The 277,846-nt window shown below is 40.5% G+C and overlaps 2 protein-coding genes across 2 annotated transcripts; both read left to right on the top strand.

The window, feature by feature from the left end:
- The first annotated feature begins 44,591 nt into the window (after positions 1-44,591).
- LOC124595852 (28S ribosomal protein S10, mitochondrial) lies at positions 44,592-62,760 on the top strand. Its single transcript, XM_047134759.1, has 4 exons — positions 44,592-44,750; positions 45,373-45,522; positions 45,611-45,741; positions 61,651-62,760. Exons 1-4 carry the CDS (start codon positions 44,736-44,738, stop codon positions 61,964-61,966), a joined length of 612 nt encoding a protein of 203 aa, XP_046990715.1. The 5' UTR covers positions 44,592-44,735; the 3' UTR covers positions 61,967-62,760.
- A 187-nt stretch (positions 62,761-62,947) lies between these two features.
- Positions 62,948-242,878, top strand: LOC124595851 (acyl-CoA Delta-9 desaturase). Its single transcript, XM_047134758.1, has 7 exons — positions 62,948-63,154; positions 133,391-133,617; positions 170,312-170,442; positions 203,109-203,314; positions 213,824-214,009; positions 230,939-231,246; positions 242,650-242,878. The coding sequence occupies exons 1-6, from the start codon at positions 63,144-63,146 to the stop codon at positions 231,219-231,221; spliced, it is 1,044 nt and encodes a 347-aa protein (XP_046990714.1). The 5' UTR covers positions 62,948-63,143; the 3' UTR covers positions 231,222-231,246; positions 242,650-242,878.
- Positions 242,879-277,846: the final 34,968 nt, after the last annotated feature.

The raw sequence follows: 277,846 nt of genomic DNA, 5'->3' as shown, positions 1-277,846 counted from the left end.
CCAACGAATATTTATGATCCATCTACCAATCTACCATAAAACAAGTGACAGGCTCTGAAAGTACTAGACACAGACCACAGACTGCTTTTGTGCTTCACAGCTGACTGAGCTGCACCATCAAGATACCAGAAACATTACAGTCCTTTACTTGAACAAACCCTTCCATGAACTGGCAGTGGAAATCCCAAACCGCTTCTTGGCCTACATGGCAAACTTTGTTCAGCAGGCAGGGCAAAGCTCTCTTGCCAGTGACATCAAACGTTTCTGGTATATATGCTCAGGCCAGCGACCGATTGGAACAGAAGTGGAAATTCCTATTTTCATTGGTTCACTGGCAGAATGACTGCTGCATCATTTATCAAAGCTGCCTAGTTTAAGAAAAAAAAAACAATGACGATGTCTCAGCAGTGGGACTAGTGAGAATGAAACCTGTTAACATTCTAAAGTTAAAGAATATTTTTTTTTTATTTTAACAGAGAACTAGACTTTATTAAGAACAAATATTTACAGGGCTCAAGATGGGGCCCCCGAATTCAGATCCCTCCATGCCTGTGGTACCCTTAAATGGGCCCTGTCTCTGACTGCTCCCAACTTTGACTGGTACTGGTTCTCATCATCCCACCACTAATACTACAACATATACAACACAGATATGTAAGTTACCATATATATATATATATATATATATATATATATATTATTTACCATACATAAGCCTTGTTTCAACATGCATTAACAATGGACATCGAGCAAGAGTAAAGGCGTGTTAGCGTATATGACACAGTAGGTTTCCCAGCATATAAAGCCAGTCCCACTGGCGCAGCTTCGATGGAAAACAGCACCTCGAAATTGTTGGTTATTCAGATGAATGCAGCATCCTGAGTGCTCCTTGATCTATGTCTCCCCCATATATGACGCCCAGACCTACTGTCAACACATTGCTCACAATCAGGTGGGCGAGTCTTGTATTTCTTGCCAAAAGAAAGGCTTGACAGTAGTCACAGCAATTTCCAGCTGCTTAAAAATAGTAACTTACCCCTGCCTGGGAACAACAAATGCAGTGGGGCTGCGCTACACCTGGTGCAATATTTTATAGCCAGTAAACAAATAATTTGTCATGTGCAGTATTTTATGGAATAGTAAACAAATAACTTTATAGTAATTTTACCAATTCTTAATTTGTGAGTCTGATATGCTACAAGTATTACCAGTAGCCTTTTGAGACTAAACCAATTTATAACGAAAAGCGAGATATTTATTGCAACAACATCAAACTTGGTACAGGTTTTACTGATCCTCTGACATTTTGCAGGCTATGGCCTCTAAGTGCAATCGACAGTAGAGTTAATTACGATAAATGCAGATAATATTCGAGGGAAGATGGGAAAATAATGCACAATAATTTTTTACCAAGAAGATTAATAGGTAACAAAACAAAAAAATCACAAACGAATTTATATCTTTTCCCTACCTACATATAGTCCCCAACGTCCTCAACACATTTCTCACATCATGGTGGCAGTTTCAATATGCCCTGTTTATAGAAGTCCATTTTTTGTAGTATAGCTGTGAATTGCTGGTTTCACTTCTGCATCTATCGCTAACTGTTGACCAGTAAGGAACTTCTTCATGGAACCAAACAGATGAGTAGTATATAAATGAGAGATCTCATGCAAAGAGCATATTGGACTAAAAATTCCAGCATATAAACCAAGATTCTAGTTCTGCCATATCCCTCCAACAAAAGTGTATGTGTACCCAAAAGACGTAATTTTCGTTTAATTAAAAAAATAAATTATTCAATTAAAATTTGATTCTCAAAAATTAAATTAAAAAAACTAAGTTCATTCAAATTCACTAACATGAATTGAACGATCTTTATTTTTTTTACCTTGATACATAAAATTCAACCCCATAATTTTCTCTAATTTTTAATCCTCTGAAAACATTTTAGTATAATGATCTGGAAGAGTAATCTTCAACTTATCATCTAAAAGTAATAAAACTTTTTCACAACATCTAATTGACAAAATTTCAAGTTTGGAAACATTGCAAGAGTTATGTTTTTCTGTATTCAATGAATAATGTTTTTCAAGAATCCTTACTATAACTGTTAAGTTCAGTTACTAGATTTTCAATGCTATAAATATTGTCCATTTGGTTTTGATTTTATTTATATAGAAAAAATTTAAGTTTTCAAAAACTGAAATGTTTAAAGAGAGGAGCGTTCCTCTCTTTAACATTTTAATTTTTGAAAATCTAATTTATTTCAGTTTTTATCTTCTCTTTTTAAAAACAATATTACAAAATGGAATGAAAACATGGAGTTAAATCTTCTTCAAATTTTTCCAATTTTTTAATCATTTATAGAATAAAAAATTTTCAATTAGCATTCTTTGTTGTGAAATTATTTTACCATATGTAATATCATATGCAAAAGGCTCATTAGAAATACTTTCATAAAAACTAATATAACATCAATGCTATTTTTTTAGTATTTACATTCATTCTTCTAGACACATTTATGACATAGATAGTAGAATTGTGAATAAAATTGAACGGACTTACATTTACATCGTTATGTATTCTTTTAAAATCTTTAAAACCATCGTAAGTTTTTAAAATTCTTCAGGAAACGCTTCATTTCTTCCATTTTTCACATAGATATTTTGCAATTTAACATAATCAAACAAAGAATAATGATTAACCGATTATTTTTTCGATTAGTTCAGTAAACAACAAAAACAAAGTAGGGCATATCAGAATTGGTAGAATTATAGTAATTAGTAATATCTAGCTCAAAACTTCTTTTTCCATTTAATCCAGCATATTCAACTGTTAGTAGTTCAATTCAAGTGGATATTCTGGTTCATAGTTAACAATAGGAACATGAATTACCACAATTTTTACAACAACTTTACCTTCTTTTGGAGGTGTACTATTACCATTATCAGTAGTCCAACGAAGAATAGAATCTTCTTGATCGTTTATTGACACCCATGTAAAACTTTCAGCTGAATCACTGTCCCACATAATTTCTTTGCAATCTTTAAAAAATCCACCAAGTAATTCTAATGTATAAAGTACTTCATTTTGTTTTGTTTAAATTTATCCATTGTTAAGAATATGTCCTTCTATATTGAATTCATTTCGTAGAGATGAAGTTAATCAAAGAAGAGTTGGGCAAGAAATAAGAGGAAGTTCTATTCTAGTTAAAGAATTGTTTCGTTTTTCCATTGTAATAACATCGAACACTTTTAATACTTAATTATCAATTACTTTAATACTCGATTTAGCATCACATACTGAAAAATATGTTCCATGTGTGTGAATAACATCAAAGGTCATATGAAATTGAGAACAATTAGGATAAATCCAACAATCAACAATATTAATATTAATATTAATTTCTGTCTGTTTACGAAGAAGTTTTAAATTATTTTTTTAGTTTCTCATTAATAGGAAATGAGGAAAACCGATACCTCTCGATATTGTTCATGATTTATTTAGGGAAAATTTAATAATTCATTTTTAAAATTACTAATACATAAGCACCATCGAAGTCAACCACATTATCATTTTCAGCAGTTATACTTATTTCTAAATCTGAATAGTATTAAAAATCAGAATATTTATAGGATGATTTCCTTCATAAAAAATTGGCCCCCCAAATTTCTCTATGAAAATGATCATTATGTTTAACAAACATTCCATCAGCTAAATTAAAATGTATTAATTCAAACTGAATAACTTTAGGAACATCGTTACCTACATTTTTTTCATTAGCTATAATGATTTCATTAGCTACAATAATTTCATTATTAAATCCTAAAACTTGGCCAATCTCCTTTATGTATAAATAATTTAAAATCATTTTCAATAACAACACTATTTAAATTTTGCCTTCTTTAATGCTTATAGTAGGTTTTTTCAATTGAATAAATTTTTCTTAATTTTTCAAGCTATACTGACCAGCCACGCGGGATTAGCTGAGCGGTCTAAGGCGCTGCAGTCATAGACTGTGCAGCTAGTCCCAGCAGAGGTTCGGGGTCCTCCCTCGGGCATGGGTGTGTGTGTTTGTCCTTAGTATAATTTAGGTTAAGTAATATATAAGCTTGGGGACTGGTAACTTTAGCAGTTAAGTCCTATAAGATTTCACACAATATACTGACCAACAGCAACTTCTGCCGTTTTTTCGTCAGTAAACAATCTATTATTTGATGATGTGATATTCGGAGTTAGTAAAGTTGAAAAACAAAACAATTAATGAGACATTAGTATAACTGTCTCCTATAGGTGCACTTAAACTTTTTTCAGAGCAGATGAATTACCGCTCAGTTGAAATAAACTGCTCATTAATATTAATAAAAGTTATTTAAGCAAATAATAGATTTGGAACCAAAAATAAGAATTCAGGAAAGGAAATTAAAAAATAAACATGGTTAACATTTACCAAATTCTATTCAATGTGCAATTATAGGACCAGCTGTTTCTGGAAACACAATATTAATAATCAATCAAGCTGCAGGATGGTTATACTGGAAAAAGTTAATCATTTGTATGATTGTTGTAAAAGTTTATATCAACCAAAACACCAACAAATTAAAAAATATGTCAAAAAATGAAGATAAAATTAATGAAAAAATTGCTGCTTTTATTGAAAATAAATATGAAATCATATCGTTAGATGAATGTGAAGATAATTCAGTTACGATTTTGATGACTTTGTTCTTGAAAATCAAGATATAGTTAGGGAATATTTTTACTGCAGGTAGATATATAGGAATTGATTGTTTTTATTTAAGTCAAACAAATTCAAAAATACCAAAATATTAGTTAGAGATAATTAGAATTTTTTTAAAAATATTTCGGACAAGGTGATACAAATTTTACTCATATTTACCATGAATTTGTTGGCAGAGATTTAATGTGTGATGATTTTGATGGAAGATATAGTAAATGTTGGAATAAAGATGAAGTTGGCATTATTATGAAAGACATGAAAAGAAAAATTAATAATGGTAAATATAGAGGAAAGATTAAGAACATGCTGTATGTTAAATGTATATATTGAAAGTAAATGTTGAACATATATATTGAACATAAATGTTGAGAGTAAATATTGAATGTAAAATAATAATGATTGTTATATTTTCATCCTCAAAAAATATTTACAAAATATGACCCAGAAGTTGTTAAAAAACAGGCCAAATAGAAGAGAAAAGGACAATTAAAGGAAAAGTTTAGAAAATTGAAAAAACAACCATGAACCAAAGATAGGAATTAGAAGATCAATCAATTCTTGATGCAATTGAACGACTTTACCCAAGAATCAAAACATTTGGTGATAATGTTTTGAAAGCAATCGAAGAAAACAGAGTAGTTGATGGATGAATGGTACCTCATAATCAACATAATATAGAAGAATTTAATCGTATTCCATCAATGAAATAATATCATAGTGATAAAAGAGATTATACATTTAGTGAATCAGATATATATAATTTGAAACACATTTATAAAAAAGAAAGAACAAAACTGAAAGGCAAAGTTGTTAAGAAATATAAATGAAGAAACTTTAAAATTGATAAAAAAGAATTTGAAGGAATAAATGTATTAATGAATCTTTTAACTGTAAATCGAATTACTATAAATGATTTAGGTACAGAATTCGATTCTGTTGGTTTATGAAATTATTCTACAATTTTATTCAACTCAAATGCTGTATACAATGAAAATAATACAAATAAAATAAAATCAAATAAAGGAAATATATATAATATTTTCATTAAAATCATGGTTGTAGTATTTTTCCTAGATTTTTAGAAAGAAATCTTGATGATCGATTAGAGAAAGTTGGTGAGTGTTTAGTAACAAAATATTATGAAAAACTGAATGAATATATTTGGATAAATGATGTATGTCAATTAACTAATAGATTAGCAGTAATCTATGGAGAAGAATTAGCTGGAAATAAAAATTATCATAATGAAAAAGTTGGAATGAGACAGATGTTAACAAGCAAATTTAGTAACATTATTATTAATAAACCCAAAGTAGTTACATATTTGACTGGAGTTTCGAGTAATTTCGACATACATTTTGGAAAAGTGAAAACATGAAAAGTATCTATTAAATTATGCTTTAAATAATTTACAAATGCCAGAGATTCACCTACAATGATATAATTACTGCAGAAAATTTACTAAGCTTGAAGAAACACTAGCAAGTGGTGATCCAGGACTAAATAAATGAGATTAAGAATGTATAAAACACGATATTGTATATAGGAATAATAAAGACTTAGAAAAAATGTGTAATGCAGATAAAGAACTTCAGTTAGCTGTAAAAGGAAGAATGCATACAAGCAGTGCTTCATTATGAGAAAAATTAGCTGCAACTGCAGTTAGAGGAATAATGTATAGAAAATGGAAATGAGGATCAGGTATTGCAAACTGGGGTTTATAAAAAATTCTTTCTTAATTTTTAATCTCTATAAATGAAAATAATACAATTCATAATATCTTGCTACCTAGTGGTAAAACGAAACCAAATTCAGTTAAATGCAAACTCAGTAATGATCAATTAGATAGTACTGAACCACTTTTAACTGAGAAGGTAGAGAAAAAAACTAGTAAAAATTTTCTTGCCACTTCAGGTTTTGTAAAAAAGGTTACTGAATATCTGACAAGAAAAGATGGTAAAAGACTAACACACCATGAATTTTTACCATTACTATTGATTTTTACCATTATTATTGGCAGCTTTACCATACATAACCGCTTTTGGTTCACTAGCTAGTGGATCTACAGCAATTGCTAACGCAGTTATATAAGAGAAAAGCTGATAAAGAGTTAGAAGCACAAAAAATAAGTAATTTAACAATAGAAAACAAACGAAGTGGATGGGCAAAAGAATTTCAAAGAAATAATCACAGAATCTATTAATTCTGTACCTAATTTTGAAACAAAAGAATTTGTTAAACCAATAAAAATTAAATATTTTTGTGGCGATTTTATGATTGATGCATTACCTAATGCACCAAACAATTTAGAATGTGGAACAGTAAATATAGACGCTTTTGCTCATGTAGTTACTCACTGGATTTGCAATTATAAATCAAAAAAATTTTAATTTGTTTTTGACACACATGGAGGTAATACACCAAAACAACCAGTAAATTATTGCAGAAAAATGATTTGTGTTGTAACACTGAAAGACTCGAGAATATTGATGAAAAATGATGTTTAGATTTGTGTCTATTTGGTATAAAGGTATTATGAACGAATTATAAGTTAAGTGATATTTTAAATTTAATTAACACAAATTTTTGGAATAATGTTATATGCTAAACTCAATAATGATTTAGAAAAAATAAAAAATTTTCAATCATTACAAAGAACAATTAAAGAGTGAGAGCGGTTCTTCATTGCCCTTTTAAAATTTGAAGATTTTTAATCAGAAATATGTAATATCAGTCATCCCAAAAATAGTTAAAAATTAAATGCCGTTTTTAAAGTAATTAGAGGTTATATTTGTTTTAAAAGTATAAGAACAGTGAATGTAAATGCTCCAACATGTAAAAGATATAGTAAACATACAATATTTGCAAAATGAGTTATCATCTCTAGTTACAAAACATGAATACAGAAGTATTGTAACACAGCTCATTAATTATATTGCTAAACAAGAACTAAGTAAATGAGAAACAAAAGAAGAAATACAAAAAATATTATCAGAATTTTTAATATCAAACGATTATTTAAACAGCTTAAAATATTAAAATACAAAAAATACATATACTTAACAAATTATTGAATTATCATTTGATACTGGTGGTGAACAAAAATACACAATTTCGAGTAATATTTTATTCTTAATAAGGTTGTTGTTATTGGCGAAAATAAAAATGAAAAATGAAATTTTAATGTTAGATATTACACCGAGGGTTTTGACGAATTTTATAGAGTAACTACTAACATTGTATCATTAAAAATGGTGCTTAAATCAAGTTGTCTGAGTGTTAGATTAAGAAATTCTCTTTAGACAGTGCCAGTAGATGTAATATAAGTTTTATTTGGTGAATTGCCATCAGAATCAAATGAAGACGAAAAGGGAAATTAATTAATAAATTTTTATTACATACAAATGGTGAATCATAATCACATTTACTGTTTGAGGTGTAAAAACTTTACTGAAACACATAATCCACACAAATTAAAAATGAAGAATGAAGAACAGAGGATTGAAGGGCTTTGTGCAGTATGTAAAAATTGAAAAGAGTAAATTAGTTAAAAAACTTTTGTAGGCATAGGCCTAAATATCTGTGACGAAATTATTAATAAATCAAATAAAACTTTGAGAAAAAAATTTTAAAAGAAATAATATAATTGCTGTTCGAATAGATGATTTATCGAAAAATGATTTATTCGAAATGGATTCAGGTAATCTGAAAGGAATTTCAAAAATAAATAAAAGATATAATTATTTATTAACTGCTATAGATATTTTTTCAAAATTTGTTTGTGCTATTCCATTTAAATATAAAAATGGTGAAACTATAATTCATTCTTTCTAAAATATATTTAAAAATAGAACAACATAAAATTTACAAACAGATAATGGTAAAGAATTTAATAATTAAAAATTTCAAGATTTAATAAAATAAATCAATATTTATTTTATTCAAATTTTAGACAATAAAAGCCTCATTAATTGAACATTTTAATAGAATACTAAAAAATGCGGAAAAAATTTTCTCTTCTGAGAAATTATAAATGGGTTGACTTATATTGGATATTGGTTGAGGAATATAATAACACAAAATATTCAACAATAAAAATAAAGCTGTAATTTGTTAATGAAGGAAAGGAAGAAATCTTAATGAAAACTATTTATGTAACAAATTTGTTAGATACTAATGCTAAATATAAAATTAGTGATAAAGTAAGAATAAGTAAATTAAAAGATTTTTTTTTGAAAAATGATACACTGACAACTGGTCAACAGAAACCTTTGAAATTGAAGATGTTATTCGTTCTAATCCAATTGCATATAAATTGAAAGAATTAAATGATGAACACATAAATGCAAACATTTGTGAGCATGAACTAATGATACGAATATTTAGGACTTGATAATACTCACAATAGGTGTGTAAACAAAACTAATGTAATTTTTTAAAATGTTAATAAAAAAATTTTATATATAAATGGCATTACTTATTGAAAATTTAAGCTTGTATGGCAGTGAATATACTATTCATTATTAGAATCATATAATAGTTAACAAAAACGATTCAATGTAGGATTTATTTGAAATTTTAGGTACTGAAATCAGTTAGTTTTGATAAATTTTGTTTCCTGGCTCTGTATAAAAATTGTTATGAATGTTATTTAATATTTAATCAGAGGAAAAGTAATAGGAAATTTAGTTTGATATTCTAAGAAACGATTGCTAGACACAGTATAAAGACTGCTTAAATAGTTGCTAGATTAGTTGTATCACTATACAATTGTTCATATGAATACTTATCCAAAGTATTGAAATATGATCGGTGGGAAATAATTCAGAAGATCCTTTCATTCAGTGTAATAGATATGCTGAACTTGATTCATAATTAATTTTTAATTGTTTTTCATGATTTAGATGTCTTTTTCTGATAATCTATATATGATTTTGTGCATTTTTAAATTGTGTCTGAACAACGTAATACTCATAATTACATCATGTTATCTTAAAATAACAGAAGTTGGTCTTAAATTTCGATCAGTTATCACAATATGTGGTAATGAACTATTTATTTCCTCATTTCTTCCATAAAAAATTCCTGCAGTTCAAAAATGTATCTCATGTGATATTTTTATACAATTATTCTTAATTTTTTCAGATCTATTATATGATGTATTTGTTCTTTATGCAGTTGTTTTATATTAATCTTTATTTTATATTCAGCATGTTTTCGAATTGATGGTAAAACTTCTTCAAACACCCAATCTTGAAAATTTACCGCATCTTTCATAGTAATACAATTAATGCACTACTGGCCATTAAAATTTCTAAAGAAGGAAGAAATGCAGATGATAAACAGGTATTCGTTGGACAGATATATTATACTAAAACTGACTTGATTACTTTTTCATGCAATTTAGGTGCGTAGATCCTGAGAAATCAGTACCCAGAACAACCACCTCTGGCTGTAATAACGGCCTTGATACGCCTGGGCAGTGAGTCAAACAGAGCTTGGATGGCGTGTACAGATGCAGCTGCCCATGCAGCTTCAACATGATACCACAGTTCATCAAGAGTAGTGACTGGCATATTGTGAGGAGCCAGTTACTTGCTCACTATTGTCCAGACGTTTTCAATTGGTAACAGATCTGGAGAATGTGCTGGCCAGGGCAGCAGTCAAACATTTTCGGTACCCAGAAAGACCCGTACAGGACCTGCAACATACGGTCGTGCATTATCCTGCTGAAATGTAGGGTTTCCCAGGGATCGAATGATGGGTAGAGCTATGGGTCGTAACACATCTGAAATGTAACATCCACTATTCAAAGTGCCGCCAATGCGAAGAAGAGGTGACCGAGACGTGGAACCAATGGCACCCCATACCATCACGCCGGGTGATACGCGAGTATGGTGATGACGAATACGCGCTTCCAATGTACGTTCACTGCGATGTCGACAAACATGGATGCGACCATGATGATGCTGTAAACAGAACCAGGATTCATCCGAAAAGATGATGTTTTGCCATTCGTGCACCCAGTTTCGTCGTTGAGTACACCATCGCAGGCACTCCTCTCTGTGATGCAGCGTCAATGGTAACCGCAGCCATGGTCTCCGAGCTGACAGTCCATGCTGCAGCAAACGTTGTCAAACTGTTCGTGCAGATGGTTGTTGTCTTGCAAACGTCCCCATCTGTAGACTCAGGGATCGAGGCGTCGCTGCACGATCCACTACAGCTGTGCTGATAAGATGCCTGTCATCTCGACTGCTAGTGATACGAGGCCGTTGGGATCCAGCACAGCGTTCTGTATTACCCTCCTGAACCCACCGAATCCGTATTCTGCTAACACGAGGCATCACAACAACGTTTCACAAGGCAACGCCAGTCATCTGCTGTTTGTGTATGAGAAATCAGTTAGAAACTTTCCTTATGTCAGCATGTTGCAGGTGTCGCCACAGGCGCCAACTTTGTGTGAATGCTATTAAAAGCTGATCATTTGCATATCACAGCATCTTCTTCCGGTGGGGTAAATTTCACGTCTGTAGCACATCATCTTCGTGGTGTAGCAATTTTAATGGCCAGTAGTGTATTATGAAATATAAGCCATGTTCATTAATGAATAAATTAACTGAATGTAGACTTTGCAAAGGCTGTGAAATATTGCCCTTTACTTTTTCAAATGACTATATATATTTTTAGCAAGTGAAGCTCTCGCTTTTTTTTTCAAGAATATTACAAACTTTTTAGCTTTACACCAAGGATTATTTTTTCATCAATAATTATTTAAACTTGTTTGTTGTTATATAAGTTTGTTGTTTTTTAGATCTACAAGCAACTCCATATATATATAATAAAATTAAATAGATTTTAATTTTTTAATTTCAGTTAATTTCTTCATTATAAATGGAAAGTGAAAATTAGTGATTTGTCCATTTTTCAATCAAGAAAAAGAAATTAATTAAGAAATAGAATATATAATTAGGAATATGCCTTCAAAAACGTATTGTATTTATTGTATAAAAAGAAACAAATAGAACTTAGGGAAAATACATATGAACTTATAAAAGAACTTGTTAATAACTGGCATATGAAACATTTATTTGTGAAAAATGTAAAAAAGCAATTAAAAAATTTTCTAAGTACATTCATAACTGTGACTATAATCAATTAAAAAAGAGAAAATAGCTCTAAATTCTCAAAAACAAAAAGAAAGTTATTATCAAAAAGATAAATGTCTTTGTGGAAAGTTTGTTTCTAAAATTTATCTTAAAACACATCAAAAATTACCATATCATGAAACATTATTAAAAACTGTATAACTTTTAATGATTTAATCTTCTGTGGAACTATTTATCTCCCATAAGCAATCATTGTTAACATCTATTATTTTACTTGAGTTTAGTTTATAATGAACATATGGTACTGTATTAATTCCATCTTGCAACATAACATATTTATCTGAACGTAAAACAATTTTATTCCACTATATACTATTCATGTTTAAATGATGTAATTAAATTAATTTTTGTATATTGTTTTATTTTGTTATCTAAACACCTTTTACAACCATAAAAAATTTCGTTTTTTGATACAGATTTTTAAACTCTTTTACAGTTTTCTCTCTTCTTTATCGTCGATTTTATGAGCATAGAATTTCGATCTTAAACTAAAATGCTCTAACATAATTTTTCCGCAAATTTTATTTCATTTTCCTGGTATCTCTCTTGTTTACTTGCGGAATTCTGTAAGTATTATCTTCAAACTAATCACCTGCAACAAATTCGTTTATCACTGACTTCATATCTTTATAAGAATCTTTAGTTCTATTTCCATAAATGAAAGAATCAGTACCCATGTAACGGAAATTAATGTTTTTCACTGTATTATGGAAACATTACATTATAACGAAAATCGTACATTTTCATTTTCGAAATATCTTGAATACGCACTGCAGTACAAAATGGTTCTTGAATATTATTTTTATGTTTTCATGTGAACTGCTACTGTATTTTCCAGAAAATACAGTAGTATGTTCATAATTTCATTCTGAAATATAATTTCTATATTTTCTTGGCTCTGTTATTATTTTAAAGTTTTGTCTATATCTAATATTCTCCATACTTTTTCCAAATACTGAAGTGTCTTTTAACTTGTGGAAATCTTTTTCAGAATCGTTAGCTGAATTTTCCTCATTTCTCTATTGAAATCAATGTATTTCTTCTAATGTTCAAATTGATAAGATTCTATCAATTTTCGTTCATTTTAATCCGAGATTTAACATTGTTTAAGTTCTCTATAGTGTAAAACATATTTTTATTTGTTATTTAATGTTATTGATAGTTTATTTCCTCCTGTAGGGAAGCAGCCTACTCATGCCTTATAAAATTCACATCAGTCTTTCCATTGTGTGCCAGCCTAGTCCACTGTAACTAGCTCTGACGTCATAAATATTGCGCAATACTTTAAAATGAAGTAAATAACCTGAAACGTTTCTAGCATGTCAGGAGTAATACAAAATCTATATGTGTTGGATATCAGTACAATAACTTCAACCATTTTCGAAATTTGGATGTTTTTCTGTAAAAATCATTGGCGCAACAGAAAAGAGCTAGAAACTTAAAAATTTATATTTAGATTCCTTTTGCATAGTAATTTAGTAGAAACAGTATTCTGGATCTCACAAATTAAAATTTTAGTTGAAATTCATGATTTTCTGGTTTTTGTCTTAGAAATTAAGGAAGCAAGATAGATTAAGTAGGCGAATAAATAAAGCTAGGATGTTTAAATATAAGTAGAAGGGAGATCCGCTTCAATCATAAAAATGTGAGAAGTTTCAACAGAATAACTATAAAACTATAGCTATAGCGTATCTTGAAAGAGCACGTTCAGAGCTCGTCTACTGCGTGTAGTGTAATTAAATTAATTCTCTCGCCCAAAATATTTGACTTAGCTACGTCAGACTTTTATTATGATTACTTACCTGTGTGCTGATTGCACATTTAAATTGAGAGCTTCATCGGCCATCAGCAAAGGAAGCAATGATTTATTCGATAACTTAAAGTGGTGCGTTACTAGCCCAGCAGCTAGTTGGGAGAGCAGATTTGATCAGGCGTTCCCTCAGCCGTCCGCACCGCGGCTGCATGTGTAAGAACGCTGCACGAGATAGGAAGGCCCCAGTTCTCTCCAGACGCTGATTAGCGCACCATCTGTGCTGGGAGTCGCGTAGCGTCGGTATCGTTGATATAAACAGCCTCGGATGCAGTAATAAGTTACTCGGGATACACGTAACCATGAAATCGTTTTCGAGTGAAGTGTTAATTCTGGGATGACTTTAATGATCTATCTTCAGTTTGCGTATGTCGTGTTTTCACGTGCCACCGCAGGACAGACATTCTACCATTATTTCGCGTGGCGTTTGATGAACATTAACATCAAATTATGGCGAGCATTCACTTAAACATTTAATTTGAATAGTTATTGTGGCATCAGCGCATTAGACTCTGAACTGCTCTGGTAGTTGGATTGTGTGGATTCTTTTTGGTCTGTGACTTTCAGAATATAGTGAACATTTTAGAGAGAATGGTTTTTAATTATGAATCCCAGACAATCTCCTAATTCCTCAGAGCTATAAGCTGTAGCTATAAATGTATTTCTCAGATGGAGTGGGCACTAGGAATTCTAATTACAGTCTTCACGTTTTGCTAATCACTTTCTGGTTGCCAATATTGTAGTTAGAGAGCCAGTGTTGAGAACGGCAAACAACAGCACTAAATAAATAATAGGAACATTTAACAATTATTCCACCCACCGCCCCACACTCCTTCTGGTACTAATGGTTAATCTTTATGATATTCATGTAGTTCTTTTTATTTTCTAAATCAACTTCTAAAGTATAGCCATATTTATATTATCATGTGACATTATAAGCATTTTTTCAGAATTAATACATTTTCGTTCAAACCAGCTTAAATATTTTAATGGTAAAAACAAAGAATATAAATGAGTCGGTGATTGTAAAAACAACACAAGTCCACTTTTTGGCAAAAATTAGATATATGCAGAGAAGCCTTCAGGATACTTAGATGCAGCATCTATGCAAAAATCACACTTGTCCTACACAATTTAATGCTTTTACAGGCATACAGTTTTTCGTGTTCTTTGCAGTAACAACATGAGTCCAGGACTTACATTATTATTGCAAGAAATGGCAGATGGCAGCACCAAACGAACATACTCGGATCTTTTTCCATGTAGTGAATAGAATGCATGCCAGATGGCAGCATATCTGACGCCTGTGATCTTATTACCTGTGTGCATTGTTGTAGCAGCTGTGTATACATTGCTGTTTAGTTTTGCCTATAGAACACGTTTCTTTGGATTATCTATGCACAATGTCGAAGAAGAGAGGTGCGCAACCGGAACTATATAAAAGAAATGTCATAAAAGCTGTCAGAATGAAGGGAATTGGTTATGTGAATCACAGTGGAAGAGAAATTAAGGCTGTAAAAATAGGACCTGACTGTGGGTGAGTTCAAAGGCTATGTGAATTAATCTCCTGTCTCTGTATTTTTTACTTCTTAGAGGTTCCTATCTGTTCTAAGTTTTATGGCGCGTAAATATCATATGGACAACTTACTCTATCAATAAAAAATAACTGATTTTACGTAAATAATTTTTTTTTGCAACTCTTTTACAATTCCTGACATTAGTATTCATGTATTAATATGTTTCAAATGTAAGAAATAGGATCTCTGAACATGAACAGATAGATATATTCACTAAATTTAACGATTTTGAGAGTAAGAACACACAATATGGTTACTTTGCAGGGCTGATCGAAAAAGAAGACGTGGTACGCAGAAGATCCCGGAAAAGTGATGGCCAGCCTAAGCCAAGAGCACTAAATTATCGATATCACGTGGTAACTGGAGATGCTGGGTGGGTCGAAGTGTGCAAAAAGGCATTTTGTAGCCTTTTTAGCATTACAAATGGACGTGTGCGACGAATTTGTAACTGTGTGAAAAATAATGTTCGCCCATGTGACAGTAGAGGATGTACTGCTTCAACCAATGCAACACCACAGGAAGTCCTATCGATAATTGAGGAGCATATTAAAACATTCCCTACGAAAATCTCACATTATTCAAGCAAAGAAATGTATTACTTAAATTCTGAATTATCTGCAAAAAGTATGTACGAACTGTTCATGAAGTTATATCCTCGTACCAGAGTGTCATACGGAATTTATTTAAGGGTTTTCAATGAGCGTTTTAACTTACGCTTTGGGCGGCCGCAAATCGATACTTGCTGGTCTTGTGAGTCACTTTCAGTGAAGATTAAGAGTCCATCACTGAATGATAGTGCAAAGCGTGTGTCTGTAGTGGAACTCATGGTACATAAAAGAAGAAGCAAAATATTCTATTTAAAGATGGATGCTGTTAAGGAAAAGTGTGCAGAAAAGGAGCATGTGGTAGCATTGTGTTTCGATTATATGCAAAATCTGCAGTTGCCTAAGCTCCCAGTACAGGAAGCTTTTTTTACGGCAAATTAACGTTAATGCATTCTGTATTACAGACCTAAAGAGCAACAAATCCAAGGTATATATGTATCACGAAGGTTCTGCCCACAAAGGACCTAACGAAGTTTGCTCGTGTTTGGTTGATTACATCAACACAGATATACCTGATAGTGTTACTGAATTACACCTGTTCTCGGATGGGTGCCCTGCGCAAAATAAGAACAACACAGTGGTTAGGGAAATGAACTGCCTTGTAAGTTCTGGCAGATTCAAAGATGTATTCCAGTATTTTCCTGTGCATGGCCATTCATTTTTACCATGTGATCGTACATTTGCTTCCATAAAGCAGGTGATGAGAAGAAAAGACAGAATATATTCTTTGTATGAGTATGTTCAATGTATGGTGACATCATCCAAAAAACAAAATATTAATGTAAAGCTTGTTACCTTGGAAGAGATTTTGGGTTACAAAAAATGGTGGCCAAAATTTTATAAGCGATACTGTTTGTCTGACAACAGTTGTGGGACGAATGTGGACAAAAGCAGTAAAGTGAAATTCACAGTGTCCTCATTTATGACCTTCCATCACAGTGAAATGCTTCCAGGTAAAGTTGACTGTTACCATCATATTGATGGTCTCGTAAAACACCGCTTTTCATTGCAACATTCATTACAGACAGAACCAAAGTTGCCTGCAGAAATTGCATATAATAAGAAAGTTGCAACCGATATCAAAAAATTGAAAGATGTGGGACAATTAATGCCATATATTCCTGATGAGCACAAAGACTTTTATCTGGAATTGACTGAGTGGCCTTCTGTGGACACTCCTGAAGATGATTCATAATACATTTTTGTTATAAAATAACCTGTATAGTGTAGTGTTAATCCTTCATTGTCCTGTCAAGTGAAATAAGAAATTTAATTCCTAATGTCACGATTTACATCGTCATATCTTTAGTCTTTCCGTACAGTGTGCATACATTAACAATATTTTTCAATTTCTCTGTAAAACAATATTAGACAATGTACAAGTAATATTGTATATTAAATTTATACAATAAGGTAATTTTTGATAACATAAACAAATGTTGATGTTAAAATGTCAGTCCATAATGTTCATCCTGCAATAACAAAATAAGTCTGTACAGTTAAAAAAATCGTTCATGCAAAGTTATTACATTTAAAGTACTTTGTTTTATTGTTAAAGCTTACCTAACATACACAGTCAATATTAAAATTAATGGATTTATCCTTCTGTCCATTATTTAGCCTGTATACAGTTTTTTGCTTCTGAAAAATTTACTTTTTTGGACTAATGTTGTTTTTACAATTACTGATTCTAATTATTTGCGTCTAAATATGCAATACTTTCTTATTGCTTTTTGCCTCACATTTTTCATGTTTTTGTTATTTGATTTTGAATGTCTTGTTATACTTACACCTCGAGTGCTTTTCTCAAGAAAGGGAACCATGTCATAATCGTTTAATAAATCTAATTCAATTTTTGTCACTTTTAATGTAGAATCATTAGATAATCCTGGAGCTGTAAAATACCAAGATTAATGGAGTTTAAAAGTTTTAATATATATATCTCTAAAATTTACTAAAATAACAGCTGAAATTATAACATCAGATTTATTATGAAGTCTTGTATACTCAACTAAATTTTGAGTATTGAATTTTTTACAAACTGTTACTGCATTATTATAATCTGCATCAGAAATTTTATCTTTATTAAGGCTCCAATACAAACATTCATTTTTAGGCAATTTGTCTCATAGTATGTATATTCATAAGGATAAACTCCTTTTTAAATCAGTAAATCAAATTGTTCATCTTTAGAATATTTTACTGTTTTTCTGAATTCTTCTTTCTTAGGATTAGAAGGTAATGTATCATTACTTGATGCCATAAATGTAAATGTATATAAGAATCTTAATATTAATCTGTGTTCAACATATTTGGTAAAAGAAATATATCTTTGTTTATTATTTTGAATAGCATCAAATTCCTTATTAGCTGTTGCCAATTCTTTGATAAGCAAATCAACATCATGATTTGTTAAATTATGAATATAAACTGGAATCTCTCTCTCTCTTCTCAGCGATCACAATCCCTGTATACCACACACTGCATCAACTATCTGCTTCAACTGCCTTCTATCTCTTGTAGTCTCTCTGCACCCTGTGAAAATTCCTAATCCTGTGATGTCCTTCTCTATGTCATCTTTCCACCTTGTATGAGGTCAGCCTAATGGTCTTGTTTACTGGAGAGTTGCATTAAATGCTTTCTTGGTGATTCTGATGTTTTCTTTTCTAGCCACACGTCCAGCACATTGCGGTCTCCTACTTTTTAATTTCTGGAATAAATTTAAGATTTTGATAGTTAACACTTTCAACACTGCCCTCTTTACACCCAGCACTTGGCTGTGAACTGGCATATTTAACGCATGTATGAAATTAGATTGCAAAGAACAGAAAAATGATAGGAATATGGTTCTTGCATCATTTAAAAGAAAAAAGTAAGAGCTTTACATGAATGTGAGTTTATTTTACAATATAAAATACAAATGGGTGTTATAATTTAAAACAGGAAACACAAAAATGTCGTGTATAAAAAAGTTTTACATGACCTCTCTCTTGAGTAATGTCATTATTACTGTATCTAAATTTAAAACAAAATATCACTGGACTGTCTAACTGCAGGTACCTGTAAACTAGAGTATTTTAATAGTTCAGATGTAGTTAGCCTTTGTGTGAAATTCCTGTGAACACTGCGCGATGCAAAGGGCAACGCCGCAGTCCTTGCACCACCATCTACTTTCCTTCCTGATGCGCTTACCCATCTCTTTCTTCCCCCTGTCTGAACATACTTCGCAATACCTAGTAGTATTCACCTTGTTTGCAGTGAGTGGGACCTTCTCTGGAAAGTGCCTTGCAAATGTCCTCTCTCTTTGTGAGGATGAAACGGCTTGTTGCTGAAAATATTTCCGCCCTTCTCAGCCAATTTCTTCCCCACTTTGTCAATAAAGTCTACTAGGGATACATTCTTCCTAGTCTCCTCTTTATATAAAATAAAACTGTTGACAGTTGACATGATAAACAAGTGGAAAAACAGATTTTTTCCATCACTTCAAAGTTTTTCGGGCAAACGGTTAATAGCTGGATAACTGATCTGCTCTGTCAGCCCCAACTTTATTCTTATTGTAATCAATAATAACGTCTGGCTTAACAATTTCTACTATTCCAGCTATGACTTGAATACTAGTGCTAGTAGACTTATGCTTTGTGGAAAGACAAAAAACATCTTGTTTTGACTTCCACTTCACTGCCAAGAGATGGCGTTTCCTTTGAAAAACTATTTTTTTTTTTTTTAGTTTTACTGTTTTGAATATTCATGGCAAACCTTTCCTATTTTTCAATACAGTTCCCACTCCAAGAGCTTTATTTTCCCACAACATGTCCAAAACGGATGGACTGGTGTAGTACCTACCCATATAAATGCAATGTCTTTTGCCAAAGTGCTGTGAACACAACCTTTTTACAAGGCCCCAGATACTATTGTCAACACTGCCTGCAGAACCTGTATGTGCATCACAGTTTAGCACATAAGTAAGTGATGAATCACAGAGAGCATACAATTTTATTCCATATTTATTGGGTTTGTTTTTTATGTATACTCTGAAGCTTGTTCTACCACGAAAGGGACACATTGCCTCATCTATTGTCAAATTCATGCCTGGACGAAAACTAATTTTACTTTCATTCACAAAGAAATAAAAAAAGGCTTCACTTTGTGAAATGGGTCGTGCTTTTCTTCGCCTCTGCTAATGAACCTAGCATTGGTATAGAAGTGTAACATCGACAATGTAGCGCAAAATCGATCGTGACTCAACAATTTACTCGCAAATCCTGTCTGCGAAAACGGGTCTGTTGACCAATAATCACTGATTTTCGGCAATTTGACGACGCACATATGAAAAATAATACTGAGAGACCAGTAAATCTCTTGCAATTTTACTGCAGACCGCTTATGCCAAACAGAGTTTATTTTCAAGCTACCTTTGCGTTTCATTGCCGTAATAACGTTACCAGCGTACCGATTCGCTTCACTTTTGATGAGCCGAATAAGGTCGTCATCAAAGAAATAACTAAAATATTGAAGCTTCTCAGTGGCATCTGAAAAATGCGATGCTACGCCGACTACTTCCTGGAAATCTGGCAGTGCTGGCTGATCGTCTAGTTCCGACCAATCTTGCTCTTTGTGCTCAGTGAGCCACACACGACCAGGTACCACAGATGGTGACTGATGGTCTGTACCACTGTCTGCATAGAAAAAAAATAATGCTAAGATTGGTACTAAAAGGTACTAAATTCAGGGGAAGTAATGAACACTACTCACAATACAAAATGCGGTAATGAACTCTTCGCTTTATAAACAATTGAGACACATACATACCTGAATCATCACTTGTATTTTCATCTGGAGAGTACGAATCCTCTTTGTCAGAATCGTCAATTTCAGATCCTGTATCTCTATAAAGAATATCTAAGATCTCTGCCTCCGTCAACTCGCTGCGCGATATTTTCACGATCGTAAACACCTGTGAATGAACTGCAGGTAACTTCGTCTTTGCAGTGCTCACAATCGCTCCCAGGATGAGATAGCCAATAAGTGCTTGCCTCTTGCGGAAGAAGAATGAAATACCTCCACATTAGTTGACGAAACTGCTTAGGAGACTCGCTAAACGCGCTTACGGAGCCAAATAAAGGCTCGCCCGTACGGTATACGGGCGCCGTCGCCAACGTCGGGGGGGGCGCGCCCGTATGGCGTATGGGCACTGTGCTGTAAGTGTTAAGATTACAGTCTTCATGTGCATCTCCTCCATATTTTCCTGTGAAATTACAATGATCTCATACTTTCTTTTCTCCTTTAGTAAATCTCTTTTCACAAATAAAACAAGTTTTTGAATATAAAAATTAGATATTTATCATAACTAAATGAATTTAGTGAATGTATTTGATATTTTTTAATATAAGATTTCATCAAGATGTGGTTGTCAAGTTTTAACATCTTTTAATAAACGTTTGAAATCTGCATAAATTACAAAAGGTTCACTTAATGAATGACCATAATTTTTAAATTATATTTTTTAGCATTTAAGAAGCATATCTATTTTTACTTCTTTATGTTCTTTGCAGTCGTTTTAGCAAAGGTTTAATTTTTCTTGTATGTGAAAATATCTTAAACATCTATTACAAAGATAAATTTTTCTATTGTGTTCACTTGTTTGTGAACTAATTAATCAAGATAGATTTTTACCTAAAAATAATGAGAATTATTTTCTTCTTGAATGAAAATAAGATTAACATGTTTTTCTTGTTTATTTTTAATATAGTAAAGAGGATATACAATAATTATTACTTCTTCATTTCTTTCATATGCATAAACATTAATTGAAATACTTGATTTCTTTTCAAATTTTGGAATATCTCTTAACTGAACAGGAAGATTGATTTTCTCCTTCTAAAAAATTACATCTAAGTCTAACATAAAATATTTATATTTACTAAATCTTTCTCTAGTACGATCTGCTGGATATAAAGCTGAGTTTGTTGAATAAAGAAAGCATTTTAACAGCAGTTTTTACACTCCCAGCTTTTTTATCTTTAATTACTTTTGGTAAATCGACATAAAAGGAATATAAATTGGATTGTGTCTATTAACACTTAATTCTAAACTATCAATATAAAATAAAGAACAATTAGATTTTTTCCTTTTCATTTCTTCCATTTCAGTTAATAGTTTATTCGCTGATCCTTGATAATAATCTCCTAAATCAGTTGTTGTTCATAAAATTTGATTAGTCGACTTAAAATTATATACTTATATCCCATTTTGCCTTTTAAAATTACAATAATATTTCATGTTAGCTTTAATTGCTTTTGTTGCATTAAAATATTCTTCAATGAGATTAAAAAATTCTTGTGGTTCTAAATCTTATCATTATTATTAATCCTATAAGTAATTATTCTTGATTTAAAAACTGAAGCTTTCCTACAAAATCGTTTGAGTGATTTAAAAAACTCATCTCGATCTAGAAAATTGAAACCTAGTAAAATGTTTTGATAAATTTTCGTTTAAGTACTTTATATCTACCTACTGGAATCTTTTGAAAATAATTCTCATCGTCATTTCTATTAACATTTTTCTCAGATCTGCAGATAAGCTCTATTGACTTTTGTTTATTAAGATTAGAATAATTTTTTAAAATTTTTCGTTTTACAGATTTTACGAAGATCATTTATAGATTTTTTACTCAAATCGATATAGTTATTATTAATTTTACCTTCAGACTTTCGATAAGAGCGATTAACTGTCTTTTATAAAGTTTATAATATTTTTTAATTTTTTCTTTTTACAGATTTTATGGAGATCCTTTAAAGCTTCTTTATTCAATTTATTATCGTTATCAATGTTATAAATATTAAATTATAGGATTTAAATAAGACTGACTTATCCTTCTTTATCAAGTTTTGAATAATTCTTTAAAGGTTTTGTTTATAAATTGATTGAAGATCTTTTATATTTTTATATTTGACTTCTCTCTTCATCATTTCTTTCTTCAATTCTTTCTTATTGAAGTAAGTAATAAATTCCATCAGATCCTGTCTAGTTACATTTGAATAACCATGTTCTCTACAAAAATTTTCTAAATTGTTATAACTTAATTATTATTTTCCTTTACCATTATTTTCCAAGTTCTGAAATATTGCATTTCTTCCCTCACTTCTTTGTTATTAAAATAATCAATAAACTTTATCAGGCCTTGTCTAGTCACATTTGAATAACCATTTGCTTTACAATTATTTTCTAAATCTGGATAATTTACTCCATATTTTCCTTTACTAATGGAAAATATATATTTGCTTTTATTTATACAGAAAAAATAGTTTTTCAAAATTTAAAATGCTTGCAATTTAAATGTACCTTTGAGATTTTTAATTTAAATTACAATGGATGATAGATAGACAAGATCTGACAGGGCTTGTTTATAAAGAGAAAAATTTATTACAATTCTAATTTTTTAAATAAATATGAATTTCGAGGTTTAGTGGCTCTTATTTGTAAAGAAAATTTTAATACATTCCTAAAATTTTTTAAAATTTTAAATTAAATTACAATTTCGGTTGTGTGTGTAGATGAGGTTTGGTGGCTCTTATTTGTAAAGAAAATATGAATTAGATTTTAAAACTTTTAATGAAAATTCCGCTTTTTAGGTATAGATAAATTTTAGGTCAGGGGATAAAGTGAAACTACAATATTGATTTACTTCCTGGAATTCTTATCCCAGTATGCACTATGCACAAGAACTCTCATACATATATATTACTGACATGAAAGTCTGGCAGTGTAAGGTCTGGACTGAATGGTTGATCCTAGAGCACCTCCTACAGAAATTTGGCAATTTTCCTACGAACAGGAGCAGTACCATGGGGCCCACCATAGTTATGTAGAAGTTTGACACCATCAGCATTAATGTTGTGGCGCTTGTCATGAAGGGAACAACGCAATGCAACCAGATTTTTAATGTAGGCTGCAACATTCACACTGGTCCCATGTTCAGCAAAGTCTACAAGTAACACTCCATGCATATCCCAGAACACTGTCCAAAGCACTTTCCTGACGGAATGGTCACTTTAATTTTTTTTCTTTTTTTTTCTACTGGAGAACCAGCGTGTTTCCACTCCATAGCAGCCTTCTTGGTTTCAGGCACGTAGTTGTAGGCCCATGACTCATCACCAGTGACGATTCCTTTCAGAAAGTTGTGCCTTCTGTGGCGTAACGCATTAAGTGATCCAAGCTTGTCATCATTCACTCGCCCTTGTGGTTGTTTGCCAGGTTCTTAGGCACCAAGCAGCTTTAAAGTTATGAAATTTCAATGTGTTGTGAACAATATGGTACACCTAACCATAGTAAATGTAGAACTGCTGGGATAAGGTTCATAGCAACACACGCTGGTAGTCCGAAATTGTTGCCTTAATTACTCCAAGAGACTGGGAACAACGTAGCCAGGATTTTGTCAAAAGGGGGGGGGGTCCAATTTCTTAAAGACTTAAAGAGGACCTTAAAGCGGCTCATGTTTCACATTTTATGCTGAAAACACATACAGCTCTTTATTAATTTTTTGAACATAATTTACTTTCATGAAGCCTCCATACAAATAGCATTCAGTCCATAAAGTTAACCACGTAATGCTTGTCTTAAGGAAATTATGACATAAATTCTCAGTATATATATAGTAACTGAAGACATTGAAATATCTCAAAAACTACTCATTGGATGAAAAAACTTTATGATTGCGATTTGTTTATCTCAGAGAGGTATATCCAATGATACCACACTCGACCCCCCACCCCACTCTGTACGTGGGTGGCGGGGGCCAACTTAAAAATCTTCAATGAAAACCACCGTTTTTTACTGCAGATTACGATTCTATGGCAAAATCTACATTCATTTTGTCTAAAGCATTTTCTTCGTTACGCCATAATAGGAATAGTAGTGGGTACACAATCGTAACTTATGACATGCTACTCAATGGCCCTTGAATATCCAGTGGCACATGGGCCCCATCTCCATGTTGCGAGAGCAGTACAGGCCAGTATTCGATAACTTATAATTGGAAACACCGTAACGTTGTATTCCTCCAACTTATCGAAAAGGGGACTACTCGACGCGCCACTGTGGCCATGGTTCGAAGCGAATGCTACTCTACTTTTCCAAGTGTTCAAACGTAGTATTGCCAATTTCTATACACTTAGTGATCCACTCTTCAAATGAACGTACACACGACAGAAGCGTATCTACACGAACGTCAGCACAGGTGTTTCTAATTGGGTCAATGATGTCTTCACGGCCTGTTGACACTTGTTGGTACACCTTATCTTTTAAAAATCCCCTTAGAACGAAATCCGGCGACGTCAAATCCGCCGACCTAGCCTGCCAATTAATAGCGCCACCTCTACCGATCCACCGACAAGTGTAAACACTGTTTAATACCTCCTGTGCTTCAATTGCATAGTGCGCTGGGCAACCATCATGTTCAAGCCACATACGTTATCTAATGTCCAGACAACATCCTGCAGTAGTACCAGTAGTTTCTGTTCAAAGCGTTCGATAGTTCTGTCTTTCAACGTGCCATCGATAAAATGCAGACCAATGAATTTGTTCCCAGTGATGCAACACCATACGTTAATCTATCAAAGACGTTAATGGTCAACTTGCCGTAACCAGTGGGATTGCCCACACTCCAGTAATACATGTTATGCCAGTTAACGCTATCATGGTTTTTGAACGTAGACTCATCAGAAAATATGGGGGTTGGAACTTCATTAGTGGCAACTATTTATTCACAACCGATACAAAAGAGTTACATGTTTGCACCTGTTACTGTCCTTCAAAGTAGTCACCAGAGTTATGTGGAACTCGTTGCCAGCGATGTGGAAGGCGTAGTATACCATTAGCAGCTCCTGTTCTGCTGATGGTGTGAATGTAACGGTCTACTGCCTGTCGAATCTCTGGAACAGTTCTGAAGCTAATGCCACAGAATAGTTCATTCATCTCCAGAATCAAATCAAAGTCACAAGGACTTAAGTCCGGGGAGTATGGTACAGTACTTCCCAGTCCCATCGACCAAACAGAGCAGCCACAGCTTGCGCTGTATGCGCCCTCGCATTGTCGTGCAAAATGATGGATGGGTTGTGCAGAAAGTGTCGCTGCTTCTTTCACAAAGCCGGTCACAGGTGACACAGGTGATGCTCCAAAAACGAACAGTGACACGACTTAAATCCCTGTGACTTTGATTTGTTTCCGAAGATGAAGGAACCACTTCGTAGAATTCGCTTCAGAACTGTTCCAGAGATTCGACAGGCAGTAGACCGCTCCATTTGCACCATCAACAGAACAGGCTCTGTTTAGGGTTACTATGTCTTCCACATCACTGGCAACTGGTTATGCAGAACACTGATGACTACTTTGAAGGACAGTAATAGTTGCAAACATGTAACTCTTTTGTAACGGTTGTGAATAAATAGTTGCCACTATGTAAGTTCCAACCCTTGCAATACATCAGCAAAGAACGAGGGGGTCGCATTTGTTGATGTGCCCATTCACAAAACGCTATATGAATATGGAGCTCGGTGCCATGAAATTCTCGATGCAGTGCCATGTTGTATGGATAATATTTATGACGATGCAGTATTGTGACAATATTACCTACGGACTTACTGGAATTGGAGTGCAATTACCAGACGCTTATCCGTGGGTTGTAGTGCATTGCCACTAGTGCAGCTATTTCATTAGCTTCTGCTGTAACATCTTTGCTTCGTTTCCTTTTGCCGGACTCTACACTGCCATCAGATATAAAGGCGTTCACAACCTTCTAAGAGAAGGAAGCAGAGCGAGCTTTCTCTGGAAAACGCTTGGCATACAAGGCAACAGCAGCCTCAGCACTTCTTCTATATTTTCCCTAAATCAGGATCATTTCAACTTTACTTTCTGTGATTGCAGCGTTCATTGTCCACTTTCACGTCTGCTCTCCAAACAATAGGTAGATGTGCAGGCAATAAACACTGTGCAAATATTGTAATGTTTAGAGCCACTATCTGTTCTATGCCTGAACAATACGTGAGCTCTGGTCACAGTATACTGCCTGTGATGATACGTCGTAGTTCACTACATGGCCATGGTGGTGCATCGAGTAGTTCCTTGCTTGGTAAGTCGGAGGAATAGATTGTTGCAAATAGGGTTTCGAATTAGAAGTTATCAAATACTGGCCTGTCCTCCACTTGCAGCTTGAAGGGGGGGTCCCATGTGCCATTGTGTATCCATTTCTGTTCCTCCAATTGCAGCGCCATCTGTGGAGAAATGAAGAAAATGGTTCAGACAAACGAATGTAGACTTTGCAATAGAATCACAATCTGCAATAAAAAAAAACGGGGGTTCACATTGAATATTTCAAAGCTGCTCCTCCGTCATCCAAGCATGGTGAGGGTTTGGGGGGGGGGGGGGAGGATGGTCGAGTGTGCTATTGTTGCATGTCCCCATCCAAGGCAGACAAATTGAATCATAACTTTTTTTAAATCTGATATGTAGTTTTTGAGATATTTTAGTGTCTTCAGTTAAAATGAACACCCTGTATATATGTAAGAAATACCCAAGTACTCTATTGACAAACGACTTAAAATTCGAATGTTATGTATTGCCTCTTTGCTAACAAAACGCAGCTGTCTTCTAATATAAAGTTCACCGTCGCAAAGCAGAAAAATCTTGATGTTGGGTTGAATAACTTACAAAGTTAAACAGGTTTAAATCTCTTTTGGCAAAATCTATCTTCCTCCTACAACAATCTTATATTTAAATTTACGATTTATCTGAAACCAAGTCATAATTTCATCAGCACACCAAAGCATACCATGTTCCTCAATTCAGTCTCAAATTTTATTCAAGTTTTAGGTTGGCATGTAAGTACATAGCCTTTTTCCATAAGCTTTATAAACACAATAACAGAGACTTTAGTCATCTGTTATATACTCTCTTTCACTATTTACAACATTCTTCCAACACTGGGTAACTTTTAGACTCTGTTCCTGTAGAAAACACGTTGTCTGAGGTGAAGAATTCGTTGAGGCTTGTTCATAACGCATTTTCATCTGGAAAGGATGTTCCTTGACAGTTGTTCGGTAGAGAGCAGTGAAGGTGAAAATCTGTGGGCTCAAGATCAGGTGAATTAGGTGGGTGCAGAACGGCTTCCCAACCCAATTACTGAGTAGCGATTTTGTCATTCTAGCAGAATGCAGGCACACATTATCGTGGAATAGCATCACTTCACACAGTGTTCCTGGTCATTGTTCTTGTACTGAGTCTACAAGACATCTCAGTTGTTGACAATGAATGTCAGCAGTGATGGTTACACCTCGGAGAAGCAATTCGTAGCAAACCACACCATTGTGTTCCACATGCATAACATTACCTTTTGTGTAACCGCTTAGATATTTGTATGGGGAGTTCCTGCTTTGTACTCAACCATTCCTTTGTTTTTCTTATGTTGGCATAAAGACTATTTCGCAGAACATGAATGGTCTGTGTTGCTCACTAGCCAATTTTATGTTGAACAAGCAGAGATGCACATATGGCCACCTGCTGATTTTTGTGATTCTGGTTTAGAGCATACAGTACCCATTCATCCGATTTTTGAACCTTCCCCATTGCATACAAATGTCGCATGATGGTAGAATGATCACAGTTCATCACATCTGCCAGTTCTCAGGTCTACTGACATGTAGCATTGTAGATTAATGTGTTTAACCAGTCCTCATCAAACTACGCTGGTCTTCCTGAATGCGGAAAATCACAAATGTCAAAACGATCCATCTTGAACAAGAAATTAATTTTATTGCCATGTTCTGTCCAATGGCACTATCCCCATACACGGCGAAATGTTTCTGACAGCCTCTGCTGCTGTCACCTGTCAACTGAACTCAAACAGAAGAATATGTCGGAAATGTTCTGATATCTCCACTTGGTGCCCCATTTTCTAGTGTCCACAGCTCCGCTCACTATCTCCAAATCACAAAATGACAATATGTAAAATCAGATAGAAACAGTGAACAACAAATAAAAAATGACAATCGATAAATAAAACCACAGCAACCGGAATACCAACTTGCAAAACAAAAAATGCTATGAACTTATGCACCAAACAAATATCTTTCATTTCATTAAAATTCTTCAGTTTTCTAAAACAATCAAAACTTTTTTTTAAAAAAATTTGTTTTAATATCAACTTGAAACTATAGCAACAAAATTTATTTATAAAACAATACGAATTACATAAACACTATGAGCTACAGTTTTTGGATATAAAGATTGATTCACTCATTAATTTCAACTAGACTTTTGATGTTTGCGACCTCATAAATGAGCCTGTATTTATCCATGATAATATGGTTTACAGCCTTTGATGCCAACAAACTTCTCTACAGAATACAACATACTTTGTTGTTTACATGATGTTCATTGACAAATACATTAATGTTTTGATGGTCAGCATCACTGTTCCAAGGATGTTAGGAATAAGACGTCTGACAGTTGAACATCATTCTTGTAAAACCTGGAGACATGATACGTCACTGTCTCACAAGTGAACCATATTTATGCACAGATACACAGTACAAAATGACGATCGCTAGCTGCCTTCCAATGTAAATATGGCTTTTTGTATCTGAAGTCTCCAAAGAGATGTTCGTTTCGCCTTCGATGCAGTTCTTTTCATTCAAATAGAGACACTGCATCCTCAAGGGAGTTGAATCTGCCAGTAAAGAAAGGAATTTGGAAAGAATTAGCGGTGACCTACAGTAAGGGTCGAATCTCTGCATTGCCTACACTGAAAATTGGAAACAACAGAAAACCATTTTCAAGGTTGCGAGCGGATGGACTCGAAACATCTCGCCTCCTGAATCCAGGGTTTCCTATCTCAGCACATCAAGGTGCAGAGCTACCCCACTTGGTGGAGAATCTGGAGAAACTGGTTGTTGTACACTGTTTCCATACAAAATAAAATGTACACCATAAAAGATGGTATTTTGATATTGCATGTTTTTTCCTTCAATCATACGTGTTTCGTCATCTGATATTACGTTAATGCAAGCATATGTTAAGATTTAATTGCGCAGGGAATTCGTGCCTTCAGTTATTGAAGTGTTACAAAAGCGTCAATAGATTTTGGCCGAAAGTAAGTGGGATACAGGCCACAGTCAGCTCGGACGAATTCCAGCAGATTGCTGAAAAAATCTTTTAGAAACGAACGAGCTAGAGAATGTGCTATCATCACATATACTCCTTCCACTCTCCACAAACCCTTTCCCATCATTCCGTACCAGAATAGATTTTCATAATTGAGTACTGCCTGGGTGACCAGATTGGGCGATATTTTGCAATTGTACTAATAATGATAGACTTTTGAGCAATTTTTTAAAACGAATACAACCTTCAGCGCTTGGGCGATATTTTTGTTGATCAACGCGCTTTTTGGGGTACAAAGGAAATAGAAGTGTATTTTTGCACTGATTCTAATTTAATGTTACTTGTACTCATGTTTACAACTCAGCTGCATTGTGAAATACTGAAATATTGGAACCCCAAAGTTCTACCTCTGTCCAAATAACGTTTCATATGCTAACATCAAACTGCTATAGACAGGTATTTAGCCTATTATAGTCTTGTTACAAACTTATCCAAAATTAGAAACTATCAGAACAGCACAAAGTGCAGAGCAATAAATGGCAGCACTTACAGTATACACAGATATTGCAAACCCAAAGTTCTGCCTGTCTCCAAATACTGATTCACATGCTAACATCAACCTGCTATTGATACGTAATTAGGCTATTACAGTAGTGCCTAGAAATTTGTAACTTACCAAAATGCTAGTGGACGAATCAAAATCGGTTTTCCTCTTCTTTCTTGTTGCAAACTTATCCATGATTAGAAACTATCAGAAGAGCACAAAGCACAGAACAATAAAGGGCAGCGCTTACAGTAAATTCAACTGCAAGTACGAACTGACCTGGTAAACAAAACAATTGAACTCCAGTAAAGCCAACAATGTACAATCGTTGGTCTTGACGAAATAGGGCCACTCGATAGTCAATAGTACTACCGATATATCGAGAGTTTAAATCTATCACTGGCCTTGTTGACTATTGATCGGGCATATGCTTTTCTCGTCGTACAATTTACATTGTTGGCTTTAGTACAATAGTTGGTCTTGACTAAAAAAGGAATAGGGAATAACTGATGGATTACCATATATCTAGTGTCTAAATCTAACGATAGTCTTGTTCACTATAAATAGTGCACATCACTTTCTCATCGTAGGATTGCAAATCAAACTGTAAGTGGCGATCAAAAAGTTTCCATTTCCAGGTCATGCAATCCAGAATGGGTATGCCACTCAATCAAAATCGCTGTAAGCACTGAGGCAATCACCACACCGACACTCCAGACTGAAGACATCCGTTTGGTATAACACTGTGTCCTGCTGCATGAAGAAGTCCGTAATGCCTGCTGCACATCCTTGTTCGACGGGAATTGCCTACCCGTCAAGCCCTCCCCCCCACCCCTTTTTTTTAAGGGGGCGACGTGTTAATCGCTTGGAGAGAGATAATGACTAGACGGCGAGTGGTGCAGTGTCTCCCCACTGAGTTGGCATAACTTCTGTATTGCGACATTTGTGGTATGAGGATGTGTGTTATCATGAAGCAGCAACCATAACACTCTTCATTCTCCAATGGATGTCTACCAGTGTTTGTACTTCGGCAGCCAAGAAAAGAATAACAGCATGTTTGTCCTGTTTGGACGCATTTGGTAATAACTTAGCCATAGTTCAGGATTCCCCATTTACCACATGTATGTCAGAAAGACATGAATGCCACATTAATTCCTTGCACACATGTCAGTGCTTATTGCTTGTATACTTGTATCAGAGTGGCACTAAGTTGTATATATGATGCAGCAACGCCCTAAATCGTAAATTTATTGATCGTCTCTTGTATATTTCAGTTTCACTTCTAGGTCATGTGTAATTCCAGGTAGGTGATATGGGGGGGGGGGGGAGTTCCAGACTCCCCGGACACCCCACACCCCTCTTTGTGTACGTACTTGACTACGGAGTTGCAGCTGTTACCGGTTGGCTGGCGAATCACTAAGGTTCACATGACCCTCTTGGAAGAACGCATACCATCTGGAGACACTGTTACAGTCAATACAGTCGTCTCCATACAGGCCATCCATATCCTTATGAATTTCACTCGGTTTATGCCCTTTGGCCCACAAATATCGAATAACACTCCGCTTCTCTTCACAAGTTAATGACAATAACATACACATCTTATGTGTTTCGTAGTTCTCGCTTCTCTCACTAGGGCTGCACGTGAAAAAATAACATTGTAGTACAAACTTCAAACTATAGCGTCGTGTAATTTCAACGTTCCAGCTACAATAGCAGGGGAGAAAAAATTATTGTGCTTTACTTTCCGATCCTCCCTCGCACACGCCTGTTACCGGAGAGAACTAACATGACAATGATATGTTGCTTATTTACAGTAACTGTAAATCACTAACACTGGTTTATTATGAAATAAATTATGTGAACCATTCGCGATTTACGAAAATCCTTGCAAGCTTCTGAAACTTCTCAAAAAATACGTTTTTCGAGTATATATATAATGAAATTTGGAAACTGTTTGTCGTGAATGAGGATACTGTGTTCAAAATTTCGGAAAAAACAGTTACGTTTACAGTTGAGGTTTTAGTACTACACAATACATCACAACTGTTATAGTAGTTTTGACAATATCAACACAAAGAAAAAAAACATTTACATTTTACGTCAATTTCTTGTCACTAAGTTTTTGGAATGAATTTATGTGACATGCGTGATTTTACTCGAAGTCATAGGAATTGCCAGGAGTTGGCTTACGTAGCCAAGTATAAGTAAATAAATGTTTGAATTGCACAAATTTTGGCATTTAGCTTATTTTGCACATTAGTGTGCCAAAGATGAACACTTCATCTTCATTGTACCTCAAAAAACGACGTAAAATGTAGAGCATAACAAACACACATTCGCATGGGGTGGGTAACATTGTAACTTGTTTCTTTGATTTGCTAATGTAATGGTTCAGCTGCTCCGTATCCTCCATGGTGAGCTATGTAGCACATGAAATGTGGACATGAGAGTGTCGCCAGTAGGAGCAAATGTAACCAGAGTGCCATAATCGATTACTCATTTAGTTAGAGAACAACATGTGCAAGAAGCATAAATCACACAGAGCTAAATTATAACTCATTCAAATGTGAATATAAACAGTTATCAAAATCAAACCGCTAGGTATCAGGTTGATGTAGTTGGCCCTTTTCATATGTTTAACAATGGGTTTAAATGTTGGTAAATGCCATTCCATCACTCTGGGAAAATTAACGTTCACCTCAGACTCTGAATATAAAAATAAAATTACGAATCTCAATATTGCTGGAAAGAATAGGATCTGAATTCATTTGTCTACAACGGTAGCTGAAAGTAAATTTGTAGAAGACGACCCTCTAGGTCACAAACATACATACCAAATCACATAAATGAATGCCAGGAAGCTATAAGGAAAGTATATGCCGATCTGTCAGAGCTAGAGCTGAAGGAAGCTATTCAGTTTAAAATACCTGGAACACATATACGTTGGATGTTCAAATGAGTAAGTCATTTGCGTAAACTTAGCAACGTCCCTGGACAAACATTTGTTGTCACATTTTCATCATAGGTTTTGCCAGATTATGTTACAATATATGACATGCGATGTACAATTAAGCCATACATTCCATTAGCCAAATAGTGCTTCCATTGTCTACAACTTAGTTGTTTAAGTAATCAGTGCCAGTCAGATATAGCGTCCCCATTGAAATAATAAGAAAAGACTTAAAAAACAGTATTTATAAAGAAGAGACATTTAAAATTTGAATAATAAGTGGACACTAGCCGCTCGCGCAAACATACATTTTTCTCCATAATATAATAATTTCTCTGTGTAAGTTTCGAGGGCAAAGAAATATAACAAAATGATCTAAAGAGACGACAAGATACGCTCTTTTGATAATTTTTTTGTCGCCTTCACTTCTTCTCTTGTCTTGATTGCGTGTAGACGGACATCTTGCGAGTGCTGACAAATGTAAGCATATTTGTACTATTTAAGGAGATAATATATTGATTTAATATCATTGTTCACTTTCAATTTGTAAGAGGTGATCCCAATTTCATGTCTGCCTTCCTTGAATTAACCTGCATTCAAGTAATTTACAGTTCAACAATCGCAGCAGCTGATACAGCCAACGGCGCCACTACGTGGCGATATTAACTTATAAAAAATTAGCGGAAGCGAAAAACTCGCCCGCTATTACCATAATATTCATTTTTCTCCACAGACGCATGAAGTTGCAGAAAATATGTAGCTTTAAGATTCTTATTTTCAGTACCATAGCCAAGAGCTAGAGCCAGGATTCCGACTACAATACTATGGTTAACGAAGGTAAGAAAAAATACACTCTTGCGTGTGTGGGCCGTAATTGTAATTAATAACTAAAGATTTTTTGCTTTAAAGTGAACTGACTAGCCGAGGAAATTAATGTGAAAAGTTTATTCCATTGTTCAACTTAAATGCTCATGTTTTAAGATTCAGTAAGTCTAACATTCATTAACGTAACAAATAATTTAAGATTAATATTGTTAAAAAGGAGAACTTCACAAAACATTTAATCATAAATCAAAATTGAATGTATTTTTATTAAGGCCCATGATGTAAGTTGGCAACAATCAAAATAATAATAACAATAATAATATATTAACTTACGACGGCCGACGGAAGCGAGACAGAGTTTAGCGTGGCAGCTATTACGCGACTGCAGATTTTTGCAGTAAGTTTGTTAAGTCATGGCAAGCTGTTTTGGAAGCTTGGAGTATAGTAGCGTTAGGTGGTGGCTGGCATGAGGCCTACCATATGCATCATAGCCAAACCTGTCGCTACAGCGGACCATGAGAATGCTCACTGTGGTGTGTTCTAAAATCACTTATTCATCTCGCCTAAGAACCTAAATAACTATGATAAATATGATCTGCTTGTTTTCAAATCTGGTATAGGAATTTTTATAATTTACAAGAACAGTGTGTAAAATTTTCATGCGGATAACTTTAATAGTTTTGAAAATATAAAAAAATCTATTAAAAAGTACATAATCGACACTTAGTAAATTCAGATAGGAATCACGGCAGTTTAAGTTTCTTTGTCATTTGAAAATACTAACAGCACTCTCAGTGCACACAAACTATTTTTAAAGAATTTTAATTCTCAACTTTTAATAATTTTGCTTTCGTAAGGAAAATAATAGTTTAAAAGTTGATATTTATATTTTGTGTTAGGGTGGGAGTAGATGAGAGTGAATGTGAGTGTGTATGTATGGACATACGTCAAATTTCAATTTTATAATGTATTACACCATCCGTAACTAGCAAGTGTTATGTAACCAGGATGTCCTCAAAACGGTGAATCCCCATAACTGTTAGATGACGTATGTCTAGGAGCGTTAGCTTTTGTAATAAGGCTGCCAGAAAGATGGTAAGAGGATACTTAGTTCTAAAGTTTATTTCAATCATAGTTTTCTTTTGATTTTCGTTTTGTTTTGTTTTGTGGAACATTTTGTGAAATTTTGCAGTATGAAAAGACGAAGATGCATCTGCGAATGCTGAGTGGAGTAAAGCGGTTTCCGCGTGAAATTGATCATGAAAGGTTAATCTGACTGGACGATCAATTTGATCAACCAATGAGAGAAAAGTCTTTCCCGTGTAATTGATTGAGTTATATGCCCTGTGAGTGGCGGCATTCAGGAAGTCGTGGACCCACTGTCGGACGTGAAGGTCATGTTAAATGAGTCCGAAAAAATTATCTGTGAGATGAAGAAATGATGGTTAAATCGCGCTCGGTTTATATCGCCGTGCTTGCAGATGCAATTACGGACATTTCAGTGAAGTTTTGAGAGGTTTCGGAATGTTGGTTGCAGAATAAACCGCGTGTGAAACTATCGGCCTTTGTGAATATTCTGCGTGGCATGTTCCGTATGCATGTACAGAACATTTTAGCGAGAATCTTCTTTCGAAGAATCCACTGAAAAGGACCGCGCGTGAACCGGTTTTGTAACAGTGTGTTGCCTATGTGAATCTCGTAATATTTCGGGTTGGACTTAGCACTTTTCTGGCTGTTTTACATTTGATATAAGCTGCACGAAATAGTAGTAGATGTACTACCAACGTAAATGTGGGACCATAATCAAACATCAGTATCTACGAACAAACATTTCCAATGAAGGGAGGAAGCACACACTTTGCCCGTTATTAATAGAGATTGCCGGCTGGTGTGGCCGTGCGGTTAAAGGCGCTTCAGTCTGGAACCGCGTGACCGCTACGGTCGCAGGTTCGAATCCTGCCTCGGGCATGGATGTGTGTGATGTCCTTAGGTTAGTTAGGCTTAATTAGTTCTAAGTTCTAGGCGACTGATGACCTCAGAAGTTAAGTTGCATAGTGCTCAGAACCATTTGAACCATTAATAGAGATTTACAGGTTTATTTTGTTACTGTAGTTACGCTGACTTTGTAATCATAAGTATGGATGGTGGTTGTCTTCAGCGCTGCTTTTCTCATCGTGTACATAGTACCTACGAATGCAGAGCAACTGGTGGTGAATCGACATTACACTGAGGTAGGTGGATATTAAATAAATCGCAAAACCAGTCCTGCCAACTCTGCCCTGCCACAAGAGGTCAATTCTAACACAAATGGTGGTAACAATGTGGCATCACTTTGAACAAGCTAAACCACTTGGATTCTTCTCAAGGGAGATCACACATCGAGAGATAAAATTTGTCCCATGTAGCTGAAACAGCAGGAGGCTAAAAAACTTCAACTATGCCCAACATCTTATTGAAGGAAGTTGAAGAGTATGTAAACTGCAGACTGTATTCTATAGTGGCAGGGAACCACAGTACAAATAAATTGGATTGAGAGAAACAATTTCCTCTCCCACAAAACACACAGCACAGATTCAAGACAGTCATACACCCTAACAGACCAAAAACCTGTGAAGCCTATGCTGACTTCCACCTTCTCTTTGGCAATATTAATTTGCCTGCTTATCCTATTACAAAGATTCCTTATGCACTGTGTACTCACATTGCTGTTCCCCAACATTCAAACACATCTGGTCAACTTCTTGGAAAGGAAGACAAGAACACAGAAATGATTGTAAAGCCAGTATATGGAATATTAAATTTTATAACACAGTTAACCACTTCTGATAAAGACAATATGGAGCACATAGACATCTACAGTACAGCTGCCTCAATTTTATTCAAGAAATAAAATATGGACCAGAACCAGATAGAAGCATCTTCTCATCTCAAGTTAGCTCTTAATGGATTACAATATTTGTACTTTTGTCGGGTCTCCAGACATGTGTAGTCGTTTTCATAAAACGATATTTTGGCAGCATACCTTGACTTTAGGTCCCACCTGAGACCTGTAGAATGAGCATCATTGCTACACTCCACCTCGTTTATAATCTTGTTGCAACCCCACCCCCCTCCACTCCTTCCTCCACTGCCAGTCGTGCACAGGTATAGGGGTGGCGGGGAGTGGGGGGGGGGCTAGGACGGTGCCGTAAGATTCTGGGGGCAAACTCTGGTCCCTAAATACTCCCTGCGTTGCACACTGATGTCTCACTCAGCCGACGCTTTGATTTTAGATGGCTGATTGCTAGGTCCCAAGCTTTCCTAAGATGTATTGGGTTTTGACAGTGGAAACACTATTGGCCGTAAAGAATGCCTCTATTTAAGTAAAGGAAACAAAAGAAAAATTCGGAGTAGGTATTAAAGTCCATGGAGAAGAAATATAAACGTTAAGGTTTGCCGATGACTTTGTAATTCTGTCAGAGACAGCGAAGGACTTGGTAGAGCAGTTGAACGGAATGGACAGTGTCTTGAAAGGAGGATTTAAGATGAACATCAACAAAAGCAAAACGAGGATAATGGAATGTAGTCGAATTAAGTCGGGTGATGCTGAGGGAATTAGATTAAGAAACGAGACACTTAAAGTAGTAAAGGAGTTTTGCCATTTGGGGAGCAAAATAACTGATGACGGTCGAAGTAGAGAAGATATAAAATGTAGACTGGCAATGGCAAGGAAAGCGTTTCTGAAGAAGAGAAATTTGTTAACATCGAGTATAGGTTCAAGTGTCAGGAAGTCGTTTCTGAAAGTATTTGTGTAGAGTGTAGCCATGTATGGAAGTGAAACATGGACGATAAATAGTTTGGACAAGAAGAGAATAGAAGCTTTCGAAATGTGGTGCTACAGAAGAATGCTGAAGATTGGATGGGTAGACCACATAACTAATGAGGAGGTATTGAATAGGATTGGGGAGAAGAGGAGTTTGTGGCACAACTTGACAAGAAGAAGGAACCGGTTGGTAGGACATGTTCTGAGGCATCAAGGGATCACCAATTTAGTATTGGAGGGCAGGGTGGAGGGTAAAAATCGTAGAGGGAGACCAAGAGATGAATACACTAAGCAGATTCAGAAGGATGTAGGTTGCAGTAAGTACTGGGAGATGAAGAAGCTTGCACAGGATAGAGTAGTATGGAGAGCTGCATCAAACCAGTCTCAGGACTGAAGACAACAACAACAACAACATGGCTTGTGGTGGCTCAGGGAGCCAAATACACCTCATTCTGCTGTCCCTGGCTGGCGCTCGCGTATTTGTGACGTCTTCCGCCTTGGATGTTGGGTAGGCATCCCGCGATGCTAACAGTAGGCCTATGGCAGGCTGAGGACCTACAATACTAATGAATAAGAACCTTGATCCAAATTTGGCTTTATTAAAGGTAGAGGAACGTTGTGCAATACAATAGTTTTGTGCAGTGACAGTCTCTCAGCTTTCTGAGAAAAGAAGTTCTTAACATCATTACTCTTAGATGCAATGTCAGCTTATAATAATGTCCACGTCTCCATCCTGTATAAAAGTTGAAGCAGACTGGTCTTCCTATCAGTGGGATTATGGCATTAGTATTTTCCTCACAAAGATCACGATTTATGTAAGACATCAGTAACAGTTTATAGGACCTATAGCTCTATCCAAATGCTTACTCCAGGCAGCAATTCTTATCTCCTTTTTATGCATAATTAACCCTAATGATCTCGAAGAAATTATTGCTCCAAATGTTCATATATGTTCATATTCTGCAGTAGACTGAAGATATACGCTTATGCTCGTCTGGTTTCATAAAGAATTCTGCAGACAGCGAGCTAATGAATGCGGTAATAGAAGTTGTTTGGTTACATGGAAATGACTTTGAAATATCTTCTTTGGAGACTTCAGTTATTATTTTTTCAAGATGGCATGTGCGTTGTAATGAAACTTAAGTGAATAGTTTTTCATTCCAAATTAAACCATCAACCAAATTCTAGGGAGCGTAGTTCGGTTCCAGACCTAGTTAGATTTCTCACATCAAGTCAGTTATTAGTACCTGTTTGCCAATAACGAACACCATCAGACCTTTTACCAAAGTTCGATAGGGTACAAACCCCAATGTTTTATTGACCATATATATGACATTAATTAGATACTGTACAATACAGCTGTACCTGGACTTGTCTTAGGACAATGAGATCAACCCATACCAATGCACTCTTAGTAGAAGCACTGGAAATGTCTCTTCATTTTAAGCACCAATGGCTCGCCAGCATGTAAACTCTTCTGGAAAAAATGCAACACCCTCATGGAAAATATCATTTCATTAACAAGTATTTCATCATTGTAGGAATATATGAAGACAAATTTAGAACAAATAAAACACACGTCACAATAAAGGGTGGCCAAACTGTCGCATCAGTGTAGCCCCCTCTAACAGCAATACAGGCGAGTATTATCACATACAAGTGATGATAAAGGTGCCGAATGGCATCTTGTAATAGGCTGCCCCAAGCATCTTGCGCCTTTTGTTGCAATTCGATAATGGCTCTTGCAGGCTCTGGTGAACATGTAAGTTTCTGCTTCACAATGTCCATAGATGTTCGATTGGCAAGATATCTGATGATCTTGGCCAGGCACTTGTTGTACACCACAAAGAGCATGTTGAATTGCAGCAGTCATAAGTAGAAGTGCATTCTTCTGCTGAAGAAGTAAATCACCTGTCTCTCAAAGAAATGGCGATAGCACGAGCAGAAAAACCTATGAAATGTTGCAGGCACTGGTTGCTTTACCCTACAGGAACACCAAATGTGACCACAAGTTGTAACTGATGGCCCACTACTCCATGAAGCCTGAGGAGTGACCTGCATGCGACGATCTTGATGTGCATCTGTCATGTGGACATACAGAACATAGTCTACAGCTGTGGAAATATTCCGCAAATTACTGCTGATAGCAGCGACACACCTATGATACACTGTGTGCAACATGTACAGCAATCCATTGGTACATCCACCGAGCTCCCCTTAGGCCCACAAAGAGATCCTGTTCAAATGGCTGAAGCTGTTCAACAAGAGTACATACCCATCGGCAAGGCATGGTAGTACTCTGGAATGAATGCTGCGAACACTGTTCACCTCCATACTTGTGCATAGTTAGTGCTTGCAGAGAGAAATCAGAAGGTGCGAAGACAGGCCTCCTCAGCACCATCTGATTGCCGATGACTGTGACAAATGAATCACTAACACTACAATCCCTCAGTATACACATGTCATACCCTGGTGCCACTAAACATAGTCATTGATGGTGTTGCATTTTTTTCCAGCAGTGTATATGTGAAAGGATAGAAGTAATGGCTCATTCGGTAGTTAAGAAATGTAAAAGGTTATACACTATTTTCGATAACAGAATATTATATCAATCTCTAGATTTCTTTAGCAGCTCTCAGACTTTGAAACATATGTATGAAAATATTATTACAGCTAGAAGGCTTCCATTTATGAAGGCCTTTTTGCCTTTGCATGTCCTCCACTCTAGCGCTTTATTGAAAATGTGTAGCGTACAGGGGCCTACATTGACAGCAACTTTAATGTGATAATCACTCATGGAAAATGGGCCGAAGCTCTCCAGATACACATTTATGGTTCAGGAATCACATCAGAAGGTAATGTTGGGTGTGCTACATTATGTCCAAGAACGGATTAATTTGAACTTATAAACTTACTTCATCAGCTTCTTCTTACAAGACAAAACCAGAAGCATTCATGGACGCCATGAAGAACCCTTTAACCTAGAACGATGAAATGATTTTGATAATTTCAGGTTCATAATGCATTCTCAGTGCCATAGAGAATAGGAATTGTGGTAAACACAGCAGAAAACTTGTTATCGACATATGTCAAGAAATAACAGAATTCTCTTGAAGAAATAAACATATTTGTTTACTTTGTATTAAAGCTCACACAGGTATTTTGTATAACGAAACTGTAATCCAATTGACTAAGAAAGCTGCTGTATCCAAAGCCTTCTCAGATATAGGATTATCTTTCGCAGCTCGTTGTCCTGCTGTAGCGTTCTCGCTTCCCGTGCCCGGGTTCCCAGGTTCGATTCCCGGCAGGATCAGGGATTTTCTCTGCCTCGTGATGACTGGGTGTAGTGTGCTGTCCTTAGGTTAGTTAGGTTTAAGTAGTTCTAAGTTCTAGGGGACTGATGACCATAGATGTTAAATCCCATAGTGCTCAGAGCCATTTGAACCATTTTTGAACCATCTTTCACTGACTTCTTACATCAAGTAAAAATCAAGTCCGATCGCAATGGACAGAAGAATGGGAAGCATCTACTTACTATAAATAAAGGAAAATATTACAACTGGATACAATCTCACACACCCAGCTTTCCTTGGTTTCAAACATTTCTGTATACGGCAGAGCTATTTCTACAAACACAAGGATGAGATTTAATCACGGCAGCTTTCTGTCTCATTTATTTCATCTACAACTTAATAATTCTGACACCTGTGATTGCAATAAGTCAAATATGTGAGCCTGTGCAGGGTATGATAAACACAGAGAGCAGTTCCTCTCAGAACTTAGAAGTCTTAGGTTTACATTCCCAACAAGCTCTATTAGTCTTCTAATAAAGAATGGAAGATCAGTGCTTCGACATCTGACGAGATTTAGTTTATTGAGAAATTTAAAATCTTGCCACAGAACAATAGATAAGGTGGAATTAAAATTTTACTTAAGAAATTGTTTATATGTTAAAGAGTAGTCACTTTACTTCAGATTTAAAAAATTAAATTTTTCTTTGTTTGCCTAGTAGCAAAGAGACAATATTTACTTATTTTAATGATTTTAATGAAATACATTCTTGTCTAATGTAAAGAAATTCCAATTATTTTTGGTCTTCAAATTAGAGCCACAGTCTCCAACCATGTCATCTTATGATAAAATTGCACCCAAATTTTTTAACTGTTAATCGTTAAATAATGTACTCACACTGAAGGCTAAATAAATAAAGTACTTGTGGGCAATGGTCTACAATACTTATTTTATTTCTTATACCTCGATGACATGTCCATGGCCATGGAGGAGAAAAAGAAGGGAGATTGCTCTATAGACTTTCACCATACGTTGTTTTGAAGCCATAGTGGGCGGAGCCTGCCGCCTTCTTAAGTAACCCGAAACATTAACAGACTACTGTTTGCATTTGCTTCTTGTTCATTATCTCTGTCGAGTGGATGCAACAACTGTTTTAATAATTAGAAATTACGGTACTTACATGAATAACATAGTGCCAGGAGGGCAATTTCGATCTTTTTTTTGTGCTTGAATGCTTATTTTCTGTAGTAATATGACACATGTGACCTCGGTAATTTAGCTTGTTTTTTGTTGACATATTTCGAATAACGAAGAAGTGAAGGAAGGGATTTGAAAAGCGTGTTTTCCTAATTCATTTAATTCCACTTTTACTGTATTTGTATCGGTAGCAAACGATGCTTGAACTCTGAAACCAATGCTTGTTTGCTTACTGGTAATGTTTCTTATTTGTTACATTTTCTACTTTCAACTCTTATGCACAACATTTTCAAAATTCACGTTTGCGAAAATCTTAGCGACATGTCCTTCGTTAGTCCATAATTGCGTACAATGAGGAAAGAAGCAAGGTATGCTGTTGTATGTTGGGCATGTCAGCAAAGTGCACGATTATGCCAGAGAAACAGAACTGTGTAGAGGTATACTGGAATGCAGAATAGACTTCTTGTTTTATTAGATCGTTAGTGGATTACTTTCACAGTAGTTTACGCATCTTCTCACTTTGAAATCTTACCTACGATGCCTCATTCAGTGTGTGACCAATATAGCAATTTACAGGGCAAAAACCAAAAAAATTTTTGAATATGTTCCAGCACTGAGCAATACTAAAAATGTGATTAACGAAATGATCTCAAACGGTTAGACTCCGTAAAATGGGTATTTTGCTTTAACATGTATGTACGTCATTTTTAGTAAAAATGGCCTAACTGGTGTAACATACACGCCTGCCTTTCCAACAGTGACCTATTTTCTTCTTTTCCCATAATATTTCTTGCCAGTTACTGTCAGTTTTTTCATGAATAATCAAACATATCACAATTGGGATCTGCGTCTAGTTTGATCATCAATTTCGTTTTACATTTGAATTTCATTTTAGGAGGAGTCATCAAAGAGAAAAGTTAGCACTTTAGTTTTAAATTTGACTTTGCTGTGTTTCAGGCATTTTATATCACTGGGTAAGTGATCAGAAATTTTGGTTGCTGCTCTGTGCACCCCTGTTTCTGCTACAAACAAACTTTTTTTCTTCTGGTTTTGTAACCCTCTGCATCATTGTTCCTTCTGAAGTGCAGTGGATTATCTACAGCAAACTTCATAAGGGAATAACTATACAGTGAGGTGGATAGGTTACCACTAACACTCTGAGTAACAAGCGGTAACGACGAAAAGAGTGCTCACATACGTTTTCGGCCAAAGTCTTCTTCACAAAGGAAGTAATGCATACACACACTGTGAAGCAATCATACACACAAAACACACACACATGAGGCAGCAGACTCTGGCTGTTCTAGCAAGAATCTTTTTTTGTATTTAAAGAGGAAGGAAATGTGGACAATAAGCAATTATCGATGGGAAGAATTTGAGGCATGAAATGCTGCACCAACAATCAGTGCGGTCATGTAGCCGTGTGTTGTATGAGGACGAGGCCGTTGATATAGTGTGGCTCGGATGTGAGAGAGTTTGCGGTTTGGAAAGCAATGAAAACCACAACAAAGAATAAAAGTAAATAGGGCAGACGTAATTCACGTACACAAAAGAAAATATTACTTGAACGGCTCCACCTAAGAGTGAAATGTGGCATTTTTAAACTTTAGATTATGATCGGATCGATTAGTACACCCATAAACTACGCAAGCTGGCATATTTGATAAAAACAACTACGTCTCCAGGTAGTAAGAGAACCAGATGCTATTTGCTATTTGGGAAACGACCACAAAAGCCCAACAGTCGAAACTGGGCATGGGCATATCAGAATGACATCATGGGGAAGTATTACCGCGGTGAACCATGGAGGTATAAATGAAGTGAACCTAATATTTTGGGCTACATATGTTGGCGGACGTCGGCTTCACGTTTGTGACGTAAAGACAACCCCCTTTTTTTCTGACCAACGTGTTCGCTACGATACTTCATGCAAATATTATCTTTGTATTGTTATTGTAGTAGTTCGTGTGGTTATCTTTGTGTTGTTATTGTTTTTATGATTTAGTAGCGGGTGTTAAGATTGGTGAAGGAAATCAGTGACTAAGTTTAACAACGACAACGGCCAGCATGAACAAATTGTTGGTAAGTTAAATTGATCCATACAAGTTGTTGTGTGAGTGCGTTGGCAGATTAAGGATTTGTACTAGAACCGCGTTCGTACTACCACAAAAAATATACATCTTTTATGCTCTTCACGTTATTTCTTTCGAGCTAGTTATCCTAATTCGCAATTTAATTTGACCTACTTACTGCAGTAGAAGCGGCATTTTATTTCCTTTGGTATTTTGTTGTGGTCTTCAGTCCCGAGACTGGTTTGATGCAGCTCTCCATGCTACCCTATCCTGTGCAAGCTTCCTCATCTCCCAGTATTTACTGCAACCTATATCCTTCTGAATTTTCCTTTGGTATACCGTAACATTATTTCTACAATGTATTGTGATTCATGCAGTGATTATTTTCTGTGTGCAACCGAGTAGTCAGTTCTGCCCATATTAATGCTGTTAAATGTTGAAGTGGCTCCGTTTTATATTTCTGTTAGGATGTATCGACTGCCACTATGTGGAGTAAGGGAAAGAGTTTAGGTAAGTGTATATGTTGACACATCTGAACATACTTTCAGGGATTATGTGGTGTTCCCATACTAGAAATATGTTTGTTGTGTTAAAGTAATAATTCCCCTTGAAGCCTTGTACGTCTATTTCAGGCAGTAGCAGCACTTGCTGGCAAGTGTAAGCAACTACTGATGCCCCTCCAACATGATGTGCAAGTTTCGATTTCCAGCAGATTGAACTTGAGTATTATTAGTAGCTTCTGTACATCAACAAATCCTGTAACTACCAAATCAGCACTACAGGTAAACATTGGCGAGACAGCATACATTTATCTCGAAATAAATTTGTTTGGTTGCTCATTGTTATTTCTTGTGTGCTTACTTGTATCAGGAAGAGGAGCTAGACAAACTGTATAAAATTTTGGAGATAGAAGTTCGAGGAAATGACCCTGCAGTTCTAAAGAGCTATGAGACCTTTGCAACAATGGCAGCTCGTGAATTGGGAATCACAGTGGGAGAGTGGCAAGTACAGTACATATGTAAAATATCATGACTTAAGTTTTGATTGTTGTAATTTTCTTGTAACCTAACAGTTAACATGGCAAATCGAATTATGAACAGTTAGAATGATACTTCTTATATATGGAAATGTTTTGACCACGTACCATTATCAGTGAATAATTTCGTATCTTTTTTAAAAGTTAACTATTGCATATTCTACTATAACTTTTGCTTCGGGGGGGGGGGGGGGGGGGGGGGGGGGGAGGGGGGGGGCAGTCCTTTGTACACTGCAGATAATCAATGTCTGACAGCCCAGTTAATCTGTTGCTGTTGCTTGACTTGTTCCACACCCCTAAAGATTCTCAGTGAGATTAACAGAAAGAAGAATTGAATGTCATCTCCTTTTTTTGAGAAATTAACAAAAAACATATTTTCAAAAAAATTTGCTTGCTCCAGGTGCAGTGTAGTCCCCTTTTTGTTGGTTTGAGAACTGTATACAGGAACAAATTTGTCATTTCAAACATGTACATTATTTTGTCAGTAATCCACTGTTCATTATATGATAGCGAATGAGAAGACTTAGTTAGGTCACAAAATATTCCCAGTGGTATTAATTTCTGATTGACTCTAATGTATCATCCATCAAACTAAATATTGTGTATTCTATTGACAGCCTTGTTTGAAATAAATCCAAACTGTTTTGTTGCGAACAGTTGCCTTGTACATTGTTTGTGTTACATACTACAGGGAAATAGCACAAAGAAGTTACAGAATGAAATATTATTTCTACATATCAATGGCAGGCAATGAAACTCTTGTAACTCCATTTTGTTAAATTTTGCAGGTGAAGCAAAAACAGTTTCTTAAAAAATAATATAAAGTGATATGGAAAGTTGCTACATGTGTAACACTATAGTAGAAGCCTAGTTGTTGTCAGAGAGAAATCCGTGCACTTTCAAATCTCTCATTAATTATGGAGTTACTGGAATTATGAATTTTTGTAGACAGATGGAGTTATGAGGTTTTCATTGCCTACCATTCATATTGGTTTTCCAGAAAAGCTTTTACTGAAGAAATTTAGGTCTCTTGAAAGAATAATTCTGTTTCTTTCCGCCTCTTGTGTGCCATTGTGAAGTATTACCTCTTTGTCTGCTTAACGCATTATTGCTATTTTGCAAAACGGAGGTGAGTTGAGCTTACTGATGCCAAATGCCAGCTTTGATCCATGACATACTGTTGTGATGCCCTTAAACAGAAGTAGAACAAAACACTGAGAATATTTCTTTTCTGTATTAATTACGTGCAAGATATTTGTGGCAAACTGAACTGCAATGTAACCCAGTGTCTAGGTTGGTTTGGAAGGTGAGAGTTCCGTTATAAGTCAGTGAAACCGCCATATACATATGAAATCTTAGTTGTGTTGAATGTAGATTTCACTGTGTGGTTTATGTCTGCCATTTTGATGATGTGGATTGAAGCAGATGGGTGGTATGTGTAGGTTCATGTTTACTAGAATTAAATCTCAGTTGTATCTTTATTTACTTGTTTTCACATGTGATACTTGTGGATTATATCTTCCAGCAATAAAATAATTAACTGGAGAATACTCACTAGTTTTCTCTAATACCTGCTGGCAGTGTGCTTAAAGGTGTCAAAGGTGTAAATTCGGAAGGCAGTTATGTAGACTTATTGCTATCTAACTTTAACTTGCTTAGAGTTGTGATGCTCTCAGCTTGCAACAGTTTCTTGTTCAACACAGATTCCTTATCATTTGTTTAAAACTGACTACACTAGGGATGAGAAAAAGTAGCATCTAGGAGAGGTAGGTCAGTCCAACCCCCCCACGCCCCCCCCCCCCCTCCCCAAAAAAAAAAAAAAAAAATCATCTTCCCTTCATTTCTCATTGCCAGTGAGAAGCATGGCTGGGTCAGTGATTAAGTACACACTGTTTCCACAGCTGCCATCAGGTACAATTGTGAGAAACAATACAGTGTTTCATATCGCAACAGTGCACACCGTGTTCTCATCTGGGATTTTTAAAGGGTGGATTTTGCTTTATCTGTAGTTTATTATCAGCTTATTATTGAAAAACAATTTTCCTAGTGTGAGTTCCTTGAGCAGCATTTTAAAGATTCATTCTGTCCGCTATGAGAGTCGAAAGGTATGAAAAGGACCCGGTAATTGAGAAGAAGGGCGTCAGGTAGGATCCTGGCTTATCCCTCATATTATTCAATCTGTACATAGAACAAACAATAAAGGAGACCAAGGAGAAATTTGACAAAGGAATTAAAGCTCAGGCAGAAGGGAAAAAAAAACTTTTGGCAATGACATCATATCGCTATCAGTGGTGCAAATGATGATAGATAAGTTGAGTCAAACAGATAGTGTCATAAAAAGAAGTTATAAGGTGTACATGTATCAGAGTGAAATAAGAGTAATAGAGCATATGTACATTAATTCAGACAATGAAGAGAGAATCAGAGAGTCATACTCTAAAAGTAGTATAAGTATTTTACCAAATCGGCAGCATCAAAGAGGATATAAAAAGCAGAATAGCAATAGCAAGATAAGCTTTTTTGAAAAAGGTGAAATATTGTAATATTGAACATAAAAGTAAAGTATTGAATCTACCGATACCACCCATAAGTGCTTTGACCCAAGGGCTTCATGGCACAAACTTGACTAAAAGCAGAGAGAGGGAGGTGAGTGAAAAATGTGACTTTTGTTTGTAGATTGTTGCTGCAGATGTGTTTGTGTGTTTTGTTTACAATATGTGATTTAGTTCTTGTGTGTGCCACATTGGTCATTTGATTTTGTGGTTGTTTTGTATTTGATTTGTCATGTGTGTTCATGGGTCGACGAAAGTGTCCGATCCCACCCGTCGGCTTTGACCCGTGACGTAAGGCTGTTGTGGTGTGTGACGTCAGGATGGCACGGAGTTTAGTTTGTGAGAGTGGTGTGTTTGTACGTGTCATTTTGATGTGATCGGTGGTGCTCTTTGGTGGTTTATGTGTTGTGTGTTAGGTGATGTTTTTGGTTTAGTTTGCGTGTTTGGCATGTTTATAGGTAGCATATTGTTGTAGTCAGTGGTTCTCTCTGGTGGTGTGTTTATGGATAGCGTGGTAAGGTCAAGGGAAGTGCTTGATTCCAGTGGATTTTGTGTGTAGTGGAATTTGGGGAGGTTGTGGGGTCTTGTTATTTTAGTGTTTTTTTGTCGTTTGGTGTAGTGGCGAGTGTTTATATTTAGTTTGTCCCCACCCAAAAACCCCCAGTTTCCACGCTTGTCTTGTTAGTTTGATTAGGTTTTTTGTGGAAGGTGTGTGTGTTGGTTTTTCGATGTATTTTTGTGTTTGTTGTCGTGTTTATGTAATGACGTCATAGGCGCCATATTGGAGTTGTAGTGGATGGTCGTTTCCGCCACATTTGTGACGTCATGGGTCAAAGTAGACGGGTGGAATCGGACACTTCCGTATTTCCGTGTTCGTTATGTGTAAAACTGATGTAGTGTTGCTACTGTCATGGAGCACGTGTGTAGCACTAATGGATTTTGTTGTACCAGTTCATGGGGTTGGATTATGTTGTTCACATGGTCTATACGGTGGTCAGAAACAGTCTGAAAAGATTGTAATGGCATTGCAGGGCAATCTGTGCTGAGAAATAATTGTTAAGAAAAAAATTGGATGCATTGTGCCATTTCTGAGTTAATTAACATTAAGTTAGTCAATCAGGTCATTGCACATACGAATACAAGCAGCCTGCCAGATACAACTAGTGTCAGTTTTTCACATAGTGTAGATGATAGTGCACAAAAATGCTCAGCTTTTATCTCAGGCTCGATCCTTACTACTGTCCCATTTTCAATTTTTGTATCAATCTCTTGTTCAGTCCATGGAAACCAAATGAAGATCACAATTTCTGTGGGGGGGGGGGGGGTGCTTGTATTTGGCAATGGCCTTATTGGCTAAATGCAATGCTAATTAACTTGGGAGCGGTGCAACATATCCAATTCTTTTTGTTAACAATTATGGCTCAACACAAATACCCTGCAACTCCCTTACAAGCTTTTCTGACTGTTTCTAACCATCCTGTATATAGGTCTAACAGAAATTTTGATCCATTTAGGGGATGTGGGTGGCAGCTTGAATCATATTGAATTTTAAACCTGTATAGGTTTAGCGGAGATAACAGTCTATATGAAATTATTTGATGACTTCTGCAATTTTTTATTCAATTTTTGTTTGTTTTCATTATTTCAATTTTTGTGTTACCCACCCTGATTCCCAAAAAACTAGTTTGTCAGTTTCTATTTCAGTAATATTTTCATGGTGTTGGTGATGTCGAACATTTGTTGTTCTGTGAGGCCTGGATCTCTGCCATTTTGATGCTGTTTCTGGCTTATCAGCACAGTATCGTATGTGCAGTTCCTAAGATGAAGAGACACCCACAGACTAGACAAGCATGGAGAGATGCATCAAACATGACTACCACTACTAATTAACAGGATGGATTTCTTTCGGTTTATACCACTAAGGTTGTCAATATAGACCAAGAAACATGGTGACCTTCACTAACTTCCTAGTGCCATACTCTTTAGAATCTGATGTTTTTACTTTCTGATATTATTGTCAATTATAGGCTTAAACTTAATTGTTCTCTTTTAAAAATTCTGAGAACAGTAGACCTACTCTTGTTCAAAACAATGATTCTCTAACTTCATTGTACATTTACTTGAGAAACAGGTTATTTATGAGAATTTTCGAACACTTACAAAACTATATTTGTGTAAGTTACCGGCACAAGTGCTTTGAATATGGAACTTATTTCATAGCAAACCAGCATTTGTTGTTCACAGTTCTGCCAAAGAATACATCACCCCTGAGTTTCATTGTATATCAATGGAAATAAACATGCGTTTTTGAGAATTTTCGGAGGCTACCATTGTCCTGTGCATAATATATGAGCAACTTTTAGGAAATTGGTGTGCAGATATTTTAACAAACATCTTGTGTTACATCTAGTTGTCCCCTAAATGGAAATAACCCTATATATTATGTGGAAGTATCGTAAATTAATTCAGTTTTCAATTTTGCCAACAACTGTAATTAACCTCAAAACATTTTAAGAAACTAGAAATTCTATCACAGGTTTTTGTGTTGTTTTAATAGAAATCTTGTTTTGTGTATTTCCTTCAATTCTTATAGGGAATTAGCAACTTTTTAGCTCAAAAAATTAAAAGATAATCAGCAGCCTTAATTTAAAGTTATTTGTTCACTGTCTTGTAATACATCGCATCAGCCAAAATGCAGCCCCCCCGTGAATGCTGCTCTCGAACACGGGATGTGTTGTTGATGTCCATAAGCAGCTGGAAATTGCCCTGACTACTGTCAAGCAATTGGCGACTGCAGCGAATCAATGTGTTGGAAGAGCACCCAAGAGTCGTGTACCTATACCTCAGATACTATCCGCTTCTGTGGATCATATCTCCTCTGCAGAAAGTACAAGATCTGCCTTTACTTGTCCACTTGACTGTGAGTGGTGAGTCAGTGGTAGATCTGGGTGTCCTTTACAGGGGAGGACTCAGGGTGTTGCACTAATCCCCCTAGCCGGCAAGTTTGAGGTTCTGTCTTTCACCGAAACTGAGCGAGTGGTCCTCACTTCAGCTGTTTTGGGGGAATCTGTTTTGTTCAGTGTCAAGAGGAGGCATACGCAAAAGGATAGGGTTCTATTAATTATCAACATGCGGCAGATGATGGCGTCCCTTAGGGAAATGGCAGCAAGGGCAGGAAATGACACCTTGTGTGCTCAGTGTGCACATCTAGGAACCTCATTCAACATGTTGAAGATGCTATTCTGGCAGCCGTTTAAGGAACAGGGTGCAGCCAAATGCAGATTGTGGCTCAAATTGGAACACGATACCTGTTGCCTGGACTGCGAGGTCAGACTTGGGTCATTCCAGCAACTGGCAGAGAAGGTTAAGAAGACCAGTCTTGTGCATAGAGTTTCAGTGAACCTCACAAAGTGCAGCATTGGCCCCAGAAGTAATTGTGGACCTTTGGTCCTGAGTCAAATGGAACGACTCAACCAGAGGCTTCAGAGGTTCTGTGACATGCTAGGCTGTGACTTCCTGGACTTGCACCATAGGGTTGAGAACATCAGAGGCTGCTATTCAGGTAGCTGACTGTGTGTGGAGTGTACACGAGGGTGGTTTTTTTTTTTTTTTTTTTTAGATTAGGCAACTCTCCATTCAGTCCAGATAATGATAGCTGTAGGAAACCTGGAAGTATTAGTGTAAGACTGAAAGAAGTGCCTCCAACAGGTGAGAGTATTAAAATCCTAATGGTAAACTGCTGAAGCATTCACAATAAAGTGCCACAATTTGAAGCGCTCATGAAAAGCTATGAAGCTCACATAATACTAGGTACAGAAAGGTGGTTGAAACCTGAATTGATAGCAATGAGAGTTTTTGGGGAAAATTTAAGTGTATATTGAAATAATAAGCAAATGGGATTGAGGTACAGAAAGGTGGTTGAAACCTGAATTGATAGCAATGAGAGTTTTTGGGGAAAATTTAAGTGTATATTGAAATAATAAGCAAATGGGAAATTGAGGCAGTGTATTTTGTCACAGTAGACAAGAAACTCATATCCATGGAGACGGAAATCGAAGCTGCATGTGTGATTGTTTGGGCAAGACTCAGTATCAAGGGTGGTCATAACTCGATAATTGGAACCTTCTATCGCCCACCAGACTCATCTCATGGTGTAACTGAAAACTTAAGAGAAAGCCTCTTTTTACTTGTACATAAGTTCTCCAATCATACTGTAATAATCAGTGGAGATTTTAAGCTTCAACAATTAACTACGGTGCACATGATAAGGCATCCTCCGAAACATTACTAAATGCCTTCTCTGAAAACTACCTAGAACCAATAGATAAGAAAGCCGCTTATGAGGACATACATTGAATCTAACGGCAATAAATAGACCTAAAAATAAAATAATTAACTCCATTTTCAAATGAGAAAAACGTAGGACAATTGCCTCAGTTTAATTCTTGTATCACTGAAAAGATGAATGAAATAAATATTAGTGTCAGTGGTGTTGAGGAACATCTGAAATCGTTGAAATTAACAAAGCTCCATGGCCCAATGGAATCCCTGTCAGATTTTATACTGAATTTGTGGCTGAGTTAGCTCCTCTTCTAACTACAATCTTTCGTAGAGCCCGTGGACAAAAAACCGTGCCCAGTTCTTGGAAAAAAGCACAGGTTTCACCCATCTACAAAAAGGGTAGTAGAAGTGATCCACAAAACTACCATCCAATATCCTTGACATCAATTTGTTGCAGAATCTTAGACCATATACTGAGCTCAGACGTATCTTGAACAGAATGACCTCCTCATTACCAACCAGCACGGATTCTGAAAACATCAATAATGTGAAACCCAACTTGTGCTTTTCTCACATAATATACTGAAAGCTTTGGATAAAGGCAGTCAGGTAGATGCAGTATTTCTTGATTTTCGAAAAGCACTTGACTCAGTGCCACTCCTACATGTATTGTCAAAAGTATGGTCATATGGGGTATTAGAGTAATTTGCGACTAGAGTGAGGACTTTTAGGTTGGAAGGACACAGCATGTTATCTTGGATGGACAGTCATTATCAGATGTAGAAATAACTTCAGTTGTGCCCAAGGCAAGTGTGTTGGGACCCATGCTATTCATGTTGTATTAATGACCTTGCAGACAGTATTGATAGTAACCTCACTTTTTTTTTGCAGATAATGCAATTATCTGTAATGAAGTACTATCTGAAAGAAATTGCATAAATATTCAATCAGATCTCGGTAAGATTTCAAAGGAGTGCAAATATTGGCGTCTTGTTTTAGATGTTCAGAAATGTAAAATTGTGCACTTCACAAAATGAAATAAATGTAGGATCTTATGACTATAATGTCAGTGAGTACTGTTGAAATCGGCCAACTCATACAAATAGCTGGGTGTAACACTTTGTAGGGACATTAAATGGAATGATCACATAGACTCAGTCATGGGTAACGCAGGTTTTAGACTTTAGTTTATTGGTAGAATATGGGGGAATTGCAATCAGTCTACAAAGGAGGTTGCTTACAAATCACTCATCCTACTGGATCTAGAATATTGCACATGTGTGTGGGACACATACCAAATAGGACTAACAGGGAATATTGAACCTATACAGAGAAGGGCAGCATCCATAGGTTTATTTGATCCATGGGAGAGAATCACAGAGATATTGAAGGAACTGAACTTGAGAACAGACGTAAACCATCCCAAGAGAGTCCATTAATGAAGTTTCAAGAACCGGCTTTAAATGCTGATTCTAAGAATACATTACAATTCCCTATGCATTGCTCACAGAGGGATGCGATTAGAATAATTCCTGCACACACAGAGGCATTGAAACAATCATTCTTCCTGTGCTCCATATGTGAATAGAATGGGAAGAAACCCTAATAACTGGTACAATGGGGTGTAAACTCTGTCATGCACCTTACAGTGGTTTGAGAGCACAGGCGTAGATGCAAAATATTGTTTTATCAGTCTGTGTGCAGATTTCCAGTCTATAGAATTTTACTCTTTCCAGATGTACTGTCACCATATTTATATGGGGATCCCAAACCAGGTTTCCAAATACCGCTTATGGTTATTCAGGTAAACACACCATTATCAGGAGAATGAGATTTTCACTCTGCAGCGGAGTGTGCGCTGATATGAAACTTCCTGGCAGATTAAAACTGTGTGCCCGAGTTCGAGTCTCGGTCGGGCACACAGTTTTAATCTGCCAGGAAGTTTCACACCATTATCAGTTCTGGAAATGTGATTCTAGCTGCCGGATTTCCATTTCCGCAATCGATTTTTGCTCCAATATAAACACACAGCCATTTTTGAAACATACATGAGTTGTCAGGTTACATCTTGGATTTAAAAATTGAGTGACCTTTTGTGCAGTGAAGGAGCAGTAGAAACATTAAACTAAGGTTGAAGTTCTCTACCACTAATATTTAATTGAAGAGAAACAGAAATTGTGGTGACTAAATCAGAAACCAGAACAGCTGAGGCCCAGATACCATATTTGGCTGGTCTGACAAAACCACTTTAGGCCTTAATATTTAAAAAGAAAGCAAAAAAACGAACTCCAGAATTCAGTTTTTGTCCTCTGGAAGTTATGTCACACGTAGTCATAGTGTGTATCTCTTAATTCACCAGATCCAGGGCTCACCAAATGTGCCAACTGTTGTGTTCTCCCTGTCTAGGTATTGTATATAAAAATAATGTCAACACGTACCTAAGCTGCTAAAGTTGTGGATCGTTGTTTTAGTCCAAAGGGTGGTATATTGACAAAAGAAAAGAACTTTATTGATTTTTTTATGTTGTGTGCATCCAAAGATTTGAAAAAAAAAGGTTTTTGATGTTTTTCACTTATTGTTTCAGTATACTTATTGTCCTGTCTTATGGTTGTAATAAAACCCATGACAGACGTATTATTTGAAGTAATTTGTGTAAAGAAATTTACTGTATGATACAAGTTGTGTAGAATCAGTGGTGATAAAAGTTCATCTTCTCATTTGGATTCTTTAAGATTCAAATTTCTACAGAGTATATTGTATAACTGCCTTTCCACATAATATTATTAATGTACTAGCTAATTCTCTATATATGTTATTGGACTACTGTTAAGTGAAAAGTTAATGCTAATAATAATAATAATAATATATGGCATAATCCTTTTCAATTTTGAATTGCATTAGGTAAACTCTGTTCTTTATCACATTTGTCAAAACATTACTTTAGATACATTCGGCTGTGACCATTTTATAAGCTAATATTTATTTCTCTTTGGACTGCAAAAAAGAACTTCTTGTTGATGAAGTTAGTGTTCAGTGAAATTATTTGGCTATTCAGTTTTTAATAGGATTTACACATGTGAAAGTTCATATGTTAAAGATTAAGTAATTTGATACCTGATTACTACACTCATGCTCATAAATTAAGGATAATTGCAGAATGTGGTGCCACACAACGTGACACTTCACAAAACTGGTGTTAATAACATAGGCACATAGGGAACACACACGACACAGATCTGCAAGTCTGCGGTATTGGTGATAAGTTGATAAAACCATCTTGAAACACACATGCTACAAAACGCCACTGTTTCCTGCACATGTACACAGACATCAGTATGAGATATGGTATCTGGTTCCTGGTTCACGCCAGAAGAAACCCTGGCGAGAATCACTGTTCAGACTATACCTGGACTCGTCCGTAAACATAACCTGAGACCACTGTTCCAATGACCATGTACTGTGTTCTTGACACCAGGTTTTGCGGGCTCTCCTGTGACCGGGGGTCAGTGGAATGCACCTTGCAGGTCTCCAGGCAAATAAACCATGTCTGTTCAGTCATCTGTAGACTGTGTGTCTGGAGACAACTGTTCCAGTGGCTGCAGTAAGGTTCCGAGCAAGTCTACCTGCAGTACTCCGTGGCCGTCTGCAGGCACTGATGGTGAGATATCGGTCTTCTTGTGGTGTTGTACACTGTGGACATCCTGTACTGTAGTGCCTGGACATGTTTCCTGTCTGCTGGAATCGTTGCCATAATCTTGAAATCTCACTTCGTGGCATACGGTGGGCCCGTGCTACTACATGCTGTGTTTGACCAGCCTCCAATCGCCCTAGTATTCTACCCCTTATGACATCATCAATGTGTGTTCTTTGAGCCATTTCAACACGCAGTCACCATTAGCACGTCTGAAAACATCTGCACACTTACTTGCTGCACTGTACTCTGACCTCTGCATATGTGGACTACTGCTAGCACCACCGTGCGATGACTGCGGGTGAAATGCACCGCATGGTCATACCCCGAGGTGATTTAAACCCGCAAACCGCCTAGCCAAGCATTGTTTCACCATGTATCAGCATTATCCTTAATTTATGAGCATGGGTGTAGTTTATTTTTCTTTATAATAATTCATCATTTTCATCACTCATTTTCCATTACCTAATACCAGATGTTTTAGTTACTCCTCTTTTATTTCCTAGGTATATTTTGCTGCACACATTGAAATAAAAGAAGTCTAATAAAATGTGAATGGTATATACTAGTACTTTCCAGTTTGCTGGATATGTTTACTTGTTGGATTAATGACATTTATTATGTCTTCTTTGCTACCAAGCTTTTCCAGAATGATTAGTGTAACAGCACTGCATAGATACATTTCATGTAGGGCAGCAATTTATTCAGAATAGGTGCATCAAAATTATTCTGTAGTAATTAAATCCTTGTTAGTTGTCTTCCACTTGCCAGTTTGCTAGGAGTGGTTTCTCAGATAGTATTAGCATATGTATAATCACATTTATTCTTGTTGCTTAACCTTACTTTTCACTAGTAAAGATGTGTGTTCTCTTAAAATTAGCACAGTGAGTGCTTACAGTGTGTTTCTGAAAGTCTCTCTTCATATTCTACACGTGTAAAGGCTGATGAAAGTACTGTTTACTTCAGAGAACTCTGGCTCTAACCATGAAGGAATACTAGCTTCAGGACGTATGAAATTTGATTCAGTATTGTAATCTCAGAAATAACATCACGTACCCTCTCAGTCTATAGAGTTTCATTTCATTTCCTCCTCCCCTTCTTGGCCCTTCACTTGTTTGTGAGGTCGAGAAGAGAGAGAGAAAGAGAGACGTTGTTTGACTTATCTCATTTAGAAAATAAACAGAAATTACTACAATTAACCATATGAATGGCACTGACACATGCAACAGACTAGAAAACTGCCTTTCTGACCTGTTATATGTCTGTATGTATCAGCCATCAGTGACATGCAGCTGAATGTTTGGCTTTCCTCTCTTTTGTTCATTTCCTCAGTCCTGGGATTTCTGTTATTGAAATACTTTATCACCGTGCCTTTAGAAGCAGTACATAGAAGGCTGTTGGACATTCTTAGACTTTCAAAATGTCTGTTTCTGTAATTTTATAAGCTGACTTCTTTGAGTTGCCAACATTTTTACTGAATGTCTGCTGTAAGGTTTTTCAGTATTTCTGACACTGAACACTATGTTAGATAAATCTGTGACCGTTTGCAGTCCTGTCATTGTATCCTCACTGTCTCCTGTGTGTTGATGTGGTAAGAATTTTGCAGTTTGTTTCTTTACCTAGCTTTGGACATCAGTGATCATTCTATGATCATAAAACTTTCCATGACACATCATTGCTGTTTCCACTGCCTAGTTGAGTAATAACACACAGTACCAGTTTGATATATATTTTTTAATGTGTAGGTGTATGGAGGAGCATAAGCTTTCTGAAAGTTAGCCACAGTACAGCATGTGATCTCTTGACATTATCGATTAATGATGTACTTCTGAGTGAACACTTGGAACAATACAACCTGGTTATCCTGATCTGTTGCTCACACAATTTTGTGTGAAGAATGGGAGTTGGATTTTCATGTTTGGAGTTTTCAGAATCCATTTGGTTGTCAGAAAAAAGTAATTTGATTCAAATTAGGTCAACATATTTATACTTGGATATTCTGCAACTGATGTATATTAAGAATATCCAGGTTGCGCTTTCATGGAATGAAAATTATCTGTGTTATCTTCCAATTGTTGAGAACAATTTTCTGTTCAGGGGATCTGCAGAAATGTACTGTCAAGAGAAAGTTAAGTCAATTGCAGATTATGCATAGAACTTTCTGTAATTGACTGACAAATTCTTCTAATCCAGCACATCTACTTTTAATTTTTCAATTTTTCCCACCTAATAACTGAGTTCAATGGAGACATAATTAGTTAAATTGTAGTTCAAGGAATAAATTTAAAGTCTGCTTGACCAAATAAAAGAGTAACTATGAAACTTTTTTCATACATTTTGTAAATAGATTGCATATATGGTTGAGGGGTGTATGGCAGATCTTTCTCCTGCATGAACTGCAGTTGTATCCTGTTGAATGATATTGTAGTTCATAAAATTGTAGTTGTTTGATGCTATTCTTGTAGATAGAAAAATTAAATTTCCTTGCACTCGAACTGCTCAGCAATGCTGGTCAGTTGCTGAACTGAAGATGTTAAACTTTCTGGTATATGTAATAAATGCTGCAAGTACACTGAACCATGCAAACTTGCAATTTATGGATTTATCTTTCATTGTCTTGTTTTGTACTTAGACCGGACAGCATACTATCTAGAATGTTGCAAGCTTTCTGGTGTAGTCAAACAACTTGTTTGTTACAATTAAAAGAGATGAAGCCATATTTCAGACAAGATATACTGTGCAGGTAACAGTTGTAATTTATCAGAAGAGACTCGTTCCTATACATATTGCAAGAGGCAACTATTGCGAGGGCAGAAGTAGTGATGGTTCTCTGTCAGTGGACACTCTCCCAGTTTGCCCCTTGTCAGTTTTCCTCAAAGCCTGGTAGTGACCTGTTGTCATCGGTTGGTGCAGTCAAAGAAGATGCATAATTAGTTATTTACTTCCATAAGCTATAATTAGTCTCTTGACATCAGTTGTCAATGCCATTGAGGATTCACATCATAAGCAGCATTCAGCCCACTCAAGGTAACTGTTCTTAGTCAGCTGTTGCTATGATGGTTTGCCATCTGTGGTGACTCCAGCCCTGGCCATACTGCGACGCTGCGGCATCGAGTGAAGGTGTCGTGTGTTGGATATGCCACCATTCTTTTCCATCTATCAAAATGCAATGACAGTTGTTGTGTAGGCATGTAGTATGATGATCTGGGCCTGCCATTCAGTTATGCTCTGGTCAGTCCACCAAAATATCAGGAACACTAGTGTCCTCAACCGAGGTGGTAGGGAAGGCATCCAGATCCTCCCATCTGTGAAAGCGGCAGGCTGTGGTATTGAACTCTGTGACTGGTGATTATGATGAGGTAGTCCTCTCTCTCAGTAGTGGCTGTTGTTGCTCAGTAGCATGCAAGAAATCTACAACAGACTTGTGCTAGACATCACTTTGCAGACCGAGCGAGGTGGCGCAGTGGTTAGCACACTGGACTCGCATTCGGGAGGACGACGGTTCAATCCCGACTCCGGCTATCCTGATTTAGGTTTTCCGTGATTGCCCTAAATCGCTTCAGGCAAATGCCGGTATGGTTCCTTTGAAAGGGCACGGCCGATTTCCTTCCCCATCCTTCCCTCAACCGAGCTTGCACTCCGTCTCTAATGATCTCGTTGTCGACGGGACGTTAAATACAAATCTCCTCCTCCTCCTCTCACTTTGCAGTAATCAGAGGATTGTGTGCGAGTATCATGTAGGCCATTGATCTGTCTGACCGACTGCCTTGTGAGCTAAAATGCTGGGATATTTATGGAGCAAAGTAGTGGCTAGGCATAGGCATAGGTCTTCCTATTATGAAGGTATCATTGACCACTATGCCATGCTTGGCTAACGAGTTTGTTGTAGTATAGGACAGGTTCGTAAAAGCTCTTGGTACGTGTTATTGCCTTAGAAATGGCATTTCTTTCTTCACATAACGAACATGACATGATCCTGTCCAGCTGCTATGCCCCATTACATTTCTACTTACTTACTTTCACTGTCTGGTTCACCAGAAGCACTGATGTCTTTTCCCCTGACCCAGTGTCCATGGTGAAATGCTACTCTTTGTGCCCACCTCCTGTCAACACCGCCATAATGTAAGTGTGGTAGCTTCATTCTGGGACTTTGAAAATTTTAATTATCTGCTGCCTTGTACAAGATTGACATACAACAGCATTACATTTCTCAGTGCAAACTAGTATTCAGTAACTTTTTTGGTCATGTCATTCTATGTACAATGAATTTTTCAAGATAAAAAGTTGGAAATGTCAAATTAAACATCTTTCAACCATCAAATTTCCAAACTTATTTTGTTTGGCAACCAGTTTCAGCATTTTACTATGCCATCTTCAGGCCCCTGACCGATGAGTAGGAAGAATCTACCTCAGTTGTGATCAAAACAGGGACCAGCAATACTGGTATTAGTAGATTTTTGCTACATTGATCACTTCAACGATCACATGCCAACCAGAAGTGATCACTATAGCACATATTACTAATATCAGCATTGCTGTCCCCTGTTTTGATCATAACCGAGGTAGATTCGTCATACATGTTTATCAGGGGCTTGACGATGGTGTAGTAAAATGCTGAAACTGGTTGCCAGAAAGGTGTTTAATTTGACATCCTCCATCAAACAGCCAAGTTCCTCAACCATCTCTAAATGGACAGTCAGAGAAAAAAAAATGGGGTAGGGAGGCAGCTCTTTGTTTCTTAACGTATGAGTTGGAAGCAAAATATGTGAAGACTGTAAATTGAATAACAAACCACTTACAGTCTTTCATTATTATACAGTAAGTAGGTAGTGACATGCTGCATTAATTTTTTGGTGAGTCGATTTATTTAAGAGATGCGAACAAAGGTTTATTTCAGATATATTATTCACTTGGTTGTGGCACTGTCCATCTTCCGTATATTTTCAGTTCAGACTAGCATTTGTTGTTTAGCATTACTTTACCTTCTCAGAAAAAATAAATAAATACTCTATCAGAACTATCTTGTGTTATCTTGGATGAGAGAATGCTGTACTTGTTATAGGGAGGAACAAAAAGATATAAATAAAAATAAGAATAGGCAAATCTTATTACTGTAACTTTTCGGTGAATACCATATGGTCTTTTTACTGCTACTTGCACACATGAAATAATTAACTTACATTGATTACATTTCATTGTGTTGGTTGCACACAGTTATATGCACAGGCATTAGTCTAAAGGCACACACTTTTAACTTTTATATGCAATGTGTCATACATTTCAATGATTTCTGCTAGTACATAATGTTTCCATAAAGTAAAAGTATAAATTCTCATTATGTGTTTTGCAGCTGGTCACCACGCAAGGCACACCATGAGAGGCTGACTCTGCTGAAGTCAATACATATCTACAAGAAACACCGTGTTCAATATGAGGTTCGAACATACTTCCGTTTCATGCAGTTCCTACGGCTCACTGGTTCTACTGCAGACACGTTTCTTGAATACATCCAGCGTAACCTTCCAGAAGGTGTAGCCATGAAAGCAACTAGAGTTGAGGTGCAGCAGCTACCTCCACATTTACATCCCACTGCAATTCTGAAAAGTCTTCAACAGCAGCAGCAGCAGCAGCAACAACAGCAGCAGCAAGAGACTCAACAGCAGTAGCTGTAATCTTTGGTGGTTACATGGTTTTGTAGTTGACGTGTATGATGTTTGTGACATAACAGACATCTTTGTTTTAAGTGTGTCATGTCATTCTGTGTTTAACACTCTGTGTGATTACTGTTCTGTAGTGTGTCATTGAATGGAAACTTTAGTTTTGTTGAACCAGTTATCATTCCTTAAAGTTGGAACTATAATGAACACTCACAGTGTTAAAAAAAAAAGGTGTTGATTGACTGAGGCCATGCATTATTTATAAGCGTGTTCTGTGTGTTCAAATTTTTAGGCAGTAAACTGTTCAAGTGAAATGGAACAGGGTATTATTTTATCTCTCGTTACTGCAGTGGTGCTAACTGTGTTATGTACTTTATATGGATGACAACAAGTGTTATTTAGTTATCTGTAATACATATGGAATTGTGTCTTTTCCCACTTGAATGTAATGTAGACAGAACTGAATTACAGTGTTACAGCTGCTGTTTCATTCTGCAAAATGTATAACTTCAGCCAGTTCTCCGACTGGAGAGCCAGAGGCTTCAAAAAAGTACAAACCTGATTGCAGAAAGTTAAGAGGAGTAAAGATGATTCCAAATACTTTAGGATTAAAGGAGACCACTCACCACAAAGCAGAAGTATTTATTTTCAGTAGGCACACACAAGAGAAGGAAAACTTGCTAGCTTTTGGTTAAAGGGGGTACATTTTATGAACTTATAGATGTGTCCAGATCTTTGTAAGATAGCCAGCAATGTCTGTCCTCTCCTCCATATCAAGCTGCATAATAAAAAAGTTGTTTTAATTGTCCTTTACCGGTCTTTATACTAGCTGTCAGTTTTAGACAGTTTTTACAAGGAATTTTAATGATGTCTCTGTTTAGTATTACGGGTCCTTCAGTCGTTTCGTACAACTCTCTTTGTTATTTGGACTTTGTGTGATTTTTTAGATAAGTGTAACACTTGAAAAATTACGTAGAAAGCAATTCAGATGTACTGCGTGAATGACCTTATAATTGTTTGGCGCTTATATTTATGAGCGGACAATAGTAGGAAGTATGAATAATGCATACTTGGGTGTCACCTCTGGGGTCACAACATCCTGTTCATATGTAAAAGCACATACTGGCCTTCATTGTTCTGTAGTGGCAACAAGGAGTGGAGTGTGCAATTGGCCCAGCATACCAAGATGGAAATACCGTAAGTGTTCTTATTCATAAGGATGGGTCTATATAACAAATAATTTTAAAAGCATGTTATTTCAACACATGCTCCAACAGGACACTGCAAGTTTACCTGGCAAGCGTATGTGTTAATACTAAAATCGTTGCTGCGCAGTCAGATGCAAAGTTTCTCTGAGCCTCCAGTACATTTCTCCCTACCTCTCTGTTCTCAGCTATCCATATCATCTTCAAAACCTGACTTGTTTACAATATTTTCTGTATCTTTTGCTCACAGTTTACCAGCTTTTCTCCCTTCTGATTTTCCCTTGAGCACAGTCTTCATTAATCTTGCTTCTTTTATACATGCTCTGCCCACTTCAATCTCACTTGTTTTAACATCTGCAAGTATTTCTAACTCTCCAGAGAGGTGTTTCAGTGCTTCATTCTGTCTACATCTCCATTCTGTTCTCATATACTAGTCCACACACTTTCTGTTACATTTTCTTCTCAAGCTTTTGTAGTATCTTTTCCTGTCTTGTAGTTAGTGTCCATGCCCTGGTTACCACTGGTCAAATTATTATCATATATTCTTGTCTTTCACACCAGATTCTATGCCTGCAGCTTAGACTTACTGGAGTACATAAAGCACTGGATACCAGTAGCTACTTGTTGTCGTAGTTCCTGTAGCACCATATTATCTTCCATTATCTGAGTTCCAAAATATTTAAACTGTTCCACTTTTTCACTATCCCTAATGAATGCTCTTATCTCAATATTTAATCCCTGTTTCTTTTATAGTATTTTGCCTTCTTCTTCTTCTTCTTCTTCTTCTTCTTCTTCTTCATCGTCTTCTTCTACTGCTGCTGCATATCCATTAATGGATGTTTGCGATCATATTTGCTCAGTCTTCCTATCTCTTCCAGTATGGCTCAAATCTCCCACATTTCTTATTCTTGTGCACTGTCTAATGTTGCAAAGCCATGATATCTGCATCTGGTTTGTAAATGGGTGGATTTGCCTAATTTTTGGGTGCCGAATACACTGGTAAAATCAGTCTTTCTCTATGTCTTCATATTTCCTAGATACAAAGCAGAATAAGAAATGGCAATAGTGAAAATTGACACAATTAAGTCAAACAAAAATACACATTCAGAACGTTTGAAATCAATACTATTTTGTATGTGTATATGGGAATGATGCCAATAAAAGGTCCAAAATTAGTTCATAAGATATTTTCACCTTTAATTATCTTTGGTTTTTGAAAAATGCAACGACTGAGCTTTTCTTTTTTTGTTTGCCATTTCATCACTCTCCCTAACAAGACCCCAGAAGTAGTCACCCATCCTCGAAGGGCTCCAATGGCCTTGGTAATGGTGTTTCATGGTAAGAATGTCTTGGTGAAAGCATTCACCATGCTCATCACTTACGCTCCCAAATTTTCCGGGAAGAAATCAAGGTGAGAATGTAAAAAGTGAATTTTAAGCGACATTCTACACCCCATGTTCTTATAGTTGTCCAACAGATCATTCACAATGGTAACAGTTTTTGTTGTCTTTTCTGTTACCCAAAAAGCCCTTCACAATTGCTTTTAAAAAAGACCAAGCAGCTAATTGGGTACCTGTGATTTTGGTATCAAAGGTTGGCTCGTACAGCAATTTTCTTATTTGTGGCCCAACAAATATATCCTCTTTTAGCTTTGTCTCACTAAATTTCAGAAACCTACTTTATCCAGAGCTTTTACAAAGTTCTTGATAAGGCCCAACTTGATATGAAGGGGAGGCAAAATGATTTTATCGGGCTCAACCAATGGGGTACTGTCACATTTACGTTTCCAGGATCATATGACTTCCTTGTAGGCCATTCCTTGATTGTATAGTAGTTCTTGGTGTCACGGCTGTCCCAAAGGCACAAAAGGCAGCAGTATTTTGTGAATCCCGCCTGTAAACCTGTAAGGAGTGCAGCAACTTTTAAATCACAGCAAAGCTGTTCATTCATTATCCTTATATTTGATTGCCTCTAGCAGCAAAGCCATGATTTCATAAGTTTCTTTCATATCTACTGCATAAGCCAAAGGTACCAATGGAAATGCATTGCCATTATGCAGTAGTACTGCTTTCAAGCTGGTTTTAGTGGGGTCAATAAATAGTTGCCACTCCTGTGGATTATGTTGTACACCTAGCTGCATCATCGGACCATTGACATCTCTACATACACACATTGAATTCTGCATATCAAAATATTGAGCAAAGGAAGCACCTCTTGATCTGAAACAGGAAATTTTTTCCCCTGGAGCTAGAAGGTTCTGTTGCAGTCTCAACCCCAAGAGTTCAGCTTGCTGTTTCGAAAGTTTTAGATCGCGAACCAAATTGTTCAGTTTCTTTTGATTAAAGAGCTGAGGCAAAGTGTCATGATATTGAGGGAAGTACTCTTCTATATGTTCAATACTTTCTCATTCACTCGACATGGTGTCAGGTTCCGTGGCTTTCAAGCTACAGAGAGGAACAGGCAACACCTCATTATGGGACGCAGGCAAATGCACTGAAGATACGTTTGGATACCTTATTTTGTGTCTAGTTTTGCTTGAATGTCCCGAATAATTTATATGACAGAAGTAACAGTCTGAATAATGGTCATTGGGCTCACACCACACCATCAGAACAGCAAATGGCATGGCTCGGCGTTTTCCTTTCAACCACTCGGTTAAGGTTGTAGTACGTGTTATGCAGGCAACATGAGGTGCAAAAATTTTATCTTGATCACCCGCAGGACAATCAGAATACAATTTATATGCCTTCTTAACATTATCAGTGATTGGTTTTCTTTGGGCTTTTGGAATGAATTTCCCACACACATAAAAAAAGTTGTCAGGGTGGTTTAGACAGCAACGATACCTTCTAGTTGCCATTTTTCTTAGTGTAAGTTTTAAATACAAAAAGTTTGCTCTATCTTTCGTAGGAAACACTCACTGGGGATCTCTTTCACACCACTGGATTACCACACCAACCATTTACTGACGATTTGTAGCTCTTCCTGCTCTCCCCTCAAATCAAAAACAAACAATTAAACAGAAGAACAGCAAAAAGCAAAATACTGAATACAAAAAAATAAAAACCTTTAAAAACTCAAAAATGGTACATACTAGAACATTTTGAAAGGTATATTCTGATTCTACACACAAAAATATATGCTAGTTGATGTATCACATCCCAGATGCAAACGTTGTTGACTAATGTTATCAGTTGAAGAAGGTGATACCTCTCAATTCAAACCATGTGACCTAAGTAAGTATTTCCTTATGTCTGATTGTGGTTAACAGTTCTCAGTCTCGTTTTGCTATTCTACTGATCACTTAATTTCTTTTCCTTGCTTCCATGGAATTTTAAGGATTCTTTGACGTAACCACATCTCGAATGTTTCCAACTTGTTCATAATGTTTACTTTCAGCATCCAACTTTCCACGCCATACCAAAGTATTGACGGCACATAGCTCTTTATAAATTTAATTCTGAGATTAAGATCGAAGTCAGTGGTTGTAAACACTTTGTTAAATTTCATGAATGCACTGCTGGCCTTTCTATTCTACATCTGATTTCCACATCAGATGACCGGTTTTCACATAACTGCATCTGTAAGTAGTTGAATCTGTTCTCCCTTTCTGTGGATTAATTGATGCATTAGTTCTACATTTTGATGTTTGTTTGAATTGTGAATGACTATCATAAATTTTGTCTTTTTGGTGTTGATATTGAGGTCCATATTTCTTCTGTGTTCTTGCAGTAAGGAGGCCTTCCTGGTTGTTCATGTAAGCAGCATTAAGACTGTGTCATCCACATATCTTATGTTGTTAATCCATATCCCATTTACTTTAACACCTATAACACGGTCTTCAAGCGACTCCTGGAATATATATTATACAGAGGAATGGTGAGAGCACACATCCTTGTCTAATTCCTCTACAGATTCTTTGTGCTTCTGTCACCTGACTGCCAGTTTTAACCTCAACTGATTGATCCAATAAATATTTTCTATGCAATGAGTATATTTTCCGTGTATGTAGAGTCTTCTCAAAATTTGTATGGGTTTTTTGGTGTTGCACTCTGTCAAATGCCTTTTCGTAACATATGAAGCACAGCATTATATCCGTCTTCTGATCGTAGCACTTCTGAACCAATAACTGAATTGTGACCAATGCTTCCCTCTTACCTGGACCCCGTCTAAATCCAAACTGTGAAGATCCCATATCTCTTTCACACTTCACAGTGATTATATCTTGAGAAATATCTTTAGGATATGAAGGCTTATTAGGCTAATTAGTCTGTAATCTCTGCATATTGTTGCATTGCCCTTCTTGGGCAAAGGGATGAAGTATGACATCAGCCATTTGTCAGGAAATTTACCCATTTTATAAATCTGATTAAATACTTTGTGGAGAACTAAGATACTGTTATCTAATAGTTTCAGCATTTCAGTTGGTATTTGATCTGGACCAACTGCTTTCCTGTCTTTTGCTGTTCCTATTGATCTTCTGATGTCAACAGTTGTGATGACTTGACACAATAGATCATCAGTTTTATTTTCTATTTCAGGTCTTCCATGTGCAAAAACATTGTTAATATAGTCTGCATTATAGTATACCTAAGTTACATATTACACACTAAAAGTGTTCTTCCTGGGAAAAGAATGAATTTTCACTCTGTAGTGGAATGTGCACCAATTTGAAACTTCCTGTCAGATTAAAACTGTGTGTCTGTCTCAGTCCCAGGTCTGAGTCCCAGTGCGACACACAATTTTAATCTGCCAAGAAGTTCCCTCCTAGAATGTATGTCCATGCTTCCGTCCTACGTATTACAAGACATATTTAAAAAGAATTTCATTGACTGGCTGTTCTGTCAATTCTTGTTAGAATACCTTATATCTTATGAGTGATAACACATATGACACAAGTGTAATATTCTATAATATGTATTATATTACAAACAGTTGTCGGCTATTATCCCATAATCATGTATTTTGTTCAGCCACTCCCTTGGAACATGCCACCAAAGTCCATCGTTCAATTTATTTTCTTCCCACAATAATTGTTGTCATTTGTTATATAATTCATTATTTAATGTGTCACATATTTGATCAATGGTCAGTAATTTTACATAGCATTTTCACTCATTTCATTCCTAAGAATTGTAATCTTTGGAAAGCAATTGAGATACTCTGCAATGCAGTAGTCCAAAACTTTTGATCGTACAAAATTCATAGCCACACATATTTATATTTGTTCTTGATGATAGTATAACAGCCAAAAACCAGTTTGTAAAATAATAAATGTTATAACATATTACACCAGTGTTATGTGATTTTCCTTAAAAGAATTGTTAAGCGCACATCTCTTTGGTACAGTGCACGTAAAATTTCAAAATTGTTTGATACATTTCCATCGGTCGTGATAGGACTACAAATTTGTGTCATCTTTTTGAGATTTATCAATTCTCTTGGAACTTTACCTTTTCTCATTGGTTTCTGTAGGTCTTTCCTGTTTGCTGAATCATGTTTTTGCTTGAAATTGGCTTACATTTAGTGTGTATTTTGATATTGAATTCACACCCAGGTTTCAGTAGTTTTCTGAATGTGAAGATCTTACAATGATTCGCAGTGTTGGAATACTCCTTGGTCTGAGCCCGCTGTGATCTTCATCCACGGTCTTATTAGTTGTGCTAGGATTTCGGTTAGAGTGCACACCGCATCTAGTATGGTAATCCCTTTTTCTACTTGCATGTTGTTTACCATTTTTTTGTGTATATGGTATACCATGCCAGTTTTCTAATCTTGTATTTTTTCAGTAAGTATTCCTACTTTTACACGGTCAGTTACACTATCTTTTCCTGTGGTCTAGTTATTGTTTAAATCTACAAGAAGCTAACTTATTTCTTCCTGTGTTGGGTGTCGCCGTCCTTGTTCATAAGGAGAATCCATCTTCGTATTCAAAAATTTACATTCCCATGTGGCTTTATTCTTCCTCTTTGTGTTTGAAAAGTTCATCAGAGAACTTTTTCCACTGTTTTAGGACATCTTCCTTATTATCTGTTAAATTTCCATCCTACGTCACACTTTGCAAGGTATTCTTCTTTTTTCTTTAGATTCTTCAGAAAATGTGTGCCAATAGGCACAATTATCAGGTCATAAATGTACAGATTATCTGCCATGAATAAATTATATAGATGTCAAAAGGAATAAAGCTGTTACTTGAAATTATTCTTAGTGATGTGTCGACAGAAGTGCCGACAAAGTGTGGTTTGAGGGGACCGCAATGCACGCTATAAGCTCACGAAGGATGGCGTGAGGTCTGAAACAGGATGTGTAATGAATGCTATAAAGAAAAGTACGTAGCTTCTGGAATACTTAACTTTAATCCATCCTTGTTGTACATCTGGAGATTGTGGCGCTACAAGTGAGACTCTTTAGATACAAGCTATGTAAGGCTAATGGCGCCTTGCTAGGTCGTAGCCATTGACTTAGCTGAAGGCTATTCTAATTATCTGCTCTGCACATGAGCGAGGCTTCGTCAGTGTGCATCGCTAGCTACGTCGTCCTTACAACTGGGGCGAGTGCTAGTGCGTCTCTCTAGACCTGCCGTGTGGTGGCGCTCGGTCTGCTATCACTGAAAGTGGCGACACGCGGGTCCGACATGTACTACTGGACCGCGGCCGATTTAAAGCTACCACCTAGCAAGTGTGGTGTCTGGCAGTGACACCACACTTAGAACATTCCCTATAGACATGAATGTCTTGTAATGCCAACAACTACACTTCAAGGACTGTTGTAAATGCAGCATGGTAGAATTATGAATTTGTGGAATGATCATCAGAAAAGAAATCATGGAAGGCCATCTCCAGGAGTATATCTGTAGACCTTCATTCTGTGGTACAATCACAGAGCTATTATTCAGTGTTTTGTAGGAAGTGATGTTGTGGATGGAGTCATTACATTTTATCATTTACTTAGAAATGAAGGTGGAACATAGGCTCTCACATTAGTAGATAGCACAGGCAATCAAAGTTATTGTGAATAAAGCCTTTCATTTTGTAATAAATAAACAAACACCATCTGGATGACTTTTTTTTATTACTGATTGCTGGTTTCAGTTTATGCTGCAGATCATATTCAAGCCTGGCACCACAAAGTGCAGTTTTTCAACTAATGTTAGTCAACATACTGTACTTTGCTGTGCCAGATATGAAGATAATATGCAGTACAGATTGAAACTGTAGTCTGTCATAAAAGAAGTGATCCAAGCAGTGTTTTTTTTATTCATTGGAACAACGAATATCATGGTTTCCTACAACATGAGATTAAATGTATTCTGCTTTGTGTCAAAAGAAAAGTTTCAAGAACCAGAATAATAGTACAAAATTTCACAGTGTTCCTGTCACAAGATGAGAAAGTATATGGTCATCTTAATTCATAAAGGCAAGAAGTTTAGGCCACAAATAGTGACTATTTTCTCAAAAGAATCCTTCGGCATCAACTTAAATGAGTCATAGTTCCCAACTATCGGAGATAGTTGAAAGGTGTAAATCCACACACTTAGCCTTTATAGTCCTTGCATGATCCTGTTTCAGTCACTGACAAAAGATCACGAGAGTACCCTGTGGAGAGACAGGAAACAATGATCTTCACAAACAAACTCTTGGCTTGTCACACAGTTTGATATGTCAGTCCAGTGTAAGTTCAAAGAAAGTGAGAAGATATCATGGATAATGACTAGTTACATGTTTACTCAAAACCATTTTTCATGAAATCTCAAAACTATGTTGCCATTCACTACAAAATTAGTATGAGTTGCCCCTGCTGGCTTCCCCTAGTTAATCTCTTGTTCAATATGCAGATGTCTTCACCAAGAAGACTGTAGCATGTTTAGTATTTAAGTAAATATGGTGAATAACCATTTGTTTTGTTGTGGTGGCTCACTTATCAAGGCCACAAACCTATACAACCATAATCTGCTTTGTTCTGTGTTGTTAAATTGTTGTCTACCAAATTGTTATTTTAGCATGATACTTGACATCAGTAAATCAGAATTGTTCACCATCATTACTCTTGAAACAGAGAAGCTATCTGGTTATAGCTTTTATGAAACAATTAACAAAGAGTGTGAGTTAGGTTGCCCTTGATCAGAGTTTTGAAATACGTCAGTCAGACACAATATTCAAAATCTGCTCATCAAACAGTGGCAGTAGAAAACACAAAAGATGTGGAAACTCACAGAGTTTGAGAGCCAATGGCTTCTTCTAGTAGAAGGGTTGAAGAGAAACGAAGAGCAATGAAGGAAAAGCATGGACGGGTATTAGGAAAGAGAATCATGGAAAACATGCTCAATACCCTGAGTCAGGGGAGACATGCTGGGTGGGATGAGAAAGAAAGATTAATTGCTGGTGGCTGCACCAGATGAGATTTGAAATTGCAGGCACTAACAGTCAGACTTTGCTTCTCATCCCATCCAGTAAGTCTCCCCTGACCGAGGGTTCTGGCTGACATTTCCATATCTCTCTCTCTCTCTCTCTCTCTCTCTCTCTCTCTCTCTCTCTCTCTCTCCTCTCCCTCTCCTAGATCTTGACAGTCCATTTCCTCCATCCCTCCTTGTTTCTCTTCAAACTTTCTTGAAGAAGAAGGAGACACTGACTCTGAAAGCTTGCACATGTCCATATCTTTTACATGTGTTATTATAAAATATTTTCAAACATTGATTATTTTGGTAGACACAATTTCCAATATGACAAACCTGCAGCGAATGAAGGTTTATGTTAAAAGAGAGAAGTACAAGAAGGGACAAAATATTATGAACACTTGTTTACTGTGGTGTAAGATCTCCTTTTGCTCATCAGACCGGACTGTGATAATACCAGCAATGTGGGTGAGGACTTAATTATTTTGTAAGATAGAATTCCATGCCAGAAACAATACATTTGCCACTAAATGAACATGGTAATCTAAAATGGTTGCATCAATCTTAACAGTAATTCTTCCTCTCATTCTGATCATACTATCTACACACAGGCTGTGCAAAGAATTTTTATGGAACCAGCAGCTACAGCACAGTAGGTGTGAATCAAAGGATAGAGCTGTAGATACAGAGTTGCTAAATGAAACATTTGTCTTTCAAAAGGGACACATGGGTAAAAGCTTTCAGTGATTCCAAAATTAGAGTCCAAATACGTGTCCATGACACAGGGAATGGAATTGAAGGTAGCAAAGCAAGAAGCACATTTGCTGAAACAAGCTTTCAAATGTCCCTTCATAAAGGAAAATCTAGGACTGCTATCACAGTCCCTGTCTCACAGCAAAGGCAGTACGTATGTTAGTTTCAGTAACATTGTGAAACAGCTAAAATCTCTGAAAATAAATGAAGCTACATTGTGTGGAATAATCCCTATCAGGCTCTATACAGAATTGTCATCCGAGTTAGTCCATCTTTGACCAATAGTACCTATACAGAATTGGCGGCTAAGTTAGCCCCTCTTCAAACCGCAGCACATTGCAGATACCTTAAACAAAAAGCTGTGCCCAGTAATCAGAAAAAAGCACAGGGTTAAATCTATCAAAGTAGGTTAACAGATGTGAATAGCAAAGCTACTGTCCAATATTTTTTATACCTGTGCATTGTTGAATCTTAGAACATATTCTGAGCTCAAATGTAATGAGGTATCTTGAATGTAATCACCCTCCATGCCAACAAGCATGGATTATGGAAATGTGAATCACGTTTCATCCAACTTATGCTTTTTTCACATGACATCATGAAAGCCATGTATTGATCCAATGATGCAGATGCTGTATTTCTTGACTTCTAGGAACCAATTAACTCTGTACCATAGCAAAATTTATTAATCAAAGTATGATCACATTGGGTATCATGAAATTTGGGACTGGACTGAGCATTTCTTGGTAGTGAGGGTGCAGCATGTTATCTTGGATAGAGGATCATAAACAGATGTAGAAGTAAGTTCAGGGCTGACCCAAGGAAGTGAACTGGAACCTTCCCTGTCCTTGTTTTATATTAATTAGGTAGCAAATAATATCACCCGTAAGTCAGACATTTTGCAGATGATGCTGTTATCTAAAACATGGCAAAAATATTCTAGTTTTAAATGTTGAAAAATGTACAATTGTGCATTGAATAGGACTATTAGGGGATATTGTATGTATAGAAAGAAGGGCAGAACAAATGGTCACAATTTCAAGGAACACTATTAAGTGAGGTTTCTGTGAATCTACCGCAAACCCGTAAGTTTCTCTTCTGTAGGGATCATGAAGATACAATGAGCTGAATTACAGCATGCACATAGGCATTTCAAGTCATTCTTCCCACATGCAGATGGGATGGGAAGAATCCATGATTGGTGGTATGATGAGAAGTACCCTCTACCATTCACTTCACATTTAATCAGCACCATTTTGTTTTCTCACTTCTGGCAGCATTTTACAGTAGTACGGCAGGGGATTTCAGTATTTATCAGGGCTGCAGACAAACAAACAAAAATATTTTTCAAGGTTGCACTTAAAAATTCATGACTACCCTCGTTGGAAGCAGAGATGGGAATGTAACAGGATGTACAACTGACTCATTGCAAACAGCTTAAAATTTCATTTTACAAAGGCTCACATTATGCCATCCCAAACAAATAAAATATTTTACAGGCATCAGCTGGGTTACTGGTCAAAGAGTACACACTAAATGAAAAACAAGGTATGAAGTTTTTAGACATCCAGGTCCATATTAAATAACACAAAAACTCAGCTCTGCCTGCTGTGCACTTGAAAAACTATTATTATGTGTTGACCATCAGAGGGTATTGCTAGCATACTTCCACTTGATACTGACCTGTGACATAATCTAGGAAAATTCAGTGTCATATCTAGCCACAGCATTCCAGATGATATAATAATCTCACATGAGCTGGGGCAACATATGCCGGGACTCTGGACTACCGAAGGCACAGAGGGTGCATCTATGGTCATGTTGCTGTGAGCGTGTTGTGCAGTGGCTAGCGTGCCGCTTTTGTGCAACATCCATTTGGCAACAGTGCAGTCAACATGCAGCTTTAGTGTGAAACTATCAACTTCTCTCTCTCACTTTTAATGTCAATTTAGACTGTAATTCCCGATTCCTCTTAACATCACATGCAAAGCCATGTTGGGACAACCTATCAGTAAGGTATCTGTTGAGGATGGAACATATCATCATATAAGTAACACACTGCAAGGTGGAAAAACCAAGATGATTTATTTTGTTTTCAAAATATGCACCTCCCATAGGAAACAGATGAAACGGTTGTCACATTTAGTTCTGAGTTTGTAAGAAATTTCTATTTAGTTAGCAAAATTGTCAAAAAATGTTTGTGGTACGAAACTCATTGCAGAATTATTTTGATAGTCATATGCACATTAATTAAATAAGTTGGTGTGTGAAAGTTGGGAAGGGTGAAGTAATGGAAATGAGCATACTTTGGTGGCACATCCATGATTTTCAGGGGTGTTTGACTCATTGTTGACTGATCCAATGACATTTCAGCCCTGAGGGCAGGGTAAAAATGATTTAAACTAGAATGTTCGAGCTCCTTAAGCTGATGGGTACAGCCATAATTATATTTCAGTCCAATATAAGAAGGGGTAGGTAAGTACCCAGACAATGCTGGATGAAGACAATTTTTTATGATGAGATTTATGAAACACAATGTTTAGATTAACCTACAACCCAAAATCTATTACCAAGAAAGGTGGTGTGATGGTTGAGACAATAGCCTCACGTTCAGTAGGATGGCAAATTGGAGTGCCATCCAGCAACCCAGCTTGAGATTATCCCTACTTTCTGTCAAACTGCAGACTAATGAAGGCAAATGCTAGGAAGGTCCCTTTGAAATGGTATGGCCTTCTCCAAATCAATCTTGTGCTCTCTCTCTCTCTCTCTCTCTCTCTCTCTCTCTCTCTCTCTCTAATGACCTCATTGTCAATGGGACCATGAACCATAATCTCCCTTGTGACAATTTGTGCCAGTCTCAAAGGATATATGTGTTGCTCCAATAAAACATTGTTCCTCTTGCCATTGATGTACTTGAGTGGCATTCTCCGTAAGACAATATGCAGTTGATAAGCCTTTGACATGTAAAAACGATTTTCAACTTAATGATGACTCTACAAGGAAATATTTTATTTTGAGCATACTGTAACTGAACTTCAGCATACGTCACCACAACTTGATTTGTTCATAAAGAATGTCTATTCTCAAAACCAGTTCCTGTAGTTCTAGTAATGTTCCGCTGCACGTGATACGACCTCCCTTGCAGTACAGTTCTGGTAACCTGTTTTTCTTTTAAAAGCAGTTAGTGCACTGTTTGAGACAAAAAAGAGGAATCCCAATTCTAAATGAATTTTATTTAATACTGCAGGATTTACTGTCATATCAATGACACTGATGTCACATCATTTTGGAATCAACAGACAGTAGAGTTTCATTTAACATGCCAAAGTCAACCACTGTACCTACCATCTACTTTTAAAACAGACAGGATGGAAGTGCTATCAACACTACCAAATATGAGATGATATAATGAAATTCCAAAAGAAGATTGAAACATTAATACTACGAGGGAGGATCTGAAAGTAATGCACAATAATTTCTTTCTCCCCTGCTATTGCAGCTGCGATGTTGAAATTTCACGACGATGTAGTCTGAAGTTTGCACTACAGAGCGAATTTTGTTTTCGTGTACAGTTCTAGTGAGAACAAACATGGCATGCATTATTGTCATCAACATGTGAAGAGCAGCAAAGTGTCGTTCGATATTTGTGGTCCAAAGGACATAAACCAAGTGAGATTCACAGGGACATGCGTGGCTTGTATGAGGATGACTGTATGGACATATCAATGTTTCCAGATGGTGTGCATTCTTCCAAGAGGACCATGTGCATCTTAGTGATTTGCCAAGCTCCGGGTGGCTGGTCACAACTGCAACCCCACAGAATGTCAGAGCCATTAAGGCAGCAGTTTTGAATAACTGGCATGTGCAACTGCAAACTTTATTGCAGCTGTTCAACATTTCCTATGGCACAGTGTATAATACTGTTCATGACACATTGAAATTTCATAAAGGTAGTGCTCACTGGGTGTCTAAGACCTGACAGACAACTAAAGGGGCTGGCAAATGATGACAATCTTGGATCACTTAACGCATTACCCCCCAGAAGGGCATGGTTTTCTGAAAGGAATCATCTCTGGTGATGACTCGTGGGCATACCACTACATGCTCAACACCAAGCAGCCCTCACTGGAGTGGAAACATGCTGCTTCCCCAGTATAAAAAAATTCATAGTGACAATCTGCTACGAAAGTGCTTGTGCGGTATTCTGGGACACACATTGTGTGTTATTTGTGGACTTTGCTGAGCACAGGATCACTGTGAATACTGTAGCCTATATGAAAACTTTGGTGAAGTTCCATAATTCCCTTCGTGACACATGCCACAACATTAATGCCGATGCCCCAATGTTGCTGCTCCTGTTTGTGAGAAAATTACCCCATTTGGGTGGTAGGTGCTACAGCAGCCACCGTGAAGTCTGGACCTTGGAGTCACAGACTTTCATTTGTTTGGTCCCATGGAGAAGTCCCTCACCGTCCAATGCTTTGCAACAGATGCAGAAGTGAAATCAGCAGTCCACAGATGGCTATAGGCTTACTCCTAGCAAACTGATTTCTATGAACAGAGCATTATTGAAACTGGTGAGTATGTAAATGTACAAAATTGGGTAAAACATGTAAGTTGTTTGGGTGATGTTGGTCCTATCACATTTTCATGGGGGCACACCGGAGATGAGTTCTGTCCTTATAGTAATGAGGTGTATTCTGAATATGCCTATCAAAGAGTCTTCCGTATTGTCATAAACCTGGTGAGATGTTCACTATCAACATATTATCCTAAGCATGAATTAGTGTGGCACTTAGCATGTTAACTGGCATGAGACCACAATGCAGAGCCTCTCACCTGTCACCATGTGCCTACTGGTGACCACAAACTCCACTCTGTTTAGTACCTTTAGATGGTGTGTTTGTTGTACAATCAGTCACATGTGGCTTGTTAATGAAACATATACTGTGGATGAATGTGGCCTATAAATGCAATCGACAGTGCGCCATACTGTAGTAAAAAGAGTGGAGCGTGTCACTGCTGGTGGACACAGCAGAGTCTCACGCAGATGCCAAGTCCTTATCTGCGATAACATGCCCTACTCTAGTTTGCACAGTTTATAGTGTACTTCAGAGCATTAATGTGTATTTCATGATTGAGTTGCTGTCAGTGTACAGTAAAGCAGGTGCACTATCTTGCTCAACATTTTGAAATCTGTTTTTTGCAACATTGCCTCCACCATGGGTTTTATTGCTAATTATTACAGAATTTCAATGACACTCTACATTGATTATTATTGCTAATTTATATTTAGGTGGCCATGTATGGAAGTGAAAATTTGGATGATAAATAGTTTGGACAAGAAGAGAATAGAAGCTTTTGAAATGTGGTGCTATAGAAGAATGCTGAAGATTAGGTGGCCAGATCACATAACTAATGAGGAGGTATTGAATAGAATTGAGGAGAAGAGAAATTTGTGGCACAGCTTGACTAGAAGAAGGGATCGGTTGGTAGGACATGTTCTGAGACATCAAGGGATTACCAATTTAGTATTGGAGGGTAAAAATCGTAGAGGAAGGCCTAGAGATGAATACACTAAGCAGATTCAGAAGGATAGAGGTTGCAGTAGGTACTGGGAGATGAAGAAGCTTGCACAGGATAGAGCAGCATGGAGAACTGCATCAAACCAGTCTCTGGACTGAAGGCCACAACAACAACACAATATTTTAATGTGAACAGTGAGATTTACTTCATCATATAATATAAGAATAAATAGTTTTAGCTCATATGGATCCCTTACCATCAACTGGTGAGATGGCACAACATTGTAAACATAAAAAAAAGATTGGTTTCACCAATGAAGAATTACTGAGGATGTTTTAAAAATCAGATTTTGAAGTCAGTGATTCAGTGCAAAGATGCATTTGTGGATTCCACTGATGCCGACAGCAGTGATGATGACAATGATTGTGTTGATAACAGTGATAGTGGACTGCAAGAAATGTAACATCATGTAGAACTGCGTGAAGCCACAACTGCAATCAAGGCCAAACTGATAATACCTCACCAGTCCAATATCACATTCACAGGCCATGTTCATTCACAGTATATGTTTTATTAACAAGCCACATGTGATTGTGATTGTATGACAAGCATGCCATCTAAGGATATACTGTACTAAACAGAGTGAAGCTTGTGGTCACCAGTGGACACATGGTGCCAGGTGTGAGGCTCTGCTGTGTCTGCCATCGGCCTTGTGACAGTCAACATGTTAAACTGAAGGTTTTGGAAAGATTAAAAATGTAGAATCTTGGATGGCTTCCTGTACCTGTAGCTTTTAGATATTGTGTAATGGGTGTGAGTTGGTTTTCTGTTGATTAATGTTTTGTGAATGGTCAGTGGTTGCCACAAAGACTTGACTTACTTGACTTAATTCCTTTGGCCCCTATGGGGGCATAGGGCATCCAGGAGAACTCGCCATCCATCTCTGTCTTTGGCCATTTGCCTGAATTCTGCCCAGGTCTTGCCAACTCTTTTTGCTTCCCCTTCCACTGTCCTCTTCCATCTGCCCCTTGGTCTTCCTCTCTTCCTTGTTCCCTGGGGATTCCATTCCAATGCCTTTTTCTCGATGGCTCCATCTGGTTTTCTCAAGGTGTGCCCCAACCAACCCCACTTTCTCTCTCGTATCTGGTCTTCTATAGGTATCTGGTTTGTTATTCACCAGAGCTCCTCATTACATATTTTTTCTGGCCACCAGATATTCATGATGTGTCGAAGACATCTATTTATGAGGCTTTGTAACTGGAATGTTATCTTTTTATCCATTTTCCAGCTTTCACTGGTGTACAGGAGGACAGCCTTCACATTTGTATTAAAAATACGGATTTTTGTTTTGTACATGATATTTCTATTTTTCCATATTGGATACAATTGTATGAAGGCAGCATTTGCCTTTTTAATCCGGTTTTTCACGTCATCTCCGGCTCCACCATCTTCCGTCACTATACTAACCAGATACAGGAATTAGTTGACAGTCTCCACCCGCTGCTCACCTATTAACAGTGACACCTCCATGTTCCCTGAATTTACTCTCATTTCCTTTGTTTTGTCTCTATTTATCTTGAGGCCAGCAGTCTCTGCTTCTTCTTTCAGCAAGTTTAATTTAGCTTGCATGTCAGTCAGCCTTTGAGCTAATAAAACTATGTTGTCTGCAAAATCCAAATCCTCCAGACGTTCATGGATCCCCCATTGGATTCCTCGTCTCCTGTCTGCTGTGACTCTTCTCATAACAGAGTCTAGAACAAGTAGAAAAAGTGTTGGTGATAAAATGCTACCCAACTGAAGTCCAGTTTTACTTTTATGGGCTCTGTCATATTTCCCTTATGGAATACACAACATTTGTAGCCATCATATAGATCTTTTATGATGTTTAAGATCTTCTGTGGTATACCATACTTCCGCAACACCTGCCAGAGCACTTTATGTTTCACGGAATCGAAGGCCTTTTGAAAATCAATCAATGTCAGGTACATGGTTGCTTGGAATTCTTTGCTTTGCTCTAAAATGATCCTAAGAGTGTTAATAAGATCAACACAACTGTGTTGTGCCCTAAAACCAGCCTGTTCTTTACGCAGTCGTTTTTCAAGGGATTCTTTAATTCTGTGTAAGATAATTCTGGTGAGGACCTTACTGGGCACTGACAACAATGTAATACCACGTCAGTTGTTTCAGTCTGACAAATTTCCCTTTTTTGGGAGCTTTACCACCAAACCATTTTTCCACTCCTTCAGAGATTTCTCTTCAAGCCAAATATGCTTCAGCAAAGGATGGAGTATTTTAAGAGTACTTTCAATATCGTCTTTTAAGAGCTCCGGTGCTATGTTGTCTAGGCCTGGAACCTTTGTATTTTTTAGTGTTTTCAAGGCAATCCTAATTTTGTCCATAGTGGGGCACTGCAAATTTATATCTTGATCTTCTTCAAATTCCTCTGGAACATCTCTTACCTGTTCCTCTTGGTCGTCTTCACAATTTAACAGTTCCCTGAAGTTCTCCTCCCATCTCTGTAGCTGTGCCTGTTGAGTTGTAAGCATCACCCCATCCTTGTTCTTAACTGGTCCTTCATGTCTGAAGTTCTTCATTGACAACCGTTTGGTAATATTGTAGAGCTCTTTCATATTTCCTTGTCTTGTCGCCTCTTCTGCTAATTTTGCTTGCTCGTCTATCCATTTCCTTTTATCTCGACGTAGCCATATTTTCACTTTTTTGTTGGCTTCTGTGTATTCTTTATGCACTTCGCTCTTCTGCGCTCTTGGCTTACAAAAATTTAACTTAAGTTTTAGTTCTTTCCTGTGGCTGATTTCATACCATGTAGCATTGGAGATCCATTCCTTCCTTTGGTGTGCCTTAAATCCTAAGATTTTTTTCTCCCACGTCTAAATAACTGTCTTTGATTTTTTGCCAACATGTTTCAATTCCCTCTTCCATAAAGTTTTCTTCAGAGAGGACCTGGAATTTGTTTTGAAGTTCAAGGGCAAATGTTTCTTTGATCTGTTGGTCTTTTAACTTTGCCACATCTACTTTCTTGCACCTGTGATTGAGCTTGGTTCCATTTGCCACTATCTTCAGTCTGAATTCCGCCAAAATTAGGTGGTTGTCACTTCCAATGTCTGCTCGTCTTCTATTTCTGACATCTAACAGAGAGTGTCGGAACTTGCGGCTTATGACTATGTGGTCTATTTGATTTTCAGTAACGTGGTCTGGAGAACCCCACGTTATCTTATGGCAGTTACGATGTGGAAACAACATGCCTCCAATGACCAGGTCATGTTCAGCGCACGTATCTATCAACAGTTCACCATTTACATTCCTGATCCCCACGCCATGCACGCCCATGATATGTTCAAGCCCTTCATTTTCTGAACCAAATTTTGCGTTCAAGTCACCCATTAAAATTTTTATGTCCCTAGAATTTGTTTGTCTAAAGACTCCGTTAAGCTCTGTATAAAATGCATCTTTTCATTCTCCTTTAGCTATTTCAGTAGGTGCATAGCATTGAATTACAGTGACATATCGCACATTTGTTTTAAAGCGTGCGGTTATTATCCGTTCTGAGACTGGTTTCTACTCCAGTAAGCTCTTCTTGCTGCTTTTAGATAGTAAGAGCCCTACGCCATTCCTGTGAATTGTGTCCTCACCCGACTGACCCGCACACAGCAACACTCCACCATTTTGTGTTTGGAATTCCCCAGATTCTGGCCACCTTATTTCACTTAGTCCCAATATATCTAGTCGATAGTTCTCCATCTCTCTTTTGACCTGTCTTAGCCTCCCTGCCTCTCTCAACGTCCTTACATTCCAAAAACCAATAGGGTTTTCCTTTTCAGGTCAAAGGTCATATCCTTAAGATCCATCCAGCTGTTTCTCCTTTTAGTTTCTGTGATATGTGTTTTTTGGTGGTGCGGGTTATCAGCCCACAGCCCCCGAGTGTCCTGGTGGGGCTGGATACCTGCCAAGGTTTTATTTCAGGGCCTTACCCTTTAGATACCTTGTCTTCACCATGACTACAGAACACTATCCATCCCTTCGCAGTAAGGCCTATGTGCATCAGTGTTGTCCTGGTTTCCAAGGATCTTCCGCTGTCCACATTAGGGGACTGTGTCTGCTGCCACACAATCACAGGGAGGAAAAGAAAAGGAAGGGAGTGTATAGGATGGGACAGGACAGAATAGGACAAGACAGGACAGGACACTAGACAGGACGGTGTGAGACACACTTTGTCTGGATCCTCTATGGAGACCTGTCTGGCTTGGGGGGCCTGCTGGTAGTTACACCACTGCCGGCATAGCCCTCCACTTTATTGGATCACATACACCCCCTTGCCCACACGGACAGGGTTTCGTTAAGGCGGTGTCTCCTGAGAGGGTTGCCACAAAGAAGATAGTTATATTACCTGCAGATTATCACGTCTAAGCTCCAAATGTAGTCTAGTACATTGATACAGGTGGAGAACCTTGATGGACTACTGAAATTCTGTGAACTAGTTAAGTATTCTGTAGAAGTTTGGGCTTTATTCCAGCCTGTGAGGACAGATCTCGTTTCAAGAAGTCTGTGATAAACTTCGTTCAATAGTGCATCTGATTCAGCCTCAAAACGTGTGGACAATCATGAGCAAATGAATAAGATGCTCCTACCTAGCACTGTGTAGAACTCCCTAATGTCGGTGGCTACATGTCATGGCATGGAGCCTGTGGGGCACGGTAGGCAGTTGAAAGCCATCCTGTTCCATGACCATTCAATCATCATCCATGACTGTCGGTAATCACTCAGAAGCATGTCATCAGCTCCAAATAGGATTGAAGTCACTTGACCTGGGGCCACTCAGGCATCCTCATGTCTGTGGAATGTTCTCCAAAGCTTTCTGATGCTACTCAGTAGTGATAGGGTGGTGCATTGTCTGTGAGTTGCAGTAAGTGAATAAATGGGTGCACATGATGGGGCAGTACTTTCATGTATCATTTACAGGAAAGAGGTGGCAGCAAACATATCAGCAGCACCATCCCTTTCCCTTACACAAGAATATCTCCTCCACCTGCTTGAATGGCGCCTTTTTTGCAAGTGGGATACATTGTCTCCCTTGGTTTTTGATGCAGTTGTACACTGCCACTGGTTTGAGCAAATGCTGGGATGGTTCCTTTTAAAGGACACAGCCAATATCTTTCCCCATCCTTCACTAAGCTGATAGGACTGATGACCTCGCTGTTTGGTCCCCTCCCCCAAACCGACCAACCAACCACTGGAGTGTAGTGCCTCACCTTGAGTGTCCAATGGTAATGTTCCCACACTCATTATAATTTCTGTTCTCTGTGGTGTGCAGCAAGCAGAGGCACACAGGCTGCATCAATCATGAGATGCCTCATAGTTAGGACATGGTTATGGTCAGTGCAGTTGTTCACTGGTGGTTTTTGTTGCCTAGTATTGTAGTGATGAATCTCTCTCTCTCTCTCTCTCTCTCTCTCTCTCTCTCTCTCTCTCTCTCTCTCTCTCCCCCCCCCTTTTCCTTGTTAGTCAATGGTGACACCTGTGATCAACACGTAGTTGCCAATGGCACTTTACTGTGGTGGGGCAGTTTTTACCAAATCGCGATGGTGTCAGCACACTATTGGCATACAAAAAGCAATGTCTTTGCACTAGCTCATAGATCGTGTGTACGCTTCAGGCTCCAAAGGTCTGGAGCAAACAAATTCACTGATATCAGGCATCTTGCCTATAGTGCACTCATTTGTCACCCAAATGGTTAGTACAATATCTGGTGACATCGTAGTTACTTGACACACGCAACTATTCTGGTTGCCATGGTTAATGTAGCACTTCTCCTCCAACTGAACAGCTATTTCTGAAACAGCTACACACTGGTTCGTTGGTTTTTTTTTTTTTTTTTTTTTTTTAATTGAGGTTTAGTGGTTGTGCTTTTCCACACCACTAATACTTAAAATGTTTCTGTTCTCTGAATGGAGTATGAATAATTATCTGTCCTTTTGTTCATTTGGTTCAGATGATGTGCAATGTATATTATATAATTACTGGTTGCAGTAACTCCATAGAGAGTAAGGACAACATCTTATGCCAATCAAGCTATTTTGTAAGGGTAATTCTAAATGATTTGGAAAAGGTTTAGTTATTCTCTAACCCTGAATTACTTATTTGGGTCCTGTTGGTATCTGATTTCATTCATACAACACCTGATACCACCACTGAACCAAAGTTAGTGTCTGCTTGCTGTCTCCACTTAATCATCCACTGGTTCCAATGAAAGTCTGGAGAGAAATGTCCCACAATAACAGTTAAAAGTGTGAGAGACTACCATTAAACAAATTCAAACACCATACTTTCAACACATACCACAGTATTCACTGTCACTTTAGTCATATCTAGCCATGTCTGTTCATTCACCAAAGCCTTCTTCATCTGGATGTTTCATCTACACACTAACATAAGGCTGCCACCAAAAAGTACCACACATCAAAGCTAATATACAATAAAATCTCATCATTGACATTTTCGTCATCAGGCGTCTTTGAATATAATCGTTTATGTACTGGTACTTTTCACTTATGGAACATGTTTTACTAGATACGGACAGGTCAACAGTAGCATAGTCACATATAGGCTGTCAAGAATCACACACCACAATTGTGAAAAAGTAACAAAGATTTACACTGAACTTGCAGGCAGAATAGTCTATGTTTGATTAACAGGCCTGTATCCAGTTACTCCCAGCTTAAATACACCAGTGTGACTGTGTTTCGGGGGAAGTGCACATCATATACTTTTGAAAAATTTTGCATTTGATGTTGGTGCACACATTTCATTACAAAGAGATGGAATCCCAGCTTGCTTTGAACATCTTGTCTGTGAGCATCTGTGTTAGACTTTTCTGAAAAAGAGGATAGGAAGAAGTCTCCTGTATTGTAACCAACACATTCACCTGACATGATGCCAAAATATATTTCACTGGGAAAAGTGTATCATTTATCTTAAGGGACTGAAAAGGTCCCACTGCATAAGACACTGCTGCCTTAGATTGCAGCCGGCCATGTTCTTGAGGAGCCAGAAATCACTTGGATCCAAGTCTGGGGTGAAGGCAGATGTTCAGAAACATCACATTTGAACCGACACTGCACTCTTTGGTCTTCTGGACAGTATATGGCCAACAACTGTCATGCAAAAACATGACATGATGTACTTGCCTGCTTAGCAACCTTTGACAACCATTGAGAAACTTAAGAATGGTGTTGCATCAGTCATTTGTTGGAAGAAATACAATATTAACTGTACAGTATGTAGACACTGCCTCTCAGCTCACTCTTCTGGACCTAGTAGGAACTGGCGGTAGATCATAGTTGCAATTCCATCTCCTGCTACTAAAACACATCCAAAGAAATAGTTCGAATTGGGAAGAAATATTATAGCAGTTCAGTACTATGTGATCATTCATTTACTTAGTATCATGAAACAGATCTTAAAAGCAGATTATTATGAGTTTCTGTGGTCTTGTAAGTATGGTACCCTAAAGGAGAGGATCACAATTTGTTGTGGGCTGTTAGATACTGGCACACAGATTACCAAAATGAGAGTTCACACCACTACAGTTAGAAAAGAGAGAGTTCACATTATTGAGTCTCTGCCATGCAGATTTCATTAGTTTCATCAGAAGACAGAACTTAGGAAATTTAGCTTTGGATGGATGCTATCCACTTATACATGCAGTTCAGGGTCCTTGTCCTAGCCACTTGGGAGTTACGTAAAGCATGCTCAGCACAGAGAAAGAGCGTAAAGCTATTCCTCTCCCTTCAATACCGAAATCTGTAGCTATGTCAGACTACAGCTATTTGCTGTGCTCACCCCACATGCAAGGGAAGGTCACTTGTTTTGTATGGCTTTTCTCAATTTTCTTAATGTCTCACAGCAGGCTTCCAAGTTGATTACGTTCAACATTACTAAAACCCACAAACAAATTTATTTTAGCATTCCAAATGAAAGAAAATCATCTGGCTGAGTTTTGCAAGCATTCTTGGTGTTTGTGTGAGATGGTATCAAAAAAAATGGCTCTGAGCACTATGGGACTCAACTGCTGTGGTCATAAGTCCCCTAGAACTTAGAACTACTTAAACCTAACTAAACTAAGGACAGCACACAACACCCAGCCATCACGAGGCAGAGAAAATCCCTGACCCCGCCGGGAATCGAACCCGGGAACCCGGGCGTGGGAAGCGAGAACGCTACCGCACGACCACGAGATGCGGGCAGATGGTATCACCAAGAAACATTGATTGCCATTTAGTCTCAATTTTAATAACATAAGAAACCCATGACTCATCACCAGTCACTGTTCTGTTGAGTAGGTCTTCTCCTTTACATCGTAAAGGAAAGGGGAGCTCAATGAAGCAGTCTTCTGTTTAGTTTTATGATTCTTAGAAAGGAATCTGGAAACCCATTGTCCACACACGACACATACTACCTTACAAGTTAGTCATGATAGCATGCAAAATGATGCAAGAAATCTGCCAACAGTTATCCAGCAGTTCAGAAGCCTGAAACAGTGGTTTTACAAATTTTGTCAACTTTCTGTACCAGTTCTGTCTACAGACGGACAACCTCTTTTGTCACCCTTCCACACTGCAATGAACCCATACAAGCACAACACCTTCAGTCATCTCATTCGGTTCATATGCTGCACAAATTTCATAAGTTTGCAAGCAGGTGAGAAAACTATGTATGCATAGATCTCCATATTTTTTGTGTGTGTGTGTGTGTGTGTGTGTGTGTGTGTGTGTGTGTGTGTGTGTGTGTGTGTGTGTGTGTGTAAGTGCTGGCAGGTCGACAGACACACAAACATACACACAAAATTCAAGCTTTCGCAACAAACTGTTGCCTCATCAGGAAAGAGGGAAGGAGAGAGAAAGACGAAAGGATGTGGGTTTTAAGGGAGAGGGTAAGGAGTCATTCCAATCCCAGGAGCGGAAAGACTTACCTTAGGGGGAAAAAAGGACGGGTATACACTCGCACACACACACATATCCATCCACACATATACAGACACAAGCAGACATATCTGAAGACAAAGAGTTTGGGCAGAGATGTCAGTCGAGGCAGAAGTGCAGAGGCAAAGATGTTGTTGAATGACAGGTGAGGTATGAGTGGCGGGAACTTGAAATTAGCGGAGATTGAGGCCTGGTGGATAACGGGAAGAGAGGATATATTGAAGAGCAAGTTCCCATCTCCGGAGTTCGGATAGGTTGGTGTTAGTGGGAAGTATCCAGATAACCCGGACGGTGTAACACTGTGCCGAGATGTGCTGGCAAAATATATCTAAAAACAAAGATGATGTGACTTACCAAATGAAAGTGCTGGCAGTTCGACAGACACACAAACAGTGTTACACCGTCTGGGTTATCTGGATACTTCCCACTAACACCAACCTATCCGAACTCCGGAGATGGGAACTTGCTCTTCAATATATCCTCTCTTCCCGTTATCCACCAGGCCTCAATCTCCGCTAATTTCAAGTTGCCGCCACTCATACCTCACCTGTCATTCAACAACATCTTTGCCTCTGCACTTCTGCCTCGACTGACATCTCTGCCCAAACTTTTTGTCTTCAAATATGTCTGCTTGTGTCTGTATATGTGTGGATGGATATGTGTGTGTGTGCGAGTGTATACCCGTCCTTTTTTCCCCCTAAGGTAAGTCTTTCCGCTCCCGGGATTGGAATGACTCCTTACCCTCTCCCTTAAAACCCACATCCTTTCGTCTTTCCCTCTCCTTCCCTCTTTCCTGATGAGGCAACAGTTTGTTGCGAAAGCTTGAATTTTGTGTGTATGTTTGTGTTTGTTTGTGTGTCTGTCGACCTGCCAGCACTTTCATTTGGTAAGTCACATCATCTTTGTTTTTAGATATATTTTTCCTACGTGGAATGTTTCCCTCCACAAACACACACACACACACACACACACACACACACACACACACACACAATGGAGATCTATGCATACTGATGTAGTGCACAGTGCTCTCTCATGTGTGCATAGTTTTCTCACCTGCTTGCAAACTTCTCCTGCTGCCACACTAGGCTGTCTGAACACGAAGAGGGTAAAAGGGGGAAATTGTGAACATACGACATTTAGATGGCAACGCAGTTGCACTGCATACAACTTGGTGTCATATTTCTCAATAACACAGATCCCAAATAAAACAAATTTTCAGTATAATTTAATTATTGTTGGTACACTGAGGACATAATACACTTTTTCTGATACAAACTGTCAGCATACAGGCAGACATATACAATTTCACAGATTTTCACACTCAGGTTGCCATGTAATTATGACTTCTTTAGTTTCGTAACTGAAAAAGATCTTCCAAACACTTCAGACGTTGATCAGTACATTTTATCACATTTGCATCATGATTATGGAGGCGTGGAAACTTTTCACAAGGAAAACAACATAGACCTCATGGGCAGTTTAAATATAAAATATTTTGTCTGTGAAATGGGAATTATGATGCAGAGAAAACATTTGCATCTGCACATGCACAGGGGCACTTCCAAATGAAATGGCAAATTGTCTCAAAAACAGATATAAGATTGGCAGTGTGCTCAAAACATTTAGAAAACTATCCTTGTAATTCCCTCAACGCCACAATCAAAATGAATTCTTAAAAACTCATGTTTTCTTTAGTGTCAGTGAGATTTGGAAAATGGACAGTGTTTTTGTCAGAATTTGTCCCTTCCACAATGAAATTTTCTTATTAAGTGCATCTCCATCAAATAAGAAATAAGTTGTGTCTCACTTTGCAGTGTCTTTCAATAACAGTAGGTTTTAAATAGAAAAATCATTCCAGGCATGTCCCTTGACTTAACCAACGAATTTCACTGTAGCATATACCGTCTCCATACTCTTCATTCAGTTCCATTAAAAACTGTTGCAATTGACAGTGGAATAATGCATGCAACCTGAGAAAATTTGCTATTCATACCACCAGTTCATTGCATACTGCAGGCCTGCAAATTTAACACAAAGGGCTCTGTGCTGTATAGAATAATCAGGCCTATCTGTTGATTGCTGTAATTTTTTTCTTTCATTATTAAGTAAATCTTTAAATTCTTTCTGCATGGTGTCGTAATGTCATTGCATAGCAAATTTGTGGTAGTCGTTGATTACGTGACTGCGTAATAAATACTGAGAATTTACATCCTTGTCTTCTGTGATTCCCATTTATTTTTAAAGGTTTGTGACAAAAATCAGTAGACGGCCTCTTTTGGTGCAAACAGCCACTGGACCCGTGAACTTTCCTTATACCACAAACAAATAACGAAGTGTAAACAGTGCTCGCACCACAATTCTGGTGAAGTGTAAAGTGTCGTGCAGAATATAAAATGCCACACTGCAGAGCTCAATGAAATGTTGCACTACACAGAGTCCTTCCAAAGAGGGCCGAGCAAAGCCAAGACAGGCTGAGCCTCAGCCCACATGCATGTTGCAATTCGTGCTCATGTGGAGTTTGGCATGTCATGGCCATTCCTGCTTTATCAGCTTTAGTAATGCTCTACTCAGGTGGTGGATGCAACTAGACAGTTTCAGAGAAAATGGTAAGTAACTGAAAAGAACAAAGTGAAAGACAGCAAGCCAAGCACCAATCCAAAATGCTAAAACTGAGAGGAATTCAAACATAAGGCTCAGACTCATCAATTGAATATGAACGAAAACTAAACAGCCAAACGAGAGAAATAACCAAGACAAGTGCATCACTGTGAGTGAATAGTAATATCAGTGGAAAAATTCAGGTACATAACACAACTGGCTGAAGAATGCACACTCACTTTCCTAATTGCCTATACCACCAGATGGTCTTGTCAACTCATCAGTGTTCTTACTGCCCGCAGTGTGGATGTAAAAGCATACATCTCTGCATAGCTAATGCTGTTGCATTCATTTCGATATTGATGTCCGAATCTGGCAGCAATGCTAAATCACTCTCCCTTTTTATGCTGCACATAGGATCTGAAATGACCAGACCTGCGCTTCATCTGCCGAGACAAGGGGAAGTGTTGTGCAGATCACCCTATCAGTGGCTCCAATGGCATGTCATTGTCGAGTGTTCCCATCCCCTTGGTGCCCTATTCAGTCACTGCCTGATCCACATGAGGCTGTGGTTGCTGCTGAGGCATCAATGGTGTCTGCAAATGCAGTATTGGAGAAAATCATTCAGCTTCCATGATTTGCCAGTCCTATGCCAATTCAGTCTACTGCTGCTGCTGATTATGATGGCATGGACACAGGCTGTAATGGCACAGTGGCCAAGCCAAGCAGCACAGGCAGGCTGTGGAGATGGCCTGAAAATGTGGTTGCCAGGAGTGGTGGCACAGGAAGCCTCCTATGTTAGGTCAAGGAGTGAGAATGGTTCTTGGTAAGTCGTGACCACAACCGGTTTTGATGACAGAGCAGGTGCTCCTGCCCAGTGGCAACAAGGAACCTTTGGCACCCTTTTTAGCCCAGACTGATGGCTGTCAACCAATCTGGCTTCCAGCCAAATGTGCAAACCCACACAGCAGTAGGGCTCAGGGTTTGTGGGGCAGGATGCAGCAAATCCAGGAGCATGTGTGGCTTATACCTGTGGAGTACATTGGCTGGGCTTCATCCATTGACTGGTGTGGACTGATAGGTGGCAATAAACACTGTTAAGACCTCATCATCAGGCACCGATGCCATTTTCTTCCACATTTTTGAGTTGAAAGTGCTGACCGTCTATTCCACTTTGGAGTTCAACTTGGATGGAAAGGGGCAGTGAGGGAGGGGGGATGCCCTCAACGGTGAAAATGGTAGTGAGCACTTTGATCATAGTATGTGCAATTATAGAAGAGATTGGTGCCACATATGGAGAATTAGAGAGTGCATCCACCTACAGCAGCCACATTGCACTCTCAAGAGGGATGACAAAGTCTGTGTGCTCACTCTCCCAAGGTTGCTCAGGCTGGGGCCACAGGGAAAAATTGTCTGCTGTGGAGGCTTGGTTGTGAATGTAAGCCTGTCACATAAGTACTTGATGCTTGACTGTGCCGTCTATCCCTGGCCAGCAAATGTGGTGCGTAGCTAAGACTTTCATCCGTCACCCCCCCCCCCCCCCTGCCACCCCACCAGTGGGATGTGTGTAGCAGCTGAAGGATACAACCATGGAGCAGAGGTGCAACAATGATGTGACATTCAGCATCCTCTGTAGACAATAATACTTCTCTCTGGATGAAGTTCAGCTCATGTTTCATAGAAAAATAATTGCACAATACCAGATCTGATGCTTTTGGGTGCCTCTGGCCAACCACTTTGTACTGTTGACATGACTACAGGCAGGAGGGTGTCCTGAACAGTAGGCACTTCTCATTTACGAGAGGTGATCGAGAAATCTTGTCAGATGTGGGACATCATCTCATCTAGGGCAAAACACACTGTGTCCTGACACTCAAATTGAATGTTGGTGCTAACGGATATGTGTGATAATGCATCGGTGTTAACATTCTGAGCAGTAGGCTCTAAATGAATGTCATAATGATAATTGTTCAAGAACAAAGCCCAGTGCTGCAATACACTTTAGTTTTGTCTGAAAGGTGAGAACATGGACCAGAAAAAGAAAAAGGGGTTTATGGTCTGTAAGTAACTGAAACTTATCCCAAATAGGTAAACGTGGAGTTTTTTAAATCCATACACAATGGCCAATGCCTCCTCAATTCGTGGATAAATTTGCTGTGCCCGTGAGAGAGTGTTAAGACACAAAAGCAGTTGGTCACTATGTACCATCAGCATTCTTATGCAAGAGAACGACTTCAGTTCTTTCTTGTGATGGATCAGGAGCTTGTCCATTGTGAACATTGCTAAGCATGGGTCATCCCCAGGTGTGTTTTCAACTGCAAAAATTCTTTTCAATAGAGAGACCAAAGAAATGGAACTCCTTTCTTCCTCAAATGGTTCAGTGGATGAGAGAGGTGAGCTGCCTGGGGAACGAATTTTGTGTAGTAGTTCACTTTCCCAAAAAAGACTGCAATTCCCTTACGTTTTCTTGTGCCTAGCAGCTTCTCGATTGCATCAATGTGCTCTACCGTCAGTATGATCCTTTTGCTGCTTAACACATGCCCAAATGCTACTAAAAAAATAACTTTCATCTGTCTAAGTTACAAAAGAGTCCATTCTCCAGCAGCCTCTGAAATAGTTATGTAGAAGAAGGTGTAACTAGATGAATGACGAACACTAACTTCACTTAACGAAGGTTTTTTCAGCACTTCCACATGAAGAGCGTGGAGAGAACTGCCTCCAGCCAGAATACATATTGTATATATAGAGCTACAGAACATTCCAGTACAATGATTCTTGCCATTTGTGGATGCTTCTAGAACATACTCGAACTGAATATAGAAATTAAAATCTTACAGTTCAGGTGGGTTTTGAACTCATGACCCTCCATGTAACAGTCTAGTATCAGAGCTTCATAACCACTACATTACAGTGACTGGGCTACTGAGCTTCTTCTGCGACATTGCTCCCTCCTTAAGAGAACAGCGTCTTGGTGTTACGTCCTCCTAGCCTGGGAACGAGTCATTGGTACTGCATACTCGTCATGTTCGCTCTGGCGGTGATCTTCTTAGAACTTCCCTTGCCGCTATGTTCTTCGTCACTTTTCCACTTGTTGCCTGTCGCCAGAGCTTCGAATTTACCCTGGGTTTCAGGATCCTTGTAGGGCTTCATTTGAAGGATGTGGACCGTATCTCTGATCTCTCATCGTCTTGCGTCGGGGTCGAAATCTTCAACTTCATAAGTAACATCAGACAACTGCCTTACAACCTTATAAGGTCCAAAGTAGCACCTGGGGAGCTTCTCAGAGAGACCAACCTTCTGAACAGGAGTGAAGATCCAGACGACGTCACCAGGCTGGTAGACAACAGGGCGGTGGCTCGCATCATACCTTCGGCGATCGTTTTCTTGAGCCTGCAGCGTTCGAAGTCGAGCTAACTGCCGAGCTTCCTCAGCTCTTGATAACGCCTGGCCGATGTAGTTGTCGTCCACATCATCAGGATGTAACGGAAACAAAGTGTCCATCTTCTTCGTCGCCTCACACCCATGCACCAGGAAAAATGGCGTAAATCCTGTGGTGTCTTGTTTGGCTGTGTTGTAGGCAAACGTCACGAAAGGCAGCACCTCATCCCAGTTGCTCTGCTCAACACTGACGAACACTGATAGCCTGTCAGCCAAGGTCTTATTAAGGCGTTCAGTAAGCCCGTTAGTTTGTGGATGGTAGGCAGTCGTCATGTGATGAGTAATGTTGCATCGATGGTTTATCTCTGTCACAAGATTCAATTGAAAAACTTTTCCTCCATCCGTAATTAACCACCCTGGGGCACTGTGTTTTAATACAATGTCTTCTACGATGAATTTGGCTAGCTCGAATGCTTCGGCAGTTTTCACGGTTTTTGTAATGGCATAACGTGTCAGATAATCAGTGCAAACAATAATCCATCTATTGCCACTAGCAGACGTTGGAAATAGTCCGAGGAGGTCAATCCCAACACTCTGGAAAGGCGTTTCGGCTGCCGGAATTGGTATGAATCGGCCAGGTGGTTTCTGAGGGACTGCCTTTCTCACCTGGCATTCTCGACAGTGTGACACATAGTGACGGACACTCCTAAATAAACCTGGCCACAAAAATCTCTTGCGGATTCGATCGTATGTCTTAACAAATCCTGAATGTGCAGCCTCAGGTGTGTCATGGAATTTCTGTAGAATATCTAAGCGCATTTGTTTAGGAATAACTGGTAGCCACCTCTTTCCAAACTGATCAAAGTTTTTCTTGCAAAGTAATCCATTAACTACCTTAAATTGTCCTTTCACATCCTCTGACCTATTTAAGGCAAGCATAATTTGAGATATCTTGGCGTCCTTCTTCTGCTCAGCAGAGAGCTCCTGGGGTGCAGCGAGACAGTCACTATCTTCATCAAAGTCTTGATGGTCTTGCACAGGGTTTCTTGAGAGACAGTCGGCATCTTGGTGTTTTCTTCCACTTTCGTACACTATGGTAATGTCATACTCTTGAAGACATAGTGACCACCTGGCGAGTCGTCCTGTTGGATCCTTAAGACCTGTCAACCAACAAAGTGACAACTGTGAATGGCCTTCCATAGAGATACTGTCGAAATTTGCACATGGCCCAGATCACAGCAAGACATTCTCTTTCTGTAGTTGAGTAGTTTCTCTCGGCTTTTGTAAGTGTCCTAGCAGCATAGGCTATAACCTTCTCTTTTCCAACTGTAATCTTCACCAGAACAGCACCAATCCATACCCACTGGCATCTGTGTGTAGTTCTGTAGGTGCTCTCTCATCATACAGACCAAGTACAGGGTCAGTCGTCAGAGCTTTTCGTAACACATCGAAAGAATCTTGTTGAGCACCACCCCAGATAAATTTAGCATCAGTTTTTAACAACTCTTGGAGTGCCTGGCTTTGATACAAAAGTCTTTGATAAAACGATGGTAATAAGAACATAATCCGAGGAAGCTTCTCACATCTCTAATACTTTTAGGAATAGGAAATTCCGTTAAAGATCTCATCTTTTCTGGGTCTGGCCGTACACCTTCGTTTGACACAAGGTGTCCAAGTATTATGATTTCTTTTGCTGCAAAGAGAGACTTTCTTGGATTAATTTTCAGTCTGGCTTGTTGGAGTGGTGGTGGTGTGTTGGGGCTTATGGGCGCTCAACATCGAGGTCATCAGCGCCCTGACACACTTTAAAAGGAACGAATGTGGACAGACCTAAGAAAACTAAAGCACACACTCAAAGAAAGCAGGAAAAGAAGGAAAATGCTACCTAAGAAAGTAAAACCTAAGGAAAGGGGAAACATAGCAACAAGAATGTCACAAGAAATTGTTATTGGCTGGCCACTTACATAAAATATGGGCGAGTTTGTCACACAGTGAGCAAATTAAGATCCTCTCCCTAAAATCTTTGTAAAAACATTTGACAGGGCACAGAACTTTAAAACTTTAACCACATTCGTCCGAGTGTTGCCTAAAAGAGATGGCAGGTCCGCTGGCAAGTCAGCCGCGACCCGCTGGTCAGAAAATAAAACGCAATCCGATAAAACGTGGCGCACAGTGACCTGGACGCCGCAAGCACCACACATTGGAGGGTCCTCTCGCCGGAGAAGGAAGCCATGCGTCATAGGGCTGTGGCCTATTCGAAGCCGAGTGAGGAGAACCTCGTCCCGTCGATGGGGCTGAAAGGAAGTACACCACACACGCGTCGTGGGCTTGACTATACGGAGCTTGTTGTCAGTCACTTCCAGCCACTCATCCTCCCACCAACGCATGACCCGTGAGCTCAACAGCGAGGTGAGTGCGTGCAAGGGGATAGCACGCTGAGATACTTGTGGGGCGAGACACGCCTCCTTAGCTGCGAGATCTGCCCTTTCATTCCCAGCAATGCCAACATGCCCCGGAACCCAGCAGAAAGCTACAACCTTCCCCAGTCGCTGTAGTCGGAGGAGGGCATCCTGGATGGTATGGACAATTTTGTCTGCCGGATACAAACGTTGCAATGAGTGAAGGGCACTGAGTGAATCGGAACAGACAAGAAATTTAGAAGAGGAAGAATGTCTCGTGTGCTCCAGTGCCCGCAAGATCGCAAACAATTCTGCATCAAAGACAGTAAAAGTCTGAGGCAGTCGGACCTTGAGGACGCGATATGGAAAAACAACTGAGCAACCAACAGAATCCCCTTGTTTTGACCCATCCGTAAAAACAGCTACATAGTCGTGGTGCTCAGATAAAATGGCAGAAAATGCTGCATTAAAAACGGTGGCAGGAGTGCAATCTTTCTTGTACTGCAATAAATCTAAAATCACTCCGGGCCTCTTCAGCAACCAGGGTGGCAGGCGGTTAAAACCCTGGATTTGGGGTTGTACAGAGTCCACACCGAGGGACTCTAGTACACGTTGCACACGGATCCCAAACGGCAACGTAGCCCGGGGACAGCGGGAAAAAAGGCGGTCCAGAGGTGGATGGGCAACAAGATGGTGAGCAGGCGATTTGGGAGCTGCAAGAAACTTACAAGCCTGGCGCACCAGCAGAAGCTGCCGCCGGATGGTAAGTGGCGGTTCGCCAGATTCAGCACAGAGGCTGGGTACGGGACTGGTCCGATAAGCACCTGTGGCCAGTCGGATCCCAGCATGGTGAACAGCGTCAAGGATCCGCAAATAAGATGGCCTCGCTGACCCATATACTGTGCACCCATAGTCCAGCCGTGAACGCACAAAAGCTCCATAAAACTGTAGGAGACGCGCCCTGTCCGCGCCCCAAGACCTGTGGCTGAGGCACTTGAGGATGTTCAGTGCCTTCAGCGTTCTGGCTTTCAAGTCACGTAGGTGTGGCAGCCATGACAACCTGGAGTCAAAAATTAGGCCCAAAAACCGCACTGTGTCTCTAAAATGTAGGACAGTATCCCCCATATGCAAGGCAGGCAAAGTAAAAAGATGACGAGAACGATTAAAATGAACACAAACACACTTATCGGCAGAAAACCGAAAACCCGTCTTCGCAGCCCACTCCTCTAACCGCCGCACTGTTAGCTGCAACTGACGGCTCACGGTTGCAACACTGGAGGAGGAACAGAAAACAGCAAAGTCGTCCACAAATAAGGAGCACTGTACTGGACTCCTCACTGTAGACGTTATACTGTTAATGGCTATGGCAAAGATGGTAACGCTTAAAACACTGCCCTGGGGGACACCGTTCTCTTGCTCAAAGCGATCAGACAGTGTGTTACCAACGCGGGTCCGAAAAAACCGCTGAGACAGGAAAGACCGAATGAAAATCGGGAAGCAGCCACGAAAGCCCCATTGATGCATTTGTGCAAGAATACAGTGTCTCCAAGTAGTATCATATGCCTTACTGATATCAAAGAAGATACCGATACAGTGATGCTGACGGAGAAAAGTCTGCTGAATAGCCGCCTCTAGGAGGATCAGGTTGTCGAGCGTGGACCGATATTTTCGGAATCCACACTGAAAGCGGCTAAGGAGCTGTCTGGTCTCTAACAGCCAGACCAGACGCCGGTTAACCATCCGTTCCAGGGTCTTTCCGACACAGCTTGTCAAGGCGATACTACGATAACTACCGGGACATGTGCGGTCCTTTCCTGGTTTGAGGAGAGGGATGAGGATTGCCTCCCTCCACGAGGTGGGGAACACTCCTGTCTGCCATATGAGATTAAAACATTCGAGGATGATTTCCTTTGACGCCGCTGGCAGATGTCGAAGCATGGAGTACCGGATGCGGTCGTAACCTGGTGCAGTGTCAGAAGTCTCAGTAAGTGCCGATTCAAGTTCCCACATGGAGGAAGGGGAATTGTAGGCCTCAGAACTGTACGACCGAAAGTCCAAGGTCGCTCTTTCGACAGTCGCACGGTAGCGACGAAACGCTGGATCCTGATTTGCAGTGGCAGTACTTTGTGCAAAATGCTCTGCCAGCGTCTGAGCAATGGCTCTGGATGTTGTTTGGAGGCATCCCTGGTTCAGGACAGCAGCTATTGGTAAACGGCTATGTTTGCCGGAAATCCTCCGGATGGCTTCCCATACTTTTGTGGAACAAGTGGAACGGTTCATGGAGTCCAGGAACTCCTGCCATGACCTTTTCTTGCTCTCTTTAATGACACGGCGTGCCCTGGCTCTCGCGATTCGAAAGGCGGTAAGATTGACCGCTGTTGGGCGGCATTTAAATCGGCGAAGAGCCACACGCCTGTCCCGGATGGCTGAACGGCACTCTTCTGTCCACCAAGGCACAAGTCGCCGTTTAAGAGTGCCACAAGACTGTGGTATTGACAGGTCAGCAGCATGATGGACCACAAGCGTGATGTGATCCACCCATTCCTGTACGTTATTGTGGCGGTCAAAGACAGCCAACCGAGTGAACAGTGGCCAGTTAGCCCTGCCAATCATCCACGATGGTGGCGGCTGCTCCAGTGATACACCATCCAGGAGATGAATGCGGATAGGGAAGTGATCGCTGGAATGAAGGTCGTCAATGACCTCCCAGTGAACAGAGTCGGTGAGGGTTGGAGAGCAGAAAGATAGGTCAATGGCTGAGAATGACCCTGTAGCAGTAGAGAAATGAGTCGGAGTACCTGTGTTGAGGATGCACAACACTTGAGATGTTAGGAGGCTCTCCAAAATTCGACCTCGAGCGCAAAGAGAAGTGGAGCCCCACAGGACATGATGGGCATTGAAGTCTCCCAGGAGGAGAAATGGGCGGGGGAGTTGGTCGATAAGACCTGTGAGAGCGTCTAAGGTCATTGCATCCAGAGGGGGTAAATAAAGGGAGCAAACGGTAAGCCTCCGAGGTGAATGAATTTCCACTGCAACTGCTTGCAGGTCAGTATCCAGGGGGAGAGCAGAGGAGTGGTGGTCATTATTGACAAACACAGCGACTCCGCCTTTGGCCCTTTCTCCAGTCAGGTCATCTTTGCGATATGACGTATAGCCCCTTAGTACAGGAGCATCAGATGGTTTTAAATGCGTTTCCTGTAAACACAAGCACAGGGGGGCGTTGCTGTGCTAGGAGGTTCAGTTCCTCCACATGTGCCCAGAATCCATTCATGTTCCACTGTATAATGGGAGCCATCTATCAGGGTGGGAGTACCTTCATTCTCACTTTCTGTTGGGGAGGAGAGCCCACAACAGGTGGAGGCTCAGTTTTGGGGCGAGATGATTGCCCCAGTCTGACATCAACCTCCATCGCCTCAGAAGAGGAGTCGAGAGAGACGTCAGAGAGAATGACATCCACATCAGGAGACTGTATAACTGCAGTCTCCTTTAGTGGGCGAGTCTTCACCTTTGTCTTTGGCCTCGATGTTCTGGCCTGAGGTGGCATTGGAGCCAAAACCTCAGAAGCAGTAGGGGGTGTAGCAGTGCTGGGCACTGCACAAGACTGGACCCGGGAAGGGGCAGGAAGTTCCATGATGTCAGCTACCACGGCCTGGTCAGAAGGCCGGGGGGGAGCAGCAGGCTTCACAGGAACGGCAGTAGCACACGTACATTGACAAGTGCAGGTGCTAGTGCTGACAGTAGCAACCTCCGTTTGTGTAACGGCATCGGTTTTCAAGACTGGTTGTTTGAGAACGGAAGAAAAGGAAGCAGCGAACGTGGGCGGCTGCATGGACTTGTAGATTTTCTTCGCCTCAACATACGGGATGCGTTTTGTAGTTTTTAGTTCCTGGATCTTCCGTTCCTCAAGGAAAACTCTGCATTCCCTACTCCACACAGGGTGATCCCCAGAGCAGTTGACACACTTGGGAGGAGAGGAGCAACCAACTCCCTCATGGGCGGCTTTACCACAATTCCCGCAAGTGGCTTCCCCTCTACAGCCGAGAGTAGTGTGTCCAAAGTGTTGGCATTTAAAACACCGCATGGGGTTGGGGTAATAAGGCCGTACACTGAGACGTAAGAAACCTGCCTTCACATGTTCTGGCAATTTGGTGGTGTTAAATGTAAGGATAAATGAGTCAGTCTTTATGAGAGCACCATCCACCCGTTTCATAATGTGTTGCACGTCGACAATTCCTTCCCGGGACCATTCAGCCTTCAGTTCGTCTTGGGGAATGTCAATGAGATCTCTGCAAGTCACAACACCCTTGCTGTAGTTCAAGGTGTTGTGGAATTCAGTCTCTATCGCAAACTCCCCAAGAAATTGTGCCTTCTGAAGGTTCTGGACTTGCTGGAAGCTAGATGTTTCAACCAACAAGGTGCCATTTCGCAAGCGCTTTACAGATTTTAATGTGCCAGCAATACCTTCTAAGCCCTTCTGTATATAAAATGGCGAAACTTTTTCAAAACTCCCATCTTTTCTTTTAATTATGAAAAACACATTCTGCGAAGCAGCATGCGTTCTGTTACTACTACCTGAATTGGGAGGACTGGCTACTCGAGCCCTCTTGTTGGATTGGGTGTTAGAACCCACCAGCGGTCCACCCTTTCCGCTGGCAGGAGAAGAATAAAAGTTCGAGGGTTCCATCTCGGTCCCACGAGCAGCTAGGGAACTAGAAGTCCACCTAGACAGAGCCCCGCATGCCTAGGTAAGCCTTATACAACTGGGGCGCGGCAGGTGCCCCAGAGGTTGCCCGCTTGCGACTGTTCCACCCCAACAGCCATGCATCTTATAGGCGCGCAGCACACTGTAAGATTGAGGGGTTTTTATAGAGGTTTACCTTCCTCGCAATCCAGGCGGTCAAGCCAAGATTACCATTCCCCGCAGCACACAACATTCCACCGCCGCGCCATGCGATGGTCGCTGAAGCATGTCCGGGGGTTACGGTGACAGGAGACTGGCGGCGCTGACCAGTCCCCAGCTCAGGACCCCGGGGTCGCCAAGCCCGTACTCAGCAAATGATGGCTTGTTGGAGACACAACGGCTCTCAGTCTTTTTATGTGTTCATCAAATGTCTCTGAGAACACTGTAATGTCATCTAAATAACAAAGACACATCGTCCACTTCAGGTGCCTTAGAAGATTATCCATCATCTGTTCAAAAGTCGATGGTGCATTACACAAACCAAACGACATTACTTTAAACTCATACAGGCCCTCAGGGGTGATGAACGCAGTTTTCTCGCGATCAGCCTCATCTACTTCGATTTGCCAGTATCCCGAGTACATGTCCATAGTTGAGAAAAACTTAGCCCTCTTCAGACAATCTAGCGTATCGTCAATTCGTGGAAGAGGGTAAACGTCCTTTTTAGTCATCTTCTTAAGCTTTCTGTAATCAACACAAACGCGCCAACTGCCATCCTTCATCCTGACGAGAATCACTGGTGAAAACCATGGGCTGTGCGAAGGCTGAATGATGTCATTCTTCATTACTTTCGCTACCTCGTCGCGAATTATTCGACGTTCCATTGCTGACACGCAGTATGCTCTGTGGCTTATTTGTTGATGGCCTCCAGTGCTAATCCGGTGCTTCACCGTCGATTGTCTAATTTGCTTTTCACCTGAGGATTGAAGCATTCAGAGAACTCTTGAAGAATGGCAAGTAGCTTCTTCTGTTGTTCCTTTGTGAGATCTGGTGATAGTCGAGCTAGAAGATGTTGTCTCATAGTGGTAGTGCTAATTTCGCCCACAGACACCACTGTGACACTCAGCTGTTCTGCAATGAACGGCTCAGCATTTGCTGTGCACATGCGTCTTGGAAGGATCTGTGGCTCTCGGCAACAGTCAACTATCCACAATTTACCGAATCCGTTTTTAAACGAGATGACAGAGGCTGGGATGACCAAATTATTCTTCAGTGGTACGCTTCTCTTACATTCCACTACAAGATCCATGGGATGATGCATGGCGTGACACACGACAGTAACCTTTCTAGTACTACCTGCAGGAATGACTACTTCATCCAGCACACATAGTCTCCACACACTCGGATGCTCATCTTCCTGTCCACAGTATCTCATCTCATCTAGCACAGTCTTCGAGCAACTGCCTGAGAAGCTTTCAAAAAGTCCCATCCGAGAAGACACCATGACTACACTCTTGTAAGACGATGAATTCTAAGGGCTGTGTATGGCCACTTATACCCACACGAATGACACATCTTCCTGTAGGTTTTACACATTTCCTATTAGCCACCTTCAGCAGAGATGTTTCGCTGTCGACGAATACGGTTTTCTGCAACTGGTGACGGTACTTCTCCGAAATGACTGAATATGGTGCTCCAGAGTCCACAAGAGCTTGGGCTGGTCAGCCATCCATGAGGATGTCGACGTAGTTTCCTATCATTTTTGTAGTGATCGACAGCGGAGGATTTTTCTCTTCTGCGGCCTCGCCTCCAAGGAAGGTCGCACCCTTTAGTTTTCCAGGTTGCGGCAGCTAAGTGATCGGCTGGAGCTTCTAAACAGCGATGGAGACCTTGATCGGCGTGTTGGGGAGCGTCCTCTTCAGCAGTTAGCTTGCAGCGATGGTGACTTACGTCGTCCTGCACCCACATCTTCTTGTTTATCTTCGTCGTCCCGGAGTTGGCGTCGGATAAGATCGGTCTGCTGTCTTCTAGCGCGGGCGTCATCAAATATCCGCCGCCTTTCTCGACAATAGCGCACCACGTGTCCCGGTCGTCCACAGTGGAAACATACTGGTTGCTTATCTTGGGACCTCCAGACGTCAGTCTTCCTTGGTGCCCAAACAGGTTCCTCGTGCGGCATTGTAGGTACGTAACTTCGCCTGGGTCTCGACTGTTTTGCCGTTTTAAAGGGAAATGAAGGGCGAGAGATTGGGGTCAATGCCTGTTCCACTTCTTCCCTTATGGCCCCTTGAAGCGTGTTGGTTTTTTACTCGCTGTGCAATCCAAGTGCCTTCTGAACTTCCTCTCTCACTATCTGACAAAGAACACTTGTAAAATCAGTTTCTTCCTCCATCACATACATCGATACGACGTTTGGAAGCCGTTCAAACTTCTTGCATGTAATTCGTTTTTGATGCATTGTCTCGATATACTCGCACCATTTTATGAAGTCGTCTGCTGTCGAAACCTACTTCAGGAGTAGGGCTTGATACATGTCCTCAGCAACACCCTTCATGAGATGTGCAACGTTATCTTCGTCCTTAATTCTAGGATCCACTATTTTATACAGCTCCAAGACGTCTTGAATGTAGGATGCTGTCGTTTCTCCTGGACACTGCGCCCTTCACTTTAATTTATTTTCAGCCTTGCACTTCTGTCTTTGTGTGTCGCCGAAATACTTGCGCAGTTCCGCCTGGAATACTTCCCAGCTTGTGAACTTCTCCTCGTTGTTCTCATACCATTGCTTGGCAGTGCCCTCCAAGTAGAAAAATACGTTAGCCAGACACACGGTGTCATCCCATTTCATATACCTTCAGCCACTTGTTTGGGTCTTGGCCATCGTCACCAGAGAACCCAGAAGGATGTCTCATGTGGTGGCACACAGTTGCTGTCATAGTAACGTCTTCTTCTTCTTCTCCTTCTTCTTCTTCTGTCTCCGATAGATTGCTATCTGTTGAATAAGGCTCAAACTCGGGTTTTTCGCCATGTAAACGGCGGCTCTGTCGTGGCCTGATAGGAGCCACTGTGTCGCCGATAATGTGCGGTATCACAAGTTCCAATACCCTGCGTCTCCATCAGAATAATGTCACGTACAAGAAGGTGTAAGAAGATGAATGACGAACACTAACTTCCCTTAACGAAGGTTTATTCAGCACTTGCACATACAAAAGCGCAGAGCGAACTGCCTGCGGCCAGAACACATACAGAACATTCTAGTACAATGATTCTTGCCATTTGTGGATACTTCTAGAACGTACTCGAACCGAATATAGTTCAGGGGGGTTTTGAACTCACAACCCTCCATGCAACAGTCTAGTATCATAACCACTACACTATGGCGACTGTGCTACTGTGCTTCTTCTGCGACAATATTGTTTGTAAATTTTGCATGTGTGATTTCCTGGTAGCATCCATAACCCCAATGGCACCCAAATAGTTTACACACTTTGGAATACAGTGTGTTAGTCACTCTTTGTAGCATTGAAAAATTCATGGCGCTGAGGCAACCCCAAAAGGCAACCTCTTGTGATGATACAATAGGCATATTTAGTACCAGGATTTTGTGTGTGTCTGTGTCTAGAGATAGCTGCAAGTACGCATCCTTCAAATCTATCTTTGAAAATCACTGGCTCCTGCTAACTTAACTAAAAGTTCCTCTGGCTGAGGAATTGGGTGCATTTTGATCCTACTTTGTTCGTTAATCAAGGCCTTAAAATCACCACAATTTCTGGTGGACAAATTTGCTTTCTTCCCAATGAATATGGGAGTCACCCACTGATAAGTTGAGAACGACGCAACAACCCCAAATTTCTGTAACCTATCTTAACTCAGCCTTCACTGCATCAACAGAACTGGCCGTGCATGGCAAAACTTAGGCTGCCGGAGTGAAATATGTGCTTCAAACTCCTTGACCCAACCCTGTGTTCATTGGAATAACTGCTCATAATTCTCTAACAATGATTCTAAATCGTGGAACAGTAGTGATGAACCCATCTAAACCAAAAATATTTATAACCAATGGAGAACTTACAACCAACAAAGTGGTTTGCCAGTTCATGTCGTTGTATTCTGTCCATACAGTCATTTGCGATCTCAAAGGGATCTTCAGCCAGCTATATGACATAATATGCCATTGCGATGGCTGCAGACAGGGGGCATCCAAACACAGATGGGTTCCCTGATTAATCAGAGAAACTACAGCCCCTGTATCCACTTGGAATTGGTCCAAAATACCATTGATATCCAACTCAGCCAAGAGTTAGGTGCTTGGCCAGTTTCTGCTGAGACTGGAGTTAAAACAAGCACCAATGTTTGGTCAGGTTCTGCTGCCCACATTGTATTGAAGAACACTGGTACATTAGCTAGGGGTGCTGTTATCCTGCACAGGCACACAGCTGCTAAGTGCCATTGATTGTGACAGACATAACATCTGTCAAATGAATTTGGGCACTGGCAACATTTGTGATGCATCCAAACATCTGGACAGAACTTAATTATCAATGTGGGGAATCCGAGACTGAGAGGGAAAATTTATTATTATGGTGTCTAAAGTATGTGATCTATGTCGAGAAACCTAACTAGTTAACTAACTCCACTGAAAACTACTTGGGAGCAAGAAGCATTTCCTAGTGCAAGACTCACATTCTGAGCATCATCCAGACGACTAACTTGCAGGTATGAGGTGAAAAACTGAGTTATTAGCCAGCTATCAAAAATGTATGTTGAGCTGCTGCCACCATCTGAAACATTTTGGCAATATTTGTGACTGTGCTTAATGCAGGGTCTGATGATTCCAAAGCTCTAGACTTCCTTGTCTGGCGTTAATCTAACAACTATGTCACTTATTATGGAATCAGTGAATGAGACCCCACAGGCTGTTGAATTGGAGGCCTTGCAAATCTACTATCCAGGATGCATGAGACTGATTGCTGCTATGTTTCCTGCATTGGCTAAACTGTGATCGTGTTTCTAGAGTATGAGTATTTTGGCAGAAATTTCACTCAGGAGGTTGCACAGTTCAGTAAATTCTAATGTCTCAGGGTTTGTGTGTGGACCCAGCATTTGAGCAGTTTCATAAAGACTACTAGTGCTGCTAAGTAACAGAGTGCTCTGGACAATGAGATCTGATTGTTTCTTACCTTGCAATACAGCATAAATCCACACAGGTAACCTCCCCACCACTCTATAGTGTTGTCAGCCACAGCAAATGGTGAGAGACATGGTTGCCCCCACAGGCACTCAGTCAGCAGATTGCATGCCCACAGTTAGAATCAGCTTTGCATTCTGGATGATCAGCTTCTGCATCTGCTCCTACTTTAGTAGTTGTTGCATTTGAATCTGTACCTGTTGCTGTTCCTCCAACATTATTTGACAGTGCCAGAGTTCCAATAACATTTGATCCATCACTATAAGCTATTATGCATGCAAGAGTCACCTCATCACCACTTTCGTAATGCACTACCCAGGTGAGGTTTGCAGCAAGGTGGCTTCAGAGAAAATTGTAAGCATCTGAAAAGAACCGAGTGGACGATGGCAAGCCAAACGCCAATCCAAAAAGGATAAAACCGAAGGGTTTCAAACGTGAGGCCTAGAATTGTCAACGGCATGTGGAAAAAAAGCACCAAATGAGAGAAATAACCAAGACAAGCATTTCACTGTGTGAACAGTAATGGTGGCACCTGTAAGGCATCAGATACATAAACACAATTGGCCAGGGAATGTGCATTCACTGTCCTCATTGGCTACAATCCCAGAGGTTCTTGCCAGCTCACACAGTGTCCATGCCACTCGCAATGTGGCTGTAAAACCATACAACTCTGAACGGGTAACACTCTCGTGTACATCTTGATATCGATGCCCAAATCTGGTGATGGTACTAAACCAACCCCACCACTTCCGCCTTCTCAGGCATGGATACAGGGTTCAGCTGTGAGTGAAGTGTTACAGTTAGTTACTATCTCGCTGTTCGTTTCCCTCCCCCAAGTATAACTTGACATCACCCTCATTTCTGACATGCCATAGATGCCTTTGAATTTCGTAAGAAGAACAATGAAATTTGTTAAAACATTTAATATAGTAAAAACAATTATTTATTTGTTTAAATTAGGGCTTAGTATGTTGCTTTAGTAAAATGTCCAAGAATTTTCAGTACAGAGACATACATCCAAAAATTTGAGAAGTATATTATAGCGATGCCTTTAGTCTTCTGTTAAAAAGAATGATAGGGAGTCTTTCTGCTGTGATACATTATTGCTTCTAAATATGCTAACACCAAAACTTGTGCCTTGCATGAAGTTGCTAAGGAGGGCTACAAAGGATACAGTACGAGAGTAAATCCTGATTGCTTGAGCAGAGGCCTGCATACCTAAAGTCTTTGAAAGATGTTTCATTGTGTCCCATTGGAATTCTACTCAGTTATTTTCAACAGCAAAATTCGCTGTGGCCATAAGTATTGCTACTATTGTCACTACAATAATTTTCAGTCTTTGTTTTAAGAAAAACTGATGCCACCTCATTCATTCAAGTGAAATAAAAAACATATATGTCTGTCGATATCATAAAATCAGTGATGCATGAGAACCAGTGAAATACATGCATCAACGTTACTAATGTGTTAATAACAAGGTCCGCAACTATAGTACCTAACATCACAGTCTTTTCTTGTGGGTAATAAAATCTTAAACCAAACCTTCCCCCAGGCAATTCTGACAAATATGCCGCTTCCTTCTATAAAACTATAACACGTACCTCCTACGACGAGTTACATTTACACATCTCCATGATATGAGTTAGACAACTTGATGAACACACTTAACCATTTCTCACTTGTCTGAACTGGAATTATATCCTTCAGAGATCGGTCATCTCTGCCAATATTAATTACGTTATGGTAATCTGATTAATTTGTTATCTTCAAAAATTAATTTTTAATAAATAATATTTTATTTATGGAACTTCAGTAAGAGTATATGTGATCAGGTTTATTTTTAATAGTGTATTTATTAATATCCCTATGTGGTGGCTGATCTTTCTGACATGTCCGAAAGAACCACATTTATAATCTGGGCAATGACTGCCAATGTTCCCTTCAGTGCAGATGCACACCAAGTTCAAAATCTTACCAGAATCAGCTAGATACTGTGGGTCATAAGGCTAATGAGCAGGGTCACTACATCGGTTCAAATGGCTCTGAGCACTATGGGACTTAACATCTAAGGTCATCAGTCCCCTAGAACTTAGAACTACTTAAACCTAACTAACCTAAGGACATCACACACATCCACGCCCGAGGCCGGATTCGAACCTGCGACCATAGCGGTCGTGCGGTTCCAGACTGAAGCGCCTAGAACCGCTCAGCCACCCCGGCCGGCACACTACATCGGTAGAGTGTGGTATAAGCTGAGAATTTGGGTCTGACGGGAGGCGTGTTAGGGTAGTCAATGAGCCTGTGGAGATCACCGTGACCAGATGGCACAGCGGTCAGTGTATCTGCCTAGTAAGCAGGAGACCCAGATTCAAATTCTAGCCTGGCAGCTAACATCTTTAATTCCTTTGTGCCTTATTTATTAATTATCACTAGTGGAAGTTACTCATCATTCCACCAGTTTGTACGAGAATTCCTACAGTCTGTTGTAGCTCAAAAAATGTAACCACAATCTGGGCCCAGCTGTCGATCATGTAATATTAGAGTGGGAAGTCCACCTCTTTTCTTACATGGACAGAAAGAGCAGGGAATGTTTCTGTTTTGATATTAAATCACGACCCACAATGAACCATAAAAATCGCTATATGTGTTGTGTAATTAATTTAAGAACCATCTCGCAACTTTGACAATATCATGATCTGCACAATATAAAACTGAAATGTGCACTCAACATTAGCAGCACTGCCTTAAACACTGTGACTGAACAGGTTCGCAGACTGTGGCTATACAGATGTGTAAATAATGGGGAACATTGCTTCTTTCAATCATTTTGGCGCTGTTTTGCCGAAGTCGGCGTTTCTGTTATTTCTTTCTTAGTAGAGGGTTTTCCACACTCCGTTTTCGCCATACTACGCTTTCTGTGGTTTGCCAGCTCTATTTGTGGAGTCTCAGACTGTGTCAGATTTGTACACCGAGGTGACAAAAGTCATGGGATAGCGATATGCACATATACAAATGGCGGCAGTATCACGTACATGAGCTATAAAAGGGCATTTCTTTGGCAGAGCTGTCATCTGTACTCAGATGATTCATGTGAAAAGGATTCCAACATTATTATGGCTCCACAATGGGAATTAACAGACTTTGAATGTGGAATGGTAGTTGGAGCTAGACCCATAGGACATTCCATTTCGAAAATGATTAGGGAATTTAATATCCTGAGATTCTCATCACGGGCAACACAGTGGTTGACGACCTTCACTTAACAAATGAGAACACCAGCATTTGCGTAGAGTTGTCAGTGTTAATAGACAAGCAGCACTGTTGAAGTAACCTCAGAAATCAATGTGGGATGTATACCGAATGTATCTGTTAGGACAGTGCAAGGAAACTTGGTGTTAAGGAGCTATGGCAGCTGATGACTGACGTGAGTACCTTTGCTAACACCATGATATCGGCTTCAGTGCCTCTCCTGGGCTCATGACCACATCAGTTGGGCTCTAGACAACTGAAAAACTGTGGCATGGTAAGATGTTCCGATTTCAGTTGGTAAGAGCTGATGGTAGGGTTTGAGTATGGTGCAAACTGCATGAACCCATGGACCCTAGTTGACAACAATGAACTATGCAAGTTGGTGGTGGCTCCATAACAGTGCAGACTGTGTTCACATGGAGTGGACTGTGTCCTCTACTTAATTAAACTCATCATTGACAGGAAGTGGTTATGTTTGGCTGCTTGGAGGCCATTTGCAGCCACTCATGTTCCCAAACAACAATGGGTCACAGTTGTTTGCAATTGGTTTGAAGAACATTCTGTGCAATTCAAGCAAATGCTTTGGCCACCCACATCATCCCTTCAAACATTTATAGGACATAACTGAGAGGTCAGTTCATGCACAAAATCCTGCACCAGCAACACTTTCATAGTTGTGGACAGATATAGAGGCAGCATGACTCAATATGTCTGCAGAGGATTTCCAAAGACGTGAGTCCTCGCCATGTTGCACTGCTGCACTACGCTGGGTAAAAAGAGGTTGGACATGATGTTAGTAGGTATGGTGGGTTGGTTTGTGGGGGTTGAACGGACCAGGTTAGGAGGTATCCTATTACTTTTGTCACCTCAGTGTAATTCGCAACGGGTATAATCAGATGGTAAATATGCATCTTTCCCTGCTGGCATGTTATAGGTCAGGCCGCAAACCCATCTGTGTGGTCACGCATTCATGCAAACAACTGAAAACTATCTTGTGTTAAAGGCAGATTGTAATTTCTGGAACTGCCATCCGTGACACCATTAGTAAAATTCAGGTATACATCCTACAGCCATTGGTTTATTATTTCAGTTCATAAAGCTTTTACTGATAAAACTTTGGGATATAATGGCTGTGGTAGACAAAACTCTTCTGTTCCTACCGTTTCATCCAGACCTGCGCCGAGGTGTTGCTCCCCATTGAGTCTTGCTGACTGATGAGTCGGACATCTGAGAGCAACATATATTCTTTAGAAAAAGGGATATGGCCAGAGTTACACTTGATAAAGAGAGGTGAACCTTGTCAAAGATAAAAATCAGCTATCGATTGTCATCTTGTCAAAGACAGAAAACTGTTTAGTGATTCTGCAAGGCTCTTGTCCATATGTCACTAAGTTTCGAGGTTTCTTGTTTTCTACTAGAATTATCCCTATGTTTACATATTTCAATGGCTTCTCTGCATAGCTGTGGATAATAGTTCATCAACATAGATAAAAATTTTTGTTTCAGAAAATTTCACTTCGTGACTTCCTGGCTGAAGAGCATGCTCTGCTATAGCCAATTTGTCTACTGTTGGCAAAGACTTTTGTGTTCCTTTAACCATGCATTCAGACTTCAAAAAAAAAATAGTTCAAATGGCTCTGAGCACTATGGGACTTAACTACTGTGGTCATCAGTCCCCTAGAACTTAGAATTACTTAAACCTAACTAACCACCGAGCGAGGTGGCGCAGTGGTAGCACACTGGACTCGCATTCGAGAGGACGACAGTTCAATCCCGTCTCCAGCCATCCTGATTTAGGTTTTCCGTGATTTCCCTAAATCGTTTCAGGCAAATGCTGGGATGGTTCGTTTGAAAGGGCACGGCCGAGTTCCTTCCCAATCCTTCCCTAACTCGAGCTTGCGCTCCGTCTCTAATGACCTCGTTGTCGACGGGACGTTAAACACTAACCTAACCTAACCTAAGGACATCACACATATCCATGCCCGAGGCAGGATTCGAACCTGCGACCGTAGCAGTCGCGCGGTTCCGGACTGCGCGCCTAGAACCGCTAGGCCACCGCGGCCGGCCCATTCAGACTTCTCTTGGTTGTTCCAATTTAAACTTTACCACACAAACATGGAACTTTATATACACCACAAGCTGACAGAGGAGGGCGTTTATCATTCCCAGGTTGGATTGCTTGACCTGTTTTTTTTTGTTGGCCTAAAAGCCAGTTTAATGTCATACTTCTATAAAATATTTCCGATCTGATTTGTTACTCTTTTAATAAAAGAGAGAGAAACTGTATTCTTCCAACGTTGCTGTTCATGCTATATAGAGAAGCCACTGAGATATATAAACACAGGGATAATTTTAATAGGAAAGAAGAGACCATGAAACTTAGCGACATATGGACAGTAGCTCTGCAGAATCGCTAAACAGTTTTTTTTTTATCTTTGACAAGATGATGATCGATAGGTAAGTTTTACCATTGACAAGGATCATCTCTGCTTATCATGTTTAACTACGGCCAAACTCCTTTTTCTACAGTGTATATATTTCACTCTGAGATGTCCGACACGTCGGTCAGTTAGACTCAATGGAGGAGCAATGCCTCTGAAGATGTCCAACGCAGTTCTGGACGAAACTAATCATTGTATTTTAACTTATTGTTATTTCTGCTCTCTTTTGGACTTTCTTTGAACAGTCTTTCCATCTTGGGAAAGAATGCACAGTACATTGAGCATTTTAATCATCTTTACCTCTCAACATTCATTATTTAGCATGGTTTGCATTTTTTTTTTTCACTGGCATTTCATTTGTTTTGCTATCTGAGTACGAATCCAGTGGAAAAAATTGAGGAAGCGAAAAGTGCAAAGTAACAACAACCAACAGCTGTGATCGAATTCTGACTGGCTACTGATGGTGTGTATGACCTGCGGCAGCGACAGGACTCCTAGCGGTCGGGGGGGGGGGGGGGGGGGGGGACTATTCGCGCATGCGCAATTCGAGTTTGCGCTGCGACGCACGGCTCGCGCGGATGACACCGCAACACTGCACCAGTCACAAGTACTGCAAAAGAAGCCGTGGGAAGCGTTCTTCGTAGTGTTGTCGCATGATGCCTATTACAGTGCTTGCAGAAATTTTAAGGACTTAAAATTTCGTTGACTCCACATGTGTTCCTAAGGTAAAAGCATTTCAGTCAATGTTTCACCTGATGTTATTAGACATCTTAATAGCGGGTTTTCACTTTAAATTTCTCTACCCGAGTTATAATACCTTTGGAGATGTAGTATTTTTCCGGTTTGCAAACAGAGCTAAAAATCCTGTTTTTCTGACTAAAATGTATTTTTTGTTGAAAACTGCTTGTCCTTCAGCTACGAATTTTTTACTGCCGCTTTATTACAGCATAGAAATCACACAAACAGTAATACAACGCGGAATAAAAAAAAGTTCCTGCTCATTAGGCCGCCTCTCACACAAAATTTTTTCTCTGATAAATTCGGTGGCAAGAATGGTCAGTTTCGTTTCGCGGTAGCTCCTGATCGGGAACTTTGTGTGTGGCCTGGAGCCGTACCTTAGGAAACAGCGTCTGCTGCGGACAAAATTCGACCACGTCGCTATATACCTGAGCGACGAAAGACAGTTATCTCCCATCACAATCGCAGGTAACAGCCGCCCAGTTGTACTATGCATCAAGTTCGATGTAACTGCTGTTCAACGCAAGGTTTGCCAACATAGCTCCCTTCAGGCTAAAAACAAAGTTTTCAGTTCCAATCACGTTTACAAGAGAGCCTCTTAATTTATATTTTACTAGCAGAGAAATCCAGCGTTGCTCAGGTATTCATTTATAGGTGTGCTTGCACGCCCATACCATGCAGCGTCTCCCGTTGTTCTTAATACAGAGTGATTCAAAAAGAATACCACAACTTTAAAATGTGTACTTAATGAAAGAAACATAATACAACCTTCTGTTATACATCATTACAAAGAGTATTTAAAAAGGTCTTTTTTCACTCAAAAACAAGTTCAGAGATGTTCAATATGGCCCCCTCCAGACACACGAGCAATATCAACCCGATACTCCAACTCGTTCCACACTCTCTGTAGCATATCAGGCGTAACAGTTTGGATAGCTGCTGTTATTTCTCGTTTCAAATCATCAATGGTGGCTGGGAGAGGTGGCCGAAACACCATATCCTTAACATACCCCCATAAGAAAAAATCGCAGGGGGTAAGATCAGGGCTTCTTGGAGGCCAGTGATGAAGTGCTCTGTCACGGGCTGCTTGGCGGCCGATCCATCGCCTCGGGTAGTTGACGTTCAGGTAGTTACGGACAGATAAGTGCCAATGTGGTGGCGCTCCATCCTGCTGAAATATGAATTGTTGTGCTTCTTGTTCAAGCTGAGGGAACAGCCAATTCTCTAACATCTCCAGATACTGTAGTCCAGTTACAGTAGCACCTTCGAAGAAAAAGGGACCAAAAACTTTATTGGCTAAAATGGCACAGAAAACGTTCACCTTAGGCGAGTCACGTTCATACTGAGTTGTTTCCCGCGGATTCTCAGTGCCCCATATACAGACATTGTGACGGTTGACTTTCCCGTTAGTGTGGAAAGTTGCTTCATCACTAAACACAATCTTTGAAACGAAAGATTCATCTGTTTCCATTTGAGCAAGGATAAAATCACAGAAATCGATTCTTTTAATCTTATCAGCTGCAGACAGTGCTTGAACCAATTTCAGACCATAAGGTTTCATAACTAACCTTTTTCGTAGGACTCTCCATACAGTTGATTGTGGAATTTGCAGCTCTCTGCTAGCTCTGCGAGTCGATTTTCCTGGGCTGCGAACAAATGCTTGCTGGATGCATTCTACATTTTCATCACTCGTTCTCGGCCGTCCAGAACTTTTCCCTTTGCACAAACACCCATTCTCTGTAAACTGTTTATACCAACGTTTAATACAACACCTATCAGGAGGTTTAACACCATACTTCGTTCGAAATGCACGCTGAACAACTGTCGTCGATTCACTTCTGCCGTACTCTATAACACAAAAAGCTTTCTGTTGAGCGGTCGCCACCTTAGCATCAACTGACGCTGACGCCTAGTCAACAGCGCCTCAAGCGAACAAATGTACAACTAAATGAAACTTTATAGCTCCCTTAATTCGCCGACAGATAGTGCTTAGCTCTGCCTTTTGTCGTTGCAGAGTTTTAAATTCCTAAAGTTGTGGTATTCTTTTTGAATCACCCCGTATTTATGACGTCCTATCTCGTGACCTTTGTGTCGTACGATGATATAATATTGTAGTTACATTCAGCGACATATTTGGATACTGTCTGCGAAATTTATTGGGAATGGTAGCAAAGAAGTAATAAATTTAAAAGTGAGGCATGATGTGACAGTTTTTCATGCATCTCATTGTGTATGAACTAGGTGTCGTTCAATGATATTAATCTGTAGTTGCAGTGATTCCTGTACGTGAACACTGTTTGCAAAAAGTGTCACGAATACAGTTAGTAGTAAGAAAGTAACAAACTATAATGTCATGGTTCAAATCGTTCAAATGGCTCTGAGCACTATGGGACTTAACTGCTGAGGTCATCGGTCCCCTAGAACTTAGAACTACTTAAATCTAACTAACCTAAGGATATCACACACATCCATGCCCGAGGCAGCATTCGAACCTGCGACCGTAGCGGTCGCGCGTTTCCAGACTAGCGCATAGATTCGCTCGGCCACTCCGGCCGGCGTCATGCTTCAAGCGGTACTTTTACTGCATGAACAGCGAAGAAATTGTAAGCGATGAACTTTTTTTAGTTCCATCACTTTGAAGGGGTTGTCAGCGAGAAAAAATTTGGTTAAGGATTGAAGCTATGTGTACAATTTGTTGCAAGTTGCTAAGGGCTTTTATTCTCAAATACTGGATCAATAAAGTCTGGAAATTAACACGTCGCGCGCTTCACTTTTTTTTCACCCTATCGCAACCCCTTTTCCATGTTTGTTTGAAATCAGTCCTGTAGTTTTGGAGGAGACATGAAACATACATGCACACACACACACACACACACACACACACACACACACACATACATACACATATCAAAAAAAAGTTTTGCATCACCTCGGTTCTGAGAGTTCCGGAACCTGTATAGAAAATTGGAATAGATATAAACATCATTTCCGCTCTTTTTATTGTTCATGAAAACCACACATTGCATATTATACCACCACACAGCGAGTCCTTCAGAGGTGGTCGTCCAGATTGCTGTACACACCGGTACCTCTGATACCCAGAAGCACGTCCTCTTGCACTGATGCATGCCTGTACTCGGCGTGGCACTGTTAGTCCAGATTGTCCCACTCCTCAAAGGCGATTCGGCGTAGATATCTCAGAGTGGTTGGTGGGTCACGTCGTCCATAAACAGCCCTATGCAATCTATCCCAGCATGTTCGATAAGGTTCTTGTCTGGAGAACATACTGGCCACCCTAGTCGAGCGATGTCGTTATCCTGAAGGAAGTTATTCATAAGATCAGCACGATGGGGGCGCGAATTGTCCTCCATGAAGACGAATGACTCACCAATATGCCGCCAATATTGTTGCACTATCGGTCGGAGGATGGCATTCACGTATCGTACAGTCATTACGGCGCCTTCTATGACCACCAGCGACGTATGTCGACCCCACATAATGCCACCCCAAAACAGCGGGGAACCTCCACATTACTGCACTCGCTGGACAGTGTGTCTAAGGCGTTCAGCCTAACCGGGTTGCCTCCAAACAGGTCTCCAACAATTGTCTGGTTGAAGGCATATGCGACACTCATCGATGAAGAGAACATGATGCCAATCCTGAGCGGTCAATTCGGCATGTTGCTGGGCCCAACTGTACCGCGCTGCATGGTGTCGCGGTTGCAAAGATGGACCTCGCCATGGACGTTGGGAGTGAAGTTGCGCATCATGCAGCCTATTGTGCACAGTTTGAGTCGTAACACTGTAACGCTTCCGCCCTGCTCGGACGTACGTTATCTCTATAAAGCCTGTACTGCAATAAGTTCACGGGCTTCACCTTACAAACAAGGATTTTAGTACATTAGTTGACCGCGTGTACCTAATAGAAGCAAGATCGGACTTATACTCAGTCAATAACTACAGTGATGCATCAAGCAAATGTAAAGTATAATTACTCTTTCGCATGGACAAGAAGTACACACAGTAGATGCTACCTGTAATTAACAATTCGGTCGCCAGCCTACTTAGGCAATGAGTGAGTTTTTCCTTGTACAAGTGGGTGCATGTACAAGCATAACTACACGTAGTAAAGTTGCGTTATACGGCAAAGTTTGGAACCAGAAAAATCCACTGAACTAAAGTTTTCTCTTTTAGTATTAATTTGAACGAGCTATAAATACACAACACCACACAGCAATGATTACTACGAACTACATTTTGTATATTGGTCAGACTGAAATCGGGCATAGATTGCCCTAGCATTAGCAATCTCGAAAGTACACACACTACGTCACTATTAAGGATGGAAAAACACTAATACACTTAGGATTAATATATAATTTAGCTTTACTGGTCAAATCTGATCAACACATTTCTAGGTTTGCAAGAATGGACAAGAGAAGGGGGGGGGGGCCTGAAACTGTTATAGTCGTTATACTGAAACTGTTAAGTACTGAAGGCAAATTAACACTCAAAATTATCAATCTATGGATAACTACTCTTTTGTCTTACTTCTGAATAATTTAACTGTCATTATTTCTGTCTCAAATTAATTAAATAACATCGCTAACTCAATCCAACAAAAACTCTCTTCCAATTTAGCCACACTTTTGTTCTTTCTCAACATTTGCAATAACACATAGAAATTTTAGGCTCCTTTATGGCATAGATTAATCTGCTGATAATTTTCATTAACACTAACATTAAACTTCCAGTTTAGGATACTCGGATTGCACAATACGAGGTAAGGATCCTGTCTAGGTCAGTGATCAGGATAAGTCATGGCTAATGCAATTCTGGTAAAAGTCACGTTATTATTGAACCATTAGAAACAGTTTCGACACTGGTCCACACAGATACACTTCTAAAGATGAAATAAATGTTTGACCTGTGCAAGTCGGTGCGGCGGATGGCGGGCAGCAAGATAGCGGGCAGCACGGCACACATGCAAGCACGGCTAAGGCTCACACAACATCGGCACTTTCCATCTTCTTAGCGTCGTAATCTTTCCAATTTCGTGCCTCAGAATATAGCCATGCCAAGTAGTCGTCGGAATCGGTTCCTCCGAGGCTCAATGGAATCCACTTTTCCTGGGTAGCCTCCTCGGTACAGTACGTGTACTTCCGACTGTTGCTCGCCTCCGACTGTGTTACTGTGCCCGTTGTGACGAACCGCGCCAGTGTGCGTTTTCCCGCCTCGCCTGCCTCCACCTTTTCCCGCTCCCCTGAAGGTAGGGTATTCACCACAGGTTTTCTACTACACATATCCTAATGCATTACCTACGTATGGACCAAGCGTATAAATTACAATTTTCACATCTTACAACAGTTTTAACATTAAATACACTTTCCTTTGATTACCACATTATTCGAAATCTAACATAAATAATAATATTCATTTCAAAAGTTGCTCACAGTCTCTTTAACATAACGATACGAACCGAAAAAAAAATTTTTTTTAAAACCTTGCTTATATTAATTTATCTAAATTCATAAAGAAAAAAATTATTATAGGTACAGTTGTCGTTACACATGCCCCTGTTTCCAGAAAATTTTCTTAAGTCCAAATTTTATGGGAACACTAAATCTTACAATTATACAGTGGTTCCGAATCTTTACTCAATTGTCCAAAAAGATTTACACTACATATTTCCTTTTACTCACTGTATATAGGTTTACACTTTTTTAACATATCAAGAATAATTACTTGTCATTTACTCAAGTGCCTTTTGCACAGTCCAACTTCCCATCATAACATCACTAAAATAGCAATTTAATCATTTTTTCTAAATTTCTCAAAGAAATAATTTAAAATTCTGGAATACAAACATTTAACTACAAAAACAATTGCATATTTTGTATACACTATAAGATAATTTGACGCTGCTTGCTTTGAATAGCAGTCTATTTCCTTACTCACTAACCAAAACACACACACATATATTCAGAAAATTAACTATACATATTTGCTGCCTATTGTGCGGATTTGGGCAGTCCTTTTTACTTCATATTGTCACGTCTCCTGGATCACATTTACAATTTTCCATCGCCTATATATCTGCCCTCATTGGTATTTGGCAGTCCTTCATATTATGGTTCATACACTGCCCATTTTCATTTTTTTTTTACAGTCCCATCTTTTATCTGGCTGATAGCATTTATCCTTTCTTTTCAGTCCTTTTCTCCATATATTTTTACAGTTACAGTACAATTGGTAATCTGAAACTCATATAACTACATTAGCACACTTTCAAGGGTATACAGACATTTACAAAGATTAGATACATTTAGAATAACTTGGGTTCAGCATAAGATACAGCACATTTATTCGTTCCTAGGAACATACAGTTTCAGGTCCACAATATTTCTTACACCTAAAGGTCTTTTGGATTTTGGGTAGATCAGGTAGTAAGCATTGTCGTGTGGAATATTCTGTATTATATATGGTCCATTATAAATATATTTAAATTTTGAAATTTCATGGTTTAGTTCACTAGACTTTTCGTGGGTTTTTAAAAGAACATAATCTCCAATTTTAAATTTTGAAACTTTTAAATTTTTATTGTGTCTTTTAGATCTAGATTCAGCCTTTTGCTTTGCCCTTTTTATCACCAATTCTTTCTTTTGATCCAATCCCAAACTTATACAAGGTGGAAACTCTAGTTTTTCTTCAATTAAACTTTTACTACTTCTGCCTAACAAAATTTCTTCCGGTGGAAATCCTGTAGTTTCATGATGCAGTGTGTTCATGACATTCTCAAAATCCGATATAAACCTGCCCCAGGCTCTATGATTGTGACTGCAGTATGTTCTACACAATCTCCCGATTTCTCGCATGTACCTTTCAACCGGGTTGCTAGCAGGATGATAAGCTGAGATATATTTAACCTCCACACCATTTCTCTCCATTCCTTCTTTCCAAATTTTGGATATGAACTGGGGTCCATTGTCAGATAGTACTGCTTTGGGTTTCCCGATGGTCCTGAAGTATTTGACCATCCTATTAAATACAGCTTTTGCTGTTGCTTTTTTCAAGGGGTATAATTTCACAAATTTTGAAAATACTTCCAATATCACCAAAATATATGCACAATTTCCCGAAGTCTTTGGGAGGGGACCATATAAATCTACCGATAATAAGTCTAGGGTGTCTTCAGGCAACGTACTTTGCATTGGTCCCCTACTAGTTTTGTTCGGCACTTTGGCCTTTTGACAGACATCACATGACTTAATCCGTTCCTTTACTTTCTTACTGACACTACCAACAATCACTACTACACTATTCAATTTATCCAAACATTTCTTTGGCCCACTATGCCCCAATGCTAAATGAAAATAATCTATGACATCAGTGTCGAACTGGTTTGGCCAACATACCCTCCATTCCTCAGTAACTAAATCTTTCTTCCTATATAAAATGCCCTTATAAATCTTGTAATATTTCTTAATTTGAGGATACTGTACACTGTCAAATTTTACCTTCACTGATTTCCAGGTTGAATCCTCATTCTGATGGTATCTCATATTTTTACATATCTGCTCCATTTTCCTCTTTCCTGAAACCTCTTTCATATACCTTATCTGAAAAGTACCCTCTTCACCATTTTCATTTGGCACTTCACTCATGCCATTAGGCAATCGAGATAAAGCATCTGCCACATAATTCTCAGTACCTTTAACATAACAAATATCGTAATCAAATTGTTGTAGGTACAAAGCCCAACGAGTTAGCCTACCATTAAGTAAACGGCAATCTTTAAGAAAAGTTAAAGCTTTGTGGTCAGTATGTATAATGAGCTTATGGCCCCACAGATAATTTCTAAATTTCTTTAGCCCCCATATAATGGCTAAAGCTTCCTTTTCCGAAATAGTGTAGTTTCTCTCGTATTTTGTTAGAGTTCTACTTGCAAATGCGATAGTCCTGTGTTCGATTTCTTTCCCTTCACAGATTTCTTGGAAAACTTCTATGCCAATTCCATAAGCACTGCTGTCAGTACTCATATGGAAAGGTTCTGATAGTATGGGGTGATGTAAAATATTGTCATTCAAAAGTTCGGTTTTCAATTATTCAAAATCTCTCATGCACCCTTCTGTCCACACAAAAGCACTATTTTTCTTAAGTAAATTATTCAGATGAGGACTATTAAAAACTTGCCCCTTGACGAACTTTCTATAGAACCCACATAAACCTAAAAAGGCTTTCAACTGTTTTCTATTTCTAGGAGCCGGACATCCTGATATTGCACTTAACTTTTCCAGATCCTTGCCAATTCCGTTTGTAGTAATAATGTGCCCCAGAAACTTTATTTCCGATTTCACAAATTCACATTTCTTCCACTTAAGTGTCATGCCCCCTGCTTGTAGAGCAACAAAAACTTTCCGCAATAACTCGCAATGCTCTTGCCATGCTTCTGTAGCAATCAGTAAATCGTCTACATAAATGGTTAGCTGGGAACTCAGTTCTCTCCCTAACACAAAGTCCAGTGCCCTAATAAATACTGCCACAGAAGTACTAAGCCCAAACGGCACTACTTTATACTGATAGCATTTCCCGGCCAATAGAAAAGCGGTATATTTACGGGATTCTTTACTTAATGGGATTTGCCAGTATCCGGCTGTCATATCCAGACTGGTTAAATACTTCACGTTATAAAATTTTTGGAGCATTTCGTCCAGATTTTCAGGTCTGTCTATTTCCTTCTTTACAATTTTGTTCAAAGTCCTGGCGTCGATAACTACTCTCACTCCCCCATCCCTTTTGTTCACTATGATAAGGGGACTATTATATTCGCTGCTACTTCGTTCGATTACCCCCCACTCTATCATTTTATCTATTTCCACTTGAACAGCCTGCCTCCTTGATATGGGTATCGAAAACGGTCTTACGAAGAAAGGTTTATGCTCTATGGTCTCAATCTGGTATTCAAAATTCTTAACTAGGCCAGGTTTGTCCGAAAATACGGGGCGGTTACTATCTAAAATTTCAAGCAATTCTGCTTTCTGTTCGGGAGATATTCCCTCTAAATTTTCCACCATTCCCTTAAATTCATGCCCCTGCTTGTCACTCTCATTTAATAATCTCTGGACATGGTACACCTCGTACTTGTTTGTCAATCCATCATTCCCTTGGTCGATCTCCAACAACAAAGAATCGATTTCTGAATCAAACACTTTCCCACTTTCCTCAAAATTTAATTCCAAATTCCTAAATGTACTATTTATTTTGACCACTCCCTGGCTACAGTCAATAATAACCTTTTCTTTATCCAACCAATCTATCCCCAAAATCATTTCAGTACTCAAGTCTGGCACAACCAAAAAATCGTGTTCAAAATTTTGTCCTTTTATACTAAATTCAACCAAAATCTGGTTCTTTACCGGCTTGCTAGCCTTACCAGTTGCACCAACAATTTTTACACCTGTCACTGACATAATTACTAGCCCAGGCTTATCACAAATGTGTTCGAAAAATGACTGAGAAATTGCACTTATCTGAGACCCAGTATCAAGAAGTACTTGCAATTCCACGTTATAAATTTCAATTGGTATTATAGTTTGTTTAACCGTCGAATGTTTTTCATTACCGTGGTCTTCCTTGAGCAAATCCGGGTCGACAATAACATCATCCCAAGATATGCTTTTAATATTCACTTCACATATATCTGGCGGTTTCTTGGGTTCCGGGAGTTCAAAGTCATTAACTACCTGAACTCTTCGCGAAATAAACCCTGAGTCGTCCGGTGGCTCTTTCTTTCTTTGTTCTGTTTCAACGTCTGGATTTTGTTTTGATACGTCGTCATCGTTAGGTACAATATCGCAATTAACTGTGTCCCCTTTATTTTCACTGATTTTCTCATACCCTCTTTCAGTAAAAGTATATTCATTTTCCTCTACACCTGAAAATTCATCTTCACTAGAGTCATCACTACTCTCTTCCTCTACATCAGATTCACTTAAGTACGCTACTTTAGCACAATAGGGAGAGTTAGTACATTCATTTTCGTCTGTATTTGTGTATCTTTCATCATCCGAACTATCGTCGGAATCCGACCATTCCGGATCGCTTTCAGGTTCTAACATAAAAGCTTTTCTGAGACAGGCACTAAGTCCTTCCTCTGTATTATCGTCAGGCTTGGATTTCAATTCAATCTCCTCTTTTGGCAAAACGGCCTCATCCTCAGCTTTATTCACATCCACTGTGACTTCATATTCGGTGTAATTCTCGTGGACTTTAATTACTTTCAGGTAATCATCTGCCCCTTCTCCACGGTGCCTCTCGGTAGCAGCTCGTACTATTGGCGGACTGTTAGCAGGAGTTATTTCTTCGTCAATGCTGAGGATTTCATCCTCCAAATCCTTCCTATCATTAACCTTCCTCCTATCGGCAGCACGCGTACTTTGCGCGGCGCTATTTATTCTTCCCTCTTCAAATTTGGGCCACGTCACTTTATGGACGTCCCTACTATCTCTCTTTCCACCAACTAATCTCTCCGCCTCATACTCCCTTTTAAAATCCTCCCACTCACATTGCTTTAGGCCCTTGTACAGATCATCGATCTGCACACGCCAATCAGTTACTTCTGCTAATTCATCCTCGCCTTTTATCTCATTGCAAACACTGCTAACCGCACCTCTCTGTGTATTCACAGTTTCATTTATTGTTTCCCTTGCCACGGAATTACCACTCGTAAAATTTTCCTCAGCTCTTACGGCTACGTTCGTACCTACTGCTGCCGTATTGCTAACGGCTTCTTTCCGAACAGATGTTCTGCTAGGCTGGGCCGTTGCCCTCTGATGCTCCACTCGCCTGTTAACATGTAGCGCTCTGTGCGGTAGAGATGACTCATTCTGGCTCGCACCTGACGCTTGATTCGCCACAACACGTCGCGGCGTTCCATGACTGTCCCTATCCTGTCTCGTTACATTACGGTCGGTCCGATATCTTTTCTTAAATCTGGGCCGGTATGTATTGTCCGCTTCCGTTTGGCCCGCAACGTTCGCGGAAATTAGTTTCCCGCGTCGTTATTATTTTGCGCGGTATACCCTCTACCGCGACCTGGATTATTTCCTCTGCCTCTTCCTCTGCCTCTTCCTCTCTGTATTACATTGACGCGAAATCCATCGCCGTCGTTTCGTTCGTCATTGTGTCGGTTATTACGGTTACCAAAATTTTGATAATTGGCACGACTTTCGCGCCAATGGTCTTCATCTTCGACCCTTTCTAGAAATGCTTGGAAGCTACGATGATTGCTTCCTACGTACCTCTTGGAATCCTCCGGAAGCTTTTTATATAGCTCCCAGATAATTTCTGAATCTGATCTTCTACCTCTTAAGTGTGTCAATTTTCGGTACCAATACTCACAGAAATCTTTCAAAGAATTTCTGCCCCGGTTATCATGCTGTTTGGCCATGATAAACTCGCGCCATAAATGGTCCTGCTTTTGTTCAGACCAATATTCTTCCGTAAATCTTTGCCTAAATTCTTCGAACGTCATTCGTTCGGTATTTAAATTTATTCCCCAGCGCTTAGCATCACCCGCTAAGGCGCTAATTACTACGTTTATCTTTTCCTGATCAGACAAGTGCTCAGGAAATACTCTCTCGCAATTTTTAATAAAATCTAACGGATGCCACTCGTTGTGTTTCTTGGCTGGATCGAAGCGTTCCTCGCCTTCTAATAGCTTCGTAATTGGTGTGCCATTACAGACAACACCAGGCCTATCTTTAATTTTGCTCTCCAGATCGAAAATTCTGCCTTGAATTTTCGTAGTATTTTGTTCACAATTTTGAACACATCCGGTTACTTTTTTACTTAAATCCCTTTCAGTGTCTAAAACTACCTTTTTCAATTGTGATATCCCGTGTTGACATTCGTTTACGATCTCAGTTTTGAGACCGAAAACTTTTTCGCCTACCTTAGTTTCAACCAGAGGTTCTACTTTCTCTTGGATGTTGAGAATTTCAACATCGAATCTACTATTAATGTTTCCAATTTCCTCCTGCATAGTATCCATATTTTTGTTAATGGTATCAATTTCAAGTTTCAGAGTATTTACCACAGAACTTAAATTACCCACTTTTTGTTCTACCTGTTCTATTTGTTTACTAATTTTAATTCCCTGTCCTTCGACCTGTGCTTTAATTTGATCCACCTGTGTTTTGAGTTGCTCGTCAACGTGTGTTTTGAGCTGATTAACCTGATTGCCGACTTGTTTTTGAAGTTGCTCATTCTGTGTTTTGAGCTGCTCGTCAACGTGCGTTTTAAGCTGCTCATTCTGTCCTGCAATTTGTTTAGTTAATTGTTCAAATAAGTCGTTCATGCTTAAAATTTTTACACTGTTTTGTTCTACGGAATCCGTGTGTTCCGGTTCTACTTCATAAGTTTCTTTCGGTTCTTTCTTTATCTGTGGAGAATTAAACATGTCAGTGGATTCATTCACATAACCACTATCATCTACAAAGTCATCTTCTACTTCCTGTTTTCTTCCTTGCTGTGTCCGAGGCGATCTCAACCTTTCAATCTGTTCATTGACATGTTCGTGGTATTGTATGTACGCCAATTGTCTTCCGCTAACGCCATCTGTTACCTGGCCGCGTAAACTCCGGCTACTGCCAGCCGCATTCTCCATTTCGCTCGGCGCACCTACCCCGTCTACGTTTCTGTCCATACTAAATGCCAACTATACCACACTATTATACGTGACTCAAATTGTAGTTTATTTTACTGACTTTTATTGCTATTCGTGCCACTGAACATCCACTGTTCGATCTTTACATTAATTTGTAACTGACAACAACTGGATGTCCTGTCACCGGTAAGCCACTTGTAACGCTTCCGCCCTGCTCGGACGTACTTTATCTCTATAAAGCCTGTACTGCAATAAGTTCACGGGCTTCACCTTACAAACAAGGATTTTAGTACATAAGTTGACCGCGTGTACCTAATAGAAGCAAGATCGGACTTATACTCAGTCAATAACTACAGTGATGCATCAAGCAAATGTAAAGTATAATTACTCTTTCGCATGGACAAGAAGTACACACAGTAGATGCTACCTGTAATTAACAATTCGGTCGCCAGCCTACTTAGGCAATGAGTGAGTTTTTCCTTGTACAAGTGGGTGCATGTACAAGCATAACTACACGTAGTAAAGTTGCGTTATACGGCAAAGTTTGGAACCAGAAAAATCCACTGAACTAAAGTTTTCTCTTTTAGTATTAATTTGAACGAGCTATAAATACACAACACCACACAGCAATGATTACTACGAACTACATTTTGTATATTGGTCAGACTGAAATCGGGCATAGATTGCCCTAGCATTAGCAATCTCGAAAGTACACACACTACGTCACTATTAAGGATGGAAAAACACTAATACACTTAGGATTAATATATAATTTAGCTTTACTGGTCAAATCTGATCAACACATTTCTAGGTTTGCAAGAATGGACAAGAGAAGGGGGGGGGGGGGCCTGAAACTGTTATAGTCGTTATACTGAAACTGTTAAGTACTGAAGGCAAATTAACACTCAAAATTATCAATCTATGGATAACTACTCTTTTGTCTTACTTCTGAATAATTTAACTGTCATTATTTCTGTCTCAAATTAATTAAATAACATCGCTAACTCAATCCAACAAAAACTCTCTTCCAATTTAGCCACACTTTTGTTCTTTCTCAACATTTGCAATAACACATAGAAATTTTAGGCTCCTTTATGGCATAGATTAATCTGCTGATAATTTTCATTAACACTAACATTAAACTTCCAGTTTAGGATACTCGGGTTGCACAATACGAGGTAAGGATCCTGTCTAGGTCAGTGATCAGGATAAGTCATGGCTAATGCAATTCTGGTAAAAGTCACGTTATTATTGAACCATTAGAAACAGTTTCGACACTGGTCCACACAGATACACTTCTAAAGATGAAATAAATGTTTGACCTGTGCAAGTCGGTGCGGCGGATGGCGGGCAGCGAGATAGCGGGCAGCACGGCACACATGCAAGCACGGCTAAGGCTCACACAACATCGGCACTTTCCATCTTCTTAGCGTCGTAATCTTTCCAATTTCGTGCCTCAGAATATAGCCATGCCAAGTAGTCGTCGGAATCGGTTCCTCCGAGGCTCAATGGAATCCACTTTTCCTGGGTAGCCTCCTCGGTACAGTACGTGTACTTCCGACTGTTGCTCGCCTCCGACTGTGTTACTGTGCCCGTTGTGACGAACCGCGCCAGTGTGCGTTTTCCCGCCTCGCCTGCCTCCACCTTTTCCCGCTCCCCTGAAGGTAGGGTATTCACCACAGGTTTTCTACTACACATATCCTAATGCATTACCTACGTATGGACCAAGTGTATAAATTACAATTTTCACATCTTACAACAGTTTTAACATTAAATACACTTTCCTTTGATTACCACATTATTCGAAATCTAACATAAAAAATAATATTCATTTCAAAAGTTGCTCACAGTCTCTTTAACATAACGATACGAACCGAAAAAAAATTTTTTTTTAAAACCTTGCTTATATTAATTTATCTAAATTCATAAAGAAAAAAATTATTATAGGTACAGTTGTCGTTACAACACGACGTCCTGTGGCTGCACGAAAAGCATTATTCAACATGGTGGCGTTGCTGTCAGTGTTCCTCCGAACCATAAACCGTAGGTAGCGGTCATCCAATGCAGTAGTAGCCCTTGGGCGGCCTGAGCGAGGCATGTAATCGACAGTTCCCGTCTCTCTGTATATCCTCCATGTCCGAACAACATCGCTTTGGTTCACTTCGAGACGCCTGACATTTCCCTTATTTAGAGCCCTTCTTGGCACAAAGTAACAATGCGCACGCGATCGAACAGCGGTATTGACCATTTAGGCATGGTTGAACTACAGACAACACGAGCTGTGTACCCCCTTCCTGGTGGTATGATTGGAACTGATCGGCTGTCGGACCCACTCCGTCTAATCGGAGCTGCTCAGGCGTGGTTGTTTACATCTTCGGGCGGGTTTAGTGACATCTCTGAACAGTCAAAGGGACTGTGTCTGTGATACAATATCCACAGTCAACGTCTATCTTCAGGAGTTCTGGGAACTGGGGTGATGCAAAACTTTTTTTGATATATGGACATCCATTTGCATAAAATATGTGGATAATAATTAGAGGCGACCAGACATTGGCATGAGATGGTTAACAGAGTGAATACGCTTCAGTGTTGAATGAATCTGACCATGTTGCGTAATACAAAAATGTGTGTTTTTACTTCATGAACATTTAAGTTCTTCAAATTTAGGAGGGAAAGTGTTGCTTTGAAACGGTAACAGTATAAATCGTTTTACTTCGTTCATTGAGTTTTTGTACGTAACACACTTACTAACCATGGGCGTGCTATGGAGACCAAATGCCCCAGAAATCTAGGATTGTCCTGGTTTTTTCATCATAGCATATAATATCCCGAAAAATGTTTCGGGTGGCCCAAAAGTCCTGGAATTCAGTTTTTAAATATATTTTACGAAATTCTATAATTTTTTTACAAATTTCCCTCGACTAAATGGAATAAAACACAAAAATAATATATTTTAGCTTATTTCTCCAACCTCCATAGTCCCACAGTAATCACAGTATAAATATTGCTATACTGAAACTATAATTTATTTTGCACGGTTCTGTGGATGGAGAGTAATTGTATTGTTGTAACCGTTCCAGGCGTTGCAACTTGAGGAGAGCTGTGAAAACTATCCGACTGTAGCGCCCCTTGCCACTGTAATTGTACCAGTGGCTTTTCGCATTATCGAATGTTGCTACTGAGTTGCAAAATGCAGTGCCGAACTTCAAATACATTGACGCTTATTATAGAAGTAACACAATCAGCAGAAGTTGACATATTGTATGACACTTGTATAGAATATCTATTCACCATTACTGTCGGTGGCTGATTCGATATTATTGAAGATAGTGCCAAAATGGGGGAAGTGTTACAGACGTAGTTTCTTATTAGAAGGGGAGATAATAAAAATCGATGATTCCCCTCACTTTGATTAGTTCGATATATCGACATATTTCTTTTCAGAAAATCTTCATAAGTGGAATGATGTAAACGAGGCACCATTGTAGTATCATGAGAAACGTGTGCGGTTTTTTTACGGTGACCATCTTCAGCGGTACGCGAAGGTAGTAATAACTGCAAGAAATTTGTTTGCAATACCAAACCCATAATGCCAATGCAGAAAGAATATTTTAGTTCGTGAATATTTAGTGGACTGACGAAAGGAATAGAATGTAGCTGGACTCTCGTGAAGCAATCCTGAACAAAGAAATAAGATCTTTTTTCCTCAAATTTATTTTTATTTTCCAACATAACCTTCCCCCAGTGATGCTCCCATCTCGTTAACTCGTCACCGTATGGTGACTCGGTGCTAGATCTTGTGAGTGAAGGAGCCGGCCGATGTGGCCAAGCGGTTCTAGGCGCTTCAGTCTGGAACTGCGCGAGCCCTACGGTTGCAGGTTCGAATCCTGCTGCTTCGGGCATGGATGTGTGTGCTGTCCTTAGGTTAGTTAGGTTTAAGTAGTTCTAAGTTCCAGGGGACTGATGACCTCAGACGTTAAGTCCCACAGTGCTCAGAGCCGTTTGAACCATTTTGGTGAGTGAAGGGGGTGGTCAAGCGGATGAAACCACAATACGTCGATTTTTGCCATGGCAACCGCTGATGTGTGAGACGACGCAGACTGGGCAACCGTGGCACCCAGTTCGCGGTGAGCTTTCTCAAACCTAAATTTTCAATTAATATTAGATAGACACGCTCTGTAGGTACTCTCTTAGCCTCTGCTATCTCTCACACCCTAATTCGACAGTTCTCTGACAACACTTGGTGCACTTGAACAACATTATCGTCAGCGTTTCAGTTTTCGACCGTTCCGAACATTCATCGTCACCCAAGTTGCTACAGGCACGTTTAATTTCAGCTGCCCAAGATTTCACGGTGGTAAATGATGGTGCAGAGTCCCCATACACGGCATCCATCTCGTGTTTAATTGGCGTAGGCGTTTTACCTTTCAAAAACAAAAATCTAATGACAGCTCGACACTCGCTTTTGTCCACTCTTCCTATTGTATATACACTCCTGGAAATGGAAAAAAGAACACATTGACACCGGTGTGTCAGACCCACCATACTTGCTCCGGACACTGCGAGAGGGCTGTACAAGCAATGATCACACGCACGGCACAGCAGACACACCAGGAACCGCGGTGTTGGCCGTCGAATGGCGCTAGCTGCGCAGCATTTGTGCACCGCCGCCGTCAGTGTCAGCCAGTTTGCCGTGGTATACGGAGCTCCATCGCAGTCTTTAACACTGGTAGCATGCCGCGACAGCGTGGACGTGAACCGTATGTGCAGTTGACGGACTTTGAGCGAGGGCGTATAGTGGGCATGCGGGAGGCCGGGTGGACGTACCGCCGAATTGCTCAACACGTGGGGCGTGAGGTCTCCACAGTACATCGATGTTGTCGCCAGTGGTCGGCGGAAGGTGCACGTGCCCGTCGACCTGGGACCGGACCGCAGCGACGCACGGATGCACGCCAAGACCGTAGGATCCTACGCAGTGCCGTAGGGGACCGCACCGCCACTTCCCAGCAAATTAGGGACACTGTTGCTCCTGGGGTATCGGCGAGGACCATTCGCAACCGTCTCCATGAAGCTGGGCTACGGTCCCGCACACCGTTAGGCCGTCTTCCGCTCACGCCCCAACATCGTGCAGCCCGCCTCCAGTGGTGTCGCGACAGGCGTGAATGGAGGGACGAATGGAGACGTGTCGTCTTCAGCGATGAGAGTCGCTTCTGCCTTGGTGCCAATGATGGTCGTATGCGTGTTTGGCGCCGTGCAGGTGAGCGCCACAATCAGGACTGCATACGACCGAGGCACACAGGGCCAACACCCGGTATCATGGTGTGGGGAGCGATCTCCTACACTGGCCGTACACCACTGGTGATCGTCGAGGGGACACTGAATAGTGCACGGTACATCCAAACCGTCATCGAACCCATCGTTCTACCATTCCTAGACCGGCAAGGGAACTTGCTGTTCCAACAGGACAATGCACGTCCGCATGTATCCCGTGCCACCCAACGTGCTCTAGAAGGTGTAAGTCAACTACCCTGGCCAGCAAGATCTCCAGATCTGTCCCCCATTGAGCATGTTTGGGACTGGATGAAGCGTCGTCTCACGCGGTCTGCACGTCCAGCACGAACGCTGGTCCAACTGAGGCGCCAGGTGGAAATGGCATGGCAAGCCGTTCCACAGGACTACATCCAGCATCACTACGATCGTCTCCATGGGAGAATAGCAGCCGGCATTGCTGCGAAAGGTGGATATACACTGTACCAGTGCCGACATTGTGCATGCTCTGTTGCCTGTGTCTATGTGCCTGTGGTTCTGTCAGTGTGATGATGTGATGTATCTGACCCCAGGAATGTGTCAATAAAGTTTCCCCTTCCTAGGACAATGAATTCACGGTGTTCTTATTTCAATTTCCAGGAGTGTATATATATATATATATATATATATATATATATATATATATATATATATGTATATATATATACTACTCACGTCGACCCACTAAAATGATTGTCAAACAACAACTGCGTGCCCAAAATGGATGAAATTTTGGTGAGTGCCTTGCTACACATACGCAAACAAATTCCCCAACTTTTGCTGACAATATTCACGTTGAGGTCGAAAACTTTTGAGACCACAGTCGTAAGCTCGTTTTTCTTTGGTAAAGGATTTTTGCTACTGCAATCGAAATTCCAAAAACAAGTTCCACTCATTGCCAAGTGTGGCACACTGAGGTGACAAATGTCATGGAATAGTGATGTGCACATATGCAGTTGGCGGAGCTATCGCGTACACAAGGTGTAAAAGGGCAGTGCCTTGGCGGAGCTATCATTAGTACTAAGGTGAGTCATGTGAAAAGCATTCCGACATGATTATGATTGTACAACGGGAATTAGCAGATGGAAGCTGGACACATGGGCCATTCCATATCGAAAATCGTTAGGGCATTCAATATTCTAAGATCCACAGTGTCAAGAAGAGCCAAGAATACCAGTTCCAGACACTATCTGTCACCACAGACAACCAAGTGGCCAGCGGCCTTCACTTACCGACCAAGAGCAGCTGCATTTGAGTAGGGTTCTCAGTGCTAAGGGACAAGTAACACTGCGTGAATTAACCACAGAAATCAATGTAGGACATACGATGAACGTATCTGTTAGGAGAGTGCTGCGAAATTTGGCGTTAATGGGTTATGGCAGCAGAAATGTGTGTGAAATCTTATGGGACTTAACTGCTAAGGTCATCAGTCCCTAAGCTTACACACTACTTAGCCTAAATTATCCCAAGGACAAACACACACACCCATGTCCGAGGGAGGACTCGAACCTCCGCTGGGACCAGCCGCACAGTCCATGACGGCAGCGCCTGAGACCGCTCGGCTTATCCCGCGCGGCTATGGCAGCAGACGAGCGACGCGACTGCCATTGCTAACAACATGACATCGCCTGCAATGCATCTCCTGGGCTCATGACCATATCGGTTGGACACTAGCCGACAGTAAAACTGTGGCCTGGTCAGATGAGCTCCGATTTCAGTTGATGAGGGGGGTGGTAGGGTTGGAGTGTGGTGCAGAGTCCATGAGGCCATGGACCCGAGTTGTCAACAAGATACTGTGCGAACTGGTGGTGGCTCCATAATGGTGTGGACTGTGTTTACAGGGAAGGGAAAGAGTCTTCTGGTCCAGCTGGAGAGATCATTGACTGGAAATGGTTATGTTCGGCTACTTGAAGACCATTTGCAGCCATTCATGGAGGTCATGTTCCAAAACAACAATGCAATTTTTATGGATGGCAATGTACTATGTTACAGGGACACAACTCTACGCAGTTGGGTTGATGATCATTCTCGGCAATTTGAGTGAATCGTGTGGCTATCCAGATTCCCGACATGAATTCCATAGAACATTTATGGGACACAATTGAGAGGTCAATTCGTGCACATAATCCTACACTGGCAACACATTCGCAATTATGGACGGCTTTAGAGACAACATGGCTCAATATTTCTGCAGAAGACTTCCAACGACTTGAGTGCATTGCACATCGAGTTGCTGCGCTACGCTGAGCCAAAGGAGGTCCGACACGATATTAGGAGATATTTCGCTCATCATATTATATATTTTTGGAAAGTCTGCAATTTTGACATTCAAGATTGAAATAGTGAAAATTGCACTAGTTACTTATTTTTTGCTTCTTAACACAACGCGTTTCGAGAATTTATTCTCATTTGCAAGTGCAATTTGTACATTTGTTCACAAGAATACACTACTGGCCATTAAAATTGCTACACCACGAAGATGACGTGCTACAGACGCGAAATTTAACCGACAGGAAGAAGATGCTGTGATATGCAAATGATTAGCTTTTCAGAGCATTCACACAAGGTTGGCGCCAGTGGCGACACCTACAACGTGCTGACATGAGAACAGTTTCCAAGCGATTTCTCATACACAAACAGCAGTTGTACGGCGTTGCCTGGTGAAACGTTGTTGTGATGCCTAGTGTAAGGAGGAGAAATGTGTACCATCACGTTTCCGACTTTGATAAAGGTCGGATTGTAGCCTATCGCGATTGCGGTTTATCATATTGCGACATTGCTGCTCGCGTTAGTCGAGATCCAATGACTGTTAGCAGAATATGGAATTGGTGGGTTCAGGAGGGTAATAGGAATGCCGTGCTGGATCCCAACGGCCTCGTATCACTAACAGTCGAGATGACAGGTATCTTATCCGCATGCCTGTAATCGATCGTGCAGCCACGTCTCGATCCCTGAGTTAACAGATGGGGACGTTGTCAAGACAACAACCATTTGCACGAACAGTTCAACGACGTTTGCAGCAGTACGGACTATGAGCTCGGAGACAATGGCTGCGGTTACCCTTGACGCTGCAACACAGACAGGAGCGCCTGCGATGGTGTACTCAACGAACGAACGTGGGTGCACGAATGGCAAAACGTCATTTTTTCGGATGAAACCAAGTTTTGTTTACAGCACCATGATGGTCGCATCCGTGTTTGGCGACATCGCGGTGAACGCACATTGGAAGCGCGTATTCGTCATCGCCATACTGGCGTATCACCCGGCGTGATGGTATGGGGTGCCATTGGTTACACGTCTCGGTCACCTCTTGTTTGCATTGACGGCACTTTAAACAGTGGACGTTACGTTTCAGATGTGTTACGACCCGTGGCTCCACCCTTCATTTGATCCCTGCGAAACCCTACATTTCAGCAGGATAATGCACGACCGCATGTTACAGGTCCTGTACGGGCCTTTACGTATACAGAAAATGTTCGATTGAAAACGTCTGTCTGGTCAATGGTGGCCGAGCAACTGGCTCGTCGCAATACGCCAGTCACTACTCTTGATGAACTGTGGCATCGCGTTGAAGCTGCATGGGCAGCTGTACCTGTGCACGCCATCCAAGGTCTGTTTGACTCAATGCCCAGGCGTATCAAGGCCGTTATTACGGCCAGAGGTGGTTGTTCTGGGTACTGATTTGCCAGGATCTATGCACCCAAAGTGCGTGAAAATGTAATCACATGTCAATTCTGGTATAATATATTTGTCCAATGAATACCCGTTTATTATCTGCATTTCTTCTTGGTGTAGCAATTTTAACGGCCAGTAGTGTAAGTAACTGGTGCAGTTTTCATTATTTAAATCACTAGGAGCTATCCCATCACTTTTGTCGCCTCGGTGCACGTTTTAGAGTCTGCTGCTCTGTACGCAGGAAGACAGCGGCCCGGGGGGTGGAGCTGTTCGGGATGACGGCTCGCGGCAAGCAGCTGGCTACGGCGAGCGGCCGCGCTGAGGCGGACGGCGGCGACAGCGCCGAGGAGTGGGAGCCGCGAGAGACCGACTGGGGCCGCGTGGTCGCCGTGCTGCACATTCAGTCCGGCGCCATCTTGTCGCTCGCCTCCATCGTCTGGAAGGCCAGCCTTGTTACCTGGCTCTGGGGTAAGTAGCCACAGTACTCGTGTCAGTCGGACTCAGCGGCTGAACCGGACACATTTACGTGGAATTCTTCTCGGAACTTTTTGGCTAGATTTATCGTGTTTAAAACTAGTCTTACAACATGAACTCGGTACGCTCTGACCAGCCACAATATTATGACGGCCTACCTATTAGTCGATACGTCCACCTCTACATCTACATCTACATCTATACTCCGCAAGCCACCAAACGGTGAGTGGCGAAGGGCACTTTACGTGCCGCTGTCATTATCTCCCTTTCCTGTTCCAGTCGCGTATGGTTCGCGGGAAGAACGACTGCCGGAAAGCCTCCGTGCGCGCTCGAATGTCTCTAATTTTACATTCGTCATCTCCTCGGGAGGTATAAGTACAGGGAAGCAATATATTCGATACCTCATCCAGAAACGCACCTTCTCGAAACCTGGACAGCAAGCTACACTGCGACGCAGAGCGCCTCTCTTGCAGAGTCTGCCACTTGAGTTTGCTAAACATCTCCGTAACGCTGTCACGCTTACCAAATAACCCTGTGACGAAACGCGCTGCTCTTCTTTGGATCTTCTCTATCTCCTCTGTCAACCCGACCTGGTACGGATCCTACACTGATGAGCAATACTCAAGTATAGGTCGAACGAGTATTTTGTAAGCCACCTCCTTTGTTGATGGACTACGTTTTCTAAGGACTCTCCCAATGAATCTCAACCTGGCACCCGTCTTACCAATAATTAATTTTATATGATCATTCCACTTCAAATCGTTTCGTACGCATACTCCAAGATATTTTACAGAAGTAACTGCTACCAGTGTTTGTTCCGCTATCATATAATCATACAATAAAGGATCCATCTTTCTATGTATTCGCAATGCATCACATTTGTCTATGTTAAGGGTCAGTTGCCACTCCCTGCACCAAGTGCCAATCCGCTCACATTTGTCTATGTTAAGGGTCAGTTGCCACTCCCTGCACCAAGTGCCAATCCGCTGTAGATCTTCCTGCATTTCGCTGCAATTTTCTAATGCTGCAACTTCTCTGTATACTACAGCATCATCTGCGAAAAGTCGCATGGAACTTCTGACACTATCTACAAGGTCATTTATATATATTGTGAAAAGCAGTGGTCCCATAACACTCCCCTGTGGCACGCCAGAGGTTACTTTAACGTCTGTACACGTCTCTCCATTGAGAACAACATGCTGTGTTCTGTTTGCTAAAAACTCTTCAATCCAGCCACACAGCTGGTCTGATATTCCGTAGGATCTTACTTTATCAGGCGACAGCGCGGAACTGTATCGAACGCCTTCCAGAAGTCAAGGAAAATTGCATCTACCTGGGGGCCTGTATCTAATATTTTCTGGGTCTCATGAACAAATAAAGCGAGTTGGGTCTTACACGATCGCTGTTTCCGGAATCCATGTTGATTCCTACAGATTAGATTCTGGGTTTCCAGAAATGACATGATACGCGAGCATAAAACATGTTCTAAAATTCTACAACAGATCGATGTCACAGATATAGGCCCATAGTATTGTGCATCTCCTCGACGACCCTTCTTGAAAACTGGGACTACCTGTGCTCTTTTCCAATCATTTGGAACCTTCCGTTCCTCTAGATACTTGCGGTACACGGCTGTTAGAAGGGGGACAAGTTCTTTCGCGTACTCTGTGTAGAATCGAATTGGTATCCCGTCAGGTCCAGTGGACTTCCCTCTCCTCTGTTGAGTGATTTCAGTTGCTTTTCTATTCCTTTTATTTCGATGTCAGCCATTTTTTCGTTCGTGCGAGGATTTAGAGAAGGAACTAGCGTGAGTAACAGCGGCGACGCATCGTGGCGTGGAAGCAATGAGGCCTCGGTAGGTTGCTGGAATTGGCACCACATCTGCACACACAAGTCACCTAATACTCGTAAATTCCACTGGGGGGCAACGAGCTCTGACGCCACGTTCAGTCACATCCCAGTTGTGTTTGATCGGGTTCAGATATGGCGACTTGGGGGGGCCAGCACATCAACTGGAACTCGCCACTGTGTTCCTCAAACCACTCCATCACACACCTGGCCCTGTCACGTGGCTCATTATTTTGTTGAAAAATACAGCTGCCGTCAGAAACATGAGCGTCATGAAGGAGTGTATGTGGTCTGCAACCAGTGTACGATACTCTTTTGCTGTGATGGTGCCTTACAGGAGCTTCACTGGATCCGTGGATGCCCACGGAAATGTTCCTTAGAGCATAATGGAGCTGTCACCAGCTTGCCTCCGTTCCGCAATGCATCTACATCTACATCTACATCTGCATATATACTCCGCTAGCCACCAAGCGGTGTGTGGCGGAGGGCACAATTCGCGCCTAAGTCATATTTCCCTCCCTCTGTTCCACTCGCGGATCGCGCGAGGGAAAAACGACTGTCTGAACGCCTCAGTACGAGCTCTTATTTCCCTTATCTTTGAATGATGATCATTACGCGATTTGAAAGTTGGTGGTAATAATATATGCTCTACATCCTCGGTGAAGATTGGATTTCGGAATTTAGTGAGCAGCCCCTTCCGTTTAGCGCGTCGTCTATCTGCAAGCGTGTCCCATTTCAAGCTTTCTATGAGATTTGTAACGCTCTCGCGATGGCTAAAAGTACCAATCACGAATCTTGCCGCTCTTCTTTGGACCTTCTCAATCTCTTGAATCAGACCCAACTGGAAGGGTCCCATACAGACGAACAATACTCTAATACTCGACGAACTAACGTATTGTAAGCTATTTCATTTGTTGAAGGACTGCATCGCTTCAGGATTCTACCAATAAACCGCAATCTAGAGTTCGCCTTACCCGTTACTTGTGTAATCTGATCATTCCATTTGAGATCATTTCGAATAGTCGCACCCAGATACTTGACGGATGTTAGCGCTTCCAAAGACTGATCATTTATTTTGTACTCATACATTAATGGGGATCTTAGCCTTGTTATACGCAGTAGGTTATACTTACTAATATTGAGAGATAACTCCCAGTCATTACATCACGCATTTATTTTCTGGAAATCCTCATTGATTTGTTCAGAACTTTCGTGTGATACTACTTTCCTATAGACTACAGCATCATCGGCAAACAGTCTAAGGCCGTTGTCAATACTATCAACCAGATAGTTTATGTAAATCGTAAAAAGCAGAGGACCTATTACGCCACCCTGGAGCACACCTGAACTTACTTTTGTTTCTGTTGAAGTTACCCCGTTCAGGACGACATACTGCTCCCTGTCTGTTAAAAAACTTTCTATCCAACCGCATATGTCATTGGATAGACCGTAAGCGCGCAATTTTTGTAGCAAGCGACAGTGCGGAACTGAGTCGAACGCCTCTCGAAAGTGGAGAAATATGGATTCAACCTGGGAGCCGGTATCTAGAGCCTGTTGTATATCATGCACAAAGAGGGCCAGCTGTGTCTCGCATGACCGCCGTTTCCTAAAACCGTGCTGGTTTCTGCAGATGAGCTTCTCAGAGTCTAGAAAGGTCATTATGTCTGAACACATAATATGTTCCATGATTCTACAACAAATCGATGTCAGTGAAATTGGCCGGTAAATATGTGCATCCGATTTTCTACCCTTTTTATAGATTGCTATGACCTGGCTCTTCTTCCAGTCCCGTGGAACTTTCCTCTGATAGGTCACGTATAAGAATGGAGCTATAGTTGTAGCATAGTCAACATAAAATCTTACAGGGATACCGTCTGGGCCAGATGCCTTTCTGGCGTATAAGGATCTTAACTGTTTTACAATCCCCGATACACTAAACACTGTCCGCAGCTCGTGGTCGTGCGGTAGCGTTCTCGCTTCCCATGCCCGGGTTCCCGGGTTCGATTCCCGGCGGGGTCAGGGATTTTCTCTGCCTCGTGATGACTGGGTGTCGTGTGATGTCCTTAGGTTAGTTAGGTTTACGTAGTTCTAAGTTCTAGGGGACTGATGAACATAGATGTTAAGTCCCATAGTGCTCAGAGCCATTTGAGCCACTAAACACTATGTCAGCCATCCTTTCGTTTATTCGATAATTGAAAGGGGGAATGGTGCTGCAGTCCTCTATCGTAAATGAGTTTTTGAAAGCTAGGTTTAGAATTTCGGCCTTCTGTTTATCATCATCAGTTACATTACCCGTACTGTCAGCAAGAGAAGGTATTGAATTATTTGTAGCGTTCATAGACTTTACGCACGACCAAAATTTTTTGGGGCTATTTTTAGAATCTGCAGGTAAAATATTGCTTTCAAATTCGTTAAAAGAGTCTCCCATTGTCCTTCTGAAACCTGCTTTCATTTCGTACTGAGCTGTTTCCCTGAATGTAGATGGCTTTGCGACCCCCTATCGGCGTGATGAAAAAGGTATCAGCATTCACCATTCCGTGCAATGCTCTGCCATGCGCCAGCGCCCAGTGCCAATGGTCATGTGCCTATTTCAGTTGTAGTTACCAGTGTCATGGTGTTAACTTTGGCACATGCACGTAGGTTGTCGGCTGCGGAGGCCCATCGTTAGGAGTGTTCGGAGCGCTGTTTGTTCAGACACACTTGTACTCTGCCTAGCATTAAAGTCTGATGTTAGTTCCGCCACAGTTCGCCGCCTGTCCTGTTTTACCAGTCTGCTCAGCCTACGACGTCCAGCATCTGTAACGAGTAGTGGCCGCCCAGCCCCCCAACCTCTGGCTGGGGTTTCATCTTGGTTTCGTTACATGTTGAAGACACTCGCCACAGCACTCCCCAAATGCCCGACAAGTCGTGCAGTTTCCGAAATGCTCGTGCCGAGTCTCCAGGGCATTACAATCTACCCTTGCACAGGGCAGTGTCTTGGCTCCAATATTATTTAACATCTATACCAATGATCTTCCCATCAGCCACCAGACACGAATGTTCATATATGCTGATGATGCAGCAGTGGCCACACAGGATAAAACCTTTGAACAAGTGGAGGAGAATCTCACAGGAGCCTTAACAGAACTTGCTACCTATTACGACGGCAATAATCTCAAACCAAACCCCAGTAAATCTCAAGTATCCGCCTTCCATCTTAGGAGCAAACAATCCAAACGGAAACTCCGAGTCATGTGGCAAGGGGAAGAGCTGAAACATACAAACAGCCCAAAATACCTGGGAGTAACATTGGACAGAGCACTTACTTTTAAGCAGCACTGTCACAACACTAAAAAAAAGGTCTGTGCCAGGAACAACATACTGCGGAAGCTAACAGGTTCATCGTGGGGGGCTCAACCACATGTTTTGCGCACCACAGGTCTGGTGCTGAGTATCTCAGCTGCGGAATATGCGGCGCCAGTTTGGAGGAACTCTGCCCACGCTAAGCAAGTTGACGTCGCCGTAAACGAAACTGTACGTATTGCCACAGGATGCCTCAAACCAACTCCCACAGACATCATTTACCCCATCATAGGCATAGCACCACCCACTATCCGCAGACAAGTAGCCGCCGAGATCGAAAGATCAAAACAAAAGAATGATCCTCGACACCCGATGTATATGCACCGAAAACAACGTGTCCGGCTGAAATCCCGCAGGAGTTTCATGGAAACTACTGAAGAGCTCGCCACCAAGCCCGTCGCAAGACGGCTATCTCTCTGGGAAGAAATGGTGCCACACTCCACAATGGAACTACTCGAGGAGGGATCTGGAGGATTTCAACTACCTTTTACAACTTGGAGGTCATTAAACCGGCTGCGCACTGGAGTAACTGGGTGCAAATCAAACCTATTTAAATGGGGTTACAGTGATAGCGATAGGTGTGAATGCGGAGCAATACAGGACTTGGACCACCTACTGATCTGCCCAGATATGTCTATAACATGCACTAAAGATGATATTTTGAAAGTCAATGACAAAGCAATCTACGTTGCTAATTACTGGGAAGGGAAGATATAATTGGTGCATCCGGACACGGAAGAAGAAGAAAAACAATCTACCCTCAGTCAAACTCAGATAAGTTGCGTGACATTCCCATTCTACACACAGGCGACATGCTTAATGATACTAGATGCGCCGTGTGTGTGTCTGACGAGCAGTCACTCCTCACCAGGAGATGCTGCTATCGCCCGGACGAATTTATATCGATAACAGGTTGGTGCTCACAATGTTCTGGCTGATCAGTGTAATTCCAACTCAACATCACATTTAAGAAAGCACTCCGTCTTCACGCCACGAGTAGCTTACCGGGACCATCCGTCCGCCGTGTCATCCTCAGTTGAGGATGTGGATAGGAGGGGTGTGGGGTCAGCACACCGCTCTCCCGGTTGTTATGATGGTATTCTTAACCGAAGCCGCTACTATTCGGTCGAGTAGCTCCTCAATTGCCATCACGAGGCTGAGTGCACCCCGAAAAATGGCAACAGCGCATGGCGGCTGGATGGTCACCCATCCAAGTGCCGGCCACGCCCAACAGCGCTTAACTTCGGTGATCTCACGGGAACCGGTGTATCCACTGCTGCAAGGCCGTTGCACATTTAAGAAAGCAAAATAATTTTATGTAGCATCAAGTCGAGTGCATAAATATGCCTAGTCTGTAGGGCAGGTTCACACTCCTATGGGATCATGTTTAAGTATATCGTAGAGCACAATAATGAGCAAACAAAACACACTTCTAAACTTTTCAAAAAAATTGTCCAGTCACATGAACGTGATCACCTGTCTAAACCCTGAATAACAACCTTTTACATCACTGACTGCTGCGAGACATGTAGGAAGAGAGTCTGTGAAGTTCTGGAATGTACAGACAGGGATGTCGGGCCATGCCAGCTCAAGTGCTGCACTCACCTGTGCTAAGTTTCTCGGCTGAGGGTCCATGGTGCAAATTAAGTTTAAATCCAGGGAGTGTGGTGGCGATTGATGCACGGTAAATTCATCCTGGTGCTCTTCAAACTACGCCCATACACAGCAAGCTGTTTGACAAGTTATATTGACCTGCTGGTAGACGCCATTGTGCCAAGGAAAAACAAACTGCATGTAGAGACGTACAAGGTCCCCAGTGACACATGCATGTTTGTGATGATCCATTGTGCCCTCCAGAATGACGAGAACATCCAGGGAATGCCACAAAATCATTCCTCAGACTATAACACTCCCTCCTCTGGCATCTATCCTTCAGACGCTTGTTGCAGGGTGTTTGCCTTTGGGCATTTAGCGCTGTATATGCCATCTGTCGCCACTCAGTGGACACCTACTTGCGGTATTGCCATGAGAATTCCAGTCTTCCTCACTGATGAACAGCAGTCAGCATGGGTGCATAAACCAGGTACCTGCTGCAGAGGCTCATACGCAGCAATGTTCACCAACTGCTCATTGAGAGGATGCTGTTGGTAGCCCCTTGGTTCATGTAGGTCACCAATTGCTCAACAATTTTTGCGTGTCTATTCGCCCAAACACGTCTTCGTAGATGTCGTTCTCCCCTGTCATCTGTGGCCCATGGTGCACTACAGTTGCCTTGGCACCGGCTTTGTATAGTGCCATTTTGCCATGTATAGCTTACTTTAACCACAGCGACACACAAACATTTAAAAAATGTAGGCATTTAGGAGATGCTTCCACTCTTGGACCAAAAGCCAGTGATTATGCATGCCCTTTTGAACATCAAATAAACCACCCCATTTCCACTTTACAACAATGACTGCATTGTTTTTCACATCCCCTGACATGCTTTATATCCCTTCCGTTGCTAGTGCTGCCACCTAGCATCTGTGAATGGTTATTGCACGTTAATGTCGAACATAGGCAGTGGTCACTTTAATGTGTCTGGATCATGTACGTTTTATTGGCAGTAAACTACATGACACGTGTACTCACACAAATTAACATGGTTTATTTATTTTCTGTATTTAGAATACTATACATTAAAATCTAGTGTAAGTCAATGCTCAATGATCAGCTATCCAGATGGCGTAGTATTAGCTAGCTGTCACTGTAGTGGGGTAAAGCTTGTGCGGAGGTTTAGGTTCTGGCCGCAGTGACCGAGCGGTTCCAGGCACTGCAGTCCGGAACCGCGCGACTGCTACGGTCGCAGGTTCGAATCCTGCCTCGGGCATGGATGTGTGTGATGTCCTTAGGTTAGTTAGGTTTAAGCAGTTCTAAGTTCTAGGGTACTGATGACCTAAGATGTTAAGTCCCATAGTGCTCAGAGCCATTTGAACCATTTTTTTTTTTTTTAGGTCTGGGCACGTCATTAGGTGGCCGTCCATTTTGGGTATGCCCACAGTTATGTAGTGGTTCCTCATCAAAGTAGCCCCATTGGGCAAGGTTACACTTGCAGTTGGAGATCCTAGGTCTCAGCCTGTTGAGAGCCTTCCAGGTTTTGAAGGAATTGTTACTTCCAGCCACAAATTCTTCCTTCAGCTCCAGCCTAGGATTTGGTATTACCTCTTTCCAGAGCTGGAGTCTCTCCTTTTCGATGGGGAATTTGATTGGCTCTGACGTCTAAAGGAAGCTTTTTCTTTTTTTTTTTAGCAAAGCTGCTTCGGCTGTTGTTGGTGCCTGTGCAGAGGGTGACGATTATCTGTCATCTGTTCCTTCCTCTCCATCTCAGCTGTACAATGGGGAGAGTTATTCCTATTAGAGGATAAATCTTATCTGTCTGCATGGGCCTCAAACATCCTGATATGAAGGAAGATGACTCATTTACAGCCACATCAATGTGTTACACATGGGCTGAATTCTTCCGCACAGATGTGGCATATTCAGCTGCCAACAAACTGAGTGCAATGGCTGTTGTTCAAAGCACTTGTGGGTCAGCACCACAGTTTGTGTTGGTCAGTTTACAAATAATATTATTCCTAGCACTGAGCTCTTACTTAAAGTCCAAACAGTGATGTTTAAGTGACACATGTCTGTCCAACTTCATGCCTAAGTATTTGAGAGTTGCTCCAGCTCTCGCTCTTTCCATCTCACACGGAGTTTTCTTTAAGGCTCCTTATTCCTCACGTGGAAACTGCAAACTTGCGTCTTTGATGGGTTTGGTTTCACGTGGTTTTGTGATAGTAATCCTCCAGCATTTCAAGGCTGCTAGTTAATGTCTCCTCCACTTCCTCGAAGGTACTCCTTTGGGCACTTACGGCCATGTCATGAGCATCTATAATCTGCCTACCATCAGAATGCGTTAGCTGGTCGTTGGTGTATATGCTTCTATATCACCATGCAAGGAAAAAAAATAGTTGGCAGAGAAACTAAAAATATAGTCTCGCTCAGGGCAGCATATTAGCTCCATTGCTGTTCAATATGTAACAGCTATGGAACTAATATGCTGTCCTGAGCGAGGCTATATTTTTGATTTCTCCACCTACTATTTTTTCCTTGCACGGTAATATAGAAGCGAAGTGCCTATTCTGTAGTACACACTACACAATTCTTGAAAATCCAAAAGCTTTAGTCACATGGTAAACCTTATATATCAGCATGCTGTGGTTAACAATACCATAGGCTGCGCTCAATCAGTGAAAGCCACATCAGTCACCTGCTTTCTCTCATACCCATCTTCAGTGTGCTGGGTTAAATTCAGAACTTGCACAGTGCAAGAACGACCTGGTCTAAAGTCGGCTTGTTGAGGCCTTAGGACCCCATCTACAGATGTGGATATTATATTCAGCACCATTCTTTCGATGAGCTTGAACAGGAGGCACAGCAGAGATACTGGACGAAAGTTCTTAACATCTATTGTATCCTTGCCTGGTTTTGATAGGGCTACCACTCTTGGTTTTCTCCAGATTCTGTGGATCCACGTGGTTTTGATGCAGTTGTTCCGTTAGTCATCTAAAAGTTTTTGGCCCAAAGCATTTAATTCGTTCGATCCTTAAATCATCTTGGCCGGCTGCCTTATCATTTTCCATTTCATCGATTACCGTCTGCAGGTCCTCAGCTGTGAAATGTGCCTCAAGTGAATGGTGTTCAAAAAATGGTTCAAATGGCTCTGAGCACTATGGGACTTAAAATCTGTGGTCATCATTCCCCTAGAACTTAGAACTACTTAAACATAACTAATCTAAGGACATCACACACATCAATGCCCGAGGCAGGAATCGAACCTGCGACTTAGCGGTCACGCGGTTCCAGACTGAAGCGCCTAGAACCGCAGGGCCACACCGGTCGGCAATGGTGTTCATTTTCCAGGTCTCTTATGACAGAAATACGGGACAATCTGTGGGTGACTTTCTCACTGAGTAGAAGCTGATGGGCGATTTGGTTTGGCGAAACACCAGTCTGAAGTGTCCTGGAGCTTGTTGAGGCATTGCTGAGATTCCTGAGCAGACTGGAATTTTGTCTGCTGTTCTGTTTCATATCCAGTGGTGTGATTAAGTCACATCACTTCTCCCCTCTATTAGTGGTTAAGGTTCGGAGCAGCTCCTCTCCAGTCTCCAAGGTGCCTTCAGAGAAAGGATCGGTATTGGTTGTACTTTCCTAGGATTATTTGTATGTTGTCATTAAATCCAGCTAGGTATTCCTTCTTAAAGTCTCAAGGGATGTGTTTTCGAGACATTCGTCTCGTAAGCTGAATAAATGTGTCATAGGAACTAGTGCCTGCAAGATTAAAATATCGCATTTACAAATGGTTCAAATGGCTCTGAGCACTATGGGATTTAACATCTATGGTCATCAGTCCCCTAGAACTTAGAACTACTTAAACCTAACTAACCTAAGGACAGCACACAACACCCAGCCATCACGAGGCAGAGAAAATCCCTGACCCCGCCGGTAATCGAACCCGGGAACCCGGGCGTGGGAAGCGAGAACGCTACCGCACGACCACGAGATGCGGGCTCGCATTTACATTTGCTGCACATGTCAGAGAGTAAAAGTTCTTCATTTGCAGACAAACCTTCAATGTTAACTGAAGTCATTTTTAAGATTGGTTCTGAAAAGAATCTTTTGTTCACATAGACGTCCCTCCTTGGTATATTGGTTTTAGAAAGATTAGCCGGCTGCATGGCGTTTCCAGGGATGCCCGATTTTTATTCGATCTTCTAGGGGGCTCCATTTGTGTCCCCAATTAACACGGTAAAACACAATAATTTTACTGGCAATAAACAAATTTTTTGGTGAGCTTCCACCTGTTAGCATAATGTGATCTACATAGAGGACTGAATGTTAATTAAAGGCCTATTCGATATTGTTCGAGTTGCAGTTTACGCACAGACATACACACACAAAATGGGGTTCCTGTGGCGCAGTCGCCGTGACCCCACCTTTTACGTAGAAGATACTGGACCCATTCTTGATTTCTTTTTGAAAGGTTGTATCGTTTCTAGCAGTAAATACAATGGAAATTTTCAGCCTCTTCATCAGGGTGCTGCAGGTTGTAAGAGAAAGGTAGAATAACAGGATGGGACATTTGTCGAGACGGGAGTGCTTGCTAACAGACGCTTTGGAATATTTAGTTTGTCGGAGAATATTGAGAGGAAGTTGGAGATGCAAAAAGATAGATGACAACGGAAAAGTTCAAAGAAGGGCAGCTTGTTTTGTATTATCGCGAAATAGGGAAGAGAGTGTCACGGATATGATATGCAAATTGAAATGGCAGTCATTAAAACAAGGGCGTTTTTCGTTGCGGAAAGATCTTCTCGTGAAATTTCAGTTACCAATTTTCTCATTCGATTGCGAAAATATTCTGTTGGCATCCACCTACATATGATGAAATCATCATCAGTGTTAAATAAGAGCAATCAGAGCTCGCACAAAAAGATTTAAGTGCTCGTTTTTTCCGCGCGCCGGTAGAGAATGAAATGGTAGAGAAATAGCTTGAAGTTGGTTCGTTGAACCTTCTTCCAGGCACTTAATTGTGAACTGCAGAGTAATAATGTAGATGTAGATGTAAAGGGCAGCGGAAATCACGCGGACCTGAAGAGGATGGCAGAAGACAGGAGAGCATGCAGATTTACGATGTGAAAACCTGCCTTTGGGCAGACAACTAATTGTGAGATCAGAAGTAGGCCTATCTCCATTTTTCCTTGTTCTTGTTTTTACCAATTTCTTGCCCCTATCAGTCCTTGCTCTCATAGAATTAATTATTTCTGTTAGAGTTTCATTAGGTTCAAATAGCTCTTTTTAGCAATGTCTAAGTTCTATTTTACGGGGACTTCGTTCTTTTATATTGCGTTTCCAAATGCTGTTGTCTTAAAGTTTCCTTGACTGGAGTATTAGTTAGGATGGCCATGCAAAATAGTGCGTAAATGTGCCCCATTGCCATGTTAGAATTAGTTTCGAAACTACAGTAGTAACTTTCAGGCTTTCAAATAATACAAATGCACCTTGTAAAGGTCGAATAATCCATTGTAAACGAACATATATTCATCCATTTTCGGTTCTGCGAGGAGCGTTCAATAAGTAATGCAACACATTTTTTTCTGGAAGCAGGTTGGTTTTGTTGAGGATTCTAGTACCCAGTATTATTCCTCATTCTTTTGGCTACAAGATCCTACTTTTCAGCATAATCTTTGTTCAATGTGACGGCCTTATGCCGCCTTACAAGGCCTAGATGTCAGCATGGTACCACTCTACTGGTGGACGTTGGAGCCAACGTCCTGCTGGATCATAACCCCATCATTCGAGTGCCGCTTCCCTCACAGTGCATTCTTAATTGGGCCAAACAGATGGAAGCCGGGAGGTGCGAGATGCGGGCTGTATGGTGGATTAGGGACAACAACTGGTGGACGAGTGTGTCAGCAGTACCAACATAGACGTCCATTTGAGCAGTGAGGTGTCTGATTGTCATTAATAGATCACCTCGAATGAGAGTATCCGCTCTTTCCAACTTTGCTGGAGTTAGCTGTGTGCGGCCATCCGGCACGCGGGGTATCGGACAGGTTTACGAGACCATGTTGCGATGATGACGGGCGCCTCGCCCAGCGACTCACCGTGGTTTTGTTCACTGCCAGGTCTCCGTAGACATTCTGCAAGCGCCTATAAACATTTGCGCTGCTCCGGTTTTCCACCGAAAGTAACTCTCTGCTTGGAACGCACCTTCGTTACAGACGCCATTTTGAAGGCTACGTATAGCGCTGCCACGTACCGGAACTTCCTGGTGCTGATGCAGTAATATTCCACGACGTCCTACTACAAATTGTTCATTTTCAGCCGACAGTGGCCGAGAAAAAAAGTGTTGCATTGCTTATTGAACGACCCTAGTAATCTTCGATATTTGAGTGCCGGCATTTACTGATCTTGACCAAAAATGTAAATATGTTTTTTGCTCTAAGACATTCACTCAGCTAGAAACCTTACCGTGAAGTTTGTGAGAGCCAGGATGGGGGTCTTTTGTGTTTTCTGATGAAAGCTGGTTCTGCCTCGGTGTCAATGATGGCCGTGTACTGGTTAGAAGGAGACCATTTAGGGTCTGCAACCAACCTGACTGAATGCTAGACACACTGGATCTACATCAAGAGATTTGGTCTGGGGCGCGATTTCCTATGACAACAGGAGCATTCTCATGGTTATCCCAAGTAATCTGGCCGCAAATTTGTATGTCAGTCGGGCGATTTGACCTGTTGTGCTGCCATTAATGAACAGCATTCCAGGTAGTGTTTTCCAAAAGGATAACGTTCGCTCACATGCCGCTGTTGTAATCCAGTACGCTCTAAAGAGTGCCGACATGGTGCCTTAGCCTGCTTGATCACCAGATCTGTCTCCACTCGAGCGTCGTCGGACAACTCCAGCATCATCAACAAACAGCATTGATCCATCATCCAAAAATAGCATTAACCTTTCTTTGTTGACCGACCAAGTGCAACAAGCATGGAACTCCATTTCACAAACTGACATCTGTACGACATAATGCAAGCACGTTTGCATTCAACATTCTGGCGATTAAACCGGTTATTAATGTATCAGCATTTCACATTCTCTATGCCTTACCTCGTGTTTACATTAACCTGCGATTTTGCTACGTTAATCACTTAAATATGTTACTCAGACATACACTACTGGCCATTAAAATTGCTAGACAACGAAGATGACGTGCTACAGACGCGAAACTTAACCGACAGGAAGAAGATGCTGCGATATGCAAATGATTAGCTTTTCAGAGCATTCATACAAGGTTGGAGCCAGTGGCGACACCTACAACGTCCTGACATGAGGAAAGTTTCCAACCGATTTCTCATACACAAACAGCAGTTGTACGGCGTTGCCTGGTGAAACGTTGTTGTGATGTCTCGTGTAAGGAGGAGAAATGTGTACCATCACGTTTCCGACTTTGATAAAGGTCGGATTGTAGCCTATCGCGATTGCGGTTTATAGTATAGCGGCATTGCTGCTCGCGTTAGTCGAGATCCAATGACTGTTAGCAGAATATGGAATCAGTGGGTTCAGGAGGGTAGTACGGAACGCCGTGCTGGATCCCAACGGCCTCGTATCACTAGCAGTCGAGATGACAGGCATCTTATCCGCATGGCTGTAACGGATCGTGCAGGCACGTCTCGATCCCTGAGTCAACAGATGGGGACGTTTAGAAGACAACAACCATCTGCACGAACAGTTCGACGACGTTTGCAGCAGCATGGACTATCAGCTCGGAGACCATGGCTGAGGCTACCCTTGACGCTGCATCACAGACAAGAGCGCCTGCGATGGTGTACTCAACGACGAACCTGGTAACACGAATGGCAAAACGTCATTTTTTCGGATGAATCCAGGTTCTGTTTACAGCATCATGATGGTCGCATCCGTGTTCGGCGACATTGCGGTGAACGCACATTGGAAGTGTGTATTCATCATCGCCATACTGGCGTATCACCTCTTGTTCGCATTGACGGCGCTTTGAACAGTGGACGTTACATTTCAGATGTGTTACGACCCGTGGCTCTTCCCTTCATTCGATCCCTACGAAACCCTACATTTCGGCAAGATAATGCACGACCGCAAGTTGCAGGTCCTGTACGGGCCTTTCTGTATACAGAAAATGTTCGACTGCTAGCCTGGCCAGCACATTCTCCAGATCTCTCACCAACTGAAAATGTCTGATCAATGGTGGCCGAGTAACTGGCTCGTCACAATACGCCAGTCACTACTCTTGATGAACTGTGGTATCGTGTTGAAGCTGCATGGGTAGCTGTACCTGTACACGCCATCCAAGCTCTGTTTGACTCAATGCCCAGGCGTATCAAGGCCGTTATTACGGCCAGAGGTGGTTGTTCTGTGTACTGATTTCTCAGGATCTATGCACCCAAATTGCGTGAAAATGTAATCACATGTCAGTTCTAGTATAATATATTTGTCCAATGAATACCCTTTTATCATCTGCATTTCTTCTTGTTGTAGCAATTTTAATGGCCAGTAGCGTATGTATTTACGAAATTTCATTACTCTATATTAATTGTTTTTTGGTGTTGTGATCTTTTTCCGTCAGTATATGTTTCCTACATTTTCGGGAAGAGGTCATACACCGAGCATCAGTTTCCTCGCCACATTACATACAGGGGTGGTTCAAAAAGAGGACGGGTTTTGATAAATCAAAACAAGAAGTTTATTTTCGCAAAAAATACAAACAACATACGTAAACACGTTCATCCACCTTAACGTTTTATGTATGAAAAATATGAGGCATATGCCTGGCAAGCAAGAACTCTGCCCAAGAAATTCACTATGACTGCACGACAAGTTTCCACATCCATTTCGTTGACAACTCGTCGAATGTCCTCTTTCAAGTCATGGATGTTTCGAGGTTTATTGGCATATACCATCAACTTAAGATGACCCCAGACAAAAACTCAAACTGAAATAAGTTACATGACCTTGGTGGCCATTGATTATCAGCAGTGCGCGAAATGAGGCAATCTAGGAACCGTTCATGGAGCAACTGAATTGTCTCGCGGGAAGTAAGGCAATTAGCAATATCGTGCTGAAACCACAAATCTTCGATGCCCATTCCATGCAAATGAATCCACAGAACTCCCTTATCATCGTACAGTATCGGTGTCCATTGACTGTCACAGCTTGTCCTGCCTAATCTTCAAAAAATAGGGGCTGATGACGCTGCCCGAGCAAAAGCGGCACCAAATTGTCACTCGTTGTGGGTGAGTGTCCCTGCCTAGAATCATGCAAGGGTTTTCTAGCCCCCAGATACGGCAGTTCTGCTATTCAAAAAACCATGTAAGTGGAAGTGTGCTTCATCACTGACGATGATTTTTTGCGAAGCTGTCGTCCTCTCAGAATCCAGTCATCAAACTGCAGCCTCTTCTGATGATTCATCATTTTCAGCTGCTGCGTCAACTGAATTTCATAGGAGTGGTAATGGAAATCATACCGGAGAATTCTCCGTACTGAAGAACAGCTTAAACTCAATTGTTGGGAACAGTGACGAATTGATTTCATTGGGCTAATAGCCACACAGTCACGAACCACCGCAATACTCTGCTCACTTCGGCCAGAACGACGACGCCAACGACTTTTAAGGTTTACTGTTGAATCTGTCTCGAAGAACCTTTTCACAAGTCTACGAACTGTTGATTCATTCAGTGCCTCATTACGCCCTAGATCCGCGGGAAGTCGCCTGACAGTTGCTGCTTTAAATTTCTCCATTCTGATAAAACGTTCTCACGATTAGCATACGTTGCGCACAAGTGAACTGTTCCATGGTTAGACTCCGAATGTGAGAAATGTTCCTGGAAATAGAAACGAATCAAAATAATGTCACCAACCGGCAATCAAAAACTTACCAGCCGTTTCAAAACAGGCGCTCTTTTTGAAACACACTTTAGTTTTTTCTTGTGTCGAAACGCATAACAGAAACAAAGTTACATTAACGAGGCTAAATGCGTGGTAGTAGGAGGTGAAACTGCACTTAATGCCAAAATACGTCTGAAAATGCTTAGGGGCATCCAATATGGCAGCGTCGGCTTCAAAGCAACGTACAGAATAAGTCTGTAGCGACATCTTCCCTTAATTATGCCTTCATGGTGAGAGCCCTCAGGGAATTACTGACCTTCCGTTGTCAGATAGCAAGAATGATTCTAAACAAAAGTACTCTGCGTACAGTCAATTGAGGTAGCTTTGTACAGCTTTTTTTCCATTTTTTGAAAATACTGGATACAAATTAAGTTACATATCACATCAGATATTGTAACAATTTGCATCTATAGTTAGTTAATGCTTGGCAAAGTGAAAATGTACGCTAAGTATGCCCTATTAGAGTAAAATTTCTATTTTAATATTGTTACAAAGTTGTACTGTCATTTAGGGTAACTCTAGACCAGTATTAAAAAACGTAGTATATGTAATACTCTGGGTAAATTTAGATCATCCAAGGAGAAAATCAGGTGTTGACAGGAACCAAAAACAAAATAGTGTTGATTCAGTATTGCAGGTTTACTTTGAAATATCAAGATATTTGTATAGACCTGGCTCTGTTCAAGTTAAATCACTGTCGCCAGAAACTCTCTTCATAGCCATTGCAATTAAAGCATAATCACAAGCCTGAGAGCTTGTAAGAAGATGGAAGGACAACTGAAATACGAATTAGAAACCACAGAGGTAATAAAACTGAAACTTTTAGTAATAAATAGTACAAGTAGGTGAAGCAGCAATGATTTGAGACAAAAGTAATAAGTGGTACAAAGATATCCTGACTGGTAACAAGTTACCCTGATTGTCTGTAAACGAAGCCCCGTGCACGAACGAGCCCCAGTCTCTGTTCCTGTGTACAGTAAATACGAGGGTTGAGAACTTTAATAGCGGCAACTATTTATTTACAGCTCGTACAAAATAGATGCGTGTTTCAAAGTTTTACTGACCTTCAAAGAAGTCACCAGCATTATGTATAACCCGTTGCCAGCGATGTGGAAGTCGAAGGATACTCTTGGCAGCGTCAGTTGTGTTGACAGTTCGAGCGGCGCGGTCTATTGCCCGACGAATTTGTAGCAGTTCTGAAGCGAATGCCGTGTAGTGTTTCCTTCAGTTTAGATGGTTCAAATGGCTCTGAGCACTATGGGACTTAACATCTGAGGTCATCAGTCCCCTTAGAACTTAGAACTACTTAAACCTAACTAACTCAAGGACATCACACACACCCATGCCTGAGGCAGGATTCGAACCTGCTACTGTAGCAGTCACGCGGTTCCGGACTGAAGCGCCTAGAACCGCTCGGCCACCGCGGCCGGCTTCAGTTTGGAAATCGAGCTGAACTGACGAGGGCTTAAGTCAGGAGAGTGCAGTAGGTGGTATAGCACTTAGCAGCCCCATCAGTCAAACAAATCAGTAACAGCTTGCACTGTACGTGCTTCAGCATTGTCCTGCAAACTGATGGTCAGGTCCAGCAGAAAGTGCCATTACGTCTTTCTCTATGCTGTTCGTTTTTGGAACACAACCTACGACCAGCTTAGAGACAGAAGTTGATGACACTTTCTGCAGGACCTGACCATCATTTTGCAGGACAATGCTCAAGCACGTACAGTGCAAGCTGTTACTGATTTGTTTGACTGATGGGGTTGCTAAGTGCTATACCACCTACTGCTCTCCCCTGACTTAAGCCCTCGTAAGTTCATCTCGATTTCTAAACTGAAGGAAACACTTCACGGCATTCGCTTCAGAACTGCTACAAATTCGACGGGCAACAGACCGCGCCGCTCGAACTGTCAACACAACTGGCACTGCTAAGAGTATCCTACGACTTCCACATCGCTGGCAACGGGTTGTACATAATGCTGGTGACTACTTTGAAGGTCAGTAAAACTTTGAAACACGTATCTATTTTGTACGAGCTGTAAATAAATAGTTGCCACTATTAAAGTTCCAATCCTGGTATTTGAAAAGTCGGTCGCCAGTGTACCGAGCCGAAAATCTGTGTCCAAAAGTAAATAAGGCGAGTTTGCTGTTAGTAATGTGGTAATAATCCCCCCCCCCCCTCTCCCACCAATAGGAGGATCTTTTCACCTCCAAAGTACTTCTTTCCACACAAAGTTTTGTTGAAGTCGATCCAGTGGTTTAGATACCTGTATATTTTTCAGCAAAACGTAAAGACGAGATAGATAACAATCCATAACATATGAATTACTTGGCAGAAATTAATAAAGTGCGGAAGCATGTTGCTCTGTTGCTGGAGGTCTCCCAGTCGTGCACAGAAAGCATTGATGTCACATGGCTTGTGCTAAGCGTGGCTATAGCGCCAAATGAGGCAGGCTCCACAACACGAGGCAGTTGAAGGAGGGGAAAATACAGTCAATCAGCAAGCAGTTACGGTGCACTGTGGTGGTGTTCTTCATTATATTATGATCCAGAGACAACTTTTGTATGAATTCACATAGAGAGGAATCTTCGGGACATTGTCCGCCCCCGGTAGCTGAGTGGTGCCGACACGGTAGCTCAGCGTGTTCGGTCAGCGGGTTAGCTACCCTCTGTAATAAAAAACTGAGTGAGCGGATTAACGAACAACCTGAACAGGTGTCATGAGACGTCCGCCCCGAATATATACAACGAACAAAATAGAACAAAAATGAGATCAACAAAAAAAAAAAGTGGTCAGCGCGACGGACTGTCAATCCTAAGGGCTCGGGTTCGATTCCCGGCTGGGTCGGAGATTTTCTCCGCTCAGGGACTGGGTGTTGTGTTGTCCTAATCATCGCCATTTCATCCCCAATCGACACGCAAGTCGCCAGAGTGGCGTCAAATCGAAAGACTTGACCCAAGCGAACGGTCTACCCGACGGGAGGCCGTCGTCACACGACATTTTTTTTTTTTAATCGGGAAATTGAAAGAAGAACGAAGTGTGAGGAGTGTAGCCCAGGAGTTTGGTATTTCTGACAGCATTGTTTCACGTGGTTGGGGAGCGTTTAGAACCAGTGGCACTGCTGCCTGAAGGACAGAAGGTGGTCGGTCAGAGTCACTTTCTGCAGCAGATGAACCGCGCTGAAGGACGAATGGAATGTCTAACCACAAAAACTCATCACCAACTTGGTTTCATTGAATAAAGGTGTCATTTCTGTTCGTCTCACTGCGTATTTCCTTTGCCTGCTGCAAGAGAGGATCCACAAAAAATAGCGGGTGCAGTTACAGCTAAAATACTGGCCATTAAAATTGCTACACCACGAAGATGACGTGCTACAGTCGCGAAATTTAACCGACAGGAAGAAGATGCTGTGACATGCAAATGATTAGCTTTTCAGAGCATTCACACAAGGTTGGCGCCGGCGGCGACACCTACAACGTACTGACATGAGGAAAGTTTCCAACCGATTTCTCATACACAAACAGCAGTTGTACGGCGTTGCCTGGTGAAACGTTGTTGTGATGCCTCGTGTAAGGAGGAGAAATGTGTACCATCACGTTTCCGACTTTGATAAAGGTCGTATTGTAGCCTATCGCGATTGCGGTTTATCGTATAGCGACATTGCTGCTCGCGTTAGTCGAGATCCAATGACTGTTAGCAGAATATGGAATTGGTGGGTTCAGGAGGGTAGTACGGAACGCCGTGCTGGATCCCAACGGCTTCGTATCACTAGCAGTCGAGATGACAGGCATCTTATCCGCATGGCTGTAACGGATCGTGCAGCCACGTCTCGATCCCTGAGTCAACAGATGGGGACGTTTGGAAGACAACAAACATCTGCACGAAGAGTTCGACGACGTTTGCAGTAGCATGGACTATCAGCTCGGAGACCGTGGCTGAGGCCACCCTTGACGCTGCATCACAGACAAGAGCGCCTGCGATGGTGTACTCAACGACGAACCTGGGTGCACGAATGGCAAAGCGTCATATTTTCGGATGAATCCAGGTTCTGTTTACAGCATCATGATGGTCGCATCCGTGTTTGGCGACATTGCGGTGAACGCACATTGGAAGCGTGTATTCTTCATCGTCATACTGGCGTATCAGCCGGCGTGATGGTATGGGGTGCCATTGGTTACACGTCTCGGTCACCTCTTCTTCGCATTGACGACACTTTGAACAGTGGACGTTACATTTCAGATGTGTTACAACCCGTGGCGCTACCCTTCATTCGATCCCTGTGAAACCCTACATTTCAGCAGGATAATGCACGACCGCTTGTTGCAGGTCCTGTACGGGCCTTTCTGGATACAGAAAATGTTCGACTGCTGTCCTGGCCAGCACATTTTCCAGATCTCTCACCAATTGAAAACGTCTGATCAATGGTGGCCGCGCAACTGGCTCGTCACAATACGCCAGTCACTACTCTTGATGAACTGTGGTATCGTGCTGAAGCTACATGGGCAGCTGTACCTGTGCACACCATCCAAGCTCTGTTTGACTCAATGTCCAGGCGTATTAAGGCCGTCATCACGGCCAGAGCTGGTTGTTCTGGGTACTGATTTCTCAGGATCTACGCACCCAAATTGTGTGAAAATGTAATCACATGTCAGTTCTAGTATAATATATTTGTCCAATGAATACCCGTTTATCATCTGCATTTCTTCTTGGTGTAGCAATTTTAATGGCTAGTAGTGTACATTTAACAGGACTGCAAGGCAATGGCAATCTCACTGTTCCCAATGGCTCGGCGACTGCATAGGAGTGGCGTCTGAGCCTGACGACCAGTACATTGTGTTCCGTCGACACCCGCACATCGACGGCACCGTTTGCGACAGTACCCATAGCAAGGGGACAGGTCCGACGAGGCGTGGAATCGCGTGCCCTTCCGGGATGAGAGCAAATTCAGTCTGAGTAGTGATTCTGGACGTGCCCTCATACGGCGTGAGGTAGGAATACGTAATGCATTCAGGAACATTGACGGACGTGATTGTTTTGGTGGTCCACGTGTTAGGTGCATAGAGAGGTGTATAGAGGAATAGTGTTTCATTGGCGTACTGACCTCGAAATCTTTGAATACGGTACACTCACCATTGGAAGTTATTGTGGCAGTGTTCTCCTGCCTCATGTGCGTCTTTTCAAGGGTGCATTCATTCATGACTTCATTTATGTGGACGACAGCGTGCGACTGCATCGAACAGCGCACTCTGAGGAGCTCTTGGAACGAGAGGATATTCGGCGAAAGGACTGGCCTGCCCATTTCCCCGCCTTGAATCTCATGGAGCACGTCTGGGATGCGTTGGGGAGACGTACTGCACCAGCGACCATCGAGCAGTTGGCAATTGCGCTGGAGGAGGACTGGAACCCCTAACCGCAAGAACTCCTCACCATCATGGATTCATTGTAATTACAGTATTTGGATAAAGGCGTCATTCCTGTTCGCCTCACTGCGTATTTGTTTCAGTTACCTTCTGTTCTATACTGTAGCAGTTCTGTCCATGTATGTGGTTCAAGTTCCATCCAGTCGTATTACTCGGCAGTGACCTATCATGCGAAAATTATTTTCTAATCTTCCGCATTCTTCTGCAGCGCCATGTTTTTAAACCTTTTATTCCTTTCTTGGCAGTTTAGCGTCCACATTTCACTTTCATTTAAGGGTACTCTCCAGTCAAAACCATCAGAAAAGACTTACTAACACTTCAATCTAAATTCGATGTTACTGAATTTATCTTTTTCAGAAAACCTGTTTTCTAACCTCTCTGCTTCAGCCACAGTCAGATTCTATTGTCTACATAGCAAGATTCGTCTACTGCTTTCTGTGTCTCATTTCCCAATCTACATCTACATATACATCCATACTCAACAAGCCACCTGACGGTGTGTGGCGGAGGGTACTTTGAGTATCTCTATCGGTTCTCCCTTCTATTCCAGTCTCGTATTGTTCGTGGAGAGAAAGATTGTCGGTATGCCTCTGTGTGGCCTCTAATCTCTCTGGATTTATCCTCGTGGTCTCTTCGCGAGATATACGTAGGAGGGAGCAATATACTACTTGACTCCTCGGTGAAGGTATGTTCTCGGAACTTCAACAAAAGCCCGCACCGAGCTACTGAGCGTCTCTCCTGCAGAGTCTTCCACTAGAGTTTATCTATCATCTCCGTAACGCTTTCGCGATTACTAAATGATCCTGTAACGAAGCGCGCTGCTCTCTGTTGGATCTTCTCTATCTCTCCTACCAACCGTATCTGGTACGGATCCCACACTGGTGAGCAATACTCAAGCAGTGGGCGAACAAGTGTACTGTAACCTACTTCCCTTGTTTTCAGATTGAATGTCCTTAGGATTCTTCCAATGAATCTCAGTCTGGCATCTGCTTTACCGACGATCAACTTTATATGATCATTCCATTTTAAATAATTCCTAATGCCTACTCCCAGATAATTTATGGAATTAACTGCTTCCAATTGCTGACTGCTATACTGTAGCTAAATGACAAAGGATCTTTCTTTCTATGTATTCGCAGCACATTACACTTGTCTACATTGAGATTCAATTGCCATTCCCTGCACCATGCGTCAATTCGTTGCAGATCCTCCTGCATTTCAGTACAATTTTCCGTTGTTACAACCTCTCGATATACCACAGCATCATCCGCAAAAAGCCTCAGTGAACCTCCGATGTTATCCACAAGGTCATTTATGTATATTGTGAATAGCAACGGTCCTATGACACTCCTATGCGGCACATCTGAAATCACTCTTACTTTTTGAAGACTTCTCTCCATTGAGAATGACTTGCTGCGTTCCGTTATCTAGGAACTCTTCAATACAATCACACAATTGGTCTGATAGTACGTATGCTCTTACTTTGTTCATTAAACGACTGTGGGGAACTGTATCGAACGCCTTGCGGAAGTCAAAAACACGACATCTACCTGGGAACCCGTGTCTATGGCCCTCTGAGTCTCGTGGACGAATAGCGCGAGCTGGGTTTCACACGATCGTCTTTTTCGAAACGCATGCTGATTCCTACAGAGTAGATTTCTAGTCTCCAGAAAAGTCATTATACTCGAACATAATACGTGTTCCAAAATTCTACAACTGATCGACGTTAGAGATATAGGTCTATAGTTCTGCACATCTGTTGGATGTCCCTTCTTGAAAACGGGGATGACCTGTGCCCTTTTCCAATCCTTTGGAACGCTACGCTCTTCTAGAGACCTACGGTACACCGCTGCACAAGAAGGGGGGCAAGTTCCTTCGCGTACTCTTTGTAAAATCGAACTGGTATCCCATCAGGTGCTGGGGCCTTTCTTCTTTTGAGCGATTTTAATTGTTTTTCTGTCCACATATCATCTATTTCTATACCTACCATTTTGTCATCTGTGCTACAATCTAGAGAATAAACTACAGTGCAGTCTTCCTCTGTGAAACAGCTTTGGAAAAAGACATTCAGTATGTCGGCCTTTAGTCTGTCATCCTCTGTTCCAGTACCATTTTGGTCACAGAGTGTCTGGACATTTTGTTTTGATCCACCTACCCTTTGACATGAGACCAAAATTTCTTAGGATCTTCTGCCAAGTCAGTACATAGTACTTTACTTTCGAATTTATTGAACGCCTCTCTCATAGCCCTCCCCACACTACATTTCGCTTTGCGTAATTTTTGTTTGTCTGCAAGGCTTTGGCTATGTTCATGTTTGCTGTGAGGTTCCCTTTGCTTCCGCAGCAGTTTTCTAACTCAGTTGTTGTACCACGGTGGCTCTTTTCCATCTCTTACGATCTTGCTTGGCACAGACTCATCTAATGCATATTGTACGATGGTTTTGAACTTTGTCCACTGATCCTCAACACCATCTGTACTTGAGACAAAACTTTTGTGTTGAGCCGTCAAGTACTCTGAAATCTGCTTTTTGTCACTCTTACTAAACAGAAAAATCTTCCTACCTTTTTTAATATTTCTATTTATGGCTGAAATCATCGATGCAGTAACCGCTTTATGGTCGCTGATTCCCTGTTCTGCGTTAACTGTTTCAAGTAGTTCGGATCTGTTTGTCACCAGAAGGTCTAATATGTTATCGCCACGAGTCGGTTCTCTGTTTAACTGCTCAAGGTAGTTTTCAGATAATGCACTTTTAAAAAATTCACTGGATTCTTTGTCCCTGCCACCCGTTATAAACGTTTGAGTCTCCCAGTCTATATCCGGCAAATTAAAATCTCCACCCAGAACTATAACATGATCGGGAAATCTACTCGAAATATTTTCCGAATTTTCCTTCAGGTGCTCTGCCACAAAAGCTGCTGAGCCAGGGGGCCTATAGAGACATCCAATTACCATGTTTGAGCCTGCTTTAACCGTGACCTTCACCCAAATTATTTCACATTTCGGATCTCCGTCAATTTCCTTCGATACTATTGCACTTTTTATCGCTATAAACACGCCTCCCCCTTCACTGTCTCTGCGGTATACATTCCAATTTAAGTTTAGAATTTAATTACTGTTTACAACTGGTTTCAGCCAACTTTCTGTCCCTAGTACTATGTGCGCATTGTGACCGTTTATTAACGAGAGCAGTTCTGGGGCCTTTCTATAGACGCTCCTGCAGTTTACTATTACCATATTAACATTGTTATTCCCTGTTGCGTTTTGCCTACTACTACCTTGTCGAGCCTCAGGAGGCGTCTTGTCGGGCCTAAGAAGGGAATTCCCTAACCTAAAAAACCCACACGTGCACTCCACACGTACTCCGCTACCCTTGTAGCCGCTTCCTGCGTGTAGTGCACGCCAGACCTATTCAGGGGGACCCTACATTTCTCCACTCGATAGCGGAGGTCGAGAAATTTGCCCCCCCCCCCCCCCTCCTGATCTCCGCAGAATCGTCTGAGCCTCTGGTTTAACCTTTCCACTCGGCTCCAAACCAGAGGACCTCGATCGGTTCTGGGAACAATACTACAAATAGTTAGCTCAGATTCCACCCCTCGAGCGAGACTTTCCGCCTTCACCAACTCCGCCAGCCGCCTGTACGAACTGAGGATGACCTCTGAACCCAGACGGCAGGATTCATTGGTGCCGACATGAGCAACAATTTGCAGTCGGGTGCACCCAGTGCTCTCTGTCTCCGCCGGCAGGGCGTCCTCCACATCTCGGATGAGACCCCCCGGCAAGCAGACAGAGTGAACACTGGCCTTCTTCCCCGACCTTTCCGCTATTTCCCTAAGGGGCTCCATCATCCGCCTAGCGTTGGAGCTCCCAATCACTAATAAACCCCTCCCCCCGTGTGCCTGCTCGGACCTTGCTGAAGGAGCGGCCACATGTCCTTTCACAGGCAGAGCGGGCGATGCCACACGGCCAGCCTCCACATTGACCCTCCGCCTCGTGCGCCGCGAACGCCGCTGAACCCGCCACTCCCATTTGGTTGAGGGTGGCCCAACCGCGCACGGTACCCGCGAAGATGTCTCGACAGCAGGGACCGTGGGTGAAGCATGTAACACCCGGAGTGTGCCATGCGACGCACCAGACTCGCCACTGCCGCTACACTCCGAGGCAGCAGCCTGAAGACGGCTGACCGCGGCCATCAACACGTTCAGCTGTTCGCGAACAGTGGCCCACTCCTCCTGCGTCCGTATACAGCAGTCACACATCCTCTCCATCCTAAGAAATCAACAATTTACTGTAGAGAGTTAATCAACTTTTAACTAGACTGATAATTCACTAAAGGCGGCTGATAGCTGACTAAACTGTGGTTACTAGACACTTCTTGTCTCTGGACTGTATTCAAAACAAACACTAGCACTACTGGCACTACAGCTGACTAAAGGGACTCTCTCTGACTGTATTCAAAACAAACACGAAATCTATGGAACGCCATTACTAGTACCCGAAAATTAAAGCTTCCTAAAAGCAAAAACACACGGAAGAAGAAGTGACAAGTAAGAGAACTACAGTTAATACTTAAATTCCGTCAGCATCATCCGATTTAGTTTCACTACATTCCTTTATTCTCATTTTTCTTCCGTAGATGTTCACTTTACAGCCTCTTTTCAAGACACTATTCACTGCTTTCAGTAAGTATCTAACCACAAATTTAGTGATTCGAGGTCCAATCCTCAGTCATTCATAGTGCTTTTGTTGTCACTTGCCGTTTCTTTTCACCTCTAGAATGATTTGTGCATCGTAAAATCTCAAGTTTACAACGCGACCGTCGGCATTTATTACAAAAGATGTTAATTTATCGACAGTTAAGACCATGAATACACCAGACCGCACAATGTTGTGCTGTAACGAAATTGCAGTATGCGCAGTAATATTATCGCACTTTTGTGTACCTGTACTGACAGTTTGTAATTAACATGAAATGAAACAACTTCGACAAATGGAAGGTCGACATCGATCACGTGTTATGTTGCACTGCTGGCTCGCATAACAATCTAGTAACGTAATAATTACAATAATAATTCACACCTTTACCCAAGCACATTAAAATACACTATTCGTGGACTAATCAATATGACTAGTCATAAAGATGACATAATGCAGTTACTAAACCGAATAATTTACTGCAATGACGGAAACAGTACGCTCCTAATAAACTTTATTTTCGAGTGCCAATTTTTTTGTAATGGAGGACTGTGAAAATAGTTAGAAAAGGAAGTCAGTTGGTTAAACTGTCTTTAATTCTTTACTTTCAGTGTGTGAGCATAAACTGTTTGTAGGAAGCTGCTCTTTGCAAGTAAGTACCACTTACCTAGATTGTTGTTATGACGTTGCGATTCAGTGGCACGTAAATAATTTCCATGTCTTTGCTCGTTTCTTTTACTGCAATGTTACTTTAATTATTACTTACTCGCCCATTTCTTGTTATAGCATTTCAGCATATGGCCACGTTATAAATATTTCTTCTACATGTATTTCATCGATCAAAATTTGGTGGCCCAACCCGGATGGGACCTCCCGGCCAACAATGCCATACGATCATTTCATTGTATCACAGAATGCTCACAGTTGTACATATAGCGCACACCATTACCACCACGAAACAACTGCCACAGACTGTTCTCAAAGTTGTTACGATAAAGAAAGTCTCTGTCTAACTAGTGCAGTTTCTCATACAATAACAATAAATGTCTTACATACTTTGTTTGCTTTTAACACCCATTGTGCTTTTCTGTACAGTTTAACTTTCGAAATAATTGAGACTCAAAAAATATTATCCGAAAATACTAAAGTCCTGAGACAAAATTGACAATATTTACGCAGACAGTTCCTTACACTACCTACACATGGCGCCACCATATACAGTCTCACAACAGTGGCGCATATTTTGAAATATTTCTGATCATATTATGGATTAAAATTGATAAACCCACAAATAAACTTTACGCTGTGCTTCTTCGAGGGTGGTTTGATAAGTCTGGTAATTTCTATGAAAGAATGGAAAGTTTTTGCTCAACCTTCTTGGTTGGCAAGTTTGATCATTCCAAAGATCGTAGAAAGATTTACAACAATGAGAAAGGCCGGTGAAAGTGCACTGGAGAAGGGAAAGACCATTTTATCAGCTGGTAAGGTGAAGGCCACTGTTTTTTCGATTCCCAAAGAATACTCCTCATACACGAAGCCCAAACCCACCTCAATAGTGTAAGTCTAAATACCTGCTAGTTCCGCAGATGACGAAGAGATTGAAGAAATGTATGACGAGATAAAAGAAATTACTCAGATAGTTAAGGAAGACGAAAATTTAATAGCGACAGGAAAAGGAAGAGAAGGAAAAATAGCAGGTGAATGGGGATTGCGGGTAAGGAATGAAAGAGGTAGCCACCTAGTAGAATTTTGCACAGAGCATAATTTAATCGTGGCCAACACTTGGTTTAAGAATCATGAAAGAAGCTGTATACATGGAAGAGACCTGGCGAAATTGGAAGGTCTCAAATTGAGCTGCATCAAACCAGTCTCAGGACTGAAGACCACAACAACAACAAGACAGAGACTTAGAAACCAGGTTTTAAATTGTAAGACATTTCCAGGGGCAGATGTGGATCCTGACCACAATTTATTGGTTATGAACCATAGATTAAAACTGAAGAAACGGCAAGAAGGTAGGAATTTAAGGAGATGGGATCTAGAAAAACTGAAAGAACTACAGTTTGTAGCGAGTTTCAGAGAGAGCATTAGGAAACGACTAACAAGAACAGGGGAAAGAAGTAAAGTAAAAGAAGAATGGGTAGCTTTAAGAGACGAAATAGTCAAGGCAGCAGAGGATCAAATAGGTAAAAAGACAAGGCCTAGTACAAGTCCTTATATAAAACAAGAGATATGAATTTAATAGATGAAAGAAGAAAATATGAAAATGCAGAAAATGAAGCAGGCAAAAGGGAATACAAAAATTTTCAAAATCAGATTGACAGGAAGTGTAAAATAGGTCAAATGTCTCTAAGCACTCCTAAGGACATCACACACATCCATGCCCGGGGCAGGATTCGAACCTGCGACCGTAGCAGCACCGCGGTTCCGGACTGTAGCACCTAGAACCGCTCGGCCACATCGGCCGGCTGTAAAATGGCTAGAAGATAAATGTACGAGAGGGTACCTAAAAATATCAGAATTATTTTTTAAAAGCTATATATTTTTAAATTGTTTGCAAAACAACCTTATCCCCTTCCAAATACTCTCCATTACAACTAATATATTTGTCCCACCGATGTCTCCACCATCCAAAAGGTTTTTTGTAGTCATCTTTAGAAATGAAGCTTCCTGACTGATTAAAACTGTGTGCCGGACCCAAGTTCGAGTCTCTGTCTGGCAGACAGTTTTAATCTGCACACTCTGCTGCAGAGTGAAAATGTCATTCTGGAACTTTAGAAATGGCTGGTAACTCCTCCCTTGTTTGTTTCTTGCTTCTTCAATATTGTCATATCGGTTTCCTTTCATGCCCCTTTTCATGTGTGGAAACAAGAAAAAGTTGCACAGAGCCAGGTCAGGCGAGTGAGGTGCGTGGGGCAGTGAAACCATGCCATTTTTAGCCAAAAACTATGTAACAGGGATAGCTGTGTGTGAAGGTGCATTGTCATGGTGGAAGAACCAATTTCCTGTCTGCCACAAATCGCGTCTTTTTTGACGAACACTGTTGCGCAATCTTCTTAAAACTTCCAAATGAAAGGTCTGTTTGACAATCTGCTCTGGGGGAAGAAATTCTGATTGAATTACGCCCTTGGACTCAAAAAAGCAAATCAGCAATGTTTTGATGTCTGATTTGACTTGACGACATTTTTTGAGATGGGGTGACGATGACGTCTTCAATTGGCTATGCTTGACTGTTGCTTTGTTTCTAGTGAAACATGCTTCTAAATCCTTACGAGGGGGATACCAAAGAAGCCTGGAATACCATTACCTTGGGCGAAGCTTGTGTAGTACGCACTCCTGCTGTGGTGTCACCGCCAGACACCACACTTGCTAGGTGGTAGCCTTTAAATCGGCCGCGGTCCGTTAGTATACGTCGGACCCGCGTGTCGCCACTATCAGTGATTGCAGACCGAGCGCCGCCACACGGCAGGTCTAGTCGAGAGAGACTCGCTCCCTAGCACTCGCCCCAGTCTTACAGCCGACTTTGCTAGCGATGATTCTCTGTCTACATACGCTCTCATTTGCCGAGACGACAGTTTAGCATAGCCTTCAGCTACGTCATTTGCTACGACCTAGCAAGGCGCCATATTCAGTTACTATAATCTGAACAGATAATGTTGTGAATCATGTATCGTCATGAGCGACGTTCATCATTAATGGATTAAAGTTAAGTATCAAACTAATTTCGTCCGCTTTCTGAATTCTCATTCCTTGTCATGTTCCAGATCTCACGTCAGTATAGTTCTTCCCTCCACACGCCAGCCTGCGTGAGCTAAAACGCGTGCATTTCGGCCTCCTCGAGTAACACGGTGTTGGCTCTTCTGTCAACCCAACACCTGCTGCAAAGCGTATATAGCGCAACTCATTGCCAGGCTTCTTTGGTATCCCCCTCGTAAGGATTTAGAAGCATGTTTCACTAGGGGAAAGATAGATACCACCTTCAGGAAAATGAAAGAGGTCTTTAGGGAAAAGAGAAGGAGCTGTATGAATATCAAGAGCTCAGATGGAAAACCAATCCAAAGCAAAGAAGGAAGCTGAAAGATGGAAAGCGTATATAGATGGTCTATACAAGTGAGATAAACTTGAAGATAAACTTGAAGTGGATCAAGATAAAGATGAGATGGCGTGTAAGATTCTGCGAGAAGAATTTGACAGAGCTCCACAGGATCTAAGTGAAACAAGGCCAAAAACTCTTCCATCTGGTGTGCAAGATGTGTGAGACAGGCGAAGTACCCTCAGACTTCAAGATGAACGTAATAATTCCTATTCCAAAGAAAGCAGTTGCTAACTGATGTGAAAAATACTGAACCATTAGTTTAATAAACCATCCAGTAAAGGAAACCAAAGTAAAATTTGGAGCAGGAATCAAAATTTAGGGAAAAGAAATAAAAACTTTAAGGTTTGCCGATGACGTTATAATTCTGTCAGAGACAGAAAGGACTTGAAAGAGCAGTTGAATGGAAGGACAGTCTTGAAAGGAGGATGTAAGATGAACATCAACAAAAGCAAAACAATGATAATGTAATATAGTCCAATTATATCAGGTGATGCTACGGGTATTAGTTTAGGAAACGAGACACTTAAAGTAGTAAACGAGATTTGCTATTTGAGCAGTAAAATAACAGGATGACCAAAGTAGAGGGGATGTAAAATGTAGACTGGCAACTGCAAGAAAATCATTTCTGAAGAAGAGAGATTTGTTGACGTCGAATATAGATTTAAGTGTTAGGAAGTCTTTTCTAAAATTATTTGTCTGGTATGTAGTCATGTATGACCAAAAGAAGAGATCTGTTGATAGGACGCATTCTGAGATATCAAGGAATCACCGGTTTAGTAATGGAGGGATCTGCGGGGGTGGGGGTAAAAATCGTAGAGGGAGACCAATAGATGAAAACAGTAAGGAGATTCGGAAAGATGAAGATGCAGGTTGCATCAGTTATTTGGAGATGAAGCAGTTCACGCAAGATAGAGTAGCATGGAGATCTGCATCAAACCAGCATTCGAACTGAAGACTACAACGACAACTCCTCACAGGTTACTTGGAAAAAGAAAGAAGCATAACTGGAGTCTATGTTGCTTCATTTTTGGATCGTTTGAAACTTTCGTTGGCTGAATAAAAGCCAAGTTTGGTGCGCAAAAAAGTGCTCATTCACCAGGACAGTGCACCATCCCACACGTCAGAAATATCAGTGGTGAAATTGCGTGAATTGGACTTTGAATTGGTTCCTCATTCACTCTGTTCACCCAAAGTAGCCTCCGGTTACTGCTTTCTGTTCCCTAACAGGAAACTTTGGCTTAATGGGATGAATTTTTATCAGATGATTGAAGAGATAGTTGCAGTAAACGAGGATTTTGCAGAGTTTGACAGAACCTATTTTTCCGATTGGATGAAGAAGTGTATATCCCTCAAAGGAGACTATATAGTGAAGGAAGGCGAGCTTTTTACGAAGCACACATTTTTCTTGCTTTTTTACCTGACCTGCTGAACCACTAGCAAATGTTACCCTCGTGACATAACTGTGCCGTTATCTGTACAAGTTGCACCATGGTTCAGAGCTCACATCAAACGATACGTTCCGCGTTAGGTTGCTGCGTAATCCACTTCAAAGGTAGGAGAAAGGCAAGGATATACCACTTCCAATAAGACGATGTAGCATTCAAGCCAACCATTGAATTCTGGGGATGAATTCTCAGGTAACTTTTACAATATCGATTCCTTTACTTTATTAATGCTTATCTGCCAATACATGAAGTACTTGTAGGCGTTTTATTTCTTGAGAATTACGCTTGTTTGGGCTGACAATTTCACAGACAGACAGCAGATCAAAACGTGCCGAAGGATACCATTAACTTGATGCAGGTTGTAAAAGATGACACAAACGCCACCTAGGACAGAGTTCACCAAAGGCTGTTGTGTGTACTGGAGAGGATAAAGGGACAGCCGTCGCGAATCGACACAATGCAGACAACAGGTAACGCTGCGTCCACCCGGTCGACCCCAGAGGAATTGGAATTCTGCATGAGATGACTGCCACTTACACGTTCCTAAAGCGTTTTTCTGCAGTGAGGGCGCTGTAAACTATAGTAAAAATCCCAGAAGGAGGGTAACGCTGAGCCTTGGGCAGAGAACGCAGAGAAGATGGCACTAGTCTTCCGATAGGGAACAATATACTGGTGGATACTACGCAGGTTCTGTGAAAGCTATATGTATTTATGGCTCTATGCTCTCAGCAGGAGATGGCAAGAAATTTGATTGGTCAGCCTGGCCTGTTGTTTTGGAAAATTATTGAGAAGTGGAAGGACGCTCCAGGAGAAGTGATATTTGTCAATGGATGACTGCTCATTAGAAACTGGGCCTAGCTCTCGAAGAAGGGGCGAATGTTACGAGGGAAGACAAGACGAATTAAGGTCACCTCGTCTGCTGCTAGTGAGAGAATCACTTCGAATTCTGCTCTCAGAATTCGGTGTGAGAGGTAGTCATTTCATCTTGCAGCTTCATTTGTAGCATGATGTAAAGTTTGCATTAGGTAGCTTTTGGGGATTCACAGGCATCGACCGACCAGCGGCTGCGGACAGCAGCACTGGCGGACAACACAACGATGCTGTTTAAAAAAAAAAGGTAAGATCTGCAATCGGCTGCGGCATATATAGGTCGCAATGTTCTCAGTAAACGTTAGAGTGTTAATGAGTTGGAGGAAGACGTACATCTGGCGTGCATAATTTTACTAACTCAAATTTTCGCAATCACTGTCGCAGATTGCTAATAATGTAGTCTTGAATCTCTACCAATCTAGATTACTTGTAACTGTTTCATGTTCTTGTAATAATTTGTCAGTGAATACGATGTTATTAAACACGTTTGTGTGATACTTCAGTGCAATTACTGCACTTGTTTTGTGTACGGATTTATGATGAACTATAGATCTTATGGTAACTCTGACTTTCATTACATATGTATCTCACCTCGTCACAAAATTGAATTACAGTGTCACTATTCCACCACCCTTTTGAAGCCTGTAGGGCCATAATTTAATGTTAATAACTAAATCCTTGCATAACAAATAATAGTTTACAGTCTTCATAGGGTATCTGCACTGAAGAGCCAAAGAAACTGATACATCTACCTAATATCGTGTAGCGCCCCCGCGAGCACGCAGAAGTGCTGCTACACGGCGTGACATGGACTTAATTGATGTCTGAAGTAGTGCTGGATGGAATTGACACAATGAATCCTGCAGGGTTGTCCATAAATCCGTAAGATTACGACCGGGTGGAGATTTCTTCTGAACACCACGTTGCAAGACATCCCAGATATGGTCAATAATGTTCATGTCTGAGGAGTTTGCTGGTCAGCGGAAGTGTTTAAACTCAGAAGGGTACTGCTGGAGCCACTCTGTAGCAATTCTGGACGTGTGGGGTCTCGCATTGTCCTGCTGGAATTGCCCAAGTCCGTCGGAATGCACAACGGACAGGAATGGATGCAGGTGATCAGACAGAATGGTTACGTGTGTGTCACTTGTCAGAGTCGTATCTAGACGTATCAGGGGCCCCATATCACTCCAACTGCACACGCCCCACACCACTACAGAGTCTCCACCAGCTTCAACAGTCCCTTGCTGACAAGCAGGGTCCATGGATTCATGAGGTTGTCTCCATACCCGTACACGTCCATCCTCTCGACACAATTTCAAAAGAGACTCGTCGGACTAGGCAACATGTTTCCAGTCATCAACAGTCCATTGTCGGTGTCGATGGGCCTAGGAGAGGGGTAAAGCTTTGTGTCGCGCAGTCATGAAGGATAATGAGTGGGACTTCGGCTCCGAAAGCCCATACCGATGATGTTTCGTTGAATGGTTCGCACGCTGACACTTGTTTATAGCCCAACAATGAAATGTGCAGCACGTCACGGAAGGGTTGCGCTTCTGCCACGTTGAACGATTCAGCGATGTCGCAGATTCGATGTTTTACAGGATTTCTGATATTCACGGTACACTCGCGAAATGGTCGTTCAGGAAAATCCCCTCTTCATCGCTACTTCGGAGATGCTGTGTCCCATCGCTCGTGCGCCGACTATAACACCGTGTTCAGACTCAAATCTTGATAACCTGCCATTGTAGCAGCAGTAACCGATCTGAGAACTGCGCCGGACACTTGTTTCATTCAGGCATTGCCGTTCGTAACGCTGTATTCTGCTTCTTTACGTATTTCTATATTTGAATACGCATTCTTATAGCAGTTTTTTTGACGCTTCAGTGTGCATACCGATACAGTTTACTTACTTCAAGGCAGAGGTGGTGGGGTACTGCATTTTTGGACTCTTTGTTGTACTCCTTATGCTCTTCTATATGATAGCCTTATCACAGAGAACACACTAGCTAAACCTTGCTCGTGCTGCCAGCCGACCCCTTACCTACACTCCTGGAAATTGAAATAAGAACACCGTGAATTCATTGTCCCAGGAAGGGGAAAGTTTATCGACACATTCCTGGGGTCAGATACATCACATGATCACACTGACAGAACCACAGGCACATAGACACAGGCAACAGAGCATGCACAATGTCGGCACTAGTACAGTGTATATCCACCTTTCGCAGCAATGCAGGCTGCTATTCTCCCATGGAGACGATCGTAGAGATGCTGGATGTAGTCCTGTGGAACGGCTTGCCATGCCATTTCCACCTGGCGGCTCAGTTGGACCAGCGTTCGTGCTGGACGTGCAGACCGCGTGAGACGACGCTTCATCCAGTCCCAAACATGCTCAATGGGGGACAGATCCGGAGATCTTGCTGGCCAGGGTAGTTGAATTACACCTTCTAGAGCACGTTGGGTGGCGCGGGATACATGCGGACGTGCATTGTCCTGTTGGAACAGCAAGTTCCCTTGCCAGTCTAGGAATGGTAGAACGATGGGTTCGATGACGGTTTGGATGTACCGTGCACTATTCAGTGTCCCCTCGACGATCACCAGTGGTGTACGGCCAGTGTAGGAGATCGCTCCCCACACCATGATGCCGGGTGTTGGCGCTGTGTGCCTCGGTCGTATGCAGTCCTGATTGTGGCGCTCACCTGCACGGCGCCAAACACGCATACGACCATCATTGGCACCAAGGCAGAAGCGACTCTCATCGCTGAAGACGACACGTCTCCATTCGTCCCTCCATTCACGCCTGTCGCGACACCACTGGAGGCGGGCTGCACGATGTTGGGGCGTGAGCGGAAGACGGCCTAACGGTGTGCGGGACCGTAGCCCAGCTTCATGGAGACGGTTGCGATAGGTCCTCGCCGATACCCCAGGAGCAACAGTGTCCCTAATTTGCTGGGAAGTGGCGGTGCGGTCCCCTACGGCACTGCGTAGGATCCTACGGTCTTGGCGTGCATCCGTGCGTCGCTGCGGTCCGGTCCCAGGTCGACGGGCACGTGCACCTTCCGCCGACCACTGGCGACAACATCGATGTACTGTGGAGACCTCACGCCCCACGTGTTGAGCAATCCGGCGGTACGTCCACCCGGCCTCCCGCATGCCCACTATACGCCCTCGCTCAAAGTCCGTCAACTGCACATACGGTTCACGTCCACGCTGTCGCGGCATGCTACCAGTGTTAAAGACTGCGATGGAGCTCCGTATGCCACGGCAAACTGGCTGACACTGACGGCGGCGGTGCACAAATGCTGCGCAGCTAGCGCCATTCGACGGCCAACACCGCGGTTCCTGGTGTGTCCGCTGTGCCGTGCGTGTGATCATTGCTTGTACAGCCCTCTCGCAGTGTCCGGAGCAAGTATGGTGGGTCTGACACACCGGTGTCAATGTGTTCTTTTTTCCATTTCCAGGAGTGTATTTGAATGCTTGTGTGTTGCAGGAGGCCTGCTTACGTGGCTTGGTATGCTGGGACTGACGGCGGGCACGCATCGACTGTGGGCGCATCGCAGCTACGAGGCCTCTGCGCCACTACGAGCTTTCCTCGCTGCCTGCCACACCGCCGCTGGACAGGTACTTGCCCTCCTCTAGCACGCATACGAGGGTGTATCCAAAACAAACCGAACTTACTTTTTAATTTATTATTCAAATTTTTAACACAAACCTTTAATCACCTTCGAAGTATTCTCCACTCGCACTTATACTCTTCTCTAATCTTTTATTCCACTTTTCTAAACATCATTTGCCTTTTGTGCTGCTTTACAGCGTCTCTTGTCAATATTTTCTTCACCTCAGCAACTTCAGCAAAACGCTCTCCATTACATTCTAGGAATTCCTTTTTATATTCTAGGAAACAAAAAAATGTCGCACCTGGCAAGGTCGGATGAATATTGGGGGGGAGGGGGGGGGGAAGGGGTGAGGAGCAGGGGTCATACTATTTCTGGTCAAGAAATGTCGTACAGTTCTTGACCAGAAATTGTATGACCCCTGCAGGGCTGTACACGCAGGGGCATTGTCATGACGGAAAAGCCAGTCACCTGACTGCCGCAAATCTTGCCGCTTCCGCCGCACACTGTTGCGCAATCTTTTCAAAACCTTCAAGTATAAAGCCTGGGTAACTGGAATGGAATTTTCACTCTGCAGCGGAGTGTGCGCTGATATGAAACTTCCTGGCAGATTAAAACGGTTTGCTGGACCGAGACTCGAACACGAGACCTTTGCCTTTCGCGGGCAAGTGAGCTACCCAAGCACTACTCACGACCGGTCCCCACAGCTTTAATTCCGCCAGTACCTCGTCTCCTACCTTCCAAACTTCCAAACTTCGCAGAAGCTCTCCTGTATACCTTGAAGAACTAGCACTCCTCGAAGAAAGGATATTGCGGAGACATAGCTTAGCCACAGCCTGGGGGACGTTTCCAGAATAGAATTTTCACTCTGCAGCGGAGTGTGCGCTGATATGAAACTTCCTGGCAGATTAAAACTGTGTGCCGGACCGAGTTTTAATCTGCCAGTAAGTTTCAGCCTGGGTAACTGACGCTACGGAACAGACTTGAATGGACAACTGCTTTCACATCTAAAAAACAAACGAGCATTGTCTTAATGTTCGATTTCACCTGACGAGCTTTCTTGGGGCAAGGCGACTTGGCTGTGGCTTTGATTCAGGATCGTAAGCATAGAAACAAATTCGTCATCTGTGACAATTTTTGAAAAATCTTTGGGTCAATTCGGGACTCTTCTTTCAGTGCACAGCATACTTCCACGCTACCATGTTTTTGTTCAGCAGTGAGCAGTCGTGGCACGAATTTAGTAGCCATCGTTTTCATTCCCAAATCTTCTGCTACAATTCGCTGCAATGAACTCCAGGTCATTCCCGACAGCTCCACAATTTCTTTAATAGTCCGTTCGCCCATCTTCGTTGGGTGATTGCACGAATGTTTTCAACGTTTTCATGTGTTCGGGCCATGGAAGGACGACCAGAACGAGGTTTGTCATCAATTGACATTGCATTATTTCTGAAACCGGATAACCACTCAAACGCTTGAGTTCTCCCCATAGCATTGTCCTTGTATGCCGTTTTTAACGTTGCAAGAGTTTCTGTTCCATTTTTCCGAGAGAAGAGCAAAATTTCATCGCCGCACGCCGTTCACAAAAACCAGCTATTGCAAAAACGACAGTGACACAAATCATACGAAATAGACGTCGCTATAAACTTTGCCGAAACCAGTCCTGATCTTCTTCGGCAACGGCACTCGGCTTATGACTGTGGGAGGTTCGCTCTATGCGCTCGTGGCAAAACGCGTAAGCCGGCCGGTGTGGCCGTGCGGTTCTAGGCGCTTCAGTCCGGAACCGCGCTGCTGCTACGGTCGCAGGTTCGAATCCTGCCTCGGGCATGGATGTGTGTGATGTCCTTAGGTTAGTTAGGTTTAATTAGTTCTAAGTTCTAGGCGACTGATGACCTCAGACGTTAAGTCGCATAGTGCTCAGAGCCATTTGAACCAAAACGGGTACTACAAAAGCTCTGCCTACCAAAAAATTAGTTCGATTTCTGTTGGATGGTCCCGATTGGCCACTTGTGGCCTGAAGACGGAGTGCTGTGCTTTTGGGTACCTCTCGTGCTTTGCGACACAGTTAACAACTTTTCCGCGACTGACACCTTGGATAAAAAGTTCTCCACTACCTTGCTGCGTGAAAATTCGGAGAAATGACTCCCCCATTGGACTAAGACTCCACTCCAACTAACAGGGAAACCTCATCTACTAAACATCGACCAGAAAGTCCATAATAGACTGAGGCATCGAAAACTACTAACTGGCCAAACATGGATATATTGCCCCTTCCACTGTACTCCACACATACGGAACGTTGATCCGCTGTATCCTCTCCTACGCCATAGTTGGCTGATATCTGCTGCACTCAAGTTCTACCACTCCCTCCAAATCCTTGAGCGCCATGCTTTCCACATCAGTTTGCATTCTCTCACATGGGTCCTCTACCATCTCATCAAACTACCATCCCTAATCACTGACAGTGAACACCTCTGCATATTCTGCGCAGTCCAGAAACTGGATTCCAACAGCTAAACTGTTGCCCTCAGATCACAAATCCTGGTAGGATTACCAACAAACACCACCATCCTTACACTTACACACACTCCATACCTCATTCCAACGCAACTTCAACTGACTCCTCCTCTCAGTCAATGAAACCTTCTCCAGTGTTTACCTGCCCTGTCAATTATAACTCCTCCATAACAATGCCACTCTACATCAACGCTTCCCCTTGCTGTCCATCTTCCCCAGCCCTTCTTCTCTTTATACAAAGGCCCTGCCTTACATCAAACTACTCCTCCTTTTCTGTCTTCCTACTATCCACCCCAACACCTACCTTCGTTTCCATCGATACCACCCAACGCGTCTCTATATTTGCACCCTCATCCTTCAACCATACAGAACACCTAACATTTGCCCTAATTAAAATAACTTCTTCCCCTCTGCCGTTGTTAAACTTTTTAGTGAAAATTCAGTGCTTCTTTTTAAAGAACATCACCATCATTTCAACGTGTTGTATAGACGTTTTAGTCTTTTTATTTTATTTTTAAAAGCCGAACAAAACCATCAGTGAAATTTTATGCAAGTAGCATAATAATCAATACTTTTATATATTTAAAATATCTGTAAATTTTTCACCCATTAATCATATGTGTAACGTCTTTATGTATATTTTAAACTAGTATGCTGCAGAGGAGGATATTATAACGCCGGCAGCCCATGTCCTACCCTTACAAGGCGGGGGGGGGGGGGGGGGGGGGGGTGAGGGAGATGACATAACAACAACAAAGGAGAAATATGACTGTCTCCATCATCGTCGTCAGGGGCTAAGTCTGACTGTCGTGAAACTGGCGACATTCTTACATTTATGCCCAAAGGACGGGATCGGATTGGCTGGATTACTTCATTATAATATCTCGAACATAGCGAATGCTCAGCTGGTGACATTTGCGTCCACATGTTACATTTGTGTTCGCTGTCCATCGTCGCATGCAGCGCCACCACTCTTATCAGTTAGTAAACCATGTGAAATCTTCCTTGTGATCTTTCTTTGTCAAGCGCACGCTTCCGTGAATTGCTAAGTGTACATTTAAGTTGCTATCGCATAGTCTAATTTCCAGGGCCTCCCTACTCACCGAATCCCAATAATCTTAAGCGTGAGCGAGAATTCTCGTGAGTTCAAACTTAGTCTTCTGTTTCTTCATTAGACTGTGCGGCCCAATGCATTTTCCCCAAATATCTGTACTGATGGTGAGGACGTTCAACACAGCAATCCGGCTATAGTCCGTATAGACTGCCCCTCTTAACTTATCGGCAAATTTAGAGGGAAGAATCAGTAAATGAAGAGGAAGGGTAAAACCCTATCCTAGTGTCAGAAGTAAGTAAGGCATTGGAGGATATGAAAAAGAGCAAAGCACGTGGTGGTGACAGTTTCTCAGCAGAAACCTTAACGGATTAAGGAGAAACAGGCGAGGAGTCGACCTCTCTTCGGAAGTACTTCTACTACAAGAGAAATGGCCAGAGGACCTTCTTATGCTGTCTTAGAGTTTTGAACAGAAGGCTGTAGGAAAAGGTCGAGCAATATGGATTCAGAAGGGGAAAAGAGACACGAGACGCCATTGGACTTCCAAATGCTATTGGTGAAAGATATATAGAAAAAGACAAAGAAATACTTGCGGTCTTCATAGACCTCGAAAAGGTCTTTGACAAAGTATAGTGGGATAAGCCGATGGATACTTTGAAGAGGAAAGGAGTAAAGTGGAAGGACAGAGGACTAACTGCAAATCTGTGCCTGAATCAGAAGGCAAGGGTACGACTAGAAAATAAGACCTTGAAAGACAGTAAGATCGGGAAAGGGGCCATCAGGACTGTTGTTTCTCGCCAATCGTATTTAACATTTATTTGGAGGAAATAGTTAAAAGTTGTTTGGATGGGAAAAGAGGCGTCGGGATAGGCGGGCGGAAAATGGAATGCATAAGATTCGCAGACGGAATACAGATTATCGCAGAAAATGAAGAGACCCTGATTCGAATTCTAAATAACCTGAATGAAGCCTGTGTAGCGGACAGTATGAAAATAAATAAAAATAAAACGAAAGGCGTGGCTGTAGGCTTAAAGAAAAGAAGAGCTACGTGTAAGTTAGTTCCAAGCACTTTGAGGCAAACAAACGTTGCAAGATTATATTCGTCATCGTCATAAGGGACCCAGCACCTACTTTGATGGTGTGGGCTATTGTAGGGTGTACACAACACAATTGCCTCTGGTTTCCATAGCCAGTAATTTGGACAACATGCGTCATATCGCTAAAGCGTATTGTTGTTTGAGGTTTTCATGGCGTTATCTTTCAACAAGAGAATGGAAGACCACACGTCTCCTGTGCTGTCCTCGCCTACAAAAGGATGTCCTGGACAGCACGTTCTCCGATCTGTCACCCATTGAAGACATCTGGTGGAGAGATGTCTGGCCGAAAGACTGGAACACCACTACTCTCCAGCAACTACTACTGAAGAACTCTGGCACAGAGTTGAAGCACCACAGAATATCGTAATTTTATCTGTCGCCTAGGCTCAGCTGAACTCGGTGTCCCACCAGCTCAGAGTCGGTGTTGCTGGCACATGTTGCATTCTTTCTGCTATAGTGTACGTGCAAAACAAGTAAGATTTAGTTATTTGCTATCCTTCCTGATGTTGCAGTTTTAATGGTTATCGGTGTAACGGGTGAATCACCTAAAACTTTTACCGGAAATATTTTGATAAGGAAAGGCGTCATTGATATGCAGGTTTCACAGATTGGAAAGGTAGGTAGGGGCCCGCCTACGCAGCCCATACAGAGAGGGTTACGAGTTTCGAATGTGTGTTTATTAAAATAAAGATACGAATATTTCAATGGAACAGTGGCTGTTGATTCTACTACCATCAGAGTACACTAAATTAGTGTTTGTTGCACGAATCTATTGCAAGTAGTTCATGAGATATCGTAGTTTGAACACTGTAAATACGACAGTTCTTTGTTCCATGTTGTAGAACAAACGAGTGTGAATTTCAGTTGGGTGCATTATGTGCAATCCTACGCAGATGTTGATAAGTCTCCAGAGGGTTAATGTTGTTAAATGAGACACTTCCTAGGACAAACGAAAGACAAACAAAAGTAAATGGAATACCTCTGGGAGGGGGGCGGGGGCAAACGTGAAGAACAAGGACACCCTCAAAACCTGTGGTCAAAATAACCACTACCAGCGTCAGTACAAACTTGGAGTCTGCCATCCAACGACTGCTGCATACGGTCTAGTTCCTACGTTCACTATCAGCTACGAGCATGTCCGCTTTTTTCGCTTTGGAAAATACTATATTCCAAGCACATCTCACTACGTCCACTCACACAATAAGTGACAGGACCGACGCGGTGAAATCTCAGTGTAACACACAACACAATGTAAACGAACAAAACATCATCGCCTCTAATTTAGCAATGTTGTTGTTGTTGTTGTTGTGGTCTGAAATCCAAATACTGGCTTGATGCAGCTCTCCATGCTACTCTATCCTGTGCAAGCTTCTTCTTCTCCGAGTAACTACTGCAGTCTACTTCCTTCTGCATCTGCTTTGTATACAACGTGGTCCATTGATAGTGACCGGGCCAAATATCTCTTGAAATAAGCATCAAACGAAAAAACTACAAAGAACGAAACTCGTCTAGCTTGAAGCGGGAAACCAGATGGCGCTATGGTTGGCCCGCTAGATGCGCTGCCATAGGTCAAACGGATATCAACTGAGTTTTTTTTAAAATAGGAACCCCCATTTTTTATTACATATTCGTGTAGTACGTAAAGAAATAGGAATGTTTTAGTTGGACCACTTTTTTCGCTTTGTTATAGATGGCGCTGTAATAGTCACAAACGTATAAGTACCTGGTATCACGTAACGTTCCGCCAGTGCGGACGGTGTTTGCTTCGTGATACTTTACCCGTGTTAAAATGGACCGTTTACCAATTGCGAAAAAGGTCGATATCGTATTGATGTATGGCTATTGCGATCAAAATGCCCAACGGGCGTGTGCTATGTATGCTGCTCGGTATCCTGGACGACATCATCCAAGTGTCCGGGCCGTTCGCCGGATAGTTATGTTATTTAAGGAAACAAGAAGAGTTCAGCCACATGTGAAGCGCATCAACCACGACCAGCAACAAATGTAGATGTCCAAGTAGGTGTTTTAGCTGCTGTCGCTGCTAATCCGCATATCAGTAGCAGACAAATTGCGCGAGAATCGGGAATCTCAAAAACGTCGGTGTTGAGAATGCTACATCAACATCGATTGCACCCGTACAATCTCCGGGAATTGCAGGGCGACGACTTTGAACCGTGTACAGTTCTGCAACTGGGCACAAGAGAAATTACGGAACGATGACAGATTTTTTTGCACGCGTTCTATTTAGCGACGAAGCGTCATTCGCCGACAGCGGTAACGTAATCCGGCATAATATGCACTACTGGGCAACGGAAAATCCACGATGGCTGCGACAAGTGGAACGTCAGCGACTTTGGCGGGTTAATGTATGGTGCGGCATTATGGGAGGAAGGGTAATTGGCCCTCATTTTATCGCTAGCAATCTAAATGGTGCAATGTATGCTGATTTCCTACGTAATGTTCTACCGATGTTACTACAAGATGACAGAATAGCGATGTACTTCCAACATGATGGATGTCCGGCACATAGCTCGCGTGCGGTTGAAGCGGTATTGAATAGCATATTTCATGACAGGTGAATTGGTCGTCGATACCATGGCCCGCGCGCTCACCGGATCTGACGTTCCCGGGTTTCTTTCTGTGGGGAAAGTTGAAGGATATTTGCTATCGTGATCCACCAACAACGCCTGACAACATGCGTCAGTGCATTGTCAATGCATGTGCGAACATTACGGAAGGCGAACTACTCGCTTTTGAGAGAAATATCGTTACACGTATTGCTAAATGCATTGAGGTTGATGGACATAATTTTGAGCATTTGTTGCATTAATGTGGCATATACAGGTAATCACGCTGTAACAGCATGTGGTCTCAGAAATAATAAGTTCACAAAGGTACATGTATCACATTGGAACAACCGAAATAAAATGTTCAAACGTACCTACGTTCTGTACTTTAATTTAAAAAACCTACCTTCTACCAACTGTTCGTCAAAAATTGTGAGCCATATGTTTGTGACTATCACAGCGCCATATATCACAAAGCGAAAAAAGTGGTCCAACTAAAGCATTCATATTTCTTTACGTACTACACGGATATGTAATAAAAATGAGGGTTCCTATTTTAAAAAACGCAGTTGATATCCGTTTGACCTATGGCAGCGCCATCTAGCGGGCCAACCATAGCGCCATTTGGTTTCGCGCTTCAAGCTAGACAAGTTTCGTTCTTTGTAGTTTTTTCGTTTGACGCTTATTTCGTGAGATATTTCGTCCGGTCACGATCAATGGACCACCCTGTATTCATCTCTTGGTCTCCCTCTACGATTTTTTTTTTCGCCGGCCATGGTGGCCGAGCGGTTCTAGGCGCTACAGTCTGGAACCGCGCGACCACTGAGGTCGTAGGTTCCAATCCTGCCTCGGGCATGGATGTGTGTGATGTCCTTAGGTTAGTTAGGTTTAAGTAGTTCTAAGTTCTAGGGGACTGATGACCCCAGAAGTTAAGTCCCATAGTGCTCAGGCACTTACTCTACGATTTTTACCCTCTACGCTTCCCTCAATACTAAACTGGTGATCCCTTGATGTCTCAGAATGTGTCCTACCAGCCGATCCCTTCTTCTAGTCAAGTTGTGCCACAAATTCCTCTTCTCCCAATTCTATTCAGTACCCCTCATTAGTTACGTGATCTACCCATCTAGTCTTCAGCATTCTTCTGTAGCACCACATTTCGAAGGCTTCTATTGTCTTATCGTCCATGTTTCATTTCCATCTATGGCTACACTCCATACAAATGCTTTCAGAAAAAACTTCCCGACACTAAAATGCATACTCAATGTTAACAAATTTATATTCTTCAGAAACGCTTTCCTTGCCATGGTCAGTCTACATTTTATATCCTCTCTGCTTCGACCATCATCAGTTACTTTTGCTCCTCAGACATCAAATCTCATCTACTACTTTAAGTGTCTCATTTCCTAATTTAATTCCTTCAGCATTAGCAGTTGGATGGAGCAAACAATTGTTAGTGTTTACAAAGTTCACAATACGATCTCTCGTAAACTACTTCCACGAGGTTCCTGCAGCAAGTACCACTGGCATTCTCATTTACGCTACTTTTAAGTTTTACTGTCAATAACCACTGTCTCGTTTAAAAATTTGTTATTGTTGTAAAAAACTAAACTTTCATCAAAGTTTCAAAATCTATGTATTAGCGGAAAATAAGCGCTCTTGCCTACAACTAAGTTCTGTGAAAACCGCGTATCGACAGTGCCTTCCATGTCTTAAATATCTGTGGTGATAGTGTTAGGCGATTCGCCCTGTATATCCCTTACTGGATGTTTACGAGTTTCTTAACAAATTTATGTCCTCCTTGAAAATATTTTTCTGTATTCAAATTGTCCACAATATTGTGTTTCGAACAAACCAAACGATATGGTCTTGTGTTTTGCTCTCAAACCCGTTAAGCCAACTTTATTCCCAGTATCAAACAAAGATTAGTAAGATGGATATGTTGTTGTTGTTGTGGTCTTCAGTCCTGAGACTGGTTTGATGCAGCTCTCCATGCTAATCTATCCTGTGCAAGCTTCTTCATCTCCCAGTACCTACTGCAACCTACATCCTTCTGAATCTGCTTAGTGTATTCATCTCTTGGTCTCCCTTCACTATTTTTACCCTCCACGCTGCCCTCCAATGCTAAATTTGTGATCCCTTGATGCCTCAGGACATGTCCTACCAACCGATCCCTTATTCTAGTCAAGTTGTGCTACAAACTTCTCTTCTCCCCAATCCTATTCAATACCTCCTCATTAGTTAGATAATCTACCCACCTAATCTTCAACATTCATCTGTAGCACCACATTTCGAAAGCTTCTATTCTCTTCTTGTCCAAACTATTTATTGTCCATGTTTCACTTCCATACATGGCTACACTCCATACAAATACTTTTATAAATGACTTCCTGACACTTAAATCTATACTCGATGTTAACAAATTTCTCTGCTTCAGAAACGCTTTCCTTGCCATTGCCAGTCTACATTTTATATCCTCTCTACTTCGACCCTCATCAGTTATTTTGCTCCCCAAATAGCAAAACTCCTTTACTACTTTAAGTGTCTCATTTCCTAATCTAATTCCCTCAGCATCACCTGACTTAATTCAACTACATTCCATTATCTTTGTTTTACTTTTGTTGATGTTCATCTTATATCGTCCTTTCAAGACACTGTCTATCCCATTCAACTGCTCTTCCAAGTCCTTTGCTGTCTCTGACAGAATTACAATGTCATCAGCTAACCTCAAAGTTTTTATTTCTTCTCCATGGATTTTAATACCTACTCCGAACATTTCTTTTGTTTCCTTTATTGCTTGCTCAATATACAGATTGAATGACATCGGGGAGAGGCTACAACCCTGTCTCACTACCTTCCCAACCACTGCTTCCCTTTCATGCCCCCCGACTCTTATAACTGCCATCTGGTTTCTGTACAAATTGTAAATAGCCTTTCGCTCCCTGTATTTTACCCCTGCCACCTTTAGAATTTGAAAGAGAGTATTCCAGTCAACATTGTCAAAAACTTTCTCTAAGTCTACAAATGCTACAAACGTAGTTTTGCCTTTCCTTAATCTTTCTTCTAAGGTAAGTCGTAAGGTCAGTATTGCCTCACGTGTTCCAACATTTCTACAGAATCCAAACTGATCTTCCCCAAGGTCGGCTTCTACCAGTTTTTCCATTCGTCTGTAAATAATTCGTGTTAGTATTTTGCAGCTGTGACTTAATAAACTGATAGTTCGGTAATTTTCACATCTGTCAACACCTGCTTTCTTTGGGATTGGAATTAATATATTCCTCTTGAAGTCTGAGGGTATTTCGCCTGTCTCATACATCTTGCTCACCAGATGGTAGAGTTTTGTCAGGACTGGCTCTCCCAAGGCCGTCAGTAGTTCTAATGGAATGTTGTCTACTCCCGGGGCCTTGTTTCGTCTCAGGTCTTTCAGTGCTCTGTCAAACTCTTCACGCTGTATCGTTTCTCCCATTTCATCTTCATCTACATCCTCTTCCATTTCCATAATATTGTCCTCAAGTACATCGCCCTTGTATAGACCCTGTATATACTCCTTCCACCTTTCTGCTTTCCCCTATTTGCTTAGAACTGGGTTTCCATCTGAGCTCTTGATATTCATGCAAGTGGCTCTCTTTCCTCCAAAGGTCTCTTTAATTTTCCTGTAGGCTGTATCTATCTTACCCCTAGTGAGATAAGCCTCCACATCCTTACATTTGTCCTCTAGCCATGCCTGCTTAGCCATTTTGCACTTCCTGTCGATCTCATTTTTGAGACGTTTGTATTCCTTTTTGCCTGCTTCATTTACTGCATTTTTATATTTTCTCCTTTCATCAATTAAATTCAATATTTCTTCTGTTACCCAAGGATTTATACTAGCCCTCGTCTTTCTACCTACTTGATCCTCTGCTGCCTTCACTACTTCATCCCTCAGAGCTACCCACTCTTCTTTTACTGTATTTCTTTCCCCCATTCCTGTCAATTGTTCCCTTATGCTCTCCGTGAAACTCTGTACAACCTCTGGTTTAGTCAGTTTATCCAGGTCCCATCTCCTTAAATTCCCACCTTTATGCAATTTCTTCAGTTTTAATCTACAGTTCATAACCAATAGATTGTGGTCAGAGTCCACATCTGCCCCTGGAAATGTCTTACAATTTAAAACCTGGTTCCTAAATCTCTGTCTTACCATTATATAATCTATCTGATACCTTTTAGTATCTCCAGGATTCTTCCATGTATACAACCTTTTTTTATGATTCTTGAACCAAGTGTTGGCTATGATTAAGTTATGCTCTGTGGAAAATTCTAACAGATGGCTTCCTCTTTCATTTCTTAGCCCCAATCCATATTCACCTACTATGTTTCCTTCTCTCCCTTTTCCTACTCTCGAGTTCCAGTCACCCATGACTATTAAATTTTCGTCTCCCTTCACTACCTGAATAATTTCTTTTATCTCATCATACATTTTGAGAGGCACCCACATGCCTTGCTCATACTGTGGCATCAAGCAGTCAGGCCTGCAAGATGAGTGGTCTGCCAAGCGAGTGGATTCATTCTTATTTATCGGGTAACATGAACTCTCGTACTCACAATTTAATTACAAATTATCCTCCTGTATGAATAATACGCAACGGAAACACTCATCTGACTATCAGTAATTTACAGAACTCTGACTGTACACTACGCACTGGCAATACCACATTTTCTTTTTGTCTTTTATTTAACGGCTTTTGTCAACACGTGGCAACCGAACTGAATATGAATGGGGCACACATTATAAATTCGGGACATTATGACAACATATAATTCGAAGGAAAAGTCCACCAATCTTTTTCTTTTCACTATCTTATTTATTCCGATAAATTCTCTAATCTAAACACACAAATTCTACAGCCTACAACAATAACACATGAGAAATTCCGCCCAGTGGGCATGGCTTTACAATGGTGAATCTCTATATTATGGTCTCGTAATTATTTAACGCTACAGTGCACTTTCTGGATAGGATGGTGGATCTTTTATTATACCTCACACTTCGACTCTCACAATCATCATCACGAAACTTTCCTCCAGACCGAGCGGTACCGAAGGAACAAGCATAACCCACTAATCTTTTGAAACTATCTTGCTACTCTCCCATGCAAACCACACATACCCAAATTACATGACATACATCACACTGCAATAAGAAATATAAAACACTAAATAGTCACAACACTATCACTTTCAGCTTTCCCACTTCATTTAATATTTATCCCAGTTTCACACGACACTGCCCCACTTCGTAATTCTACTTTCCTACCATGAACTCTGGAGATATATGCACGTCTTCCTGTGCAATGCAAGCCAAGTGGCGTTGCTGGATAGACGGGCGACTCACCTTGCTTCTCTCTCAGAGTTTGAATCTAGGGTCACACGGAATTATATCGTGCAAGGTAATATTAAGAACGTATTCATCACACATGCGAATCCTCAACTGATACCATGGACGAGTACTTCTCTTTATCCTTTGTCTCATACACAGTTTGAGACTCACACAGTACTCATCACGTGGAAGTACTCGTCTCTAATTTCAAGTCCTGCACACGCCATTTCTTAAATATTTCAACTTATGGTACACACGCTATTTCTTAAATATTTCAACTTATTGTACACACGCTAGTAACTCAGCTTAACTTAAGCACACGGAAGTACTTCAACTTATTGCTACACGTGGTTTCATTGTGACAGTTAGTCACTTCCGAAGATTACTACAATCCCTTTAATATTACCTGCCTGACATTTAATTCTCCCCACAAAAGTTCCTGAAATAGAGAAATTATTATTTCAAACTACTCTTAAATATTCCACATGCATACCATGTCTCCACTCTTTCATCATTACGGAGCACAACTAAAACAGGTCTTAACAGCACAAGATCCAGCGGCAGAGTGCCGAAATATGGCCGTTCTCGAGGTCCTCTCGCACCTTTGTCGAGGTGGGGGAAGACCGTGCTACCATATTGGTCCGCCACATTTCAGGCGCTCATAGCTCAGGTACATTTCATCTCTTTGGTCCCACGAAAGGATCGTCTCAAAGATGATCATATACTCACATTCACCATCTGCGGTTAGCAGACAACCATACATTCATTCGTTTCACAGATCTCACCAAACTGGATGTAGGGATTTACTTTGTGGGAGTGCACATGTGATCAATTAAATAAATAAATTGTCATTCTTTCCCACACTGGTATCCGGCTTCGCTGTATTAATTGAAATTGAGTTAGTTTTACAAAAAAAAATGTGTTGTTCTGACAAAAATAATGAAGTATGTTGTACCTATTTTCAATGTCGGGTGGTGCTGTACCCTTTCACCACCGGCTACCCATGCAGAAAAAAATGGCACGGTACTATCCTTGCAATGCGAGGGTAGTTCCAAACATTTTTTTTTAAGAAAACTGTATTAGAACAAACATAGCAAGTCATCAAAATAACCAGGAGAAGAACTTTGCCCCTGGTGACCTCAAATAGACGACCAAATGCTGTTACATTACCAAATTACTGACACAGTTGTTGCATTATTGTACTCTCCACAATCCGGAGTAACGTACACATACAAATTTACATCAATCCAAATGACAAATAAAACATTACATCATACAAATAAAAAAAATAATGTTGAGATAAAAATCTGCTTAGTTACTGGGATATTCGTTATTTTTATGAGTAATCCAAACTTCACTAATTCTATGACAAATAAAAAAAATACTAATTGTACTCATGAAATTTTAAATAGCTCACCGTCCAAACACAGAACAAGTAATCTGACATTCATAAATAGCGTTGTAATAATCTTTACACGGCAGTGTCTAAATACAAAACAAAATCAACAAAAGAAAAAAATTTCGTACACTAGTTACATGTAGAAGTCAGGCTCCATATCAATACACGCAATAAATAGTAAGCAATAAGTGCTTGAATCCACCAGTAGCTCTCGTATCTTACTCTACTGCTCATTTCTTTGTTGTTACACATTTGGACGACAAGAACTTGCATTTTGACTAGCCTTCATTACACTTTAATGTGAAATATCACCACTGTGATAATGCAAATAAGTGGCTTCAGCCAACACACCAACAAGATTATTACTGTCCACGACATCAAAATACATCAGTTAATTCCGATATTTTGTTGTGCAATGCAAACTCTTGTCCCCTGTGACAACCTTACTGAACAATGCAACAAGAGCCACTACATTAGTATTACGCCACTGGCTAATAATTAAAGCATCATTGTACCAAATATTCTAATAAACATGCTACGTGAACTTGATAACCCAGAACAAACAAACAAATAAAACACTAACTATTCTAAACACAAATGTTAATGAAATACAATTACACTTGCTGTCCCTTCAGGAATGAAATATATATAAAAAAAAATTTACACAGTGACAAATACATTATTCCCTATCTTGCGAGTCACACGGAAACATTTCATTCTGTGATTTTCTTGGGGTCAAAAAGTTGCTGATAGTTTTCCTAGAAACACTGTCTCGGTGTCAAAGCTCTCCCATGGTTACCCGGACGAAAGTCTTTAAGTCACTCAAATCGGCATTTTGAACACGCACTGAACAGTAAACTGTATCTCACATTAAACACAAATGTCATAGTCACTCTCAGCGTACCATCCACACGAATCTGGTCGTCCAGAAATGGCCCTACAACTACTATTACCCACGGCTCTGTCCTTTCAGTTCATGGTGTAATTAAAAGTCGTAAGTTCCAACAAACAGCACTCATTCCCGCACCAATTCAAGAAATGTCTCCTACTACAATTGGAAATGTCAATGTCCCACTTAAGTTTCTTGCGTTCATACAATAATTAGTCACCAAACGACAACTGTCCTCTTTAAGTATACCAAGTGTCCCACATGCAATTCACAAAGCACACTTAACAAGTCACTGCCAAAAGTTTATGGATCCCACCATTCAGTGGTCAAGACAAAACAAAACGATCGTCCTGTCTGCTAAAGACAAAATCTTTTCCACCACTCACAACGTGGAAACACCAGTCCTTCACTTTCCACCTTATGGAAAGTCGCAGTCATCTTGTTTCACGGCTCCACAGTCCAGTACTAGTTAATAGCTGCTGGTAAAAAATGCCCGCCGGACTCTGTGCCGCGTCGTTCATTCTGCCGTGGCGCCGCCGCGCGACCCGTTAAGCAGAAGAAACCACCCGCTGTTGCCTCCGCGGGATACTTTCCCCAGTCGTAAGGGTGGCGGAACTTATGAATGGCCAGTGGTATGTGCGTGTCGCCCCAGGCCGTTGACCTGCTGTAGCGGGCGCGTGGAGTGTACCCCGACTGGCAGTGGAGTGGGGAGTGCCGCGGCTCTGTCGCCCGTCGCCATGGCGACGTCAGTTCGGCCCGCTAGCGGTATGGGCGTCACGACACCCAATCAGTCAGACCCTTCCGTGCATCTCGCAACATTACAGACAAAAGGATATATTTAAATACTCATTGATTACATGTATGATCTATTAGATACATTGGTAATAAAAGAATCTTTGTTCTAAAAAAAACATAAAATCATACCCCCTAGTTTTCTACACATGCAACATCAATATTTATCCCTTTTCTATATACAGCCCACACGTGTGCTATTGATTGTACCTGTCGTCCCTCATACAAAACATGAAAGTGTAAAAAAAAAAGGAATAATAAGCAATCTATACAGCCCATAATTACAATATCAAATAGTAGACTACTCTAACATCCTATCACAGTGAAAATATTAGAAACTGTTGATTCTAAAACTACAATATGCAATGAACCTTTGTGCTTGTGACAGACTGAAATTAATACCCCTTGAAAGTGTTCTAACAAAAAAATAAGAAATAATCTACACAGCTCACAATTACCTACCACAGGTTATTAAATATTAAACTACTTTAACATCCTAACACAATAAACATTTTAGAAACTGATGACTCTAAATCTACAACATACAATGCACCTTTGTGCTTGTGACAGACTGAAATTCGTATCTCTTTATATATTTTACCTTTATTATATACAACAACATTTCTAGGACATGTATGAACCATCCACATGTCAGATCCTGACCTGCCATTGAGGTTCATCCCAATCAAACAATAAAACACAATAATGTTTTAGTTATGGATCGGTAGCATTGATCACACTACTCTACGACCCTCACTCACCAGACATCACATTTTCCTTCTCATTCAATCCATTAATACACTAACAGAATAGGTCTAGAAGTCAGCTAACCTTAACACCACCACACTCACGACAACATACCATACCTTTGCTCCCTTATACTCAACCACATAACACATGAAGCTGTTTTGGAGACAGCTTTCCAGTCTCCGAATTCGTCCTTTCACTCTGGCACCTCTCTCCATCGGCTTACCTCTGCATTCACTTCACCGATTATTCATCCTGCTAAATATCACTTAGAATTGCGACATTTCATCTAAGAACAAAAATACACAAATTATTCCTCCTGCAAAATAACTGTACACATTCTTGGTACCGTTTTGATTAGTTATACTGGTACCAGGCTTCAACAACAACAACAACAAAAATTATTTTTTCACATAGCAACTGTTATGGTAAGAATTAGATTTACACTTATATTACATCTTACGTCAGTATTCCACAAGGTTCACCATCTGGATCTCATACTCCCTTTATGTCCTTTCACGTTGTGCAGTTGTCCTCATCTCTTCATTCGTATTTCGGCTCTCCGTCCGTCCATTACTCCATCATTTCCTGGTCTTCCTTCGCCATTCGCATCTATCTCGATTGCAGCATACACCGGCCTCTCTGTAACATACATCTAAGACATCTCCACATTATTCAATTCTACTCACCTTTATTTACCACTGTTTCATCACGTCGAATCTCTCTTTATTAATCACACTGCTCCACGTCGCTTCTCTCCTTATATATCGCCTTTATCCACTACTATTTATCACGTCACTTCTCTATCTACCATCTTTATCCACTCATTAATCATCACGTCGTTTCTGCTTGATCCTTATTCATATGACAAAAAAAATACGTACATACACCACTCTGTCGACTCCTGTTCATGACTCATTCGACCAGTCTATTCCGTCATACTTCCTGACATCCCGCCTGAAAATTCTTATGTTCGATTTTGACCCTGCACAACATTACACACCACAAATAAATACACTGACTATCTACCATAAATTGCCTACTTTAGATCTATCCTTAACTTTTCTATAATTTGATGTTAGAAATGTGATGAAGCCCACGAGATTGTTTTCCCTTGATCGTCTCAATCAGTACAGCATTTTCATGGACAATCCGCCTCACTCTGAATGGTCCACTATACACCGTAAAGAATTTGCTAGTTAGGAATCTGTGCTTCTTTGATAATCGATGAGTTTTAATTAGAACCTTGTCTCCTACTGCCAACTCGATCCTACGGATCTTTCCTTTCTGCTTCTCCTGCCTATCTTTAGCTGCTTTCTTAATACGCTCTATCGCAACCTTGACAATTTCTGTGTGCCTCTGCTTTCCTGATCGCGGAAAATCTACCAGCTCCCTGACTCGATCTGGTGGTGGTTCATTCTTTAGTACCGTAATTGGTGATAAACCAGTTGCTCCATGTGGTAGCTCATTGAGGATGTCCTGAAAATCTTTGAGAAAAATGCTCCAACTTCTGTGTTGCCTATGGCAATAGATCTTACACAATTTTCCCAGTTCTTTTACCACTCTTTCAATGCGGTAAAAGTCACATACTTTGACACCAATTGCACTGCTACTAAAACGTATCTATATCCTTGCACTGACTTAGGTAGCGGGCCAAACAAATCTGTTGCTCCGAATTCCTTCAATCTACCTGGCACTATCGGAAAAAGCGGTGCTTTGCATGAGATAGTTAACGATTTTGCCTTCTGGCACAATTTGCAACTACCAAGCACGTTCTTGATCCTCCTCTCCATACTAATGAAATAAACTGATTCCCTTAACTTCTTACAGCATTTCCTTGCCCCGTACTGCCCGTAACTTAGGTGCGTGTACCAGATCAACTTGTTGACTATTTCATTTGGTATACACAACACCCAGTCCTGTGTGTTCGGATTTCTACGGTAGAAAAGGACCCCTTTCTGAATTGTATAAAAGCGTGCTATATTGGCATCTAAGTTCGCTCTAACTCTGTCCTTCACCATTCTCCATGACGCGTCTTTATCCTGCTCTTTCGCGATATTTGTGAGTACCGCCCCCATGTATTTCTCGAACGGCACGCCCTGCATATACAGTATATCATATCTGTTCTCGTTTACCTCCTCATCAAAGCATTGACCATGACCTACTGGGTTCCTTGACAACGCATCTGCCACTATATTCTGTGGCCCAGGAATATACATGACCGAAAACTGAAACTCCTGTAAATAGAGTGCCCACCTAGCGAGTCGTCTATGGTTAAGTTTGGCCGACATCAGAAACTGTAGTGACTTGTGGTCAGTATAGATTTTAGTATGCCTCCCATACAAATAGTATCTAAACTTACTAAAACCCCATACTATTGCCAAAGCTTCAAGCTCAGTTACCGTGTAATTTCTCTCAGCTTTGCTAAGCACTCGGCTCGCAAATGCAATAGGTTGTTCTATTACTTCTCCTCCTTGCTCTTGCTCTTGGAACAGTGTAACCCAAAGTCCACAACGGGAACTGTCCATGGCCATACAAAACTCTTTCCCTAGGTCTGGATGCCCGAGAAGAGGTGCCGATAGCAGTGCCTTCTTTAACGCCTCATACTCTTCCTGTCCGACAGGGTCCCAATTCCATACCGTTTTCTTTCCAGTCAGCTGACATAGTCTGGGTGTCGCTGCACCCCAATCTTAATGAACCTCCTGTAAAAATTGATTAATCCTGAATAACCCCGTAGCTGACGTTTTGTTCTTGGCACCGGAAAAACTCCGATTGCTTCGAGTTTGTCTGGATTTGGTCTTATTCCCTCTGGTGTCACAATGTGACCTAGAAACTCGATTTCTTTTCGTCCAAATTCTGACTTTCTCAAATTCACGGTTACCCCATGTCTCTCCAATGCACCGAGCAATATGCTTAACGTTCTATTGTGGTCTTCCCAGTTTCTTTCGGCTATCAGGACATCATCCACGTACTGTGTTACCTTATCTTTTATTTCATTAGGAATGACAATATTTCGCGCTCTGATAAATGCCGCGGATGATACATTTAACCCAAATGGTAGTTTCCGGAATTGATACGATTTCCCGTAGCACAAGAAAGCAGTGTATTTTCTACACCCCCTATCTAACTCCACCTGCCAGAAACCCATTCACAAATCAATTGAGCTGAGAACTCTGATCCCGTGGAACTTTTGTAGCAATTCGTCAAGTGTCAGCGGCCGATCTGTCTCTGGCCCTATTATCTTATTAATCCTTCTTGCGTCCAAAACTAATCTAATTGACCCATCCTTTTTTCAACACAAACTAAAGGGCTGTTGTACGGACTGGATGCTGGTTCGATAATCCCTTGTTGTAGCATGCTTTCGATCTCAGCTTCCACTCTTTCTTTGTACACAACAGGTATCGGGTACACTCGGGCCCTAAACTGTTTATGTGGCTTGACTGTGAATCTATACACAAAATTTCTTATTGTACCCGCAGCATGTTTAAATACCTTTCTATTCTCGTATAAAATTTTCTGCAATTCCCCGTAGACCGTGGGTCCTCGTAAATGCCAGATTTTCTCCCTGATCTCCTCCTCCAAACATTTATGAATTTCCTTCTTCTCTTGCTGGAACCCCGTATTCTGTGCCTGTCTACCGGACTTTACCGCCAGACATAATGCTAAGTATGTATTATCTTTAGCATATAAGCAATCATCGAATCTTAATGTAATGTCCTCCGAATCTCGTTTCAACTCCATCGAACCATTTCTCATGTTAACGACTGCTTTATATTGGTTCAAAAAATTAACGCCTAATATCCCTTCAACAGTTAGAGATGACACAATCATGAACACTGTACTAAACCTCTTCGCCTGGCACACAAAGTCTACCTGCGCTTGTAACTTCACCTCAATTCCCTTCCCTGTAATTACCCTTCTCACTGTTGTTCTTTTCAATGGCAACGTTGGCCATGGTTTTGTAAGACTACAACACTTAAACACATCTTCCCTCAAAACACTCATTACACTGCCTGTGTCGATGACACAAGGTACGATTATATTATTTATTTCTACGCTAATTATTGGGTGGACTTCACTCCCCACATCTCCTACCTCCTCTAACAGATTCTCCCTTAGTTTTCCGTAATCGATATACCTAATATTTACATCATTAATAGTCCTGGTTTGTACCCGCCTATCATGTAGTCACCTTCTTGTCCCTCCGTCATTGTGACAGTGATTGTCCTGTCGTGAACCCAATGACTGCCTATCCTCTCTTCGCCCATCATTTTCATTTTCCCTTCTTCTTCCATCTCTGTCCCATCTTCTATTTTCCCGGTTTGCTGGGCGATATCCCCATGAATTCTGCCCCCTATTTCCTCGCCATCTTCCATTTCCGTCATTCCTCTGATTCCATGCTCTCCTGTCATTCTGATAGTTTCTGCCGTTCCTATCCTCGACTCTGTCTGACCTATGAGTCGTGTCGCCGTTCACAATGTTGCTCTCATTACCCAGTTCCTGTAACAAGTGCTGAAATGACGCGGAATCGTCTAAGCCTCTGCCTGCTATCACTATATCTCTGCTCAATCTCACTGGCAACTTAGTTATACAGATTCTAATGACCTCCCCAGTTTCGTATGGCACATCCAAATACCTATTTCGTCTCAGCATTTCCTGATAGCACGACACTGGACCTCTTATACCACCTTCGTTACAATTTGGCATCACCAATATGCTTTGCTTAACCTGGTCCTGCTTACTTTTCGACCAGAATTCATTTAAAAACTTGTCACAAAATATCATGTAGCTACTACAGTCTTTAATAACATCCTGCATTTTCGCTCTAGCCTCGTCCCTCAAATGGTTACAAACAAACTTCATTTTGAGGAGCGGTCCCCACGATGAAGGTAATGAATCTTGAAATTGAGACAGCCACAGGCATGGATGTTGGTAATTATCAGGATCCGGAAAACAAGTGTACGTTTGTACCGACACGAAGTGGCTCCTACATTCTTCTTCCGCATTTATGTTTTCCGACCTTGGACTATACCCAGTTGGGTTTGCCACCTGTTTTATCCGACACAACCGTTCTTCTAACTCTCTGAGTTCGTCTTCCTCTTTCTGCCTGTTTTCGTTTTTTGAATTTATCTCACTCTCCCTCTGCAGTCTACCTGGTGGTGTTTCACCTTCGCTTCTGCACGCTAATTGCAACTGTGCTAGTTCTTCCCTATGTTTCCTATTTGTTTCTAATTGTGCCTCTTTAAACTGTAATAGTGATTGTATCTCCTCCTGGTCGGCATAAACCTCTCGCTGCGTACTGTCAGAGCCTGTTTCGCCTCTTATACTGATCTTTTCTACATCTGCGCTAATCGTATTCATTCTGACCACTACCTCCGCAACTTCATCCCTGTGTTTATTTAGCGCTACTTCCTGCCGTGTGACTTGAGCTTCCACGCTGTCTAATGCCCCTTGTTTATCTCCAAGTAAGTCCTCCACTATCTCTTTGATTCGCTCATCCGGCCACACGCCCCTGTGTTCTGTAATATCGCTCTCTATTGCACTTATTCGTACCTCCAAATTATTGGCTTTTTCTTTCACGGCATCACATACTTGCTTCAACGCACCCAGATTCTTCTCCCCCTCATCTAACCGATTATTAACTGCGGACAGACGCTCATCGATAACTGTGTGTAACTTCCTCATTGCCTTTTTATTTCCCTTATCCATTGCCTCCAATCTTTCCTTATTTGCTTCCAATCTTTCCTTAGTCTCCCTATCTCTCTCCTTAGTCTCCCTATCTCTCTCCTTATTATCTCTATCCATCGCTTCCAATCTTTCCTTATTTGCTTCCAATCTTTCCTTAGTCTCCCTATCCATTGCTTCCAATCTTTCCTTATTCTCCCTATCTCTCTCCTTATTATCTCTATTCATCGCTTCTAATCTTTCCTTATTATCTCTATCCATCCTCTGTAAAAACTGCAGTAGCACACTGTCATTTGCTACTATCGGTGCGCTCACATTGTTCGCCTTTGAACACCCTCGCTTCGCTAAGGGTAGCTGCACTTTCACTGCATACCTGACCTAGTCCCGGCTCGCCCGCGTCGTCGGGAAAAGCCCCCGATTGTGAACAATGCCCGCCGCTCAAACGATCACCTAGCAGTGGTCCACTGAACAATTCAGCCCCTTCTGAGTGTTTGCCGTTCCCGCTCATTAACCCATGGTCAACAGCTACTTCCTGCTGCACTGCTACGTTCACCCTAGAATCACTATTCTCCATGGTGACTACACTTTTCGACTGCGACCTAGTTACTACGGACATTACGCAAAAAAAATTATACAACGATATTCCAGCCTCGGACGATATAGCAATTAATTACATAAAAAAAATAAAAGATCCTCACCAATCCAGAAAGAAATTGCAAACAGAAAAAATTTTACTTCTTAGCGCTATCACAATATATTCCATCAAAATAAAAAAATCTTAGCAGCAAACCCTAACAGCAAAATATCCTGGCAGGGTCGAAATTATGAGAGGCACCCACATGCCTTGCTCATACTGTGGCATCAAGCAGTCAGGCCTGCAAGATGAGTGATCTGCCAAGCGAGTGGATTCATTCTTATTTATCGGGTAACATGAACTCTCGTACTCACAATTTAGTTACAAATTATCCTCCTGTATGAATAATACGCAACGGAAACACGCTTCTGACTATCAGTAATTTACAGAACTCTGACTGTACACTACGCACTGGCAATACCACATTTTCTTTTTGTCTTTTATTTAACGGCTTTTGTCAACACGTGGCCATGACAACATATAATTCGAAGGAAAAGTCCACCAATCTTTTTCTTTTCACTATCTTATTTATTCCGATAAATTCTCTAATCTAAACACACAAATTCTACAGCCTACAACAATAACACATGAGAAATTCCGCCCAGTGGGCATGGCTTTACAATGGTGAATCTATATATTATGGTCTCGTAATTATTTAACGCTACAGTGCACTTTCTGGATAGGATGGTGGATCTTTTATTATACCTCACACTTCGACTCTCACAATCATCATCACGAAACTTTCCTCCAGACCGAGCGGTACCGAAGGAACAAGCATAACCCACTAATCTTTTGAAACTACCTTGCTACTCTCCCATGCAAACCACACATACCTAAATTACATGACATACATCACACTGCAATAAGAAATATAAAACACTAAATAGTCACAACACTATCACTTTCAGCTTTCCCACTTCATTTAATATTTATCCCAGTTTCACACGACACTGCCCCACTTCGTAATTCTACTTTCCTACCATGAACTCTGGAGATATATGCACGTCCTCCTGTGCAATGCAAGCCAAGTGGCGTTGCTGGATAGATGGCCAACTCACCTTGCTTCTCTCTCAGAGTTTGCATCTAGCATCACACGGAATTATATCATGCAAGGTAATATTAAGAACGTATTCATCACACACGCGAGTCCTCAACTGATACAATGGACGAGTACTTCTCTTTATCCTTTGTCTCATACACAGATTGAGACTCACACAGTACTCACCACGTGGAAGTACTCGTCTCTAATTTCAAGTCCTGCACACGCCATTTCTTAAATATTTCAACTTATGGTACACACGCTATTTCTTAAATATTTCAACTTATTGTACACACGCTAGCAACTCAGCTTAACTTAAGCACACGGAAGTATTTCAACTTATTGCTACACATGGTTTCATTGTGACCGTTGGTCACTTCCGAAGATTACTACAATCCCTTTAATATTACCTGCCTGACATTTAATTCTCCCCACAAAAGTTCCTGAAATAGAGAAATTATTATTTCAAACTACTCTTAAATATTCCGCATGCATACCATCTCTCCTCTCTTTCATCATTACGGAGCACAACTAAAACAGGTCTTAACAGCACAAGATCCAGCGGCAGAGTGCCGAAATATGGCCGTTCTCGAGGTCCTCTCGCACCTCTGTCGAGGTGGGGGAAGACCATGCTACCATATTGGTCCGCCACATTTCAGGCGCTCATAGCTCAGGTACATTTCATCTCTTTGGTCCCACGAAAGGATCGTCTCAAAGATGATCATATACTCACATTCACCATCTGCGGTTAGCAGACGACCATAAATTCATTCATTTCACAGATCTCACCAAACTGGATGTAGGGATTTACTTTGTGAGAGTGCACATGTGATCAATTAAATAAATAAATTGTCATTCTTTCCCACACTGGTATCCGGCTTCGCTGTATTAATTGAAATTGAGTTAGTTTTACGAAAAACAAATGTGTTGTTCTGACAAAAATAATGAAGTATGTTGTACCTATTTTCAATGTCGGGCGTTACTGTACCCTTTCAATTTCTTCAATTTCTTCGTCATCTGCAGAGCTAGTTGGCATATAAACTTGTACTACTGTAGTAGGCATGGGCTTCGTGTCTATCTTGGCCACTATAATACGTTCACTATGCTGTTTGTAGTAGCTTACCCGCACTCCTATTTTTTTATTCATTATTAAACCTACTCCTGCGTTACCACTATTTGATTTTGCATTTATAACCCTGTATTCACCTGACCAGAAGTCTTGTTCCTCCTGCCACCGAACTTCACTAATTCCCACTATATCTAACTTTAACCCATCCATTTCCCTTTTTAAATTTTCTAACCTACCTGCCCGATTAAGGGATCTGACATTCCACGCTCCGATCCGTAAAATGCCAGTTTTCTTTCTCCTGATAACGACGTCCTCTTGAGTAGTCTCCGCCCGGAGATCCGAATGGGGGACTAGTTTACCTCCGGAATATTTTACCCAAGAGGACGCCATCATCATTTAACCATACAGTAAGGCTGCATGCCCTCGGGAAAAATTAGGGCTGTAGTTTCCCCTTGCATTCAGCCGTTCGCAGTACCGCAACAGCAAGGCCGTTTTGGTTAATGTTACAAAGCCAGATCAGTCAATCATCCAGACTGTTGCCCCTGCAACTACTGAAAAGGCTGCTGCCCCTCTTCAGGAACCACACGTTTGTCTGGCCTCTCAACAGATACCCCTCCGTTGCGGTTGCACCTACGGTACGGCTATCTGTATCGTTGGGGCACGCAAGCCTCCCCACCAACGGCAAGGTCCATGGTTCATGGGGTAGGAAGATGGATATAAAACGGATAAATCAAATGCTCAACACCTATCAACAGGATATGTCTGTACTTCCGATGTTACGACGTTTACAAACTGCAGGGCGCCGACAGAAAAACCTATTCCGTCTCGAAGGCGACAAGGACGGCAATGTGTGCTGCGGGCCTATTCTACACACCCGAAGCATCACTCGGCAGATATTTAAATCCGATAGGAGTCTCTGACGGACCCATCTCGACATTTTTAATTGGCGAGGTACAAAAATATCAGCGTACAACCGCTCGGCAACACTACCGTTTTCTGCAACAATGTACGTATTTGTCGGTAGATGAAAAATTCTATCGAATGTCACAGTAAAAATTTCAGCTTCCCATCTTTGTTACAGCTGTGAGATCATGTTCAGTTTTAGTCAAAATTACAAACCTGATGAAGTCGTTCAGTAACGTGCAGTCATTGTGTATGAGGGTCCGCCCAGATAGCTGAGTAGTCAGCGCGACGGATTGCCGTCCTACAGACCCTGGTTCGATTACCGGCTAGGTCGGGGATTTTCTCCGCTCAGGGACTGGATGTTGTGTTGTCTTCATCATCATTTCATCCCCATTCGGCGCGCAGGTCGCCCAATGTGGCGTCGAATGTAATAAGACCTGCACCAAGGCGGCCGGACCTGCCCCGCAAGGGGCCTCCCGGCCGATGACGCCAAACGCTCATTTCCATTGTGTATGAGGGAAAGCATTTGTTCTTGGGTGAGACAGCCGCACATTCGAGGTTTTCATCGGTAGCGAGACATACTCGCGTGATGTAATTGGTATGTTTAACTACAGAGACTGCAATCGGACACAGACACTGAAGTAAAATGTATTTTGCCATAAGTGAGTTTACTACAGGTTTTCCAGGTTAAACATACAATAATGTAATATATAGTGACCTGATAAGTAACTGAGATATTTATTATTTATTGACGGCACATTTCTACAAATATGGTAACAAGCTGATAAAAAAAAATTACACCTCGATATGCGCTCCGTTAGTGGTGCGACTGACATCTAATCTGTATTCCACTTCTCTGCAAGTATTTTGCAGCATTGCAGGCGTAACATTTGCGATAGCTGCACGAAAGCGATGGCGCAGATCTGGTATGAGTAAATTACGAACTAGTGTCTGGTACATTTGATTCTTGATAAACCCGACAGAAAAAAAATCACGTGTTACCAACTGCCGCAAGCAAACACAGAAAACATTTTCAGTTGCCATACTTGCAGAAGCAAACCGCCAATAAATATCTCAGTTACGTCTCAAGTTGTTACATTTTACATTATTATATATTTAACCTGGACACCCTGTAGAACTTAGCTGTACGTCAGGAGCAGTCTTGTTTGTGACTTTTAAATCTTTTATAATTTTTCTTGGGCTATCCCCAAGTTTAGTTCCATTCCATATAAAAATGAGCTGTGTGAAATTTTGGCTCAGTAGGATTAGGAGAACGGGTGACCCTCAACCTTAGAAGAAGAAAAATCCGTAAAAATGAAATCAACTTTACAATGTTTTACTTCTGCAACATCGGATTCGTTCATTAACCAATGTAGGCATTTTGTTTACTTCCGACTCCTTAACTGAATGTGTTTTCACGTCACAAATCACAGTGGGTGGGTGACATGGTGGATCAGTGACCGAAAGACAGGTAGAGAGAGGGCAGAGTGAGTCGAGCTCTTTCCCTGTTACTACCCATCCCGGACCGCCCCTTTATGATATAATTGTATATGTGTAGTTACGAACTGCTACTCGTCTTCAGTATCAAAATCTCTTAAATCTAAGTTCTCGGATTAACTCCCCATCTAATTGGGCTCAAATTGCACCCATGGCGTATGGTTGAGGGATATAGTAGATGCATAGTGGCATTTTGCCAGAGACATCTGATGCGCCAGTACGGTCCACGATAGGTAGGTCAGCAGGTCTGTACCTTGCCCCCCCAAGGCTACTTTTCCTCATTACCCTGGATTTTCCTGTCTAGGGTCATCACAGAAGTGAAGAGTGCAACCCCATCGTTCAAACGTTTGAAGAACTTGAGCTGCAAACTGTACAGTTTTCTCATGATTTACATGATGTACGTGGCTCGTTTGAAAGAAGTTCGTAATTCACTGAAGGGACGGGTGCAGTACTGTATCTAAATGAGAGATGACACGTGAAATAGACCTTTAACATCTGTATCTACATCTGAGTTACGCAAACCACCTCACGGCGTGGGACAGAGAGTAATAATTTGTGTACAACTCTCACTTCCCTCTTTTTTCCTGTTTCAGTTGCGAATGATTCGCAGGAGGAGCGATTACTGATAAGCCCCCCGCGTGGGCTCGAAGTTTTCTAATTTTATCTTCATAGTCTTTTCTCGAGATACATTCAGGACGAAGCAATATATTGATTGTTTCTTCCAGGAACGTATGCTCTCGGAACGTTGACAGTAGATCATACTGTGATGCAGAACGCCTCTCTTGCACCGTCTGTCCACTAGAGTTGACTGAGCAATTTCGTGACGCTTTCACGCTTACTGGATAGACCTATAATGATTCATTCTGCTTTTCTTTGGTTCTATTAATCCTATCTGGTACGGATTTCAGACGGACGAGCAATATTCAGGTACTGTTCAGAGGAGTGTTTCGTAAGCTACCTCCTTTGTTGATGGGTTACTTTTCCTGGGGATTCTTGCAATGAATCTCAATTGACATCTGACTTACAAGTGATTAATTTTATGTGGTCGTTCCACTTAAAATCTCTCCGTGCGCGTACTCCTACATGTTTTATGGAAGTATTTGCTTCCAGTGATTGTTCTGCAATCGTGTAATAGTACGATAATAGGTCTGAAATAGTAGGGAGTTTAGATCTGGGAGTGGTAAGATGCTGACCATTTAAAAGATAATCAGTTTCAAGGTATTTATTTGCTACAGAGGCCAGATTCAACATAAACAATGATAAAAAATTAAGCTCGAGGGAACAACACAATAAGTTACCAAAACCTTAAATAACTGTCCTTTGAATGTTTCAGAAATTCCCTTTTTTCCAGTTCATGTCAAAACAAAACCTCTGAATTTCATAAACATTAGAAAATAGCCCCCAGACACTCAGTGGATTTAACAATTATTTTAGCTCCTTGAAAATCAACATTCAAATAATCACAAGATGAATAATACTTTAAACATTTAAAAAGCTTTGAAGATAGCAAATTATGTAATTTCTACATTGACTTTAAAATAAGAAAGGGGGCATTGACAAATCAACAAGCAAAAGCAATTATTCGCAAGAGCAAATTAAGCAATTATAAAAGGGCTGAAACACATGGATTAGCCAACACAAAGACAAATTCGGATTTGGCTCACTCCCCAAACGGCTGCTCGATTCAGTAAGATTATAAAATACGCACACACACCGAAGAGCCAAAAAAGCTGGTACACCTGCCTAATATCGTTAGGATCCCCTCGAGCACACAGAAGTCCCGCAACACGACGTGGCATGGACTCTACTAATGTCTGAAGAAGTGCTGGAGGGAACTGATAACATGAATCGTGCAGTGCTGTCCATAAATCCCTAAGAGCACGAGCGGATTGAGATCTCTTCTGAACAGCGCGTTGCAAGGCATCCCATGTATGCCCAATAATGTTCATGTGTCGGGAGTTTGGAGGCCAGCGGAAGTGTTTAAACTCAGAAGAGTTTTCCTGGAGCCACTGCGTAGCAATTCTGGGCGCGCGGGGTGTCGCATTGTCCTGCTAGAATTGCCCAAGTCCGTCGGATTGCTCAGTGTACATAAATGGATGCAGGTGATCAGACAGTATCTTTACGTACGTGCCACCTTTCAGAGTCATATCTGGACGTATCACGGATCCCATATCACTCCAACTGCACACGCCCCACATCATTACAGAGCCTCCACCAGCTCGAACAGTCCCTTGCTGACATACGGGGTCCATTGATTCACGAGGTAGTTTCCATACCCATACACGTTCATTCATCGATACAATTTGGAACGAGAGTTGTCCGACCAGGCAACATGTTTCGAGTCATCAACAGTCCAATGTCGGTGTTGACGGGCCCAGGCGAGGCGTAAAGCTTTGTGTCGTGCAGTCAAGGGTACACGAGTGGGACTTCGGCTCCGAAAGCCCATATCGATTATGTTTCGTTGAATGGTTTGTACGCTGACACTAGTTGATGGTCCAGCATTGAAATCTACAGCAATTTGCGGAAGGGTTGCACTTCTATCGCGTTGAACGATTCTCTTCAGTCGTCGTTGGTTCTGTTCTTGCAGGATCTTTTTTCGGCCGCAAGGATGTCGGAGATTTGATATTTTACAGGATTCCTGATATACGCGGTACAGTCGTGAAATGGTCGTACGGGAAAATCCCCACTTCATCGCTACCTCGGAGGTGCTGTGTCCCATCGCTCGTGCGCCGACTATAGCACCGCGTTCAAACTCACTTAAATCATGATAACCTGCCATTGTAGCAGTAGTAACCGATCTAACAACTGCGCCAGACACTTGTTGTCTTATGTAGGCATTGCCGACGGCAACCCTGTATTCTGTCTTTTTACATAGCTCTGTATTTGAATACTCATGCCTATACCAGTTACTTTGGCGCTTCGTGTATAATATACAGTAAATTTACATAACAAATAAATGGCAAATGGCACACGGGCCTCCAGCTATAAAAAAGAATACCAGGACAGGCAACTGTACCCACTTGACCCACAAGCACTTCAGATTAACAGAGTGAAATTTACAATAACAAAGCAAATTAAAATATGCAGATGAGCCTTTTAATCCTGCCTGAGGAAATCAAAGCAGGCAGCTGGCCCTATTTGGTCCATTACTTTAAGTTATCTGACAGTGAAGAAATACTGAAGACTCCTTAATGTATGAAATATATGTATTATAAGCGGAGATAAAAGCAAAACTTTTTTGATTAAATACACGCACAACAAAACTAGGTAAAGTGCAAGCCCTCTTAGAAATGAATTGATGTTTAACTCACATAAGTTCTTATCACTGGGATGCTGATCCATGTTAAGGGCATCAGCCAAAATAACGGCTAGTAGTATAAGCCAGACCAGCTTAAACTAAGAGCACCAAGCGAAACTCAGTAACAAAAACACAGGAGTTTTCACGAACTATGGCAGTCACTTCACCGCACACAGGATATGAAGCTCACCGTTAATTCCTCTGTCACACCTGGAAAAATTAAGGATGATGTATATTGCCGCGTCCGCCAACCAAGGCAGCAAGGAACTGGCCTAGTCGAACTCCAAAAGTCAGTGAGAAGTAGCGACTCTCCAGTAGGCATAGCCACGCCCCCCAAAGTATAAATCTGCCATCTAAATGCAGTGAGATTACCCGCACAGGTAAAAAGTTCAGCCAGACTCCTTCACTGACAGTCGACCTCTAACAGACCACTAGCGCAAGCTGCACGTGTGCTTATATCCCGGCCGAGACCCGCAAGGATGCCACGTGCTGAGCAGCCAGAGGAGCTGTAACTAGGTAACAAAACACAAAAAAGTTCCACAGGTGAAAAAATTGATATGAGCGAGCATGCATCGCTCAGGGTCTTTCTGTCTATGTACACGAAACATGTCACATTTGTTTATGCCTTCTCCTACACCAAATGTCGATCCTCTGCAGGTCTTCCTGCATTTCACTTCAATTTTCTACCGTTTTTTCTACCGTTGCGACTTTCTGCATACAATAACGTTATCCACGAACATCATGGAACTTCTGACATCTACTAGGTCATTTATGTACACAGACGAAAAAAAAACGCAACAACAAAAAGTAGTGGTGCGACATAAACGAAAGTTGGTAGGCGTGTTTCTATATCTGAAAAATGATGTCTGCTCAAATTTCGCACCAGTCGCATAAGAGTTGCGCTAGTAGCGGCACAACGAGGATACAAATCAGCTTGCTTTAAATACACACTGTAACGGTCGTGAGCGTTAGTTACCTTTGAGATTAGATATGGTGAGTTGATGCTAGTCAAGAACGCCTTTATCACGCTATTATCAACACCTCCCTGAGTTTGAACGAGGTCGTGTAACAGGACTACTAGAATCTGAATACTTCTTCTGCGATATTGCAGAAAGACTAGGCAGGAATGTAGCGACTGCACATGATTGCTGGCAGCGGTGCTCACGAGAACGTACGGTCGCAAGACGACCGGGCTCTTAGACGGCCACGTGGCACTACCGAGAGGGAAGACCATCGTGTTGCCTCTGGATTGTTTCGGTATCTTAATTTAATCCGACCTGGTGGGGATCCCACACTCTCGACACGTATTACAGAATGAATCGCACTTGTGCTTGTTTATACGTTGTCTTCTTTGTAGAAGAGCTACACTTACCTAAAAATTCTCCCAATAAACCGAAGTCGACCATCCGCCTTCCCTGCTACCGTCCTTACGTGGTCGATGCAGTTCTTATGGCTGTGCAACGATATGCCCGGAAGTACAATCGACGAGAATGTGGCAAGCAGCACACTGCTAACGCTTTATTTCAACATCACGGGATTGTTTTTCCTGCTCATCTGCGTTAACTTACATTTTTCTACACTTAGGGCAAGCCGCTACTCATCACAGTAACTAGAAATTTTGTCTAAGTCATCTTGTATCGTCCTAAAGATACTCAACGACAATCCTTCCCGTACACTACTGCATCATAAGAAAACAGTTGCAGATTGCCGCTCACCCTGGCAGTTAGATCATTTAAGAGACTAAGAACGGTTCTATAACACTTCCGTGGGGGACTCCTGATGACAATCTTGAAATAGCGGCGCGAGGTCGATAATAGTTCACAATCTGGTTCGAGTACACATAACAGCACAACTCGAAGCACCTGAAGAAGAGTACTGGATCAGTCATCGAAATATTGTCCATAAAGTGGAAGTGACAACTCGCCAGAACATTCGAAAGCCCACCATTACTTTTTGCACATTGGCTCTGGCTGACGCCAGTTACAGTGCGTTCGCTGGACTCTCCAGAAACCTTCGGATTCACAGCGCAGATTGCTTAGAAAACTGGACTCTATTATGTACGAAGTGGAAAGGACCTTCCTCCTGGGGGCGTAAGTAGCTCTCCAGGGGAGTGACGTTGTGTGTCTGCACCTGTTGCAGGGCAGCATCTACACGTGGGTGCTGGAACACCGCATGCACCACAAGTACCACGGCACGGACGATGACCCGTTCAACTACCGGCGCGGCTTCCTGTTCTCGCACGTGACCAGCCGCCTGCTCAAGCCACACCCACGCTTTCAGGAGGTCGCCGCCACCATCGACATGAGTGACATCGAGGCCGATTCCATCGTCATGTTCCAGCACAGGTGCGCGCGCCGGCCGTTCGCCGCAGTGCTGTTATCCTTCCGCCGACTGCGGCTGTTCGGATTAGAGATAGATGTTTTCGTTCCATTTATTCATTTCAGATTTTCAAGAATGTAGAACATGCTGTTGTTTTGGTCTTCAGTGCAAAAACTGTTTTGCTGCAGCTCTCCATGCCAGTCTATCCGGAGCAGGCCTTTTCATCTCTGCATAAGTACTACAAACAACACTTATTGACACTTTCTTACCGTAGTCCAGTCTTGCTCTCCCTCTACAATTCTTACTCCACCCCCACCCCCAAATTTCTTCCATTACCAAACTGGTGACTCCTTGAAGCCTCGGAATGTGTCTATATCAACTGATCCCTTCATTTCGCCAAGATGTGTCATAAGTTACTTTGCTCCCCAATTCTGTACAGAACCTCCTCCTCATTTAGTCATTCTATCCATCTAATCTTCAGCATTCTTCTGTAACACTATATTATCTTCTTGTCTTAACTGTTAACTATCTATATTTTACTTCCGTACGAGGCTACACTCCAGAGAAATACCTCCACAAATTACTTTCGACCACTTAAATTTATATTCGATGTTAACACACTACTGGCCATTAAAATCGCTACACCAAGAAGAAATGCAGATGATAAAAGGGTATTCATTGGACAAATATATTATACTAGAACTGACATGTGATTACATTTTCACGCAATTTGGGTGCATAGATCCTGAGAAATCAGTACCCAGAACAACCACCTTGGCCGTAATAACGGCCTTGATACGCCTGGGCATTGAGTCAGACACAGCTTGGATGGCGTGTACAGGTACAGCTAGCTGCCCATGCAGCTTCAACACGATACCACAGTTCATCAAGAGTAGTGACTGGCTTATTGTGACGAGCCAGTTGCTCGGCCACGATTGACCAGACGCTTTCAGTTCGTCAGAGAGCTGGCGAATGTGCTGGCCATGGCACCAGTCGAACTTTTTCTGTATCCAGAAAGGCCCGTACAGGACCTGCAACATGTGGCCGTGCATTATCTTGCTGAAATGTAGGGTTTCGCAGGAATCGAATGAAGGGTGGAGCCACGCGTCGTAACACATCTGAAATGTAACGTCCACTGTGCAAAGTGCCGTCAATGCGAACAAGAGGTGACCGAGACGTGTAACCAATGGCACCCCATACCATCACGCCGGGAGATACGCCAGTATGGCGATGACGAATACACGCTTCCAATGTGCATCCACCGCGATGTCGCCGAACACGGATACGACCATCATGATGCTGTAAACAGAACCTGGATTCATCCGAAAAAATGACGTTTTGCCATTCGTGCACCCAGGTTCGTCGTTGAGTACACCATCGCAGGCGCTCCTGTCCGTGATGCAGCGTCAAGGATAACCGCAGCCATGGTCTCCGAGCTGATAGTCCATGCTGCTGCAAACGTCGTCGAACTGTTCGTGCAGATGGTTGTTGTCTTCCAAACGTCCCCATCTGTTGACTCAGGGATCGAGACGTGGCTGCACGATCCGTTACAGCCTTGCGGATACGATGCCTATCATCTCGACTGCTAGTGATACGAGGCCGTTGGGATCCAGCACGGCGTTCCGTATTACACTCCTGAACCCACCAATTCCATATTCTGCTAACTGTCATTGGATGTCGACCAACGCGAGCAGCAATGTCGCGATACGATAAACCGCAATCGCGATAGGCTACAATCCGACCTTTATCAAAGTCGGAGACGTGATGGTACGCATTTCTCCTCCTTACACGAGGCATCACGACAACGTTTCACCGGGCAACGCCGATCAACTGCTGTTTGTATATGAGAAATCGGTTGGAAACTTTTCTCATGTCAGCACGTTGTAGGTGTCGCCACCGGCGCCAACCTTGTGTGAATTCTCTGAAAAGTTAATCATTTGCATATCTCAGCATCTTCTTGCCATAGGTTAAATTTCGCGTCTGTAGCACGTCATCTTCGTGGTGTAGCAATTTTAATGGCCAGTAGTGTACATTTCTCTTCTTCAAAACCGCTGTCCTTGCTGTTGTCATTCTGTATTTTATAGCCTCTTTATTTCAGCCATCGTAATTTATTTTACTACCAAAATACCAAACTGATCTACTACTTTACTACCCAAATACCAAACTGCTCTATTACTTTTAGTGTCTCACTTCCTAAACCAATACCCTCAGCATCGGCTGATTTAACTCAACTATATTCCATTACCCTTGTTGTACTTCTGTCGATGTTCGTCTTAATCATTTGCAAAATGCCTTCTGTTCCGTTTAATTTCTCTGCCAAGCCCTTTGCAATCTGTGAAACAATTATAATGTCATCAGGAAACCTCAAAGTTTTTATTTCTTCCCCCCTGAACTTGAATTGGCTTTCCAAATTTCTCCTTTGTTTCCTTACTGCTTGCTCAATTCACAAATTGAATAATATCGGGGATAGACAACAGTGCCTCAATCCCATATCAGCTATTGCTTCTCTTTACTGTACTTAGACTCTTATTTTAACGGTAGCATGGTTTCTGTACAGGTAGTAGACAACCATTAGCTCTCAGCGTTTCTTCTCTGCTACCTTCCGAATTTGGAAGAGTGTATTCGAGTCAACATTGTATAAAGATTATCCTAAATCTACAAATGCTACAAACTTAGATTCGGTATTGCCTCGTATTTTCCAAAACTTCCTTGAAACCCAAATCAATTTTCCGTGAGGTTTTATCGTATCAGTCTTTCCATTCATCTGTAAATAATTCGTGTCTGTATTTTACAACTACTACTTATTATCCCAAATTATTTGCTCAATGCGAATTTCATAACGTCAGCTGCAATGGGTATTGCCCAACTGTTACATACGAGAATTTGTGCCGGACCGGGACTCAAGCCCAAATTTACGACTTATCGCAAATGGTTGCCTTAAACATTTCGGCTATCCATGCATGCTTTCCAGCCTGGTGCAAACCTCCGTATCTCACTGTTCACTTCCTTATATCGTAGTCTTATCTACGTCTCCCTTTAAGTTCGCAACATTACTTGATTTCCGCTTAGGAAGAATGACACCACCACAAGGAATCGAGACCACGTTTATCTTGTGCACTCCGTCTCGTCTTACGATACTTGCATGTGATTTGAAGATCAGCAGCTGTATGAAATACAGGGCTAGTCAAAATTATGTTAATTCACATATGCCACAAACAATTTATTAACTTTATACACATGTAAAAACGAAACACATCGAATGTGTTAGATGATACGCTGCAAGTGTTAAATACTTGCGAACTCAACCTGTTCGCCATCGCATTCAGCACGTAAAAACCAACGATTAACAGCAGCATTTAAAACCAGTACACACATTTCACTGGGAACTGATAATATCAAACCCAATATACGGTTCTTTAGGTCACTGATGACGCGAACTTTCCTGCAGCAAACGCGCTCCTTTACCAAGTCTCATAACCAGAAATCACAGGGCTTTAAGAAAGGAGATTGTGGAGGCCAATACAATGGTCCATCACAACCAGTCCATCGTCCAAGAAACGTAGCATTGAGATAGTCTCTAACAGTACGGGCCTAGTGCGATGGAGCGCCATTGTGTTGGAAATTTCTAGACCTAGCTCATCAATGATGTACTGCTGCAACATCTGAAAGTAGACGTCTGAAGTTATTGTTGGTGTATCAAAAAAAAGTAGGGTCCAATTACTCCAGCGGCGGTCACAGCGCACCAAAAATTCACTTTGGGGGAGTCACGTTCATACTTCCGGATGACTCGTGGGTTTTCGGTGGTCCAGAAAATCGTGTTATGTCGGTTCACAAGTCCACTTGTGTGAAAAGTAGCTTCATCGCTGAATGCCATTACATTCAGAATATCTTTCTGGATATTCGTAATTTCAGCTAAAATTTGACAGCATACCACTCGCTTACGTTTCTGCGCCATTGTTAAAGCTGGGTGACTTGGATGTGGCATGGTCTCATCCCAGGGTCGTGTTCCAAGATGCGCCAAAATGTTTATTGAGGAATTCCTGTTCCCAAAATGCAGCGAAAGACTCTGCAGCACTGCTTCTTGTGCGACAGCGATGTTTTGCTCACATCTTCCTGTTCTTAGACGTCCTGCATTGCCACGATAGTTGTTAGCTACGGATTCAGCATCCACAAACTTCTTGTAGATGCGATACACTGTTCAATGGCTTGGTGGTTCATGTGAAGATCGCATTCTAACGTTTTCATGGACAAGAGTCAGTGAACCGTACACTTCCACCAATCTTGCTGCAAATCTTTTCTCGAGTGTAATTCGTTCAGCTACTGTGCAACTAAAAACAGAAGAGATTGAAGACGTTACAATGATCAGTTGTGCGACAGCTAAAAAAACGATATAATACATGGTACAATATATTTCAATAAATTATTTCTGCTCTCTACGTGTTATGTCCATTTCAGTGTCAACATATTTTTGATTAGTCCTGTATTATCAGGATGAAATGTTCGCTCTGCAGCGGAGTGTGCGCTGATATCAAACTTCCTGGTGGATTAAAATTGTGTGCCGAACCAAGACTCGAACTCAGGACCTTTGCCTTTCGCGGGCAAGTGCTCTACCGCCAGTGAAAGGCAAAGGTCCTGATTTCGAGTCTCGGTCCGGCACACGGTTTTAATCTGCCAGGAAGTTTCAACCCTGTGTTATACCAAATTATTCGCTGAATGCGTATGTCATGACTGACTGTCAAAAATATGTATCGTAAGCCGAGTCGGGGCATACTACGAAAAGAATGGTCTTGATTCCTTGTGGTGGTGTCGTTCTCCCTGAGCGGGAGTCAAGTAATGTTGCGAGCTTAAAAATGGTTCAAATGGCTCTGAGAACTATGCGACTTAACTTCTGAGGTCATCAGTCGCCTAGAACTCAGAACTAATTAAACCTAACTAACCTAAGAACGTCACACACATCCATGGCCGAACCTGCGACCATAGCGGTCGCTCGGTTCCAGACTGTAGCGCTTAGAACCGCATGGCCGGCACGAGCTTAAAGAGAGACGTACATTAGACTACGATATAAGGAAGTTCACAGTGACGTATGGAGGTTAGGATTTGGCTGGGAAGCGTGCAAGGCCAGCCGAAATGGTTAAGGCGACCACTTCTCGTAAGTTGGAAATCTCGCCTATAGTCCCAATTTGGTACAAATTCTCGTATGTCACAATTGGGTAATACATCTGTACCCATTGTATCTGATGTCATGGAATTCGCATTCAGCGAATAATTTGGAATAATATTTCATAGCCGGCCGTGGTGGTCTAGCGGTTCTAGGCGCTCAGTCCGGATCCGCGTGACTGCTACGGTCGCAGGTTCGAATCCTGCCTCGGGCATGGATGTGTGTGATGTCCTTAGGTTAGTTAGGTTTAAGTAGTTCTAAGTTCTAGGGGACTGATGACTACAGATGTTAAGTCCCATAGTGCTCAGAGCCAATATTTCATACAACTGCTGATCGTCAAATCATTTGTAAGTTTTAGTTATTAAATTGATGGTTCATAATATTCGTACCTGTCGGCGCCTGCCTTCTTTGCAATTTGGAATATACTGCATAACCCAGGAAATTGTTTTGTTATGGTATGTTCTCCCATGAACCTCAATAATTCTGGCGGAATTTCAGGGAGCTTATTTCGATTTTAATCTTGTACTGTTCTGTCAGATTTGCTCGCCGTATCGTATCTCCTGTTTCATTTTCATGTATTTCCTCTTCTCTCTCAATAACATGATCTTCAAGTTTGTTTCCTGTGAACAGCTCTTATAGATGTATTCCTTCCACCTTTGAGCCTTCCCTTTTTTGTATACAGGGTGTTACAAAAAGGTACGGCGAAACTTTCAGGAAACATTCCTCACACATAAATAAAGAAAAGATGTTATGTGGACATGTGTCTGGAAAGGCTTAATTTCCATGTTAGAGTTCATTTTAGTTTCGTCAGTATGTACTGTACTTCCTCGATTCACCGCCAGTTGGCCCAATTGAAGGAAGGTAATGTTGACTTCGGTGCTTGTGTTGACATGCGACTCATTGCTCTACAGTACTAGCATCGAGCACATCAGTAAGTAGCATCAACAGGTTAGTGTTCATCACGAACGTGGTTTTGCAGTCAGTGCAATGTTTACAAATGCGGAGTTGGCAGATGCCCATTTGATGTACGGATTAGGACGGAGTAATAGCCGTGGCGCGGTACGTTTGTATCGAGACAGATTTCCAGAACGAAGGTGTCCCGACAGGAAGACGTTCTAAGCAATTGATCTGTGTCTTAGGGAGCACGGAACATTCCAGCCTATGACTCGCTACTGGGGAAGACCTAGAACGACGAGCACACCTGCAATGGACGAGGCAATTGTTCGTGCAGTTGACGATAACCCTAATGTCAGCATCAGAGAAGTTGCTGCTGTACAAGGTAACGTTGACCACGTCACTGTATGGAGAGTGCTACGGGAGAATCAGTTGTTTCCGTACCATGTACAACGTGTGCAGGCACTATCAGCAGCGGATTGGCCTCCACAGGTACACTTCTGCGAATGGTTCATCCAACAATGTGTCAATCCTCATTTCAGTGCAAACGTTCTCTTTACGGATGAGGCTTCATTCCAACGTGATCCAATTGTAAATTTTCACAATCAACATGTGTGGGCTGACGAGAATCCGCACGCAATTGTGCAATCACGTCATCAACACAGATTTTCTGTGAACGTTTGGGCAGGCATTGTTGGTGATGTCTCGATTGGGCCCCATGTTCTTACACCTACGCTCAATGGAGCACGGTATCATGATTTCATTCGGGATACTCTACCTGTGCTGCTAGAACATGTGTCTTTACAAGTACGACACAACATCTGGTTCATGCACGATGGAGCTCCTGCACATTTCAGTCGAAGTGTTCGTACGCTTCTCAAAAACAGATTCGGTGACCGATGGATTGGTAGAGGCGGACCAATTCCATGGTCTCCACGCTCTCCTGATCTCAACCCTCTTGACTTTCATTTATGGGGCCATTTGAAAGCTCTTGTCTACGCAACCCCGGTACCAAATGTAGAGACTCTTCGTGCTCGTATTGTGGGCGGCTGTGGTACAATACGCCATTCTCCAGGGCTGCATCAGCGCATCAGGGATTCCGTGCGACGGAGGGTGGATGCATGTATCCTCGCTAACGGAGGACATTTTGAACATTTCCTGTAACAAAGTGTTTGAAGTCACGCAGGTACATTCTGTTGCTGTGTGTTTCCATTCCATGATTTATGTGATTTGAAGAGAAGTAATAAAATGAGCTCTAGCATGGAAAGTAAGCGTTTCCGGATACATGTCCACATAACATATTTTCTTTCTTTGTGTGAGGAATGTTTCCTGAAAGTTTGGCCGTACCTTTTTGTAACACCCTGCAGTACTGGCTTGCCATCTGAGATCTTGATATTGATGAAGCTGCTTCTCTTTTCTCTGAAGGTCTGTTTATTTTTCCAGTTGGTGGCATCTATGTTGCTCCTAGTCATGTAAGCTTCTATAGCTTTGCATTTCCCCTATAGCCATTCTTGATTTGCTGTTGTGCCCTTTCTGTCACTTTCAGTTTTGTGATATCTGTATTCGCTTTTGCTGGCATCATTTGCTGTCCTTTTCCGTTCTCTCGTTTCATTAATTACATTTAGTACTTCTTGCGTCACCCAAGAATTTCTACTGGGCTTTGTCTGTTTACATATTTGATCCTCTGCTGCCTTAACTATATCACCCCTCAAAGTAGGCAATTTATTTTCTAATGTATATCTTTCCCCTGTTTCAATCAATCGTTACCTAATACTCCATTTTAAAATGTCGGTAATCTCTTGTTCTATTAATTTATCCAGGTTCCATCTCATTATTTTCCTATATTACTGGAATTTACTACGTTTTAATCTGAAGCTCATAAACAATAAATTATCACCATCTGCCACTAGAAATGTTTTTCAATTTAAAATTTGGTTTCGAAAACTCTGTTTGATCATTATACAATCTATTCGAAACCTTCCGTGTCTCCAGGTCTCTTCCACTTAGAGCCTACTTTCGTGATTCTTAAATCAGCTATTTAAAGTGATTAGATTGTGCTCAGTCCAAAATTATTTGTACCAGGCGATGTCCTCTTTCATTCTTTTCCCCCAGTCCATGTCTATCTACTATTGTTTTCTCTTCCTTTGCCTATTGTCGAATTAAGTCAGTTGTTACAATTAAAGTATCGCCTCCCTTAACTATCTGAATAATATGTTTTATCTCATAATACATTCTTTCAATCTCTTCGTGATCTACTAAGTTAGTAAACACATAAGCTTGTATTATTTTAGTAGGTTTAACTTTGTGTCTGCTTTTCCTACGTTAATGCGTTTACTATGCTATTAATATTAACTCATCTGAATTCCTGTATTCGTATTCATTACTAGACTTTCTCCTGCATTTCCCCTGTTTCATTTTATGTTGATCAATCAGTACTCACATGACCAGAAGTTCTGTTTCTCCTACCACCATACTTCATTAACTACCACTATGTCTAACTTGAGCCTACCGATTTTGCTTTTTATATTTTCTGAATGATCTCCACGAATAAGACATTTAACATTCCATGCTCCGACACGCAGAACCTCAGTCTTGCTTTTCCTGATAACATTATTTTGGTTACTCTCTCGTCAAGGATGTGAACGAGAGGTTATTTTAATCTCGTAATATTTTACCAATATTTCATATATAAAGCTGATAGTTTCCCCTTGCTTTCAGCCATGCGTATTAGCAAGCAAGAACATGTTGGATAATGTTGCAATGCCATATAAGATTAATCATCCAGAATGTTGCCTCTGCAACTAATTGGAAGGCTGCTGCTCCTCCTCAGTAACTACATGTTAGTCTGGCCTCTCCACTGGTAAGTCTTCGTTGCACCCGTACCTAGGGTACGGCCTATTTATTCGAGGCTGTCTGGAACTCGAATGCGTCTTGAACTGTTCTCTGTCTGGAACTCTACCTTTCTTCATGTATGAGGACCTCTATATCCGACATTCGGAGCTGTTTGCTTAATAACGGTTCATGAGTGCGTCGCTTTTAACCTCCAATTTGTAATCAGTGAGCGTGAAATCAGTAATTTTCCGATGCGTGTGACCTTTTAATGGACTGAGCGACTTGCACTGTACATCTCCACCTAAGTTACAAGGCTTACAGCTGATATTCATACTTAGACGATGTTTCTTTCTCTCTGGCAGCCCTTCATGATTACGATAATTACAGTGATGATGATGATGAAGATGGTGGTATTGGTGAATTTCTTCAACCTCTTATTTACAACGTGATTTTCTGCTGGATGTCTATTGACATTGACAATAAATCTTTAGTAATGCGCAAACTAATTAGGCTTGCTGTGCATCTGCTGGAAGGTCATTTTCGTACAGTTGAAACAGTAGTGGAGCTCGAATTGAACCTCGTGGCATTCTGCTAATTTCTCCAAATAGAGAAATATCTGCCCTGTCTACATTTTTATAATTATGTAGCAGAACGTTCTGCATTCTTTTTGTCATACGCGACGTTAGTTGTAGTTAGTTATGTTCCATAGATCATTTGAATGATACTTTTGTCGAAAGGATGTGGAACTAGTCAGTTTACAGGATACTTTTATCATTTATGAACACATTACTATTTTTAATCCTACTCATGCAACTATCCTTTTTTATGGCTACCAGTTTTTATGTGAAACTTTGTCAGTGGAATAGGAGGAGCTGTCCAGGAAAAATCATTTTAAATTAGTTTTAAAAATTGCTTCAATAGCTGTCAGATTTTTATGTTATTGGGCAAATGATCAAAAATTTTTGTTTCTGCATATTACATTCCTTTCTGAACCACTGACAGCTTCAACAAAAGATAGTAAATGTCATTTTTCCCTCTAATGTTGTAGGTATGGACATCACTATTCTTCTGAAATTGTGATGGATCTTGCATGCATTCGAAAGAGCGTGGCAATCCATGTTGCGACCTGCGAACACTTGTATTGCATCTCAAGGAGGTCACTTTGAACATTCATTGTAATGTGGATGCTATGCAAGTTTGCACTGTGCTCCGGGACGATTTGTTGTTCTCGCACATACACCGTCCATTTCCAGACACGTGTTCATAGGACCTATTTTCCTCCATTTCCAACCATGAATTCGTCTCTGCAGTTTGATGGTTTTACTAATGGTCACCATGTGTAGGGAATAGGAGTGGACAAAAAATTGAGCCCTGTGGTATTCCCTTTGTGACTTTTTTTCTCCCTCCCCTAGTCACTAAAATTATCTACCTTTCCGATATTGTCTGAATTAGTCAGAATAACATTTTGCATTCTGTTTGTAAAGAATTATTCAAACCAGCTGTTCCATAAAACCATTAGCTCCATAAAACTTGAGTTTTTCTATGAGAGTACTTTATCTACACAATGAAACGCCTTGAAAGGCGAAGACAGCTAACTGTATGAATAGCGACTGTGAAACGAGAAGTGTTGTTTGTGGACGGGACGGCGCAGGTACTGGGCGCCGCTGACGCTGCTGCTGGGGGTGGCGCTGCCGCTGTGGCTGCCGCTGCTCGTGTGGGAGGACGTGCCGCTGCCCGCCGCCGTCATCACGGTGATGCTGCGGCTCGCCATCCTCTGGCACGTCGCCGGCCTCATCAACAGCGGCGAGCAGATCTGGTCACTCTCCGCCAAGAATAAGTGAGTCCTGCCTACCTCTTACCACACGCTCTTGACATGTTGTTAACACTTTGGAGACCGGCAGCTTAGATGAATATCGGGCCTAGTGAACCGGCCATTTACGCCATTATTTTAAGCGTTACTGGCACATATGTAACTGATGAATCCTGAAGAGTAATACATACCAGTACTAAAAAAAAATAGCAGACTTCAAGATTTGTTTCTCACAGCTACTTTAGGTCTTTGATAGAACACAAATTCTAAGATAATTATGCCAGGAAGAATATTTTTTTTTTTTTTTTTTTTTTTTTTAAGTCTTCTGACTGGTTTGATGCGTCCGGCATTATCCTTAAAAGAAGTGCGAGGTGAGTTATCGAGAAATTTCTTCCGTTTGACCTTCCAAAATTTCTTGCTGGCTCAAAAAACATTATGTGTTTGTGCTCAGCCACTCGCGACAGCAGCTGTTAGGTTCGCTAACTTTTCTTTCAAAATAATTCTAGACTCAGTCGACAGAAGCAGCGCCAGTCATAGCGAGACGCCCGTACAGTGTTCTCATGCTCAGTGAGTTCAGTTTTCGAGCGACAGATGGCTCGCGCATCGAAGAAATCGCGGCCCCACTTATACTCGGGCGCGATTTTTTGGCGAATAATTGTGGCCCAAACTACGCTCGGGTTGGTCTACAAAATGTTAATCATCCTACTGACATCAAACAAGTCTTGTGGATACGAGTCAAAGAGAAGGCTCTTAATTAAAGACGATATGGGCTAAGCAAAAAATTGCATTTCGTGTGTGACCTATCGCACCTCAACATTTATGCCTTTATAGCAGTGATTCATCTCTTCCCCATTGTAGCACTCCAGCACTCCCCCCCCCCCCCCCCCCTCCCCGCTACCCAACATTTCTGAGAATATCCCCTCAAAAATTATAAAACTCACCTTACATCTTAATTTCCACCATCATCTCTAAAGTAGCCCCTCGCGCTTGTATACAAAGCTTCTAGCGTTTTTCCCACTATTGTTTGCAGTCAGTGCTTAATTTCTAAAATTTTATGTGCCGTAGCTCGCCTCTTCAACCATACACCCCCACATGCCTTGTAATTAATGTCTGTGACGACTGCGATTCTACCCTGTCACTAAGTATCGCCAAAATACCCGAAAAGTACCGTGTTAACTAATGCAGTCAAAATCAAGTCGAATCTGAGTAGACGTTTCTCCAAATTTTACTTCCCAACACAATTTCTGACCGTGCATCTATCCCAGTTTAGCATAGAATAACCATATTAAATAAGATTTAATGACATTGACAAAAAAAAGAGAAAAAATCATTTGCTTCTAACATCAATAAACAAAAGAATACCAAAGTTGAGTGAACGACTCTCATTCAAAGTAATCACAACCCGTGTGGTTTGACAGCTACCCACCTTTGAATAACCCACTATAGAATGTTAGCATCAATAGCAGGTGAGCTTCACTGTCATTGGTCGACGTTTAAGAAATTTATGGCGGGCGCCCTTGTCCAAGTAGCAAAACATTACAATACTTCTGGTAAATGTTACAGCACACGAATTTAGACACATACCCTCCAAAAGTTATAAAAAATATACATGCAGCGGCAGCGGATTTAAAATGTTAAAAAAGGTGGAAATAATTAAAAAGGAAGTGGCTACTGCTAATGAAAGTCAACAATGTCTACATAGAGCACACAACTTCGTGGAGAACACTTTTATTCTAAAGAAGACAAACGTTATGTGAATGTCAGCCAAAAGGAAAAGAAATTACAAATTGAAATTGTTTGCAATAATTTTGAGTCTTTGAGAGGAGAGCGCTGCTTTTAAATCTTATCTCGTGTGTTGTGACGATGGTCGCGATATCGACGTCAGCTGGGTGGTCCTGGTGAAACGCTGAGATCTGTTCCCACGGTCGTGTGATTGTAGCTGATGATTTTCCCCGTAATCGGGCGGGCGGTGGTATTCATTAAGCTGCAAATCTGATTACAGTGGCGTTTTGCAGGCCACAGGCTGGTCGATGTAACTGTTGTTACAGATGTCCGTATGTGCACAGTAGTAATGTTTCTGGCGCAAACAATTTAAGTTTACTTATGCCACACACAGTTTATAAAACTTGCCGACCGCGAATTCTGTAGAAAGTCAATTCGTATTATGAGTGCCGCGATCACGAAAAACCGTCATGGGCGGGAATGTACTCACACACAATAGACAGTTCGCATAAGTTCAGAACGACTGTTACTGATTATAGGCGTCCGGTAGTTCATCGAAACGCGAATAAATACGTAAGTTCACAGTACTTGAGTGTACGAAAACAGTCAAAAAACAAGCGCAGTTCAATTCACAGACACAGAGCTACAATACCGTCCATTCCCGGTTGCATTGTCATAGTTACTTCGTCTCACGGCATAGTCTCAGTATTTACTTATCCCAGTTTCTACACTCACTATTATCATATCACTTCCTGGTATAAAACAGTCATTAAGAACGTACATCGCTTGCCACTAAACTCAATCTTCAACAGCTCGTAAAAGTCACGACTCCCACAGTAAAACAGGTGTCCGCCTCTCTAGCTACCCAAAAACACACACCCGCTTTGTTGGATCAACTATCGATATTGCTCTCCCTCAATACTCTCGCCCACAGTTTATACAATATCAAAGTAAATTACATATATCTTTACACAACTATTTTCTACCAAACTTATTACAGTAAACGATAAACAAAAAAATTTAAAGCTTTCCACAATCAATAAACTCTAAACATATTTATCTACTTACAAAAAAGAAATAATTTCCAGTTACATATTACATCTAGGTTCAAATGGCTCTGAGCACCATGGGACTCAACTGCTGAGGTCATTAGTCCCCTAGGCCTTTGAACTAGTTAAACCTAACTAACCTAAGGACACCACAAACATCCATGCCCTAGGCAGGATTCGAACCTGCGACCGTAGCGGTCTTGCGGTTCCAGACTGCAGCGCCTTTAACCGCACGGCCACTTCGGCCGGCATTACATCTAGAAAACAACTTTTATCTCTATGTTACAGGACAAACGAAAAATGCTCTACAACATCAAAGACATATGAACAGACGAAAAAAAAAAGAAAAAAAAACAAGATAAATATATATCTATCGCAAATAACGATGTCTTCACATGTTGTATCTTTTATAGCCGATGATGGTATGTTGCTTGGCCGAAACTTATATCTTTAATAAAATGACATACAACTTTTGTGACAAATAATGTAGGCTGATGTTAAGAACGCAGCCTTATAATATTCTTAACGGCTCTGCGGCCGGGTCATAACATCATCTTCAGGTGAGGTGCTAAATCTCGCCAGAACGTATTCCTTCTGTGAGAGAACATCGGCACTTTTCCTACCATATACTGGGAGCGTATCTACAAAGATAGGACGGACATGAAGAATATGCAGCACTAGAAGTGTGTTTTGTCCGCCAACCAGGATTAGAGCTTGCTTTGGCTTGGTTAAAGATAACCTAGAATTAAGGAACTCTCGTATTTACAAAATCCATTTCCATTGTGGGAAAACGTATATTGACCAGACAGTTCGCACCGTTCATAACAGATTTGTTGAACATTGTCACCACACACTATTTCTACAACCCAATAAAACTGCGGTAGTGGGGCACTCTCTCGCCGAGAGACACAGAGTGATATAAGACGAGAAACTGGTAGTTGCTCCTGTGTCTCACTGTTGAGGCTCTGTATTAAGTGAATCAACTGATATTAGAATGACGATGTTTTTGTAAATGGAGACAAAGGCTACTCTTCAAGTAAATTGTGGAATCTCGTTTTATCTGATATTAGAAAACGACGGTCTTTGACTCGACTGGCAGGATCGGGATGTTGCGACACACATATTCGGTAGCGAATTATCGTTTTTGCGCCTTTACCACAGACGTGCTGTACTTTCACTTTGCATTAGGTGGCAGCACGATGATTTTTGGCGCAGGCGCCGTTGGTTTCCCGCGGCGTATAAAAGTACCACCCAACTCCGCTTGTGCGCTGGCTCTCGTCTCAGAGATAAGCCGGTTCCACTCTTGGTGGTAGAAAATTTTCACTACCAGTATTTGGCCGGCCAGGGGAAGAGAGGTGGTGAGGTAAAACTCCTGTCACTAGTCTTTGCACCAGCGTCTCCGCAATCACTACGTTTACAAGCGACACAACTTCAGAAGACGAAAACCGAAATTCTAAAACCATTTTCTGTTGTGTTTGCATGTTAAAGGCTGAAGCTGTTTTTCTAGACCGGTCAAAGATCAGTTTTTCGAGCGTCAGTTGTTTTAAAAAAATGGCATCTGGTAATCAGCTGTTCCGGCTTCTGATTAGTCGGCACAACGACTGTCTCTTTTCAATCAAACGTATCAGAGGTAGGCAATTTCATGCTCAGTTTAATATTTCTATTTCCCTTTAACTGCACAAAATGTCACTCCTTCCAGATTAGCTCAAATGGCTCTGAGCACTATGGGACTTAACATCTGAGGTCATCAGTCCCCTAGAACTTAGAACTACTTAAACCTAACTAACCTAAGGACATCACACACATCCATGCCCGAGGCACGATTCGAACCTGCGACCGTAGCAGTCGCGCAGTTCCGGAGTGCCTAGAACCGCTCGGCCACCGCGGCCGGCTCCAGATTAGCCAAAAAATTTTAAAAACAAGATGTAACCTAACAACACAAGCACGTTTCAAAACCAGTTGTGTATTTAAATGGCAGCGAAATTCGATTATGGAAGTTGTAATGTTATCTCAACGAAATAAAAGAGGAACTGGATTTTGAATTGAAACGCTTCCGAAAACTATTTGGTCGAAGTCGAAACACATTACTGTGACCACAGTTCGAGTAGAACAAGGAAAGATATCACAATATAAAATCTACTCTAAATGTCATATCCAGTTCATGGCTAAGTAAGACTTACTTTTTTACCTACTTGCGTAGTCATCAGGTTCAGAGTCTTTGTTGATTAGCAGGTATATTTGCTGACGGAGGAGTGTGATAACGTCAAGTATAATGCGATAAAATATTTTGCATTAAATTATAAAAACATTAATCGGACTTCTTGAAAGAAAATTTAGACTGCGTGGTTCGACTTTTGTCACGTGCACCCAGCACATATAGGCGCGCTAACCGACACGTCACAAAACCAGTCTCTTCCAACGTAATTAGAGCTGAAACATTTAAAAGAAGCTGTACATATCATTAGTAAAGGATAATGGCATCATTTCAAATGAATAAAAACATTTAAGAAGTTAAAGACAACTGTTAGTACTCAATGTTTACTAGAAGAAAATAAAATGGCGTGCTTACAGTATGGAAGACGACAGACATCAGGCAGATTCTAGGATGTGATTCGTGACTCAAACTTTTTACGTCTGAATACCGTCATTCATCTCAGAAATTATACGTGATGACAGTATTACATGAAACAAGGAATTTTTTGTTTTAAATAAAATACGTTGATTTATAAAACGTGGAAATCAAGCAGCTAGAACCGCATTCACAGAATTGATATTGGAGTGTTAACACGACCGACCAGAAGCGGCATTGGGAAACTGATTTACGAAATCAGGTTTTGGGAACTATATGTAAACATAGTGATTGTGATTGTCACATGAAAAAGATAAAACAGTGCTAGTTGTATTAGGTCGGGTACTTATCTGTACGTGGCCAATCTAGAATTCTTGAACGTTGTACTGAACTGAAATATACTTAGGATTTTAAGTGACGCATTGATGTATTCGTTAGCAGAATATATAGAGACGACAGTTTTGAATTATGCGGGAAGTGATTAGTCGTTTGGGCTTGGATGACTTCATCATTTGAAGCTACGAGGTTAGCTGTAGTGGTTTGCACTGAAGCTTAGTTAGAAACATTCTTGATGTAGAACTGAAAGTAGTTTACGCCAAAGTAAATTACAGTGGTCGCGACAAGCGGCCCACTGTAGACGACGATGCAGGATTCCTGCATCTGCTCTCCTGTAACTCGTTCCTTGATAATGCGACTCTATCGGGACGCGCGTTCCAAAACGCCGCGCATGAAAACGTGATTTTCCTGTGATTCATACCTTGAGTTCTATTGGTGATACAAAAGTAGGCTCAAGTGTATCTTATAGCTCTTGTGCTAGGGACCATTTTTATACGCAACAGAAGGATCTTTTTGCTGTAACTATCCTGCGATACACGGACAGACTATAAATATTGCACACGTCCTCCAGCTTAGGGAAATGAAGCAAATAGGCTGGTTCTTTTTGCATCACGGGTGGCCTATGGTGGGTCTTAAGGGGTTTATGGAGACAACATTTAGTTCATGGGCGGCTCCAGAGAAATCCCGAAAAACATGGTTTCTGGGTACCAATCCGAGCCGCGGATTCCAAGATGGCTATGAACAGCAAATGTCTGAAATGTTTACGATACATTCCTAAGATCCCGATCTCGAACAACCTTAAATATTTTCTCGATATATTTCTCTGTTTTAGCGATACAAAGGTTCAAAGTTACCCTAATTGTATACGTAAAATACGCACCAAAAATGCGACGTGAGTCGAAAGCGTAGTTTATAAATTGACTTAGCACAGAGAAATATGCTGTGAAGTGTCTCCATTATCATCAGGAGCGTTCTGGGAACTCCATGTTGTAGCACTGAAGGACATATGGAATTTTTTAGCTCGTAAAATCCTACCCGAGTTGTAAAAATAAGTTCTACATCTACATATATACTCCGCTAGCCACCAAGCGGTGTGTGGAGGAGGGCAAAAATTCACGCCAAAGTCATATTTCCCGCCCCCCCCCCCCCCCCCACCCCTCTGTTCCACTCGCGGATCGCGCGAAGGAAAAACGACTGTCTGAACGCCTCAGTACCAGCTCTTATTTCCCTTATCTTTGAATCATGATCATTGCGCGATTTGAAACTTGGTGGTAATAATATATGCTCTACATCCTCGGTGAAGATTGAATTTCGGAATTTAGTGAGCAGCCCCTTCTGTTTAGTGCGCCGTCTATCTGCAAGTGTGTCCCACTTCAAACTTTCTATGAGATTTGTAACGCTCTCGCGATGGCTGAATGTACCAGTCACGAATCTTGCCGCTCTTCTTTGGACCTTCTCAACCACTTGAATCTGACCCAACTGGTAATGGTCCCATACAGACGAACAATACTCTAAGACTGGACGAACTAACGTATTGTAAGCTATTTCCTTTGTTGAAGGACTGCATCGCTTCAGGATTCTACCAATAAACCGCAATCTATAGTTCGCCTTACCCGTTACTTGTGTAATCTGATCATTCCATTTGAGATCATTTCGAATAGTCACACCCAGATTCTTGACGGACGTTACCACTTCCAAGGACTGGGCATTTATTTTGTACTCGTACATTAGTAGGGATTTTCACTTTGTTATATGCAGTAGGTTACACTTACTAATATTGAGAGATAACTGCCAGTCATTACACCACGCATTTATTTTCTACAAATGCTCATTGATTTGTTCACAACTTTCGTGTGATACTACTTTCCTGTAGACTACAGCATCTTCGGCAAACAGTCTAAGGCCGCTGTCAGTACCATCAACCGGATCGTTTATGTAAATCGTAAAAAGCAGAGGAACTATTACGCCGCCCTGGGGCACACCTGAAGTTACGCTTGTTTCTGTTGAAGTCACCCCGTTCAGGACGATGTACTGCTCACTGTCTGTTACAAAAATTTCTATCCAACCGCATATGTTATCGGATAGACCTTAAGCGCACACTTTTTGTAGGAAGCGACAGTGCGAAACTGAGTCGAGCGCCTTTCGAAAGTCGAGAAATATGGCATCAACCTGGGAGCCGGTGTCTGGAGCCTGTTGTATATCATACACAAAGAGGGCCAGCTGTGTCTCGCATGACCGCTGTTTCCTAAAACCGTGCTGGTTTCTGCAGATGAGCTTCTCAGAGTCTAGAAAGGTCATTATATCTGAACACATAATATGTTCCATGTTTCTACAACAAATCGATGTCAGTGAAATTGGTCGGTAATTATGTGCATCCGATTTTCTACCCTTTTTATAGATTACTATGACCTGGACCTTCTTCAAGTCCCGTGGAACCTTCCGCCTTTCCAATGATATCTGATAGATGACAGATAAGAATGGTGCTATATTTGTAGCATAGTCAACACAAAATCTTACGGGGATACCATCTTGGCCAGATGCCTTCCTGGCGTCTAAGGATCTTAACTGTTTTACAATCCCAGATACACTAAACACTATGTCAGCCATCCTTTCGTTTGTTCGATATTTGAAAGGGGGAATGGTGTTGCAGTCCTCTATAGCAAACGAGTTTTTGAAAGCTAGGTTTAGAATTTCGGCCTTCTTTTTATCATCATCAGTTACATTGCCCATACTGTCAGCAAGAGAAGGTATTCAATTATTTGTAGCGTTCACAGATTTTACATACTGTAAGGTGTCAGGCAAATCCAACACCTTCCATGAAAACCCTGACATGATAGCAAATCCGACAGTATGTCACATAGTTCCGAATAAATCCTGACATTAAATTAACCAAAGTAATACGATTAATGAGTGAGCAAATGAAATACCACAGACTAACACAAGAACGCCTAAATGTATGTCATACCTTCCCACCGTGAAACAGACGCATTTCTGATGGGAGAAACGAGAATAGAAGCAGAGAGCAGAACCATGTTAAGCTAGAAGGCCCTACGACAAGGGACGGACACCCACGTCGCCAGCCGACCGCCAAAACCACCCCCCCAGCCCATGTTAAAAGATAGAGCCCTCCAGAAGAACAGTATAGATCTTACGATAACACTAAAAGGGCCGCACTAGCTGCAACTTTGACTTTTTCACATCTCTGTTACGTTGCAAACGTTAAAAACATTGCCCCACCACGAAAAGTATAACGTTTCTCATTGGATAGACAGAATTTTTGTAGGCGGAGCTTAAGGTTAACATTGAGACCCTGATTGGTCAGTTGAAAACACAGCCAGATAGCTTTTCTAAAACCAACTTCGGAAAATTGTAGTAAGGAGAAGTTAGGAGAGTGTTGCGTCCGAGATGGCGAGGTGTGGAGCTGCGCCACCCGCCGCCCCCTGACGAACACCGACAAGGTAATGAACACACGCGATGCCGCATTTTTGAGCGCATGAGGCCTCACTCAGAGCTGCAGAAGTCTCATCTGTTACATCCCCTTTTCACGTAATACCAGTGTCGATCGTCAATTAAATCTCATGGTGTCCACATTTGCTACTTGAAGTAAAAATCTGAAACGCTATGATTTTTCTGTTATATAATTATTGAGAAGCCATATCAGCCACTGTAATTTACGACAAGCTAGATAAGTAATTAAAGATGATTGAGGTTCACTGTAGACCATTTTGATAGTTTTCTCTTTTGTGAAACTTAATTTAAACCTACATTACAGATGTGATATGGCATAGGTCATCCTTCGATCCATTATAGAACTTGAAAAACTTGGAAACCCATTCAGGGAATATTCGTTCACATTTTTGTTGAACACAGTTGGTTTTTATCATCCTGTATTAAAATATTTCCTTTTATCAATAGTGCAATTTATAAACAATGTTTTGTGAGTAGAATAAAATTGGCAATGGTAAACTTAACTGTTTTTTCGACGTTATTTTACCAGCTAACTAAAAATAGGAAAGCCTTGAACCCCTTCCACTAAATTTAGTTAGTATTAAGATTCTTTTACAGGGAGTGCAGTGGAGCTGACGCTGAAATCATTAAGTATTTGATTATATCATCGCTAGTCTCACTGAACTCTTCTAAACTCTGCATGTCATGTGTGGTCTGGCGTCTCCTTACCAGCAACAGGTCCCAGGTTCAGACTAGTCAATTCCCTAAAAAAACACGCTCAGAGCGTCGTTGCGCGAAAGTGGTAGGTAGACACGACTTAGAACAAACAGACACCACGCAGAATGTTTGAATACGACCAAAATTTTTTGGTGTTATTTTTAGAATCTGCAGATAAAATATTGCTTTCAAATTCGTTAAAAGAATCTCTCTTTGTCCTTCTGACAGTTGCTTTCATTTCGCGTGATTTCTGTCTGTCAGCGGGGCAGTGACTATGTTGCATGTTATTTCATTTAGATATGAGTAAAATATCAAAATTTTACTAATCATTAAGTTCTTTTCATATGAGTGACTTGACCTGCTGAAAGGGGGTCAAAGAAGGGAACCAGTGGAAAGATGCTCCAATGGGAGGGAATATGCTCCTGTTTGAAAGACTCTGACTGAAAGGTGGGGTACCGGCTGCCTCATTCAATCTTCCTCAGCACATGTAAGAATTTCCCCCAAAATTTTGGCATGCGAATATATTCTCCCTTTCTCATGCCAAGGCGAAAGGAGACAGTAGGAGCAGGAAAGAGGCAGAAATGTAATAAATACTGAGAGATAGTAGACAGTGGTTGCGGTACAGAAAGAGTGTAGGGGACAATGACAGTGTTAGAGAAAGAGAGGGACACAATGGCATTGTAACATAATTGGCAGTGACGGAACGGTGCTAGGAAGAGAGTGACAGAGATAGTGCCAATGGAAGAGGAATAAAGAGAAGGAGAGAGTGGACGTGGATAAGAGCCAGTGCTAATGAGAGACAGAGTCTATGACAAGAAGGAAGAGAGATATGATGATAGTGAGAAGACACAGCAGCAGTGGATAAGAACGAATGAGATAGCAGCAGTAAGAGAGAGCAAGACAGAGTTAGTGACAGTGAGAGGGGGCAGTAGGAGCAGAACAGAATGGAGGAGGGAGTGACTGTGAGACAGGAGTCAGTGACATTTAGTGAGACACAGAGAGATAATGATAATGAGTAAGCCTGAATGACTGAGTGAGAATGGGCAAGTGGGAGTGGATGCGTATGAGCGACTTACAGCGATGGACTAGTGGGTGTGAGTGAGTTACAAGGGTCACTCCAAAAGAAATGCACACTATTTCAGTAAAAATACAGTTTTCATTCTACATGTGTGAAAGTTTTACAGTGTGTAGATACATCCTTCCTGCTTGTTTTCAAACTTAGTTCAACCTGTTCCCGTAAGTGGCGCCATCACAGCACGTCTTCAGGATGGCTGCTACACTTGACGTTCATCAGAAGCTATGTGCTGTCATAGAATTCCTGTGCTGTGAAAACGAGACAGTGGGAAACATCCACAAGAGGTTGAAAAGGGTGTATGGAGATGCTGCTGTCGATCGCAGTACAGTTAGTCGGTGGGCAAGCAGGTTACGTGATGAAAGCGGGCATAGCAATATTGAGGATCGTCCTTGCAGCGGCAGGCCTCGTACGGCACACACTCCAGACAATGTGCAAAGAGTTAAAGAATTGGTGACTGCTGACAGACGCATCACAGTGAACGAATTGTCACGCTGTGTTGGGATAGGGTAAGGAACTGTTTGCAGAATACTGAAAGTGTTGGCGTTAAAAAGGGAATGTGCCAGGTGGGTTCCCAGGATGTTGACAGTGGTTCACAAAGAAACAAGAAAAACGGTATGCAGCGAACTTTTGGAACAGTACGAGAATGGTGGAGATGAATTTCTTGGAAGAATTGTGACAGTTGATGAGACACGGCTCCATCATTTTTCACCAGAGACGAAGAGGCAATCAATGGAGTGGTATCATGCAAATTGACCCAAGAAAAAAAAATTAAAAACCACACCTTCTGCTGGAAAAGTTTTGGCTACGGTGTTTTTCGATTCCGAAGGACTCTTGCTTGTGGACATCATGCCAAGTGGAACCACCATAAATTCTGATGCATATGCGACGACACTGAAGAAACTTCAAGCTCCACTGAGTCGTGTTCGACCACATCGGCAAAAGCAGGATGTTTTGCTGTTGCACGACAACACACGGCCACATGTCAGTCAAAAAACCATGGAAGCGATCACAAAACTCGGATGGACAATACTAAAACACCCGTCTTACAGTCCTAACCTGGCTCCATGTGACTATCGTCTCTTTGGAAAACTGAAAGACTCTCTTCGTGGAACAAGGTTAGAAGATGATGACTTCCTTGTGCACACTGCCAAACAGTGGCTGCAACAGATTGGTCCAGAATTTTATCTTGCGGCTATAGAGGCGCTGGTTCCAAGATGGCGTAAGGCAGTTGAGAGGGATGGTAATTATGTGGAGAAATGAAAATATTGTTCCTAAAGGATGTATCTACACACTGTAAAACTTTCAAACATGTAGAATAAAAGATGGATTTTTTAAAAAAAATAGTGTGCATTTCTTTTGGAGTGAACCTCGTTCAATTAGGGGAGCTTGTGGGAGTGAGAGGTGAGTTGCATGTTAAATAGAGCGCCAATATGTTCTGAAGCCGAATTTTTTGGGAAAATTGTTAAAGAAGCCGAGGGAAGTAGATTGAGGCAGCTGGTGCCTCACTTTTCATTCAGAGCATTCAGATGTGGATTAGCCTTTTTTGTGATCCGATAGGAGCATTTTCCGCTTATGTTTTAAAAGGTTCGCCGCGTGCAGCAAGAGTCAGTTGCGGTGAGATTTAGCAAACAGCGTTCTCACCTGAAGAAAAATTGCTGAAGTATCGTGTCAAGGTGATTGTACGATCCGGTTGCAGAGCTGACGAGAGCAATGGGAAAGTTTACGTACCCATAGAACCGCCGTATGTGTGGCATCGAGTTAGTTGAGCAGTGCTCGAGTTAGAGACACTGAAACCTCCCCTTAGAAAAAAATTTTGAATGATTGTGCTGATAAACCCCTTTCGTTATTTGATTTTCAAACAGCTGAGCAAAACTGAACGTACTCAGACATTTCTCTCTTTACTTATTCTGATCATCACTAAAGTGACACACAATATTTTTAGCGCAACGCAATCTGACTTTCAATAAGCCCTACAAAAGAATGGCCCTGACTAACAATAACCTAAACCTTTCACGAATCACTTACCTCACAAAAATCTTCGTTACTCGAACTACTCCAATACAGCGAGCGCCAATACTGCCAGATACATAAAAGATTCTAACTACTGAAGAGACTAGCTACTGATAGGCATAGTTAGCAAATGAAAGATTTTGATAGAGAAGAAACAATGTATTTACTTTAACAGTGTTGAAAAGTCATTTTATATATATATATATATATATATATATATATATATATATATATATATATATATATATATATATTATTGGTGTTTTGCCCTTAAAGAGCGCATTTGGACTAAACTACATGGCCAGTTCCTTTTGCTGCCTTCCTTGCTGCCCAAACTTCCCTCATTCGCTCGCTGTGTTTCTGTTTCCGGTCCTCTGTCCATGCTTCTTGTCGGCTTCGTGTCTTCGGCTTCATCTTGATTGCCTTTTTGGTTGCCCATATTTCTTTCATCTTCTGGCTGTGATCTTGCTTGCGTTCTTCGGTCCATTTTATGCCTGTTCGTTTGTCGCATTGTATCTCATGTAGTTTACTTTTCTTAATGATGTTTCTGAACTTTATTCTGTCGTTTATTGTGTCTGCTGTTATGTTGAGCTGGTTCAGGTCGTTTTCTACCTCTGCCACCCATTTGTTGTTTCTAGTGGTTACCCAGTCAAAGATCTGTTTGGTCAGCCTGTGTGATGGCATTCTGTATAGGTGTCCATAGAATTGTAGTCTGCGTTTTCTAATCTTTTCTGTGATTGTCTCTGTATGTTTGTACAGTTCCTCTGTAGGTTTCTTGATCCATATTCCATTGTTGTTAGTTGCGCCAAATATTTTCCTAAGTATTTTCCGTTCTACTTTTTCTAATTGTCTGATACGTGTATGCCCTCGGATTAGTGTGGTCTCTGCTGCATATAGTGCCTCGGGGAGCACCACCGTGTCGTAATGGCGTAATTTGGCTTTTTGTGAGATAGACTTCTTGTTGTAATGATTCCACACTACTTTGTATGCCTTGTCCAGTTTAGTCTTTCTTTCTTCATTTGAGTCTCTGTTATGTCCACTCATTTGTAGTGTTTCACCGAGGTATTTGAAGTTTGCTGTTTTGTAAATCGTGCCATACTTTGTGTTCAGAGATGAGAGTTTCTTTGTGCTCATAAACTGTGTCTTTTCGTAAGAGATCTGTAGTCCAGTTTTGGAAGCGATTTCGTGCAGTTTTTCAATAGCGTCTTTTGTTTCCTTTATACCTTTCGTGACAATCGCCAAATCGTCTGCAAAAGCCAGGCATTTAATCTGTAGGTTTCCTAAGGTTATCCCCTGTTGTGATGTTTCCCATTCTTTTATGACCTTATCTAACACCAGATTGAAAAGGAGAGGTGAGAGGCCATCGCCTTGTCGGACACCTGTGCGAATTTCAAAGGGCTCTGATAGTTCCCCACAGAACTTTACTTTGGAGGTCGTGTTGGTTAAAGTTTGCTCTATGATAGCCCGTGTTTTGTTGTCTACTTTGTATTCTGCTAGAATTTTGAAGAGAGTTTTCCGGTCGATAGAGTCGTACGCCTTTTTGAAGTCAACAAAGGTAATGATCAGGTTCTGTTTGTGTTGTAAAATCATTTTCAGGTTCCAAATTTGTTCCGCACAAGACCGCCCTTTACGGAAGCCTGCTTGGTATTCCCCAATCAAGTGGTCGGTTTGGCATTCTAGTCTGTTCAGTAAAGCTTTAGAGAGGATCTTGTATGTGACCGGTAGTAGGGATATTCCTCTGTAGTTGTTCGGGTTAGTCTTGTCACCTTTTTTGTGTAGTGGGTGTATCAGGGCAGTTTTCCAGTCGTCAGGAATTTTCATGGTCTTCCAGATGTCTTCCAAGATCCTGTGGATGTCTTTGGTGAGTTCTGGGTCTTGTAACTTCCAGATTTCCGCGATGATGCCATCTTCTCCTGGTGCTCTACGATTCTTGAGTGACTTTATTATTTCTTTAACTTCTTCTAGAGTTGGAGGTTCACTATCTGGATTGTATGTGCTCGTTTCTGTCATCATTTCTTCCATGGGGGGGTCCGTGTTGAGCAGTTTTTCAAAGTACTTTGCCAGAATGTCACAATTGTTTTTGGTATTGGTTTCTAGGGTTCCATCCGGTCTTCTGAAGCACAAGTTGGGTGGTTGATATCCAGTCATATTTTCTCTGAACGTTCTGTAGAAGTTTCTTGTATTGTTCTTCATGAAGTCTGATTCGATCTCTGTCAGTCGCCGTTTGTCATACCGTCGTTTTTCACTGCGAATGATTTTGCTTGATTGCTTCTGTGTTTTCAAGAAGTTCATCCAATTCTCTTGGGATTTATGGCAACTAAATTTTTTCCATGCACTGATTCGTTGGTCAATAGCTTGGTCACATGTGTGCTTCCACCAACGGTGTTTCCGTGTTCGTGGTGCTTGTGCTAGTTTCATGGCCTCTCGGATTCTTCGTGAAAGTTGTGTCCAGTCTGTCGTTTTCTCCATTTTAATTTTGTGTAATATTTGTGTCTGGTTTAAAGTAACGTATTCTGGATCTGGTCTAACAATTTTGTTCTTCTGGAGCTTTTTCTTGGGCAAAGGACGAATCCTGATCTGTAGTAGGTGGTGGTCTGAGTCGAAGTAGCCTTTACGGGTGTCTATGTTCAAAATTTCTTTTTGTGAGTCTTTCTGCACTATTACGTGGTCGATTTGTAGTTCTTGCTTTCCGCTGGGGAATTTCCATGTGGTAAGTTTTCGTGTTGGTTTCTTGAATTTTGTTGACATAATGGCGAGGTCGTGGCTTTTGCAAAAGTCTATCAGATGTTTTCCGTTTTTGTTGGTGTCCTTGTGTGGAGTATGTTTTCCTGTGATATGTCTGTATATCTTTTCTTTTCCGAGTTTGGCGTTGAAGTCTCCCAGTATTATTTTGACTCTATGTGCAGGAATTTTTCTGATAGTTTCTTCCATTGTCGTCCAGAAGTCATCAATTTCGTCCGGGTTTTTCCTGTTGTAGTCATTAGTTGGTGCATGTGCGTTGATTATTGTGTAGGATTTATTGGCTGATTTCACTGTGATGGTGCTGATTCTTTCGTTTGGTGACGAAAAGTCGATTATGCTGTCCGTGATGGACCTGTGTACTGCAAATCCTGTGCCAAAAAGCCTTAGGTTTTTCAGTTGTCTCGATGGTTTTCCTTTGTATATTCTGAAATTCTCCGTGTTGAAATGGTCTTCGTCTGTGAATCGTGTTTCTTGCAGTGCACATATTTTGATTTGAAATTTTTCGAGAGTGTCTGTCAGTTGTTTCATCTTTCCTGTCTTCATCAGTGTGTTCACGTTGAGTGTGCCGATGTAGTGTTTGCGTTTGGTCTTGAGGGAGTTTGAGAAGCTCCGATTCTTCTCATGATGTCCGTGAGCCCCCGGAATCCGATGCTCACGACAATCCCAGTCTATTGACTGGGGCCCGGAGTAATGAGATTTTTCTCGTTGTACCATCATGATGTTTAGTAGTTGGATGTATGGCATGCTGCCGAGTACAACCTGACTTTCCAGATCAGGAGGTTGGTTGAGGCCGCCACTGACATGTGGAGCAGACGTCTTTTGTAGCCGCCCACTGTGGGAACAGACGCTACTAGTAGTTTTGGTCCGCCCCGAGTATTTCATTTCCTCGGTACCACCTATATCTAGGAGGCATTCCCCTATCCGCCACCTGGGGAGGCGCTCGGTTGCGGGTCTACTAACCGCCCCGATATATATATCAGTTCGTGACATCCAGTCTTACAAAATTACTCTCTCTGATGGACACACGTCCAAATCATCCATTCTCAAAACTCCGCCATCTCTCTCCCCACATCCACCATTGCTGGCGGCTCACCTCCAACTGCGCAACGCTACGCGCTGTTCACATCCAGCTGCCCAACACTACAATAGCGAATATTACAACAATGCCAACCAACCGCAGACTGCACACATCACAGCCAGCGATTTTCATACAGAGCGCTACGTGGCGTTACGAACATAAAGCCCTAAACAGCCTACTTACAACAGGAACGTGTGTGGTCTGCCGACAGGTACTCGGTGGACTCTAACCTGGTGTTCTTCCTGAACCGGACGCACTGGCCGCAGTACCACTACCTGCTGCCGTGGGACTACCGCACAGGCGAGTTCGGCTCGTACGACGACGACTGCGTGACGACGGCGATCCGCGTGTGGGTGGCGCTGGGCTGGGCGTGGGGGCTGCGCACCGTGGGCCGCGACGCCGTGCGCCGCGCGCTCGCCGCCTCCGACGACATCGTCTCCGCGCTCGAGGAGGAGAGTCGCCGCGTCGCCAAGCAGTCGCTCTTCCTGCAGTAGGGCGGCCCGCCTCTACTTTGTCCAGGTGGGTTCCAAACGCCCGTCACTTAACGACGCTGTGGCGAGGTCTGCGAGGAAGACTGGCCGCCGCGCATGCGTTGCAGCCAGTGACACTACAGGTCTACATCTACATCTACATCCATACTCCGCAAGCCAGAGGATACTTTGAGTATATCGGTTCTCCCTTCTATTCCAGTCTCGTACTGTTCGTCGAAAGAAAGATTGTCGGTATGCCTCTGTGTGGGCTCTAATCTCTCTAATTTTATCCTCATGGCCTCTTCGCGAGATATACCGAGGAGGGAGCAATATACTGATTGACTCCTCGGTGAAGGTATGTTCTCGAAACTTCAATAAAAGCGCGTACCTAGCTACTGAGCGTCTCTCCTGCAGAGTTTTCCACTGGAGTTTATCTATCATCTCCGTAGCGCTTTCGCGATTACTAAATGATCCTGTAACGAAGCGCGCTGCTCTCCATTGGATCTTCTCTATCTCTTCTATCGACCATATCTGGCATGGATCCCACACTGGTGAGCAGTATTCAGGCAGTGGGCGTACAAGTGTACTGTAACCTACTTCCTTTGTTTTCGGATCGCATTTCCTTAGGATTCTTCCAATGAATCTTAGTCCGGCATCTGATTTACGACGATCAGCTTTATATCATCATTCCATTTTAAATCACTCCTAATGCCTACTCCCAGATAATTTATGGAATTAACTGCTTCCAGTTGCCGACCTGCTATATTGTAGCTAAATGATAAAGGATCTTTCTTTCTGTGTATCTGCAGCACATTACAGTTGTCTACATTGAGATTAAATTGCCATTCCCTACACTATGCGTCAATTCGTTGCAGACCTTCCTGCATTTCGGTACAATTTTCCATTGTTACAACCTCTCGCTGTACCACAGCATCATCCGCAAAAAGCCTCAGTGAACTTCCAATGTTATCCACAAGGTCATTTATGTATATTGTGAATAGCAACGGTCCTACGACACTCCCCTGCGGCACACCTGAAATCACTCTTACTTCGGAACACTTCTCTTCATTGTGAATGACATGCTGCGTTCTGTTATCTAGGAACTCTTCAATCCAATCACGCAATTGGTCTGATAGTCCATATGCTCTTACTTTGTTCATTAAACGAATGTGGGGAACTGTATCAAACGCATTGCGGAAGTCAAGAAACATGGCATCCACCTGGGAACCCGTGTCTATGGCCCTCCCTCTCTTACGAGAACCAGCGGGCGACACGGACGGGGAGCGAATTACGATTTCAGACGAGTTTTTAAATGCATGCAAACTCTCCATAGCACACGACAAAGTTAATACTCCTAGCGGATACCTTTTCCTAGACATATTGATTTCACGTGGTCCGTGCGTTCGCTGTGCTGCCGGGCAAGGCGACTATAGTTCAATTCTTTTATCTTGGCGGCTCGCGTATGCCCGCCCAGACGCGGGAGATTGCTGTGTTGCCAGTTGCACACGACGCATGCGCCAAGAGAAGCAGCGCCATAGTATAGTACAGTTCGCAAGCTTACGTTTAGGGGGGAGCGCGCTGTTTATCAAGTAAAGCCACCACGGCCGCATTAACCTTTTCGCTGCTACACAGACGTGCTCCCCGCATTCCGCGCTGTGCACGATTTTGTCACTGTACTGCTCGCCTGTGCAGACACATGGTGTTCCGACTGCTTTGACACTCTTATCATTCGATTACACAAAAACTATTTGGCCCAAAAATTAGATTTTCACACATCTTCTTGATTGATACCTTCCCCCATAAATGACTTAATTTTGTTTCGATGTTCAACGCAGTTATTATGCAGCATTAAATGTAGTAAGCCATTGCACGAAATTTTGAAGAGTTTGCAGAGGTAAAAGTCCATAGAGTATACTTTCCGTATGGTCGATTTTAGTTGCCACAATGTTGAGAATGAAATGTGGACAAGATACCCAAATTTCATATAAAATTTACTGTATAACAATATCTCATTTAATTTAAGTATCACATAGGTGTCGTATGTAATATTGAGAAATATTCCATCTTTCGCGACTGTAACAAAAGTTCTTTTTACACCGGGCACATTTGGCTTTATTTTGAAGCACTTCAATCAGTCAAAAGAAAGGTGACAAAATACATTAAACGAAACTGTGGACTTACAAAAACATTAGGACTTGAACATACCATCTGTCAGTGAAGTCCTCTGAGCTATGTCAAATATAATTTTTGTGTGTGGCACACACAAACAGCATTTATTTGCTAAAACACTGATCAGCCAACACAAACGTTGAATATTGTGTTACCGCAGCACAAAACTACGAAAGGTGACTTGACAATGGAGGAGACAAAATACTGTCCACTGATAACGCTTCAAAAGAGAGAAAAGCGTCTGGTCTAAATAAGTCGCTTATTACAGTTGCAGAAGAGGAATATATTTCAATACCATTGGTAAAACTGCGACTGTGGAACAAAAACAAGAAAGAGAACATGAGTACCATTGTGTATGTGCCATACCTTTCCTTGATTGAAGTGCTTTAAAATAAAGTCAAACGCGTCCGGTGTAAATAATACTTTTATTACAGTCGCGAAAGACGGAATATTTCTCAATATTACATACGACACCTATGTCGTACTTAAATTAAATGAGATATTGTTATACAGTAAATTTTATATGAAATTTAGGTATCTTGTCCACATTTCATTCTCAACATTGTGGCAACTAAAATCGACCATACGGAAAGTATACTCTATGGACCTGCAAACTCTTCAAAATTTCGTGCGATGGTTTACTACATTTAACGCTGCGCAATAACTGCGTTGAACATCGAAACAAAATTAAGTCATTTATGGGGGGAAGGTATCAGTCAAGAAGACGTGTAAAAATCAAATTTTTGGGCCAAATAGTTTTTGTGAAACCGAACGATAAGTGTGCCAAAGCAGTGGGAACACAATGTGTCTGCTCAGGCGAGCAGTGCAGTGATGACAAAATTGCGCACAGCGCGGAATGCGGGAAGCGCGTGTCTGCAGCAGCGAAAGGGTTAATGAAGAGATAAAGCACTAGAAATTTCAAAAAATTACATTCAAGCGAATAAAATTCGTGAGGTAAGGCACTTCAATATTGTTTTTAAGTAAAGAAAGTATTAAGCACTGCACAAGGATTGGACTCACAACCTTTCACATAGCAGCCCAACACCTTAACCGTTACGCTAACGCACGTCCTGTGACTACATAATGCCATGAGGACTATAACACGTCACGCAAAATACTGACAAACACTGTTGGTATGACTATGAATTACTCACGCTTCGTCAAAGTACAATAGGATAAACAATTACCGCTGTTCTTTATTGCGAAAAAGCGGTTCGTGAGATTGATACAAACACCTTTCCTTGCTATCGCCTGAATGAGGAGTCTTATTGCTTGTTTGGTTTAAATAATTAATAGAATATGAATCAATTGGTATAAAGAATGCTTTTTCCAACCATTCTATTAAAGAAAGTCTGCTATCAAGACATTGCTTTTGTTCTATTACTTTATTTATGACTGAACGTTTCTAAAACTGAGGACACTCGTCTGTGCTCTGCACTGCAGTCGAGATCTGGCAACGTCGTTCTCTGTTCATTGGCTGACTGTGTTTTATGACGTCAGATGCGCAGAACGAACCTAAACTCGGCCACCAACATAAATGACGTGCACTTTAGTGTGACATCACAAGTTCGTTGCGCGGACCGTTTTTCTCGAGGGGCCCGTGTTAAGGCGCGAAAACTCATGTTTGCGCAGTTGGAGATACACTGAAGAGCCAAAGAAATTGGTACACCTGTCTAATATGGTGTAGGGCCCCCACGAGCACTCAGAATTGCAGCAACATGATGTGGCGTAGCCTCAACTGATGGTTCAAAATGGTTCAAATGGCTCTGAGCACTATGGGACTTAACATCAAAGGTCATCAGTCCCCTAGAACTTGGAACTACTTAAACCTAACTAACCTAAGAACATCACAAACATCCATGCCCGAGGCGGGATTCGAACCTGCGACCGTAGCGGTCCCGGGGTTCCAGACTGAAGCCCCTAGAACCGCTCGGCCACATCGGCCGGCCTCGACTGATGTCTGAAGTAGTGCTGGAGGGAACTGTCACCATGAATCCTGCAGGGTTGTCCCTAAATCCTTGAGAGTACTAGGGGGTGGAGATCTCTTCCGAACAGCACGTTGCTAGCCATCCCAGCTATGCTCAATAATGGTCATGTCAGGGGAGTTTGGTGGCCAGCGGAAGTGTTTAAACTCAGAAGAGTGAGTGTTCCCGTAGCTACTCTGTAACAACTGGAGCTACTCTGTAACTCTGGACGTGTGGGGTGTCGCATTGTCCCGCTGGAATTGCCCAACTCCGTCAGAATGCACAATGGGCATGAATGGATGCTTGCGTACGTGTCACCTGCCAGAGCCATATGTAGACTTATCAGGGGACCCATATCACTTCAACTGCACACTCCCCAGACCATTACAGAGCCCCCACCAGCTTGATCCGTCCTCTACTGACATGCAGACACATCTTTGGGCGGGTTTAGTGACACCTCTGAACATCAAAGGGACTGTGTCTGTGATACAATATCCACAGTCAACGTCTATCTTCACGAGTTCTAGAAACTGGGGTAATGCAAAACTTTTTTTGATGTGTGTAATTTCAAAGCTCATTCTATATAATTTTTTCACTTGAATTCTTAACATTTAATATTTTACACATTAACTCATTTGTAAAGTAATCAAACATTTGAAGCTGTTTTATATGTGGAACATCGATTCTTTAAAGAATGGTGGGTGCGGAGGGGGGGGGGGGAGGGGGAAGAGAGGGGTGATGTTACTGCTATTTATGTAAATGACGAATATTACATCTTTCACTTGAGAATGGCATAGCACTGAACAACAAATTTGAAGTGAAAGTGAGTAAATTGCACGATTTTGAGTTAGTTGTGTTTATTTCAGTATAAAATGATACAAAATCATCATCTTCATAAATGTGATTCTTCAGTTTCTCCCAGCGTATTTGTTGCTCGAACAGTCCACGGGTATACTGCCGGTTCATAATGCCCAACGGGCAATATACCCGTGGACTGTTCGAGCATCTTCATAAATATTTAGCTCTAATTTTTTTAAAGGTAATCTACATTTTTGTATAAATAACTCATTAACTAAATATGCATTCATGTTCCAAGATTCAGCATAACAAATTTTAAGTGAATAATTACTTGAATTATGTTATGTGTTATGCGCTGATAAGTTTCAGTGCCATTCTGGAAGTACAAAAGTAAAATATTAAGAAAAATTGAAGATACTATTACACAAATGAAAATACTTTGTAAGTCTACTTTGTACCGAACTATGAAAACACAAAAGAAAGTATATGAATTAACTGGTCACAAATGTATATAAAGGATTACAAATGTTAAATGTTCATATGTACAGTATATACAATTACATATTTTGTTCAGAGATAAATTCAGAAGATGACCGTTTTCGCTTGGTTTGACGTTTATAAACATACTCGGGAACATCCCTTATGAAAGTCCAGCAATAATCTGCTAAAATAGTAGGGCTCCACTTTCCGGCATACTTCTTCTCAAATATGGCAATATCTGTTCATGACTTACTGCACCACAATCTTTGGGGAAGAAGTCCAGATGACTATATAAGAAATGCATTTTCAATGACATGTTGCAACCTTTTCATAAGATGACTACATGATATCCACAAACTCCTTGTTTCTCATTACTCGTATGTTCACTAAGAACTGTAAACAGACTGTCTTAAAACATTCCCATGCATGCTTCTCATCACATTGTATGATTCCATCAAAAGTATGGTCTCCAAAATGTTCTCAAAACAGTGGGCCTACAAAGATGCCCTCCTTTACTTTGGCATCATTTAAGTAAGGGAATTCTTACCTTGAATACTTAAACGTGTCACCATCTTTGTTAATTCCCTTAACAAAGTTTTTCATGAGACCCGACTTCATGTGCAAGGGCAGGAGCAGAATCATTTTAGGTTGTACTAGAGGTTCGCTCTTAATGTTCTTTATACCTGGTTGAAGAGATTTTCTGGTGGGCCATTCATGTTTATTGTAATGAGATGCATGAGCTCGGCTATTACATTCACAGAGAAAGCAGCAATATTTAGTATACTGTAACTGCATATTGTAGGCGACTTGCCTACAACATATAATTGCATAGCCGTCCGGTATAATGAGTTAACGAAAAAATATTTATTCGCAAAAACTCACAATGAGATGAAACTAAAAAAACAACAGAGAAGTAACAAAAACTAGGAGACTCTATAGCCTTACGGCAAAGATAAAAAAACAACACATGACCAAAAAAAAAACTCTCGTGCACTTTTGATATCACTTTGCACGAGGCATGAAAAATATCATGCCACAATATCTAATAGTAGAGCAACCATGTTCAAGTCACCACAGATCTGCCATTGAGAGTCATTATACTTGATGATTTCTAGTAAAATTTTCACCTTTTGGTATGACTTTTTCATATACACACTATGCCCAACTGGAATAGAAGGAAGCTCATTACCAATATGTAAAAGCTCTGCTTTTAAGCTCAACTTTCACGAATCAATAAAGATTCTCCATTCATCACCGTTGTAATTAATTCTGAGAGCTTTCATTACACCATTTATGTCTACAAGTGCCACAAGACTATCCTGCGTATTAAAAAAACGAGTGAATTGTTGCTCTCTTCTGCGGTAGAATGGAACATTACATTGCTTTCCAGAAAATTGCGCTGCTGCAATCTTGATGCTAAAATCTCAGCCTTAGCTTTAGAGAGCTCCAAATCTCTAATGAGCTCACTTAACTCATTTTGATACAATTTTTGAGGATCATCAGTTGATGATATATTTGGAAGAAACTCTGGATCTTGTGATGTACATGGTTCTGGACGTTCAGAGTCCCCATCAGAAGCAATCTCATACTCTGTCGGTGGTTCAGGTATTGGCAATCCTTCCCCATGTAGAACTGGACATATGGCAGATGGAATGTTGGGGTAGATCACTGTCCGCTTCTTCTTCTTATATTCCCTTTTGGATAGGAGGAACCATACAAAAGTAGCAGTCATTGACATGGTTGGTTGGCTCACGCCATATCATGAGCACTGTAAAGGGCATTGAACGTCCTTTCCCATGCATCCAAGTCCTGAGGTTGCTGGCACAAGTGTTGCAGATCACATGTGGAGCCCAGGATTTATCCTGATCACCTGTTTTGCACCCAACATAACAACTGTAAGCTTTTTTAATCAATGGAGTTATTTGCTGTTTTTGTGAAGCAAATGTCACTTCTCCACACACATAGCAAAATGTGTCAGCACTGTAAACAGAAACTCGTGGCATTTTTGTTCACTTCAACAGCAGTCAACTTGAACAACTGGTAGTTAATCTGGAAACAAATGTGCAAAAATTGTTACACGCATTAATAAAGTCACTGAAATTGAAGAAGAGGGAGAAAAAAAAGACCACTAAAATTGGTATCAAAATGTTTATATCCAAAATATTGCACACAAGTTAGATCAGGGACAATGATATAATCCATTGTTACTAGTTATTATGACTTTGACAAACCATTATAATATTTGATTTTAAACTTAACATAAAAATCCGTATATAATGATCTCATCGTAATAAAACAGTGTAAAATGAAAACTAGAGCTAATTTTGAATTCTCTTTGTGATACTCGCGATCACCACATTAGAAATGATAGGAATTGGCTATTTTCGTACGATTTACATTTTCATTGTTGCACTGTGTAATAGGCAGAAATCGCGATTGTGAATAAATATAAGGGGCGATCAAAAAGTTTCCGTTTGAAGAACGTGCAGCCCAGTATCGGTACGCGAATCAGGCAAAATCTCTGAGAGCACTGAGGCAATCATCCCACCGATGCACCGTGTTGAAGAAACCCTTTTGGTACAGCACTTTGTTCTGCCACGTGAAGAAGTTCGTGACTGCCTGCTGCATATACTCGTCCGACAGCAATCGTCTACCCTTCAAGGCCTTTTTTAGGGGACCGAGGTCATGATAGGCAACGGGCTTGCCGCAGTGGATCCACCGCTTCCCGTGAGATCACCGAAGTTAAGCGCTGTCGGGCGTGGTCGGCACTTGGATGGGTGACCATCCAGGCCGCCATGCGCTGTTGCCATTTTTCGGGGTGCACTCAGCCTCGTGATGCCAATTGAGGAGCTACTTGACCGACTAGTAGCGGCTCCAGTCACAGAAAACCATCATAACGACCGGGAGAGTGGTGTGCTGACCACACGCCCCTCCTATCCGCATCCTCAACTGAGGATGACATGGCGGTCGGATGGTCCCTATGGGCCACTTGTGGCCTGACGATGGAGGTCGTGATAATCGCGTAGGGGAGAGGTCAGGACTATAGGGCTCATGTGTCTTCTACTTGCGTTGGTGTAACTTCTGCGTCACGACACTTGCGACACGAGAACGTGCACTATTATGAAACAGCACTACCCAGCATGAACTTGGAGCACCACTTCACAATGGTAATTTTCGACAGACATGCTGCTCCATACACATTCTTCATTCCCCGATGGATATCTACTGGTGGTGTTTCTTCGGCTGCGAAGAAAAGCACAACAGCACGTTGCTCCTGTTACAACGATACAAGTGATAGATGCAAGATAGATAAGAAAGAATGACGAAATTCAAATGAAGTATGCATGCGGTCTCTTATGGGCTTCAACAGGCCCGTAAAACTTCCAAACCTAGATTTCCCAACAAGGCTTGAGAAACGCATCGTACTAATGTATTTGTTACAGCTAAGTATATATCAAAACCGTGCGAAAGATGAGCAAAATCTGTGACTCGTTGGATGGATGCATCCCTTGTGAGTGTCACTGACTTCTAGAATAGCAGTTCACACGAAATGCACTAGAGTAATGAGGGATGCCCAACTTCCAGACAAACACCTACTCATTTTCCACCGAAAAATGCGATTTCTGTGTCAATGGTTAGAATTAATGCTTACTACAAAGACGACCTGTTTTATTGCTTCTTGCATGCTGTTTCCTAACATACCGTGCTAACTTGCTTCAGGTCCAGGGTTGCAAAGTTCTAAGCAATTTTAGTCTAAAAACCCTTGTTTAATACAGGGACTGCAATCACCGTAACACTGTTTTGTGCTGTAACGTACTTTGTATTTGTTGTTTTTCTTGCGCGCGAATTTCCGTTGCTCTTTAGCTGGTTGTTTCGAATTTATTGTTGAGTAAAACACTGCAAGTTGGCACATTTCGGGCTGACTAGCTTCCTCGAAAACCGTTTTACAGTCTCTGCTGTTCATGTGACCCTAATTACGCCTTCAACGAATCGGCTCATATCGATTTCACCTATAATAGTGAAATAACCTGTATATTTTCTATCGGATTTATGTTGGTGCGTCCGTTCCGGCATAGCTCTGGTAGTCGCGGAGAAAAAATTGGTTGTTTGAGATTTGCTACCTGGGGCAAAATTTTTTAGGCGTATGACTCCACTAACACTCTTGTTGTTCTGGACGGGATGGAAACTACGAAACGTTTCAAGGAACTTTGGGCTACTAACTGTCAGGGGCACTAAACTAACGTTAGAAGAATATGTGTTTTGCAAAAACAGACGGTACCCACTCTCATAACAACACATCCATGTGCCACTCTCTTCTCAAAATGCATATGCAAATGTTACCAAACATAAGAGAAAGGGGAGATGTAACAGAGGCAAAATCTATGTCATATCCGTGGAATGTAATCTACTTATTTTGTTTCCCGTGTCTACAAACATGTATCACGAATGATTTGGGGTGTGAACTAAAGAACCTCATGCAGACGCCTTTTCATGGGATTAGATACTATGTACCGCTTCCCCAAATACACTCTGAACCCAAAAGACGACGCACTATAAAGAAACTATCCGAATACGATTGAAATCCGTAAATGTGAAGTACACTTACAGACAAACAAATGATTACAATGTCAGAGAAATTGGATGACTTATTCAAGAGAAAGAGCTTCACAAATTGAGCAAGCCAGTAACATGTCATTCCACCTATGGGCATTATGTAAGCAATTATTCAGCTTGGCACTCATTGACAGAGTTATTGAATTTCTTCCTGAGGGTTATCGTGCCCAATTGTGTCCAATTGGCGCTTTAGATCGCCCAAATTGCGACCTGATTGGAGGGTCCTGCCCATAATGCTCCACATGTTCTAAATAGCAGAGAGATTGGGCGACATTGCTAGCCAAGGTAGGGTTTGGCAAGCACGAGACAAGCAGTAGAAACTCTCACCATTTGTGGGCGGGCGTTATCTTAGTGAAATATAAGGCCAGGACGGATAACCATGAAAGGCAACAGAACAGAGCGTAGAATATCATCGACGTACCACTGTACTCTAGGGGTGCTGCAGATAACAATAAAGTGTTTCAGCTATGAAATGAAATGACGCCCCAGAGCATCATTCATCATCGTCGGGCTGTGCAATGGGTGACAGTCAGGTTGGTATTCCGCTGCTCTTCGAGGCGTCTCCAGACACGTCTTCATTGGTCATCAGAGCCTGGAATCTCACTGACTAGAGTAGAATTGTCTTCAGTGACAAGTCCCGCTTCGGGCTGAGCCCCAGTGACCGGGAAAGACATGTCTGGAGACGTCCTGGGCAGCGGTGGGATTCGTGGTGCGTCAATTTTTTTCACTTAAGGGGTATTTACTCCTTAACGAAATTTGTGTTGTTCAATCGAACAACTCAGTTCATGGAATCAATACTATAAATACGAATAATCTACATAACGACTCAGAATCACTTACATTTGTCCACCAAGCTGTCCTTTATTCAGGAACACGAATTTTCAGTAACTTGCAAGCAGCCATAAAAAGTTTAAATAATTATAGGATGAACCTAAGGGATTTACTCCACTAACTAATTTCCTAGTATAAGCAACTGATATAAATATTATAAATAAATTCAAATAACTGACAGTTACGTAAAATGTCTTCTGCACAAATTGAGTGCAGTAATGCTACCAATGTAGGTAAGTTTTGCAAACTGTTTTCTGTTAGACTATGCATGGCTAAAGTACGCTAAGAATTATCATATGCATCTCAGTATATTATACATTTATATTTTTGTGGCCAGTTTGTTACTGATCCTTAAAAAGAAAACATAATTAATTTTTTTACTTATTCCAGATGCGTGAGCAACATTTCATTTAGGATATGTTGAAGGAACATTCGCATATTTCTTTTTTTGTGATTGTGTATTATGTATTCTTGTTTTATGACATATTCTACACATATTCTACATTCTTGCATATCTCCTCACTATAAATGTTTGGAACAAAACGTACGTCTAATCTGTGTAACATACATCTTACATTCATTGCTTCGTGTTTCAGGCTGACAAAGGATGTCATCAACGAGGTAGCTGGAGAATTCACTGGAAACAGCGGACTCGATTACTGGTTATCGTCCAAGTGTATCGAGGCAATGGTCTGTTTACTGGAGACCATCAACAACTTTAGAACCTCTGCTTTTGGCCCCCATGCCCTAACTTTTTTTGTGTTAAACCGTATTGCCGTCTCTCTCCTTCTGATTAAGTTATAATAAAAATATTTTGACCTAGAATTTTAGAATTGCTTTTACTTTTTAATGGCACCCTTCACATTTCCTGTAGTGTTGGTCTGGCTGGTGCCAGAGGTGTGGGAGTCGCCTTGCATTGTTCAAGATGCATGTTCCTGAACTATCACATTGCTCCACATTTGCAAATAGAATGTGCACGAACACATAAAAAAACGAGACGTTCCTGCAAATATCTGGTTGCCTACATCAATTTCCGTCATTATTATCTGAATTTCTGTTTGTAATCGTAAGTGGTATATCTTTGTTCCTGGTGGAATTGATCGCGATTCTGCACTCACAAATATGGTGGTGAGGTTATAGAAGCAGTTAAAAACGTAGAAATTACATTGTGGAAAAATAGGCAATTGATGCTTCCGTACTGGCAAAAAATACAGATAAGTGAGGGTTGCTCGATTTATAGACCTTGTTTATGATAAAGAAACTGCTGTATGTGTTGCTATATCCATCTTCAGATACACACAAGCTATTAACTTTTTGTTAGTGTGAACGAATCCTTCAAATCTATTTAAATGACTTGCTTTATTTGCTATCGATTTAGGCTCTGCAAAGGACCATCTTTCGGCCTCTATTGAGGTGTATTATGACAGTAACTGTGGAAGTGTCCAGTTTATCATAGGGGAGTCTGATGAAGGTGCATAACAGCACCGAAATCAACAGTAAATAATACAAGACCTTCAAATACAGTCGAAGGAACCACCTATACCAAAAAAGAAAAAAGTTGCTGTACATGCCAGGTTAGTTAAGTCTTTCAAATGTTTGCAACTACATTCCTTCAGTGCACTGCATGGTATAAAAGATTTGGTAAGTCACTGGCGTGAAAGTCTGAGCAAGAACACTACCAACAGTAAAGGCATAAAGACTTCAAATTACGTTCTGTCTCTAAGGTAAAAACCCTACTATTTGTACACTAATGAGATTTTATCAGATTTATGCATATGCTCCAGACTCACCTGATGTGAAACAGGTAATTTATATAGCTTCTGTTGAATTCTGTGTATTAAACTTGCAGTTTTTCAATGCAATCAAGTGAAAAAGATTGGTAGATTAGTTTCAGGATGATTCCTCAGGATCAGTCCGTGAGAACGAATTATTACCCCTGTCTGTCTGCCTAGTAGCTGTTGGGGGCACTTTTAATAAGGTATCTAAAAGTCTACAGAGGAATGGCAGCCCATTCATCCTTAAGAGCTCAACAAGAAAGGTGTGATGTGGGAAACCAGGGGCTCGAGCAAAGCCACTGTTCTGACTCATGCCAGTGGTGTTTCATTGGGTTCAGGTCAGGATTTTGTACAGGCCAATCTATTTCAGGAATGTTATTGTCCACAGACCATTGCCTCATGTACGCTACTACACGACCGGTGCACTGTAATGCTGATACAGCCACCATATCTGAACTGTTACTCTACGTTACACAGAACACAATGCTGTAAAATGTGATTATATCTTTCCTCATTAAGCGTTCTCTTAAGAGCAATAAGCGGATCACATCCTAATCATGAAAGACACCCCCATACCATAACACCACCTCTTCTGTACTTCACTATATACTTCACTTTCATCAGTCAAATGTGTTGTGGACTCTTTCCACTACTGCAAGAGTGTTAAGAAGCTGCCTGATAATGGTCATATGTTGGAAGACACTGTGTGCAGCTGTTCCAGAAAATCTATCTCTTGGACCTTTCATTTCATGACCGTAAATACACCATAGCAGTTTTGGGTATTATTTACCAAAATACTTACAGATTTGCTCGAACAGTCCACGGGTGTACTGCCGGTCCATAGTGTCCAACAGGCACAATATTTCGGCATCAGACATGTCGCCATCGTCAGGTGCGCTGACGAACTGAGCACCTGAGGGCGGGCACCTGTCTTAAATGCACTCTCCCTGGGAGGTGTTCTCTCTGCAGCCCGCACCCGCCTTAAGGACACCTCAAGGACCTGTACCGCCGAGACTTTATGGACTCCCTAAAGTCCACAAAGAAGGAGTTCCGTTACGCCCAATTGTCAGCAACATTAGGGCACCAACATATTTGCTGGCCAAATACCTGGCAGAATTACTAAGCCCTAACGTGGGTAAATGCCCTCATCACGTTAATAATTCTGTGGATTTCGTAAAACGTCTCGACAACTTGAAGCTGAAAGACGCAGATATCATGGTGAGTTTTGACGTTGTTTCATTATTCGTCGGGGTGCTCTTCGAGAGTCAGTCGAGCTTATTGCACAGAAATTTGACGAGAGGACGACCGGCCTTTTCAGGCACGTCCTGACGTCCAAGTATTTTCTCTTTAATGGAAAATACTACAAATAAACAGACGGAGTCGTAATGGGGAGCCCACTCTCGCCTGTGGTCGCGAATTTCTATGTGGAGTACTTCGAGGAGCAAGCTTCGGCGTCATCCAAATGGAAACCTACTTGTTTTCTCCGTTATGTGAATGACACATTCGTGATCTGACCCCATGGAAGGAACAAACTCCTAGGCTTCCTTACACACCTGAGCTCCATACATCCGAACATCAAATTCACTATGGAGACCGAAGCAGAAGGAAGATTAACATTCCTGGACGCCATGGTCAAAAGAAGAGCAGATGGCACCATGGGCCACAGGGTATATAGGAAGAAAACGCACACCGACCTGTATTTGGTTGCGGATAGCTGTCACCACCCTTCGCAGAGGAATGGGGTGCTAAAAACACTGGTGCACAGGGCGCACACCGTCTCTGATGCAGAGAGTCTGACCATGAGCTGGAACACCTCAAAACTGTATTCCGGAAAAACGGGTACTCGGAATGGCAGATCAGACGCGCTCTCCCCCCCCCCCCCTCCCCACCTCCCCACCCCTCCCCTCACCTCTAGAGTACAGCATGTGGAGATGGAAGAAGTCACAGAGGAAGCGATAGCCACTGCCTATATATCGTATACTGCCGCACTATTGGGGAAAATAGGACAAATATTGAGGAAAAACAGAGTAGGAACTGTCTTTTGCCCACCCAATCTCGGTTTGCGGAAGGCCGGCATATACCAGATTCTGTGTCAGTGTGGGAAGACTTTTATTGGACAGACAGTGCGCACCATCGAAGATGGTTGCCGAGAACATCAGAGGCACACTCGACTTAGGTACCCCAACAAGTCGGCGGTCGCAGAGCACTGTTTGTCCGAAAACCACGAAATTGACTACCAACATACCAGGGTGTTGGCACAGACATCTAAATATTGGGACAGCGTCGTTAGATAGACTGTCGAAATTCGTACCAGGGACGGACTCAGCAACCAAGATTGTGGCTATAACCTAAGCAAGGCGTGGGAACCAGTACTGAGTCTAATTAAAAAGACGCTCAGCAAAGAAAACGAACGGGCGACCAGGGCAGACGAGGCAACTACACCGACGCCACCAGTGTCTCAGCCATGGAGGTATAAGGAGGGGAGATGGCACTATGGCCGTCTGCTGTACGTCTGTTTGAAGGCGGTGGGCGTGGTCGGCCGCCATGTTTGATTGGTCAAAACAGTGACAGGGCTCTTGTTAGAATTGCGTATTCTTCATATGTATTTAACGTTTTGTCTGCGAAATAATTTCAGATGATGTTGAGTGTTACAATGTTTACATGCATAACACAACGTCAGAATAGCTTTCTCAGGCGTTTTCGTTTTGTTTTTAATGCGTTTTTGCCCCAGCTATACAACTGATTTGGTCTCGTTAACTTAAGTGTTTCTTTTGGATACGAACTTCGAATGATGAAAAATAATAATGTATAAAGCTCTTTTCAAACTCAAATCACCTTTTACTGTATTTGTGTCGATGTAAACTGAAAGCAGAACCCGAAATCTATGCTAGTTTACATACCAGATGATATTTCTTACTCGTTTACACACTTATACAAAATTTTATTTGTAAATACAAACATCGTTTGTGCTTCGTCAAGAAAAATAAGCGTATGATAGTGCTTTTGTGAATGTCAACACAGCAAACTTGTACAAGTACACACAATGGGATTTTCAGTACCAATGTAGTTTAAACATCTGAACACTATGAAATCACAACTGTTGCTCTGTGTGTGATTATTAATAGCACAATAGGCCTATATGTCAGATGATAATTAGGAAACCTTCCTTTAGTGTATAAGTCAATACATCATTAAGTAGCAGTTTTGATGCTAATCATGAACTGCTAAACAAATCTCAATTACACAAATTTGTTTAAAGGACAACACTGCTATTAAAATCACCAATAGTTAAATTAGGATGCCCTGCAAACATGCATGCATGCTCAAATTTCAACCTGCAAATCAAGCTGAACACTTGCTGATTATAGGTACTTATGTGCAATAGTCTGAAATTTCACTGCAATGTATAAAACATAATGGAAAAGAGTGAGGCACCTTGACTGTTTCAACCTACTTTTTTTATTTGCTTCAATGTTGGATCAAGCAAAATATCTTAAACCAGTGCTTCACTTGGAACCATTTCTTGCACATAGCATCTAAACTAGCATTAGATTTACACAATAGTGTTTTATCAATCACTTTTTACAATTACTGTAACATACCACAGACTTCCATATACCACAGACTCCCGTGGGATAAAGTTGCAAAAGTAAAGGATAAAATAGGAGAGAAACAATAAATGATGTTTTGTACATTTCATCTCACTAAAACACATATTAAAGTACAAATTATCAAGCTGTGTTCTTGCATTATCAAATTGTCAGTGTTTCAATCTCATTATAGCTTATCCACTAACATTCCATATAATCATATGTGAAGTGTGGGACTAACAAAATTTTTGGGAAAGTCAAACAATGTAGTTTTGAAAAACATTTTAATCTCTTGGGATATAGTACAATATTAATATTGACATTTGGGTTACAACAAAGCACTTACATATGTTCAATGTCCTCAGGTTACACAATATGTTTTGTGCCAATAACAAGCCAACAAGACAATTATATATGGACAGTGTTATAACAAATGTAAAAATAAGTAAATATGGAATGGGCTTTTTAATATTATGTATCTATCAGAACATGAAGTAGTATGGCTAGAATTGGTGATAAAAAATCCCACAGAACAATGTGAAAAAAAACCACTTTCAGATCACAGCTGTGTATCATAGGAGTGGTCCAATTTCCTGGATCAATTTACAAATGAGCCCTTGAAAGCCTTAGTGGTGTAAGTCAAGAAACATAATTTTCCTTCTGAAACCACTAAACTCTCATTACAATGAACTCCATTACTAAATGCAGTACTCTTTAAACTACATGTAGCTACAAATTAAGGTAATCATTTCATCATCAAAATACACCACAAATAAAAATTGGCCAGCCCTTTACAAAATTCACAATGGCTATATATACCCTGGAGAAGAAACTGTTTAATGCACTGCCACCAGAAGCACACACTACATCATTAAAATACTTCAGAAATGTTCTCCAAAAGGGGGTAAAGCCTTCATATGTACCCTCAAACACAGCTTTAAAAGGGAAAATTAAATAACAGAGGAAAGAAGTGTGGAAAGCAAAGTTCACAAATTCATTGACCTTTAAAAAGAACTAATTTGGTGTACGCTGTTCTCAATTTCTTTTCATGGAGTGAATCTGTTGCACATTTTGCAGCATGTTTCTGACGTGTCAGCAGGTACCTTTTCGCAATAGCTTTGATCAGCAGTACCAAGTGATTATTTAATGGGTGCTGATCCTTCATGTGCTCTCCCAATTCCTCAAACACAGACTTGAACAGAAAAGAGCCAAGTACCTCTGACACACATTTAGTATTAACATCTTTCACAGGAACCCTCCTATTTCCAGCACTGTATTTTCTAAATACTTTTTCAGAACACATACAAATGTCCACAACATCGTCAGATGGTGAAATCAAACCACCTCTACTCTTTCTGTGTATAAGAGAATAGGCAGTATGACTCCCTCCCCCTCGCAACACTGACAAGCATGTTTCACACTGTAAAGTTCTCTCTAAGTGACGAACCACAAATCCTGAAATATAAACAACAATATGGGTTGCCACTTCAGAGAGAATCATTTCAGCTTCAACGTAATCATGATCATGGTTCACCAAATGGGTTTCCATTTCTAATAATTGCCTACATTCAGTGGTGAAATTGATTTGTTGTTCTATAGTCTGACCACTGTATGTCAAAATAGGGATCTCTTCCAGTGCTATACAATTGCCTCTGTCTGATTCACGAATTTCATTGTGAATCAGGAGTCTCTTATAGGCAGATATGAACTGTCGAGCTGTTGGATTGTTATTACACCCACTACGACTACGGATTACACTAAAAAACGTCTCCAAATGATCTTGGGAGGACTTATAGATTGGGAGGAACTTCAACAAAGGTGCAGAGGATTGTGGTCCAAGCTTTGTATAGAGGTGCAAGACACTAGAAATACACACTAGGAAGCCAATGAAACCTGTTTTCCTGTTACTGTCCACAACTCTTTGTCCCTTACACACAGTAAGTGTTTTGATGTATGTCTGAGCCTCCATTAAAAATTCTTTAACCACCTTGAAATTATGAACATTCAAAGGCTGCTTCCACTTATTCTGCAGAAGGCTTCTGGAATTTAATATATCGAACAGGCAGTTGAATATCCTTATAAATTTTATTGCAGCAGAAGCATCTTCAAAGCCTGATATCTTCATATCGCAGCAGTACTGCATTGCGTCTGCCACGGAAGTGCTGAGCAGCTGGGCTGCTAACCTAACTTTCATTTTGTTACTCACAAAATTGATGTGGCTACTCGTAATGCTGTTGCCTAAGTGGAGACCTTCTTTCACTTGTAACTTATGCAGTAGTTCAAATAGGTACCATGAAATTACATTACCTTGCCCATCCCAAAAATGTTTTCTCTCCCCTAATGCATTTCTTACAAGTTTTAGCATATGGGGTGGATCTAACACAAATGCAACTTCAAAATTGTTACCCTGAACAAAAAAGGTGGTCTTTAATCCATCAACGTCAGTATTGCATCCCAAGCATTTGGCCATAGACATATTGGAGGCACAACCGTCACACGAGAGAGACACTACTTGAATGCCACTGGCACTGGCAAGGCTAATGCATTGTTTAACCAAATGAGCTTTCTGCTCCCCAGTCAATCCACATGTCAAAAAATACCCTACTGGTAACTTCCATGACACATTAATTGCGACTAACATTAATACAAAGGCCTCTTTAGATACAGGTAAACTGTCCATAGCAACAGAGGACCCCATATCTATGTACCCATAATACTGTCTTCCATCAAATTCTATGTGTTGCCTGATTGCAATTTCATCCATTAACAAACTGCATAGAATTTTATTAGTCTGGTCCTGATGAGAAGCTTTTGCTTTAATAACGGCAAATGCCTCCGTGGTAAAGCCAGGAGCACCATCCACACCTTGATACCACCTTGCTAGTGTTCTTGGATGTGGCAGACACGTGTTGTAGCAGCGTCTAACATATTTATACGCTTGTGGGGTATAAAAGTTTAATGTAAGAGCAAACGAACGTAGCTCAGGGCTGTAAGTTCTAGGTACACTCTTACAGTTTGCCTTTGCTGCCTGTCGTTGCAAAAGCTGCTTGTGCATTACAGGTATGCTTGCAATAATACTTAGACTGTCTTCATCCACAAAATGTTTTTTTCTCAGTTCTTCCATCACTGTACTCAAACATGCCACTTTTTTTATTAAACGGCGCTTGGATTGCTGAAGAACTTTGACTTTCTTTCTATAATTTTCATTTTTTGTCAGCAGCACAGACACATCCCTCTTAAGGTTCCTCACTATTGGTGTTTCTTCAGGATTTACATCCAATGGTGTGGTGGGATTAGCAGGATGAGAAGCTTCAGCCTGAAAGCCACTGGTAGTGGCTTCATCTTGAGTTCTGCATGTTGAAGTTAAATTAACTGTACATTTAGATGTCTGCTGCCTTTGTGTTGGTGGTCGTCTCTTCTTCTGTTCCTACAGAAAACAAAGATTGAAAACAAATAAAAACTGTTCAATTACACCTTACAGCCTACTTATAATTATTTGCATTCCATAATGCATTTACAATATCTGTAGATTCTGGTTGGACTTGTTACTATTTATTTGCACTACAATGACAGTACAGAAACACCTGTGGATGTGAGGGGTAAGAAACCTGCCTTTATGAAAAGCTGCATTTGGGGGGGGGGTCGATGTACTCTCAGTGCAGTAAGAAAGTGCCAATTAGGTGGTTTTGATCCACTGTATGTTTTGAAATTGTAGCAATATACACTTGAACATATGATATATTAGACAAACTATCTTACACAATTAAGCACCTTTTTCCAATATGATAATTTGTCACTGCCCATAACAAGAGTAAATGCAATGCTGTTACTGGGGCATTTAAGTAGTGTTCTTTCACTACAGACTCCAATGCTTACAGATGTGAAACTATTATCAAAGAATACTGATTCAACTTGTTGAATTTTCCAAAATGGATGATTACATAATTAACGAACGAAAGAAGTAAAATTAAATATGACAAAGAGGAAGAGCAGATTATGGCAGTTATAACTTGAGTTAATGCCTGAAGTCTTATTACACACAAATAAAATTACACAAAACACAGAAACTCTCATGAAAAAAATAGAAATGTACGCCCGAAAATGTGATAAAACTATGAAAATATTGTTACATGGAATAACTCCACTGTAATCCGCACATGTTATTGGTTATAGACAAAAACACAACTGAAATTAGAGGCCTAATTAAAACATTCATACTTTCTGGCATTGTACGTTTATTTCCTAGTTTTACAGGAATTCAGAATCAATATGCTGATTTCACGTAGACTACCTTTTATAAGTGATGTGGAAAGGCAGGAAAAATTGATGGTACAGCATTTTCCCTGATCCGAACACTCGAAACTGAAGTTCAGTCAATATCTTCTTCTCGAAAATGCTGGGAACATATTTTGCTCCATTTGTTAGGTATCCAGTCTTTCCTTCTTACCATATGAACCCACAGAGCTCTACGAGCTTCATTGATCGGAAATCTGAAATAAAATAAGAAGAAAACAGTTTCACGAAACGTAAACAAGGCCGCACGTCTCACGAATATAAACGACAAATATTTTATGAACGGGGCCACTTACTCATGGAACGTGATTCCTTTTAACTTGGTAGCACTATTCCAACGGTTAGTACACCCGTAAACAATGCAAACCGGCATTATAAAATGAAAAAAACTTCCGCAGCTCTACACAGTAGCACAATCGGAAACGAGTCGTTTGACCAAACTGCAATGGCGGAGCTCGGTTTCTGTCGGCTTCAAGTTTGTGACGTCATGGCATCTCCCCTCCTTATACCTCCATGGTCTCAGCGACCGTCGAGGTGTGAGAGAACGCCTCGCAGGGGAAGGGAATTTAAGAACGCCGCCCGCCCTCAGTAGCTCAGTTCGTCAGCGCACTTGACGATGGCGACATGTCTGATTGACGAAATATTGTGCCCATTGGACACTATGGACCGGCACTACACCCGTGACTATTCGAGCAAGAAAGACGCCAGGAGAAACTGATGAATCACACTTACAGATTTGTTCAGTAACATTCCAGAGCACACATGGGACTGCTACTGATCTAACTTACAAGTTACAGAGCACTTGTCAATGACTGTCTTATGCTGTCACATAGTGAAAACTACATAGCACTTCGATGAAATAGCAGTAATGCACACTTGTATAGGAAGAAAATGAGGGTTGCCATACTTTCAGTTATTCATTTCTGACTATTTTCAAAATCATCCAAATATTGTAATGTTTCAATGCTAGGGTATTTTAACTTTATCTGTCAATACAAAACATTTGTCATCTTCTGCAAATAATGCTAAATTACTCAAATGCTCACTGGTGACTACATGACACTTAGCTTCCTCTACACTGACGTGTTATAGCGAAATTATAATAAAATGACCCTTTTACAGTGAAATTATAAATAATAATACCTTGTTACTGTGAAACTGAAACAAAATATCCCTGTCACAGTAAAATTTTAATAAAATACCCCATTTTACAGATAAATGAAAAAAACTGTCTGATGTTACAGCAAAAGTGTAACAAAACACCCTGTGTTGCAGCAGAATTGCAACTAACTAACCCATGTAGCAGCAAAAAAGTAACAAATTGCCCCACGTCACACTGAAACTGTAACAAAATTCCTCTTTTACAGCAAAATTGTAACAATATGCCCTTTGTTACAGCAAAAAATTGTAACAAATTGAGTCATGTAGGGGTAGAAATTCTAGTAGGATGAGTGAGCATCTTTAATTCTTCATTTAGTCCCAGTGGTTAGCTTGGATACTTAACATACATAACCTACACTCACTGTTACTCCATAGGAGATAGTAAATCTGTCAACTATGCAAGCTGCACCGTCTGTGGAATGTTCGTTAACGAGAAGGCTGATGGAATATGTCACAGAGCCATCAAGTATGTACCTGTAGAGTAACGTCATAAAAATAATTTTACTCTGCTAAGTGATTTACTGTGCTACATTCCTGGTAAGTGAGTATAATCTTTGTAGACTTGAAATAGTGCAATAATTGGCATCATATCTTTGGAGAACAAATGCACAATCTGACATAATTAAATTTTCATTGAGGCATTTGGGTCTCAACTTCACCTATGATAATGATAGAAGCTGAAGGAATGAATTAAAATTTGTGCCATAGCCAGGACTTGAACCCAGGTCTCCTTATCTCGAAGCCTATTCGGAAAGTAAAGTCCGATAGGTCGCAAAATGGAAAGCACTGTGAAAACCGAAAACGTTTTATTTGCAACAGATAGCTACACCTTCCAGCTATTTCTCTACATGGTCGCTGCTGCTATTTAGACATTTGTCATAGCTTTGTACCAACTTTCCAATACCCTCGTCAGAGACGCCACCTGTGCTTTCTGCCAATTCTCTACGCTGGTCTACAGCTCTTTGTCTGTTCCAGAACGTTGTCTTCATTGTCAGCTGTTCATGTGAGCAGGAATGAACGTCAGAGCGAGATAAGTCCGGGAGAAAACTCTGCGGAAATGTCTTCGTTGCTCCTGCAGTGTGCTGCCGAGAATTATCATGGAGAAGAAAGCGTATTATAGTTGTGTTATGTGGGTTACGTGACATCAGACGAGATATCTCACCAGGGCCTCATACCCTGCGGAAGACATTATTGTTCTAGGCATCTTTACGTGCTCACTGTGAGCTCAAAACTGAAAAGAGCGACGTGACGCGATCGATGGGCATCCTAGAGACACTGCCCAACACATCTTTGCAAAGCTTCATCGGATTTTCAACGTGATTTCCATTTTGCACTCCATCGGACCTTACTTTCCGAATAGCATTCGTATTATGCAGGTGTGCTAAACGTTACACCACTACAGCAGTATAGGTAACAGACCAGCGTGGACTACCCTAGTCCACTGCGCTCCCTAGCACAAACTTCAATTCCCATCTTCAGCTTAATTTTCTCTTCATGAATCGTCAATAGTGCCAAAGCTCTCTGGTACTGGAATAGCACCCTAACACTGGATGTAATGGGGAAATCCTGCCTGTACCTCAGGCATAGGTGATCTACAGATCTGACATAATAAAATTTCTCAACACAAATTTCATTATATCAGATTCACAGATCATCTATGCTTGAGATACAGGCAGGATTTCCCTGTTACGTTCAGCATTGGGGTGCTATTCCAATACTGGAGAGCCTTGGCAATAGTGACAATTTAAGAAGGTGAAAATAAACTGATGATCTGAATTGGATTTTCTGTTAAGGAGGGTACTGGACTAGGGTAGTCTATGCAACAGTGTTACCTCTACAACTGTGGTGGAATAATGGTTTGCACAGAAGCATAATAAGTAAGGAGACCCAAGTTCAAGTCCTGGTCATATTACAAATTCTAATTCATTTCTTCAGCTTTTATCATTATTGTAAAGTCACAATCACTACTTTTAAAAACAGGTTTATTATCTGTCTTGATTGTTTTAATTTTTTTAAATGACCAGGTGCAGTTCAGCTTGAAACATCCCCAGATCTGATTGAATTACAAGAATAACTAGTCCAACTCTCAGCAAATTTACGTACTACATCACATAACAAATTGTTTAATTATGTGACATAGCAAATAAAGCAGCAAATTTGTGTGTCACATCACATAAAAAACTCTTTCGTTATGAAACATAGCATATAAATTTGCTGATAGTTGGACAGACTACTCTTGTAACTGATATCATTACATCTGAGGATGGTTCATGTCAAACCAAAACAGATCACTTAAAAAAATTAATATAATGTAGTGGATTATAATTCTGTTCCTAAGACTCAAATGGTATTGGAGGAAGTAGTCACAGCTACAAACAGATGATGGGATGTGCTTGTAGCTCAGACATCGCCATGCTGGTTACTACCTACAGGATAGTGGTATAGTGGAATGTAGACCAGAAATAGCATCACTTGTCTAATGGATTACAGTGCTGGAATGTCACATTCCTAGCAAGTGAATGATATGTCAGAACGTCATAGCAAAAATTTGTTCTGAAGTGTTCTGATGCATGAGCTTTACCAAAAAAATCCATAAAATTTCAACATATAACCATATCACTTAGTGGATAGCTTTGTTGACATATATAAAGTTTCTGAATATGGATTCCTGAAAGTGAATGCACTGAGTGGTATTCTCATTGGAGATGCATATTTTCACTGTTCACGGGTAGTCCTTATACATGTTATATGGTAATCCAGTAATATTGCCAGCATTTGAAAGTTGGATGTCGACATTATTTGTGCTGAATTCTTTCATAGGTGATACCAACCACAATGTGACAGCATTATTTTTATGTCAGTAAATCGTGAATTTTCAAAAAATTAACATTACACTGAAATCTCGATCTGATGACAACCCTAAAACAACATGATTAACGCAGTAGAAAATAACACTACTTTCTTTGGTGCACTATGCGATACTAGTGACACAGATGTTGTAGATAATGCAAACTCGAAGTCTGGAATCAATTCTCTGTGTCCTGCTCCAATAAATCAAGCAGTTTGTCTGAAAATATTTTGGCTGCTGCTGTAATATATCAGATGCTGCATCAGGTAGTTTACCTGTGTGCTGTGTTGATTTTTGCTTTTTAGTTATTCTTCCTATATTATGTACATTTAGCGTAGGAAGTTTGCCCGTGAACTGTATATGTTGCGTAACACTAGATACAGTTTTTCTGTAAGCATCTAACAAATTTGTAACGCTTTTCATCTTTTTTGCTTCCAATCCTGTCTGTTAGGTCTGATATTACAGTGGCAGATCCATCAACAATTGCAAGACCAAGTCTTCACCTAACTGGTAATCATAAACTACAGTCCAGAGAAGAGGTCGACTATAATCAACTATTATAATTCACTGTATGCAATAAGTTAACTGTTCCTCTAGTACAGACGGAAAATGTTTCGAATAGTATGGTTTTATGATGTCTCAAACTCATTCCATACACTTCACACAAAATGACAATAGAATCTGGAGATTTCAGATCAAACCGTAGTAATTCTTTGAGCATTATGGAAGCTTTATCTGCTCAAAATTTCATTCTATTGAGATGTATGACATTGCCGTACATCTATATCTACATTTATATGTACTCTGCAAATCACAGTTAAGTGCCTGGCAGAGGCTCTCATCTCTATGATGCAGCTACATCCTTCCAGAGACAGAGGACATTCTGTTTTCATCCATGTGATATAATATAAGACTTTGCTCTCTGATATCACGTACCACTTATCACTCTGGTGTTTCTGAGAGACACATACCACTTGGTGGATATGTACTACTAATCAGCGCTTCTTCTAACTGCTAACTTACAACACTTGTTACTGTTCATCTAGTATCCATTAAGGCAAGACCTTCACTGATCAAAACACTACTTTGCTCATCTAGAACTATTTGTAATATTTACTTCTGCTAACTGACAAACTGTCACCTTAGAAAAGTGGCTATGTGTGTCATGATTGTTTCAGGTTAGATACAAATCATTTTCAATGTAAAATTCCTTGACTTCAATAAAAAAAACTGAAAAATTAAGTTTCATTCACTACTGAAATGATGACTGTTAAATGAATAAGTGAATGTGTGATGTGACAACATACTGTTATTTTCAGACATCGAATGTACTGATAATAGTCTGTTTTCAGAGCTATACAATTACCACTGCAATTACATAGGAAAAGTAATAAAATTTACTGTATGTATGCACTATACTTCCACATTTCCAGAAAGATTGTCATCTGTTTTATGGGGCCCAAGTCATGCTACATTGGTTTGAAAGTGTATATAGGTCAGTGTAATAGCAGTCTAATACATGAAGTCATGAGACAGCTACAACCCAGTGCACTGACTGTGTACTATTGGGTATAGAGTGTTTCAGTTAATATAGATGAATTGCAGGGAATACCCTACAATGAGAAGCTGTATCAGATTCGTAAAGGAATCTTCTCTGTCACATGTTATATACTCACTGTTAGTTTGGAGATAAACCAAGTCATTCAGATCCATAGCTGTAGCGATTCTAGGTCAGTGACAGGATTTGGTGAGATTCTGTCAGCACCATGTGCACATTTATCTTGGCAGTTGATGCACAAGACAGATCAGAGTGAGCTAGTGTTCTGTTCATGAGGTTCAATATCAGCAGAATACTGTTAAGTTCATATCCCAGTAGATATATTTTGTATGTTATTGCTCAGTTTTCAAGAAAATGAAAAATCACATAAATTCTAGATAAAAATTATTTCCTTTTTTTACTATGATAAAATCAAAGTTTTGTTACACATTATTAAATTAGATTTATTAAATTTTTTTCATCATATTTGGATAATCTGTTCCATCAGCTGTAATAACTCTGAAATTCATGTACAACTGAGTATGATATAACGGCAGCCAGCTATTGCCAATATTTAAATTAATTTCTGTTTCTCTATTAGGAATATTTCGATTATTTTTACTTTTCCCACTCACAGGTAAAGTATAAAACTAATACCTCCCAATCTTGTTTGTTTATAAGTTCTAAATTTTTTGATTCATATCTAAAATAACTGTTACAAGAGCATCTTTGAAATCAATCAAACTATCATTTTCGTCAGTAACATTTATTTCTAAATCTTTAATTTTATCATGAACAGGAAAAAAAGGATAATTCATAATTTCATAAATTATAGGTGCACCAAATTAAGTAGGAAGGAATAATATTAGTTCCCCAATGAAAATAATCATCATTTTTTACAAAAATTCGATCAGTTAAATTAAAATTAATAATAATTAATGCAAATTATATGAATTTCAAAATATTATTTGCAATATTTTTTTCATTAGCAGGAAGAATTTGATTATTAAATCCAAACACATTTCTGATACTATCTTTTATGTCTATATATAATTAAATATTGCTCTCAATATTAACTCAATTTAAATTTTCATCTGCTTTAATTTATATATTAGGATTTTTATATGAATAAATTTTTGTAGACTCCTTAAACTTTATTGACTAAAAGGGATTTCTATTGTTCCTCCTTCACAATATAGCTTAATATTTTTTGATGTAACATTTGTAGTTAAAAATTTTGTATAAAAACTAACTAGGGACCTCTTTTATAACTTTCACATGAAGGTGTAGTTAATCCTTCCTTGCGAACTGATGAATTACACTTAATTGAAATAATCGATTCATTTATTAATGATAGACTGCTACTAATTAAATGAGAACAGATTGAGATCATAAGATAAGAATTTGAGAGAAAAAATAAAAAATAGACATGATAAACTTTCATCTAACTCAATTTTATGCACAATAATTGGACCAAGTGGATGTACAATATTGTTATTAGTCATCATTTATTTATATTTTAGCACAAGGATGGTTAAATCAGGATAAAATGAATCAATTAGGTATTTATTCTAAAATAGTAGGTCAACAAAAAATCAAGAATTTATGAAAACATCTAAAAAAGAAAAATAATGAGAAGATTACTACTTTTCTTGAAAATAACGTCAAAATTATACCACCAGATGAATGCCAACATTATTCACTAATAGTATTTGATGATTAACTCTCGAAAATCAGAGTGTTGTTAGAGAGTACTTTAATAGGTATACATACAAAGGAATATATTGTTTTATTTAGCTCAGACATACAAAGAAATACATAAGTAATTAGTCAGAGATAATCTAAATTTTTTAAATTTATTTCGACAAGACAACGCAAATTTATATAATATTTACACTCAGTTTGTAGGGGGATGTTTAAAATTTGATGATTTTATGGAAATATGTAGTAAATGTTGGATTCAGGATCAGTCTGGATCTTTCACAATGGATATTGCAAGAAAAATTAATGATGAAAAGTATCAAAAAAGTTTAAAATTTTTTAAGAACTGATGTTTTTTATCTTAATTAGATGGACTTCAAAATATTATTAAAATCCATTAATCAAACATGCTGATTGATTATACCCAAACATTGATAACTTAAAAATATGAAACATTAAAAAAATTATAAACATATACAGTTTGTCTATGGTCTAATAATGAAGCTAAATGTGGGCAGACACATGTGTTTTTCTTGATAAATGTAAATCTAAAATACTACATCTTATTAATTTTTTTAAATTATAAATGTAATTTAAATCAATCATAGTGAAGCTTGTGCTTGTTATAAATTATTCTGTCATTAAACATAAACATAACATGAAGACAAAACAAAAATATCTTAAAAATAATTGAGAAAGTTAAAGATGAAATATAATAATTAGTAATGTGTTTAACTTAATGAAATCCTAGTAAAATATTAACTGAAGTTTACTTCACTCGATTCAGAGGTTGTTAAACAAGTTATGTGAAATAGAAGAAAAGATGAAGAATTTAAAGAAGAATTTTTAAAAATGGAAGAAACAATCAAGAATAGGACATGACAAATATAAAAAAGATCAACCTGTTAGTGATACAAGTGAAAAAGTTAATGAATAAATCAAAGGTTTAGGGAATAATGTATTAAAAGCTAGTGAAGAAAATAGAGAAGTTGGAAAACAAATTGTTCCTTATCGTCATCAACATTTAGAAAAATTTGAAGATATACCACCAATTGACTATACATTAAGACACCCAGAAATAAAAGACATATTAAATAAATATTAATAAAAATGGAAAAGAAATAGCAACTGCCACAACACTCTTCACTGCATCAAACGTTAAAAAAAGTGAAAGAATGTTGAAATTTATCAACAATACAGTTTTTAGTTTAAGAGCCACTGGTATGTTTAATATATTAGTAATTTATGAGTAAAATTTGATGGTGATAAATTAATTTGGGAAAGCGAAAATCTACATCTCATCTACTTCTACAAAGATCTTCCGCAAGCCACCACACAGTGCATGGTGGAGGGTACCCCGTACCAATACTACTCATTTCCCATTCTGTTCCACTCACAAATAGAGTAAGGGAAAGACTACTATCTATATTTATATCCTAATTTCTAGTATCATATTTTCATGGTTCTTATGCACAGTGTATGTTGGTGGCAGCAGAATTGCTCAGTGGTCAGCTTCAAATGCCGGTTCTTTAATTTTTGCAATAGTGTTTCCTGAAAAGAACATTGCCTTCCCAAAGCATCTCTGTAACAATTATGTGTTGTTCGAACCTACCAGTAATAAATCTCACAGCCCACCTCTGAATTGCTTCAATGGCTTCCTTCAGTCCAACCATAGTACAGAATGCAAATACTTCAGCAGTACTCTAGAACAGATTACACAAGTGTCCTATATGTGGCCATAGTTACAGATGTACCAATCTTTCCTAAAAGTTTCCCAATAAACAGAAATATACCATTCCACTTCCTTACGTCAGTTCTCAGATGCTCATTCCATTTCATATCACTTTGCAATGTTACGTCCAGATATTTAAATGACTTGACTGTATCAAGCAGGACACTAGTAGTACTGTAACTAAACATTAAAGGTCTGTTCTTCTGACTCATCTGCATTAACTTACATTTTGCTACATTTAAAGATGGCTGCCATTCATCACACCAGCTATAAATTTTATCTAAATTGCCTTGTATCTTCCTACAGTCACTCAGCTTCGACATCTCACCATACACCACAGCATTACAAGCAACCAACCCCAGATTGCCATACCTTCAGTAACAGTCTGCACTATGTCAAATGCTTTCTGGGTATCTAAAAACACGGATGCATGAGTGACCCTTTCAAACACCATGCTGATTTGTGGACATAAGCTCCTCAGCCTCAAGAAATTTATTACATTCTATCTGATAATATGGTCAAGGATTCTGCAGCAAACAGAATTTAAGGATATTGGTCTGTGCTTTTCTCCTATCACTTGTGACTATGTGCTGGACGAGAGATCGCGATAAAAGCAGGCTAGGTAAGGGGCTGATGCAGTAGAGTACTCTTTCTAAAATCTAACAGGGATTCCATCCAGACCTAGTGATTTAGTTGCTTTCAAATCTTTCAGTTGTTTCTCTGCGCCAAGGATGCTTATTACTGTGTCGTCCATACGGGAGTCTGTTATGTATGTTTGTACGATTCTCCTGTGTGAACGATTTCTTCAGCACTTCAAAACTTCAGCTTTCGTTTTGTTATCTTCAACTGCCACCCCACATGGTCAACAAGGGAATGAATGGAAGCCTTAGACCCACTCAGTGATTTTACATAAGAGCAGAATTTTCTCAGGTTCTGTGCCAGATCTTTTGCTAAGATGTGACGGTGGTATATGTTGTATGTTTTCACATGTTTGTGTATTCTCTTTTGAACCGAGAAGTGGCAGGCTCTGCTGTTTCACAATCTTCCGAATTTCGTTATTAAACAATGGTGGGTCTTTTCAATCCTTTATCCAGTTACTAGGTTCATAAATCTCCAGACCACGATTTACAACCTGCATAAAGTTTGCCCAAGATGACCCCCCGAGTGAGATCACAGGTATTTTCTTCGTCTGCTAAAAGAAGTTATTTAACAGGAAATAGTGTCAAATTTAATTTTCTTTCTTTTGTATACTTGTTGTAGTGTCCGTTCTTGTCACACAACTGAATATTAAAGTCCCAGTCGCGGTTGTTCTTGAAAAAACTTGTTCTTTAGCTGAAGCCCCGATAATCGCGAAATAACCCGGAATTTTGCGTGACATAAACACAAAGAATTCTATTCAAGTTTTCTTGATAGTGCAAAATTCGTTAAAAAAGACAGATACTAGTTTCATCAGTGTCTGTTGTCCAATAAAAGTGTAATTAAACGTTTCTAAATCCTATTTTACTAACACATTTCGCATTGTTTACTAGTTGGATAGAAGCGATCCAGGCCTAAATTTTCCGAGTTATAAACGTTTAAAAACCTAACCAAACACGTCTGATAACGTAAATTCTCTAAAAGCAAAGTAATTACAAATTCATTCTTCTGTCATTGTATCTCTAAATCAGTACAAAACAACAAGCACCACACATAAGATTTTTGTGTCATTTTTTGTTTACACACTGCCAATCTCACATCCTTGACAAATTTAAAACATTCTTTAAACTTAATTATTGTTTCGAAACTGACCATGAGTGAGAAATGTGGGAGCTGTTATAGGGTAATGAGTAGAGTGATTTGCTGCCAATCTTGTAGGAAATATTTTCATGGGGGGGGGGGGGGGGGATCTCTGTCAAAAAAACAACAGTAAAATCAGCCATCGAATCATTCCCTAAACTAGAAGCCTGCAAACGACATCTATCAGAAATCAAAATAAAAATTTTTTTCAAAATAACTGGAAAAACAAAGCTGGGATGAAGTGTATAAGGAAACCAATGTGAATATGAAATTCTCTAAATTCTCCACATTGTTTAAATTGCACTTTGAAAAGGCATTTCCAAAAGTATGCATGTCTGTACCAATGTCTCCGAAAAACAGATGGCTAACAGCATGTATTAAGAACTCCTTTCCAAACACTTAACAGCTCAGTTCCATAAAAAAGATTCGCAATGATGCAGAACTCTTAAATTTCGATCATAGTTACAAAAAGATCTATAGAAAGGTGCTGATTGCTGCAAAAAAGTCATTTAATGGCAAAATAACATATAATGCAGAGAATAAAAGCAAAGCAGACTGGGATGTTATAAAAAAGGAAACAGGGAGAGGCAAACAAATGCAGAATTACATAATGCTAAATGAGGGGGATAAGGTAATAAATGATCCACAATACTTAGCAAATTATGGAAATCAGCATTTTTCAAGTATTGCAGAGAAGTTACAGCAAAAATTCCGCCAACAAATATAACACCTGTAAATAATGTTGCACTAAATACAATGATGTTACTTTCAACCAAAGAGAATGAAGTCGATAAAACTGTTCAAGAACTAAAAAATAAAAAGTCAGTAAGCTTAGATGAAGTACCAATGTGTGTACTGACATAATGCGTAGGGATTATACAAGGCCCCTTAACAAACATAATAAATGAATCCTTCACATCAGGGACATTTCCAGAGCAGTTAAAACAGGCAATAGTTGTACCTTTGCTTAAGAAAGGTAATGCAGAAGACACAGGAAACTACTGGCCCATTTCCCCGCTGTCAGCGTTCTAAAAAATAATAGAAGTAATTATGAAAGACAGATCATTGAATTACCAGAATAAATACAATATTTTAAGCGAATCACAGTTTGGTTTCTGAAGAGGAAAAAATATGGAGTCAGCCATAATGGAATTCACAAAAGTTGTACTTGATGCTCTTGATAAAGACGAGTGTGTCACAGGCATATTTTTGGATCTTTCTAAGGCGTTTGAGACAGTCGACCACAAGATTCTATAAAATAAATTGAGGTCATACCAGACAGATAGGGTACAAAGAGTAGAGATAACACATACTTCAAATAGATCTAAACATTTAGTAAAACACTTATCAGAATCAAAATACATTAATATAGGGGTTCTACAAGGCAGCATATTAGGACCAATATTGTTCCTAACATACATCAATGCCTTTCCCAATAGTGTTACTCATGGTGAAAAAATTCTCTTCGCTGATGACAGCAATACTATACTCACTGAGCAAACCAGAGAACTCCTTGCGAGAAAGCAAATGAAACGCTCAAGGAAGTTTATGACTGGCCAATAAACAATAAAGTGACATTGAATATAAAGACAACTAATGCCATGAATTTATCAGTTTGAAGAGGAAAAATTAAAACGTTAAATTAAAAGTAGATGGCAACCCTATAGACTGTGTAACAAACGCAAAATTTCTAGGAATGAATTATTTAAAAAAGCAGCTAAAAAGTACCAGTTATGCAATACATTTTATACATTGAAGGATTACTTAGATAAAACAGAGTAGGGGTTTGATAAAAAATGTTATACAAATAAATAACAATAATAATGATCATAAAACATCAAACATTCCACATAACACCTTTACTTTATGTTTTTGCTTTGTTTTTTCCTTTCTAGAAATACATACATCCAAGCTAAGCATAACACAGTACTAACAGTTCTTCCTCTTTCTGAGCTCAACTCATTATGGAGGGATACTGGCTCAGTTTTTCAGGATAGCAAATGGGAAATTGCAGTACAGAAAATGGCCCAGAGATCACCACAGTGCGTGTGTGTGTGTGTGTGTGTGTGTGTGTGTGTGTGTGTGTGTGTGTGTGTGTGTGTGTTTATGAGTGTAGTGAGTGAAGTGTTATAAAACGATGTGTGTATATTGTGTGCAGTGACTGATATTGAGATATAAGTGAACAGTGTGGCATTACATTATTTAATAAGTTATTTGTAAAAAATTATTGTATACTAGGAGTAAATCTAATGATTGTCTCTAACTAGAAGTCTGTAAATATATGTGCATACGAATCAGCTTATTTTAAATTTATCTAAACTTGTAAATACATTGACATGTCCTGTATTCTTGTAAAAAGAGATCTACAGATGAATAAAGCTACTACTACTACCACTACTATGTTCTCTACATCCATCTCACTGAAACTAAGTGATGTCGGTTCACAGTCTAAGTGAGATGTTAACAACTGCTCTGTCTACCAGAAACACTCTCCTAGCCTTCTTCACTGAGTTATTAACTTTCATACTCAATAGTTGCTGTAATAACATCATGATCACTGATCTTCGTTTGTATACTGATATTTTAGATAAGGCTGAAAGGTCTACGAAATGTCCATTGTGTGTGGGCTGCTGTGCTAGCTGCTCAAGATAGTTTTAGGAAAACATGTTCAAAAGTACTTCACACGACTGTCTGCCTGAACCCCCCCCCCCCCCCAACCCACAGTGAGCCCATAGACATCCCAGTCTATACTCGGTACGGTGAAGTCGCCCCCAACTAGCATTCCTTAATCTGAGTATTTATGTGCTGCTGACCTGAGACTTTCTTTGAATTACTTTAGAAATGTCACAGCGGAATCGGGTGGCTGATAAAAACATTCAATAATTGACTTTGTTTCACTTACACCTACCAGTTTGTGACCATATAACTTCAATGTCACACACTACTTCGACGTAATTGAATATAACATTTTTGTGAACTGCAATGAACACTCCCCAATCTATGGCATCTAATCTGTCTTTCCAGTATTCGTTCCATGACTCACGAGATATATCAGAGTGGTCCCAAGAATAATTTAATCGCGAGAACTTTCCGGGACGGCAATAAATTCGGGAACTTTATTACGAATACTTCAACAATTAACTGATAAAACTTTGACAGTCAAAGTGTCTTTATTCTGAAGACCGTCTTACTTCCCTTGCTATGGATCGAGTGGTGTTCATGAGTGCTCCTCAAACTACCACCTAGCCTAAAAAACCCTCATGTGCAGTCCACAAGTACTGTGCTATCTGAGTAGCTGCTTCCTTTGAGTAGTGCAGCACTGTCCTATCAAGGGGAGTCCTACAGATCCACACACTATAACACAGGGCTAGAAATATGCAGCCAAGACTGTTACAGAGTCGACGAAGCCTTTGGCTGAGTCACTCCACTCAGCTCCAAACCAAAGGACCCCAATCAACTCGGAAACAATGTTTCAAATAACGAGTTCTGCTTGCAAACTGTATGGGAGGCCAGCAGTCTTCACCACCTCCACCAGCCTGCTGTATAAACCCAGGATGGCCACCAAACTCATGCAGCAGGAGTTATTGGTGCTGATGTGAGACACAACTTGCAGATGATTGCACCCTGCATGCTCGATAGCTGCAGGCAAGGCGCCTCCACATCTCGGATGAGGCCCCCCCCCCCCAGCAGACATACCAACTACACATTGGCTTTCTTCCCAGCACTGAAAGCTATCTGCCTAAGGGGCTCCATAATGCGGCAAACGTTGGAACCCCTGATAACTAGTAAACCCTTCCCCCATGTGCTGGTCGGATCCTGCTGCAGGTGTAGTCACCTGTCCACTCACAGAGTGAATGGATGAGGCCAGACAGCCAGTCTCCACATTGGCCCTCCACCTTGAGAGACGCAAATGTGTTACCATCTGCCACTCACACTGTGGTGAGGGTGGATCCAAATCATTGGGTGCACTAGGGGGTGCCTCAGAAACAGAACCTGTGGGCAAAACAAGTGACACCTGAGGTGCCTCATGTGAGGGGACAGATTGCTTGTCACCACTACATCCTGAGACAACAACATGAAGGTAATTGACCATAGCCAAAAACACATTCAGCCTGCTTGCAAACTGTGACCAGCTCCTCCTGCGTCTGTACAATGCATTCACATAACCTAACCATTCTAGAAAGATTAACGGAAGAATTGAAATAAAAGCAGACAGAATTCTAGATATGCAATATGATACCCTCCTGATGTGTTACCAATGAACGCTGATTCGTTAATGAGCCATGTAGCTGGCTGTTCAGTGAGTAACTATTGTGTTGAGCCTCTTGAACAGAACAACACACATGAAATTTAATAAATATACCACAAGGAAAACACATAAAAAGTTAAACACTTAACTTACCACTCTGTAGGTTTGTGTAAGTCGAGAGCTGGAGCCTACTGTACTGTAGATGACAAAAATACCAAAATTGATTTTCTTGACATCAGATTACGCAAATATATTATTTGATTCATGAGGACTACATTCTGAAAAGATCGATGTAAATTAAAATCAACTAGAGGAACTAAATGTTATATTTTGATAAAATAAGTTCATTTTCCAAAATTAAGACTATCAAGTACAGATTATTCAGGAAGTAAGAAGACAGCTGAAGGATTAATGAATGAATATACAAAAAACAGCTGAATAAGTTTGGATGAATGATGTTAGAGATTTAATCGATTGGTTAGTGGTAGTTCATGTACAAAAATTTGTTGGAAATAAAAATTATCATAACAAAGAAGTTGCTATATCAAAAATGTGTGCTAATAAGTTTGAGGATTTTATTATCAACAGTCTAAAATGTATACCTTACTTAATTAAACTTTTAACCAATTTACTGATGGATTTAGAAAAAATGAAAAATATAGTAAATGTTAATTAACACATTAACACTTTCCACAGTAAGCCCATACACAATGTTTTCTCACAAATGCACCTCCTTGGTTGGAGCCTGTATGCCATATGTTGCTTTGTTTCCCGTGCATTTTTAATGCAAAAACGTGTGCTATACGTTTCGCAATTGAACTGACAAAAAAAGTAGTTCAATTACTTTTTGACAGAGGTCACTACGAGTTTGGAGCTTGAGCATAGGCCACATATAATCGGTTCTCACGGACACAGTCGCATAACTTCCGATATGAGCCTGGTGCACTTTGTGTGTTTGTGTTGTGTAAGGAGAATGGATGTTTTTGATGGTTCTTCTGGATCATAGGAGGAAAACTCTGACGTGGATATTGATTATGAACCTTCAGATGTATTTTCTGAAGCTTTCAACAGTTCAGATATGGGTTTACAATATTGAAAAATATCGTTACGAAACAATATAATGTTACTACAAAAGCAAATATTGACTCAAATTATTTTGATATTTTTACAGTGGTTTATACATGTATTTATTTATTTATGGACAGAGAAATATAAGGGTTCTACTATATCTGCTTGCCCTGATAAATCGCAAAACGTGATCTCTGATGTGAGCAACTGGTCAAGAGTTGACAACCGAACTGATTTACCAATGTTCAATAGTGCTAGTAGTGAATTAGTATTCTTCCCATTGTTTCTCGACAATGAGATGATAAAAACAATAAAATGTTAAACAAACAGGTCAGCAGGACCAAAAATTTATGAAATGAATAAAGAATTTATAAATACTTCATGTGTGAGCAAGGTAATGAGTAGAAAGAGATTTACTTCAATTTTGTTTATGTTGCACTTGAATGATAAAACGAAATTAATAAAACGAGGTCAGCTAGGACATGATTCACTGCACAAAATTAAGCTTTTCGTCAGTTCTTTTGTCACCAAGTGTAAGAATAACTTCAAACCACACAGACTGTAACAAGGGTTAAACTGGAGTAGACAGGGTTCACCAGCTATCAAGCTATTATCCTGTCTGTCAGAAGACACTGAAATGGTGGAAAACGGTTTTCTTTCACTTATTTCTTTTAGCAGTAGTGAATAGTTCGCTTGTGTACAAAGAAACAACTAAAGAGACATCATCTCTGTTGTGCTTCATGAAAGCCTTAGGTAAGTAGCTAGCAAAGCATAGTGGTGTGGACAGGCTTCAGGATTCACAGGGTGCACCATCACCATGTGTGGACAGAGTATTTGGGCGACATTTCCCAGAGAAGACACCAGCTACAGCATGTAAACAAAATGCAGGAAAGTGCTCTAAAGTGTGTGCATTAAATGGAAAAAAGAAACTGGGAAAAGAGTAGGAAAAGAACGATGATGGTGGTGTAAGCAGTGTAGTGTGGGTATGGCAAAGTAGGAAGAAGAAGTTGCAAAGTTTAATGTAAATTGTTTACTATCTTTGTATTTTCTTCATGTCTTCTGTGAAAAGTCCATGGAACTGAAGTCAGTCTGCAGGGACAAAACATGTCTAAATGGCTCAGAGTAGAAAGTGTTAGTTAGCAAATTACCATTTGAAATTCATCTTCTTGACTATAATTATTGTGGTTCAGTAACAAAATTAGAAGAAAGATTAGCTCAAGGACATCATAATATGAATAAGTTAGACAACTCTTGTAAAAAACATGTCTCGTTAAAAAAATGAAGATTTAGAGTCTAGACAGAAATCAGAGAAACGACATGTAAAAATCGCAAAACAAAGAATGTACGTTAAAGATTCATCATATAGAGAAAAATTAGCTGCAACAGGAGTTACAGGGATAATCTATAGCAAAACAACATAAGGACTAGGATTAGAAATTGGTGATAATGGTTGATGATTATAACATTTTTTATTATATTTAAATAACACCCAATAAGATAATTTTAGTATTTTAAACATAGCTGCACAACAGCAACGGTTCCACATAATAAAATTATAAACAGCCGACCAGTTGCAATGGGTAAAGAAATCTTTACCTAGGTTTCAACAAATTTAAATTTGTCTTCTTCAGAAGGTGGCCTAAGGACAATGAACATCATAGCTTACATTAAAAGGTATGAATTTAAGTCAAGAACAGATTTTAACACATGTTAGAGAGCTCTTGTATAGTAAAAATATGAGAAGGACGCCTGGTACTTACAATTTTACATTAGCATCGACTGATGTATCATCGCCGTTTTTACAAATGTCTGCATAGATCCATATGTCCAAATTAAAATATAGCCCTAAAAATAGGGTTTGTCATGTAAATGTAAACTAGTACATGGATGTTGCAGAGCTCACAAGCGACTGAGTGTAATCGGCCAGCATAGTTACTCTGCGGCCAGAGCAGGTGGCGCTCATGGCGCGAACCATGTGCCGATTGGCGTACAAAAGCAACGTGTAAATTATCAGTATTAATAGCGTCTTTAGATAAAGTAACAATAAAAAGAAGGAAAGCGTTTAACACTCCCGTTATAATAGTATGGGAGCCTTGGTATCATTAATGTAGTTATACATCAAAAAGGCAGGTGGCGCTTACGCCGAGAGTTACGTACAGTGGCATATACAGCCAGAATATAAAAATTACATTACAATATTAATGAAGCACACGCACCGTATGTATGTCGGAAGTTTAAATTAACAATAATGGCTCTTAAAACAGAATTACGAACACTGGTCCACAATCCAGTTAGTACATATTCTCGGGGAGCCAACGTTTTAGAGCCAGACAGAATCACATAAGGGCCGATGTAGTGGCAGCCCTACATCGTGAGAAAACCACATTACATAAAGGGTATTGAGCTTAAATATTTGAAAGTGCATCATAGCTTCCTGAGAAAATAGACCACTGAGGTTACGAGCATTAATGTTATACCATAAACAGTACAGGTTTAAAGCCTTCGAAAAATTGTCTACAAGCAAGGTTCAACTGGTCGTTCAGTATATTACCGTCTTAGAGCTCTAGATGTTTAAAAATTTGTAACTCTTCCCACAGATCTAGTCTACGTCCTTTGACTTGTCTGTGTAGGATAACCGTGTCTTCTAACTGTTTAGGCGTATGGCCGACTATCAAGAGGTGTTCAGCAAAAGTAGAGGTGTGTATATTCGCTCCTCTTTTTTCTCAACTCATCCAAAAGCTCATAAACTGGCGTTTTTTCATTCTGCCATTCACCGAATGGTAACTACTCCTTTATCACCTGCTGATCAACAAAAGGAATTGAATGTCATCAAAGCGATTGTGGCTAATAATGGGTACAATCAGAATATGATCGATTACTTGTTCAATAAGAAAATTTCCCAAAATTGTTCGACTTTGAGCAACAACCTCCCCACTGACAGCAAAGAAGCTCAACAATTTATTTCCATTCCTTTCTTGAGTAATATATCGTATAGGATTAAACGTCTTCTAAAGAAAAAATATAACTGTAACGTCTCCTTCTCTACAGATAACAGTTTAAAAAGAAATCTTGTACATTCAGTAGAGATTGCCAGCAATTGGTTTTCCAATTCAGGTGTTTACAAACTAACCTGTAATAACTGCCCCTCATATTATATTGGTCAAACAGGCAGAGCTGTGAAAACAAGATATAAAGAACACCTATTAGGTAAAAAAAGGAGCGAATATACACAACTCTACTTTTGCTGAACACCTCTTGATAGCCGGGCATACGCCTAAACAGTTAGAAGACACAGTTATCCTACACAGACAAGTCAAAGGACGTAGACTAGGTCTGTGGGAAGAGTTACAAATTTTTAAACATCTAGAGCTCTAAGACGGTAATATACTGAACGACCAGTTGAACCTTGCTTGTAGACAATTTTTTGAAGGCTTTAAACCTGTACTGTTTATGGTATAACATTAATGCTCGTAACCTCAGTGGTCTATTTTCTCAGGAAGCTATGATGCACTTTCAAATCTTTAAGCTCAATACCTTTCATGTAATGTGGTTTTCTCAGGCTGTATGGCTGCCACTACATCGGCCCTTATGTGATTCTGTCTGGCTCTAAAACGTTGGCTCCCCGAGAATATGTACTAACTGGATTGTGGGCCAGGGTTCGTAATTCTGTTTTAAGAGCCATTATTGTTAATTTAAACTTCCGACATATATACGGTGTGTGTGCTTCACTAATATTGTACTATAATTCTTATATTCTGGCTGTATATGCCACTGTACGTAACTCTCGGCGTAAGAGCCACCTGCCTTTTTGATGTATAACTACATTAATGATACCAAGCTCCCATACTGTTATAACGGGAGTGTTAAACGCTTTCCTTCTTTTTATTGTTACTTTATCTAAAGACGCTACTAATACTGATAATTTACACATTGCTTTTGTACGCCAATCGGCACATGGTTCGCGCCATGAGCGCCACCTGCCCTGTCTGCAGAGTAACTATGCTGGCCGATTACACTCAGTCGCTTATGAGCTCTGCAACATCCATGTACTAGTTTATATTTACCTGACAAACCCTATTTTTAGGGCTATATTTTAATTTGGACATATGGATCTATGCAGACATTTGTAAAAACGGCGATGATACATCAGTCCATACTAATGTAAAATTGTAAGTACCAGGCGTCCTTCGCATATTTTTGCTATACAAGAGCTCTCTAGTATGTGTTAAAATCTATTCTTGACTTAAATTCATACCTTTTAATGTAAGCTATGATGTTCATTGTCCTTAGGCCACCTTCTGAAGAAGACAAATTTAAATTTGTTGAAACCTAGGTAAAGATTTCTTTACCCATTGCAACTGGTCGGCTGTTTATAATTTTATTAAGATAATTTTACTAAATTTTTATAAAATTTTAATCTATAAAAATGAACAATTTCAGCACCAATTATTCTATGCTGCCAAGGGGCAGAACTAAAGCAAAATCAATTAAAATTGAACTCAATAATGAACAGTTATATTGCAATGCTAATTTTTTACTTGATACTCAAACAAGAAAGAGAGATAATCAAAATATTGGTAAAATTTTCTCATAGCTTCAGGTACACCTGATATGAAAAAATTATTGAATATTTAAGAAAAAGGAAAAAGGAAGCTAGTTCAAGAAAACATAAGAGAAATTTTTTACCAGCTATATTAGCAATGTAAGGAGCTATTGGTTCATTTGCTGCCACCACTGTCGCTATCACTAAATCAGTTTATGATAAACAAAAAGTGACATTGGTATTAGCAGAATAAAAAAGATACAATTTAGCAAAAGAAAATAAGGGTAAGAGAATAAAAAATTCGAAATAATAATTAATATGTATCCTAATGCACCAAGTAATTGTTATATAGAAAATCCAGTTAAACAACTGAAAATTAAGCAATTTTTCTGGTGTTTTTATAATTAAGGAATTACCTAATAAACCCAAAAAATTGAAACCTTAATAGCTATTTTAGCTACTTAAAATCATGTATGTCCATAGTGAATATTTATTATAAAACAAATAACACAAAAATTGTATTTGGTGCACTTAATGGCATTATACAAAACAACTGCTAAAATTTTTTCTTCAAAGAGGCTTAAATTACAATATTGAAAGAATACAATGTTATGATGAAGTTATATGTGGTTATTTGTTTAATTTGTTCTAAAGCTATTGTCACATACTTATAAGTTTCAATATTTTTAATCTAATGAATGGACATGTTTGGAAATAAAATAAAAGTGCATAGTACTACAAAAATAAAACCAAAAAAATTAGAAAAAATGAAAAATGAGATTAAAAAAGGATTTCAATAAAAAATGAAAAATTTCAGAAACAAATTTATAGTGAATAGAATAAGGTTTTTCAAGCAACTAAAAGTTTCATTGCTTTTAATGATAGAAGATTAGTAGATGAAGTGATGTAACTGAGAAAAAGGATATTTACAAAATGAATTAAATAATCAGGTTACAGAAGCTGAAAGCACAAGTATTTTAACACAGTTCACTAACTGTATCATTAAGACATATCTTAGTGAACAAGTTAATTAGCTCATGATATATATGTCATTATAACAAATCTCAATGAATAAATCAACATATAATTGGAAAATTGTGCAAAGGATGTCATGAACGTTTTATAAAGATAAATATATGACAAACAAAGAAATGAAACTTCATTTCTGACAGAAAATAAGCAACAAATGCGCCATTTTGAGCCTGATTTTACTATGAAAACTTGTTGTCATTGGTAAAAATTTAAATACAGATCTAACATTTAGTGATTTTCATACTATGTTACGTGTATATGATAATCTATATGAAATAAATAGTAATGATCAATCAATAATAGTAAAAAATCATGTTTTCTAACTATAAGAATAAAAGATAAAATGAAAAAGTACCATTAGATGAGAATATAATTTTATTTGGTGAAATTTGATCTATATAAAAGGAGAATAACAGTCACATTTGGTGTATTAAGAGTAAAAAATCTACAGAAACTCAAAGAACAAAAACGATAAATGGACAAGGAAGAAGTGAAGGCATTTGTACAGTTTGTACAAGCAACAGCAGATTTGTTAAGGAAATTATAAATGTTCTGGAGATAACTGTTTATAAGAATATTATTAATGAATTACAATAGCAAATGAGAACAATTTCTAAAAGAAGAAAGGTTGTTTCACTTAGATTATTTATGGCAAGCTGATTTAGTAGGAACAGATTCTGGCAACTTAAAAGGAATTCCAAAAATGAATATACGACCAATATTTATTAACTGTAATTGATGTTTTTTTCAAAATTTGCTTGGGCTATATTAGTTAATGATAAAACAGGTATAAAATGTGTCACAAACTTTTCAAAAAAAATGTGATGAAAACGTCAACAAAGCTTAAAAAGATTCGACAATAAAAATGGAACTTGAAAAATGTAGATAGATTTAATCAAAATTTGATTATAACTGAGTGGAGGCGTAAGACTGCTTCAGCTGTCGCAATATCAAATGATTATAAACCAAAATTTAAAACAGGTGATAATATGGAGACAATGAATCGAAGGAATGTTTTGAAAAAAAGCTATACAGCAAAGTGATCAATAAAAATTTTTGATATCGAATGTTTTATATTTTCAGATATGATTACATACAAATTCAAAGACATAAAAGTCTAAAATTCTAAAAGAACTAAAAAAAAACCAGTAAATAGCTATTTGAGAAAATAGGCGATAAAGTTTGTTAAATGTCTAGGATTCGATAATTCGCAAAATAGATGCGTAAATAAAGAAATAATTATTTTATAAAAGCTTTTTATAAGTAAATTGGTCTCTCAACAAAGAAATTTGAATTCTCATTTTTTATGTCTATTTTTTTATTGTGACTGTGATTTATCATTATTCCTAAATCAGTTGAGTGATGATTGTGTCAGTTATTTATTTAATCTGGAAAGTGATAAAATATGTATTGTTTACGACTATTTTAAGTGACAGCTAAAGGAGTATTGACTGTGTAGTAAGGGACTAATACAAAAACATAATTTTGTCCTCAGATATTGTAATGTCTGGCTCAGTTGCAAGAACGTTTACTGCTGCTAATATGGCAGGTTATTAAGATTTAAGGGCAGTTAAAACGGGAAAAAAATTTCCACATTTTCGGATTTTTATCTCATTATAAAATTTGTAATTTTCCGAATAATATATATATATATATATATATATATATATATATATATATATATCATAAACTCACGTGGGAAGTATTTTATTTTACTTTTTAAATATAATTTACACCAGTTGAAAACATTAAAATTTTTACATACATTACTTCAAGATCTAATAAAATGGGTAATTATTTATATAGAAGGCTGTGGATTGCTGTGTTATAAAGCTTAAATTACAAGTTTGTATTGGTAGTACTGTCAAAAACAGTATCGTATCGTTTCATAGTATAAACACCAGTTGTATGTCGAAGTGCTAGCTTTTTCTGAGGGAAAGATAAGAATAGCTTTGTAAATCTCTCAAAAAGTAAAGTGTGACACCAAAACGAAGTGTTTTAAGAAACTTAGGTTTCATGGTAATAGGTTTTCGAATAAAGGGAAACATTGTGTTCAACATGTGGCATGTGAAGTTACAGGCAATGAAATACAAGCAAACTCGTCAGTATCTAGGGGAACACATATTAGTGCTTCGAAGATTAAGTTGAAACTATGAGATACACAGTTTTCTCAAAACGAAAGTGATGTAAATGGTAGGTTAGGTTATATTCTGATAGATTTACACATACTAACAAGGGTGTTAGGTGAATGTGTGTGTTGTAAAATATCTGCAGGGCCAGTTAGTTTACATAAAGACAGTGAGGTATAAAATGGACTAGTCAGGAAACTTAGCATTAATTGTGCCAGTTGTAAATATACTCATTCATTCTGGAATTCTGATAAGTGTAAAAATAATTATTTGAAGTAAATATTAGGTGGTTTTATGGGTTGAGAGCTATTGGCAAAGGACACACTGTAGCAGAAACAATATGTGCCATGATGAATATGCTACTCCCACCTTGTAAAATCGACAAGTATGCAGGATTTATTGAAGCTGCTGTTGCATGTGAATCAATGAAGAGTGCTGCAAACGAAGCTGTTGAAATAAATGATGGTATGACTGACACACCAGTAGCTTTTAATGGCACTTGGTAGAAGCAAGGGTACAGTTCTAAGAATTCTGTTGCTATGGTAACCAGTTTGGATACTGGAAAGGTAATAGATTTCCAGATTTTAACCAAACATTGTTATAAGTGTAAATCAGAAAATGAAGAAGGGAATATCTGTGACAGAAATTATGAAGGAACAAGTGGTGGTACGGAGGCAGGCTGCTATTGAAATTTTTAGTTGATCTGTGAACAAAAGGGGAGTGTGTTACACTTAGTTCTTAGATGATGGAGACTCTAAAGCATGTAACAGTATAGTAGCTGCTCAGCCTTATGCTGAGAAGATTATCACAAAACTGGAATGTGTTGGTCATGTCCAGAAGAGGATGGACACCAGGTTGAAGAAGTTGAAACAAAGTTTGAGAGAAAAGAAACTTTCTGATGATAAAACTGTAAAAGTCAGGCAGCAGACAAAATGATTGATGAACTACAGCAGTATTATGGTATGGCCATTAGAAATAATACTGAGAAATTGTTAAAAATGAAGCAGGCAGTATGGGCTACCTTCTTCCACAGACTGTCAACTGATGAAAAGCCAGTACACGACCTTCGCCCCCCTAGACCTGATTCATGGTGCAATTACTGCAATGCCCAGTACTCAAACAGTTCATACGGCCATACACATTCCATCCCAGCAGCAGTCATGGATATCATAAAACCTATTAACAGAGACTTGGTAAATCAGGAACTACTGAAGAAGTGTCTGTATGGTCAGACTCAAAATCCCAATGAATCGTTCAAAAATCTTATTGGACTCACTTAACCAAACAATGCTTTTGTTGGAATGAAGACACTAAGGTGGGGGGGGGGGGGTCACTGATGCTGTTATTGCTTTTAATGATGGCAACATTGGCAGGCAGAAAGTGCTACAGCATATGGGAATTAATCCTGGAGCAAACTGCATCAGAGAACTCGAACAGATGGACAAGGTTCGAGGTTCTCATTGATAAAGCAGAGTACGCAGCACAGTTGGCCACAAAGGAGTCCAGAGAGAAGAAAAGAAGAAAAAAACTTGGAAAACGATCATGAGGATGATATATGGTATGGTGCAGGGTGATTCTGAGTGACTAAAAATAAAAAATTAAGCATATATTAAGTGAGTTATAGTCTTTTAAAACTTTAGAAACCGTTCCTGAAAATTTACATTTTGTGTTGCATTTTTCCCTAAATCTCAGAAACCACTTCAAGTAGAGTATTCAAATTTTCAGGACGTAATAACATATATCTGGAGTCTACTGAACTAAAAGAAGAACATAATTTATGTATAATTTAAATTATATAGGATAACGTACAAAAAAGTACGCAAAATTTTAACCATGTCATTAAAGAATTGTATTTCCGAAAACAATGGCTGAAATGCTGTTATTATAGTTCAGTAGGCTCAGAACATACAGTTTAATGCCCTGTAAAAGTTTCATGTCAATGGCTACAGTGGTTCCTGAAATACAAAGGAAGCCAAGTCACTAAATTTGACATTGTTGGGATAGGGTGCTCCAACGCCCCTTAAGTGAGTTTGAACGTGGTGTTATAGTCGGCCCACGAGCGATGGGACATGGCATCTCTGAGGTAGTGATGAGGTGGGGATTTTCCCGTACGACCATTTCACGAACGTACCATGTGTATCAGGAATCCAGAAAAACATCAAATCTCCAACATCACTGCAGCGGGAAGAAGACCCTGCAAGAATAGAACCAACGACGACTGAAGAGAATCATTCAACGGGAACAGAAGTGCAACCCTTCCGCAAACTGCTGAAGATTTCAATGCTGGGCCATCAACATGTGTCAGCATGTAAACCAATCAAGAAAACATCATCGACATGTGCTTTTGAGGCCAAAGGCC

Source organism: Schistocerca americana, chromosome 2 (genome assembly GCF_021461395.2).
Source record: "Schistocerca americana isolate TAMUIC-IGC-003095 chromosome 2, iqSchAmer2.1, whole genome shotgun sequence".
Classification (NCBI taxonomy): Eukaryota; Metazoa; Arthropoda; class Insecta; order Orthoptera; family Acrididae; genus Schistocerca; species Schistocerca americana.
Note: the sequence above shows the minus strand (reverse complement) of the source record. Positions and strands in the feature narration are given on the sequence as shown.

Bases quoted from the DNA above. Each gene is read 5' to 3' on its own strand.
- LOC124595852 (XM_047134759.1), top strand. The intron at 45,523-45,610 runs GTAAACATTGGC...TACTTGTATCAG, and splicing joins CTACCAAATCAGCACTACAG to GAAGAGGAGCTAGACAAACT. The intron at 45,742-61,650 runs GCAAGTACAGTA...TGTGTTTTGCAG, and splicing joins GGAATCACAGTGGGAGAGTG to CTGGTCACCACGCAAGGCAC.
- LOC124595851 (XM_047134758.1), top strand. The intron at 133,618-170,311 runs GTAAGTAGCCAC...TGTGTGTTGCAG, and splicing joins CCTTGTTACCTGGCTCTGGG to GAGGCCTGCTTACGTGGCTT. The intron at 214,010-230,938 runs GTGAGTCCTGCC...GTCTGCCGACAG, and splicing joins TCACTCTCCGCCAAGAATAA to GTACTCGGTGGACTCTAACC.